The sequence below is a fragment of the Aythya fuligula genome, chromosome 3 (genome assembly GCF_009819795.1).
Source record: "Aythya fuligula isolate bAytFul2 chromosome 3, bAytFul2.pri, whole genome shotgun sequence".
NCBI lineage: Eukaryota > Metazoa > Chordata > Aves > Anseriformes > Anatidae > Aythya > Aythya fuligula.
In genome coordinates, this window is record NC_045561.1 from 70,629,290 (window position 1) to 70,870,045 (window position 240,756).

Genomic DNA, 240,756 nt, shown 5'->3' on the forward strand with positions numbered 1-240,756 from the left:
CTTCCAGGATAAGAAGAACAAGGATTCTTAAGTAGAAACTGGGACTGGTGGCGAGTCAGCTGCTACTCAGAAAAAAAAAAAAAAAAAAAAAAAAAAAAAAAAAAAAAAAAAAAGAGTGAAACTCTGTATGGTATCCTCAGAAAAAGAAGGAGATTTAGGATATTATGGTCTGTTGCAGAGAGCTAAGGGCACATGCTACTCTTTAAACTCATTTACCAGTAAATGAGCTCTGATAAGATGTTGGTGTTGGAGAGATACAACCATGTTGTAGGTGTGGGTGGAAAGAAGATGCACGGAAAAACAAGCTGGTTGGGTATGTGGAGAAGCATGTTGCTGGGGAATCTTGTGAGAAACTTCCAACTCGCTGACATGTTGTGTATAAACTCATGTCACATGCTGTTGATTAGGCAGAATTCAAATGCTGAAGAGACAGAAGAGTGGCAGAGTCCCCGGCTTTGTGTGATGGCTGAGCAGCCCAGCGTGGAACAGTTAATCTCTCGCTAACTTTTTGTTTGTTGTGACTGCTTGGTGCTGTTTCACGGCAATTTGAAGGTTATTTGATGGACTCCAGGGAAGGGAACCTGAGTGGCATAGACAATTGGAGTGGGTACTGCAACAACTGGAGGATGCAAGAGGATTCTTCAGGAGAAGAGCAGAGGGATACAGGGAGAGGGAGAAATGAACAAGCAGGGAGTGCAAAGAGGGATCAGAGATGTACCATTCTGGCCTAATGTGGGAAATTTGAGGCATGTACCAGTACTGTTTGCTTTGTGTGGCAGACCCCGTTATCTAATTATTTCATCTGTCGTATTTCTACAAGGGATGTGCAAGCCATACTGCAACGTGGAGACAAGCACTGAAAGCAGTTCAGCTGCTGCAGTCTGCAGATGCTGGTGCCTGTGGTTGCTCATAAGCTAGTATGTGGGGAGGAAGCTTAGTAAAGAAGAGGAGAGCCTCAATACATTTGGTTCTGTGGTTCAAACAGCTGTAGCTGTCAAACAATGGTGTTTCTGGTTTCAGAGTTTGCTTGGGTTGAAGTTCTTCAGACCAAGCTTCCCGGTGATGGTGCCATTAGGAATTTGCAGTATAAAGCTCCTTGGCAGCAGCTGCCCTTTTTTCAGTTTCCGCGGCAGTAGAGCAGGTTCCAGGGAGTGGGAGGGGAAATTTCAGGGAAAATTTGCAAGACACCTGAGAGAGGTGTGGAGGGATGGGGATCTGGGAAAAGCCAGAGGGGTGTCACAGGTCTGTGACAAACTTGGGGTTGGGGGGACTCAGTCTCTTTCTCCTATATTAGCCTGCACCCATCTCTTCCTCCCCAGGGGTGGCTCCTCATGTTCTTGGAGTTCCCAGCTTGTTTCCAAAGCCCACAGCCGTCTCCTTCCCCCCTTATAGCTGTCTTTCTCTATCAACTCAACGTTGCCCAGACAAAAAAAAGCAAAACACCTCCTCATGGCTTTGCTGTAGCTTCTAATTATTCTCTGCCTAAAAGAAAAGGATGCCAGGAGCGACTCCTGCTACAAAGCAAAGAGGAGGCAGAAGGTGGGTAAGGGCCATTTAGGCCAGAACAAGAGGACGCAGGCAAAGTCATTGCAGTCTTCAGCTGCTCCTGCCTTGTCTTGGCTGACTGAATTGATGTCACTCGAGTCGTCGAGCTGATGTCAGAGGCCCAATCTGGCCTTAATTTTGTTGCTGTGCACAGAATACCCCATTGGAAAGGACCCACAAGGAGTCAACAGCTCCACCCCGTTTGGTATTGTCCTCAAACTTGCTCAGAAAACCTTCAAGTCCTTCAGTCAAACCATTTATGAAAACATTGAAGAGGCCTAGTCCTAAAATGGAGCCCTGGGGAACCCCACTGACATACCACCAGCCTGACGTAACCCCACCTACAAGAACCCTCCAGGTCTGACCTGTCAGCCAATTGTTCACCCATCTTATTATGCTTTTAGCTAACTGTATCCTGGCCAGTTCATCCACAAGGATACTGTGAGAGACGGTAGTGAAAACTTTACTGAAATCCAGAAGGATTACAGTGGCTGCATTCCTTTGGTCAACTAGCTGGGTGATCTTGTCGTAGAAGCAAATTTGTTAGAAATGACCTTCCCCTAGTGAACCCATGCTGGCTCTGGTCAATGACTGCGTTGTCTTTTAGGTGCTTGTCAGTAACTTTCAGAATAATCTTCTCCATAATTTTACCAGGCACTGAAGTAAGACTGCCAGGCCTGTAATTGCCAGGATCTTCTTTCTTGTCCTCCTGTGCAGTTGTTAGGGATGTGACTTTTGTTAGGTAAAGCACAGTCTGGCAGGTGTTGTGAAGAAAACATAATTGGTAAAAGTACCAAAACTAACACTTTACAAGAATAGTTGCCCAGTATTTTGCTACACCAATCAATGAGCAACACTTTAAAGTGCACCACTAACTGGTAAAGATCAGCCAAAGTGCTCTCCACCTCATAAAACTCATCTAGCTCAGCCCAAAGAGAAGCAACACAAAGCTATCTTCAGGGTCACCCGGCTGTGTAGGACCTTCAGGGACAGCTGGGACCAAGGCTGCACATCCAAAGCCGATGCCCTTAACGCCCTTCTCCTCCTGGCTACTCACCGACAGTCCTGTCAGCAAGGAATGGGGAGGTAGCAATAACCACTCCTCCATTATTAATCACTCTTTCACAGAGGTAATGAATATCCACAGTCCTTTACACACTTCCAATTATTGCATGGTAATTAATGCGTGCATTTAGCCCATCCTGTCCTAAACCACAACATGCCTAAGTCTCCTGAGTCAGTTCAAGCCTGTCTTGTAGGTTTCTAAACCAGGATCAATTAATGGTAGGTATTTCCTGCACACCCTCTGAAAACTCTGCTTCTGCTTCCCTTCCAAGTATGATTTCCAGTGCAGTGATCATCAGGAAGGGGTGATTGTAATGCACACGAGGATTATAGGTCTGTGAGAAGAAAATTGATGAGAGCAGTAGTTTCTTCTCCTCTCCATACTTTTCAGTATATGTAGAGGCTGCATCTTTGTGTCTAGTTTAATGAGGAACTGAAGTAATGCTAACTGAGTGTGTGTTGGAATCCAAAATTTTTCTCTTTACTCCAGATGTTTTCTGTCCAACCAAAATCTTGGCCAGCTGACCTCTCCACCTCGTTGATATTGCTCCTCTTTCTACTAGCATAAGTAAAACACAGCTCTGTTCCCTGAAAGCTTTCCTGACATAGGTTACTAACCGTCTTCCCTTTCATTCAGGTATTACCATTGACTGGTCTCATCAGGGTCTTCATATCCATGCAGCGTGTAAAATTGCAGTCCTTATTTCATTTCTAAAATCGGTATTCAAGACTTTTAGTGTTTATCTGGCCCCTCACCACAAGACCATGAACCGGATCTACCTTCACTTCAGGAATGCTGGAATGTGAAGACTCAATAATTTCAAAAATCTCAGCAACTGTATATTTTAGATACTTAATCTAAAAGATTTTTCTAAACTGTATAATCTCACTAGATTCTTAAGGGATACCATCTGGCTGTACCATCACAAAAATCCAAGTATATCCTCCCTCAGCCCCAAAATACAAGTTTTTTTTTTTTTCTTTATTTCTTTTTTTTTTTTTTTTTTTTTGAAGTAGAACTGTTGAACATCTTTTTACAATTAAAACAAATCTAACAATTATTTGAAGATGAAAGAGCATCATCAAAGCTAGGAAAGTAGATTGTATGACCTTCCTGCAAATTACTTGAAAATCCCAGACCTGTTGGGAATCTGGAGTTTGGGAAATGTTTGTCCTAGCTCAGGAACACTCTTCTTCCTGCACTAGGGACAAAAACCGTAATGCAGATCTCTGAATGCACCATGGCAGGATACAGATATTAAATATTTACTTGTGACCACGTCCCACTCTGGTTAGTGCTTTCATGGATTAGGACTGTTATTAGCAGTGGATCTGATGATGAAGACAAACTTTCTCATCAACCTTCTTTCTACTCAACTCTAGCTTTTTAGTATCCTGCAAGCCCACAAGTCACAGCCCACGTTCGAGCTGTGCTGCATCAGGGGTCTGGCTTTATGAATGTCCCTATTAGACGAGGAAAGAGCACAGTCTGGAGAACAATTTGAGGCACCATTAAGGCCTTAGTGGGTATTACTGTGTATTTAAGTCAATCTGCAGCACTCTGTCATCTGGATCCTACATCACACCCCTGTAAGGTTTTGTTTTGCCAAAGGTCTTTTATTCGTGTGTTTTCTCACTACCAAAGAAGCTTTGTTAGTATACTCAGTGTTCCCTTTCTGCAAGAATCCCTCACAGTTCAATGTATATAATTAAATATACATGTATGCCCATGTGTATTAAAAAGGACAGGTTCATATATACATGCCTATAAGAAGAGCAAATGTGAGGTGAACTGCTATTCACAGATAATCCTAGGCCAATGAACAAAATTCACGACCCATATGTAGGCAGGTGGATGAAGTAGTGTGTCTTTTTATAACTGAAATTACAGGAACGTTAAAAAAGTAGAATGAGACTTTTGTTTGAATACCTGTTCTCAGTATTCATACAAGCCCTGAAAGCTCTGCGAAGGTGGATTTAATTTCTACTTAAAGAATTCAAAAAGATGCAGAGAAAGAAAAAAAGGAACAAACCACACGTTTTATCTGATCCTCTTTGAATGGGTAGTTGAATGGACAGAGTTCCCACTTTTCTCAGCTCTTGGCTAAATATATTTCTTTTGTACCTGTGACGGCAAAGGGGGTCATTTTTTGTACACGGTGTTGCTAGCCAGAGAGGCTTCCAGCACTCTTGGAGACCATCAATCTCCTTTCTCAACAGTACCACTACATCTTCCGCTGCTGTGGGTTCCTGTGGAAGTTCCTAATGCACGTGAACGAGTAAAACTGTAATGACAGCAAACTGCCTCCAGCTGAAGTATCACGATGCAGTTTCACAATCAGCCTAGGGTGACCTCAATCCATTTTGCTGCATCCTTCTCTCATGCCCCACTCCTGCCAGCAGCACCAGTTGTCCTACAGTTACAGGCTCACCTGTATCAGCTGCCTGATTTGGCAGAAACAGCTGCTTTTGGAAAGGGAATGGGTTGTGAAAATGAATGTGAAATTAATTATTTTTTTTCCTTCCAGTCCCTTCCCTGACTGAACAACCCCACAGGAGTCGGTTCCATCACAAAATGATGAAAAGACTGTGAGTGGGGCAGGAGGTAAGGTCATCTTATCTTCAGCAGCAATGCAGATGGCTTAAGCTGGGAAAATCACTAAAAAGGTATTAAAACAGGCTGATAGAAACAAACTGTGCAAACTGCCAGGACTTGACAGTATCTGCTCTTTGACTTCCAGCTAAAATATGAGTGCTGCCTTGTTTGTAATGTCTTTAGGCCTTGTTGAAGTGTCCTAAGTAACAGAAGAATGGAAATTGGATAGTTTGGGATTGTTTTAAGGCTCTGCCATGCATTTAGTAAGCATGATCCAGTATCTCTGATTTCCGTACCAAGAAGATAAAGTAAAACTGTTACCAAAACTAGAACTAGTGTATACAGTAAGTGGATATAATAAGAAAAGTCAATATGGCTTTTTCAGAGGGAAGTTGTACTTCTGAAATCTATTAGAGTTCTTTATGATGAGTGTAGAAATGTGAACAAGGAGCTAAGAGTGATCCACTTTGATTTCCAAAACACTTTTGCTCTGGTCCCTGAGTAAAGGCTTATAAGAAATTGAGTTCATGATGGTAAGAGACATCATGATGAGGTAATGGACAAAATCTTCTGTGGGTCAGTAACTGTTTAAAAGCTGTGCAGCAGTGGATAAAAACAACATTTATTTATTTTTTTTTTTACAACAGATATTTGTTACAATTACACTGAGGATCCATGCTGTTGTTTGTGGTGGTTTTACCTTGCTGGGCAGCTAATCTCCACCACAGCCATTCTCTCGCTCCCTCTCCTCAAAGGAAAAGGAGGAGAAAATATGATGAAAGGGGCTCTAGGGTTGAGATGAGGACAGGGAGATCACTCAACAATTATTGTCATGGGCAAAACAGACTCAGCATAGGAGATTAATAAAATTTATTAGCCATTACTAACAAGCTAGAGCACTGAGAACCAACCAACCAACCAACAACAAAACCTAAAATCACCTTCCCTCCATCCACCCTCGCCTACATCCTCTCCTTGAGTGGCGCAAGGGAATAGGGAATGGGGGCTGTGGTCAGTCCCTGAGGCTTCTTCTCAGAGAGGCCACTTCTGCAGTCCCCCGCTACCAAAGCCTTCCCATGTAAACCCAATACAATATTTTATTACTAAGTGAAATCAAAAAGCTGAAGAATGAGGTGATGAGCTTTACTAATGATACTAAGTTCTTTAGGATACTAAAAGTAAGTGCCAACTGTAAAGTGTTGCAGAAGGAGCCCATGAATAGCTGCATGAGGAAGAAAAAAAAAATGTAAAAAAGCTGACACTATTAGGTTAATTTTAGAAAATCCTAACTTTTCAGTACAGAGTGATGGTTTCTAAACTAATATTAGTACCACTCAGGAAAGAGGCTGTAGAATCATTTTGAGAAGTCTGATGAAAATACTTGGTCATGGTCTAAAGGCAAACCGCCAGGAAGGAAACTGAGAACAAACTGAAAACACTGGTATGTCACTCTTTAGTTTACAAGAAGAGCAAGAAGAATGATCAAAGATGTCCATATGAGGAGATAGCAAATGAAAACTAAACAGACTAAGACTTTTAGAGAAAGAAAAACTGAAGGGATACTATGCAAGATGTCTTTGAGAATGGTGACTGGTATGGAGAAGGGCAGATGGGGAGCAGTTATGTACAGCTTTGCACAACAGGAGAACTGAGTGGGAGTCTAAAATTGTCATCTGGCAGGTTCAAAACACAGGATATTTATTTTTTCCCTAATGTAGAATTGAATGCAGAATACATATTCTGTCAGGATGACAAAAATGTGATGGGTTAAAAAAGGAATCGGAGAGATCTGGGAGACAAGTCCATTGAAGAATATTGCAGAGTGGTCTAGAAAGAATTCTCCTGCTTGGAAATGCTGAGAACTAAAGGATATGCCCTGGCAAGAATCGATTTTTATGTCTAATGAGCTTTTCATAAGCACTCACAAATTGGCCATTGTGGCGAAGAGAGAACTAAGCTATGAAGACCTTTGGTCTGCCCAAGTACAGACATTTAAACTTCTACTTTCCTAGTAAAATAAATGGCTTTAATGAGGCTTCTAATAATAACCACATAATGTGAGGTTACCACAGGTAAAGGATATTTCAGATACTACATTTAGCTTAATATTGCCTCAATAACAGCACTGAAATACACAAAATGGCATTACTGGGCATTATTCAAGTGGCATTGTTCATATGCTGTGAATGCAACAAACCCCGTACATAACCACAGCTCTCCCTTCTGATAAACACTATGCCATATGTTTTTGTCAGGTACTAATTTGGGGGAGAATTAATCTATATAAAATTATTACATTAGTGTGTCCTAGTTATGTGAAAGGATAGAGCTAGGGGGTTCTTCATTTATACAAATATTACTGAACATTTAATTTCAGTCTGGTGGATAGTAAAAAACGACTACCCACCAAACTCATAGCATTAAATGGAAACTATATTTTTGGCAGCTCATCGGAGAGGGATTAATATTACTGGAATGGCTTTGTTTCTCAGCAATGTCTCCTTAAAACGGCTTCCTCTGAACACATATTTCTATTTTATTGAGAAAAGGAAATACGGGATTCGAAATCAATGTTTTTAAAGGGTAATTTAAGGAAATCTAATCTTGGCAGATGCTGAAATATTTTCAATTTAAAACAAATAGTATTTCTGTCATCCAGTCGGCTTTTTCAGATTAGACCATTACTCCTTGATAAGTTAATTACAAAACAGAAAGAGACTCAACCAATCTAAAAAAGCATATTAATGAAAGTATAGAACACATGTCCAAAAGCTGTTTTTACTGATTTATTGGTGAAATTTTGCTTTGTATATAAAAAACTTTGTCTCTGACGTGTTAAATCATAGGAAAAAATGCTCAATTTTTCACCCAATCACAACTAATTTCTTTACATCGGTACAGTGATGGACTATTGTTTTGCTGTGCTACAATCCATTATGAAAAGTGACAACATCATAATTGAAATTATTTAAAATATGGTGCATTTAGATAATTCTTTACTTCGGTATAAATATGAAATACAGAAGAAATGCTGTTCTTGGAAACCGCTAGGATGAGCTACTGGAATGGAATTGTTGCTCAGTAGGTCATATTCCCCTGGGGACAGCAAATGAAAAATATCAGAAATCTCTTTGAAATGCAAAAAGAGAGAGAAAGGGGGATGGAAGGAACCTTTTTGTTGTGTCTGAAGCCTGGTCATCTTTAGTCAAATCTTTGTGCCACAGGGCAGACACCCAATATCAAATGCTGTGGAAGTTTCACACTGCATAGGTACTTAGGCTCCATGCAGACATCAGAGACAAATTCATGAGTTTTGGGTGTCAAGGATGGGAGAGATTGGGACAGACAATTGAGAAAGGAGTGCAGGAATCTTCCAAAATATCAATTATTTAAAAAGCTGTTGCTGCATGTGTAAAACACGAGATGCTATTTATCAACACAAGACAAAAAGGTGAGGTAGTTTAGCAAGCTTCCAGCTGCTACAAAAGCATATGTACAGCAGAGTTAAGAACCACCAGTGAGAAGGAAAGGCTGAGGCATTAGGCTGAGTGTCAGAACTCTTCAAGAAAGACTTTCACACTTGCCCTGACTCCACCTTTCTGCAACAGCTGTCTCTTCTTGTCAGCATTACTTGTTCCAGCCCTGAGTATTCTGAAAGGGCTTTGCACAGGCTTGGTGTTGGGAGCATGGGTCAGAAATCAGGGCATCTTGCACAATGAAGTGGGGAAAAACAGCTCTGCTGCCTGCATGGTCTGCCAAAAGCCAGAGGATCTCCCTCTGCCAACCCTTGCTGGAGAAAGATTTTGGTCCTTACAAACAACTGGAATGAAACCAACAAAATAGGGAATCAAAACAGTTCTGCACATTCCTCAATTGACTTTAAATTATTGTTCTGGCCTTCAGGAGATGGGAACAGAATCCCTTTCTGTCTTCTACCATCAGTCCTAACAAATCCTATGTGATGATGGTCTGTAAATTGTTAATTTAGTTGCTCAAGTTTCACCATTGGACTGATATATAAAAATAATTTAAAGCACGTAAAACATTTTTCTTTAATTGTTTGTTTGCTTGTTTTTAAACAACGCTCTGTTAAGATAAGGGTTTGGGGTTTCTATTAATTCCTGTGCATTCTTGTATCTGGCATGTATTTACACAACTTTTTTCTCAGCGTTCAAATTTTAGAGCATGATTGCTACATATGGAGGTCTTATTTCTTTCACAGGGAAAAACAATCTCCTACTTAGATTCCATGTTTAATTTGCAGTTAAAATTTGCAGTGCATCCCTTTCTTGGAAACACGTCCCTAACACAGTGAATTTGTACCTTGTTCAAGGATCAGGGTCCCCACAGAACTTCCTGGGACTAGAACAAGTATTTTCTTATTCGCATTTGACATTGCTGCCAGGGTATGAAGAGAGAACTTCTCTATTGAACTTGATGGCTCCAAATTCCCATTTGATGAGCTGGCCAGGAGACAAATTTTCAAGGGAAGGCCACAGCTGTTTCAGAAGTGAGCGGACCAGTTCTCCATAAATGTCTTTCCTTTTATATCCCTGGACATACGGGAAAACCTCACTGTCTGAGAAGTTTCCAACAACTGTCTTCTATGAAGCTTAGATTAGGAATTTTTCTTTAAGTTACCAAAACATCCTTGTTTTTTTCATTTTGAACCTGTTCTCTCTGGTTCAACTTAATTTGTTTGGCTTATCTAGTACTTGCAAACTGAAAACACCCTGGAGACAGCCACGGGCAGGTCTTTCTAACGTGAGATGTTGTATAACACGCTGGCAAAAAGTTACTCCAGCCCTAGAGACAACCTAGATCTGTTGTTAAATACAGTCCTAAAGATGAACATAGGAGGCAGGAGGAGGGTTATTGGCCAACACCATACAATACCATATAAAACAGGCCAGGCTGGTTTCAGCTTGGCAGTAACTTACCTTTTGTCACGGGTTTGCAGTGTTAGGGTTGCAGCTATACAATAAGAGGCACTTATTTGCTCTCACGTTTGTTAATGTTAAGTTATTCCGATTGCATCACAGCAGGAGACTGTTAGAAAGTATTTGGGAGCCTACTGAGCAAAACTTTTTGTTTTTTCCTTGTACTGGCTTGCTCCAGGAGCACTGAGTGGATAGAAGTAGGGCAGAAGAGACCTGTCTAAAAAGGTAATGTGGTAAAAGAAGACAGCTAAAAGAAAGACATTTTTCTTTAAACCCCTCCCACCCAGCAGTGCTGTTTCTTGGACCTTCAGTTTCATTTGCTTCTTACACTCTCTCTTGCCAAATATGCTTACCTTGCAAAACTTCCCCAGCTTTGGAATGAAGGTGTCAGCAGCTGCAAGACCCCTGAGGGTATGATTATCTTATTTCCTGTCTGTCTGCTATGTTTAAACATATGCCATACTGGAAAGGTCGTTTTTCTAGTGTGACTCTGGGGTACGCTTAATGATAGTCCTGTTACTGACTGACCTCTTGTACCTACAGAAGTTAAACATCTTGGCCAAGTTTTCATTGCTTGAATCTGTGCCAAAGCCTTTTAACGCATGACTTGAGCACTTTAAAACAATGGTGTAGAGCGAGCAAGCTTCAGTCACTTGATGCCAAGGGGCCTGCCTGATTTTTGCAGTAAAGAATCCAGAATTTATAACCACCATGGGGAACAGCAAAAGAAAATGTGTTTGTGCAGACCTTTGTCGGTAATGTCATCCGATTGCTAGGTACATCCTTCCTGGACCAGGCTGCAACCTTGGAACCGTGGATGAAAACACATTATCTGTGGCCAGGGCTTACGATCAGAAGCTTAACCTCAGCTTTCAAAATAAGGGATTTACTTTTCAAGTATTTATATTGTTGAAATAGAAGTAAATTAGATCATGTTGCAGTGTTGGTTTTAGCAACTTGCACTTACTCCCATCATGTTTGGTCTTTAAATGTAGCTGAAAAATCATACTAATTCTAGAGTGGAGCTATGTTTATGCAACACTGGCTATTAACATTTCACAGTATCTGGCAACACTGGCTTTTCTGATTAGATTCAACCTTGCTGAGCAGGAATGTTTGTGTCATTTAAGAGCAATTTATTTTTTTTTGCACTGCCTGTATTCTGCATCTTCTCCTCAGACATGAGGATGATGACAGGTGATGCCTCAGAAGATAACCTTCCACTATATACCCTCTGTCTACGGTAAGTCCTGTAGATGTTGCACATGAATTTCATCAGGGAAATTCATCATGGCATGTTACCGACTTTATTTATCCATTCCATTTGATACAGCTACTAAAAATAGCTCTTTGTAGATGAGAGAATCCTTTCCTCTTGCATGTGCCAGTCTGCAGGATCCAGTTCTGTAACTACTTTCACAAAACCGAGGGCTCATGAGATGAATGGGCTGCACGCACCTACTATCAAATGTGAAACTGTATCCTCCAAGAACATTATGATGATTAAAAAATCATCAGATGTCAATTAAAATGAAAAGAGCAGGGATTCCAGACATCCCTTCACACTTATCTCTTCCTCTTCACTGTTTCCATTTTATTTATCAGATAAGCTTTCTGTCACCAAATTCATTTCACCTTTTTGTACATATTATTTTTTCCTCTTCTTTACTTTTGCATATTTTAGATTACACTGTCACTCCATGACAGAACATTTCTACTTATTTCTAGGCACTTTCTGTATTTTTGTTATTGGTGATCATGTGCCTGTTGCACACACGTTCATATTTAAATGAGTATTTAAACATAGTCATCATTGATATGATGGGAACCAAGTTCAGCATCAACAAATGGCTTAGGACTGGTTCTTAGCACATGTGATAAGAAGGGGCAGGCCCAATTTTTTGTAATGATCACAAAACTTTGTGCACACACTGCGATTTTGTTGATACCTGCATTAGAAGGAGTAAATGCCTGAATGTGACCTAGCTTCTCACCACTAGAAATGGTTTTGCTTACATCATGACCGAAGGCTGCACTGACAGGAGACCACAAAAAAGTTTGCAGAAACTAAGCTTGTGGTTTAACATTTTCTCCAAGGCAGTTCTCGTGTGCAGTAGGAGAGAAACGATGGGCCAGACTGTAGCTTGCTGGGCAAATACACATACAGACAAGGGCAGATGGACAGATGGCAAAATAATTCATTTACCCAGTCCTTCCTCGGTGTGTTCACAGCCACATTGTAGAATACAAGAAGTGATGAAAAACAGCTGCAAAAAAACAGAGCATCCCAAGCATTCTTCAGAGGTCATACTGAGCAGGGCAACAGTTTTGCAAAAGTAGGTGGGTTTGGCACAAGTATGAAGAGGGTACATCTAAGGGAGTTACAAGGTCACACAAATATCTCTGAATATTTAAGCTTCAGATACTGTTGGAATTTTTTTTTTTTCCAATGTAATTCCACAGGTGGTATCATAGTTTGGTGTATACGATAGTGCCACTCTCCACTTGGCTGTCCTTGTTCCAAAATAACAAAGAATATGCTTTTCCTTACTTTACTTATCATGGAATAAAAGTGTCCACCTGGGATGATATGGTCAGATTTCCACTGATTCACTTTCTCAGTGGAGCCGAGTCCTGAATTTATCACTGAAGAAGAGCGGGATGCTAGGATGTCCTGGGGATGCTACTCCTGTCTGCAGAATCCATTGCCAACTGAGAAAAAAATCCAGACCATTACACAACCCATTGTCAGCAATGGAGCACCATATTCAGCAATTTAGGAACGATAAGCAAGGCAATAGAAAAGACTCCAAAAAAGCAACAAAGATGGTTAGACACATGGTTGTGCATTTCACAAGCAACGAGCTTTCTTAAAATAACACGGAAGGAAGAAAGAAAAGGCAGAAAATTATATATCAGCAGTACTATTTCTAAAAATAATGGTTTTCAAACTTTTCCATGAGGCATTAACAGCTCTTTAAGGGATAATCTTTATTGCTTTGTAATGTACAAAGCAATAAACAGCTGCTGAGATTGATTAATAGCCAAAGCAAAGTTGAGGCATGTAATCAATCTAAAAAGCCATTTATTGTGAGTATACTACAAAGCAATAGAGATTATTGCTGTTGCACAACAAACCATAACAGAGAAAACACACACACACACACACACAGAGCAAAACCAGTTGTTTTCTTTTCAAAAAGCTCTCAGTGCTGTGCTGCCTTTTTCCTGAGCCTTCAAACAGCAGCCTCGTTGACTAAGAAAGGCCACTGGCATCACAGCAAGCGATGTGCCCAACACACCCAAGGACCAAATTTGCCTTTTTCCCATCCCATAACATTTGAAGCCAGTGGTTAACTTGCATAGCCAGGCACAACTTACATATCCGTGTTTCTGAAATGATGACCTTGCAACTTATGACAGAAATTTATTTTAGTCCGCAAGGGCACAAGCTTGCAATTTGCACGATTAAATTTCACTCTGTTTCTACTACTCTGGCTCCCAAGGTTATCCAGGTCTTCCTGTATCGTATTGCCATCCCCTTCCATATCAATGATGTCTTTCACTTTTGGGTCATCAGCAAATTTCATTAACAAGCTCCATCTTCCCAGTTTAAGGCAATGAATAAAAATATGACTGAAGATGTATCCTTTTAGTAAAATACCACCCAAAGGTCAGTATCACAACAGTGGGCACTGAATTCTTCAATTTCATGTTCGTAGGAAATACAGTTCAGCTCTGTAAGAATTACATTTCAGATCTTGGTGGATCTAAAATATCTAAACTGTTGTCTTCTAAATTCTGAACAATCTCACACCTACAGCTACCTAAAATTTAATATCAGTTGCTTAAAATATTAGAACTATTTTCATAATTCCATGTACATATCTCTACAGCTACAAAAATTTGGAGTGTAAGAATTGTGCGTATGGTGTAGTGGTGAATTTGGTTTTAAGCATTTTACTCTGTTTGTTAAAAGATTTGTTTTAAAGTTATTTTTACCTTATAGTCAACTTTACTCTTTAGCCAGACTTATATTTAATTTCTTTCCACATTCATACTATTCCAGAAAAGCACAGCTTCCCTGGAGAAGAAGATCCCTACACCTAAGATCACAGTGTCTGTGAATTCCTGTCCTCTGTGGGTTCAAATTTCCTCATTTCTCCACTTTGGACAGTCATATCACTCTTCCTGCAAGAAACATTGGGTCAAGATTCATGGCCTTGTCCACCCTTCCCCACTTTACATCTTTTTCCACTTGGAGAGTTTGGTGTTAGCAAAATCAAGGAAAATATTTTAAAAATTGTCATTGATATTCCCTTTTTCCCCTGTCAGTATGTTATTTGCAGAATGATTGTCACTGCAGTTCATGATCTTTCATCAAAACCCTGCAGAAAATGTTTCATTTCTAATACCCTAGCTGAAGCTTATCCCCATCTCAGCTGCGTTTAACGCTACATTTGTGTTGCTGATTGAGAAGAGTGAAAATTTCGGGTTTTTTTTTCCTATAAGACTGAAAATGGCCTCTTGTTATCATTTAGCAGAGAATGACCTCCTGGAAGCAACGTTTGCTGCATCTGCACGATACTGCTGAGAGGGAACTGCTGGTAGAGAAGAGGAAATACAGCAAAGCTGGACAGTAGCACCCAGAGAGAAGTGCTGCACAGTGCCAAAATAACTGGAAATGCAGAGTCCTGTGCAAGTCAAGTGCTGAACTCCAACACTTCATGCTAGCAGAACTTCTGCTCAAACAAGGCCAGCAAAGAGAACATACAAGAGGTGACACGCAGGTTTCTGAGGACATCTGTTGTCCTAGATGTGGCTAGGAGGAGGGCAGCTGGGCTTTCCCCTCGCCTCTTGTGCTGCTGCCGTACCCCATCCACCAGCATGTTTGCACACCCAGCACCCAGCTGCTGCTGGCCTTGTTTGCACCAGAAAGTTTTCCTGGCAGTTCTGCTGGCGTGTGCTCCAGACGTAGAGGTGTTGGCAGGATGCGCTCGAATTTGGCTGTTTTTCGAAGACGCAACGTGTCCTCAGAGCATCAGGCTGTTATCAGCAGAGGCATCCTGGCATTATGGGAGGCTCACCCAGAACACCTCGTGCCACGGTCGGTGGAGTGCCTTCTGGTGGTTTCCTGCAGCATTTTTTGTGGAGCTGCCGTTGTATACTGTGAGATACCATCGGTCACGTCATAAAATCTGTGCAAATATTGGGTCAGATTTTCAAAAAATCTTCCCTTTTGTGCAATACCCTATTTTTGCATGTGCTGTTTTCCCATCTTGCAGATTTGTCATTGCCAGAACCCCAGACTGTATCAAACAGCAGAGCTCTCTTGTTCATTTAGGGCAGATGAAAGGATTCTTTCTTATCTAAAGAGCAGCCTAAAGTATTGGGTACTGGGGACAAGTAGAACATAGAGACAATGAATGGTAGCTAACTATTTGCAGTAAGTGTTTGCTAAACTACTTTACAAGAACAAATTGTAGTTTTGAGCCATGCTGTGAGCACCGTAAGAGAGAAAAATTCAGGGCTGGATGTTAAATTCATGCCAGCACATTCACCCTGAGTTAAGAGCTGCTTAAAGAGGAGACAGCGGAGAACTAGGTGGTGCCAGCTTTCTGGAAAGCTGTGCTGATGTGGGCATTTTGGCATTACTTGGGGAGTTTCGTCTCCAGTGAGGTACATAAAGTTAAGTATTTCCTGCTGCATGGTCTTTTCATGCAGGGTAATGTACTGGAAATAAGAGATGAACCTGTTACAATGGGCTTTGCTAACTGTGGTGGAACAGTAAATAAGGTTTATGTCCAATTCTCTTCTATCTTGTTTTGAATACATAAAATGAAAGCAGTATTTCTCCATGGTGATCTCTCTAGACAGTGTTTTACATCAACGTTGCTTGGGAGAAAGCCCATGCTTGCCTCCCCATCTATCCCGTTGTCATTAGTGGTGTTACAAAGCCAGCTCTGGCAAGAGAGACAAGGCAGCTCTGGTTGGAAAGCTGTAGGTAAAAACAAAACACTGTAACTGGAAAAAAAAAAAAAAACAACAAAAAAACAAAAAAAAACAACAGAAATATGCACCAAGCCACAAAACTCTGAAAATTAGTAGTCTTCTGCAAAAAACATGAAGGGTTTCACAGGGTTCCCTCACATGCTGGGTGGAGCTTTGTCCCATTTCCCAGATTCAGTGCAAAGACAGTGACAGGGCTTTGTTTTTCCCCATGACATTTCCAGATATTACAGACAAGTGTATTCCTTAGATAGCCATCGTACATGTAGGACACACAGATGGCTGGAAAATACATAGAGCTTAGAGACCCTATACATGTGTGGAAGCTATAGGACTTCTACATAGATAGCCACACACGTAACCTGAATACCTGAACAATGAGTCTGATAAGGTAAGGACACAGCACCTGTGGTTTGCAGGCAGGCTGTATACAAGCAGTATGTGCAATGTGTCCTGGACACATCCATTTTATCACATATTCACAGATATTCTGCTCAATTCATGCACAGGTCTGGCAGGACTGTGTATGTGCTGTGCTGCACATGGACTGATATTTCTCTTAGATTTCCTGGATAAAAATCAGGAAGCCCAAGCTCTACAGAACCATACATTTAAAATGTATACTCACTCCTTTGTTTTCAGTGTTGATAAAAATCATCTAGAGCGATTTGGTCTTGTTCCAACAACAGTGCATTTTATTGGTTTGAAGCAAGTGTGTTCTGTAAATGACGAAATTGCTCACTCGCTGCTTTGCAAAAGCCTTGTTTCTGCTCTCTGAAAGTTCTGGTTTTGACTTCTTGGACTTTTGCCCAATACTGACATTTCATTACTCTTAATATACACTCCCCTGTCCCTCCCACCAGCAGCTGGTAGATACAATTTGACAGGAGAAGGAGTTAGGAGGAAAGGCAAGGAATGCTGATTTAGAAACTTTGACAAAATAAACCCAATCACTGTGTTAATGTGCCAGCCCCATTGCAGTGAATTCCCTTCCTGAATTAGCTACCTGCGTGCAGGGAGCTTCACAAGTGGTTCCCTATCTCAGCAGTTTTGACTCTATCCATGTCTCCCCTCCCAAGAATCTCTCCTGTTTTAGCCTCTTCTTGGTGGCCTTCAGTACAGGCTTATGTGACTGCTGAGCACGGTATCCCTGCTCAGTGTGCTGTCTGTAATGAATGCACAACCATAACAAGGAGCACAGAACAAGATGGTCATAAAAGGAACACCTTAGGGAACTAAATTTAAGGCTGCATCTTGTGGGAATACAAACAGCCTCTTGTTTTTCTTCCCCTGGCATTGGTTCTTATCTCTGCTTTTAGGCTTTCCTTTGGATTGTGGCCTCCACAATTTTCACAATTTCCCTCTGTATCTATTTATTCTCATAAAGAAGGCTGTTTCTCTGAGTAACCCTTCCTGCTCTGGCTATGGAAATCTATGTCTCAAACTGTATAGCAGCACCAAAGTCATGTAGAGTCCCACCCAGCTATTCAGGCGAAATGGTGAACTAGAAGAAAAGCAGACAATTTGATAACACGCCAGGGATTTCCAGTCACTGGCAGAGGCAGCACAATTAACAGGAAATCAACAAAAGCACTCATTGATGAAGGAACAATCGCACAGTGGGTATAATGGGCTCATAGGATGGCTCACAGTGCTTGGTTGGTATAAGAAGTCCTTGCATGCCTTGTGTCAGCAGAAACCTACCGACCACGGGGTATTTCACTGGGGAAGCTAGCATAACTTCACCAGGAAGGCTCAGGTTTTCATTACAGGACTGAACTTGAGGGCACCAAGTGCTGCCCAGAGGGTAAGGTGCAGAGTTTGCAGGATGCTGGCAGAGGGACCAAATCACACTGAGCAATGCAAGCTAAAGAGCGTTCATTGCAATTTCCAAAGTTAAATTTCAGCCAAATCTGAATAGGATTGTAAGGAATAATAATAATAATAATAGTAATAATACATCATAATAACAGAATATTTAAGGTTGGAAGGGACTTCTAGAGATCATCTAGTCCAGCACCCCTTCTCCAAGAAGTAAACTAGAACAGGTTGTTCAGAGGATTTTCCAGTCAGATTTTGAACATCTCCAGGACAGAGACCTCACAACCTGTCTGAGTAACTTATTCCAGTCTTTGACCAGCTCCACCATAAAAATTTGCTCTTACATTTAAATTCTGTCCACCAGGACCCCTTGCTCTTTTTCTGCCAAGCTGCTTTCCAGCCAGTTGGCCACCTGCAAGTACAGGTGCACGGAGCTGGTCCTCCCCATGCGTGGGACTTTACATTTCCCTTTGTTGAACTTCTTGAGACATATTTCAGCAAATTACTCCAGCCTGTCTGGGTCACACAGCACAACCATTGGGTATCAGCTATTCCTCATGGTTATGTATTGTTGGCAAACTGCTGAGGGTGCACCCTGCTGCAGGCTGGCCACCAGCTGAATTTCACAATGCTGATCACAACCTTTTAGCTCAGCAGTTCAGCCAGTTTTCACTTCAGCTCACTATCCCCTTAACTAGCCCGTACTTCCTCAGTTTGTCGGGGAGGGTGTAATGGGAGGCAGTTGAAAGCCATACATAAGAAACACTGCTCTCCTCTCACTCACCAAGTCAGTCATCTCATTGTACAACCAACCAGTGGTCTTCACCCCTGACAAATTTCCCCTACTGCACACTCCTTCATAAAACTTTTTGATTTAAACTTATTAAACATAGGGGTTGTTTCTAACCCGTCTTTGTAATGAGCTACAAGTGGTAGGAAACAGATCTTATTTAACACCACATGCCAGATGGCCTATGCAAAGCTGAACACAATAGGAAGATGATTTGTTCAGATCAGAGGTGGGTCTCTTTTGTTTTGGAAAAAAAAAAAAAAAAAAAAAAGGGAGGAAAGAAATAGGGGGAGAGGGATTGCATTGCTGCTTGTGTTGCTGAAATTGCACTGGAGGCTGCTCCTACAGGTTGGCAACAAGAAGTGGCAAGTACGATCAATGAACATTTGGTATGCAAAGTGTCTAACAAATAATTCTGAATTGTATTGAAATACAGGCCATGTATGCTTCGATATTCAGGTAAGTTTTATTTCTAGATATATTTAAGTTAGCCAAACTGAAAATGAGACTGGATACCAACACAAAATCCCTTTCGTGATTTTCAGACCTAAAAAATAAAGTAATTTCAATGAACATGACATAATTGAATACTTCTGTGTTTTCCAATTAGTCAGACAGAACTACTCAAAACACATTGTTTTTACCTCAGCAATCTCCTTGGCAAATACCGACTTGCCTAGACCTAGTCAGTGTATATGTTTTGATGATACTTCCATCCTAAAGCCGTGTTATTGCAAACGAGGAGATTTAATTAAGTATTCACATTAAAAAGAGGTGCTGAGAGAGTTTGTTCAATAAAAAGCACGAGAAAAGGGATTTAAGTGGGAAAGTTGCAACAGTTGAAACATGGCAGAAAAATACCACAAAAGAAATATTTGCTATAATTGCCAAAGCTCAAAAAATGAATACAAAATTAACTCTTCAATTGTTGACCCAGAAAATAGAGAGAGGAGAAATAATGTGCATATGAAAAGGATTAAAGAAGAAGCCAAGAAGGAAGGCTTAGCGGGTTTAACTGGGTGGATTTAAAAATTGTTTAAAGAATGATGAGATGATAATGGTAAAAAGAGATCCAAACTGGCTTTACCAGGAAACAGATCTACAGATTTTTCTGTGAAACTTCATTTGTATTATCTCAACAAAAGAAATGTTCAGAATAAAATAACAGAGAATGAGCTAACTGTGTATGATCTGGAAATAGCACGCACACAAAAATGCACAAACGCACATACTCATTCTTTGGGCGGTTAAGGAAGAATATAAAATGAAAAGCAAGGAGAATACTAACAAGGTTTTCATTACTTCTGAGGTATCGAACTTGGCTGTAGAAGAAAGAGGGCTAGATGTTTAATAATTAGAGATAAGGCAGAAACTGGGAGAGATGATGGCATATGTAATGTAAACCTGGTAGGGTTACACATGGCTATCCCTTTACTAATATCATATTACTGTCAGAATTATAACAGAAACTGGAAGAGATTTTTTTTTTTTCTAGAATAAAGGGGCATAACAAGCCTATAGCAATATTCAGAAAGATGAATTAAATTAACGTCTACAGTGTTTTTTTCTAACAAACATGAGAAAGTAGAAGTTATCATGTCAGTAAGCAATTAGCAAAAGGAAATTTAAGTCAGTAAAATATATATGTATATACATATATACATGTATTTATACATACATGTGTGTATGTATATATAATATCTATAGGACTTAAACTTTATATAACAAATTTATTTGGAGAGAGATACTTTCAGATATATCTGACGTTTGTTCGACAGGAACCAAGGAAGAACCTTGATCAGATGGAACTATACTTTTTTTTTTTTTTTCTTTTTTCTATTGTTCACAGATAATAACCACCCTTGTATAGCAGTTTTTAGATAAATTTCAAATGCATTCAGAGAGAGATAGAGAACAAAGACTGTTCTTGTCAGTCATGAACAACCCACTTGCCGCAACAGGCCTGTCTTTGTTGTCGTTACATGTCTGGAGATTTTCTGATAGGGGCTGTGATCACATTACCCATCCCACTAGCAGAGGGCACATGAGGGAGCTGTTCGAGTGCCCAGTGCAGCTGGTAAATGGGGTCTGGCCTGGAAGCAGTTTGAGGGACACACTTTGAGCGACCCCCTCATGCCACCCAACTGGGGTCCCACAGGAGGGAGGCCAGGAGAGCTTTGCTGTATGCACATGGGGACACGTATGGCAAGCATCTGCTATGAGAGGATGGTATGAAACTGGTTATTTCCTGGCCTCCCCAAGAAAAAGATGTGGAGATGTGATAGCGCTTTGGGAAGATGAGCACCTCCAGCCGCGTGTGTGTGACTGGTGGTTTTGTGGCTGCAGCTATACAGTGCTTTATACAGTGCACACCCCCTGGTGTGCCCAACGCGTGTAACCATTGCCTTTCACTGTAGGACTTTTAACATCAGTGATTTAAATCAGTAAGCCTCAGCGTGGAGAGCTGGCAGGGCAACAGCACACACCCAACGCTCCCACTGAGTAACTCTTGGCAACCCTACGCTTACACTAAGCCCTAAGCACGACCCAGGACAGGCTGAGTGAAGCTCCTACCGCCTGAAACCCACCACCCTCGGACTGATAACACAGCAGGACCCTCGCCGGGGACTCAGGCTGGCAACACCCACTGCCTCCAACACCCCACGGGGCGGCCGCCATTTCCCCCCCTCAGCCCTCCCGTTCCGCCCTGCGCATGCGCAGGCGCCTGCGCCCGTCCCTCTCCGCCATGGCCCGCGGGTGCCGCGGCTCCGCGCGCGGTTGCCATGGGGACCGGCGGCGTCCGGCGCTGTGGTGAGCTGGGGGGGGGGGGGCGGGGGACACACACACAGGGGATATCACACGACTCTTCCCTCGCTTTTGAGCAATTTTGGGTCTCTTCTTCCAGATTTGATTAACACCCACGGAAGGTTATTCCTTTGCTGAAGTGCTTTCTGCTTCCATAAGGCTGGAGCCGGGGCTGCTGCGAGGCGCGACGCTGTGCTGAGGGAGTGCTGAGGTAGCTCTCGGTGAGTAAAGTGTGGGAGCGGTTAAACGGTGCTGCTGTGGAGATCTGAGGTGGGATAGTGCTTAGTGTGGTGCTACAGCGGGTGGGATCAGCCATGCATTGCTCGTTAAGCCGGGGTGAGTGCTGCCAGGGTGCAGTTATCCTGCTTCTGGAGGCAGCTGGGGTTCCCTGAGCCTCTGCTGGTATCTATTGTACAATAAAGGCAAGACCTCTGGGAGAGGTGGGAAGAAAAGGTAAGAGACCAAGTGTAGTTTTTTGGAGTGTAATACTCTTCTGCCTTCCAGTAGAGAGACAAGGAGGAGCTTGGCATCTGCCCTTTAGTCAGAAAAAGGTATAAGCAGAGCTTGTGAAAAAGGGTTTATATAGGTAATCTTACAATTACAAAAACAATCAGAAATACAGTCTTTAAAAAAAAAAAAAAAAAGAAATGAAAAACAAGGGTAAAAGCAGCTGGTGCACTAGGCAGCTGGTGCAGTTGTTCTCGTTCCTTCATTCTACACTTCTTTCTACTATTTATATTCATTTGTTGCACCTTGTTTCAGATTGTTGCAATGGAATGATTTGAGCACCTTATGCTCATCAAAGTCAAGAGAGCTTCAGGTGACCGGGAGGGTTTTTCCTTAAATGTGGATCTGGGTAGATGTTTTCTTGGAAGAGAGCGGGCATAACATAGCTGGTGGGACTTGCTCAGAGCTTCTGGACTGCGGGACACCGGAGGGCAGGTGAAACTTCTTTTTTGAGTGATGATGCAGCAGAGCAATCGCTTGATGCTTAAATGTTTCAGCCTTAGGTGTTATAAAATAGAGGGTACAAATCTTTCTCTGTCTGCCTTTTGAGAAAGAGACAGTGGTCATACTGTTCATGGTGGCACGCTGTGATGGCTCAGCCACCAGGCTCGTTCAGGTAAAGAATTACCATGGTTCCTAATTGCTTGCAAGAGAAAGTGTTCTTACCCTATCACGTGTGTACTTCTGATATTTTAATGACACTGCTTGCCTTTTTCTCTGTGCTCTATTACATTTTCTGGCTAATGGTGTATCATTTAGTAGTATATTTGTATCCTATCACTACTGCAGTTCAGAACACGCATAATGGTACAGTATGCCGCAATTAGGAAGTGTTTCTGCTCTGGTGGGGTCAGTGATGAGTCTTAAGCTGTCCTTGCTGCTGCCTGGCAGCCCCTGCTCCCCACTCAGCGGCTGACAGCAGAGACCGTGCTGGCAGCAGCAGCAGCAGGGGAAGGCGATGTGCCACAGTAGCGCTGCACACCTGAGCTCAGTCAAGCATTCAGAATAGGCCATAGGTTCCCTTTGCAGCATTAATTATTAAAACTTTATTCTTAATGGATTGGAAGGGTGATTAAGGCAGCAGCCAAATGGTAGGACTTGCTAATTAAGCTGATGGTAGAAAAGCGCTGTTACTAGAGAAAATGAAAGACCTGAGAGGTGAAGACAAATGAAAAGTTATTATAATGGAAGTTTGGCCTTAACTGCAACTGGTAAATGGAAGAACTTCTGGGACATACAATCTGCAGTTGACAATAGAATTAACAAAGAATTTAGGCCAATTGTATCAGAGATGGTGCCAATCCACTGGAACACTTCATATCTCTCAGGTAACTCCTTAGTTTAATTATGGAGAGCATTTGCATAAATCCCATAAAATACATATTCCAAAGTCAGAGCACAGAGATTTCAGGATATTAAATCTTGATATTAAATCAAGATATTAAAACTTTAGATATTAAATCTAAGGTATTAACATTTATATTAAAATTAGTCAATGTGTCTGGAAATACATGGACTATAAAAGAAAAAATGTGAATCACTTTGAATCTCTGATCTGTAGAATCATGTGAGTTATGATTTAGTATCATTTCCGTGGATTGTTGGTGAGAACCATGTTGGATATATGGCCTACACGGAAGACCTTCAACTTACAAGTCAAAATCTTGACTCTGGGTAGCAGGGAGAATAGTGAATGGTAACTTACCCTCTGTGTTCAGTGAGAAATGGCTGTATAATTGTGCCAAATAGCCTGCTACAGTGGAACTGCTTACTGAACTCTCTTGAATCATCAGAGAGGGAAGAGTGGGAATTGTAGCCAAATTCAGTTTCAGTTACAGTGAGGAAAAATAATGTATCAATAGTAACAGAAAAGATTACAAACACTGAGAGGTTCAGGCTGCTGCTTTGTTCCTGTGTTTTGCATTTCTGTGTTGGTGCACTCTCCTTAACATCCACTTTTACCTGGTGTAGTTCAGCTGAAAGGAGTGGATCATGTGTTAAATAAAGAGATTGTGCCAGCACGTACAGGCTCTGAAAGAAAGAACAGAAGGGGTAGCTGGAAACTTGAAACTGCAGAATACAAAGAAGTGGACTAAAAAACTAGAGAAATAGGACTTTTGTTCCATAGTTTAGAAATAACCAAGATGGCAGCACCTGATCTACTGTCAGCTCATTGTCATAAACTGTGTGAGAAGATAGAAGTTCCCAGATGCCAGTCTGTGTCAAAAGAAGTGCAGAAACATTTTTTTGTTTAGGTAAGTTTGAAAAACAAATGGAATTTTGGTTGGTTTAAGACTCATGATGAGTTTGCCGCAAAATGACAAGGATGTTATCTACAGAGAACTGCACCAGGATAGTGATTGATTTTGGGGGGGCTTGACAGATTGATGAAGCAAATCTTCCACTGCTCACTGTGTTTGCCAGAAGATGCAGCAGGACAGAATACTGACTGGAATTCGGGCTGATTTATCTGATGGTAGTGTTACCTGTGTTTGCATGTGCTTGGGGGCAGGTTGGGGAGGAATTTCTCTCAGAAAAAAAAAAAGTATTGCCTTGTCTTATCTTACTGATAACAATACCTCTTTCACTTATTGACTTCACCAAGGGCAGTTTCCTAATAACTTATATTGGTTATTTCCAATGAGCTTAGGAAATAAAGTATCTCTTTGCAGCATATTATTGAATTTCTGTTTTGATTATTACAAGTATTCAGGTGTGAAGAAACAAATTTTCTGTAGTATTGGAGAGCAGCATGTTTGACCAAGAAATCACGGTGGTATTGAGCATTCATTTTTTTTAGTGGGAGCTAAAAAACAAAAGGTCCTCCACCTCAGATGCTTTCTGGTTTTCTTCAGTATTTTCCCACAGAACTAACAAATAGAAAGGGAAACAGTATTGGTAAGTCCTTATTTTCTACCACTTCATCACTCAGATATTTATTTATTTATTTGTTATATCCTTTTTTAGTATATCAAGGTAAAAAAAAATACTAATGCATTAATAATTTGTAACTTAAAACCAGCAATACATTCTGTGTCTTCTTTATAGGTTTTAGTGTTCTTCCTGTACGCTGCTTTGCAGAGGAATGCAAGCTTCAAAGAATAAAAATACAGGGAAGTCGGAACCATTCTACAGGCTTTCAGTGCCGAAGCAGAAGACCAGTTCTGAGATTATAAATGAAGCCAGAAATGTTCTACGAACACTAAGAACTCAGAGGCCATTTACACCTACAGAGAACCAAAGGAAACTTTTTGGATCCAGATCCTCACTAGCTCCTCAAAAGAGGCCTCCTTCGGTTTTTAGGTACAATGACTTTTTAAGATTTTTCAAATATTCTTTAGCAGCAAAAGATCTGATTCTCAAATTATGTTCTGGTGATTTTTTCCTGTGTTAGTCTGTATCCCTAATCACATCCTTTACCTTATTCTAATAATGTCTACTGTTGTAAATCTACGTGTCCCAGATGTTCCTGTGGATTAGAGCTAGAAGAGGCAGTTGTTACACTAGTTTCATATGCAAAGAACAGTATAAGAAAATGGTTTGTAACCTTTTTCTTAAGACAATATTTTAAAAATTGAAATAGTTTTCAGCTTTTCCTTAGAAACTGTGAAAGCGTGCTTATTGCCACATAAACTGTTCGTATGCCAAATCTTCTTTAAGAGCTTTTTCAGATCTTTTAAAATATAAAATTGTAGCTCTTGAGATTAAATTCCATTTAAAACTGAGCACTTTTTTTACTACGTAAATTATTTCTTACATGTCTGTATGTGGCTTTGTTACCTAGCATAATTCAGAGTTCAATAGCTTTGGTTATAATTATTGATATTCTCCTCTCCCTTTTGTTTTTTATTTTTTACATCCATCTCCCCAGTCGTTTTTTAGAATTGTCATACCTGGAGAGCTGTAATGACTGTGGGGAGGAGAAATCAGCTGTCTTTGTAATGTTAAGTGTGAGGTCTGCCAGAAAGGGTGCTAAACCATGTTTGAATGGTGATACGAGTTAAATCAGTGGCCATGATGTTTTCAAGCACTCTACACGTCTTATATTCCACGCTGTGTAGAGTTGTGCTCTGACAGAAGGCAGGAACCTGAGAGTGACTTGGCTGTGCTTATTGGTGACCAGGTAATAAGATCACTCAGGCTGACATCCATGCTTGTTCTGTCTGTGCTGTAGTAAGGAGCACGCTCATGCCTTTACAAACCTGATTTTTCTGCCCTGCAGTGTTTTGCAGTATGTGTCAGACAGCTTTGGTGCTAACCACAGTTGGGTTTGTGCATGAAGTTAGGCTTATATTAAATAATTGTTGTAGATGTATATGAAATATACTGTATCACAGCACATGTACAGGCAGTCTGGTAATTCTTCTCCCCTGATGCTGCTGAATAGCCAGATATTGAAGTTAAACAGCATTCATCAAAGAAGAGTGGTGATGTAAAAGTGCTCTCTTACCCTTCCTTTCTTCATCCTTTTCTATATAGTCATTGGCAAACAACAGAAGCATACTATTTAAAATAAATAAAACAATACACAAATATAATCGCTGCTTTATTCATTTTATGCTTCTTTATCCTAGTGTTCATGCTTCCAGTTTTGATTTGGCTGAATCAAGACCAGTTTCTGGTGTTCGCCTTAGCCCACTGGATTTTGTGAGTACTTTGGACATGACTCTATGCAATGTTGACATGGAAAATACATGAATTTATACAATGCAACACAGTGGTAGGAAAGGATCTTGTTGAAATAGGTTGCGGAGAAAAATAAGTCTGTCATAATGTTAGTCCGGGACTTATAAAGTCAGCTATGTCTTTTTTTCCTCCAAAAATAAAGCTTAAAATATTTTATACTGTTTAAATATTGCCGTATTGCATTATAATTATAAGTGACATTAACAAGAGTTAGAAGACGGAAACTTGAGTCAGCTTTCTCGTTTAAGATGACTAAAATACCAAAAGGTCACAAGCATCAACATGAGCCAACAATGTGCCCTTGCTGCAAAAAAGGTTAATGGCATTCTGGGCTGCTTTAGGGGGAGTGTTGCTAGCAGGCTGAGGGAGGTGATCCTTCCCCTCTACTGAGCATTAATGAGGTTGCATTTGGAACGCAGGGGCCAGTTCTGGGCTCCCCAGCACTACAATAATACAGAGCAACTGGAGAGTTGGTGGCCCATTTAGGGCCACAGAGATGGTGAAGGGTTTGGAGCACCTCTCCTGTGAGGAAAGGCTGAGAGAGCTGGGACAGTTCAGTGTAGAGAAGAGGAGGCTCAGGGGGATCTTGTCAATGTAGATAAATAGCTGAAGGGAGGGTGCAATGAAGATGGAGCCAGTCTCTTTTTAGTGGTGCCCAGTGCCAGGACCAGAGGCAGTGAGCACAAGGTGGAACACAGGAAGCTCCCTCTGAGCCCCAGGCAACACTGTTGTGCTGTGTGGGTGATGGAGCAAAGGCACAGGTTGCCCAGAGAGCTTCCCCTCTTGGGGATCCTCAAACGGCAGCAGCTCTGGGTGTCCCTGGTTGAGCAGGGGGTTGGAGCAGATGGCCTCCAGAGGTCCCTGCTCACCTCAGTCATCCTGTGATCAATAATATGAAAGTAATTTAATTAATGGTGTTTTGTATCTGACTTTCACATATATAAAGTGTAATTGATTGCCATTTATTTAAAAATTGGGTAGAGGTACTTGTAAAAAAAAAAAAAAAAAAAAAAACTTTTCTCCCTCTGTGAAAAATTTGAATTATTTTCATTTTATAAATGTATTTGCTCTGTACATTTTTATATTTAATCTTTCAATATAAGATTGTCACAGTCACTGTTTAATATCAGAGAGAACAGAGTGTGCTAAAACAGTTACGTGTGCTTGCTGTAGTACTATTCCTTCAGTACAGCAATCTAAATGTGGCATTCTTTGTGAAGTTAGGCAAGAAAAACTATTTTCAAGAGATGCCATACCATATAAGTATATATTAAATATATCTATATTTGGATTTAAATGTTGGTGTTATTTTTTTTTGGTTTAGTGTGTGTGTGAGTTGGGGGAGGACGCTCAATGCAGCTTCATTACTGTTAAGACCAATGCAAAAAACCTGCCTTTATCACTTTACCAACCGAGACACGTTAGTACACTGTAAATGTAGAGCTTGAATTAGTTGTGGGCAGTAGGTCTCAGCTCTTACTTATCTTCAGCTAATGCCGGGGAGGGCTCCAGAGGATCAAACTGAAGGCTTTCATATAGATTGTTTATTATAAGAAAATTGGTGGAGAACCCAGATATTAGAGGGCGAAATGTTTATGTAAGGCACAAAAAATTGTTTTGACGTTCAGAGTGTTGGTCACATCCTCTAAGATGTGAGATACTGACAAATAAAATGAGAACTTGCAAGTTTCTGGATCTGCATGATTTGTCACAGTGTGATAGGAAGTGGTATATATGATATGAACAAGTTTGAAGTGTTTTGAAAATACTACTTTAGCACTCGAAAACAAATCGTAAAGAACAGTTGTGCCTCTAGAATTGCTAGCAAAAGTCTTTGGCAGAACATTCTTGTAATAAATAAGTGCACTGCAGATGATGTTAAATAAGTATTTCTGAGGGAAGCAATTCCAAGTTTCAATTGCTTTGCTGAGCAAGTTAGGTTAGTCGGTTAATTTTTGTTTTTTTGTACCCTTGAAAGTTTGCTTTTAAATGGCTTTCTGTGGTAATATTGGTATAAGTGCTCTGGCTCATTCAGTGGAATGTTGTCATTAGATTTTGGATATGTCCTCTTAATGAGCAAACCCAAATAACTCCTTACCTCTTCTATTCTGAGCTTACCTCTTTATATAAATCATTTGTGGCTGTTTTTTTAACTGCTTAAATGAAAATTGTGCTTTTATTAAAATTTCTTCTTTACCCTTGTGACAGAAGCCAGTACTAGTCACTAGTGCAAAAGATGAAGATCCTTCCATATCCCTTCCAAAGCCTGCTGTGGATGCTGCAGAGGTTAGAAAAATCAGCAGTGCTCGGGCACGCTTATTTAGAAGAACTTCTCAGGGAAATGTCTTTCCTGCTAAAATGGTTCCTCCTGATCAGAGTAAGTATCTCATTTCCTATATATTAAAACCCATCATGAAGTTATCATTAGTTACATTAATTATTGTATTAAAGAACTTTCAAGTCCTTTCAGAGTAAGTTTTAAAAATACTAAATGGCTTAAAACCAATTTTGATGATGTGATTTCCAAAAAAAATGATACTGGCTTTCACTTCTGAAAATAAATTGGAAGCTTCTCAAGTGCCTTTGTTTCCTATAGGTTTTTAAGTAATTATTTTTTTTTTCTGAAAGCTTTCTTCAGTGAGTAAAATTAACAGCAAATGCTGAAATATTTAACGAGATAAGGAGATGGCATCATCTAAGGAGATTCTCTGATGGATTTTTGAGCATAAAAGGAAGAGTAAATAGGAGTGATATGTCTCGACAGGCCTCCAGCTACTTCATATTTGTTGTTAAGTTTCATTAGTGGAGACTTAATAAAGGTCACTAAATGTGGGATGTAAAAGTAATTTTCTTGCGGATGGGAAATTAAATTACTTGAGATCTTGGTTTCCTGCACACTGGCTCATTGTATGTGGTGGAACTCTGTCTTTAATGATGACTCATTTGTAATAATGATAATTCTTGTCATTTTATATGATAAACTGAATATCTCGTTTTTTTTTTACTTTATTGCAAAATAAGGCTAACACACAAAAAAGCTTACTTTGTTACTGTGTACATCTTGTAGAGTATCCATTAGCCCTAGTATGTTGAAGTGACTAATTGGAGAAGTTGAGAACCTAACATAGTTATTGCCTTGTGTTGCCTCTTCTGATTCTGGTGTCCTGTAAGTGTTTACCTAGGTTTTTATTGCAGGTTGTTTTCCTAACGGGTACATACCAAGGTACAAAATTAACAGCTGCCTTTTTCTTGCCTTCTTAATATTCAAATTCTAAAAAATAATCACTTCTCTCACAAGGTACAATCCACTTGTCTGTAAAAAGGCAATTAAAAAGTTGAGAGATTAAAACATTAAAAACAAATCAAGAAAACTTAAATAAATGATGTTCATAAAAAAAAACTTTGAATACTTTGCTCAAAATAGTCTTAAGCTTTCTCACTTTTTATATTAATACGAGGAAATTTTGATAATATAACATGACAAACAAGTAGTTCATTTTGAGCTCCCTCCTGTGTATTTATTGTGTAAGAACAGTCCTGCAAAATATATTCTCTTTGGCTATTTCAGATGAAGAGAAGCTAGATTCTGAAGAACCAGCTAGGATGAGTAATCTTTGCAGAAGTAATGATACCTGCTTGACAGAGCAAAGGGAATACACACCATTTAATGATGAAAGTGGACAATTAATTTGTAATGAGCATAGCAGCAGCAAATTGGAGAGGGAAGATGTCCTAAAAGGCACAGCAGGAAACTTTTTATTTCAACGAAAAGGTGAAAGGTCAGTATTGCTCAAGTATGTCAATGTACAACTTCCACACAATGCTCTTTTTAGTCATTCAATTGTGTGAGTATCAAAATATTTAGAATTGTTGGGATTTTAAGGTAACACTATTTGTGCATTAAACCAAAGCTGTGTTCAGATTAGTTGGCAGAAGAATTTAATAGCTGTGTTCTCAGGAAGTTTCCACACTCAAAAGACTAATTTGTCCAAAAATTGTAGGTAGGGAGTTGCTTGCTATGCTATAACTTTAATTTTTTCATCATTCACATTTTCGAAACTTAGTCTTTTAATAGATCCATATAGAATACTCAAATTTAAATTCAATGTGGTTTTTATTTTTTTTTGAAGTTGAAGCCTGTTGTTTTAACATTCTACACATTCTTACCTTAGGTCCATAGATAAGTAGAGCCATATTTTCAGTTCTGGTATTGGGGAAATAAGTTCATACACAAAAATTGGCATAAACTCGTTGGAAATGCAGGCAGATTTTTATGTGGGCTTTGAATTTTTTTAGTTCAGTTTTGTCAGTGATCAAAGAGCTGTAACAGATTAGTGAGATTTACATGCACACAGCCTGATTTTAGTGAACATAGATGCTATCCATTCTGTAATTCACAATTAAGTCTTTTCAGATCAGAATTAAAGAGAGGAAAAAAATCTCTTGTAGAGGGAGGAATTTTCTGTGAGACTAGTCAGCCTCATGTATCAGTTGCTGCATTAGCTGGACAAACAGCTGTTTGGTTTGAATAATATTGAAAGATCTGACAATCTCTACAACAAAGAATGAATAACAATTTTCAAAACATATTATATAAACAATTGGTCACCATTAAATGTTTGTCAGTAAATATCTTCTTTCTAGTTTGTTGTTATGCCTAGGAAGAAATTATTTCCCTGGGTTTTCAAATGCTTTGCCACTAGGGAGTATTTTTTTTATTTTTTATTTAAAAAAAAACAAACAAACAACAAAACACACCCTTTCATTAATTAACTTGGTGATGGTACTGAATAGTTTAAAGAATGTTGAAGCTGTTACAGGAACTGATACGTAGCAGAGCTATTGTAATGCTCTTCTTTTATATTAAACTGAAAGCAGCTTTAAAACAACAACAACAAAAAAAAAGATTCCGAAAGACTGGAGCTGTGGGAGCAAAGAACAAGTTTTGTGTATCCGAGGGGAGGGAAAAGGAGACAATGAGTGACCCTGACGACTTTCTAGCTAAAAACTGTATGGATTATCATGCTACATAAGTTGCTGTAATTTGACTTTTATGTAGTAAGTTGTGGTGTGAAGTAATTTGGTGTTGCAGTTGAAACGTGTAGTTAGTTAATGGTGTCCAAGTGTCTCTAAAAAGAAAAGGTCATTTGCTACTTTTACTAATTGGAAAGAATAACCTTCTTTCTGAGTCATAATTTTAAATCTTGCAGGTATGCTTAAATGGTTAATTTAGAGCTCGTCATACATCCATGCTATCCATTCAAAAAACGCGTGCTTATCCTTTATTGGTGACTTTCTTGAGTCACCATCCCTGGAGGTCTTCAAGAAATGTGTAGATGTAGAACTTAGTAGCATGGTTTAGTGGTGGACTTGAGTGTTAGGTTAAAGGTTGGACTAGATGATCTTAGAGGTCTTCTCCAACCTGAATGATTCTATGATAAGCTTGAGAGCTCCCCAAGTGTGTTTTTTGTTTGTTTGTTTGTGTGTTTAAGATTTTTTAAACCTGTTTTCTCTAAAACAGAAGAGTAACGTAACATTCTTCCCTCTTTTGGTGTTTAATTCAAGATGCGTATTTTTGAATGGTGCATCTTTACCACCTTCTGTGGGTTCTGCATGCTTTCTGTGTATGTGAGACAAAAATGACTTTTGCCAATGCTTCCTAAGAGATCTGCCTGTGCGGCTTATACTCTTGTCCCAAGAATCACCAGCAACATTTAGGTGCTCATACGTTTTTGAGTAAGACATGACTGTGATGTTGCAAAGTACACAAGAATAATACCAGCTGTTTTTGCTTTAGTAAAGGACAAGGGTCCCTCGGGCTATTTTCCCATCTCAATCAACCCAAGCAGTTAATGTCATCATATGATGGAATGGCTCTAAGTAATCTCAGCTGCTCTCATACATTCTAAGTCATTACTAAGACTTATGCCAATAAACACATTCGTTCCGTATTCACGTGATACTACATGAGGCAGGCAGGCTTTGATTTATATCCTTTTCTAAGTTCAGAGATGTCATTCTTCATCTGACAAGGCAGTTGAAAGGTATCACAAATCTGTCCTCCAGTGTATTTCCATGAGTTTCTTCTTGATAGGAGTTTTATATACACGGTTTCACTACCATAGAGGGATCATTGCAATAGTAGAGCTTTGGCGTTCTTTCTCAACAGAACATGTTTATATTTGCTAGGAGATTGATCTGATTAGATTGCAGCTACTCCTGTGTTGTACATACTTAAGGCATCTTGTACAAAGTTAAAAGATATTTTCTATTTAAAGTATGTTGAGTTCAGGAATAATATGGTGAGGACTTAGAGGAATGTGAAAACACTTATTATCTGGAATCTTGTCATCTTCCATGTTAAGCAGTTGTGTCTGCCTCAATTCTATTTCCCAGTGATCTAAAAGCCCTTGCAATAATTAAGCAAGAGGGTTGTAAAGGAAATACAGGAAAAGGTGCCTGAGACTCCTCACTGTCCTTTCCCTGCATTTCCTGTGTGTGTGCCAAAATATTTTTTCTAATGAACTTGTTTTTCTATTAATAGAGGAACTGTAGGGCATGCCAAAATAGTATGGCAGATTACTGCTATTAATGCCATTACATTTATTTCAAAGGGAACAAGAGGAAAGTATTTTATTCTAGCTCACTTTCCACCTCAAATTCTTTTGTTGTCCAAAGGACTGATGAAAAGAATGAACAGCACTAATGAAATCACTACTACTGTATAAAGATGCTTTTTTTTTTTTTTTTTTAAAAAAAAAAAAAAAAAAGACCTTTTGGGAGAAGGGTTATTTGTCATTTGTTTTGCAATACTGTTTTTCAAATAACCATCTAGTTATAATAGAAAAAATCTATTAATTGAAGCAGATTGAATTTATTGACATGTTGCCTCAGGAAAGCAAAGAGCAGTTTCTGACAATCATAAGGAAGCTGAGTTTTGTTTTCATCTTCATCCAGCCATTGTGCCTTGCCATCTATTGTGATTACTATAGAAATGAAACTTCTAAAATGTTTTCTGCATTCATATATTTCAACAGAAGTGTCACCGGTGATGGCAGATTTGCTGATGAAGAGCAACCGTTTCCCTGGTGAGAAAAGATGATTTTTTTTTCTCCTCCTCCAATTTCTCAATATTCTGAAAGCTTAGATATCATCCCAGGACTGCTTAGAAACATGGGTGCCTTCAGCAAGGAAAAGCTTGATGGCAAACAGTTTGCTCCCAAGTGGCCTGCTCTACACTTATAATAATTAATGATTTCTATAAATAGCTACAAAAGGATTAGAAGGTGCTGTAAGGAAGGTGTATCATGCCCTGTTTTCTATCACCACTGCTGTTTGTAGTAAATGCCTGTTTGACGTAGTTCTTAAGTATTCATTAACTGTTTCTGTAAGACAAGTTTCTCTTTCCAGTGTTCTCTTTCCAGTGCTTTTTAGAATTCTGGAATGCTTTAATACAATACAATAAAAGCAGTGGATGAATGCTGGAAATTGTTTCTATCTGATAGCTTGAACTAGCTCCACATCTGTGCCCAAAATATCCTTTTCTTTTTTTCCTCAAAGTAAAGAATACCTACAGAGGAGAGAGATTTCTTTCCTGATGAGAGTACCCATTCTATTTTGCTCTGGTTGAATTTTTAAAATTAATGCCACAATATGAATATCAGCTTGCTGTGTTGTTTAGCTGATATTGCTGCAGATTATCCTGACTTTCTTCAGGATCTGTCTTTTCTCATTATATATATTCATAACTTTTGGAGTTCTTATGAAGATACAGGAGCAGAAGATTAATCTACTCCTAACTATACAGAAGCAGAAGATTAATCTACTCCTAACTAACATTTCTCTATTTCTGCCTCAGTTTTACTAGTTGTTAAGACTACTGATTTAAGAAAGAAACAATCAAGTGGTGGAAAAGCTTTTGCAGGGTTTTCTAAGGAGTTTTCCGAAGAAAATGTGATAGCTGCTCTTCCAAGAAGGTATCCACAGAATAGAAATTTTACAGACCTCTGAGGAAAAGAGCAACAGGCAACATCTATTCACTTGTGAAAGACAGCGTGGAGTTCAGGCATGCTTTTGCTGCCTAGTCCAAAGGGAGTCTTTCTGCTCTAGTTCTTAGGTTATTGGTCTCAAAATGTGGGATATCTAGGTCTTGAGAGTTCTTATTCCTAACTGAAATTGAGGCACCAGAATGGAAGTGCCTGCCATGGAAGGAGTAAAGGAAAGGCAATGGACAGTCCAGGTAGGACTGGAATAATAATGAATTTAGATTGAAGTTTTGTTTAGAATGAGAATGTTTATACAAGATTCAGGTTAGGAAGATGAAGATGCTGTGGTTTTCAGACTAGAATATTTAGGCTAGTATTTCAGGTGTGTTTTTTTAATCATGAGAATTCATCTGTCGATTGTCTGCTTGCCTAAAGATACCCTGCCACAAATAGGAATTGTCAATAGTACTTTGCATATTAGGCAGAAAATGCAAAGTCCGAAGAATATAAAGGATGAGGATATAGGGTTTTCATCAATTCCTATTATTCTTTTAAGCTGTGCTATTTAATATGTACACAAAGTTCTTCAACAGCCTGTATAAACAGAATACCCTATTCTTTTTATTGCTGGATCTGTCATAAGTAATGGACTATGCCCATGACTGTGTTTATAGAGGAACTGTTATTTGCTCGTCTTCAGGATGACTCAGAGTGTAGTTGGCCTATTTGTCAATATATTTTTGCAAATTATGTTGCCTCTGTATTATTTATCCTTTCTCTTATCAGTAGTATCACATAATCTCAGTTATACCTTTCACTCCCTTTGTTGTGTTTTTTTTTTTTTTTTTTTTTTTTTTGTCCTTCTTGGTGTTGTTAGTTATGATATAATCCTCTAACTCTTGAAATAATTTCAGGACATATAATCAGTTGTATGTTTTGAAAATCTTTGTAGCTGAGAAACAGGAATGATTGAAGATTTGTGTAATTGGTTTAATACTTTAATTTATACCTTTTTTTAGCTGTCTGCAAGTAATACAGTCTTCCTTATGTTTTCTAAAAGAAAAATAGCCTTTAAATATTGAGCTGTTACACTGTCTTTTTAATTTGAGGCACATCTATTACTTATTCCCACATTGTGTTTGTACCTACATTGTTTGTCCCTAAGATGACATCATAGAAAGGAAAGTTCAGTAGTAGTTGAGCAAAATAGGAACACGTTCTCTTAAGTAGCTCACTGAAGGTCAATGCTGTGTCTAAAAAGATAGAATGCCTTGCAGGTACTATGTTGTGGGTCTGGAAGAAATCACCTGGTTTAAAATAAGTTAAAAAACATATTCCCCATTTGATCAATGAATTACAATAGAGAAAACTAATTCTGGTGTCCTTTGACAACGTAAAATACCTGGATAGTATAATTAAATAAGAATAAGTGGTTTAATAAACATGCAAATGTTAAATAGCATATAGGAAATTAATTTCTGTAAGAACAAATAATTAAGTAAAATATTAATTTTCTGATTTTTGCCAAAAGCTAAAAACAATTCCTATTAGTTGCTTAGTTTTGAAAGTGTCAATTGGAAGTGTGTATAAACAGGAGCTAGGTTTGCATACCATGCATTAATTCTCTTTACATGCATTATCTGAATTGTTTCTTAAATATGTATCTGCTCTTACTTCTCAGTGTTTTTTAAAAAAATGCTTTTTTAGTGTAAGGCCATCTTTGGCTTCATGTTCGGACCAGAAGGATAGTAAACCCAGCAGCTGGGTTAGTCAGGCTGGAGTTTGCAATCCAGTTTTTCTACAATATTCACAGTCTTCAGATGATTAGTTCTGTTGCAGAGTACACCTGTTATTAGCAGAAGGATTTGAGTGTATGAGTCTTGATCAAGCAGAATTGTCAACCTTGGTGCGTGGTGGGTTTTTTGTTTTTGTTTGTTTGTTTTGGTGGGGAGTCAAATTCTGATTGTGTTTCAGCTGGCGTGAAATTTGAGCTGATCTGTGGATGTTGACCAGCACTTTTGGTGGAATACTGAGCACCCACATAGGTCTCCCTATAAAATTTTCAAGTCTACTCCTCCTAAGTACTGCTTTTGTATCCAAATGATTTGAGTGGTATTATTTTAAACTCAAAATCTGAAATTTTAGCAGCAATGCCATGGAAAGAAGATTGGTTTGCATCTTGACCTGTAAGACAGCTACTGCCGTCTTCACGAAGTGTTTGCATTAGAAGTATCTTTTTTTTTATTATTATTATTTTTACAGTGCATAGCTTTTCTGATTGTAATGATTGTTTACCTAAAAGAAGAAAGGATAGCGATCTTGAATTGTTGGCTTGCAAAGTATAATTACTCCAATGGGAGTTAGATGTTCAGTCTAATTTTAAGTGGTGTGTATTTACTGAATCTCAGGGAAAGCATACGGGAATCGTACTTGTTTGCCTATAATATCAAAAGCTCTTAAGAGCGTGTTGGGCTGTTTAGTGGCTAACCCTTTTCTGCCTTGAGCTAACTGTTCAGATTTTAATGAATATTCTAACACAGATGGACAGCATTGATCCCAGCCTGCCTCTGACCCATGTGCAAGATAAACACACAGTGCACATACACACAGTTTTGAGTTGCTTAGTTTTCATGTTTACTCCATGGAGTCTGTAGCATCTCTTCTAAGTCAAGTTAGCAACTTTTGATGTAATGTTCTTTACAACAGTGGCCTGCCTTTCTCTCTTAGCAAAGCCTTATCAAAGTTGCCCATCCTCTAGGGTGAAGGGGAACATTTTTGTGTTTTGAAGGCTTAAGGATGATGGAAGAGTTCTAATTTTCTGTTAATGTACTGCAGATAAGTAGAAAATCGTTGAATGTGCTTTATTGCATTACCTTTGGGGGCAGCATGTTCAAGTAATGGTCTAAAATACCAGTGCTACATGTCATACCCACCAAAGCAATGCATGGCGTTATGATAAAGAGTTCACTTTTCAGAAACATATTTCTTGGGGGTTCTTATGCTTTGTGGTAGAAAATTTTGGGTGTTAAAAATTGATGGTTGACCAACGATAAGTATGCAGTGACTTTGCAGTAATTTTTTCAGAACCTGAATATCCTGATATTCTGTATCTTATACATGTCAACAAAAAAAATTTTGGGGAAGTTTGCTTGTTTCATAGTACGGGAAGCATGTGTGTGTCTCCTGTGTGATTCCAGTTCCTCTTGTTCAGTATAGTCTTACAGGTAAGATGTGGCAAGACGTGGTTTATATTTGATATTAATATGACTTGGACTATTTGTTTTTGGGACCTCATATATCTGAAGTTCTCTTAAGTTTGGAGACACAGAACCCTTCCCTTGTTTCAAGATCTCTTTTCTATGCACTTGTGTGCACCAAGACCCTGTCCCTGACGTGTGTTTCCACAAAGGTGCTTCAGTCTGCTATTAACATGTATCAGGAGAGCCTTTGTTCTTGTCCTGTGTAAGAAAATACCTTTTTAGGCAGATAATGCATTAATTAGGGGAGCAAGAAATATTCAGGTTCTTGCAGCAAGTCCTGCTGTTTTCTGTAGGGACAAGATGACTTTTTGTACTGACTTTACGTTTTCCTCTAGCCTATCAAGCAGTTTATTTCAGAGTTGTGTTTTATCAGAGCTATTCATCTGTGAGGTATTTCTCTAAGCCATATTTTCCACAATTAAAATCTACTTAATGAGTGTTAGGCATGAGATGTGTCATTATTTCTTCCTATATAGTCGACCTGAAAATTTTCAGAAAAATTCTGTGGTTGTTATTGAGCTGTAGTAGAAAATATGCACTTCAGCTAGGGGATTTCTTGAGGGATTGTGTGGTAAAAGCTCTTCCTTTTCCCTTTTACCCTCCTGATTTTAACTAAGGCTCTTCAATTATAGTGCAAGTACCTGTATGCCTGTAGATGAGTTCTGCAGAGTTGTCAACAAGTTCTGTTCATATTTGAATAAACACTGTGGTCTTTCTGAAGCTTCACAGTATAGTGTTGTCCAGCTGCATGAAGACCCAAAAGGCACTCTGAGACACTTTTCCAGATCATATTTTTCTGTCTGTGGAAATCATCAGTGTGACTTTTTTTTTGTAATCAAACATAGTATGATGAGCACTCAAAAGAAGAAAACTCGTTATTAACCCATTCTTTTTAGAGACTTATTGGTTGTATATACTTCCACAACTTATCCTTGCAGGTTTTCCCTTTGTAGTCCATTTGTGAATCTTCAGTTGAAAGGAAAGTACAGACCTGCTTCAATAGTTAAATGCTCCTAATCATTTAACAGTAGAACAATGCTGTCCTGGATACTGCTAGCGTTAAAAATAAACCTGAATTATAGTGTAGCTGTAGTCATGCTCTGAACATACATGTCAGTAACGCCTCAAAGAACAGTCTTTCTAAATGGCACACCTGTTTCAGGACTACCCACTACTGGAGGAGACACCTCTATGATTTAACCTGGAATTAAACCCCTTTGTGTCTAGTCATCCTACTGATACTTGTCCTACTGGCTTGCCTGAGCAGGCCCCCATGATCTGCTTAGCATTGCTCTATGTCTATTCTTCTCATCACTTAGTCAGACTTCTTGATTTTGGGTGTAGATACATTGTCTAGTTTCCCAATGCATGCAATGTGTGTTAATGATGATGTTCAGTGCTTCTATTTATGTATAAGAGTCTGCATCTTATTGCAGTGCCTAGTCTGCTTTCAGAGCCTTGTGAAGAGTTTGGTTCTCTTCTAGACATTTGAAGACCTGAAAACATCAGTACGCCAATTATCCAAAACAAAATTGCTCTTGAATCACATTTCTGGGTTCTAAATTAACCAGGAGGAAGTAAGTTTGTAGGGGCTAAAAGGCAAAGAATTAAAAAATAAAGGGGGAGGAAGGAGATGGAATGATTACAGTGATTACTGGGGAAAAAGGAAGGGGGTAATGCATAAGGGGGAACAGTGTGGGGGCAGTAACTGAAGGAGAACAACTAGGTGAGACACCCCAAGAGCATCCTCTATTTTCTGGAAGCATCAAAGAAGCCTGTTGGTCACTGTTAGAAGACACTGCACAGATGAACTCTGCATGACCTATTGTGGCTTTTGTATGTTTTTGTCACATGAATGTCCAGTGCACTTTTAGATTATGCGCTGCTGATTTTGTTTACCTAATCAAAATAAAGACAAGAAATAAAATGGCTCTAATGCCAAACAGTGAAACTAGCAGTGGTGTAGATAGGTTTGCTTATGAGGAAGGAACTGAGAAAATTAGAACTGTGGTTAATTGGTAATGAAAATGCTGTGCAGATATCTATGTATAGCAATTGTGTGCTCCTAATTAGTTTTCTGACCAAAAAAAAAAAAGCATCAAAAATGAAAGAAAACAGTTGATAAACTAAGATGCTCTAGAAATTTATTTAAAAATAATCTAAATCTACCCTAACTAAATATTACTTTATAAAGTGCTACTATAGGTTAGCACTGAGACCAATGTGTTCCTGAGAGCACGTGGATGATAAGAGATCTTTCATGTGGCAGCAATGCAGACTAAAGCTCGTTATCAGGAAGGAACTTCTGAATACGTCTCTCTGTGAGTGTCTGTACTTCTGTGTCTTGTCATCTGTTTATATACTAAAAGGAGTAGCTGAAGACAAGCTTTTGGCCTAACTAGACCATGTTTAGTTTCATATTTTTATAGAAGTGTAAGTTCTGTAAATTCTAGTAGTATTGGAGCTTCTGCAGATGGTACCTTCAGAAGACAAGGTTCTGCTGTTTGTCCTGCCAAGCTGTCTTCCACATAACCTTTTCTGGATTCAGTGTTGCTGATGTTTGAGATACACTAGTGTTTTATATGGAGCTGGTGGAGAGAAGATGGTTTTTTGTTAGCCAGTCTCCAGAAACTTCTTGCATGTCAATTCCTTCCATTTTTTTGTCAACAAAAATGAGTTTGATTATTTTGGGATCTTCATACAACCCCTGCTTCCTCTCGTTAAACTTTGCTGCCTCACTGATCAAACATGCTTCTTAAGAGGCAAATCTGTAGAGAAGCATTAACTTAGGGTTAGTATTACTCTGTGTACCCCTTTTAACTGGTAGCTAGATAATCGTTGGGGCACCAGGGCTATGTCTGTACTAATTATCAATAAAAGTAAAAGAGGGCTCGACCTCAGCTTGGTGGCCAACTGAAAGAGCCCAGGCACTGTTTCTCTGTTGGGCTCTTACACTCATGGTTGGGAGACAGACTTTGCTGTCATAAGCAGCATCTTTGGAAGGAGCTAGCCCAATCCTTTGCCTCTGTGATGCAGTTCTTAAAAATGTACCATTTCCTGCAATACTTCTGAATGTGAAAGGTTACAGATTAACCATTAGCAGAGGCTCATGGCTAGAAAAACAAACAAACATATAAACACACAGGGTTTCTGAATGAATACTACTTTCCCTTCAGTATGCATTACTTCAGTCCTCATGGTCTGCCTACATTCAAGAAAGCAATGTTCCTCATACGGGCTACTGTGATTTCCCTCATACAAGAGGGATAAAGATGAACCAGTTGCCAAGTTTTTCCTCCTCTATAAATCATCAGAGCCTCTGTCAGTTGATTTTCTTGATGAGTCCCTTATCAGCTGATCAGATTTCTGCCAATTGACTTGGTTTCCAAGGCAACTGCTCTCTTGACAAGCCAGTTCCCTTCAATAGTAGGTAACTTATTTTTTAGAGTAGGTTGATTACATTTTAACTGCATACTTCTTAACAAGATCTTGCTGCAGAAGTTTCAGCCCTACATGAAAGTGAAAAGATAACAAAGAAGCAAAAGACTGACTAAAATGGAGTTGACAGCATGGTAAAGATACATAAAGTGATTTCATAATCTCTCACAAAATTCATAAATTGTACATATTCCCTGAAGATAAGCATGCCCACCAGTTGCTCTCATTTATATATGTATTCAGGGTATTCTTTTTCTGAAAATAATGAAAGTTCCTCGGTTCTGTGAATACAAGCAGTGGAGCAGCCTGCTTTTGCAAAGAGCTATGTCTTTAAACCTATTGATACTGATGTTTAAGGAAGCATAGGTTTTAACCAGGCTTTTATTTATTTTTTAAAAACTCAGTTCAGACTTTGACATGGTCTTCCCCTTCGTTGCTCATACGTAGACTGGTAACTGTTCAGGTTACCACATCCTTTGCTTCAGGGTCTCTTCTATTCAGCTGGTTTTGTATGCTACAGAACTTGTGGGATTGTCTCTATTGAAGTTTCTTCGATTCTTCTTATGGATTAATGTTTTAGAGGAAGAGAAATGGACAGGATATAGGTGTTTTTTTTTCTGAAGAGAGCAAACTCAAACATCTATATTCGTATAGGCAGTCATGCCTATAGGTAGCCATGGTGTCATTATGCCTACACGCAAGTTTTAGGATACTGATTTCTGAATATAGCTGGATTAGTATTAAGTGACTGAAGTAGTTATTCTCTTGCTTATTCAGTGTCCTTTCCAGAGGTTATAGTCTTGGTTTCAGGGATGACAAAACCTTATAGAATTATTTCTGAAACTTCTGGAGTTTGTAGGACAACTTATTCACATGAATGAAATCAGGTTTTGATTTGTGTTAAAACACTAAACTGTATTTAATGCGTACTATAGAACCTTCTTTCTTAGCCTATGCGTGTGCAGATGTTGGTCTGTTTTAGGGATGTAAGCACTTACCTTTTTAAAAAAAAAAAAAATGAAATGAACTTCTTCCCAAGATGACTAGGAAATGCTATATATGAGCTTCAATAATTTCAAGACAGTTTGTGCAAGCGTTTGGATTTTAGAGCACTTAAATCCTCATGCTGTAAAGGAAAGCATGATTCACTGTTAGCCATAATAAAGCAAGTGTTCCTCTGTAATGTGATTGCTTGGGAAATTTTTGACTGATCACAGTCAGCTTTCCAGTCCCTTTTATAGGGAAGTCATCTTACAAGAGGTTTGTGTTTTATTCTGTCTCCATCTGTTGATAGGATGACTTACATCTCTGTCTGGACTGGCAGACAGGATTTAGGCGCCAATCCAGCAAACCACTTAAAAAACAGTTTAGCTTTAAGCTTTATAGCAACTAAATTAACAGGTTAAAAAAAAATAAATGAAATAACATTGCTAACACGCTACTGTTAGCCATAGAAGGAAATTTAGGAGATTAGGTTGTATTGGTATATGAACTATAAATGGAATAAGAAGTGTGAAATAAAGCATGTATTGAGAATAGAAAACATAGATGAAGACCTTTGTCTTCAGTAGAGAATTTAAGGGAGGAAAGAGTCCTGTTTTAATAATAAAGAGAGTCTATGTTATATACATGGACATCAATGCCTCTTGGGTGTATAGATCTGCAAACGATAGATTTATTCACAGATGCATGTAGCAATTTCCTTTGGCCCAAAAAAAGTCTACTAATATAATCAACAAGAATTAAGGCATTGCTTTACAAAAAATAACATCATGCATTTCTTTTACTAACAAAACTAGTCTACATTATGCAATTAGAAATAGTTCCCATGCAGATCCGAAAATTCTAATACTTACATTAAAGTTTGTCAAGGTTTGTTTCTTTGAAAAATCTTCTCATTAAATCTTGTAGAAGTGTTAATTCTATCATAAGAAACCATTGTCCTTGTGCATGAATAAACCTACAGTTTTAAAGTGGTAAATTTTATATTCATGGTAATAAAAATTGGATCAGTTTGAGTTTAGTTTGGTTCAGCTTCCAGTCTTATTGTACAAGTGGAAATGCATCAGTTTGTATTCCTTAAGGGTGACCTCTTGTGGTGTAAATATGTCAGCATTTCTGAAGGAGCTTTCTGTAATACATACTGAAGAAAGTTGTACTTAACGTGTCATTTTAATGAGCAAATAAACTAACAGATTAGTAAAAGTAGTTTATATTTTCCAATCAGTTATTAATACATGGATCTTGTATTGAGTATGTGTGAAGAAGGAAGCATTTTGAGCACTGTATTCTGTTATATTTCTGTGTGTTTATATTGTATCTTTTAGTGACCAGATGAGAAAGCCTGGTGTAGGTTCATTGTGGCCAAGAAGTGCGGGGTGGAAGAGACGACTAGCAGGTACTCATATAAAGCATTTCAATCTCCAGTCAAAGAAATGGAGGTTTTAAAATTATCATTATATTTTTTGTGTATATATATGTGTGTGTGTGTAATCTATTCTTACATTTGCAGTTGTGAAATACATTCAAATAGACATAATCTATTTTTTGTGATTTGGAGATCTTTTTTTCCCCTGTTTTTTTTTTTTTTTTTTTTTCTTTTTCTTTTTTTTTCCTAAATGCATTGTATTTTTAGTATTGGTATAGAGGAATAATATTCAAGAGATACTCACTCTAAGACCTGTTGACGTTTTCTCATACGTAGTCTTAAAAATTTGCCAATCCCTTAACACTTCATCGTCCATCACTTTTTGTAAGCTCACATAGTTGCACTGAAACTAATAAGACTACCTCAGGCTATATTAGCTGAAGATAAAGATTCTGGATTCCCCTGCAGGGCTGCATTTTGCTAATTTTTACATAACAGATTTTAAGTAATATTTTCTGAGAACTGGCATGGCTCGTACATAGCAAGTGCATATTTCAGAGTCTGGTATGCAAACTTGAAGTTTTCTACTTTGCTGTTACTTTATTACTATTTCATTAGAACTAAGCAGCTTTGTGATTCTGGATTGTTCTGGCAGAAGCTGTGATATGCTCTGCTTTTGTTTACGTTTTGAAACTGGGAATACTTAACATATCATGGGAGTTGTTATTCTATGGGGCCGTATCTTCTCCATTTACAAGCCTTTTAATCTATTTCTGCTATTTTATTGGAGAAAAATCATGTGTGTTATTATGATTGTCTTTTTATATCTACTTTTTTTTTATTTTAACATCATATAGCTTCCTTACTTCATCCTTAACCCCAGAATAAATAGTTGGATAGCTATAGGAATTCTCAGAAACTTCAGTAAGCCAGAGGGAGTGTTCATTCACAGATTATTTCTACTTTCAGATTTCTGTTTGTACTTTCACGTTTTAGAGAGGAGGTAGACTATTTTCATATTGGTATAGACGTAGCCAATAAGTATTCCATGAAAAGGTTAAACACGGTAAGTCAGGCAGTACACAGCTTTTGAAAGCTCAGTGTTGCTAAGGCTCTTGTATTTACATGCTAAAAACAGCAACCAATAAATGTAGGCTGATTAGTGACTTTTTTTTTTTTTTTTTTTTTTTTTTTTTACCAGAATGCAAAGCTGTGGTTAAGACCTGTGAAAAACTGAGACAACAAACTTCAGTTTGCTAAACTCTTTTGCTTGAGTATTTTTCCTATTGAATTACAATTTGCTCAGTTAGGAGGTTCAGGACTGTTTCTGCAAAATTTCAACTACAACTAGTACCATAACTTCTCATCTGCACCTTAAAAATCTCCCAGGACTGGGAGTTCTGCAAGTTTATAATTTATTAATGTCAATTTTCTTTACAATCACATATCCACTGCTTATTCTTATTGCTAGGATTAATATTGTTTACTAAAAGCTAATAATCTTTTTTTTTTCTTTTTGATAGTTACAAGAGATACCTGACTAAAAAAATATACTATGATACAACTTATATTTTATATAATCTTTTTTTTACTCTTCTTTTTTTTCTGATGGATATGAGACAATTGCAGAAGAGTGGCACAAAACTTCAGTTCTTTTTGTTCTGAACTAAAAATTAAATGGCTTTTTTTTTTTTCTAGTAAAATATCTGGTCATATCTGTAAATACATACCTGAACTTTTCTATTTATTGCTCCATAAAGTTAAGCATGTGCATGGTTAGGAAGTTGATCCCATCTTAGCATTTACAAGAAGTAGCTGTCAATTAGAAAGAAAAGGGATAGTTAAGTAAATATGTGGGTTTTGTGGTAGGCAAGATAAGTGGAAGCTATTCCAATGGTCTCATTTCAGCCATGCTCGTACCTTATCCAGAACAGAATTTTCACTGCAGTGTTTTTGTTAAACTACTCCTCAAATCTAAGACTCTGAGTTCATTTGATCTGGAAACTTTAATAAAAGGTCTGCAAAATAAGTAAAAAATAATAATTCTGTTACCTAGTAATATATACTTACACTAATATGTATGTATGCACATACCAGCAATATATTTTATGAAACATCAGCTTTTTTTTGCATGATCTATGCTAACATATATTATTGATAGATTTACTCTGTGTAAAAGATACAGACAGTCAATATGGATATACAAAAAAGTGTTTTTTTTAATCTCTGGATTTTTAAAACAAACAAAACATTAAAACAGTTTAAAATTGTTTCACTCTTTCAAGTAAAGCTCAGCACATTCATTTTTTTAAGGTCTGAGATACTGTCCTCAGAACGCAAACCTCATAGTATTCTGTTTTAGATTTATCGTTATGTTTGAACTGGCTCAGAATTTACGTTGTAATTTAAATGCAAGAGTTGGTAACAAAGAGTAGGAGATACTTTCTGACAAATCTGTCCCTTAAAAGTACATATGGCTTTGTTCTTGTTACTTAATGGAGTTGTGTGGCTTACTTCCCTATTAAAAAAAAAAAAAAGTTAAAACCTCACAAAAACTAAAAAAAAAGAAACCCACAACCAAACCTCAACATTATAACAACAACTTTGTTTGCTATCAAGATAAGGAGATTAACCTGATCTTGAACTCCAGAAATATGCCTGCGTGCATCTTTAAGCAGTTGTTAGCTCCTTCCAAACTAAAGTTGTACAGAAACTCTGGCTCTCCAGGAGTAGTGGGTCAATGGTCAAGACCAGAATTTTGTCACTTCGCATAGTGCCAGGTAAATGTGAAAAGGATGTACAGCAGATTGAAATAATTCTCAGTGATGCTGAATTCTTTTGCAAGTCAGTACTGGAATCTATTTTTTTTATGAAAACCCATTTTTACCAACAGCCTTGTTCAGTCTGAGAAGAGATCCAAGCTCTCAGTTTTGCTTCCAGAAGATTTCCAGACCACTGATATTTTTTTTGGTCTACCAGTTTTTAACTTTCTGTTTGCTGGTAGACATGTTTTATGTTTCCTTTTCAAAAGAAACTATAGAAAAAATCTTTTTTTTCTTTCTTGAAACTTCTGTTTTTGAAGGGGATAAGGTTTCTGACAACAAACAGTAGCTCTTTCTCATTCACTTTGTAGGAAATTGGTTGAGGGTGGCCAAGAGAGCTGGGAATTGGTTGACTTCAAACTTCCTGACATGTTTATTGGAAGCAAAACATCTTTCAGATATCTGCACTTTCCCATTTATCTCCCAAAATGCTGCATAAGAAATTGTCAAACGAGTAACAAAGAATAGAGAGAAGTTTGCATTTTACGTGAATTTAATCAGGAAGTTTTCAAAATCTGATTGCTTGAAGTGGTTAGAATTACTAACAGGATGTTTTAACTAGTAAGACTTTTTCCCTTACTTCTTGCTTGAGACTAAAGTGTCAGTTAATCAAGCTTTGTGTAATATTGTGCATGTGTACTAGATAAAATTTTTAGTCCCAGAGGGTTGTCTGTAGTATGGATGTTTTTAACACAGAATAAGCTGTCACATGGATGCAGAGCTGAAAGACTGTGGGACATGTTGATGTAAATGTAGTCATTACCTTCCAATTCAGCAATCAAATGAAACATTAATGTCAGCAAACAGAAACAAATCTGGATTTACACTGCGGTTTGACATATCAAAACATTTATCCATGTTGTTTTGCTTGAAACTTTTATTTTGGAAAAAGTGTAAACAGAAACAAAATCTTGAATAGGTAGAATAACCTAGAATATAGAAAAATAAGACTTTTTTTTTTTTTTTTCCTGATTGATGAATAAAGTGTTTGTGATGATTTATTTGTGTAGAAGTTGAAACCTTCACTGAATATGTGCTTTTGTTTTGAATGTGTTTTGAAGGCTTAGAGGATGACACAAGAGTAAATGAATCAGAAGAGGAAAAAATCTTTTGGCATATGAAAGTTCTACCAATTCTACAGGAACTGAAAAGCGGTGGGTAACGCTGTTCTTGAGAATCTGTTTTCTGTTCTGCTTCCTACAGGAGACATGGGACTCATTTGTATTTACTATAGAAGAATAACTGTAGTTGAACTATGTAGTCTTTTATGCTTTCATATGTTCAGTGACTTAGCAGTGTAAAATAAACACTGGTTTAGAGATCTTGTCTGATTAAAATAGTTTATCTTAGAGGTCATAGCTCTGCCAGCTTAGCAGTCAGTGGAGAGGTAATAATTTTAAGAATAAAGTACTTCAGAGATTCACTGTTGTAAGCATAGGCTGTATTGAAGGTCTAAACTAAGTTTAGAAAAGTGAGGAAATCTTAAAGAAAATTTCCCTTTACGCTTAAAGTGTTAGATGTGTCAGAAAAGCATGTAACGACCCAGAATATCAAAGCAAAATTGAGTAAATTAAGTGTGTCTTGAAAGATTGAACCCTGAAATCCCTTTTAGTTTAATGAAAAAGGTTGTTTAACTTCCCTGTATAAACATCATATTTATTTGAATGGTGGGTATATAGAAAGTAGATTTTTTTTTTAGTTCTTTTTTTTTTTACAAGCAGTTAAAAGTGAGCATCAAAGTAGGGGATTGATTCAACTTAACAGGATCTTTTGCAGAAGTTTGTTATAGCATGCTACAGATTAAAGTTATATATATATTTTTTGCATAATTCTGAAAATGTAGATGAGCATGGAGCACCTGTACAGTGCTGACTGATTCCCTGAATGCACCATTATTTTAAAAAGCCAAGATTCTCATTCCCACATCTGTAACTGATGTGTAGAAAAAACAGTGGTCAGAAAATTGGAAAACAGTTGTGCAACTTCACCTTTTCCTTGCTTAATGCTGAAATTGTCAAATATCAGCCACTGAATTAACCTTTTTCATAGTGGCATGCTCTTTATAGGCAAGCAAAATACTATTTAAAGGTAAAATCTAATCATGTCATTCCCTTGATATGACTGGAACTAAGGAAAATAATTTTCAGGCCCCTTTTCTTCAGTCCCTATTTGATTTGGCTTAGTCTGCATTTGTCTCTGTTTAAAAAACAAAACGCTTTTTTCCCCATTTGATTATGACTTAATTTTTCTAATAATAAATTATCTAATGGAACTTTCATATCAGTTAATTGAATATAGTACTACAAAACCCTTAGAGCTTGTGAGTTTTTCTGTTTCTTGAATATTCACATACATTGTGACTAAATTGCATTACCTCCTGCAGATGCAAGTTATATGGATTTATTTAGGTTGTTAACTGCACAGCTGTTTTTTTCCTATAAAAATAAGTATTCAAATAATAATTTTAATATAATTTTAATGTTTTGAGCGGATCTATTGGCAATTCAGTGTATTTTAACTTTGTTTGCAGCTACTTGCTTCATATCTTTCAGATAATTCCCTGCATGTGCATTTAGGTCACATTTAGTTTTACGTGTTGCTATATTAATAGGGAAGCCTTTCCTGCCCTTTTTCCCTCTAAAAGCTTTGTACAAAGCTTTTTGTTCAAAAACAAAGCTAAAGTTCGACTTGAAACTTAATTATTACCTTAAAATCTTAAGAATATCATGTGATTTGAGATGACTGTTACTTGAAAGAAATATATATACATATAACCCAAAAGTCTCTCTTTCTGTAGGAGCAAATACTTTATTTTGTTACCTTCCAGTACTTGAGGGAAGATAACCTTCGAAAATGTGCTACAGGATGCATGATGAATAATTGTTGTTTTTAATTTTGATGAAATGGGGCAGAGACCTTTCAGTTTTGGTTCTTTGCCTCCCCTGTTTCACCACGTACTGAAGCAGAGGGTTTAGAATCGTGGTAAATTTTGTTGTATTTTCTGTCATGATGGGAGTGGATGTGGACCGGTCATTGCTGTTCCTTGAGCATGACAACTGTAAATTGAGAGCCTCCAGGTACACAGCATTAGAGGTGGATCCTTGAATCTGCCTACACCTTTGGGCCCTTAGATATAATGGTTCTCATAATTCCATCTCCTTAAACGTTTTTGTGCCAACTGCTTTGCCTCCTTGAGTATGACTAGTTCGGCTGTGAAGTACAGCCTCAGTAAACCTGGAATTTATACAGACAGTTTAAATGGGTTTATACCGTGCTTTATTAGTGTCACCTTACAAACAGAAGCAAATGTAAGATTAAAGTTTTTTTTGTTTGTTTGTTTTTAAAAAAGATTTTAAAAAATAAGCAAATCTTTTTGCTTTCCTTATGAAGTAACCAGGTATTTGATTCCTCTATGTAGAGATGCATTTTTTTAAAAAACAATTTTACTACAGTTTTATTTTTGTGTTTTTTTAAATAATATTTGAGGGATTCAGATTAGGAGATAGATGACCTCATCAGTAGCATTTGAGTGGGCAGTTGTGCATCTTGCACCTCTACTATACATCGGAGAGTTCTAGTAAGTTTTTACATTCTTTTGTTCTTAATCCCAGTGACACTTGATGTATTAGGTTAGTTACTGACTATTGTATTAGTTCTGTTATTGACAGAAAAATATTCCTTAACTGTCTCTCATTCTCATGTAATATTTGGTAGGGCTCCAGAAAGAAGGCCTGCAGATTAATAGTTTCCTGGTGGACTTTTGGTCAATCTGATCATTAGCATTAAAGATGAGTTTCATTTTAGGTTTAGGTATTATTTTGGCTCTGTGATTGCTTGGCCTGATTCTCTTCTTTTTGAAAGACAAACATAAATCTTTTTTCTGAGGATTGCATTATCATCTTGAGAGATTTATTGGCCACCTTATTTTTGTTGTTGTGCAACCCATTCTATATTTTGTTCTCGTGTTAATGTCTATTGAGATGCTCTGGAAAAAATGGCACTAATCATTGTTTTTTATTTTTCTCTCCCTTCCTCTACCCCTTTCAAGTAGAAGACAAAGTAGAAAATCTTTGTCTGGCTTGTACCAAACTCTATCAAGCCTTGAATGAAGGAGATATGCTTGGGAAAAGATTTAAAAGAAGAAGTGTGCTTCTGAAGACGTTATATAAACTTGTAGACATTGATTCAGATCCACTTTGCCTGAAGCTGGCAAAGATTATTCTCTCTGTAAGTGTTTTTAAATGCTGTTTGATAGAATGTGGAGGAAGCTTAAAATTGTGAATCACAACTTGTATTTAACTTTGTGTTTTGTCATTCTAAAGTATTTCTAAACTAGAGGTTCATTAATCACAGTTTCTTACCATACAAATATTAGTCTTCCATTTATCCAGACTGGCACCTATTGGAGCTTATTTTTTGCAAGGAAATTGCATCTGGGGAAGGGACATGATACCATAGTTGATATATGGTGTCTCATATATTCCTTAGGCATGGAAAAAGATAGTGTCCTAAGCTGGGATACTCAGGATTTTAACAAAATAACAGTTAATGTTAGGTGTGGAGATGGAACTTTTTTTTTTAAAAAAAAAAATATCTTGACCTTATTAAACACATTTATCTGAAAATACCAAAAACTTTTTTTTGAACAAGAGTAAGTATAATTGTTTCTTTGAGAAAGCTAGAGTAGACAAAAAAATAGTTAAGTTTTACAAGGTTAGATAATGTTAGTGGCAGACCTAATGCTGAATTACGCTTCTGAGGCTTTTGGTATCACCTCATAAGATATTTGTATAAGCAAGCAAGGGAAACATGGTCTAAATGAAACTGATATTTAGGGAACATAAACATAAGCTGGAAAATTATATCCAAAAATTATATCCAAAGAGAAGTCAAGTCACTGGAGGAATGTAACGAATGGAAGCCTGCAACTATCTGTCTTGAATAGTCAGAGGTCAAAAAGCACCATCTGAGAGAAAGAATTAAGTTTGTTTAACCTAGAGTAGGCTAAGACATGCTAACTTTCATCAGGCCTTTTTGAAAAAAGGGAAATAAGCTGTTTCTCTGAAGTCAATGGGAAGGAGCAGTACACTGTAGCTTGTCTAAGGTAGTCTTTAGAGATTGACATTGGAGGTATAGAGATTGATTGTGAGATGGTTCTGGATGCCTTAAAGTAAGGCATGTAAGACAGAAGTAGCAATCTTTATTAAAAAATAGAAAGAAAAGGATGCCTCCAAAAGTACAGTCAACTGACTTCTTAAAGACACATGTATTAAGAATTAAATAAATAACCTTAATTTATGCTAAAAACAAGGTATAAAATCAGATGTAATATAAAATAAGACTGAATTATTAGTATAATTTGAAGTAGACAAGTGGTCAATTTTTATAGAAGTGTATCTGTGATTTGAAAAGTGATTTTTTAATTCATTTTTGTTGCTGGCAATGTCGGTGTGGTGACAAGCCTTGTCTGATCCAAGCATGACACAGCAGGTTTGTGCTTCTAAAGGGTTTATCCATTTTTCATTCGTGGTTAGGTGAGTCACCTGCTGCCACGATCTAAGGAGAGTTCCACATCCCAGTAATCACATTAGTATAGTTGTACTTGAAAAACTTGATAGTAATTTATTTTTATGCAGCATGCCATTCTGTTTAAGCCTCCTTTTTTTTTTCTTCTTAGATTTATGATTTATAGAATGGCTGTGTTTCTACAAGAAGCAGGAAGCTAAAACTATTCTTCAGTTTTAGCATCAATATTCTGCATGGAAATCTCAGTGATGTTATATTTTATGTGTGTAATCAATAGATTAAAAGTTTATAATGATGAAAAAACCCTAGCAAAATCTGTGCTTGGCTTTGACATAGGTTGTATGCATTCCTGAGTAATTTGACCTTGCTTGAGCATACCCATTCCTGTAGAAATTGTTCCTACATGTAATTCATCCCTTATAGATTGCTTTTTCTCCATTAGTAGCAGCCCGCATTTATTTGATTATTCCAGACTGCTTTTATGAAAGAATCTGATGGTGTCTTTTTTCCAAGGACTTACCTTGAAGAATCTTCATGATTTCAGGGATGCTTTTTTACCTTTGGAATGAGTACATCAGAGAGAATTTTTAAGAATTCTTGAGCTGAGAATTTTTAAGAATTAAATTTAGGCAAAATGTTCTTGCGTGTTCTGATTTAACGTAATAAAAGAATGTTTCCCCTAATGCTGCCTGTTAAAACTCTCAGTTAATTTGTTGCTTTTAAACCTACTGGTTCAGCTTCTATTAAGTATATATAGACTGTCACTGGTGAAATGATACCACCTGGCATTGTGTTGTAGACATTTTAATAAATAGTGTGTGGAAGGATTCTTCTTTAAAGTGATTTAGGTTAGTTTAATCAGCAGATATAATTATATATTCAAATATGACATAGACGTTATGTGATACTTATTAAGAAAAGTTCCATTACAGGCATTTTTCCATGGAAACTTAAAAATCTTGAACAGGAGAAGAAATTGCCCTTCAAATGCAGAGGAAAGGGAGAGACATGTCATCAGAAATTTTAACACATATTTTCCTTTCTCTCAGTGACCTTTAGTACATTGTAAGATATTATTTTTGAACATTTGTGAATAACTTTCATTATAAAATATTGTGTTGTACAAGATATCTTTGTTGTATGGCTGTAGATGCTGAACCAGTGAATCCTGTGCAAAATTTCTTTGGAAGAGTGAATTAGAAATAATAGATGTGCAGTCATATACTACCTGCAGAAAATACATAAAAAGGTGTATATCATCTGTTATTTCAAAGTCAGTCAGCACAGTTTGCTAAAGAGAGCTTCAGGTAGCTAGGTTTCAGTGTCCTTTAATTCTGCAAACTTTACAGTTTGACTCAGTATCCTGTCAGGGTTTTAGCTGGAATTTAAGAGTTTTACTGTGGGAGTACAAATTTGTCATGATGTCTGAACTTATAAAATGTTATGATGTATTTTTGTACATAGATTTCATTTGTGAATCTTGTGTCTTTTTCTTCACAGATGAAAGTGGATGGAAAAAATCTTCTCAATGTCTGCAAGCTTGCATTTAAAATTTGCAAGAATGAAAAAAATGATTATATCATTCAAAATGATAATTTATTGGGTATGTATTCTTTTATTATATATAGCTTAGATGTTACAATTCAATAGTTTGATTGTCTTTCAAAAAACATTCTCAGAGTTAGTGTTAGACATGCACATGTTGGACTTGCTTACAGCATGAAACTAAGTTTCTTCTAGTCCAGTGCTCTGTGTTTGCCCATGGCTATAGATGATGTTATTTAGGGGATCATGGAAACCTAGCTGTTTTCTGTGGTCTGTTTCCCTTGTACTACGCCAGCATCCAAAATTGTTTCATTCTGTTAGGGACATTAGATGGTATACCCCTATCTAATCCTTTTTCATTTATGGATCTTTTGTCCATTAATTTGTCCAACTCCTTTATGAACTTTCTGTCTCTACAATCTTACAGAGCAACAAGTTCTAGAAGTTCTCTGTCTGCTGTTTAAAACCTCTTTGCTATAGTATTGCAGGATTTGAGTTTCTACACTCAACTTACCTTCCAGCTTTGTGATTTTTGTAAACGTCTGTCATATCACATCTCTTTCTCCACTTCAGACTGAGGCATCCCAGCCTTTTAGCTTTCTCTTCGAAAGGATATTGCATCATTCTCTCAGTTGTTTTAGTAGCGCTTCTCTGTACCTTCTCTAGCTCCAGTAGATCCTTCTGAGATAGACAAAACAAAACTACCAATAGAAATCAAGATGTTTTTGCATGAAGTCTTATAGAAGTGAGATAATGCTATCTGTGTCATTGGCCATCATCAAGAAAGATAATGAGAACAATCAGGGGATTTTTTAGTTGCTGCTGCACATTGAGCCAACAGAGAACTGTCAGCAACAGCTCTGTGTCCTGATTGTAACTATTTGTTGTTTTGAATCTACACGGTCTTTACAAATATGAGAAATATGGAAAAAGCAATGAGTGTATGAAAGATAGTCAATATCACTTGATGATCATTCCTTTAGTTAAAGCATTATTATGTTTTATTAGGGTAGGCCTAGATGTGCACATGAAATGTTTGCAATAAGTTAAAGTGTAAGTTTAGACCTATTTATATTTATATATAATTACATATAAATATATATGTTTATATATATATATTTATATAAGACATGAGAGCACTCATGGTCTTAAAGCTTAGTATATGAGTGTTGGCAGGAGTGAAGACCAGATAAGCCTTTCCAGTGTTAAGATCAACAGGAAAGGGCTCAGAGAAAAGAGAACAACTGAGATCACTCAATGGATCTCGCATACTAAAAACTACAGCTTTGTAGAGATAAACATCATAAAAAGTCTGGACAAGTTGGCTGTCTATGCCTGTGTAAGCATTGTTTTTTGGGGTATTTTTTGTTCTCACTTCCATCTTCACTCACTTCTGTTTCTCTTGCTTTTCTTTCACTGTACTTTAAAAACTAGAGAAGGAAAGAATGTTTTTGATAGTTTTTTTTGTTTGTTTGTTTTTCATTACATTTTGCACCCACCTTCTCCAGGCTGAAGACTTCAACCTTGTCATACTCATAATCACACATATTTCTGTTTCTATCACTGGATTATAGATTCAATTTCTTTTTCTTCCTCTGGCCCTACAAACTATGTGCAGTAGAGCATCTCCAGTAGAAGAAATAAATTAACTGTTAATCCTAAAATAGATAGTGACTGTTCAAGACCACATTTGACACTGAGTAGAGCAGTGGTTTGAAGCTGATTTCTCACATTGCCACAAGCCAAGTGACTTAGCTGACCACTAGGCAGTTGGTGAAGGTGAGAGCCTGGGAAAGAGCTGGGAGGGTGTCCTTCCATCCATACATGTGGAAAAAGTCTCAGTTTGAGGTGAGACAGAGTGGTGGTTTCACACTGATGGCTAGCTAAGCTCCACCACACCTGTTCAAAAGAACAGAGGAGAAAATATGATGAAAAAATGCTCTAGGGTTGAAATAAGGACAGAGACATCACTTCCCAGTTTCTGTTATGGCCAAACAGACTCAGTGTAGGGGAGAATAATGTAATTTATTACCTATTGCTAATAACAGAAGAGCAGAGAAAAAACTAGTGCAAACTAAAAACGCCTCTCTCTCCATCCCCCCAAGTGGCACAGGAGAATGGGGGCTGTGGTCAGTCCCTGAGGCTTCGTCTCCACCGCTCCTTCATGGTCACTCTCTACCCTGTGGGGGCTTCCCACAGGCAGCAGCTCTTCAAGAACTGCTCCCACACTGCTCCATACCACGGGTTCCATCCCCCAGGAGCAAACTGCTCCAGTATGGGTCCCCCCAGACCCCCTGCTCCTGCGTGGGCTCCTCTCCAGGGGCTGCAGCTCTGGCCCGGGGCCTGCTCCAGCAGGGGCTCTCCATGGGCCGCAGCCTCCTCCAGGCCACATCCACCTGCTCCACCGGGGGCTCCTCCACCCATGGGGGGGGTTGCAGCGTGGAGATCTGCTCCATGTGGGACCCATGGGCTGCAGGGGGACAGCCTGCTCCACCAGGGGCCTCACCACAGGCCGCAGGGGAACTGCTGCTGCCTGCCTGGAGCACCTCCAGCCTTCCTGCTGCACTGACCTGGAGTCTGCAGGGCTGGTTCTGATTTCTCACTCTCCCAGCTGCTGTTGTGCAGCAGTTTTTTGCTTTCTTAAATATCTTATCACAGAGGAGCAACCAACATTGCCAGTTGGCTTAGCTCTAGTCAGTGGTGGGTACCAGTTCAAGCTGGCTGGAGCTGGCTCTTGTCTTATACATGGGGCAGCCCCTGGGCTCTTCTCACAGAGGCCACCCCTGCAGCCCCTCTATTACCAAAACAGACAAAAACTTTTGAAATCTCTTAAATTAGATGAGGAAATGTTTTTATTCAGCTGGATGAAACACGGAAGCAGAAGTAAATGTAAATTTCAACCAGTTACTAGAAATTCAAAAGTATAATGTTGGCCAGAATTACTTATTTAAAATATACCCACCAAACTGAGAATGTCTCAGTTTGGAAAGATACGCTAGGCTTGTTTTAACAAGTGTTAATTTTAACATTTCAGATATCTGACAGGGATGGCATAAAGCAAAAGTGTTACAGTAACTTTATCTACATAAAAAGTGAAGCTAAAAAGGCTACAGATAGACATTCAAATGTGAGATGTGAACTACACATCTATGCTTTTTCGTGCTCCATTTATGAGATTTTTAGACTTCAGCAATCAGTGAGAATAAAACCCTTTAAACGTCTCAAGTCGAACAGACAAAATTCCAGGCATACACGCTTTTGCAAATCTTGAAGATTTTAATGATTGCTACTGCGTGTTTACAACAGGTACCTGAAGCCTGACAAAACAAAAGTGAGGCCCATTCTGTTATCCATCAATTATTATTCCTTGGTTTTGATCCAAATACCCAATCTTTCTAGCTCATTTGTTAGCAAAGTACTATAAAGAATTCAATTAGAGGTGGTTGATTGTTGTTTTTTATATGTTAATCTCTTCAGTGACTGAACTATGTCAAATAGAAAATGTTAATATGAGGCTTTCTGAATAATGATTTTCATTTTAGATTGTTTATTGGAGGTCCTGACAACTGACGATCTACAAAAAAACAGTGAAGCTCTCCTGTATTGCATGGGAGCTATAAAATTCATGTCTGGAAATGCAGTACTCCTTAATGAAATGGTCAGCAAAGGAGCTGTTGAAATGTTGCTGCAATTAATGAAGCAGATTAATGACATAAAAGAAAGTGACGCATATTTCTCCAACTTGGGCCACCTATTAGTCCAGGTTAGCATTTGCTTTTATTTCTAAAAGTAAACACTTCAAGGGGAAATTTAAAAAATTAATTAGAGATGAGCTACGCCGGTGTGCCACTGTGAGTTGTCCCTATATTTGAATAGCCTTCTTTTTATGAAGCTTATATGAAGTTGTTCAGGACCAAAATTTAATTATTGTAGGTATAATTAGTAGCTAATTTTAAAGGCTTCATAAATTCTGAAGTTAATAGGAATATTTTCAGGTACCTAATAAAACGAATTTCTGGTTATTATTTTATGGTGCTTACAGTGTTCTGGATCTTATAATAAATAGCAAAAAATGTGTTCCTTGTCTAAATTCTGTAAAAGGCAATGATAAATACAAACCAGCACTGCAAAATGCATGTTTAAAAAATGCATTGGAAAATATATCTACATTAATTTGACAAAGTACTTTTTGAAGAAATATTATTTAAGGAAGGGGCAACAGTATAAAAAACAATAGTAGAGTAGATTTTTGAAGGCAGGAGGCTCAAAACTTTTTCAATTTGGTGAGTGATGGCTATAAAAAGTAGTCCTTTGCCCTAAAACTGTTTAAACCACAGCGCTTTAGAACAAAATGTGTGTGTAAGTACATCTTAAGGTATCCATAGGTTGTGGTGTTTTGTATTTGTTGAGGATTTGCCAAGTAGATTTGTCAATTATTGATGTAAAGATTAGTCAGTGGTGTAACTGTAAGCTTCTGGGCTCTGCACAAGAAAACGAATTGGATGTTTTTTCTGAAGCAGTGATTATACTAAATGGCAGATTTCTCTACTAATTTATAAACAAGGGATTTGATACTTGCAATTCTATGTGAAAACAAATAGCTTACATCACCATGTTGCTCTTACTGATTTTTGTTTATTTTAGTGGAGCTGTGAGGTATGTCTCTCCAGAACAGTGTGTATAATCTTACACAAACATAGCCTGGGAGAGTTTGCAAATGGCAAACTAATAAAACAAATGAATCAGAGTATGTTCAGCTGTTTGACCTGCTGTCTGAACTTCCCTGCAACTTTGCAGGAATGTCTTTTCTTCCATTATTCCCTTATACTTTCTGCGTGGATAAATTTGGGTTTTAATTCAAATATTTAATTTGCAAATATATGAAAGGAAGCTGTAATATTTTACATTTTTGTTTTGGTCATTATAATCTACGCTATTTTTCAGCATGATTGGAAGTGTAACAAAAGGTGTCTTTTGTACAGTTCGGATACTCTGGATGTTTCTAGGAAAGCCTCAGTTATTTTTTTGGAAAGTCAGTACTGACAACTGTCTCACTAAGGTTGCTGTTTCATTTGTTTGTATCTCTTCTGTAGTAGAACAAACACTAAACTGTAGTGATTCCTGCTGCTGTGCAATTGCTGTGTGACTTTTTCATGCCATTTCCTTTAGCAAATCTTCATTAATGTGAACCATTTCTTTTAACTGTTCAGTCTAACAGGACTAGCTCTATCTTCAGGGTTATCATATCAAATACCATTTCATTAAAAATTCACATCTTCAGAATACAGAAAGTGTTTGTGCCATACTTAAGCTTGTAGCAAAAGATTAAATATGCAGTGATGTACAGGAAAAATGAATTAATACAAGTTTTCAAGAGAAGAAGGCAAATTACACTGGAGGAGAAAAACACCTTAAGTATCTGGTGATCTCTGAGGGAGGCTCTGCTGGCTCTAAATCCTGATAGCTGAAGTGTCTCAGTTAAGTGGAACTGACCCTTCATTTTTTAACTGTATAATTGCACAATCACCAGATGGCAGTGTTATACATAATCTTGCCAGGTTGTATTTTGTTGGAATAAACTTTCCCTCTGATGTCTTCATTATTAACAAAATATGTTATGCAGAAGTTTCACAATACAAGAATAAAAATGTTAGTTATAACATGCATTTTTCCTTAACAGAGGACATGAAATCAAGGTAATTTTTGACTTGTTTTAAGTTACTGCATCTTGTATTCTGATCATATTTCTATGAATTACAGGAATGCATATTCAAAAATCAAGGCATCTGAAGTTTAACTGGCAAGACTTAACAAGTACTCCATATTCCTCAATTGAAAAGCATTTAAATGTCTTCCCCTTTAAAAATAGCAATTATCGGCTGTTAAATTTTCTGGTTTTGTGAATTTGATCTTTCACATGGCAACATAAGGATTAGGGGTGGTGGAAATTGCTAGAGCCATTTGTTAGGCATTTCTACACGAATCATGTCTGGTTGAAAAAATTAAGAGTAGCTCTTGAATTCATCTGGTGGCTGGCTGGCTTCTGTTATTTTGTAATTTGGAGTCTTGACATTTCAGTTATGTACTAACTGTTCTTTTTATTATTAACTGTACCATCTTTCTATACAAGTTTCATTTCTGTCTAGCCTTTACTGTTTTTTTGTTGTTGTTGTTGTTTTTTTTTTGTAAGATAGTTCTGTAGTTCTGATGATGACGAACTCTGAGATTCCCTGATAAAGTACTAGAGGAAATGCAAGTCAATTTTCAGTAACTTCGCACATACACTTACCGTTGTACTTTGCAAATATTTTTGTCATTTCTAAGCCATGCAGAGATTGTATGATACTGGTCACTTACAGTAAAATTCTTGATAATTCAAGTGCATCAGTAAAGGTTTTAGGGTTTGTAAATGTACAGAGGCAACATAAGAACTCATCTTCTATCTTACAAAATATGAGTGAGGAAGTATGCTGGGTAAGTCATACTACCCTATGAAAACAAGGTGTTCCACAGGCAGTAAATCTGAAGTTACCTGATCTGAAATGGTTAAGGAACTTCTGGAAGGCTCTTATAAAAAGTGTTTTCTGACCATTTCCAACAAAATATTTCTGGATGCTTGTAGGATTTAAGGAATACTCTATGTGGGAAGTGGTGATAACATGAAATTTTATCATTTGAATAACAAAATAGAAGGATTACTCCATTAGAAACTAGAGAGGAGATAGTGAGTAAACGAAGAAATGCAAGAAAGTAGTTCTTGATAGCATGAGCTGAGACAGTAAAACACAATTAGTGCAGCTATGGTAGACCTGGTGGAGAAAAAGCCGCTGGTAGATGTCCAGCAGAACTGGAACAAAGTGGATGGTTATGATATTGTGTAAAGACTTTTCAGATTAGGTTGAGAGAGTGAATCACAGAGCTCTCCTACAATGTGGGTCCATTTTTACATGTTTTGGATTCCTCTGGTATTTTTGCTTTGCAAAAGGCTTCCAGCCTTGGTCTGAATTGCTGTAGATTTATTTACATTTTTAGTATTAATTAATTTCCTGAGGTAGTTTTTCACTTCAGCATTACAAATCTAGAGATTCAAAAACTCCTCCTTAACAGTGTAACTCCTCCACAGTGTACCTTTGTGGAGTTTGCATTTTGAAAGTTTATAATTACCTTGATTTTCCCTTGTATTAATAAAAATAAATGACCTGCAGTATTTGAACAGAGTTAAGCATTCTTTAAGCATTGATCACTGAAGTTTGTTACATGCCTGAGCCAGCAGTGCTTCCAACTCTCTTGGCTCAACATCAGCTACTTTTAGCAGCCCTCGAGCTCCTTCCTGCTTTTCTGTGCCATGCGTACATTTGGTTGCTGCTGCACAGCAGCAGAGCACTGAGAAAACTATTGCTAGTTAGAAATAACTTTGCTTGCAGAAGTTTCTGTTGTCTACCTGACAAAAAAACTTTCCTAAAACTTGTAGTATCTGAAGACATGTACGTTTTTGCCAAATTTGCTAAGATTGACAGCAAAGCTTTTGGAGGACGGACAGAATTGCTGTTGTGCTTAGTGACCTATGAGCAAAAGCTGCTCAAAGGCAACAACTCATCCTGCTCTTTGACTGATTTTTCCTTCCAAATGATCAATTGCATATCACCGGGCAATCAGGACAACTCAGTGATGAAATACTTCATTTCTAGAGTTTTATGTGATTACAGAAAATTTGAACAAATAGTCTTTATGCCTTATATTTAAACCCGTATTGATTTAATACTTGGCTCTGAAAATAAGGAAAATTTGAAGACTGTTCCTATTCACTTTAAAACAAATGATCTCACGTTAATTTTATAGTTTCTAGTTTAGATCAAAAGTTAACTTACATGTCATTGTCTGTCTGACGCTGGTATTTAACTACCCTTAACTAGGAAGAGAACCAGAGAATCTCAAAATATGCAGTAGCTGATTCATTGTGCATATTTACAAGTGATAGATTATTTTATGCTTTAAGTTCCTTGAAATAGACCAGTGTGAAAATACTTCGTTTCCTCCAAAATAAACTTGGGCTTCAGCTTTTAATTTATATATTGATTGAATGCCAGATTTCTCTTGACCTTGATGAAAATTTGTTGATCAAATATAAAATTCAATACAATTTATTTTATCAATTCATCTTCATTTGTCACTCACAGTTATCAAAATATGTATTAGATATCAGTACGAATTTGCAAGACTTAGATGTAAATTTACAAAATCAGATGTTATTTAATATATCACTTTAACTGTTCCCACAGCATTTCACTGAATTTCCAGTTAACACGTGGCCATATCCATGCGTGGGAAAGAACATGTTTTCCTCCAAGAGGGTACATGCAGGCAAAGACCAGCATCAATCCTTCACTTTCAAACATTTATTTTAATATACACGCTTTTGTTACTTCCACATTTCCTGTTATGATTTATTGGCAAATACCTACCTGCAGAATATTAACAGGATATTCGGTCTGCCTAAGACATTATAAATAAGACCCGAGCTTTATGAAACTTTCAAAACAGTATGGATTCTGTAGTAAACAGCTACGATTAATGACTTTTTAAATATTCTGTACGCAGCTGACAGCTACTTTGCGAAACTTGGCTGACTTACCTCAGGCAAGATGCCAACTCATTTGCAGCGGTGCAGTCTCTGAGCTCTGTGTGGCGCTAGAGCAACGTCTGAACGATAAGGATGTGTGCACCTACATCGTCAGGATTTTCAGGTAAGTTTGGAACACAATTCTGCCTATTTCTGCTTGCAGTCAAGTCAGCATTACTCCTTCAAGTGACCTCAGAGTGGGCAGCATCAGGTACTAAAACTGGAAGATTTATTTTCATTTAATTAGATTGGTTTTGAAAAGGTCTGCATAGTTTTTAATGATTTTATGTGATAATAATGTCTTTACTTGGTGATAGGATTCTTTAATATCATCCATACAAACTTGGATTCGTTCTCCCAGGTAAAAATATTTTCTTGTATTTTGTCACTCTCCATTCACACAGATTCAAATTTTTGAAGTACCGTTTCAAATATGTTAGAATTGCATAAATGATTCATGATTAAGTTAATTATCAATTAATTTAATCAATTTAACTTAATGATTAATCCTATTTAGGATTAATCCTATCTTAGGCCATGATTTTAAAAAGTGCAGGAAATTACCCAATCTTAAATTATATAGGGGACTGTATTGTAAAATACAGTAACAAAAAAATAAATCCATGCTCATTGTTTTGAATGGTTACAGCCTGTTTGAGGACATTAATCTGTGGGATCAGGGCCTGATTGTGCAGATGGAAGCACTGAAAGAATCTCAGTTTTATGGGCAGCTCAATGGCTGCTTCCCAAGATGTGCTTTAGTAGAGGGAGATCAGTGTGAGTGAATCACCCCCAAAAGATTCTTTTGTAGTCTCAATAGTTTCTCAGTTGAAAAGGTTCCAGTTACCAAGCACAAGCTTGCAATACCCAGTGCTAAATGGACTTACAAACAGTTTTTTTATAGAAGTTGTGAAATTAATTGTTGGCAATTTCAGGAGAAGTTGGATTATGAACACAATTTATGAATGCCATTCTGGGTGAAGTGTTTGCTGTTGCTGCTTTGTTACTGTCATGAGTCATGTTGCCTATGGCTCCACATTCATTGAGCAGCCATCCTGGTATGGACTTTTCCCCTTATTCAGCCCCTCCAAATTATCCATCACGTTCTCCTTGATAGATGAGATTGGGTTGCACTTGGAAGAGCAGCTACATAACAATCTGTCATTCCTCCCTTCCCAGAGTTAAAAACAGGCAAAGTCTGCTCCTTTGCTGCGTGTGTTCTCTGTAAAGTGTGTGAATTGTTCCTCAGTTCCATGCCACTTTGTCTGCATTTGTCTCTCTGATTTTACTTCTAAAAATTAGTAAAATTCTAGCTGTGATTACAGATCACTTAGAGCATATCTACCTCTAAGAAGAGAGCATTTCTTTTACTTGGTAAAACGCCATGGAAAGTGTGGCTGGTTAGGTAATGTTTTTGTAATTGCACTGTAATTCTGACAAAGGCATCTACTTGATCTAGAATTCAACATGGAGAAAAAGTAATTTGTCTTATATAAAATTTCCTGCTGCTTCAATTTTTTTTTTCTTACATTCAGTGATCTGCATGCTCTAAGGATACAAATTAGCCATAAAATCAATTTAATTAGCTTCCTGGAAATTGCAATCACAAAAAAAAAAAAAAAAAGTTCTATACAGTATGGAATACAGATTTGAATTTTGTTCTGTTTTCCAGTAATATGGAATAATTATTCTTTTTCAGTAGCTTTTAGGCAGCTTTTCCTTGGAGAACATGCTCAGATCTATTCAGATTCTTCATTTCTTTGAGTTTGTAAGTCTTGCTGTAATTGGACATTAAATATTGTGACTGCAAGGTTTGTTCTCCGTGTTTGTTGGTGAGAGAGATGCTCCGTCAGTGCTGACATTGGGCTCTACTAGGCTTGTGTTAGGAAGGGAGTCCTTTATTCCTCTTCGTCTGTCTTCCCATGTCACCTTATGGTTCTTCCATTTAATACTAAGAAGTGCTGCTTTAATTTATTGTGTCAAATGGCAGGCAGGTTGGGAAGCTCCTTACATTTGTTTCTTTCCAGAATTCATCGTCATATGTGACCGTTTGCCTTTTATTAGAAGTCAAAGTATTGGCATTCGTTCCACTTGTTGGAAAACATGGCTCTGAGATGCAAAAGCAGAATGATTTCTAGTTTTACTTTTTTAATCTTTTGTGGGAAAAAAGTACATTTATTCATTTGTATTTTATTTTTGTACCTTTGTAGCAAACTTTCTTCCTATGATGACTTCTGTGCAGCTTTAGCAGACTGCTCCAGATGTTACATCTTATTTTTAGCCCTACTAAGCAAACACCAGAAGCAGCAGGTCAGTTTTTTCATCTCTTGATTTTTATATATTAATCCTCTGATGTGTCTGTGCATTATTGTGTGTAAGCCTGTTTTCTGTGACCTACTTTTACGCATTTTCCAAATAAAATTTTTAAAGGATTGACAGCATTTTAAGTAGTAAATAATTGAAGTGAAATCACTTAGATTAAAAATTCAAAGCAATACAGAAGACGGACAGTTGATTAACTTGTCTATTGGTTGCATGTGTCCTCTGAGTACTGAATTGTTTTTCTTAGTTTAAAAAAAATACTTTTTAAAGCAAATAGTTTATTTGAAAATTTAATGGTAGGAAATTGTAGGGATTCTTCTGCCTTCCTGCCCTCCGAAAGACGTGTGAATTTTCCAGAGCTAAACAATTTGAAAGCAGAAGAAACCTTACACAGTTTACAAGGAACAAGTTATCAGAATCTCTCTCTTCTACCAGGAAAAAAAAAAAACAAACCTGCCTGTAAGACCTCATTTGGAACATGCACCCAGAAGTATGTGTTTAGAGTTTGTCAAAATGCCTCAATATTGCTAGCTAAAATTATACAGAGTATACTTGTTGCCAACTTCATTAGAACTTCAAGGATCAGGTGTTGCTGTATTATTTTGCTGTATTGTAGTGATCTTTATTATGTTTACTGGAGTTACTAGGCTCTAGGATTTTGGTGCAGAATCACAGTTTTAAAGATTACCACGTTGGTAGCAGCAGAGTGCCACACGTGTGGCAAATTACTGAATTGCCAGGTAAGATTTAAGGAGAAAATAATTTTTATCTAAAGCATTAATGTTTCAAAGGTGGAATGAGGTTTCAGAACAATGAGCATTATGTTTATTTTTAAAAGTGAGGAACTTTCTTAACCGCTCCAGCATCTAAACTAGCTTAGCACATTTGGTTAGCCTGTACAATTTATAACAGGTTCAGTAATTCCTGGTGAATTGTTGGAAGGAGGCCTTTTGCGCTGCTATTGTTAAAGGCAGTTAATGAAGGTAACAATATCAGCTACGCTGAACAATCAATTCCTTCTCTTGCCAAATACAAAAATAATTTCTCCCTTTCCTGTTTACCTGCCTTCCTGTTTTCTATGATAGTACATGTGGAGGAGGGAGAGAGATTAAGGGACTTCCATTTTTATAAATGTCTGTTGGTTAACATTTCAGCAGCAGAGCTGAATATTTCTAGGTTCAGGCTACTCTCGTATTATATAGTCTTTGATGACACTCAGTAAAATGCTATGTAAACAATATGAGAAATATTGAAAGCATGGTATTTCACTAGATTTGTAGCTGGTTTTCCTTGTGAGCACTGTATTAAAATCTCAACAAATGATGGGACTGGGAGTAAGGAGCTTAAAGTGAGCAGCATCTTCGTTTCAGTCTTCATCTCTAATTTTGACAGGAACTTGTATAAGCTCCTGGCATAATAGCTTCGTGTTATAATGAATTCTAGGCTCATATATATAAATTCAAATTGTTTGTTTTCAAGTAATGTTCAGAAGTTAGCTTCTCATATCTGCTTTCTTAAGTGGTTCTAAAATACACCTTTCTTCACTAAATAGCATTGATTTTTGTTAAATTGTCTATCAAAACACAAATTAGTAAAGAAATAGCTTGTATATTAAACCAACTTAGTCATTATAACATGATGATTATATATGCAGGGTCTTCAGAATAGTTATTTCTTCCTGCAGTTTTTAAAGAACCATGAAACTGTCATTTGTCAGCTTAGTGAAACCCAGCACAATCAGGAGGAACAAGGAGAATGCAATGCACCATTTTTTTCTGTACTGTATAATAAACATTTGAGCTGTGAGAAGGGGGAGCGATTTTGCTGGGATACAGTTGGCACTGCTAATCTTTCTTTCTTTCAAAATGCTGACAGCTAGTGAGTTATAGAGTGAGTTGGTATCTTTTGAAAAGAAAACAACTAACAGCAGTGTGGGTAAAATTGTTTGCTGTGGGAAGAAGTAAGGAGGAGGATAAATCAGTATTATTAACTCAAACCATTCAAAATCCTCAGGACTGAGAACTGATACGTTAAGAAGGAGGAAGTGTATGGATTTTTTTGAATTTTAAGGTTGTAAAGTTCATGTTTTTTCTACTGGCAATCATGACAGCTAGAAACATACTGGGAAAAATAAAATATAAAAGAAAGCCAACAGTCAGACTTTCTCAAGTGCTTCCATATCTGTGACTTTAAAAATAAGCATTAGACATCATGAAAATAAAAATGTGAGTACTGGAAATGGGACTAATGACTTGCTCCCATACCACACACTGAATTCCACAGCTGCCACCCAAATAGTCTCTGTTCTTCTCACCACACTGCAGTTTCAGCTCTTTTTTCTTTTTTTCTCAGCTCATGCTCTCTCTTGGGTAAAAGAGTCAGAAAGAATGAGAAAGAAGTAATTTAACTCTGTGAGAAAGAAACTGAATTGATGAGACTTGCTTAATTCCATGTGTCAACCTTAGGTAAGGAGGGGAGTACGGAGGATTGGAAAAGATGGATCTGCAAGGTGGGACTCAAATTCAGCAGTGCTTTTCAAGGCATCTGAAGTACGAGTTCTGCTGGACTTCACTCGTGCTTGTTTTTGGAGCGTACTTGTGTGGAGTAACAAAAAAAGTCCCCAGTGGCTGCCAGATGCCGTGAAAGCTGTCAGAATTGTTCCTGTAGAGCCTTTATCTTGTAGGGTGAGCTTTGCATGCTTCTGTTTCTACTCAGCTTTGTAGTCTGGTGTTCTGCCCATCTCCAAAAATCTTTGAACAAGGTGCTGTTCCTCTTCCCCAGATCAGTATCTTTTCAGATAAGCTATGTAAAGATGATGTTCTCAGGCTGTGCTTAATATTACAAGCCGTGAGGAAGCTCTGCTTTTAGGACAGGGAGATTGTCTAAACAGGGCAGGAGCTTCTGTCAGTAGGTCAGGCACTGCCTGAGCTTAGGTATCCTTTTGGGGCCCTTCCAGCATCTGTATAATCCTTCATCAGCATACGGTTAAGAGGCTGTTTTCAATCTGAAGGGCACAAACACAGGGTGTGATGCTAAAATTTGCATAGAAGAGATCTTGTGACTGCTGTACAGAAGAGTCTCTTTATACTTCAGTTTAGCCTAGTCTTTTTAATTAGAAAACACTTGGTAAGCATCTGACATCACTGCATGTGGCAATTGTCTGCTAAGCAAAAAATAATTACACTGGGTCACAAGAAAGGTTCATCCAGCCTAGTAATCAATAGGTGAAAATCAGATGGCTAGAGAACAACAAAAACAGAGCAAGGCTATATGATACTTCCTATGTAAACTTACCAACCCCCTAGCTTTTTCCGAGTTAGAGACTTCTTCAGCCAGATGGGGTTCTCTGTGTATGAAACAAAACTCAATGGACTTCTCCATGAAATCCTAGTCTCCCCTGTACAAGTTAGTACGGAGCTAAATACCCCATAAAAACTTCTAAAATACTCAATATCCATTGACAAGGAGTAGCAGCTAACCAATGCACTAATAATTTCTCTTGCTTCTTTTGAATTCGGCCTTTACTATCTTTATTTGATACCCTCTTGTTCTTGAAATGAAAAGCTGGGAAATATTTAATCACTAGTCATTCATTTCACACTAACTTCATAGACCTTTGTCATATAGTCTTCAAGTTGCCTCTTTTCCAGGCTGAAGAGACCTTGCTTATACTTCAGAGTCCTTGCTTGCTTAGTCGTTTCTGATACAGAGCTATTCCATACCATTACATGTTCCTATGGCTTTGCTGAGAACTTTTTACAGTCCTGTGCCCTGCATTTTTTTTTGAGATGAGGGGACCCAAATGAGGCTCTTAAGATGTAGCTAGATCATAGATTTGCACGCTTGCAAAAGTTTGTTTCCCAGTGATTCTAAATATCTGACTTGTTTTTTGACCTCCTGGGAGCAATACAACCCCATGAGGAATCTGTCTCTAACCCCAAAATCTCTCTCCAAGTGGTTATGGCTGGTACAAAGGTTGTAATTTTGTATGTAAAAGTGTGGCTGTTCTGTTCTACTCTACACACATCATTTCATGTTTGTCTGCATTAAAATTTCATGTTATTTTATTACCAGATGACTACAAATCCTTCTGCTTTTCAGTCAGCCTTTATCTTTGATACTTTGAATATCTTAGTGTCATCAACAGGATGTTGTATCCCTGTTGTTTCCCACTTTTCCATGTTGTTTATGGACACGTTGAACACAACAGGGCCCTTCACAGAAACCTATGGAACTTCTCTGGCCATATTCTGCCCTTGCAGGAAACCGTAATTTACTGTTTTCTATCCTTTCAACATTTACCTGTACCAGAACATTCTCCCTTACTTAATTTCACTAAAATTTTGTTGAGTGATGTTGTCAAAAGTTTCTGGAAAGACATACAGGTTGTATCAGATGCATCTGCTTTATGTCTCTTGATCCATTCAAAGAACTTAAGAATTGGGTGTCAGGATTTAGGAATCTTAAAGTTGCTTTCATTTATTCAACTGCCCATAAATTTTATTGTTCTTTTTTATGGTTTCTTCAAATTTGTCTCATACAGACACCAGACTTGAATCTCACTTTGATCCTTCTCTAGCAAATAGATTTCATTTTTGTTACCCTGTCCTTAGACGTCAAGCCAGTTTTGAATGAGAGGTTGCACTTCACTGTTAGTAATTAAGCTATTTAATTAATGAGTTCTTTTAGAACTCTTGGGTGATTTTCTGTTCCTGGTGATTTGCTACTGTTTGTTTCGTCAGCTTGTTCTCTAAAAGTGCTTGTGATCACTTCAGTTTTCGACAGATCCTCTGAGTCTTCCTCAAAGAAGACTACAGCATTGAAATCTCCCTGCTTTCTTTCATGGTGGGCATGAATCAATGCAAGGAACTCATTTAGCTTCTCTGCAGTGACAATTTCTTCTTGAACGTTCCTGTTTTATTCTGATCATCAGTAAATTCTACAGATTCTGGCAAATGTCCTGGTCCCGATATATATGAAAAGGTTTGTTATTATTTTTCTATCTCTTGCGTCAGCCAGTAAATTGCACTAATTTACAATTATAATTTGTGTGCTGCTTTACCTGTTTGATTTAACAATCAGTTTGACACAATTTACTCTATTGAATGAAGAATGAATGGACTGGAGTTGCTTTGTCATCCTCTCTAAGGAGATGCCTGCATTTATTGGGTTCAGTGTGCCTGGAGCTGCCAGACTTTCTTCCCAAATGCATCGACCAAGTAGCAGGTCCCAAATTAGTTTTGTGAGCAAGCAGACTTCTCTTTGTGAGAGTTTTTCTTGTCTCCCTCTGAGAAGAAGACTCACAGGGCTGTTGAAAGTCCTTTTTGCTTTTTGGATTGCTGTAGTGGGGAAGACTGTCACAGACGGGGCCTGTAAACGCAGAGAATTTTTCTACTTTGTTTTTAGCATTATTTTTTTAGGCAAAGGATTGTCTGCATGCACTGACTGGCCTTCCTGGATGGTTTCTTTGGGTGGCTTATGGACAATTTTGTGATGAGCTCCCGAGAACCCAGTGTCTGTTTCAGTCAGTCAGTCACATGAAGTATGTCATCTAATAGCCTACCACAACCACAGGCTCTTAACAAGGGTCCAGTGCTGCAGCTATGTTTAGTTTTGATTTGCATGTTTGCCTCCGAGATGCTCTGAGAGTGTTATTGAACTCAGTGATGCTCAGTGGCATCATTGTCTTATGAGATACTGAAGATTTATTATTGATTTATTCTTAATTATTTCTATTTTTTAGAGATGAATCGTGTTTGTGGTTTTGTGTCCATAGCTTTGCCTCTAAAGAAATGGTCATCAGTGCTGACATAAGTGGTTTTTTGTGCTTCGGTTACTCACTTTTCCTCTCTGTGCCATCCCTCATTTGGGCTGAGGACAGCTGTTTGTGTGACTGCATGATGCAACAGGTCATAGAACTGACCCAGCTTCCAATAACCCTAAAAATGAAGGGGGGAAAAGCAGTCCTTTGCTGAGTTATGACCTGCATCACTTCCCAGTCTAATTTGTTTACACAAATGTTTTTTCACTCACAAATACTCAGGAAACAACATGGGGCAGGAACCAAACTGCGAGTGGAAAGTAGTGAGTGCTGGTTGTGCCACCACTTCTGCTGAAATGCTCGGCAAGATAACCCTGTGAAGAACTGGTCTAGATAACGTGGTTCTTTTCTCTTTATCTTATCAGCATAATAGTGTCCTGGATAATTAACAAGGCCATGAAAGGGATATAGTAATCAACCGTTGAAAAACAACTGACATTTGCTTACTTGCAAGAATAGTAAGGTCTGGCTCATATGATTATTTTTTCCTGCGTTTTCTGTATGTTCATAACTGACCATTCATTTTCTCCTGAATTAACACGTTGGTTTTTTCCAAGAAGGAAATATCCATTTTTAGGATAAATATTGTGACAACTATGAAAGAATTTTCCTGCTAATAAATCTGAATAACCACATAAGGCCACCTTTTCCCTACAGTGTGATTTCTGACAGTAGGCTGAACTGATAGTTTATTTGCGTCTTCCTAGTATTCTGGTAGTGATGTATAAGCATTTTTTTTCTTTTTGGTCTAAAAGAAAAGGAAAAACGGGTAAGAAGAGTGCAAAATATGTGTTTTGAATGGTAAGGAATGTAGAGCTCAAAGTTAGTAGTCAACCAGTCTTCATTGGCATATATCATATAGAAGCATGTTGTTTTGGTGTACCAGAGGGAACAAAAGAGTAGTAATAATACTCTCATCAATAATAAGAGTGTAAGTAGTTATCAGATAGGTAAACATTAGAATATTGCATTATAAAATGGTATTACTGCTTAATGTGATGGACACTCACTAAAATATTTTGCCATATTTTTGTATTCATATTCTACAAAAGATGCTCAAAGCTTTCAAGCTTTGAAAAGAACTACAAAAATTATTATTAAAAAAAAAAAAAGGAAAGAAAACACAACACCCCATGATTAAACAAATCAATTTATCAGTGACAAAGGTCAGCTCATTAGCAAGCTGACTATTGGTAGAATTGCAAAGGAAGACATTTCTGTTCAGAGACCATCCTTCAAATCTAGAGAAAAAGATAGTAAGAAGTAGTGGCTGAGGCTGTACAAATTCGAACTAGTAATAAGTAAGGTTGTAACCAGGTAGATCACTAATCGTTAGAGCAATACTATGGGGGATATAGTTTTGAACTTTTTCAGTTTGTGCTTTCTGAAATGTTTTTCGGTAGAGAGTATGTACTGCCTTTCATCAAATGTTGTTTGCTTGACAAAGTGCTTGCTTTTCTTTGTTACCTTTCCCAGATCTCCAGGTGCCTACAAACAAACCTAAGGGCATGACTTCATCATTACTAACATTCGTTAAGTGAACCCTATCCTGAAAAGTTTACGTAAACTGATTCTGGGGTGTAGAAACTATTGGGTAGGGTCCTGTGGCATGTGATACAGACAAATCTGTACTTCTGGGCAAGCAGCTCTGGGTGCTGTGTTTGAGCAGGCAGGGACAAGGTGACCTCCAGAGGTCCCTTCCAACTTTAGCAATTCTGTGACATATAACTACGTTCTTCTAGTCTGTCTTTAGACTATCAGACCCTGCAAAGAAAGCCTCAGTTTTTCTGTCTGAGGGTACCTAAAAAAGCAGAAAGACAAACTTGTAAATGGATTTGAATGAGCCCTAGAAGCAGCTTTATACTGCTTGGGAGGTTGCAAAATTTTGCCTACTGCTACTGATTGTGTGTACCATGAAAAAGCACATTTCATTTAAAGCTGGAGATAGGGAGCTGCTGGCATCTTGATTTTTTTGTTTAATACTACCGTTCCCCTTCTGATGGGTCCAGACAGACTAACAACAGGTATTTGGCCAGTGTGTACAAACTCTGGAAAACTTCCCTCCTTTGTTTGTCTTGTTTTAATTGGAAATCACTGACCTAATTGGCTGTCCTTTCTTACTGATAAGTAAACCTGTACTGTTTGTAGCTCTGTTCATCATGATTTACATGGAAAGACAGATACGTTTTAATTGCGAAGATCAACTGCTGTGACTCAGTGAGTACACTGAGTACCTTTGCAACTAGCACAGTGCAAGGAATAGGTTTTTAGAGTTAGAGAATCAAAGAAATCTTTTATACCAGCAATAAAATGTACGTGGCTCCAGTTGTCTGAAAATTAAGACTTAGATGTTGATGAGGTATGCGATGCATTTACCCCTTGAAATAGGAAAATATTGAAGGATCTTGATAGATTGGAAGAAAAGAAAAAAAATGTCTCCTTCTGGAGCTTTTCTTGACATGTTTCTTCAAAGTTAGCTTTACAGGTGAAATTGTGTGGTTTCATGGATACTCTTCCCATTAGGTATGGGTGCACTCTGGACAGTGTGTCTCACATGAATGCCTCTGCATAAAAAGATGAAATAACCAAACATAATTCCTATCTATGATCTCATTTGCTTTTAGTGCCATGCATATTAAAACCTACATATCATATAAATGAAACTAATAAATGACTCGTGTATGATTTTTCTGCAGATGTCCAAGAGGGTCTGAAACTCCATATACAGCTAATATTCCAAACATTTGGCCTTGTACACGTTTAGTCTTGCAAGCAGTTTCAAAACACCATCCATCTTTGCATGTATTCCTTTACCCAGCAATTCCAAGCTGGTGTTTGTTACTCTTGCAGTGCTTACAGCAAGAGCATTTGGGGGAGAAAAAAAAAAAAAAAAAAAAAGCCCAAAATAATCTGAACCTTCGAGCATTACATGACATGCTTTCTCTTTGACTCTGCTAGCTGAATTATCGCCGGAAGATAAGGAAACTTTGGTAATATGCTCTTAAAACCGGATGTGCTTGGCTAGAAAGAAGCTGTATTTGAGAAGTTTGTTTTGCTGGCTTGGAGGTGGAAAGCACAGCTGAGATCACACTTCTCAAAATATCAGTTGATTGCTGTACTGTACCTGTTTGTCTCCTTGCTGATTGGGTAGAGCAGTTGCTGGGCTGATACTGGTTTGACCAAAATTAGCAAGTCAATATAAACGAGTCAAACGAGCCTGCCTGCTTTTTTTTCAGTTCTCCCTTCTGATTCATCAGTTGTTTGCTTCAAATTCTTACAGCCTGTGTGAATTGGGGATTGTGCCAGCAAAGGTGAAAGCTCTTAGTGGTTAGTCAGTGAGAATGTTCAGAAAAAAAAACTTTTGTCTCAATGACATTTAGATGCTAGCAAAAATATGATGCCTTGTTTAAATAAAAAGGTGGAAACAGGTCCCACAGAGCAATTGTATTAAATATAGAGAGGAGAGAACCTGTTCCTCCCTTCGGAGACAGCTTCTCAAATTCAGGGATAGCATTCATCTTCTTGACCTTAAGTAGATGTTAGTGCCAATGTCTTGTGGCAAAGACTTCGACCTGAAACTTAGTTATAAGGAGATATATGAAAAAAAGGATTCGCTGCTTACATGTCTTTATTCCTTCGGTATCGCTGTGTATGCTTCAAGTTGGATGGTGTCTGGTTAACTTACATTATCAATACCATGGAGGATTAAAATATCTGTGACTAGAACGATTGCTTTTTAACAAAAACACCAAAATGCTGTGTTAATGCAAGTACAGCAGTCTAGCAGCTAAGAGTAGATGAACTTTTTTGAAAATTAGCAGGTTTAGATGCAAGAGACAAAAGAACATATTTTAATTAGTTTGCACTTGGATTGGTTCTGACTTTCAGGATGTTTTTTTCTTCTCCCATACAGGTGAATAAGAAAAAGGTGGTAGTGGTGGAGAATGCCATTGAATTAAGATCCACTAGGCTTGGCAAAAAATAGCTGAGCTGTCTGTCTGAAACAAAGTAAATGGAGATGTAATTCAATATCCCACTGAAGGGCAGGGATAGGACGTGCTGTAAGAGAGCAATTTGGTTAAATCATGAGATCTTGAGATACTATATAAAACCAGAAAGTAGGTCTCATTTACCGATGATAAGAGGAAGAGGGTAGCAAGAATATTTAAAATCAAAATCAGGAAAAAAATCACAGTGGGAGGCAACTAGAAGGGGACATAAAAAGAAACAAAAACTTTCTATAGTTAATTGCAAGAAGGCGACGAGAAAGTAATTGCTGCAGTGTTTGGAAGATAAGATGAGAACTACTGACATGACACTGTGAATAGTGAAATGTGGAAATGTCTTTTCTTGTTTCTTTTTTTTTTTTTTTTTTTTTTTTTTTGAAAGGGCTAAGTATGCTCAAATGATTAATCTCTATTCCAGTCTGAATTTATTTAAGTGGTATGTAGTATATTTAAGTGTCTTCAGACCAGCTAGGCCTGATGAAATTTACCCCGTGGTGCTTACAGAGGTCAGAAAGGGGTGGGTGATGTCTCTGGAATTCCTGAGAAGTTACGCAGGATGGCAAGGTTGTAGGGCACCTCTCTGGAAAAGGAGAAGGAGGGGGAACTGGGGAACAACAGATGAGTCAAATTTCTGGTAAAAATCTTGAACAAACAATTCAGCAATCTATAAGCAATTGTAGTTAACAAGGAAATGACCTGGATTTAACAGTAACAAAGCAAGGTGAAGTAGTTTAACCTCTACAAAGGGTAACAGGCCTAGAGAAGGTGGCAGTCTTTGGCCATACAACTGACATTTGCATACTTGTAAGTTTAGTAAGGTCTGGCTCATATGATTATTCTGGTATATAAAGTGATATTTTAAGATGTTTTAAAATTAGTGTGGGCTTGATAAAAATGGGTTACCTATACTAAGCATATACCATTAGTAATTAGTAGCCCCAGTGGTGTACTAGATCTGTCAGATGTTTTGAATTTCTTCTGTAAACTGGGTTAGGAGAAATAGTAGCATATGAAATTATTTCTAGTTGCTATATTTGGCATTATTTCAGTTATTCTGGACCTGTTATTAACCAAATTGTGGAACAGATTAAGTATTATCTTCTTTACAAGTAGTTAATAGCTTCTGATGTTTTCAAGTAACATGGTTTCCTTATTTTATTGCAGGATTTGGTTATCCGTATCATCTTCATTCTTGGTAATTTAACAGCAGAGAATAACCAGGCCCGTGAGCAATTTTTTAAAGAAAAAGGAAGTCTTAACACCTTGATATCATTATTTCAAACCTACCACGAACTTGATTTGAATGCAGAGAAATGCTGCCATATAAGAGGAAGGGAAGAAGAAAAAGAAACAAAACATCCCTCAGAAGCAGAAGATGTTCTGATAAAACTGATAAGAGTGCTGGCCAATCTCTCCATTCACCCCAGTGTAGGAGCAGCTTTGGCAGCTGCCCATCGTGTTGTAGAATTGCTTGTTACAGTACTAGGTAATAACATCTATGTTGTGTGTGTTTCCTGTGTTCAATCTGGAGGGAGAGTTTAGGATTTTTCTACTTGAGCTTTTTATCTAGATCAAGCCATACTTGAATCAATTCTGTTGCTAAAATAGCAAAGTCAATTTGCTGGTATTCATAAATTGTATTTTGTAAAATGCTGTTTGAGACAGTGGGAGCATTGACTTTTCAGTGTCTGTGGAAAGAGGTTGTAGAAGTGTTTAATTCAGTCATAAGATTTGCAGACTTGATCAGTAAGGATAAGCAAACTAGAATTTTATTTTAAGTACATCTCACTGTGAGAGTTCATGTGTAAAAGGACTCATTGTTATATTTTATTTAAGGTTCACAGCTTTATGACTGTTCTTGGATTGAGTATTCTTCTTTTTTCCTATTCTTATGGCTTTTAGTAGCCTCCAAAAACTTAATTTCTTTTTGTTTTCATCCTTTTTGGGATTTCCAACCTTAATCTCTTTCAAGGGAAGATAGTCCCTTCACCTCTAAACTGAGTTTTAGGACTGCATTTTCTTTACCACTTAACAATCCCTTTGGAAATTTAAACATAGGCTAGGATGAAGCAGACCATTCTCCCAGTAACAGAGGTTAGCAGTGATGAGATAAATTTCAAAGAACTCAGTATATTTGTGTGGGTGACGTTAAATATTACGTAGAGACAATCAGGCAGTTTATGTGCTACTTTACCAGTCTTACCCACCAGCCATGCAGGATTAGACAAAGGCAGACTCACAGGTTCATCCATTCTTTCTTAAGCCCTGTGGGAGCTTTTAGGGTTGGAACTGTCTTAATCCTTGTGTAAGCACTCAAAGCTTCTCTCTGACCTGCTCCCCTTTGGCTGAGCACCATATTAGTTTACAAGAAAATTTTATTTCCTTCACCCTTGGTTTCTGAGGGCAGAAACCTCAGAAAATCAAGAAATGCAACTTTCAGCTTTGCTAGTATAAGAGGAAATTTTATATTGGTAATGTTGTCAGGAACTCTGAGAGAATGTTTCAGATATTGTTAAAGAACACTATTTTTTCAATGTCTTATAGTAGCTGACATCTCAGTGTAATAGTCTTCAGTATTTCTTTGTGTCAGCAGTCTGATAACTATCATAGAGGCCTGTTTCTGCATGCAAATTCTCCTCGGTCCCATCTGAAAACAGTAAATAGGATCTGTAAAATCTTTTAACTAGATTTCACACAATGTTACATTAGTCACAATGATTTCTGTTGATGAAGAGTCAGAAAGCATGATTTTGTATTGCCATTTTGCATCAGCTTTTCCTGCTAGCCTCTGCCATTTTAATGAAAAATAAAAGTTTTCTCGAATAGTGTCTGTGTTAACTATGATTCAGTTTGCTTCTGAACTGTAATATATACTTTTAAGTTACTCATGTGGGTATATATACATATGTGTTTTTTTTTCATATCAGAATATAAGTCAATTGACGTCTGTGAGGAGTTGGTCATCAATGCTGCAACAACAATCAACAACTTATCCTTCTACAAAGTGAAGGGTTCTGCTGTTCAAGACAAGAAGCTACACATCGCTGAAAGTAAGGACTTTTAAACCAGTACCTTCTGAAAGTGGAAGTTATGCATGCTAGATTTTGATACCACAGAAAATCAAGACACTGACAGTGTTCTGTGGCATTGTGTTGCAGGAATATGAAGGTCATAGGGCTGAATTACTTCCATAGTGATTTCTGATTCCTTTGGAACATAACTATTTGACTTTGTGAAATATTTAGGTTGTTGACAAACCCCTTTTTCTCCCCAAATGAATTGGCCATGTTGTTTTCTATGTAGCAGTTTTTGCTAGACTTGTTCCAAATTCATATGCCTGAACCAAAATAATCACGTTGCTTTTTACTTCTAATCAGAGCATGGTAAGAAGTTTTTTTTTTTTTTTTCTTGTTACCTCCTAGACCTGCAAAATTTTGTGTCTGCAGTTGTTTTGTGTCTGGATTATAAATCTGTTGCCGTTACAGGAGTTGTCTATAACATCAGAGGAGAGAGAATCACACAACAGTCATATTTCAGTGGTGTGTCTGAGTTCTGGGACTCATTGTGTTAAAATTACACAAAAGGCTACTGTTATACAACAAGCCTCTATCTTGCAAATCTTACACTCTGAATAGGCAAGGTATGGGAAGAAGCAGAGGCTGAAGTTCACAAAACTGGCAGAATAAAGAGTAGGAGAAAATATTATGGCTCTCAGCCTAGTGCCCTGACTGCTGGACATCATTCCCTATCTAGGTAACTGCTCTGATGTTCCACCATGAGTCATTTTATCCCCCATCAGCCAGCTGTCTGCTAATGCTAGCTGGAGAAATGTGGAACCACGTGTCTTTTCTTTCAGTCCCATTCGCTCTCCCTCTCCCATTTTTATTGCTGGTGTGTGGAACCAGTCCCATCACCTTTCCTCTGTCTGAAATGAGCAGAGATGAAACCTTTAGATAGAAGACCAGCATGCTTCCTTCAGGAGACATTTTGAGAATACTTGCTGCCTGATACAAGTGGGTGGATCCCAAAGACAAAAAACAGTCATTTCTGTTGTCTCTTTGAGACAAGTTCAAGGCATGTTCAGTATTACAACATTCAAAGAAGGAAGTAATGAGGATGAAGCCAACCTCTTTTCTCTTTTTGTTTCTCTTACTTCTCTGTGGTGGAAGGGTTAAGGGTTCACTGATTTGCGTCCTTCATATGGTGCGCTGATTTCAGTGATTCACTTCTTCCTCAGAGAAGACTGCTGAATGTAAAATGTAAAATTGCTTCTTGTTACTTGTACATTGCTGCTTGTTTGTGATGGTAGCTCTTCCTAGGAAACGCAGAAGGTCTCATTCTGTCTGCTGAAGGTGCATGCTAACCATATGTGAAACTGCTAAGCAGGAAACCACCAAGCAAGTAAGCGCTTCAGACCAGGGGCAATATTAAGTAGCTGTTCAGAGAAAATGCATTTGCTTGTTGTAGCAGCACTGAAAGAAAATAGAGCTAATGTCAGAAAATAATTTTAGTTTAAAGAGACGTCCCACCATAAGACCATCTGTTCAGGATCTAAATCAATTCTCTTAGATATTACAACATTTATTTTTTTTGTTCTGTCTTCCTGGATTTTCACATAAGCCCACTCAAAACTGTATAGCAAAACTGGCTCCCATTATTGCAACTGTGCTTAGGCCATCTTCATAACTCCTCATCTGTTCCTTTGCATTTAGCCCCATATTGGAGCTCTTTGTCTCATCTTCAAAGCCCTACACAATTTAGTGCTTGTTCTACCATCTGCTCATGCCCTTCACTGCAACCAGACAGTTATATAAATGCTCCCATGCATTATATTTATTGCTGTTGCTGTTTGCATTCTGATATCTACTGATAAAAAGCCAAGCACGTTTGTGATATACAAGTAATTGTTTTTATTTCATTTCTCTGCAAACCAATAGTGCTTTTAAAGCTGTTAATGAGCAACAGTATGGATGGAGTTGTGGAGGCTGTCAGAGTCTTTGGCAATCTTTCCCAGTATCATGAGATCTGTGACTTCATCGTACAGAAAAAGGGTGAGTTTTGCATTTGTAGGAGTCCTGTTTTTAAATGTCTGTAGTTCTAAAAAAGCAAAATTTCTAATAAGCTGTCTGAGTTAAAGGGTAGAAGCAATCTTAGCTGATATTTTGCAAATTATGCCAATCTTAGAATCCAACAGTAGTCATTATAAACACCATTTTATTTCAGTTTCATTGAAATGGAAATATTGGAGTAGGAAAAATGTGCCACGGTGTACCTTCACTAAGGTAAACACTACCAAAAAATAAAATAAAATAAAATAAAATAAAAAACACCACTGTTTTTACTGAAGACTATAGTTTTGAATTTCCCTTCACTCCTTCATTTCATCAAGTCCTACAGGTTTGTAGTGATTGGATTTGAAATGAAAATCTAACCCAATTCCCATGTAGGTTCATTAGCACAAGTTTTTGATTCTGATATTTGACAGCTTATTAGTGCTTTGTGATACGCCTCAACCAAGAGACCTCCTGTTTGCCTCTGGGTGAAGCAGGATACAAGTCTTCTCTAGTCCTTTTGCTTTTGTTGCTTGAAGAGCTTTGGGAAAAATGGCTACTCCTTGCTACCCAGAGAAGGTGTGTCTTAAGTTTAATTAAACACCAGTGCACTGCTAATTTTTTTCTGTCTGCCTGTCAGCGCTAAAAGTGAGGTGATATGCCACAACATACAACCTCTTCTTTCAAGGGTGAACACACCAAGGCTTGTGGAGGGAAAAGGGATCTGCAAAGGAAGAACTGATACCTAGTAGTCGCTTGCTAACGAGCTGTCTTAAAGGACTGAATTTTCCACCTTGGAGAGACTGGTGCCAGTGTGCTGAGCTCAGGGGGAGCTGGGAGGCTGCCTCCCCACTAGGCAGGACCGACTCCCTTGCCGGGGTTGCCCTCCACTGCCTCCTGAGTTCAGAGTCAGCAAGCACTGCGAGATGCTGCATGCCCAGCATCTGCTTCTTGCCTGTTCCCTGCAGGAGCCCCAGGCTGCAGCAGTCCCAGCTGGACTTGGTGCAGTCTAAGGCAACCCTGCCTCTCAAGGAGGTAAGAACTTCCCTCTGTGAGTGCCAAATGCCTAATCTTAGCAGTTTATGCTGACTCTGTAATTGAAAGGAGGGCGATACTTTTAAGAAGTAACCTGTAATCCAGTTTGGTCAATTTAAGCTCTTCTGATTGGATTTTCACATTACTTTGATGCAGAATTTTGTAGGTGTTGTGTTGAAGAAACTGGTGTTCAGTGTGATGTAGTAATGGCTATTACTCTGTCTCGTAAGACTAATCTAGAAACATCACACAGTTTACATTTTGGGGTAGGGTATCCCTGTATTTGACTGCTTTCTGAGTGTACATGTTTAATAAGTGTGTTATAATGGCACTTGCATGCTAAGTCCAAGTTCTCCTTATCGTTTCCTTCTTCACAATCCAGTATACAAGTTCGTGATTGCCTTACTTGATGCCAAGAATCAAGATGTCTGTTTCTCTGCCTGTGGAGTTCTGCTCAATCTCACAGTGGATAAGGACAAACGAGCTCTTCTGATGGAAGAAGGAGGAATTGGGAAGTAAGTTCCTGATTATGTTTTCAAAGGCCACATTCCAGTAGTTTGGCCAAAGAGTTTCAATCAGATTCTTTTTCACTGAAGCCAATAACTTACAAGGATTCCTACTTAATAAATATCCAGGATCTAATAGTCTTCAAGAAAGAGCCTTTCATATTCTTCCATATGTATGGGTGGGTTGTTTTTTGTTTGCTTGTTTGTTTATCTTTAATTTTTGCAAAAGCCTTAAAGTGGTTTAGCCTGCTGCAGTGCCAAGAATTGTAGAATAATCTCCCAAAGACCCTCCTGATATATACAGGTGAGAGTACAACACGATAACTGAAGCATGCATATCTTTGCAGTAGCTGCTTATGCCTGACTTAACTGGATCCTATGTGGGTTAAATGTACAAATAATGGACACCTTTAATGTGTATCTGTTTTAGCAGTGAAAGAACTAGGACACCCCACACAGTCTCTTAAAATTGTGGTAACATCTTAGTACTTCAGGAAGAACAATCTGATCTACCCGTGCTTGGTACAAAAAAAGCTCCTGTCTTCTCTCTCTGAGAGCTCAACTTTAAGGCACTTTTATTGTAAGTGGTGATAGATCTTGAAAAACCACTGTGGATGCAACACTTGTGGCTTTGATGTGCAGATAATAGCGGATCCAGCTTAATTGGAGCAACATGAAAGATCTTGTTCTTACGCTTGTAAAGCAGTTGATACAACCCACATTTATGTAACAATATGCCAAACTTTGAAATGCTTTCCTGCTCATATATCATATAATTACTTATTCTATACAGCGTAAACAAGACTTTTTGTCTGCTTATCTTCCCTTCCCATGTTCTGGTTAACTTTGAAAATTTAAAAGGTGAAAAACAGACATAAAAATAAAATTCAGACTAATTGAAGAATAAATGTGAGAAATAGGAGAAATGTCTACCATACAGAATCATATAGAGTATGAAATTGTCTATTCTATGCCTCTAAATTTGTGAAGCAGGAAGGAAAAGCTAACAATATGAAATGAATCCAGAGAATATGCAAGTGATTACAGTCAGGGTGACCTCCTTTTTAAAAAAAAAAAAAAAAAAAAAAAAGTCAGCTCTGTGGATTTTTGGGAATGAGGTTACTCTACCAATATATAGTGGTTCTAATAAAACAAGGAATTAGTCTCATCAGAGAGATAAACTTCAAAAAATTAAAACAAGATCCTTTGTTTTTTCATCGGATGCATGCCAGTCTCTTGCAGAAAGTGCTCTCAGAGAGGGAAGAAAAAAGCAAACTTTCTTTTGGTTGCCTTCCAGTTACTGGTGTTTCCAGCCACGCCTGAATGTGATAGCTATCCTGTGGTTCCTTTACTAATCACCAGGCTGTAACTCTCACGATGAAGCCAGGAAGTGAGGGAAGGTGGGCATCATAGTGTCCAGGAAGAGAACAGCAGCGAAGGATTGCTATTAGAGAGATCACTAGGGACAGCAGGTGAAAAACAGTGTTTACTTCTGCTGCCCCAGGACGTGTGAACAATGCTGTTTGGTAATGAGAACTGTGGCTAGGTACTGTATGTAAACTGGTACACGCAGAAAAGTTATAGCTTAATTTCAGAGTCCTGCTTATGATCTAGCTTGCATTTGATATCTGCAAAGAGGTGAGACTGGGAGAAAGGCCAAGAACCTAACGGTGCTTAATAAAACCAGCAGTTCTGAGAGGAGTCCACTGGGAATGCAGGCTGAGCAAATACAAGAAGGGATGAAATCTGCAAAATAGTCAGACTCCACTGAACCTAAGAGGTAATTCTGTGAGTCATAGAAATAGCAAATTATTTTGGACAAGTCTTCTGGTGAAAGTTTTCTGGTTAGATCCTCTGATGTGTAATAAGCTGGAAGCTCTGACTGAAGCTTTTTCTGCATTCATATCATCTTTCCCAGGTGAATTTTTGGTGCCTGATAAGGTTTGCTTCCACTGCAATCTCTGCTGTGATAGCTACAGATTTGGGACAGTCACAGATGGCCACGAAATTTGTTGGAATTCAGCATCTTTGAATTGGTTGCATTTGTGACGTATACATGAATGAAATTGGTCAGCTGGGTTAAAAAGTTACTGGAGATGGACAGATGCAGACAGGCATACGTACACAGATGTGAGCAAAAGGCACATTTGCATCCTTAGGGAACTAGACTAAGTGAAAAAGAAGAGAATAGCATCTTAAGTTTATTAACGTAGAATTTTCCTGCAACCTTTCATGGAATCTACACATTTCTAGACGGCCTGGATTTTGAAGGGCTCAGGAGAAAACTGCATGGAGCAAAGCACTGTTTGTGTTTGATACTGACAGGTTAGTCGACTGTTTACGAGACTTTGGGCCAGCAGACTGGCAGCTGGCTTGTCTGATCTGCAAAACCCTGTGGAACTACAGCGAAAACATCACAAGTGCGGCCTCATGCTTTGGGGAAGATACTGACACACTGCTGGTGCTGCTCACGTCGCTCTTAGGTGAGATTCACAGTGCTGGTCTCTTTAATTAATAATAGAAATAGGAGGGGCAAAATCAAAGCAGCATTGTTTGGATGGGAAGTCTGTCTGTGGGGCGTAAGTGGTTGGCCCATACAGAATATCCAGCAACACGGTGGTTTATTGTCATGTAGCACGTTTAAAATGTAAATGAAATTGGAGCAGACCTTAACTAATTTTGATTTGGTTTTAAGGGGAAATTTAATAAAGATTAATGCTTGCTGTAAAGAAGACTACCTGTTAGTCATACCCAGATACAATTGAGATCCCTGTGGTCTATTTTGTTTTAGACAATCAGAAAACTGGGTGGGTTTTGTGAGGATTTTTTTTCTGGTCAGAGAAAAAAATTCTTTAATTCTACTTCATAAGTCATTGCTTTCATTATATCCCTTGTTGTAATGATAGTTATAGCATACCTTAATATGAGAAGTAATCCCGTTTATTTATCCGAAAATGCTCAGTATTTCAAGATCACGAGTGCACTTTTTAATATTCTGCAACAGAACTGCAAACTTCACAGCCACAACTGTACTTGAATTTTCTGGCATGCAGCAATGAATATGTATCTTTGTTTTGGATAATTCTTAATTGTTTTTGTTTTTTTTTCCCTCTGCATTTAACACTGCTTATTCCAGCAATTAAATTGACTGCAGAGCCCAGGCTGTGGAGTAATTGGAACTCTCGTTAACGAGTACAGCTTTCATGAATTGGCCGTTCGTGTACAATCACAGTTCCAGTTCCAGCATGCAATGACAATTAATCAAAAATAGGTCAGAAGTAAATCAGAAGGCTTGTCTTCCTTCAAACTGTAGTCACAGGAGGAGCTTTAGAACAAAAAAAAAAAAAGCTCACGTTACTCATTGGATCTGGTTCCTCTGTGTGTTAAGAGCCAACAAATTCCCAGTAACAGCAGCTGGTTAATATTGTCCCACATCTTCATCCTCCCATTGTATCCTGCAGCAGCCTTGACCTGCCATTGCTCTGGTTCTATGGTTCAGGAAGCAGGAGGCAACTTCTGACGGTCAGACTGTCCTCCAGCTTCCTGAGGGCGTGCCAATGGAGCACGGCACAGCAGACACCTCAGTCCACCTGCTGTGCGTGGCCTCCTCCCCTCTATTTTGTCTTTCCTGTACCTGGAACAAGGTGACAGTGGATATGCAGGAACCAAAGGGGAGTGGAAGTAGCCTTGTGTCGCTTCAGAGAAGGTTCCCCCGTGACAGGGGTCAAGCAGGGGAAGGGGTTGCTCGGAAAGGCTGAGGAGATGCCCTCCTTGGAGGTGCTCAAAACCCAACAGTACCTGCACCAGAGCAGCCTCGTCTGAGCTGGCTCTGCGGTGGGCATGGCCTGACCCAGGTGTCCCGTGGAGCTCCCATCCAACCTAAATTATCCCGTGGTTCACCTGAATGTGGATCCACTGTCTAAGGCTGGGTTTTATCTCTGATTACAAGGTTTCCTCCTGCAGAGACGTGGCATTTCCATTCTTGAATGTTTGTTTTCTTTATTTATTTTTTTTTATTTTTTTACATAAAGCCTCCTAAGAGGCATCTCCCCTCCATGCAGTACCCCCATTTTAGGCTAGCATTTTGTGATTTTGGAAGCTACTTCACCATCAGCTTCTCTTTCATTCTGGCAATTTGGAAGCCCTGCAGTGGCTTGGAAATCAAATATCACTTGCTGCTGCTGGTAACCTCCTATGAAATGGAGCCATCTCCACGGATGAATACTTCAGCCTCTTCTTTTATGGCTGTTGCAGCTCGCAGCTCAGGCTCCCTGCTCTCCCAGGCACCTTGCCATTCTTTTACACATTAATAGCTGGTGTTTAAGCATTGACTCAGCGTGGGTAATGGAAGTTGCCCTTCAGCTCCCAGCAGGCAGCTCTCTTTAAGAGCTATTGAACAGATTGTGAACCTGGTGCTCTTTCACAGCCTAGGGCAAAGATAAGTCACGCTGCCCATTAGGTGGGGGATTGCACCTTCGTTTCTGGTCCGTTTAGGGCCTAAGTGCTGTCAAATATGCTTTCCGTGTGTTAAACTGTGCCACGCTCTTGCAGGAAAACGTTTGTTCAGTGTTATCAGCCATGTTCGTAGAGCCCTGACTCAGGAGCATGCTCCTGGTTGTGGACTGATTCCTGTGAGGGTTTGCTTCTTTGCAACACCCAGTGCCAGGCACACTGGAGGGGAAAGAACAAGTGATGATGTCCTTTCATTCCTAACGTTCCTCGTCACTGTTAAGACTGTTGTTTTATTTATGAAGTTTGTGAGGAAGGGAGGGCACCAGTAGTGTATTAACTAGTCTGGGTCAAGTGCTTTAAGCATGGCAGTGGACACAGCTTGACAGAGTCTTCACAAACCAGATTGGCAAAGTAATTATGACACAAAAACCACAGTTGGAGTTAGATGAACAGATTTACTAACATTAGCAAAATTTTTGTAGGTAATATTAAAACCCATGTAGCTTCCAGGCTGACAGTCACAATAAGTGCTTGGCCTCAGAGACACAATTTAGCTATAGCTTGAGGTGTGAGAATAGTAGAAGCTACAATACACTTCTTACCATTTTCTGACATCCTTTATTTTCAGTCAAAGGCAAGCCCCTGAGACAGGGATGCTCCATTTGTCGTCAGCATGGGTTATTTTTAAGTCTTGAACTTATGCAGCTGGACAGTTGTCTGTGCTGTGGTCAGAAAGTATGTAGTTGGTAAATATTAACTCGGAACTGATGGTGGCATTTTCCTTGATTACAGATGAGGAGCTGGTACAGGATTACAGCCTCGACAGGGATTTAAGGGACTACCACAAACGCTATTGGGAGAGAGAGTTCAAACCTGTGGCAGAAAAACTTCTTGACAGAATTCAAAGCCATCACTCCTTCGTTCCAGCTGTGACCATTACTGCATTTTAATCAGTCGTATTTTTTGTGATGTAGACTGTACAGCTGTAGGTTTCTCATGTACCTGGTCATTGCCATTGGTAAGTATGGTGGGGAGCACAGGAAGTTAATTTTTAGGAAGTTAGTAAAGCCTGGCGTTTATATACTGGAAACTATCTTCTGAGAAGCTTGTATGATTTTTTTGCATGTGTAATTGCTTTTTACAATACATTTGAGTGCATCAAGCAGCTGTTCGGTGTGATTTGTCGATTAATTATGTAGTTGCTTGGCAGGCAAGTTGAAACAAAGGGAAGGTTTCACGGTCCAGGTTTTGGGACTGGTGAGGAGAAAGCTTCAGCGAAGGTAATGAAATCTGCAACGTTCCTTTTGTCCCTACAGCCCACAGAGGAGAACTGCCCAGCTGTTGAGCATGGTTTGGCTCTAGCAACAGCTCTGCTGAACTCAAAACGTTCGCAGTCGTTATCCCTTCTTTTCCCACTTTGAGGGGGGAAGATAAATGGCTTCAATGCCCCATTTGCTTCTTGGCAAAACGAGCGGATGTTGGTTCTTGAGGGTATTAAAGGCAGCGCGATGGGGAAGTGCTCCCCTGTGAGGAGAGCGCTGCAGGCATTTGTTCTTGGCGGCCGCATCAAGGCGAGAGGCAGGCAACCACCACGCTGTGCAGTGCTGGGTGGGGAGGCAGTGGAAAAGACCTCGTGGCTACGTCCTGTCAGAAGGTCTAATCAGAACTGAAAAATGCTGAATATCTGCCTGAAACTGGCTTTTTTTTTTTTTTTTTTTTTTTTTTGCTCGAGTCCCTGAGATGGCAGGAATGAACGCAGTTAGGATCTGTTCAAAGACAATGCGAGTTATTTCAGGGATCTGACCAGCTGAACTGTGAACAAAGGCCCGGAGCAGCGTGGTGTGCTCCGTAGCACGGCAAAACCGGGTGTCCCGTGCTGGAGAGAGAAGCTGGGGCACCGCTGTCCTCGTTATCAAGAGTTTGTCCTGTGAAGGCTTCAGGAAGAGGCACGTGCGGGAGCGCTGGGTGGAGCAGAGAGGACAGCAGAGGCCTCAGAGCACTCATGGAGCTTCGCAGGTCCACGTCTTTTCCTGAACAAAACTCGTGGGTAACAATTCTGAGCCCCAAATGCTGAATTTCTGATGTACTCTTACAACATCTTCCGCCATCTGGTTGTCTTTGTGGCAAACCTCAGTGCAGCTCTCCTGTGACTTGAGGAGCCGTTCCTATTTAGAGGCCAAGTACCCAGCCTCTGCTGCTGTCTTTTTTTCTTTTGTCTTGGTTGAACATGTGCAGATATGCAAAGTTTTGAGCTGAAAATACGAGCTGGAAAGTCAGGGGCTGCTGGAGAGGATTGTTAATTGCTGCTCATGGGGCAGGTGGCTCTGTCACGCTCCCGTAACCAGAGGTTCAAAAGAAAACGCTGTGCTTTTTCTTCTTGCTTGTTTGGTTGGTTTTCTTTCAAAGGTTGCTGGCGCAGACTGGGTGTGTTCACGCTGCCGCTGGGAGCAAGGCCACGCTCACACCGTCTCCTTCCACGCGTTGCCAGGCCTTTTGGGCAGCTTCCCCCACCTCCACCTCTTGGGGTGAGTTTTGAACACGAACACAACTCCCACCCATGACACTCGGGCGAGGTGCTGCTGCGCCATGCAGCAGCCGAGGGCAGCTCACACCACATCAGCGACTATGCTGGTGTCGTGGCTTGTTCCTTCCTCACACCTTGGCATCCCACGCTGCTGCTGCTCTGTGCAGCGATAGCAATTTGCCACTGTCACTGATTGTTTTCACGTTTTTAAAGATATTGTCACTGCTCTTAACAGTCTTGCTTGCTCTGCACTGCTTAGGACCACAAAAGCGTTGGTAGGGGGAAAACCCCGAGCACTTTTCAGCCCCGTGCTCCAAGGTGAGTAGCTCTGTGCATGGTTACAATCGCAGGTTGTGGTTAGTCCTGTCTGAAAATGTGACGGTGTGAAGCCCTTCGCACACGCTGCTCTTTACTCTGCTTCAAAGGGGAGCGAGTGTGTGCATGTCCCAGCATGTGTCTGGAGGTTTGATGCTGGAACCATGCAGTCTGGGCTTTCTGGAAGTTTCCTGTCTGCCTCTGAACCAGTAAAAGGACAGCAGGGCGACCAGATGCTGCAGAAACTCCACTCACAGGTTGGGAAGACACTTTTTTTTGTACGCCGTTAGGCATAAGTTAGTTTGATGATATGCCTTCAGACAGGAAAGTTTTGCTGTTTTTGGAACCTCAGAAATCCTGTATTTTTAGTTAAGAGGAAATAGCAGATGCTTCCTGTTAGTCACAATTTTCAACAGTTTATTAATTTCTCCCCTAGATCATTTTAGATATTTTAGCTTCTTGGATTTGAAGTGTTCTCAGAGCGGGCTGTGGTGACAGAAACCAGTCTGAGCTAGCTTAACTCCACTTGTGGGGTTGGGTAAATCCATTTCTTTCCTGCCTTACGCAGTAGGCTCCTACGTTCCTGTAAGCAGGTCAAAGTTTCTACCCCCATTACGGCCAGCTGTAGGAGCGTGTCCCAAAAAGTTGGTCACTCAGGCATCAGCCATAATCCTTCTGGATTTCAATAAGGCCTTTGTCCAGAAGGATGGTATCAAACTGCCCACCTGTGAGCTAAACACGTTCACACCAGGCTGGGCAATGACCTGGCTGATGGGCTTGCAGTAAATGGTTGCAGAGCAACGGCACAAAGCTGTGCCAGGGAGGTTCAGGCTGGACATCAGGGGAAAATCCTTCACTGTGAGGGTGGTCAGACACTGGAAGCAGCTACCTGGAGAGGTGGTTGGTGGCCCGAGGCTGTCAGTGCTCAGGAGGCATTTGGACAACACCCTAGATCGCATGCTGTAACTTTTGGTTAGCCCAAAGGCGGTCAGGCAGTTGGACTTGATCACTGTTGATCCCTTCCAACTGAACTGTTCTAAATCCCCGTCCCACTCCCTGGTGCCTCTTGCCATAAATTCCTCAGCCCGACTGCACAGAAGTGAATATCCCTTTTGATGCCAGAGGCCTTTTTGGCAGTTGTCTGTGAAAACTAGCAATCTAATCTGGAACTAAGTTCACTGCTGGACCGTTTTAAAATCCATGTTAATCTCCAAGTGGTATTTAGAGCTAGCTGTTGAAAAGAAGTGGTTGTATAAAAAATGCGTTTGGTATCTCCAGTCACCTCATGCCTGTTACCTGTGAGGAAACAGAAAACCCTGTGTGGCAGAGCTTACCTGGATAGTGGGTAGAGGGCTGAGGGACGGAATGAGGGAGGAGACCAGGAGGGTATGCGAGAGGTGTTCCCGCTGTAATTTTAGTGAAGAGCTAAGTACATTTTTTAAAACTTTATCTCCTACCACTTTAGACTCAATTGAAAACATCATGGTTTGTCATTTTAAGTACGTCTGCTCAGTTACTGTTTCAGACATTTTAAAAGTCTTCAATATACAAGGTATGTGAACGAGTGAGTCAACCAGCAGGAAGAGAAATGTGAAGTTAAACCACACACAACCACCAAGAGAAAAAGTTGTTACCTTTATTTAAAAAATACCAATAATACTGACAAATTTAAAAAGCGATTCACACTCATACAAAAGTATTCATGTGTTCTCCAAAACCACTGTATATTAAATGTCAGCATTTTTAATCATGTTTTGATTTACTAAAAATAGATCGTATTTAGCCTAGTTATTTAAGCAACTGCAAAAAAATCAGTAAGACCAGCGTTGGGCATGTAATACAGTAGGACTGTTTGGCAGTCTAGAACAACATTCCCACACCTTGTCCTAGCTCCTGAACAGGTATCGCTTCCCGCTTGAAAAACAGGACAAGAAGCTACTTGACACTTCGTGTAGTTAGATCTCTAAAAAGCTTGGAGGACCGATGTCCTCTCCTCTCCATAGGAAGACCATTGCACTTTGGAGCTCACCAAATAATGCTGAACAAACGTCCTCTAGCATCTTAAGGCTAAATTATTTGAGAAAATTGACTGCTATCTTTCAAATCATCAGTGTGGACAGAAGAGGTTGAGTTCTGATTAAAAAGCTAAGTAACGAGGCTTTTTTTGAAACCACACACAATAAAGGCTCAGACAATAGCAGTGCTCACTTTCACTTTTAGCTTAACTGGAACAGCCTGTGTCTGTTCACTCCACCAGCACAAATAGCAGCATCAACGTTTTCTAAGATTATTCTTGTAGGGAAAGCAAATGTCATCAAGTCCCACTTCTTTTCACGCTCCAACTCCTGTCGTATTTGCCTTAGAAGATCTATATGCCTATCATTTGCTATATTGCCACAAGTTCATAGAGTGTCCCGTGCTGTCTAAAGCCAAAATACCATGATCAGGCAGCACTTCTGCACAACCCTGTCTTTTCAACTGCCAAGCGTTCACTGCCTACTGGCAGCAGCGATATTCCAAACACGGAAATAGCTGAAACTAAAGGAGTTATGGCACAATGGGCGTCTTAATTTATAGCTACCGTTGGTCCTGAGGCTTCATATCTTCCTCTGCCACACTGCAGCTGCACAACATTCCAACGTCGCCAGGCAGCCGGAGGCATCAGGTCATATAGCGAGTAATAGCTCTCAGAGCATAAAGTAGTTCGGCTTGCATCCGAGCTTCTACCAGAAGCAAATTTACATGGACCTTTCGGAAACAAAACAAGTTGAGCATTAGCAAAGCGCTCGCAGTGATGTGCTCGGGTAAAAGGAAGTCTGTGGGGCTGTGGGTTTCGTATTAGTTTTTGCCTCAGCAGAGGGGGAGCGCCTTGCAGGTTTCAGCTACCCAGCTCGTTAGCTCTATCAGGAAAGCTTGCTGAAGGAGGGAAGATTTAAGGAACGCTCCGGTACCGTAGCACGGCGCAGCAATGGGGCACGGGTACGTTTAAGCAGGGCCAGGGTCATAAGAAGAGGTAGGTGACCTTTAGCAGACCAACTGGTTTAGCTGGGAAAAAAACAGACAAGCTTTCGAGCACAGAAGCCCTTCATCAGCAGCAGACTATGTGCAGCTTGGGAACAGCTGCTGAAATTGAGCTTAATTCAGTTAATTAATTAGTCAAAGGCAAAAGGGTGGTTGGTACCTGTGGAGCGGAGGGGGTTGTTAGCAAAGGAAGAGGTGATAAGGTCGTTTGCCCCTGTGGGACAGAGAGAGAAACACAGGTAATTATCACCTGAACAACACAGGAGTGGTTAGCTGAGGTGAGGCACGCCAGAAATTGTAACATGCCGTGAAACTATCGTCTCCGTTGGGGTAGAGGCTTTCAGTAGCTGCCAGGGGTATGAATTTGAGTGCCCCAGCTCATCTTCTCCATGTATTTACTGTATTTCTTTGGGGAGGAGATCAGAAACTATGTGGTGGAGGGGGGTGAAAAGCATTCTCTCACTGGCAGCAGGTTGGCTGAGAGTTTGGTTTGGCATGTAGGGGCTGTGTTTGGTTTCACTGATATTATTTCCATGAGGACGGTGAGAGTTGGCTGGTGATTGCATTCAGGAACATGTAAGATCCTTGGATTTTGATGGTTAAGGAGATGCAAGGGTTGGGGCTTTAAAGAAGGGTTTATGTGCTTGAAAGCTTGTAAGTTAACAAAAAAAGAAACAAACCATAGACAGGGTTTTGTTTCACCCTTAAATCATCAGTTATAGTATCCCTGTTATAACTAGGTATCTCTAACCTATTTTCATGAGGAGTTTAGCAAGAAATGGAGCCCTTGATATGAACACTGATTAAGAAACAATATTTCAGTCTGGGCAGTGCTATACCCCTGAATTAATTTACTGAACACGAGCAGAATCCCAGTCACATCAGCCAAAGCTCGAGTGCCAGCTGGGTAGGTGTGGCGTTAGCATGCCAAACAGATCTCCCACCCATGTCCCTCAGACCACACGCGCACTGTACCTTCTCAGAGTGTTCAAACTGCCTCCAGAAGCTATCGTACATTCTTTTTGTGGTCTTTTCGGGAGTGCAAACCACAGTCTTGATATAAACTTTAAAGCTGCGGTCCAACAACTGATTAATTTCACCATAGTCATAATCATCGTATCTGTTCAGAATTGAAAGAAAAACACTTTCATTTTCCAGAACCAGGTATTTCACTTGCCTTGGCTGTAGGTTCCTTCAAGAAAATAAATTACTGTGTAATTTGTACCACTAGTGGCCCTTCCCCAAACGTATAAATATGTTTAAAATAAAAACAAACATGCATGTTTGCTTAATAAATAGTTCTGCTTTGCTCTGAGGAATAAAAAAAGAAAGAAAAAAGCTATTTTATATAGAATTATGTATATGAATAAGAATTATGTATAGAATATGTATAAGATAAAAGCTGATATGTATAAAACACCGTAGCAAAACTGACCTTATTCCAAACATACAATGAATATAGTTCCAGATCGCTCGTCTTAGCATTGAGGTATCCACGTCTTTGTGCATGGCCATTGTGTTGTAAGTCAGATTATAGGCAATGTGAAACTTCTCATCGAGGAGCTGTCCCACATCTGGGTAAAGACGGTTAACCAAGGAATAGCCGTGGTCTTCCCAGGAATAATCCTTAGAAGAAGTAAAAACGCAGAATGGAGCATTTCAGAAATGAACTTGTGAAGGCCTCGTGCGTTAATGTCATCTCTTTCAGGGCACGTAATCCGGGATGGGGGTTTTGTTCAGCTGGTTTCTGCTCTAAGTCTTGCCATCCATGGGGCAGTAAGTTACAGCACAGCACTTTCTGGGTTTGGTATTTGCCAGACACCAAACAGACCGCACCCCAAGCTTCCTGAGAGCAGCCCCCGTCCTTGTTACCTGAGCTCGGAAGGTGGGCACGTGCATGCCATGCCTGGAGAAGTCTTTGTAGCCATAGCTGGTATCCTCAAAGTGACGAGACACATCTCTTGTGGGTGCTGATTCTTCATCTTCTGTTAATTGCAAAGAGAATTTCATGCAATTTCAGTAAGAACAAACTGGAAATGTACTAGGGGAACTGTTACAGGAGAATGGGAGCCTGTGCTTTTTTAAATAAACACAGTTTCACTGGAATACCTGTAATAAAATTCTTTGGTACACCTCAGTGTGAATTCAACTATCCTTTCTTTAGAGGCAATTCCGTGAAAAACACTGAGAATCTTTCTGATCTGCAAACATCTTTTTTCCTTTCTTTTATGTACCAGTCTTCACCCTATCCCCCTGGCCTAGGGGGTACTTTGCTCTGAACTCAGGAGGTCTTTAAAACTGTAAAGGGGAAACTTGGTTTGGAACAGAGAGCTTATTGAAAAAAGACCTCTAAGTCCTCCGTGCCAGCTTTATTTTACAGGAAAACACTAAAGAACCTGCAACAACCCTCAGGTTCAAACAGATTGTTATTTCACAGTCATCTGTAACGTTTTGTAGACTTAAAAAGCTACATCTAAGGACTTATTTTTACAGCACCTCATGAAAGAGGTTTAAAAGTTTCACATGCTGTTGGAAATAAACTTCTACTAAACACAATATTGGTCAGTAAGTTAATACTTATGTTTGCGGTGCCATAAATCTTGCCACTGCTTTGCTTTGAAGCGCTACCTGAAGAACACACGAACATGCTTTCCCTCTTCTCTCTTTCAAAACGGGTGGCCATCTCTTCTTGGCTGGCTTCCTCTTCATCTCTGCACTCCTGCAGCTGCTTCATTTTCTCCATGAGAGCCTCAACTTCACAGACGGACTCTGTAGTCTTGAAAAGGAGACACAAACAGTTCATTTCCCTGTGTAACAAGAACTGACAATTACAGGAGAAATCGTCAAGCCAGAAAATTTAAATGCAGGCTGCGTCCTTCATTTAAATCATTAAATACTGATTTTTCCAGGAAAATGGCTCTTGAAAGAAATCTGTACTGACCTAACAGTTCACATTTAGTCATCATCTTTTCTCAATAAGATCTCTGGTATTTTTAGTATCTTTTAAGACTCACAGCTTTTTGGAACCAGTGGTTGTCACACTAAGATTGAAACGATTTCTTTTATCTAATCTAAATGTTCAACAACTGAAAAAATAGGGGCTGTAACAGAAATTCTGATAGAGGAAGTAACCACAATTTACAACCCAACTGTATTTTTCCCTTTCTCTGCTCACATATTGAAGAAAACATATCGAAAGGGAAAGGAAGAGTGAATGTAATGCAGATTTAATGAAGCCTCAAAGGACAGCTAGCGCAAGATAATCTTACTTCACAAGAGCTGTTTCAACACCACCACAATATGCTCTTAATTCAGTATCTGGTCCTGTAAAAATCCATCATTACAAAGCAAAATTAAGTTATCTTCAGTTTAAATTATTCTCCCTTTTTTTTCTCTCTGCCTTTTGCAGTCGACTCGCTCCTTGAGAAAACCGGCAAGCTGATCTGACAAGATCTGAATGCCACCCACGCTATTACAGTAGAGGAACCTGCGAGGAACCTACATTGAAAATATCCTGTTGTCACCGCTCGGTTCACATCATGCTTCTCACCAACTGGAAGCAAGTGCAGCACAGCGAGCACAAGTGCTGCAGGCAGGAAGTACTGTTTTAGACACAGGGTCAGAGAAGTGTGAGCGATCTGTCGTGTGATGCACCACCAACACCTCAGGGCATCAAAGACTAGAATCAAAGGAAGAGCCAAGTTTCCACTGCACACGTGGAATAAAAAGCTTTCCTGGCCACTGCTACTCAGGTCATGTATCACCATCTAGCTGAGGTCAGCAGCAGTCCCTCAGATAGGCAAACAGATAAGAGATCAAAAAAATAGACACGAGAGATTGTATCTTCGGCTCTTCCTTTGCTAGCTTTCCCCAGTGCCACTTCAGCTCCTCCTAAATACACCTTTCCACCAGGTTAGTCCTCAGCTAGGTTAGGCCATCAATCCCACTGAACAAAAAGAGCTGCTTGCACGGGTTACCTCGGTGTGTTCAGTTTACAAAGAAGCTACTGTTGAAGGAGAGTGTTCAGACAGTTCCTGAGATACTCACAGTTGGGCTGGCGTGAATGTCATCCACCCCGTGGTACCCATTTGTCATGTCGCAGATGCAGTAGTTGCTGACGGAAGGTGGCCTGAAGGTGTGACCCCCTTCGCAGTCGATCTCCGGGCTGATTCCACAGCCAAAGGTGAAGGAAGCCAGGGAGTGGTAGTGTGTGAGGAGAACCACCGCGTGGATCAGCTCCGCCAGGGACCAGCTGTTCTCTTCAGTCTTCAGAAGTTGCTTTAAAAACAAGGCAAGACAAAAGCCTTACGTTTAAAAAGGAGTTCGAACAATTCCACCTTCGTGCAATTTATCAGCGCTTGCATTTGACAGGTAAAATTAGCTTTCCAAAATCCACAATTGCTTCCTAACTCCCTGCGTGCTCGCTGTCCTGTTAACAGGTCACCTGCTGACTTCTCTCCCCTCTCCAGCCCCCAAAGCAGCTATCGAGGCAGTTGGGGTTTCTGCTTTGCACCGTACGGTTCGCACTGAAACCAGACTGACTCGTGTCGAAATTTCATGCCTCTGGTGAAGACGCAACCACAACAGTTGCCTCGTTCTTCGACCTGTCTTTACGGACTTGGAAAACCCTGGCACCTCCTGGCAGATCAGCTGTGCAACAACCTGGCATCAAGGCTGGGCTCCCTGCGCCCGGTCCCCGTGGGCGGAATGCTCTGCGTTTGACAAGAAGCTTCAAACCCCAACTTCCCCTTCAGGCAGGAAAGTGTGGGAGGTTTGGGCCTCCTGGCAAAGCGTGTGTCCTCCCCCACAGCCCAGGGTCCTGCCTCCGCTCTCCACCTGGCAGGCAGCGCGGAGTGAGTCCCAGCACCCACTTCCTCCGTGCTACGGGTGAAGAAAAGGGCAGGGGAGGGAAAATTACCCCAGTAGCCACGTTTAGGGTGTCCCTACTGTGCGAGCTGCTGTTGCTGCACACCCAAAGTGTTGGTTCTTAGTACTGACTTTTTTTCCCCCCAAATAAAATTATCTTCGATGTAAACACCAGGGGACTCGGAAGTGCCTGCGGAGAGATTAGAGCTCTGAAAGCTGAGCGTTTGAACCAGCGAATACTGGGACAAAAACACGGTGATCTGCCTTCAGCCTGGCGCCGCCTCAGAAGTGCTGGGGGATTTCTGGTTACTGCCAGCATTCAACTTCAGGAAGCGCACATCTGACCACAGCAGCGCCGCACCAACAGAATCCTGCCATGCCAATTCTGAAATAGCGGCCTATCATAAATTACATCGGTTTGTGGTTTGAGACCAGGAATGATTATGCCAGCTTGACGGGGTTAGCACAAGTGATACATCATGCACTCAGTATTGCAGTGACTAAACACCGAAATGAAAGTGATCTGAAACACAGAACATCTCTCACCCTGTCTGGCTCTCAACCCTGAGACTGCATTTACTGAAAAACAAGGGTACATTCACATTACTCCGTGAAAGGCTTACCTCGATATGCTCCTTGGTGATAAGCCAGGGTCGGTGAGCCAACATTTTGTTCAGTTCTCCCAAATTTTGCAGTTTTTGAGGTGCATTTTCCAGCCCATTCAACCATTTAGGGTCTCCACCGACGTGAAGGAAGTCATTCACATGGAGGTTAACAAGGTAAGAGCACTGATGTCTTGCTGCAGCCTAAAAAGGAAAACACGGTTGTGGTACAGAAAACAATGACAGTAAGTTGGTGCATTACAACAAATGCCACAAGTCATCATTTCCTCAAAAAATTCAAGAGTAAGACTTGCAGTGTTCAAAGGCTGAATTAAAAAAAAAAAAAAAGCCTGTTTTGATTATTGTTCTCATAACACAAATATTCCTCATTTGTCTAGGTTCTAATGATGCTGGCTACAGGAAGAACATTCCTACATCCAGGCATAAATTTATTTTATGACCTGTAGTGTCCTGCACAGTACTCTCCGGTGTAGAGGAATCAAGACTGCTTCTAGGCAAATCTTTACCAGCTAAAAGAAAAGCAGGTTTCAGAATGCATAGAGCAAGAAGAACTAAGGGCAGCTTTTCAGCAAAGAAGAGATCCAGTGTCATTTATTCAAGCATTAATGCTTTTCCCTTCAAAATATGATGTAGTGCAAATCTTCAGTGTAACTTCAGCAGGCCATTGCTGACCATTGCACCAGCAGATTATAAAAAATATAAAATCAGCCACTTCTGGCAGAAAACCTGCTCAGAATTCAGAGATTCAGAAGCAGATAATGGGACTACCGAGTTAGAGAGAGGTGCATTTGACAGAGCACGCATACAAAAAGCTGTCTTGAAAACCAGTTTCTGAGATACTAAGGAAACCAGGAATAAACAACTCTTATTTTTGTAACAGATTTTTTTTCTCTTCCTTGCATTCCTACCGAAACTATGAGCATAAAGTACTGATCTTATGAAACAATTTGTAAAACAGACACAAACAAACCTACTCTGTTTTTCCCCTTAGCTTCTGACGAAATGCCCTGCCAACTAGAAACTGCAAAACACTGCTATTAAAAAAGATCAGAGGCAGTTGCCAAAGCGGCTGTTTCTGCTCGCTGCTTTACGTTCCAGCATACCATTATCCCGATGTAGTGCCGGTAATGAAGAGGGAGCGGACCATCCATCTGCAGCAGATAGTGCTGAGTTTTCAGAAAGCTTTCGAGGTACTGCGGGTGGAAAACCATCACCAAGGTAACGTTGTCCAGTCGGCCCAGCGTGGCGAAAGACTCTGCAAACAGCGTGTGCATCATGGCGTCTTCGTTTCCCACTTGAATGGTCTGCGTTAACAGAAAGAGAGATCAATAATATTGTCTGAGCAGTACTGATAAAATAGAAAAAAAAAGTATTACCGCAGCACCCAGGCCCCCAGTGAAAGGAATTGTAAGATATCTCTCCTAATGGCATTAAATCAGTGCACATAATGCAAGCAGGAGATCCTCTCAGCACCTCTCATTTGGATCCCAAATGATTTTATCAGCAGCAAAGAGATTTTTGCCTTTATACTTTCTCTCATGCAACACTGACTTCTCCTTAACTCTCACCTTCACTTTCTTGAGTGCTCCAAATTCATCTGAAGTTATATCAAGAGCGAGCTAACTGAAAAAATATTTTTTACTGAAAGAAAAAGCAAAAAAATAAAAAGCTAGCTAAGATGACAAGCGAGAATTATAAAAGGAAACTGAAGCTTAAGGCTCAGAAATTCCTAGAAAACCACAGGCATATTACTGACTTGCCCTCTGCTCCAAGTTCTCCTACCAGTCGCTCAGGAGAGGAGCCCCAGCACTGCTCAGGCACTCGGCAGTTTGTCAGATCTTCAGGGTGGCAGCTCAAGAAAAAACTAACCCCGGAGCAGAGGGGCAGGTACCTCGGGGACCAGTAGGAAACTACATCCGGATGTTCACAGGGAAACACACGCTCTGACACAGAGCAGTGTTGGGTTTCTCTGCTGCTAGAGAGCAGTGCAGGAGGTGTCACAACTATTCCAGAGCTCCCCTGGGCTCTCGTTGCTTTGTACATCAGACCCGTGGCCAAAGGCTCGCCAGGACTGAATGTGATCGCAACTGAAAATGTTTTGCAGTTCAGCAGCTGTCCTGAAACCAACTGTGGGTGACTACTAAAAGAGCTGTTCCTTAAAAGCATAAAGTTCACTGTGTACTTGAAAACACCACCACACCTCCTTCTCTGGGATGAATCTGCTTGGTCCGTGTCCCAGTGGTCTAGGAATTCGTATTCCAAGTTCCTAGAAAAGAAAAACACACCATCTCAGCGCTCGGTTATAAACAGCCTCTTAGCTGCGGCTGCAAGAAAGACAAGAATTTGCCATTCAGGGCTGAGCTTATTTGGGTACTCGGGGTGCTCTGCCACCGGTACTTTCGCCAGTACCACTTGTACGAATGCAAATTATTTTTCCGCAAGTACTTGAGGACCAGTCACACTTGTTTACAGAGCGCAGCCCCACTCCAAGCTACAAAAACGGCAACAACAAAGGCCCTGTCGACCACAGAAAAAAAAGACACCAATAGAGCTATACGTGTGTGCACAGCACAACCTGGTTCACAGAAAAATTGTGCAGGAGGCAAGATATTCTGGCAGGGCGTCCGGGACATGTTGTTCAGTACAGAGCCGGCTGCTGTGCGGTTATGCCACTGATACAAAACGAGACTGATGGATGTGTGCACATCCGCAGTCAGCAAGCACATAACACTCCGTGCATCTGTCAGGAAATGAAACAGCTGTAACCCTAATCAGATTGCTTTTTCCCCCCGACCTCAAAGAGGTCTTAAACTGCTGAAAGTACCTGATCTACATCTGCGCCAGCTTTCTTTTCAAGGCTGTCTTTTCAAGACAGGGTAAGTAGCTGCTCAGGCTCACACGGAGGCGAGGGGGAGCACCCTGCGGTACTGAGGCACTGCAGGCAAGGCTGAGCAGAGGGGTGCCTACAGCTCTTTTAGGATTCAAGAGCAGACAGAGCCCCTAAAAGCTGCCTGCCAAAGCCAGATTTAAGTTTTGCTACATAGGTGAAGGCTGTTACAGCCGAGCAATACTGCTCTCACTTACTAGTGCACCTTTTGTCCTTAGCTGAGGTTTCTATTTGCACGAGTTCATCGCATGAGAAGCAATTTTCCTAATCAGTTCCCGTTCCCTGAACTTTCCACTAAGACTAAAAACCAGCTTCTGAAGGCTGGAAACAACCAGCACGGATCCATCTCAGAGCTACCGAAGCTCACCAGACTCCACCGGCCTCCAGCACCTCTCAGACCTAAATCAGCAACCCTCATTTCTCTTACAGGGGTAAATGGAGGCCAAAAAGCAGCTCTCAGCAGCCCTTTCGGGTGTCCCACAGGACACTACGGGTTGCGATGGGGCTTTTTCCTCCTCCTGACATTCACAAACACACCCTGCTTGTCAGCTGAGGTGCTACAGCACTGCCACTTGGATTCATTTCTTAAAAGCCCTCTCTCCCCCAAGCTTCCTATCACTCTTCCTCAGTGATATTGCAGCTTCTTACCCCAGCTGCAGCCGCGCTAGCAAATTAGAGAAACACCTTACATGCAAATGACAGCAGAGGGACCGGCGGTACACGTTGGGTAATTTCGCAGATGCCTGCAGTTGTCTGCCAGCTCAGCCACTCCAAGAGCAACACCTTGAAGTTTAATTCCTGAACAACTGCGTTTCAGTCGGCCCTGTCCCAGGGGAGTTACAAGGAAGAAGAAAAAATAAATTTTCAGACACAAGGCGAGGCGACCACTGATCTATTTTGCCCAGCAATCTGAAACACATCCACGTCGATACATGTTACATTTTTTAAAGCATGCTGGGGCCAAACTGCTGTGTTTACGCTGCACAGAACTGGCAGCGTTAGGAAGGCAACGCTAAAATAAAAAGCGAGCCCTCTCTGCAAAGTGACGCTGGGCTTCCTGGGGGGCTGAAGAAGTCGCCTTGTTTTCCTCAGGCCCTGAAATGATGGCAGGGGTTCAAATAATGGCTGATGGCACCCCAACGCTTTGACATGACACAGACAGCCCAGAAATAACGCCCAGAACACTCCCGGAGGACCTTCCTTTGTTTTTTTGCTCTATTTCCAAGCTCCACGATGCCTTCCAAAGATATCCATCCTAGACACACCTCCCTCCAGCCTTTCCTTCGGAGGACGAGCCACCTCCCAAGCCACCTGCAGCACCCCTGCCCCTCTGCCTCCTGGCAAGGACACCCCTCACAGGACACCAACAAGCACTCGGCGAAGGAGCCAGGGGCCAGGCCGAGCAGCAGATGCAAACAACCAACATTTATTTTGCTTCTGACAAAAGCCGAAGCGGCTTTCATGTGATTCCAGCCCATCAGGTTGCGCACCGGTGACCTCAGCGCTGCGGTTTCCCCAGCAAGCTTCTCCTGGCTTCTTTCCTCCTTTGTTAACCTTGCCGCGCCGCTTCCATTCCAACCAGGAACTCCGCAGCTGAATCCAGCTCCGAGCTCAGCAGAAAGCCGACCACAACTGAGGCTTGATGTGCAAGTAAGACCTCGTAGCGATAATCCACCGCGGGCGGCTGCAGCTGTACAAATGCTGTGTCGCTGGGCTGGAGGAGGCTCCCTCAGAAATCACGGGAAGGGCACCTCTCTCCTGTGTCCTGCAGAGTCAACCAAGTGTAATATCTCCCCCTTAGACAAAAAAGGAGAAACGCAGAAGCTGGGTGTCTACCCGAGGCTGGTACAGGAAGACCAATGGCTTAAGATGAGGTCGCAAGTCACAGGCTAATGCCCTAACCATCAGACCGTGTCTGTTCGGAGACTTCTCAACCAGGAAATGTGTGTTTTATGCAAATCTACGCCAAGAAACAGCTCTTCAGAACGCAGGCAGAGGAGTTAATGAGACAAGTCTGCAAACTTAATTAAGCTTCCCAGTTACCACTCTCTCTCACCCATCTCTCACTCCATTTATCTAACTCCATGATGCCAACTGAGCCCAAAATCTGTACGGCATGCACAGATATGCAGAGCAAAGGCCACTTAAAAATCCATCAGCATGTAGAAACTCACTCTACTTACAGCTTTTCTGTAGCTTAACACTGTCAATCCAGCCTGTTTTTAGGTAAATTTTTAGAGTATCTTGTCAAGAACAGCACTCCTATCAAATGGAAGTAAAGGCTTGAGATGCAAAATTGAATTGCAAATGCTTAGGAGATGCATTTTAATACCTGAGGGACGATGTTCTCAGTGCTGTTTGTAACAGATCATCATCTACTTTGGTTTTGAACCTTTTCAAAACAAGAAAAAAAAAAAGTCACTGCTAAACAGACACCCAATGTGAGAAATTCCACCTAGAAATACTGAAGCAGAGTTGAGCTACGTGCAGGGATGCAGGGCTTTGAGACCAGGAACAGCCACGTAACCCCAGCTACAGCTACTGCTCTGTAGTTGAGCCTAAATGCTTTTTCAGATCCCTGCTACAGGCTCCTGGCAGCTAAAGCTCTGCCTCTTATCACCAAACTTCTCCCAGAACTCAATCATAGTTCGGTCAGACGAGTACAGTGACAGCCACCAAACTTCTGATTTTCGGTAATTCAGGATTCACCAGCTGAGCACTAACCGTGAACCACAATCTTCAGACTGCTTGCCTGGGTTAAAACACAATGAGTCATTTTGCTCCCCTCAAGTACCATCAGCACCAATATCAAATGCTGTATCTCCCGGAGATGCTGATCTATATACCCACTTCAGCCCCTCGAAACAGCCAGAACAGAACATTTTGTCACAGACAAGCCACATGCGAAGTGAAAAGAGAATTATCAATTTACCTCACTAAACCACGCTTGGATTAACATCTTCACCCGAATCATCTGTATCCTGACTAACCACTAAGCACTGCTCGACTCAAACAAAATTTTATGGAAGTCCCATTCCTTAATGCAATATAAATGAATCAGCACAGGTATACAGAGGGAAATGAGTCTGAGGTGATGTTTTTTGTGGGTAACTTTTCCCTAGACGGCCAGTGGTCATTTTATGTAATCTAAGCACATTCCTATCCAAGCTCAGGGTTAAGTACAGCACAATAAACGACTTGTGGGTTCAAACCTCTTCAGCACAATTCCCCGGTAGACTTAATCCCCCCACTTTTCCACTGTGCCAGTGCTGGAAATTCAGCTTAGGATGCTGTGGCATCTGCAGCAGACATTAAAAACATTCAGTTAGAGCTTTACACTCTTTTAGGCTAACAAGACCCAAAGGACCTCCGTGTCCGAGATGCTGGCACTGCCTCTCCAAGGGCGGCTTTGGCACTTACCCGTCTGGGAGGCTGCTGCTGCCCTCGCTCTGTCTGGTTCCTGCTTCCCCTTTAAAGGTCACCGACACCGAGATCTCTGCTGGTGCCACTGACAGCCCACAAAGTCTGAGACTCCTCGTTTAGATCTTAATGACAACGGCTGCCAGGCTGGGCTCACAGGACAAGTTATTTTGCTCTCCCTGTGCTCTTAGCACCATGCTGGTGCGTACTCAGCCTAAAAGATGTATTTTTGGTCCTGCTCATGTGGCTACCTTATCGGATGGGTAGCTTTTGCAAGCAGATGGATTAAGAAACAAAGAGTAGGGATTAAAAGGAAATTATTTTATCTCAAAACAAACAAACAGGCAAACAAACAAACAAAAAAACACCACAGCTCATGAGCACTACAGTTTCTAAACGCAGGGCTAACCAAACCAGGCAGTTTTTCCTCTTTTGCTCACTGATGTAATCCAGAAGCCTGTGCAATCGCTGTGTCTCTCTCAAACCGACCCCGACTGTTATTAAGGTCCCATAATAGCAGTCCCCAGATGCCCACGTACCCCACACGCCGCTTCCACTCCCTGGGTCCCCCGGAGGTGTCCCTCAGCCCGAGCCCTGGCCATGCCCGCACACGCACGGAGACCTGCGAGCAAGCTCCAAAGCGCTGTCAGCGCACAGCAGCCAAACTGCTGCTTTACCGAGCGCGTTTTCCTCCTGTATTAATTAAAACCCTTTAAGAATCAGTAAGGGAACGCTCTCCCGATGCCTCAACATCCTTTAAAAGACCGCGTTTCATCAACAGCCCAGGCTGCAGGGCTCGAGTCAGACAGGTATCAAGGCACCCCAGCTCCGAAGCAGCGCTGTACCCCCTGCCCGAGGCCAGCCCCGCTCCCCCCCGGCCCCTCAGCCCCCGCCGGTACCTGCCGCTGCCGCCGCCCGCCCGGCCCAGCCTGTGCCGGCAGCGCGGGGCCGGGCCCTGCCTCACCTCAGCGCCCGCCCCGTGAGGCGGGCCCCGGCCGTGAGGCGGGCCCCGAGCCGGCTGAGGGGAGGTTGGAGCCCTCGGGCAGCGCCCCCGCTTGGCTTTCGTGGTCATGGCTCCAAAATCACCCTGCCCAGCCGCCCCCCTGCCACCAGGGTCACCCACGTCTCCAAGCACCGCGTCCAGCCTCCCCTCACGCAGCCCCAAGGACTGACCCCTGGGCAGCCCGAGCCCTCCTTCTGAGACCACCACCGCCACCATCTCTGTCCCCGGCTCGTTTCACCACCTTCCCTCGCCGCCCGCTCAGCCCAGCCGTGGCAGGAGGCTAACATTTCGCAGATATTTGTGCTGCTGCTTCAGAAATTTGGCCTCGCGCCTATTCCCAAGATCATAACAGTCCCGGGCAAACATATGTTTTGCAATCACATCAGCAAAACACTCGGCCTTTGTTTGCTGCAGCCTGTGCTTCTCCCGCTGCCCCCCCCCCGGGGCTGGACGCGCTGCCAGCTGCCTGCCATCTCCCACCTCTGCTGGGGTGGGATGTGAGGCTAGCCATCAGCTCAACAGAAACACGCCTCTGAACCAGACGCCCTGAGTTTTTCTCATCTTCCAAAGCAATCTAGGGTTTACGGAGCTAAAGTGTGTTATATCACGTTCCACTGAATATTGTGAATTAAAATAAAATGACAGACACAAAGAGAAGTTGCAGTTTAGAGTGGAGGAGGCCAGGACAGCTCTGACACAGTCCCCTGGGGGATGAAGGCTCCTGCCTATGCTTTGCAATGCCCCAGACTCAATCTTGAGCTCTAGCAAGCTATCTGGTAACAAGAAAGCAGGGAAATTCCACGACACTGAACTTTACTCCTTTAAATGCAAAACTGAACGCTGAAAAACCCTTCATTGGTGGCTTCTGGTATGGGTGTATGAATCCTGCAGCCAAATGCAGAAAACACCAAGGTCAGGGCTGTCAGGGGAACAATTTCTGATGCTAAAGCTTTCAAAGCTTTCTTTTTTTTCTCCACTTTCCAGCTACTGCCTCCTCTCTGGGCTACACAGTTAACTCAGCAGAGTGGAAGGATGCTCTGCTTCCAAAGGCTTTGCAGTACCACATTAAATTACCCAGAGATGTGCAAGTGCCACAGCTCCTTACTGGGGGACTTGGTTTTATGCTGCCCTGTTTCTCCAGAAGAAATGAAGCGTGTGTCATACCTGCTTGCACTTCATAAAGTGCTCAATAGAAGCATGGAAAAAGAAGAAGAATTCCACACTGGCGAGGAGGGTTGCGTTTTGCGAGCTAATAAAATAAACTAATGAAGAGCACTGCTTAATTCCCGCTGGCTACTTCCTCACTTCAGGCCAAAACTTAACAAAGAGATGAGGAATGGGCTCCTCTTGCAACACAGGCAAAGGGCTGGCTGGTGCTCAGAAAAAAACTGTTGAAAAAGAGAGTAATGGCCTGAAAAGTTGACATGCACGAAGATGCCTCACCCTAAGAAGCCTTCCTGGATGTCAGATGAAATGTAATGCCCTTCAGTGAATTTGTTAACGTCCTTGGAAGAAAAATAAATAACTAAAAAGGACAGCGCTCAGTTCCCTGAAATGTTTTTCTATTTCCCTCACTGTAGCGGGTCGCCTTGTCTGAGTATTTGTGAGGAAGCCTGTTTATGCTGATATTTGCTCCTATACAAAGAACCTCAGTAGATACAGATTTTTCTCTGACATCATCCAAGGGAAATTTTCTCCCATGAAACGGCCAACTCGACAGCAGAAAATTCTGCTGTGTTCTTTGCTTTCTGTATCAGGATAGATGAAGGCAGTGGCAACATGTCAGAAAAAGCATGTCCAAAGGGGAAGAGGAAGTCACACAGCTGTAGCAAACAAATAATAATGCTCTTAAAAGCTCTCCCATATGGCCTGAGCACACAAGCTCTGCTCAGGCCCCAGGTACGTCCCTGCTGTAGCAGAAGCTCATCAGCCTGCTCTGCTGCAAGTGCTGTCTCACAGCAGCGCTCACACGACTATTTCCAAAGTGCAGCTTCCCCAGATCAAGGAATGCACAAAACGGAGCCAAGAGCTGATCTATAAGTCAGTACGCAGCTGCACGCTGAAATTATTTCCATTCTGGGTCTAGCGAGGTGAGCTACCCCTCATGGTATGAGATGTCAGGAGGAATATGGTTCAATGCCGGCACGAGGCTTGTTTGGGTTCTGAGTGCAGAATCCCGTGCAGCCAGGGGATGTGGGGACACATCTATGGTGCAGTTTGCATAAAAACCAACAACAAATATTTAACGTGAGAATACAGGGAGATACCAAGTTTCCTTTCACCCAGAAAGAGCATATGGTAGATACAGGCACGGGGTCACCTCAGGCGAGCAGCACCTACAGCATGGAAGCATACTTCTCAGCAGGCACTTCCATAAAAGCTGTTTGCATAAAAGGATGGCACTCGACATCTGTGCTCACGAGGTTTGGTCATCAGAAATGCAAGCTTTCCTTGTTGCTGCAGTGAAGGAAGTGTAATAGAGAAGCTACAAGGAGACCAATCAGTTATGATGTGAAAAGCCTGATCCTGCAAACACATGTCTGAGCTTACCCTCTGTGACTTGGAGCAGGGCCATTTGAGTCTAATAGGGCGACTTTTTGAGGAAAGTTCAGCACAAACAGATGACTCTGAAGAACTGGCAAGCCAGCATCTCAAATTCTTTCCATAGGAAAGTTATCCAAGCAGGAGCACTCCAAACGCCTGGTGCTGCTCCGCGCTGGACATCCAATTAGCAGCTCAGAGGACGATCGGACAATTCTTTCCCAGAAATATTTACAAAGGCAAACAAGGAGTTCCTTGGTGCTCTGAGGTACCTGATTTGCTTTAGCTCGTGGAACTGCATCGTCGTGTTTTCTTCCATAAGGCAGTGGCTGAGGGTGCTGTCTCCCAGCTGCAACTGACAGCCCAAGATGTTGGGGCCTGCAGAGGTGAAGGGGCTCCTCCACCCAGCTTCACACCGGGATGCTTACAGTCCAAATGACTCAAGACTTGTTTTGTTTCTTAAATTTCTTTTCTTGTATTATTTGGGCAATTTTTAGCTCATTTTGATTGACAGAGGTTAGGCGCTCCTAGCCACGAACAAATCCCAGGGGGCAGTGACCCCTAGCAAAGCAGCAGCGCAAAGAGCATGAGGGCAATGATCTCTTCAAGAAGAACAGCTCGAGCAGCTCTGCCTCATCTGGTGCCTCAAGGAAGTCGCCAGGTGCCTCGGCAATGACTGAGCAGCCCCACAGCAGCAGCTCTGAACGTTTCCCTGTGGATTCCTCTCGTTCCTGGCTGTCCACAGCCACTACCCTTTTCATAACAAATTTCAAACATATCTCCTAATCTCTTCTATCCCTTTATTATACGCTTGTTATTTCTAAAATAGCAAAAATCTTTATCATGATAACAGGAGGGGAGGCGCAGCAATTGAACCATTAATTACAGCGATGAAAGAATTTAAATTAAATAGGAGACTCTATCAGCCCATCAGCGGGTCAAGAAAAATTGATCAGTATTTCAAAGCGTTCTTTTTTACTTAAACTTAACAATCTGATCTGTCAGTCTCCAAAAAAGTTGCACTCTATTATTAGCATCAGCGCATAACTCTAGGGAGGAAGGTAAACTGTATTCTTTGTGCATACCTGAGCCTGAATTCTTGCTGTGTGTGTCAAAAGGGACCAGCCCTTAGGAACGGCACTGCACCTGATACCTTCACAGCAGGGACAAAAACAAGTTGTTTAGGAGAACAAAAGGCTGAAAATCAGCCACATCAGGAAATAAGATCACAGCAATATACAGAAGCTTTCCACCTTGCAGTCTTTAGGAATGTAAGGCTAAGACTGAACATTTTACACTATTAAGAGACAATATTTATTGTCTGTTCTTGTCCACCATGTGCATCCCTGAAATGCAACTTCTCTGTTTACAGCTCTTATTTACATGCTGCTTTCTTAATGGCAACACCTTCAACCCTAATGGGCAAATGACTTGCAAGTAATCAAGGGTTTTTGTGAGTAATTACAAAGCAGGTAACTCCTAGCCCACTGCAGCCCCAGCCTCTCTTCTCCCAGCTTACCGAGCTGCAAGGCTCAAGCTGTTACATCTGAACTGCTCTCACTGCCTTCAACTCACCAAGCTCCAGCATCTCCAATGCCTCTATCTGCTCCCTGAACTATTTGGTTTGTCACTCAGGACTCTTATGCCCCCCATCCCCAAACAGTCATTCTTCTAGCAATTTCTGCCTGTGATTAGATTTCGACAGTTCAGCCCCACCTCTAAACCACAAGTTGTTGTTTTGTTTTTTTCCTCCCCCTCAGAGCTTGCCCAAATTTAACATCCCCTTCTGCAGTCATTAGGTAGCAGAAGTACGAAGTTTAGGGAGCTACAAGAAGTTGAGATCTTGAGATTATTCACGCTTTGGCACAAAACCGGATTTAGGGTTTCTAAGTCTACTCCAACTAGGTAGATTAAAGATGTGTTTCTAAAGATTAGCAGACTGAAAGAATGTTTTACCAGATTATCCTTTCCCCTTTTCGTAAGGGTACACAGCTCCTCCTAGGCTGATAACCAGCCAGTGAACTACAGAAGTTGCTTGGCTGGCTTGCTGTGAACATCCTATGTTAGCAAAGTGGGCTCTTTCTTCCGAGGTCGCTTGGGGCTTGCGCGCCACGCACGAATACTCTGGTTAACATCTCCTCGCTTAGGCACAGCTCTCCCAGGTGGAAAGTCTGTATTAACTAGCTCCAAAACTGACCTTGGTAACTCGCTGGTAACTGCTGATCTTTCAGAGGAGAGGGTGTAAGGCGAGGGGATCAGCTGTCCAGCTGCACATTGCCACTCTCTGGGGAGCAGAGCATCTGCAGGCTGCCAGCCACTCCGCAGTCTTTCTCAAGACTACATAAACATCGAAGTTGAAAACAAAACTCATTTAATAAGAGTGCATTTGGAGTTCATTCAAGAAAAAGAATGCTTAATTTATAACCGTCTAGCACCGGTTTTGTCTAAAGAGGTCTCTGCTCTCCACTTCAGTTACCAAACCGCCAGGTCACACCAACACCCACAACAGCTCCTTGGAGCTGGGATCCATTTTACTCTCTTTTCTCAGGCGCTCTGTCCCCAAAATGAACACTGGAAAGGGACAAATATCCTTTCTCGGTTGAGTGAAAATTCACCCTTGGGAAATTCCTGCAACTCCGAGCCCTCATAATTGATTCAATTAAGAGCACGGAGGCCATGCAATACCTTATTTGTTACCCTAGCTGGAATGCTGTCAGACAGTGCTCCACCACTGCCGTGTAAAGGTGCTGTTGGAACGCCCCTCCTACAGGGATGGAAGTTGCCTTATCACTCTGGGTGATCCACTGCAAACAAAACCTGTTACACACTGCAAACCTGCATCTCCGAAGCAAGGGAAGATGAGCTGAATCACCCCCGAGTGAGTTTTTCTACTTTTTTAGAACTACATTTGACCTTGGAAATAGTCCTTGTATGAAAACAGAAATGAAAGCACTGAAAGGCAGCTCACTATTAGCTTCTGACAGACGTCAGACACAATGGCAAGCACTGAGAAAAACAAAACAAACAGACAAAACACCTGAAGGAGTACTAGTGCTAACCTGATGTACTGGAATTGGGTGAGACCATGACAGCAAGCGACCCAGAGCCTTTTTATAAACTGGCTGTTTATAAAATGCTTATTACAGTTGCACTTCTTTGAGTCCACCCTTAATCTCACACTACAGCCAAAACCTAACCGGTTTTCTTCCTTTTTCTTTTTTTTTTTTTTTTTCCCCCCATAAATTCAATGCTTTCCCCGTGAAAATAAATCAAGAAGAATATAATGCAGTAAAAGCGTGTCACGTCATTTAATGCACTTCAAGGTTTTCAACTCTTTTTCTACAGCTTGGTTGTTGAAGTGAGATAAAATCAAGTGAAACAATACCAAACGAATATGGGAAGTACCACAAGAGATTCAGGAGCCCTTATATCAGTAACAGCAGTTTGGGGAACTGTTTTGTGGCTTTCTTAGACTTGCTACTTTCAGGCACGTGCCCAATACAGCCCAGAGCTGCAGATGGTGGGGGGGAACACTAAAAAACACTTTTTATTTTCAGTTTTCCATGGTCTAGCTGTGACCCAAATAGCATGCAGTATTTATCTGAGTTTGTGAGCTTGGAGAAAACTATCAGATCTTTATTAGGAAAAAAAATAAAAATCTAAATACCTATAAAGCTTTATTTTCCTAGCATCTTCTGTAACGACCTCTCTTGATGTTTTACGATTTTAAGTTCCTCAAGATTGATTCTGTCTCCGTATTTGTTTAATACACAGAGCCAAGTACAACAATATTATAGGATTTGTCAACTCCTTCAGAACATTGTGCTGGCAACAAGTTAAGCACATCATCGTGGAAGAACATCTCCTGATGTCTAATTACAGCAGTAAAGAAAACAGACCATCCTCTGGGTGCTGCAAGTCCCTGGGGTACAGCCCATCTTCCTAAATCCTGGAGCTGTCCCGAGCTTGGAGAGCTCCTCCGGGGCACCTGGGACAGCCTGGCTTGCCACTGAGCTGCCTGCAGGACCACCTCCTTGCCCTCCTACCTCCACGGCCACCTCAGCCCTTTACTGCTGGCCACAGAGGCTTTGGGTCCCTGTGGGACAACCAGAAAATCACAGGAAGATTTCTGCAACTGCGCTGCTTGGGATCTCAACAAAACCACAGACTTTTCTGGGCTTTGCGATCCTGCTGCCTGCATCGGTGACATTTAAACTGTGGATCTGTCCTTGCCATCACCCACCTACCTTCTCAAAGATGTATTTGCAACTGGACCGAAGTCAAAGCAGGCTTGAAACCAATTCTGGCACTTTCTGTTGAAATACAGTTTTTGTTTGTTTTTCAAAGTTAACCACAATATGGGAATTTAGCCATAAAACCACTATTAACAATTATAATTTTAAATCCGTTGCTATTGTGAGAGACTAAAGGCCACCTACCATTGCTGGACCACCCTAATTACTGTCCAGCATTTCACCCATATGATACACTTCAAAAGTCTTGAGAAAGGCCAGCATTGTACGGGTAGCCCCTCAGATTCAAATGCACTGAAACCACACACAAAATATGTACAGCAGGCATGCCACAAAAAGACACAATGCTCTCAGGTTTCCATAGCAGAATCAATATTTTTGCAATCACGAGAACATTAAAGCCTGATTTATGGTATTTTCAAATGTCAGGAATTCTGGGATAAGTACGAGTAAATAAATACAAATGCACACATACAATACTAAGCACACACTAAGAGAGTATTAAAATAGGGATCATAGCCTTAAAAAAGGGCTCTGGTGTTTACAGTTGACATTTGATCTCACAAATCTGGTCTACAGGACATGAAGCTATACCGTTCAAAAACCCTCTCATTGTGTCAATAAAGCTACAAATCATACCTGTCCCCTATTTCTTACCTTCTAACTACTACTCATGAGACAAGACTGCCACAAAAATCACTTATTTCTTTATTCTGGAAAAAAACAGGCCCTAACTATTTGCATTTACTTATGTAAATGTATTTCCCCTTTTAAAAGACAAGTTTCAAGAGCAGCAAATGGTTTATGCCAATGTGAAATTTGACTTGAAAAAAAAAATGAAAAAAAATTACACGTACTATCACACTTTTCACCAACAAGGATGGCTGAGTCTAACCCAGGTTAGGATTGTAGCCACCAAGGGCCAGTGTCTGACTCCTGGAGCTGCAGCTAATATGGAATGACTTGGCATAGCTTAGGTCTGGAGTTGTCAGGGATCACTGCGTGATGGCTAAAACAGGACTGAGCTGAGTCCAGGAGAAGTCATTGGGGTGGGCCTAGGCCTGGGGCTCACAGAGAAATGGGGTGTGCGTTAGGATTTCAACCAGCAAAGTCTGGCAGGGCTGACTCAAGAACCAGGCTCTCCTGAGGATCACCTGGCTAAAGCCTGGTGGGAGTCAATTTACTAAGGCAAGGTGTGTGAGTGTCTACAGCCTGCAGGTGAAGCCCAGAGCTTGCATCAGGATCCAGAAGGGCAGCTACAGCTGTGGCAAACAAGAAGGAACCCCAGGCTAAGGCAGGATTTTTGCTAGGACAGCATTAAAGACCAGCAGCTCTGGGTACAGCAGGCATGTGCCCATTCGATAGCCATGATTTCTGATCAGTTGTGAACTGGCTCCAACTTGATCTGATGACCTGAAGGGTTTAAAAAATAAAATAAGAGCGTGAATGTTGTTTCCAAGAGGCTGACTCTCTGCTTTGTAAGAATAAATGAATAAAGCCCTACACCCCTTGAACTCATATTGCAAGATCATCTGTATTCTTCCTTTTCTTTCACAACCAAGGGCCACGTTTTCTACAGTAAGTTTGTTCTCAGGGCTCCAGAAGACTAACGCAGCAGCATTACATGCACAGGCAAGCACTTTCTTAATAGCTGGGTTGCATTAATTCTTTTGTTGAAATACAATCAAGACATTACTGGGAGGGAATGTTTATATCAGGGCCACTTGAGACCTCAGGTTGATTCTGGCAGCAACGTTGCCCTGGCTGAGGGAAATGGTCTTGTACAAGCAATCAAAATTCATCGTCTGGCCACGCCTAAGCTGACCTGAACAGGAAAGGAAGATAACCCCCATATAACTTGTAGAGTAAATATGTTAGGAGTGGTGGACTTTGCCCTGCTTCACATATAGCTAGTGGACAAACTGTCCTAACAGCTGCTCCAAGTGACAGAAAGGAGAAGAAAGAAGCTTGAGACAGGCTGGTTCCCACAGAGAGCCTCAGTTTAAGAAACCATCAGATAGGGGCCCTGTATTTCTGGATGGGAACGCGGGCTCAGCCCAGGCAGCTGAGCATATGTGATGCTAGCTCAACAAATTTTGTGACTGTAAAAATACGAAAAGTAACTCGAGTGCATCCAGCATGCACCTAGGTCACCAGGCACTGCCTGGCCATCCCAGTATGGCAGGTCCAGTCAGTCTGAACGTGTCCCAAACACATCAGACGCCTGGGTGTATGCACATAGCAGCCATTTTACAGAGGCTTTCTAACCACCAGAAGCCCCAAATGGCCAAATTGCTTTTTCCCATTGTCTGTACAGTCTTGCAGGAGGGGTGGAAGGCACAGGAATGTGTGTGGGTAATGACAGAGCTATTTATGGGGTCCTAACACCAGAGTGACTCCCTGCAAGGGCACTGGCTGGTGAAAAAAACAACACAACTGTCTGCTCAGCCTCATAACAAGACAGCCGTTCACATAAAACAAAACATACATTTAGATTTTTGGCTCAATATTCTTGCCTCTGAATTGTTGCTCTCTATATCAACAAATGCTCCTTTGTTTTAAGAAAGCCTCACCGGCCACAAGTTCCCCACGAGAGGGGCGCTACAATCCTCGAGCACAGACGGGCCTGCCCGGCCATAAGCAACAAGCATGTTATGGGGTAGATGGCCCAAAGCCAGCTCTGACTATAGAAGAATCCCAAGATCCTCTCCAAGAGGGGGTAAGTTAAGACGGCATCTGGATAGTGACCGACCAAAAGGTACTGGCTCCAGTCATCCTCCAGCCTGCTATGCCGCTGCCCTGCGTGCCAGCTTTTTGACATTTCTGCAGCTATTAAAAAAGAGGGAATAGCCACAAACAAGTCACCACGCAAAACTTGTAGAAAAAAAGTACCACACTAAGGAAGGCTGGACACGGAGGTGTCCAAGTAAAGTGTCTTCAAGCAATCAACATCACGTTGAGAGTTATCAACTAATGATCCTCAGTCAGCACCAGCTGAAAACATGCTCAATCCCAAGCACACAGAGCATGGACAGGCCTGAAGCTTATTTAAGAGGCAGGGATGTCATCATGAGCTGCAGGAGAAGCAGGAGTCTGAATTTGGCAAGTAGATGCCTCCTCCACTCTTTTTAAAGTATCTCAAGTTCGCATTTGAGTATCCTACTAATAACATAACTAAGTTATGCATGGTTAAAAAAAAAGGTATAAAATTCAAACATCATGAGAACTGTTTCTTTTTTTTTCTTTCTTATAAACAGTTTGTTGACAGAATCAAGTAACAACACTTCACATCATGGTTTTCAAACAGCAAATAAATCCTGCTATAAAAGCGAATGCATTCCGTGTTTTTTCTGTCAGCTAGCAAAGTATCAACTAAATGCTGATGGCATTTATCCTGCTATTTTGTTCACCATCAGATTTGAAGGAACACAGCTGTACCCCTTCTTCTCCCATGTATTACACAAGTCTCTTTCCCTGAGAGGAAAAAAACATGGTTTTCCTCCTCTCCTCACAAAAAAAAAAAAAAAAAAAAAAAAAAGATTACACTATTGCGTGTGACACTAACGTGAACTTCCTGATCACACCACCTACAACCTTTACCCCCGTGTTGTTCCCGGTTGTCTCGGGGGGCAAAGGGAGTGGGTAGCCGCTCAGCAAGTCTGTAGCTATCAGCACGTTGTGAAAGGAAGACGAAGGCAACTGGAGTCAACAAATTAGATTGGAAGATTTAAGTGAACTGCCAGGAGAAACAGCATGTATTTTTAGTCTGGTAACAGCGTCCAGTACTACAGAAGTGCATTGTGTATGTTACCCTGGAAAGCATTCAGTTTGTGTGGGGGAAAGACTTAAACCTCCGTGGCTTGCCGCTTATAAACAACAGCTCACATCGAGCGGAGGAGTCCATCTTAGGTGCCCTTAGCCCAGCTTGAGTGTCACAGTGGGTTGGGAAACACCCAGAACAAATGCTTCCAAGGTTTTCAGTTAATTTCTCAATTACGTTTCTTCTAGGAATTAGTACATCTGTTCCATGCTTTGAATTTGTTTTCCAACTTTTTTTGCTTTGCTTGGTATTGTTGAAAAGTGCCTCATACAGCCAAACACAGAGAGCAGACTCAGATGAGTGCACAGAGACTTTTCAGCAAGCCCCCAGGTTCATGGGGTCTATTTTATGCAATAGAAAGTTACATCTGCTTAAATATGCATTAAATGTAGATAGTGGAACTCTTTACAGGTAGATGGCACCGACCTGTGCATGTATGCATGACCTTAACACACATATACTGGTAGTGCCTGTACACCATGTCCTTTCCTGGTAAGAAGCTCCTCCAGCAAACTCAGTCGCAAAATTCAGAACAGAAAGACCAGTTACCAAAGCAGACATCTCAAAGGGATGAAAAACTCCAGAGAACAGCAGGGCTTTAGATTCAGTCTAGATTTAGTCCTCCCTTCAGAGCTTAGCCGAGTCCTAGCAGGCATAGAAACACACAGTAACATACGAAACCAGGCAATACTGGCAGAAATTGGTATAACATTTTTCTACTGTTTTCAGTCTCTCTTGCCCTCACTGCTTCCTTCTAGGACAGCTCAGCTCTTCCATGACACGAGAACTACAAGGTGCTGAGGTGCCACACTAAAGCTCCAGGAAAATGCCCACAAGCAAAGTAGGCCCTGAGTACTCCTCTAAGCCTTCACCTGCAAAGACCCCACTTCAAGGTGTGGGAGAGTCCAATTTTTGCTATGCCACAGGCTGCTGCTGTTGCCATGAGATCTCTAGCTCTACAAGAGCAAGTTATTATTTTGCTGGTGGCTCACTATCAAAGGCACAAATCGAAACGTCTGCGCTGCCCCAGGAAGCACAGAGGCTGGCAGAAGTTCCCTGGGTTTGAGCACGTTATCATGAACCTGAAACTCGCATGAGGTCCCGAAGTGCAGACTGAGTTTCAGCCAGTTTCACACCGCAGCTTCCTTCCACCTCAGAAGAGCTCTGAAAGGAGAGACTGAAAACTCTCCCTGTACACCACCTTCAAAGAAGAAATCAGGCCGCACTCTTGCCCGCTGTCTGACAGCTGGATCCATTAGGGACAAAAGGCAGTTTCTGGAACTGAAAGATGACAAACCAGACCTTAGATGGGGAGATGGAGAAAGAGCCAAGGACTCCTAGGGAAAAGCATCCCTCTGCCTATCTGATTTCATGACAGTCCAGTCCCCCTTAGCACAGGGACTGTACATACTCACCCAGGACAGCAGCTCCATAAGTCGCTGGGTAGTGTATCAGCGATGAGCGGAAACCACGTCCCTCAGCCTGGAAGCAGTTTGGGGGGATAAGGTTTGGCATGAGATTGCTAAACACGGTAACTTCACTCAAGTTTCGAGTAGTGAAAGACTGGGCAGGAATCTCACAAAAACAAAGATTTTATCAGAGTGTGATCAAATTGCAGCTAAATCCTTCCCAATGGGCTGTAGGTTTGCTGTATAAACTCTGCAGACAGATTCAGCTGCTCGAATGGCGCTGTCAGTTCTATTATTAAGCAGAGCTGCTTGCAAACAGAAACACACAAAGTCAATGTGGGAAAAAAAAAAAAAAAAAAAAAAAGTGGCCTATCTATTCCTTCCACCACAGCTACTGTATTTGTTTTCTCTCTTTGGACAAACACTCACCCAAGCTTGGGACTATTCCAGCTGGTTACATCATGGGTTCACATGGCAGTGGTAAAGAAAAAAAATCAGTCTTCAGTGCAACTCAATGGATTTTATTATAATTATCTCCTAAACCCAGCAGCATTATTTAAAGATAACCTTGTTTGTTAATAAAATTACAGAAAGAAAATCCAGATGCCTTTCTTGATTTCTTCACTTCAGAATAAACACAATAAAGCACAATTACAAAGAGTCTCTAATTCTCACCTAGATTTTCAGAGACATCCAACTATCATTACCTTTGCAATTAACACTACAGGCCAGTGACAAATGATATAGGAGTACCAGTTACCACAGTTTAACATAAACAGTTAAGTCCCCAAATAAAAAGAGATCCAAAGACTTTCAATAGGCAACAAGTAGTGGGCAGCTGGCAACACTGAGAGATTTACTGAATTCAGGAGCCATTTGCAAACTGTCTGCTTGAGTATGGCTGAGTTATGAAAAATTCTCCCTTTATAAACGGTGTTGATGGGATTTAAACGGCCCATTTAAGAAGGATTAAAAGCCAATCAAGCCTGCACAGATAAGGAAGTCAAAAGAAACTGTGACCTTGAATTCTGTACATGCTGTTTAGCCTTATCTGTGTTCCCGTCTCCTGGCACACGGTGGGGATAAAACAGGCTGCCTTACATACAGCCGGTGAGGTGGGCTCTGTGTTTGGACTATTTAATGCTTGTAGAGTGCTTTGAGCTATATTATCCCTTCCCTCCTCACTCCCCCCTTTTAAAGCTACACACTGAAAATCATCATTTACCATCCCCAGCAGGTACAGCTAGCAGGTACCAAAAAGGCATAAATTGCCAGAGTCTGTCCAGGCATGCTCTAACCATTAGGTGTTTTCCCTCCTTTACGTAACTGATGATCTTGCTGTTCTCTGCTAGACTTAAAACTGTACCTCAATACAACTCGTGTAAATATTGACAATGGGGGAGGCAAGTGGGGATTTCTGGGAGGAGGAGTGGGTGGGAGATAAGAACCAGGCTTTAATGTGTTTTTTTTTGGTTTAATTTTTTTTTTCCTTGCCTCAGAAGTATTCTGCTTTACACAAAGGTTGTTACAGCTTTAAATTTCTGTACCACTTCTTAGAATAAGAAGACCGGAGCATGCAATTTGTTCTTTTAATTCATTAATCCCTCCCTTTCTCATCTTCACTCCAAACTCCAGCCTATTCTGGTAACCTAAGTTGCCTATTTCTGATGAGCCCTTTGTAAGAGAGCCAAAGCTAAAGAGCATTCAAGGTGAAAAGGTACAATGCCACGTCTTGTCTTGCTTTCCATAGCCTGTAACATAGCTGAACATTTCGTTTGCTTCCTTTGGTCTCATCCAGGCTACAATAAGGGCCTTATGAAAGAGCCCTCTAAGAATCCAGGCCACTGATCCGCATGAGGACTATTTAGCCATGACACACAGCACTGATGAGCACAGCTCAACAAGCCAGCTTGGGCAGCACCATGTCCATCTCAGCGCAGGGCACTAAGAGAAGAGCAGTGGTGTTGGGACCTGAGCTTCTCTCCTCGTCCTTCCCTTCCCTTCCCTGCGCCACACCTGCCTGTCAGAGCTAGTTCAGGTGTCCCCAACAGGGCACCACAAAACATGCTGTAAACATATCCTGATGACTTATCTGCGATGTTTATCAGCTTATGCTCTTCTCCAAGGGATCGTGCAAACCATTAGGTAAATATAACCGGAGTATTACTTGTGGAAAGAGACAGCTATTCCACTGGGAAGCAGAGTTATATTTAAGAAACAAACAAGCAAGCCGTGGGTATTTGAGAGTACATTACCTTCATGCAAACCTAGGGTGGAAATGAAGAACATCAACATACAATAGCCCCAGGGAGATTCAAACAGCTAATCAGCTTGCTTGCTGTATTGGTATAAACCACAGAAAACACTGATTCTGTTGGAGATATACTTTCCTAACTTTTACGACCACAAAGTTAATCTTTAAAATGCAGTTTTACTGTATGTCAGCACATCCCTGCTTCCATTGGTCTGCCAGCATGTGAAACTACCGTGACAGCAGAAACTTCTCTGACTTCCCTTGTCTTCACATAGGTGAGGAAGCTAAAGCCCTAGTCTAAATATTGTTTGGTGAATGCCTCATTCAACAGATTTCATCATACAATTCTTATCTGGTTACTGCATGCTCTCAGTATTGATGAGTGTTAATCCTTGCATTTTACAAGTATGGGTTTACATCCTGTAAAGTCACTGTGGTACAGTCATTCAAAACATGTTTGTGAGTATCGATTTTGCAGCAACGAGTTCACAGTCCAGCCCTTCCTCTGAAGGACACAGGCAGGGAACCACGTGAAGGAGATGAAAGCAAGCGTAGCAAATCCAATCCCTCTTTTGAGCTCATCACTCTTTTTCTTAAGAGTTCTCACTGCTGCAAAAGGGGGTCTATTGGTACTTATTTCTGTTTGGGCTGCAGAGCCAGCATAGATCAGACAGCTGGGTCTTCTTATCAGTGCCCATACCTGATCGTGTGACAGGAAAAAGAACCAGACTGGCATTGTAGAAGGGCTCTGAAAGAGGAAGTGAACCTTAAACACTGACAGTCAGCCCTGCATCTGAATGCACTCAGGCAGCAGCCTCGCTGAAACTCCTTCTGAGTGTTAGTCACAGGTCCCCTGCTGCAGTGCACGTAGTTGGAGGATTATGAGCTAAAAAAGTGCAGTTTGGCTTTGTCACCGTAACCTCATGATGTTGTTTGGGCATTTGTGAATAGTCAGATCTTCGTGCAGGAGAGCTGCTAATAGCATGGCACGTACCAATCGCACAGAGTGAGTGATCTCACCTAGGCAGCTTGTGTAAACACAGCACAGACAAAAAAAACAAGCTTCTGAGAGTACTTATGCTTATTCTATGAAGAACATTTACTGTGTTGCCCAGAAACACACAAATAGGGCTCCCGGGAGTTTTCTTCCCCTCCTTACCACCCCCTTACAGAATTTTCCATTAATGAAATTTATGGAAAGGACAAGGATTCCTTCACAAGAGTCTCTTGCTATTGCAGTAAATTACCATACCGTGCTCTGAAGAACTTTTCTAAACAGTATTTCCCAAAACAGCAGCCTTCCTTTTTGAATACCCGTTTCCCTTCGGAAGTACTCTGCTATTACAGACAAGAACTGCCAGCAGCACTCCAGAGCTCCCGTTTGACCACATGGATGCTGCTGGGACAGATTCTCCCCACGAATGCATTTTGGAGAGGCACTATTTAAACAATCAAATCAAATTTAATTTGATTGTACACTCATGGCAGAAAGTATTCATAAGTGATCTTTCCCTTTCATTTGGTATTGAGCACTGTGCCACTTAGATTTAATACTGGAGAAGCAAAAATTTCATTAAAAACCATACTCAAACGTTACACATTCATAACAAAACCTCCCAGATCCAAGCATTTTAAATTTGAGCTAAACATCTCTAAGAGCACTAAGGACTTAATCATGGCAGTCCTTTAACAACTTTAAGAAACAAAGCACAAAAAAACACAGCAGAAACATCTTTTGCTAAGCATAATCAAGACTTGAGATCCTACACTGGCACTTCACTGTGACAAAGATTTCCAACCAAAGGTTTGTGAAAAGGTTGGAAGAATTTGGACTATGGCTCAACGTATCTTTGATGAGTGGTGCTTCTTAGGAAGCAGAAGCCACCTCTCACGTCCTTATTCCATACTGATTTATGAAGATTAAGATACATCAGTTCTAGCACTGAATATGAAGTTGCTGGTTTGCAAGTTATTTACCACAGAATCCTGGGAGAAAATAAGGGTTATCAGGAGGAAGAACCTTAATGTAGCCAGAAAACTACAGGGGGCAAGCTCCATTTCAGATCAGGCTTAAAAGCTTATCTACTTTTCCCAGCTGTATGAGCTGATCTAAGAAAAGCCACTACTTCTCCCCACAGGTCTGGTTTGCTCTTTTCACAGCTACAACACTATTTCTATTCAAAAAAAGAAAGAACAGGTTTAGAACATTTGCTAAAAGGTTTTATTTGTTTTTTTTTCTCCCCATAAAAAAGCAATTAATTCTTTCCTTGATGGTGGCACTGCCACATTTGCCAGCGCAGAAGAAATGCTGGTCAGACTACTTATTTTAGAGATACATGCTCTGGATTAAGCAGGATTTCAGAGAAAAACTTCATGCTAGTCAGGTGATGAAGAGCTTTAGCCACGGGCTTTGCTATTTTGGGGGTAACATCATAAAGTGAGTGGCTGTTTGGTTTCAATATATAGCTACTGAATTCTGCCTGGCTTACCTGATGGGAACAGTGACAGAAGAGTATTATATATTATTCACTGATTTAACCTCCATAACCACTGGCAGAAATACACCTGGAAAAATTTGTAAAACAAAGCATGCAAAATATTTAGGCGACAGTCGCAAATAAATTAGGAAGTTACTGTGCCTGTAGACAAAGGAGAGGTGGACCTTGAAGGCCTGTTGGAGGCAAGGATGCCAGCTCCTGCCTCGCGGCTCAGTCAGCTCCCGCTTGGGCATCCCAGCAGAGGTTTGATGAATGTGTTCGAAGGCCTCTAAGGACAGACGTGCCATGACTCCCAAGGTAATCAGTGCTTGATTATCCTGATTATTAAGATCTAAATTTTACCCGGCACCACCATCTGACTTAATCTGTGAGCACAGAATGACTCTTCAGTGTCGCACCAAAAAAAAGTGTTTTCTTTTTCTAAACGCTGAAGAAGTTCACGCACCACCACTTCTTTTTCATAGCCGCAGTAGATATTGCTAAGAAAGATTTTATTACCCCATTACTAACTGCATGTCTGTGCCACCATACTCATCCAGACAAAAGTGACACAAATGTAAGTCTAGGAACAAACAGCATCAAGCGTAATGCGTGACAGAAGTACAGCTGACAGCAGGCATTTCAACTTCAGCATGGCTCAAAGCATTATTGTTCTCAGTTCTTTTATGGCCGCACTGGATTTGTGACTGAGAAGCAGGGGAACAAGGACAAAGCAAAGGGTGATTTAAAATTTTCTAAAGAACAATACAGTTTCCAGAGCGGGCAGTGGAGCTACCAGGAAAGGCGGCAGCTGAGTCTTCCTGCTCCTCAGAGCTAGAAATCTCCAGAGCTGAGACGGGTGGTTAGAGGCAAATAAACATCTCTGAAATCCAATGTAGGAACAAAGGGAATGAGACATGACACAGGCTGAGGGAAGGAAACTGGAGGTGATTCAACATGACTGAAGCAGCGCTTCTTGTCAACCAAGACAGCCAGAGCTGCCTCAAGGAAAGCCAACTTGGGCAGTCTGATCCAAAAGAAAAGAGATGCACACCAAAGGCCACTAGCTCTCCCTCCTCCAGTTTGTTTCAGTGACAGGACACTCTGTTATGCCATTAAGACCTCTTTAAATGGTCTGTGGCAAGTTCAATATGTTAGCTGTTACATTCAGTCTATTACCAAGGAAGGAATATGGACAGGCACAAATGGATGCGTACCAGGGTAGACATGCTCATTTATGTAGATCTTCCCAAATGTCTCAGGAAAGCCAAGAAAGACACCATACAGCAGGCCCCCCACGTGCTCTTCACCTGCCTACAGTAGCTCAATGACACTACTGCTTGCCTGCCCTATAACATGTGATAAAAATAAATAAATAAATAAATAAATCCCATAGGAAAAAAATTTAAAAAAAAAGAAAAAAATGCCGAGTTTAGCTCTGACAGACGCTGTCACTGAGATGAGCACCTTTCTCTCCAGCATAGTTCTGGACAAATTTCTGAACTTTTGCTCCAGAGAGAGGACATATACACAATGGCATAGCAAAATCTGGGAAAGGAGGTTCTTAGAAAACTGGACGTCTGCTCACATCCAGTGTTACTAACTCCTGTCTTCCTATCCCAAAAGTAACTTGGGACTCCTGCTTCGTTTCAAGAACCCCTGAAATAAAAATCTTCAGTCATGCACTTAAGTCCTATTTCTCCCTTTATTTGTGAATCACTGCTATGCTTTTTCTCTAACAAACTGGTTGTTTTTTCATCATTATGACTCAGGATTTCTGTTAATTACTGAACAACAGTTTGAGGCAATGATCAGGTACATCTATCTATACAAAATAACTTCCCATGAAGACAAAGTCCTTGAAAGGCACTTATTTTTCCCTGCCTACAAGCTTACAATCTCACCAGAGAACAGCAAAAAGAAAGCACCATGTTAAAGCAGTTACCACAGTGGGAAGGCAATCGACTGCAACTTCTAGGAGCTGCCATAACACAATAACAATAAATGAATACATAGGGAAAATTGCTGAAATCTGCTGTGTGTCAAATGATAATATGAATTAGTACACTAATCCACCGAGGCAAAAAGCCCACGTATGCAATTAAACTCAGTGTGAAATCCCACTCCACAAATAACTGATAAAGATTTGTTACTATTACTGTCCTCTTTAAATATGTTGATCTTATTTATCAAAGTATGGTACTTAACTGAAACTGAAAGTTCACTCCATCATCAAGAGAGGCAATTCTTTTCTTTTTAGACAGTTCACGTCTGAAGGAGTTTTTACATCTGCTTTAAAATGTAGTTTTGTTCAAGCAGCATTATTTGGTCACCCCTGCAGTACATTCTCAGTGATTCTGTATGAAATATACTTAGCCCATGAACAAAAGCTTTTAAAACTTTTTTTTTTTTTTTTTTTTTTTTTTACACATAGCTAGGCTTACTAATTCACCTGGGTTCAAAAGCCTAAAGCAGATGCCTACAGAGAGTAGTCCATCCTACACTTACTGTGCCAGTGCAACAAGGCGCCTGAATGAAAGCCAGCTTCAGTCCAGAAAACGTACAACCACGACACCGTTGTCACCATTTCAGAGCTATTAAACCCTGCCTCTTGATATGAGAAACAGGTCGAAGCCTGCTGGAAGACAGCCAACCATAATGAAGGTCAAGTTACATCCCAGATACATGCAATCTCACTCTGCTCAGCTCATTAATAATGGTGCAAACTAAACCCAGCATCTGACGAGAAGGAAATCGGCTGCCTTTTGCTGATGCTTCTTAATCCTGGACTACCACCACCTGATTCATTCTTACAGTTCCCCAAACTTACAGGCCCTGTAAGCAGTGAGCATTCATGCAAGCTGCTGTGCTCAGCAGATAACTGGATCATGAGAGGAGAGGAGACTTGATGAGGAAGCATCCCCTTCATAGCCTCAGCTGTGTGCAATACTTGTAGTTAAACTGCTACCAAGTATTTAAAGTGGGTTTGGTTAAACTGTCACAGACTGTGTGTGTACTTTTTTAAACACTTGTTTACAAATGGCTTAAACAAGAAAGAGATAAAAACTGAGTCAATAAGAAGCTTTTATAAGCCAGCATACATTTATTTACATCAGGAGCTAAAGTAGCTTATATTTTACTGGTAAATTGGGTATGTATGGAAGATCATTTGCAAAACAGACTACTGACAACAGCTACACTGTTGTTCTTGCACTATTGTCAAGTCAGCCTGGGAACAGCTACTGCTGTGGTTTCCTTGTGAAAGTGTAAGCATTTTAAGATCTGATAAGAGACACTGTAGGAGTACATTATAATAAAGACAGAATTCAGTTTTAAATCTTCATCCTAATAAATAGCCTAGGATAACAAAAGCTCTCTGTGACGTAAGGGCAAGTAACTCAGGACTTTCAACAAGAAAACTAAAAGTCATAGAATCATAGAAGTTCAAGTATTTGAACTTGACACTGCCTATTGATACTGGATGAGCCAAGACGGATTCCAATTTTTAGTCCTTTTCAGCTTCAGACCATACATTTATGAAAATCTTATCTCCCAAATTAGCAAATTTATATACGCATAACTCAAATATCTGCATATCGTTTGACTGTAATTTAGGCGTAGCGAGCAGTTGGCATTCAAAAAAAATGGCATTCAAAATAATCTGCTGATGTCAATTTAGTGTTGAAATGTTAATTTCATACATTTAGTATAAATGGGGGAGGACAGGAAAGAAACACAAGAATCACTCAACCATTACTCAGGCATCTACAAAGCTCATTTGCCGAAGGATCAACCTCCCTTATTTCTCAGATACATTTATATGTGCTCTAAACCAAAAATTACATTACCTGAATTGGAATAACGTGGTTTTGGGGGAATGCATAAGTCAAGTATGATGGGGAACTGTCTCTCCACAGTGTAGTGTAATACAGATACTCTAACATACATAATTTTTCAAATCAAAAATTGTCAGAGACATCAGTTATATTACCCAAACAAAGTATGCTGCATTGCTTAATGCTACCAGAACAGAAGTTTAAGTGGATCTGCAGCAGTCTTTAAAGTAGCTGAGATAGCCTGCGTGATATGCTCTTCTTCCCCATTCAAAAAGTAAGGGAGAGGTAAAGAAGTTTTACTTGCTAAGCTAATGAACCATTTGTATAATTTATTTGACAGTAAATTACTGGGACTTTACTAAACAATTCACACTTACTCAGTAAACATAGGGACTGCTGCACTGTTTAAATGACAGTCATAAATTGGGAAGATCTTCCATAAAAATGGCAAGAAATCTTGTACTATAGAGATCTGTTTTTAAACCTGTTCAGCAGCCAAAAATTTTTGCATTAACCATACTATCCACAATATGCATTTTTAAAATTAAAGTATTTTCCTGACAAGGAAACTGGTCTCAGCTACAAAAGCCATAGCTGACTTCCTGCTCTTTCGTTAGACCTAAATAATGTGTCAAGGCCAAAAAAAAAAAAAAAAAAAAAAGTACACATTGCTACTTCTCCAGGAAAACATTGGTATAAGCCATCTAACAATCTGCTAAAAAGTTCAAGTACTAAGGCCAAGCCAGCCTGTTACTACCTTAATAACAAGCCTCATTTGGATCTTCTGGCATCTTCCAATTAGAAATGTCATTCTCGTTTGCTTATCTTATTTTGTTTTGTATTCTTAATGGTAAAAAAATGGTAAAAAAAAATAAAGTGGATGGTTTGCCACAGCTGTTACGCCCACTAACATATGCAATCAGGACCTCACAAGATGCTGTGACGCAGGCGACACACAGACATATCATGGAACACAATTATAAAACCCTGAGAGTTGATACAATTCAAGAGGTACCAAAACCCCAGAAATTCAGGTTCAGTATTTCAGCATCTATTGCCTTTCTAACCTGAAATTAAAAGCAAAAATTTTGAAATTTGGCCATAAGTGGGTCGGAAAAAAACAAAGTAACGTTACTCATACAAAACCATCTGAGTTTCCTTTTATAACCACTAGATCTCCGCATCAACACAAATCGTCAGACTAGAAAAGGGAAAGTCAGGCTAAAATGAATTTAAGGTACATACATCTTTTTAAATTGACTGGGCTTCATTAATTTCACCTTAAAGAATTGACTGAGGTCCATTGGCTAGTGAGATAGTGGTATTGGTTAGTGGTATTTTCAAGAAACTATAGAGGATGGGAGAAGGATCACAAAACAGAGGAACAAGAAACACTGCTTTTATTTAAGGAAGGAAATATAAAAGGAACCAGTTCAGCCAGCTAAACTTCAATTATTGAACAAAACGGAACAAAAAATAATAATTAAAAAAAAGACAAAAATTCTGCAAAACAGCTTGTAAGTGCATAGATGATAATAAGCGACTAAGTGAAAGCCAAAAATCAGTTTGAACTGCATGCTGAGGACAGATCCTCAACAAACCTTTGTAAATCGCATTCTTCAGTGGGGTAGTAGGTCTGAGGACAGGGAAGAAGCCAGCATATTACAATCCTAACTTTAAGACAGCCAAGAAAGCTTTTCCTCGATGAGACTGCTGTAATAGGAACACCAATCTGTCTTCAGCTGAAAAAGCAGCCATTAATGGTTCAGTGCCAATATGCAAAGACACAGTGAGTGGGATTCCGCAGGAAACACCCCTAAATCTGGTTCTACACAGAACGATTACCTCAATTAAGGAATCAAAAGAAGGTCTGAAGTAATGAGCCAATAACTAACGCTTGTAAAGACTGCAAAACTTTGGAGGACAGATGAATTTCTAAAAACTCTTGAAAACTGGAAAATGTTTCGTATTCACCTTAAAAAGAGAATTAAATTCTTATGAAAGAAATTTCAATTATTAGTCTTCAATAGAAATTACTGACTATATAAAGACAGGAAAGGGAAACAAGATGCTAGAGACACTCTGCTTGAAGAACTAAACATAATAAAGTATTATGGCATCATGAGGTCGGTGTGAACGCAACAAAAACCCACATTCCTTACTGTGATTTGTATACAGTAACTTAGCTTGCATGACAGAGGAAGCAAGCAGGAATACCCCGTCGTTTTGGTCAATTAATATCAAAGATGTGAACTGAATGCTGCTCTCTGCACTCTCAGCAACAAAAATCATCAGAGGCCTAGAAAAGAGGATGGAGAAAGACCAGGAACAGGGAGCAAAGCCAAAACACCAGAGACATTTCACCTATGGAGGAAGAGACTAAGAAGAGAAAGGAGATTCTGCAGAGTCTTGACTGCTGGTTAGTATTTAAACAAGTGGGAGAAACTTCCCAGACATGGCCTAGGTACAATAATTGCTTCTTCCCTGGGGCATATTGACAGATCTAACAAATCTCTTCAGGTCCTTTCCTACTTTCCTTATTCTATGGTTCTATGAAAACACATTTTAATGTAGTAAGCTATCCCACACATAAGGACAAAGAAACTAATCAACACATGGAAAAGTAATTTGGAAAGCAAACTCCAACAAGAGCATTGGGAACTGCAGATCAGACTCCGTTGTGCATTTATGGTGTGGTTCAGCTGCTTAGAGGCTAGTTTGATCTTAAGTGTATACAAATAGGAATATCAGGTAGAATAAAGAACAACCTCTCCTCCGTACACTATGCCGATCCAACCATTTAAGAATATGGTGACTTTCCTGGTGTTACAAAGGATTTGGAAACACTGGAGAGATGGGTAAGACTCCTGTTTAACTTGATAAAAAAGTTGAAAAAAATTTGATAAAAAAATTGAAAAGGAGCCTCGTAGTACACAGCTTAAAGCCAAATTATGAAAGAGCAAGTTGCAAGATGGCTTGATTTTTTGCACATATATATATATATATACACACACATATTTATATAAATACACACAAACCTCTAGACTTGTTAAGATTTCAGAAAAGGAGAAAAAAATGAAACAATGAGATTTTTCAGATTCATAAAGTCACAGAAAAACTGCAATGAATGGAAATTGAAATTAGACAACTTTATCCTGAAGAGGTACCATTTCCTAGCAGCAAACAATTAAACACTGAAAGCTCTTACTATCGGAAATGAACACCCCTGTTTCAATTTTTTCTTAAGTGAGAATAGAGATCTGTCAGAAAGATGAGCTTACTTTCAGCTTCTGGGAGAAAAACAAACTCCATGACCTACATATACAAGAGATCAAATCAGATAATCACAATTATCTAACCTGGCCTAACAGCCTGAACACCTATTTCCCTTGGCTGTTCTAGGAGATGCTGCTAGTCTATGCATTTTGCAGCAGAAGAGAGCCAAAGGGACCGAATGCAGAAGTGACCTGACACAGAAACAGGCAGAAAGAATGCTGTTTCAGTCCCTTAAAGGCAATAGCCACAGAAAGATTCCCCCTTCAATTTCACAAAGCCAGAAAGGAGCTTTAAGACTCAGCAAAGTAGAAAACTCAAAGGGCCACAGGGGAAAGAAAGAAGCAAGGAGAAAAACCAATACAGCAAGAGGAAGATGCCCACTATCCCTCAGTGAAGAAATGGTGAGCTGCCTTTTGAAAAGGCCCTGGGCATGAAATGCATGCAAAAAGAAACGAAGCTCATCTACCCCCAAAGAGATGGGAAGAAAAAACAGACTTCCACTCTCCCTGATGGCTGCCTGACATGTCCTATGTTAATTGTAGCTGAGGCTTTCTATTGACTCTTCATGGGCTGTGAGGCCACAGACTTGCCTGACAAAGCAGTTCAAAGTCGCTTTGCTTGCAGGGATGTCACAGAAAGGATGCATTTTATTGTTATTGTTGCACTGATTAACCCACCTCTAAACCTCCAGTATATGCCCTTCACATATAGTCAGTGTTTACATTTTAATTACTCTATTAGCAATTCCAAAGGAATCTTTCCTTTCCCTGTACTAACAACCAGGGGAGAATTTTCCAATAATAGATTGTTTCCAAGTGTGGTTACTGTCATAACAACTTAACCTTCAGCCCATCCTAACGACTACTGCTAGAACAAATTCTCCCCTTGGCCAGCAGTGCAGCCAGCTGCACTCCAAAACACTGTCAAGGCTGCTACTGGATGTTCAGCAGGAAACTTCAGCAAGGTACCTAATTCATGCTACCTGTCTGCTCAAGAAAACTGAAAAATGCTGGTACAGCTGGTTCTTTTCTGTGGCAGCAAAAAATTTGACATGCTGATGAGTTGCAGCTCCCCGGCTTAAGGTCTCAATGTTTTCGCCACAATGCTGCCACCAAAAAAAAGTATAAAATAGTAATAATGAAATCTCATGTCAAAATAAATAATGAAGTGGTTGGAAAACAAATTAAACATAACTGTTTTTTTGAATGAAGACATTAATTTAGAAAGGATTCCTAAAAATGTACAAAGGAGAAAGATTTATTAAGTTGTGTCCATATACATGATTCCAAAGTAGCCAAGACAAGGTAATTCATAATAGAAGAGGGGAAAATTTAGAACTTCTTTGCTGTTTTGGAAGATATTTCACAGTAAATTAAGTTAGAGAAACAGAAAACAGTCAAACTCTAGCTTGGAAGAAATGCATTAGTAACATTTGAAAAAATACAGTTAGATTAAGCAATGTGGGTACTGGAGCTTTGACAGGAACTCTTGGAAAGGAGTCCTAAGGGATGACGATGTGGGGATTGGAAAGTCCCCGAATAGAAGAATGGAAGGATGTGACACTACAGCTGTCTCCAAAAGCCTGAGAACCCTAAGAGACAAAGGGGAGTGCAGGAGAAAAGTAAAAGCAAAGCAAAGCAGCCACAGACAGGATTAAGTGTGGTACATATTAGACGAGAAAATGGCTATGGAAAGAACTTTGTGATTTGGGGCTGTCATGTGCAGGAAAATAAAAGGGGATTCTGAATTTCTTCACAGTGAAAATGTGATTTCATTGTACTAGCTAGACCTACACTATCCTTCCATTAGTCTCAGTAATAAAATAATTAGGATTTGGAATCTTATGTGTATTGACCATGTGTTTCTATAGGTGTGCTGTATGTCCCACAGAACAGAGGGCGATACGGCAATGAACAGAGGGCAATATGGCAATGTGCCCTTTAAAAAATAGATTGTGCTACAGCAGCTCAATCCTGAAGTCCCATTTCTGCCTGAACCGAAATTTGGAGCTCATGGGACAGAAAGATAAAATCCTTTTTTATACACAACACAGAAATGAGAGAATATGAAAGAGTTGAAATCTGTGAGGAAATGTATACATGCATTGGGGATGTGCAGGGAAGAAAAGGAAATTATAATAATTAAGAGAAGGAAAATGTCATCAGCGAGGCATAGGAGAAAAGAACAAGCTGACTGTGTTAAAGCACTTCTGGAGCTAAGCCATCTAACAAACACGGGAAACATTCTGAGAAAAAAAACGCTCCGCCAGGCATACTGAGACATGTTTGTTTAGGAGACAGGAGGGATTTTTCACAGTATTGTAAGGTAGGTTCTGCTCCTCTTTTGAATGCTTTGGCTACTTTTCAGCCACTTGAACAACTGGCAAGTTAACACCGTGTTCTTCTAGAACTGCTAAGATTAGCAACACCTCTAAAATCCTGATTTTAAGTGTTCATAACATTTGAATTGAAGTTCAGATGTCTTCAAAACAGTGCTTCCTACACAGAAGAACAATGTGGTATCACTAAAACAGAAGCCTGACTAACAGCACATTCAATCAATGACATTTAAAACAGAAGCATCACATTCTGAAGTATTCTGGAGAACTGCTTTTAAGGTAGATATTTAACACTAACTCATACTTACTGAGCCCCAATTTATCATTGTAAATATCTGTTTTTCGAGCTGATTGTGAAATTCCAAACTGTAGCTATTTAAGACCCAAGGGATGCTTTAGCAGCAATGCCTCTTTACTCAGCCAGGACTTACCCCTCCTCCAGCAAACTATTCATCAGCTGAACAGAGCAATCAGAAGTTGCCTGCTTTGGTCAATACTTTGACGTTCAGATGGAAGCTAACAGCATATGCAACCTACCTAGGAAGTGCAACTCTAAATTTGGCAAAAAAGTCAGGCTGCCTGATATTTTTCACCCCTGCTTCTGTACCAATACCAACAGTGCGTAGCTGTTTCCTAGTCAAACTGCTTTAAGCAGACAATAAAAAATGCCTGGGAGAGATCAAATACGCAGTTCTCCAGAATCTGGAGCGGTTTGGAGTTTTCTACTTAATATCAAATTAACGTTATGAAGCTGTTATTATGTGAAGCAAACTGTGATTTCCTATCTTTTTTTCCTAATTCTGAATCTATGGACAAAGAAATACCAATAGGCTTGTATTTTAACTGCTGGTGTGCAATTGCTCAGCCTGCCATTTATTGTTTCATAGCACTCAAACAGTCCTAGGAAAGGTTGCAGCACTTATATTTATGATTTTCATATGTAAACCATATATTAAAATGGGCCTTAATTACAATTTCAATTCCCCCTTCTCCTCCCATGATGAGAAGATACGGCACACAGCTTTCACTGCAGGATAAAGCTGATGAAAGCGATTAAAATAGAACATGTTGCAAAGCTGCTCAGCACCACACTCTTGTTTTCTGCAGTTTCAGCACTTCCAGAACTTGCAGGAAGGCATAAATAGACTACAACAATGAAACAGAGCTCCACCAGAGATCTGAGACAATGTACGCAAATACAGGAACTTCCCTTTTTTGAGTCTCAGGATCCCCTGATCCATATAATATGCTACATCAAAAAAAAAGGGGGACAGAATTTAGGTTGCCTGAATGATTTCAAATGTAACCAGCACCCTGCTTAAATTCTCACTAAACCTCAATCTTGGAAGCTTTGTCTCTGTGGCACATCGCCAACCATGGGGTGCAGAAATATCTTTGCTCACCCGGAGAAGCTTCTTTACACAGCACAGACTTTTAAACTCCGGCAATTTGAGTGAACAGAAACTTTTACACCCATTTTCCAACTGTATTGATCTTCCTCCATTTCAGCTCCAGGGGAAAAGATAATCTGCCAGGACTACGTGACCAGGCTGCAGATTTGTGGGCAGAGCCCACTTTGACCCTCTCACACCTCCCTTCCATCACAACTGAGCTGACAGCTCCCTCCTGCTCCCAAACTGATGCAAAGTTTTCACAGGGATGTAACTGAGCAAAGGGAAATCCCTCTTTTTAGCACTTACATGCCTGACAAATGGGAGTGGTAGGCACATAGGACAAAGAGAAGGCCTCCTGTGTAGTTCATCTGCTCCTGCCAAATACCAAAAGACCACCTGCAAAAAAAATGGATAGGGGAAGGCTTTCACATAGGAAAGGTCATAACTATCCTCTCCAAGGAAAAATTAGGGCATATTTGTGCCGTTTTGGCACATAGTATTGCCACAGTAATGCAAAGCAGTACTGATTTAGAAAAAAACAATAAGGGTATAACTGTAAAACTCCCAAATGCGGAGAGAGTAATGCCAATATAAAAGTACATCCATTGCTACGTTTCATACCTGTTGATAAGATGGAGAAGAATTTGTGCTGTGGACATTTTAGACTGGCAGAAATATTTCTGAGTAGTAGCATTATAAAACGGGGAAAAAAAGCCCTAGAAGGTGTAAAAATACCAACCTTATCTTGACACATGGTGGTTTCCATGTTCTATTTGACCTAAAGGCCAATACACCAACTCAAATTCTTGAATCGAGCACCTGCTCCCCCTAAATTAAATGGTATTCAGCATTTTCTCCAACTCAGATTTACTCATCTCAAGCATTAGATCAGTCACCTGTAACCTATCCTTTTGTTTCAAGTCTGTCTTTATTCTTAAATCAATTTATTTGGGGGGATTTCTCTGTTTTCCTTCAGTTTTTCTGTAAAGAGAGATTACAGCCATCTGCTTGCATAAATAAAGACAGACAGGAGGGGGTTTAAGGATCTGGAGATTTTACAGTGAGCGAACAAACTGTTTACATATTTTCCCCTTAGTTTCCACTTGAAGCAAAATGCTGTAACACAGTCCAACCCCTCTGTGTTGGAGCACTTATTTATCAGCTTCCTTTTGGCAAAGCTTTCTCTTACCTCTTATTTTAAGGCACTGAGGGTACCAAGGTGTTTCCTGTGCAGCCATTTATCACAGCAGCCTGTGATTTATTTTAACAAGAAACACAAGATAAAAAGGCTATCACAGAAAGGGTAATGTCCCCCAGTGCAGGGGATACAATTCTAACAACCACCCTGACAGGTTTCCAACTCAGAATATTTTCCTACCAAAGCAAGCACTGTTAACGCTTGTCTATCCACAGCACCGTGCAGGTTGTTGGTATATTCTGGAATTGTTGCCCCCCTCCCCATGCTCCCAAATTAAACTGTTCACAGTACTATGAACAATTTACATCTAACCCTACAGAGAAAACTGAGTTTCATATACACACACATACCTACAAACCCTCTCTGCAACTCTGGATTTCTTTTGTCAGGTCTCACCATCTAACAGGTGTGGTACGTGCTATTCCAAAAAGTCCTATATGGCTTTCACTTCCATTTCTAGATTAAGATACATCACTGTAAGAAATTGTTATCACCAGCTGATAGAGCTAATACTTCGTCTGATGTTTGGAATTGGTACCGAGTTCATGTTAACCTTGAAATCACTACAGATTTGATAAAACCTATTTCTTTATTTAGCTTTTAATTGCTGACACAACAGACATGTTCCCACTTCCTCCAGGGGACAAGTAATTTAATCTCTGAATTCATTAAATGTTTGTGCTCTGCCTATTCCCTGGGCTGCATGACGAAAGGTCCTGGCCAAGCAAGCAAGCATAATCTAAGCTAAACATTTCCTTCATTCAAGGATAGAATTTTGACCTTTCTCTATTACCTTCTAAAAAACTCCAGACTTAAAACAAAACAAAACAAAACAAAACAAAAGTTTTCCTTAAAGACTTAATGGAGAAACTAGTGTGCAAAAGAAATTTTAAGAGATTTTTTTTTTTCTCTCAAATTTATTCTCAGCATTTAGAACCTACTGTGTCCTCTCAGCATGAGGAATTAATCAGTTCTCTGAGCTATCCCAGCCAATCCACTTTCCATTTTTCCCAGCCAAACATCTGTAATTGCCCTCCCCCATCTGTTCTTCTTGAAGGAGTTAGTTTACCATCTTAATTGCTGCAACTTCCTTTCCAGTTTCACCAGACAATGGATCAGTGCTTTCCTGAATGAGGATGCCTTCCTTCTTTTCTATCACTCCATCTTTTCCCCTTCACTAAACGGAGGCGATAGCATGAAGGATGACAAGCGCAGGCTTGCCTCCTCTGCTTAAGAAAGAAAAACCTTTTGTTTAATTCTGGGCAACTCATACCCGTTAGGTATTCCAAGATTAAAATGAAGAGATTAAAAAAAAGTATATAATAAGACAAATGCAAAGGCAAGAATAAGGAGTCCAAATACATTTATCTATAAAAAATGCAGGCTACATTTGGTCTAAAGCAGATCAGGAGACCTAGAGAAGGTCTCTCTGGAAGACTATTTACAAGCCATGCAAACACATTCCCATAAACTACTGTAACCATTGTTAAACATTTACATGTTTTTGCCTTTGTTCAGTGTCATTTAAAAGGTCATTTTATTTAATAAAGTCAATGTGATTAAATGCATACCTGACTCAAACAAGGGTGTTAAGCCCCTTTTACATAGATTCACAGTTCTATTCTGTGAAGGATCCCCTTTGGCTGTTATCAGCATATCAGCGCCTTACAGCTGTATGTAAAGTGTCATCAAATTTAGCCGCTAGTATCCCTTTTTGTCTCTTACCCCTTTCCCAGGAAGAGAACAGCATGTGTACAGAAGTAGCAACCTTGATGAATAAACCTATTTTATACGTATGAGGGGAAAAAGATCAGGTGGAAACATCCTTGAGCGTGGCTTCCCCATGGGTATGTAATTCATAATCTAGAAACACTCAGATGCAAAATAAGTAAGTCTGTGCTTCTGAAGTCCCCGCTGTGCATCCAAGAATGCAGCTTTCAAAGACAGCCTTTGGTTTTGAGACTTTTTTCCTGAGGTCTTGTGCACCTTTTTAAGCGTTGAAAGTAATTGGACAAAATCCAGGAATGCGCTACAAAGCCAAAAGAAAAATGGCTGAGTTTAATTTTTAAAAAGAATCAAATGTTACACCGTTTAGGTCAAAAGTGTGGTGACAGACTCCCCGAGAAAAACAAACACTAAGTTCTTTCCTATCAGTATCTCTAAACACCTGTCACCCACACCTACTGAAACGAATTTCCTTCTTTAGCAGTTGTTTCAAACACTGCGTAATATTACTTTAGTAACACATTCTTCTCTGAAGAAGAAAACTGATCCAGGCCTCTTGAGCCTAAAATGAGAACAGAAACCAAATCCCCTAGCAATTCAATTGCTTCAAATGTTACCAACAGCATGCAAAACAAAGTACTTACACCTCTAGCTTTAAAAATGGCATCGTTTCTCTGATATCAAAGTCAAGAATTTGAGTTGGCGAGAGATTTGTGGGACAAGGTATGCTGCATGAAAGAATTAAGGCTTTAACAGTTCTGGTTGCTTTTGTTGAGAGCTGATACACAGCATGCGAGGCACATCAGCTGGAAAGCCCTCCCTGGGGCTGTGAAGTTCCTGGCTGTTCACTGCATCCTTTCACAGAAAGGAGGAGACAATTCGTGCCAGAATAGCATCAATTCCTCAAACTATCATTTTGAGATTTTGGTTGCACTTCTCCCTTTCCCTTTTTACTTACACCCTTTCCCACCTGAGGACCCCCAGAGCTGGGGAGGACGGTTCTGCTGAGCCACAGCTTTGCAGGTATGTAAGCAGCCACAGACTCTGCTTTTATTTTCTTCCCTCCACATCTCATTTCACAGACTTATGGAGAGCTCTGAGAAAAAGCATTCAGCCTCCAACAACTTCCTCGGGACACCTTTAACAAGGCAAACCCTGTTAGCAGGTGCCCTCCTTTCATTTCCATTTTTGACCCTTGCCCTTTTTCTTTCTACTTGCAATTGAGATTCTCCGTGAGCAGTAGAGCTCACAATTTTTTCCTATGGTTTTCTATACTTTCTTTCTTCAGCTGGAACACACCTAGGATGAACTGTTATAATGAGTCTGTTTCATTCTTTGGTTGCTATTTGACCAAGAATCCAAGGGATGAACCTATTAAAATTTCGCTGAGTGGCAAACGCTTCAAACACAGCCCACCACAGGATGTCCCATTAGGACTAGGTTCCTCTTCATGCACGTCTTGCATTTGTCAATAGGCAGTGTCATCTGAGATCAGGTCACACTTTCTGCAGTTCTGTGATCAGCTGCCAGTTTTGCTAACTAACGTAGTATCAACAAATCCTTCAAGAGGCTAAGAGATTGTCACTTAATAAAATAAGACCTCTCGGCATTTTCTCCCTATCTTTTTCTCTCTAGGAGAAAGGGAGAAGTGTCCATAAGCCTGCAGAGTGGTTGAACAGCAACAAAAACTACGTAAAGGGAAGGACTTTGTGCTGAGGCATGCACTGTTTAACATTTTCATATGCAAACTGGAAGACACCTATAAGCTATCTTCCAAATTCAGATCCTTTCTTAAAGCCTACATTCGTACTTGAGGCTTACTAAATCTCAGGTTGTGCAAGCATAATGGTGGTAAGCCAAGGAAACCCTAAGGCATTCCTATAAAAGGTTCTTGGGATTTCCTACAGCATACAAAAGAAAATTAGGGTTGGGGGAAGCAGTCAGAGAAGCCCCTTTCTTCAAGCAGCAGGTCTTTAGGAGCCTCTTTATCAGAGAGCAAGCACCCCTCCTTCACGCAGTTATCCCTAATTACCCTAACTCAAAAATAAACTGGTCACCAGTTATTAAAGTGACCATAAACAAGCTCTCCCATTCTTCTCCAACAGGAAAAAGTTGTTCTTTATAGCAAAAATGACTTCTGCTTGCCACGTAACTAATTACATTTTTATATAGCTTGTTATTTAGCCACTTTTCTGGGTTAAGAATTTAAAACAACATAGACTTGTGCATCACAATTTAAAATATCTTTTGCTGGCGATTCCTCCATAAATGCAGGTGTTAATTCCTCAGCACTTCACTCCGAAGAGCAAAGAATTTTAATGGGGTAATTTCAAAGTTTATGAAATCATCAGCAATGGTGTAGAGTTTAATAATGTAACATTTAAGACTGGTTAAGCTACACCAATTAGTACTAATGTAGCAAGGCTACTCTTCCAAAAATCTTGAGACATTAATTCCATATAGATCAGGAAAATATAGGTGCTTATTCAAAAGCAAGCTGGTAATTCAAGTATCATCAGCTACTAAATTTACTCTTACTTAAATATACCATAAGGAAAAACTATTCAGGAAAAAAAAATCTGAACTTAGGTTTAAAGATGTTTGTGGTAGGTGTCTTTTCTTTGCTTCTAGTCTCACTTCTAATCCCTGTTTCCCTTCTCATTCTCCTATGTATCTTTGCCTCTTCTTTTTGAAGGCACTAACCCCTATAAATCAGTATTCCTGTAGTTGGTGCTTGTCAAAACATAGGTTACTTGATAAATACATTAGTTTGTTTCATAAATGAGCTGAAAAAGCTCTTTTTTTTTTTTTTTCTATGTGCATCTCATTTGAACCACAACAAAAGTAGTATTTATTTTCCATATAGTTTTCCTCCCTTTCTTTTGGTGAGGAAGTAGGTTAATGAGTCCTGATGCATTCAGTTATGCCAAATACTCATTCAGCTGGAACATTCACTGCAGCTGATCAAATCTCTCCTTCAGTAATGATCTGAAGTTGCTTTGCATAGAAGTTCAGGGTTTTAAGTCATCAATTTTCCCCCCCAAAAAAAAAAAAAAAAAAAAAAAAAAAAATTCCAAGCAGATTAGATCTGTTTAAACTGATTTCAGTGAAATAAACAGCCATAATTCACCGAAACATGATCAGGAGTAGTTACTAGGCACTTACAAAAAAAGGAAAAACATGATTGCAATTGTAAACAGAATATTACTGAGGGGACGTAAAACAGCTTTAAAGAATAACTCCTTTCACAATAAGCTGAAGTCAGTACATTATGAAGTCTGAAAAGCAACTTTCAGCTTTATTGAAGCACTTTCTTGCATCTTAGCTGTCATGTATACCCCACACAGAAAAATATAAACAGATCTAGAAAACTCACACAGACCTCATTGTGCTCAGGATGAAAAAAAAAAATATTAATTCCACTCATTCAGCTGAAGCCTTACAGCAGTTCCAAAGAGGTTAACTATGTTTGCTCAAGTTTATTTGGGTATTAAATGCAAGATAAAAGATCTCCAGCTGAAATGTTACAGATTATATCTTATTTTTAGGAAATAAACAGATTCCAGAGGTGTGTTCCTGCTCGCCCAATCCCCAGGCTGTAGCACAGTGCTGCAGCTTCTCCGAGCCCAATCACAGCTTTGAAGGGAAACTTGTTGGGCTGTTTGTGTCAGCAGCGCTGCTGATGGATGGCTGATTCAAGTGAGGAGATCGAGCTGTGTGGTAAACCTTTCTATTTGTCCCATCTGCTTTTCTATTTTAAACAGCTGCGGTGATCAGCCAGGCACCCTATGTTAAACACATAGGAATTGCACAAGAGAAATCATTTATGTAAGTGAAAATGTGGCTTAGATTTGTTCTTCTGTTCTTGAACTGAGCGTGGAAACTTCTGCAAGCAGCTGTGGAAGTTTACTACAGTTTTATGCCTTTTTTTAGGAAAGTAAATGACCTGGCCTAACATGATTTTGCAGCTTTTAGAAGGGCAGCACTGCAGTGCTAGCAGACTTCCAGCTGATGGCATTCTCCACCTCTCCCCCTCCTGCTGCCAGACCCACTGTGCAGTATGACTTGTAAGATGGCAGGAGAAGCAATCTGCAAGCAGAATATGTTTATTAAAATATGCCCTTCAAATAGACAAAAGCATAACACACAAGCTTTGCTTGTCTTGCAGTGGCGCTGAGGTTGTGCGAGCATCAAGTATGCCAATCTCGTTTGGCTCTGAAGGTCACTGTTTCAAAGGAAAGCTTTACAAGTGCAGCCCATTACCGAATACTAAGCTGAGGAGGCTGGCAAACATATTGAGACAAGCAAAGAGGGTTTTTTTTAATGTTTTGTTTTCAAACAAGTTGACTAAATTAAGCCCAAGCTTTCTGGCCAGACCCCAGTTGGGCCAAATCCTGCTTTCCCTTAGGCTTCCAAGTACCTTATTCTTTGTATCCCGAGATACTGTGCTGCACTGTTGTGTTGTGTAAATTGTGAAACAATTTACTTGCTTCTTAAAACCAGCTACATTGCTATGGCAAGCAAGAAAAGCTCAGTCTTAAAGATGAGAATAGCAACCCCCCCACCCCCAATATACATTTGAGCAACATATATTGAGCCATTCTGAGTTTAAAGCAAATTTAAAGTTAAAAATGAAGTGAAATAGCAATAAAATGAAAAATGCAAAATAGCACTGCAGGTTGCCTGCTCACAACTTAAAAAGAGATCATTACATTTGGTCTCTATATAAAATTTTCTTCATATTTATATGTTGCACTGTAGAAGTTTTCTGAAGTGCAGTAGTGTCTGAGTTAACTGCAAGTACTGCAGCTTCACCTATCCATACCCCTATGACTTTGCTCCAGTTGTTTTTTCCACAAAACTTAAAATTTCTGTAGCTTTATGAGCATTATTGCCAGTTTTCTTATTAGCAAAATGAGGTGGGGCAGTAGCTCGTCTGTGTTTCCAGCCCAATCCCAGAACTGTTATGCCCATTTCGGTATTACTGAACCCAGAAGGTGCATTTTAGGAAGAAATGCCAGAGTAGGTTTTCTTAGTAAAGAGTCCTGAGAAGTCAGAGAGAACACGCACTTGCCAAGTCCTTGCAAGATCAAAGTCTCAGTTATATTTCCTTCCACTCCTTACAAGAAACCAACGCTGAAAGTACCTTTCAACAGAAGGACACGTGAATGTGACTGTAGCTTTCAACAACAGGACGCATGAATGGGATTGTACCTTCCAACGGAAGAACGCAAAGCTGGCAAAGGCTAAGATACAATCTTAAAGATTACCCACAATAGCTTCTATTAGCAGAAGTTGAAGCTGGCAAGTTCATACATTCATTGTAAAACTCTGCAACTATGACAACTTAACAAAAGAATAAATAACCACAATCTCAAATCATTACAGGGACAAATCAAAATTCCTTTTAGAGGAATTTTGTACATTTGGCTATTTGTACAGTTTATGTTACTTCCTAAGTCTCACCTTAGAGAAGCTTTTCATCCTGAAATCAGTTTAAGATTGTTGGAAAAGCTTAGCACCTTTAAGAAGAATTTCAGGACAAGGACTGTCATTTTCTATGTTCAGATGGGCCCAAACTAGAGATTTTGAATAATATGCTAATGGTGATATAATACTCAGTTTAGTCAATGTACCAGCGTGTTTTCTTTCGGTTCACCAGAAAGCACTGGGGAGATAGTGCAAAAGGACGCTGTGCAAACATGCCTTAAAAAAGGCATGCCAAATTAACCTAGAAGAATAAAAATACTGCTCCACGTACCTGCTTTCAGCTCTGAGAGCCGTATCGTCGATTTACACGGATGCTGCTAAGTTGTCATGCTCTGTCAAGCAGCCGCAACACCAGGTCGCTGCTCCCCACAGACTGACAGTTTTTCTTTCATTCGGGATTTCAGACAACTACACGTTGTTTGCCCTATTTCCTCACCTCCTGCCCTGCCCCAGCAGCACGTTCCTCTATGACGCTGCTATGGGTGCGTCAGAGGCACGCATTGCTGCAGAGCAGCCCGCTGCATGATGCAAGCACCTGCAATCTAGAAGGACTGGGGCTGGCAGAGGCATGGTGCTGTACACACTTCATAGGCACATGAGGTCATGTCCTGTCTGAACAGTCGATGCTGAAATCAATAGCTTCACGCACTCAGTGGCACTGAACATAGGTTGATTTTGTGACATACCTGTCTTTCTCTGTTCTACACAAGAATATTTGGGTAAACGTGTTGAGGGAAGGCTTAAAAGGCAGGCATAAGACTGAAAGCCATCTCAGATAAGGTTTCATAAGTGTCACAGAAGTTAAAAAAACACTTGACTCAGAGTCACATTTGGGGTAGGAAGTCTTGGAAGTTAAAGACAAGCCTAAATACAATACCAAATTGAGCATGAGACAAATACAGACAAGAGGGTTGTGCTAAGACTGGGCAACACTTTTCAGAGTAATGGAGGGAAAACATCAAGATTTCAGATACAGAGCACTATAAGAATACTATAAGCAAACAGTAAGATGATGGCAAAAGTTGTACGCAAGAGCAATGAGAAGACAAAGTTAATGAGAAACTTGGGAAGGGAAAGACTGAAAGTTCGATATGGGATTTGCTAACTACAGTAGGCATCAGATGTAAACATGAACTTGGTCTGTGCACAGAGGACTCAGACAGGAAACAGAAACCACAAGTCAGACACCAAGAGGCAGTCTACCTCCCAGAATCACAGAATCATCTAGGTTGGAAGAGACCTCCAAGATCACCAAGTCCAACCTCCGACCTAACACTAACAAGTCCTCCACTAAACTATATCACTGAGCTCTACATCTAAACGTCTTTTAAAGGCCTCCAGAGATGGTGACTGAACCACTTCTCTGGGCAGCCCATTCCAATGCCTCAAAGAAAATTAATAGAGAAAACATTGAAGGGTCTGGTGTAGGTTAAAAAGGCTACAACAATAATCTACTGCAAGTTTAATTGACCTGGACATACAGAACAAAACCACTACCATTAAAAAAGAAACAAAACCATCTTTAGCCAAGCATAAAGATGTTTATCAAATGGATGTTACCGCTCACACTGCTTTCATTTCCAAATTCTTCCAGTCTAACATTTACAGGTTCCACTCTTCCCTAAATTACAGAGCTTTGTGAAATGCCTGATAGCTCACTGCCAAGTATTCTTCTGACTTAGCAGGATATATACTATTTAATTCCAACAATACAGAGTTATCTGGGAGCTGGTACAAAATTGACACGAGAGAGATGATTCTACTGCTTGGTTATCTCAACAACCTAGCATAGAGTGAACTTCTCCCTATCAGACTATTAAAAGGCTAAAAGCAAGCAAAAGAAAGTGTTTTGAAAATTTTGTCCATTAAAATCTGCATATTCCACAGGGCACTTTCATGGAAAAGAACACCCAACAAGCAGCCAGAGGTGGATACATTTTAGTAAGACCATAAATGTTCCCCTATTCGCTATACTTTTTCCTCATACCTTTCCCTACTGCTCCATATAAACACCCAGACAAAATTCTAACTTACTAAGAAATATTGCTTATTTTTAAATGTTCTCGTGCATAAATAAATAAATAAATAAATTACAAACTTTATTAAGTATGGAACTTTCCTTACCCTAAATGTACCCTAAATGAAAGAGAGGTGACTCTTAAGCATAAGAAATTTTTTTCTAATTTCCCAACCTACTGCACTGATCCCTCTTCCACCAGCCAATACCTCTCTTTCCCACTCCAGAAGTGGAAACTAGACTTCACCTCTTGTTTTACCTCTCCCTTCACTGAACAAGGCAAACAGCATGCATTTCACTCCCTGCTCAGTTCTGAGCATGGCTCCTCCAGCACCTCTGCGCAAGGCTCTGCCTAGCTCCAATCTCACCCAAAGCCTTAGCCCTTCAAGAGGCTGGATGGATCTCGAGCCAGAGGTGCAACTCCGTCTGTCATTATCTTGAAACCTCATGTTACATTCTTCTACCTTAAGAAAGAAAAGAAATGACTAGAAGCAATGGGATCCTCATTCCACAAAAGCCTAATGCTGGAGATAAAAGCCTGTTATCCCCCTCAGCTTGAAACTTTATTCTTTTAGAAGTTATAGTTCATAAAGTAACACTTGGAAGACGTAAATTGTTGGAGCCCAAAGAGCTTGTTACTTTTTCTTTACATCTGCTATTCCTGGAGTCTCTTGGCTCCAGGCATAGGACCAGCTATAGTCACTAAAGCCTCTGTACTAGTCACCCCATCCAGCTGGGTCTGGTAACCAACAGCCTCACTGACAAACATTTTAGGCCCACAATGGAACAAGTCACTGTGGGATAAAATACTTTAATAAACATAGTTTAGGCTTGGGAGATTCCCAGATTTCCAGCACAGAAAAATCAAACACTAGCAGTTGGGCATTACACAAGCACAATCTCCCTACACCCCTGCATTCCCTGCTTCCAGACACTCAGCATAATAATGCACAATAAAGAACCAAATACAGTCTGTCCCTCCTCTCAGGAAGGCTGATAACTGAACCTTAAAAGAAAAACTACCTTTTCATTTTCATGTGTTTTCAATTTCTTGCTTCTTTATCTGATATTTTGAAGATTTAAGACTTCACAAGAGGGAAGGCATCGCCACAGAGGAAGCCTGCTCCATTTTTCTGCTAGCTATTCCAGAAACAAACAAACAAAAAGAACTGAAAAACCCACACCATTTTGAAGTTCGGTATTTATAACTCCAGACTTCTGACATTCAGAAAAGCTTTTACAACTAGGCCATCACTAAACATTCACCCCAGGAATTGTGTAACTAATTCATGTCACTTGGAGGGGGCTGGGGGAAACTATTAGCCCAGCCTTGTGGGAAAACAGGGAAAGAAGTGGCCATCATCTGCCACCTTCTTTAATCTTGTGCCAAGAGATTAAACCAATAATTGTCTACAGCATCACTTCGTGTTTGGCATTTGCTACATTTCCTTCCTGTCCAAAATCTTTTAAGAAAAGATATTTGAAGATGATGGGATATATGCCTTAACATGTAGGCATGCTTTAACACAGAAATCAAGGCAAGCATTAGTCAGAGCTCTTACCAGAGGTTCACACAACTGCAAACAATCAATTTACCACGGCTGTGAGTTAAGTCTTGTCAATTCAGCCACAGCAACTGGCCATGTATTTCCCATTTAACACAGCAAATCAGACAAGTCAGTTTTTACAGATGAGCTACTTAGAACTTCATTAAGACACGGTAGTTTTTAGTTCACAGGCAGTCATGTGAAGAACCCCTAAATCAGAAAGCCTGGATAGGAAGGGAAGTGCTGCAGTATACCCGGTGAGATCTGTCTCAAAGAAAGACTCGTTTGCTGTTCGGGTTCCAGATTTTCACAGCATTGCTTGCAGAACCTCTGCAGTTCTGGGATGCTTGCGGCCATCCACTGCGAGTAAGACATAGCTGCACATGGATCTGTGTTTGAATGAAGCGCTATTAAACAGAGTTGAAAGACAGCATCACTAAAGAGACATGTGTTTCAGCTCCTATTGTTTGATATAATTAGGGGATGGGGAAACAAGAAGGCCTCGGCACATTTAATATGTGCTATTATGTCATCTGGTTGCATGTTTGCTAAAGGCTTACTTCATTTGGCCTGAATATAAACTTGGAAGAACTTCAGGTTCTTTTAATGGTAATGATCTAGTTCCTGTACAGTACAGTCAAGTAAAAAAGTTTGACACGAGTAAACGTTAATAGCAATAAGATTACATTTTTCTCTTCAAGAAGAATTTAAACTTCACCCTGTATTAAACTCAGTACAGTGTATGCAGTTTTGCTCTTCTTCCACACCGTCCTGCTGCTTCTGGGACTTTGTTTCAGCCACTCAGCTGCATTGGTGCAGGTTACATATTTACGTCTTGCTGCACCTGGTTTTGGAAAGCAAGTTGAAAGTCCACCAAAGAGCAAGTGCCAAACTGTAAAACAAAGTAATACACGAACAACGCCGGAATTTTGAAGTACTTTTCCTTTCTAGATCACAATGTATTCCTCTAAAACCAGAAATAAGTAGGGAAAACTCCCAAATATAAGATGCAAGGGACACCCAGTTCTGGTTCAGACGCCCACAAAGACCCTGCAGAGCATTCAAGTGTAAAGAAAGACTGAACCCACAGTGCCCTCATGTGTGAGGGGACGTGAAGTGGAAGTATGGACATAGACTTGGAAGAGAAAAGCTCTTGGGCTTTTGAAAAAGAACCTTCACTAATGGAAAAACACATGTCCTTGTACCAAAAAAAAAAAAAAAAAAAAAAAAAAAATTTTTTTGCCCTTTTTCATTACAGCCTACGTACTATAAACAGGTGCAAGAAACAAATGACAAACAGCTCCATTTTCAACTGCCTTTTCAAGTGCTTGTGGGCTGAAAGTTTCATGTTTGTTCTTACCACAGGAATGCAACAAAAGTAGTTACCTGGTATAGAAGCCTTTAAATAGTATTTAAAAGAAGAAGTATCTTAGTAGAGGATCAAATTTTACACTGCAGAGACAAGTCCAATGATACTCTGAACAACAACACTTTCTCAGTGCCTAGATCTCAGAGCACTTCAGTCTATCACCAAGGAATGCAAAACTAATATTTATTATATTTATATAAAGGTTGTGAGGGCAATGCACCTTAGACTAGCATTCTCAAAAGCCTGCAGATCAAGTTGGGAGCCACCTAAATTAGCCATCAGGAAGCCCTGAAATGCGGAGTGCATCTTCAGCCTCATCTCTCAGTGTGCTAGGGCTTGCTGCCCACCACCAAAAGGACCTGCATCTATTCAAGACCACAACCTGAAGCCCAAAGACTGGCTCTTTCACCTCAGTGGTTAGATCCCTTTAGTAAGATAGAGGCCAAGTTCAAGTTATTAATAAGCCCAAAGCCATTTCAACGTCTCCTCCCTAAAACACAAAAGTTGAGCTGCTTAATGATGGCAACGCTGTCAGCACTTCCAACTGCACTGGTCCCGCTTCACATGCAATCCCCAAGGTGCTCGCTGGCCCAGAAATGAGAGCAAAACCTACTGCAATTCTCCCACCTTGGGAGCCTAGGCATGTACGAGACATGACTGTGAATCACCTCGGGCAGAAAAGGTCCCGAACCTGGAGTCCTCGCTCTTTGGGCATGCTCTAACCACGAAGCTGTTACTCAGGAGTAGGAGGGGTAGCTCTGTTTTGTTTTGTGCAAAGCCCATCTGATAGGTCTTCAATAAACACGCTCCAAGAACAGCGTGTTCCCCGAGCGCCGAGAGGAGACAGAGGAAATGGTTTTATCTGTGGATGCAGAGCGAGCCTGAGCAGAGGCAAGAAATCATCGCCCACTTCCAGAACCAAAACATTTCTATGCACGGCTGAACATCTGATGAGGTTCTGCTGCCTAGGAGCTCACCGATTTCACCTGCAGGGCTAAAAGGACCTTGAGCTTTGAAGAGCTGAGTTAAGGCATAAACACAAGCTTTCTGGAACTCGGCTACAGGCTGCAGAATTGTCTTACAGTGACTTAGTAAACACCAGGACCTTTGTCTTGTTGAATAATGATCAGGACAGAGGAATCCCCTTGGTGCTGATCACAATTGCCACAACTCTTAAGATACCCCATTCCATTTTTCAGAAAAAATCATACTTATAAAAGCATCAAGTTAGAAAAAACAAAGCACTCTGGTATAGCTCATAGCATCAGAAATAAGCCTACCCAGATGATTCCAACTTCACTTTCTGTTCTAGGGAAAAAATATTCAATTGGTGTCATGCTTCCTACAGTACAAACTGTTGAAGAACCTCACCTCTTTCAGTTATTGTGAGCTAGGCATTGCAAAGAAAGCAGAGACAAAGCAATCAATGAAAATACTGAAGAGTGAGCTCTGTCATAATCATCATCTAAACATACTTTGTCACTTACATGACCTAAGCATACACACAGGTATCTGAATTACTGCTCGAGGACGCAATCCAATGTCCAGAGCTGCAAGAAGTAGTACAGTATTGAAGATGACAACTCCTCAAAGATATATCTGCATAACTTCCTTTTTCACTTGCACACATATAATAAAGGAGCAGAAACAATTTTAGAATTGTTTTCACCTAAGCTCCCCACTTCTTTAACTAGAAGTAATCTACATTCTGATGCATTAGAGACCAGTAGTAGAACCCAGGGGACACATGGTCTGCTGGGTCTTGACCATAGCCAAGGCTGAGCTACACAGAACACCCCTCAGCTGGAGAAGTCATTGCCATCACGTCACCTGGCAGCAGGGAAGCTAAAATGCAGCACAGCAGCCAGGATATTCCACCCTGCAGGGTCCTTTTGAGCACATCTGAGCAAGACCTTTGCAACTGAGCACTCAGAGCACAAGGACTCTGTTTCTTTCTAGTGAGTGTAAACTGCCAATGACAAAAGAAACCCTCTCTTCCACTGTCTTTCTTTGCCATAGTGGAAGATTAACAGTATTTAAATAGAATTTTCCAAAACTCACCCTGGACAATGCAGAAGTAGTTTTGATTTGCTTGTAATAGGAAAAAAAAAAAAAAAAAAAAGGTAGAATAGCAAGCAGTAACACTAACATGCATCCTATGATTTTACAGATAATATAGTTCAGCAAATAATGTTATTCTAGTAACAACTTAAACACATTCACCAGTTTTATTTAACATGAGCTATAAGAATACAAAATGTTAAATAATGCCCCACCTCCCCCAAACTATAATCTACTGTTTTGTGGCTTCCTAAATCAGAAATTTTGTTAGCCGCCATTATCTTAATTTAAATTTTTTATTGCTAAGCTCATAATTTAAGTTAGAAATCTAGATATTCACAAAAATTCTATTTCAGTCTCTTGCTAGATTGTTCAGAAAAAAAGAAAACAGACCGATAGCAATGTTTCTCCTAGTACCTACACTAATATATTCTGATTAGATTAGGAAAAGTCTACTCAGTGTCCAGCAATGTAACACTCCATCATAGATTCTCAGAAGACAGATTTCCCTCAAAAAGGGAATGGATTAGCTTTCTGACCCCAATTGTTTCAACTATTGAAATGTCACTGTAGCTGGGATGATAGATTTCTTTTTTGGTAGTGGTGTGGAATATTTTTGTTCTGCTCTGCTTTAAAGACAGGTAAAAGCATTTCTCCTGTGATGAAAAGAGGTAAATTCTTGCTGTGTGACTTCTTTACTTTTGTTTTTTTGCATCAAAGACATTGATGCAAAGTCTTGATTAACAAAGGAGATAAAATCTGGAAAGTTTCAGTTGCAGATAAATTATTTTTAATACTGAGAAACTGCAAAATCAGGAATTAAAATACAAACAGGTATACAACTGATACAGTGGTGAGTGTTCGTAGCTGTAAAATATGAAGTGCTACAGCTATATTTCATCTACTATCACAAATTTCTTTTTCATGCATTCTCTTTTCTTTCCTCACAAAGGTATCGCTCATCATTGCTTTCATATCTAGGTAGAAAAAGTCAGCTACAATTACATCATTCTTAACAAAAACTTGCATTAAGATATCATCGCTGCCACCACCACAAAAAAAAACACAACTAAAAATAGAAAAGCAAGTGCCCCATCTCAAGAAGCTTTCAGTAGAAACTATTCTGTAACCAGAAATAGCACAAGAAAATAAGTTAACAACAGAAGTTTCATTTTTCAAGAGCTTGAGAATAATAACATCACCGAATTGAAGTCTATTGCAAACAAATGAAAAACTGGAAATAAAACAAAAGACATGAAGTCTCCCCCAAGTGTTCCTTCAAATTCATTACATCTTTCTGCAGCAAGCACATCAGCTTAAATTCATGTAGGTGATCTACAAGTTAAAACACAATCTGTGTAAGAAACAAAAAGATATGGACACCATCCAAAGCAAATGGTTTGCTCCAGTACAGATAGGAATCTAAGAAACTGCTACTGCTGTCTCCAAGCAGCGTGGCAGAGCTGAACAGCAGCAGGCTGTCAGCTCACGGCAGCTAGCTACCTGCTAGGAAACCCTTTCTATGTGGTATTCTCATGTGAAGCACACAAGTCAACAAGAGTTTACTTAAGCTAACTTAAATGTAAGCATTGGCATGGATTTATCTATTTACTGCTATGGTAACTGGCACACCTGGGAGCTCACAATCAGCAAGCCAATTTGGTCCTGCAAACACTGCAGCTGCATTCACATGACATTACATTTAACCTCCTAAACCCTGCTAGAAGTTATGATACCAGGGTAATACAGATCCTGTGCTTCCAGGCTCATCACAGCACAAAAACTCCTTCCTACACCTCTTTGCTCATAGTGTAACATCTTGAATTAAGAGACAACCGTGACCAGGTAGCTCGGCATAGTGATCACAAACTTAGTGGTCACAACAGGTCCAGGAAACTTGAAACCTGTAAGAGGAAACGCACCAGTGTTCATAATATAAGGAAGCAGTAACAGTGTTTTGAAATGGAGTCCTGCAGCAGAGTATCAAGATGCTTTTGGACAAGCCTGCCAGCACACAGCCTTAATCCTGTAAACACATGTATGCCTCACTTTACCACACATGGGCAGTCTTGTTAACTCAGGGCTGCTCCCAATAACATTCTCCTGAAAAGAAAAAAAAAAAAAAAAATCACAACTGCTTAATGTCAAAAAAATGTTGTTATACACAACATTGTTAATGAAGTACCTGCTGGTTTATTTTCCATGCCTAATTCTTTGATCAGATGGTAATAATGTAACTACCCTCAGCAAACAGCTCCCATTGCAAATGTGACAGTAGGTGGCCAAAGTACTAATGCTAAGACAACAAACACTCCAGCTCAAAATGAAAATCCTCAGGAAAACAAAACAAAAAACATGAAGAGCCATGCACAACAGTCCTCTAATTAAATGAATATGTTTGTTTAATATCATAACAAGGAACATCATCTGAATAAAAAAGGAAAAATGCTTTGCCTTTTGGGACAAGAAAATTCTGACCTGCTGCTGTAGCACAACAAAAATGCATATATAAATATATATATATATTTAAAGGATCCCAGTAGCTTTAAAAAGTCGTATAAATTTATCCTGGTTTTCTGAAGTTAAAATATTTAGAAGTGTTCTAGAAAAGAAGCAGTATTTGCATACTGAACATTGTGATTGACAAAAGAATTTTAGCATGTGTCAGTCTTAACTAAAATCACTGTTCAGCTCACCTCATTAATCTAAAAACTGTATTACAACTACATGGTCGAGCAAAATCCACCATCGCACTTCAGAAGGCCTTAGAAACTTCTTTGCTACTTAGGCTTTAATATCAAGCACTTCTGCACTGAGGGAAATTAATTTTGCACCAGTTGAACAGCAGGTATTCTCTTCTAACCCAAGGAAGTTTTAAGGCCTCGGATACTTATTTCACCATCTGACATCCTGTCAACAAACAAGACCTTGCAAACTGAGTTCGGAGTCTGAAATGAGGAAGACCTGGTTTTAAATTCCAGTTCAGTCCAGATGCTACTCATGCTTGAATGGGATGCTCATTCATCCAAGGCAAATGCTCTAAAAAGATATTTACTGTTTAGGAGAAAAACATGCAACTCCTACTGCTTGAGGAGATCGACTCCATGTATTCAACTGCCTTCTGAGGTCACTGATTTGAGACATGCAAAGAAGACAGCAAAGGTCACTCGAGCAGATGACCACTGTGGCACCTGCTCCACTTGGTCCAAGGCATCTCACTGCCAACTTCTGCGTGTGAAGAGGAAATAAGAGGTGAAAAGTATTATTACTGCAGAATCTCCACATGCACACCAGGCTTGATTACAGAGGACAGAGCCAAACGGGTTATAATAGCAAAGAATGACCTGGGATAAGTCTGCCACAAAGCTATATCTTTAGCACGAGGTAGTAGACTTCCACTGAAACAACTTGCTTTGATCCTCCCCTGCCTGAATAAAGGCAGACACAGAGCGCAAAGGCAGCTTCCCACTGCCAACTGAAACAGGCCATTACAAACTAGGGTTAAATGGGGCTGGCACTGAGAAGTCATCTGTCAGTGCTGCTTTGCTGGATTTGCTGCATTACCCTGGTTTATCAAGAAAAGGTAAGTACTGATGCACCTAGCGTAACCAGCTCTGAATAAAAAGAATTCCAAACAATCCCCAGACAGCACACCACTTAAGCCTCAAATCCAGATGTTACAAGGATTTGGGGATATATCTACATTTCGCCCATTAACTTCAGAATAATCTCAGATTGCCTATGGACAATTTACAAGAAGCACCCCAAAATTTTGATGAAATTGGACTGAGATGAGCAGTCTGAACAGATGTGAAAAAGTTCTAAGCATTACTTCGGGGGTATAGACACTAAACTGGACCATTCAAAGGACCATTCTGTCCAGATTTTTCCTCCATGTCATACGAAATTAGAAGTTAAAAACCAAGAATCTTTCCTTCTTGGCTGAACATACTAACTGGAAAGAAGGACTTCCTGCCTTGCTTCAAGTTATTTCTTAAGAAATAACTTATTTCTTAAAACACAAAACAACTCTACCTGGTCAGCACCCCCTGCAAAATATCTGATACGCTACCTCGAGACGTGTCATCTTGAAATCATCTTTAAACAGGCAGTTTATAAGTGTATATCTAGATACATAATAACATGATAAACTCCAGAAAATGTTAAATCATGGCAACTGCTAAATATTTAGTACTGTCAAGCAGTCCTAGTCCTAGACATAAATTTGCTCTTAGTATTGATTGGAAATTCAGAAAAATAAGAAGCTTGAGAAAAGCTTTTTCCTCTCCTCAGTCTCTCTCCTACTTGGAAACCAATGCAAATCTAGATTACAACTAAAATTTAAATAAATGGAAAACCCAAACAAGCAGTTTAATCTGAGTGGAATGTACTGCTGGCAAACTGGCTTCGTTTTAAAGTTTAAAGTTTTGTTGCACCAAAACACCAGAAACAGTGGAGGCTCAGCAACAAGCTGCAATGGAAACATCTTTCAGAACAGAGGTTCCTTTTCTCCTTCAAAGGGAGAGAGAAGGAAAAAAAAAAAAGAAAAAGCACAAAGGAAAGATTTTAGAGCTTTAAATAAGTTTTCGTTCTCAAGTTTGTTCCTCCTTTGAGCAAATATCATGTTATTTCATGTTTACTCTCTAGGAGTTAAGAAGTCTTCAACTAAAACACTTATTTCAGAAGGAAAACTTGAAAAACAATTCAACACCAAGCAAGAATATCCTAGAGAAGAAAATTGAACAAAGATGTTGTTATGCCTTAAGTCTCAAAACTTGGGCTCACAGAGCTGGGTGTTTAGGTTAAGAAAGGAATTGGCAGGAGAGAACTGCAAGTGAGAAAATCTTATTGCTGACTTCAGAAAGAATAGAAAAGTGAGAAAAAAAGTTATAACTTCTAATTTATTTTCATTTAAAAACCAACATGTTTTCAGAAGCACTGTGCGTTCTTTTAGCACAATGCCTGGATTGAAAGCAAGTGCTTGTAGATGCACAGAAGGAAGACTTATATCAGATTACATGACATAATTAGCAGTATGCATTGTAGCACTGCCTCTATTTTTAACATAATACCAGCCCAATGCATTTTCGGGTGATATGCAGGCACTGGTACACAACGCTGGATACTTTTGACTCAAAGGGACTTGAAAGAAGAAGGTTGGTTTCTACACAAAGCTAGAATAATGAAAATGGTTAATTGCATACTAGGTTTAAAAAGAACTAACCCAGTTCACCTTCCCAAGCCAACTTCTGGCAATGATATAATCCAAGCTTTCCAGAAGAATACACAAAGAAAAAAAATAAAGTCAAAGTTATTGGAAACTTCAAGAAAGTGGTAAACAACAGAAAAACCACCACTTAACGTTTTGGATTTAATTCATGGATGTAGGTCCAAGTGAAGATTTCCATGTTTGACTTGATTTCTGGAGAGAGCTCTGAGCCTTGTCCTTTTTTTTTTTTCATCCTTAAACTGTAAACAACTTACTGGAATACGTGTGACAGCAAATCATATTTTTGGAAATTTCAACACTCAGTATCCACAGGAAAATATACTCAAGCCTTCAAAACTATTTTCTGTCCCACAATGGTATATTCAGTACTTTTCCACATGTTTATTTGAAAAGGAGAAACACGGACCTGAAGAAGTCAGGAGTAAGAAGACAAAGCAGCAAGAATTTCTTCAAAGTCTCCTTGGTGGTAGTAACAGTGAGACAACAATTTTCTTTTAAATAATCTATTTTGGTCAAACTAGATGAAAATTTATTATTTTATATAACCTAGGAGCCCATACTTTTTTCTTTTTCTTTTTTTTTTTTTTTTTTAACTTAATGCTTCTATAGTATGCTAACTTCCAAATCTTTCCAAATTGTTAGCGCTTTTCACTTTGATTGAACATCTTGAATATATTAAAAATTTCTCCATATATGAATAAAAAAGCATCCAAATGCAAGCCAATGTCTCAAAATTAAGACAGTTATTTATATATTAAATAGGGAAACTAAATTATAAGTATTTTAAAGAGAGGGTAGAAATAAACTGGCTTTTTGGCAATTTAAAGCTGAGCAGAGCTTTTAGCAAAATCCGTGCAGAGAAGCAAAGGATCGCTGCTACCCATGCTACATTACCTTCAGGATGTGAAAAATAATTTAAGACAGAAGCCTAAACTGACATTTAAATACACGAGTATGGAAAGAATCATCTCCAGTTCGGAGGTTAAAGGTACAGCCAACCTCTGCAATAGCCTCTAGTGAGAAAAGCAGAAGCAAAAATAAGTCTAAAACAGTTAGTGTCCCACCTGCTAGATCAGAAGAACAAATGCTCTTACTTACAAAATGCATTCAAGCCCAAGTATTTCTGGCTCTGCAGATCTCTACATATACCTCTTAGGAAAAAAAATAAATTAGGAAACAAAACTTTTTGTTTCCTTTTTATGGAAGCAACTGTAGGGAGTACATTTGTTGCTTTCCTTAGCAGTAAATAGAGATGAGGAAATGTCTGTGTTTAATTTCTTCACTTTAAAGCATTTCAATTCAGTCACAAAATAAAAAAAAAATCACCAAGCCAGTGTCAAGCGCCTGCTTCACCTCACACCTCTTTTCAAAACAACTCTAGTTCTGATGCCCTGAAAACCAGAATCACATAAACCCTTACAGCTGCAGACCAACTTATCCCAAACAATTGTAAGAAAAAGCTGAGTAAGCGAAGCCCATTACCAGGCAAGAAGAATGGAATACAGTTAGCATGGAAAAGGATGGAAAGGCTCCAAACACAGGAACAGCATTCGAAGTGACCCAGATACCTCACTTTACATCACTTTGTGAACCTCCACTGTTTTCAAGCCACTCTTTATTCCGGCCAAAGACCTTCTCAGGGTGAGGCAATTTTGCAGTTGACAAACTCAACAACAGAAAATTTCCTGAAGTCTCACTCAACACAAAGACCGAAGCCTTCAGAAAGCAGGCAAGCAGGCTGAAGGAAGGAGGGATGAGAAAAGGCCAGCTAAGGACTATTAACAATTGAAGTTTAAATATAAAATATAAATGTATATTTATGTATATCCACACCCCAGCTCGGAACATTCCCTGACATTTCAAGATTAGGTCTCCTCCCTTAACTTCTCCACACAGCCTCGCTAGGCATACGTGATACAGGCCCAGCAGCAGCACAGCGTGTTTACAATAAATAGGGCAGAGATACTGCTTGTTCTTTTGGTAGGCTAGCAGAAGCTGTAAATAAGCCTTATCATTTAAATGCATCATATATTAATACTTCAGTAAGAGCAAGAGTATCTGGACGGCAAAAAAAAGCCAAGAGACAAAATGTTTTCTAAATTAGCAGTCTGGCAGAGTAACTCGTGGCTTTTGAAGGGAGCACCCTACAATAGATAATTAAACCCATTCCACCTCATGGCTGGAAGAAACAGAACATACTTTTACACTGAAGTGAATTCACACACAAAAAAAGAAAGATATGTTTTCAGTTACTTTACATAAGAGTACTACGGGAAACAAAAAACAATATGGGCATTTGCATTATGCAAGGAAACGAGTCAGCTTCCAGATGGGGCCGATCCACCACCACCAGTGAGGAAACTAAATTCATGGGCTTGAACAACCCATAATTTTTCGGTGAGGTACCTTTCTGCAGTGACAGACCAGCAGCAGGCATCACGGGGAAACACCACTATCATGCAGTTGGACACAGTCAAATAACTTAGGCAGAAACCCCATCACCTGGTGGATGTGCCTAGCACTTTTCAGCTCCAGATTTTCACATTGACTAAGGAGTTATTGCAGGAAGGCTGTGAAGATTGGCAAGGAAGTTCTAAAGTCATTTATCAAAGACTACATCAAAAGCAGATGAAAGATCTGGGAAGTTACCCAAAGTCTCCTGAATTGCACCCTAATATGAGAGCCATCGGGATAAGCCATTTGAGAACAAGGAGCATATTTGAGTTTCCCTCTCATTACTCTAACAATTAAGCGCCACAGAGATCAACCATGAACGTTCATTCTCTAGAGCGGCAGACCTAAAAACAAAAACCAAACCACTGACAACGTACTTGCAGTCCTCCCAAGTCAACCATTGCTTTTCAGCAAGAGGCAGAGGCTCCTCACGTTCTGGTGCCACCCATCTGGTAAGCGTGGTCCTGGAGATCAAAGGGAAAGCGCTCAGAGGCCCCCCCAGCATTCACAATCACAAAACACAGAGGCTGGAAGTAAAAGCCAGCCAGTTGGCAATGCTCGCCCTTTCCCAGGGAGATAACAAACATATCACTCCTGACTGATGCTTAAGAGCAGTTTAGACAAAGAGTTCTGGTGATGAACATGACTCATTCTTCCTCAACAGGCTATGCCATTGCTTTACTTCCCCAATCCTTGATTTTTTCCTCCAAATGTCCAACTCAAGTTTTGCTAAACTTCAGATCAACTGCTCATTCATTCCAGCCCATGTTTTATTCTTCACAGGAGTCTTTTCATCCTTTCCATCCCCCATTGATCTGGGAACATATTATGTTAGCCTTCCTGTTAGCTGACCATACCACCAACTTCTTCAACCTTTCTTCACAAAAACAAATAATAAAAGTCAGATCGCAAAGACACGTTGCAGGTTGCCATCCAACATCACTGCAACTTTAAATTCTGTCCTTCTTCTCCAGTATTTTGACCCTCCCTGCCAGCTTGTACTCTCCAGTTCATCACATGCACATCTTCATTGATCAAGGTGGCGCTGGCCAGAACCTGCACAACCCGCACCGAGCACTGGCTGTCCTGACCTCACTCACCTTCTGAGGCAAGTTTTCCAGCTAACTTTACTCACTGCATGGTACTTTCTTGCTCATAATTACCTAGCTTGTTAATGAGAATACTGTGTGAATGTCAAGGACTTCAATCTATCAGTCTCTCTGCACTGTAAGACCTGTTACTCCATCACAGAAGTGGAAGAAATACTAGACTTAAAATCATTTATCCTTGGTAAGTCTGTTTCAGCTGCTGCTCAACCTTTTTTCTAGGCACTCAAAATGTGTTTTTATCACCATTCCAGTATTTTTTTTTCTTTCAGCTTAAGTAAAATCCACCAGTTCCTTCTTCTTCCCACCCCACTTGTGTCATACTGAAGAGGTATGCACTATTATTATTTTTCAGCCTACTACATCTCTCCACTAGCACATCTGAGATTACTTCAGCTAGGTTTTTTAAGCACCTTGGAATGAATTTCATCATGCCCTACCAGATTGAAAAATCTGTTGCTTATCTAAGTAATCTGCAGTTTCCCCCTGCCTAATCCAGGCCAAGCACTATTTACCATTTTGTCATGACTTAACTACACTTGCTGGATTAACTATTTCAGAGAATGTTTCAATCACCTCAGCACCATCTCTTAATCCGTTAATCTTTGGATCTTTTCTTCCTTACTTATTTCCAATATGCACCTTATTATGTACAAGCAGAACTGCGACAACCAAACACATCCTACTGCCCTTCACATGCATCTTCAGCAACCTACATTTCCTGTTTTCTGTATTCTGCAAGTTTCACATCAATGAAGAGGTCAACAGAGAGCAAAGTTCTTTCATTGCTACTTTTTCCCTTCAAGAGAAGTGTTTAATACTATCAAGTTGCTTCTGAAGTATTCCGAGACCAGTTTCTTTCTTCCTTAGATATACCTCCAGTCACACTTCACATGCCAAATTCTGAGTATTTTAACACCTGTGGGTTTTATCCTGCTGTTTTGTCATCTTCCATGCTCTGTGGGCTAATACCTTGTGGTCATTCATGCAGAACCTCGTTTCCATCTATGAATTCTCAGTCCACTCCCCTGTTAATCTAAAAAACTACTTTCATGAATTTACATACCTCAGCAGAGTAGTATGTTCTGCACAGTCTTTCCCAGAAGACACTGGATGGTTTTAAGAGAATTTAACTAGCAAAACTCATACATTGGATGACTCTTCTCCAGCTCCTGACATACACCTTATACAAATTCCAGTTACGTACATCTAATTAACGTGACAGAGGCTGAGCAGAACAGTTTTAACAATCACGCATTAAGACCTTCCATTGCTGGCCAGTCCCCACCTATTTGTGTTAGCACGCAGACACCTAGGAGACCGGGTGGAAGGACCCACTGTTCTGCAAGGTCATGAGCATTATGACATAAATACGTGCACAATAATGTATTTACAGGAAGTCATCAAAAAGCTCTAATATAGTTGGGGTTTTATCTGATAACTGATTTTTTTTTTGAGATATTTGAAAATGTGAAAACATACAAAGTTGATCTTGTCACTGTTAAAACACTGCAAATGAAATAGCTTTAAAATGTTTAAAGTTTGGTGATAAAGCTGATGATAAAGTGACTTTATCAGCTTGATATCATTAACAAAAGCAAGGAAGTCTAAATTAGAAAAAAGGGGGTCAGTGTGCTGATATTTTCTTTGTAATAATTCTTGCAAAAATAACTTGTCTAATCAGAATGAGAAATCAAATATATTCTCATAGGCTAAAAACCCGTTATTCTATATATGTAGATAGTTAGCACCTACACTAAAAAACTCGTGGTCCTGCACACAAGTCAGAGAAATAGGAATTGATTTTAAGTAACAGTTTTTACACGTTTTTATACAGATAATACTATTTATTATTCAGAAACAAAAAAAGAAAGTCGCACACTTAGGATTCCACTATATTTCCGAGCGATTTTTCTCCAGGAAAAAATAGAAGTCCATAACAAAGACAGACTCTGAGGATGCCAAGCTAGGATCCTAAAAAGGAGCCATGCTGACATAAACTGCTGCCAAGCCTGCAGCTTATGCTAGCCACGTAATATATTCTACCAGCCTGCTCCAGACAGAAATCCACAAGAACACTAGCAGCATAGCTGCTTGCACCTAAATAGTCGTTGGTTACCCCACCAGGCAAGAAGGCACCAGCTGCTGAAAGAAATAGCTACCAGGCAACATGGAAAATCCAGGTCTTTGGTTTTCTCACTGACCTATCCTGAATGCAGAGCAGAACGATGAAGACAGCACATTTTCCAAATCATTTCATGCAAAAAATTCAGCCTATGTTGACTACTAGCCTGAGACTGACCATCCTACATGAGGAAGGACAGCAGCACCGCCCGTTCCCAAAAGAAAAACCTTTGGGTTCAGAGCTGCCTCCCCCTGCCCTGGGCTCTATGCCCTTAGCTTGGTAGGGAATAAGTTTTAGACAGCATAATGATATGTATCAATGTGGGCTTAAAGCCTTATCCCAGCACAGGGAGATAGCATTATACAAGTGAATCCTGTAACAAGGATACTATCCTCAGCAGGATTTTGCATTTATAACGTTCCTAAGCTATTTAACTTTAGAAACACTGCTAAAAGTTCTATGGGGTAACTACATTTAATAGTTTGCTTTATCTGCCATCTTCACTGCAGAGATTTGAATAAGATTCCTCTTGGCCATCAACCAAAAACCATTTCATGCCTGACAATAGTCCGCAGCATCCAAAGTAGAATACTTGGATGGGATTATTTCTTCCACAAATGCTTATCCAAAGATTACAACAAACACTTTTATTTCCGAGTACGAGAGCCAACACTTGCCACTCTATAATCATAAAACATTTCTCTTTTAGATCTATTCCTAAGAAGAAAATGAATTTAAGCAGAAAAGCTACAACAGCAGCTTTCAAAGACTTTTTTCAAGTCACGTTGGATTTGATTTTATTTCCTTAACTCGTTGTAAACCCTTTGCTGCAGCTTGTGTAAATGCAATGGTTTTCATATCCATGTACCTCTTTCACAACCATGGGTTTTGAACTTGGGCATGCTGCGTGGAGAAGCAGCTGCCCGTTTTCTGTTGGAACTATCAGAAAAGCTAGTAATAAAGTTCCTAAACAAGACTAATAGCTTAACGTGCCAGTAATTTCATGTATGCAAAACTAAAAGAGACTTGGGAGATCAGGTGCCTGACCCCCTCCAAGATTCAGGTCAGAGACTACCACATATTTAGCCTTTGAATGGGCTCTGACAAGTGGTGCCTGCTAAAAGTCAGTCTTTCTCTGGCAGTCTGCTCCAGTGACTGACCACTCTCACTGTAACGGGCCACCTTTCTTCTCAGCTGTATCTTTTAACTGGCAAGGTACTGAGGCAAAGGTGCCAGATTAAGTTTTCAATTTCACATTCAAGGTTTTATTGGTTTTGTTGTTGTTTGTTTAAGAGAAACAGTATGATCCTCAAACCTTTCACATATATACAACATGTATATGCTTACAGCTTTTACTGGTAAAATCTGCCTCAAGAAACATGCCCCATACAGCTCACACTGTATAAATTAAATTATAGCATATTTATTCATCACATTGCATGCTACTGACAAGTCCTACAAAATAAGCCTCTGTCAGCTTCAATAATCCAAACCAAGAATTTCTTTGAACCAGTTCAAAGTAGAACAGAGCTACAAGTTCCTTCAAAGCCTATATATATACACACACACACACACAGGGATGTTTTTCTTCCTTTGATTCCCCCATATGAAGACTGTTAACGTTCAGGGGGAAAAAGCACAATAGTGGGAATCGGGGAGGTAACGCTGAGTACAGCTCTATGCGTGTGCTTGTGAGTAAAAGAAATCCCTTTATTTCCTTTTCCTACCCTGCAGAAAGCAGTATTTTTAGCAGCGCCCTTTGATGCGAGCGGCACTTCGGGACCTTCGCAAAAACTGCAGGTGAGGGAGCAAATCGCGACGCCAGCGCCTATAATTAGACTGTGAACCGGGGGAAGAGTACAAAGTAACATTTATTTTTGTTAGCATAGCAGGTCTGTAAAGCTAATCCTGCGCGGGCTGGATTCTCGCCTGCTCCTGAGAGCTGGGAAAGAAAAGAGAAGTTGGGAGATGTTACGTACCGCTGGATGCGCAGACCCAAACCTTTATTGCTTTTGCACCGGGGGTACCCCAGCCCTGTTAGCACAGGCACCCGAGCTGTCACAGGATCAGGATACCCCGAGCTGGAAGGGACCCCCAGGGCTCACCGAGCCCACCTCCAGCCCCCGCAGCCTCGCAGCCGGCCCCTCTCCCCTCACCCCCGCGGGCTCACCTGCACGCCGCTCAGGATGGCCTCGCTCTTCTCCCTCACGTCGCGGAAGGGGCAGCGCTTGGCCAGCAGCAGCAGCCGGGCCAGCACCCGGGGAGCGGCGGCCGCCCCTCCGCGCCGGAGCACGGCTTGCCCGAGGTGCTCCAAGGCGGCGGCGCGGGCGGCGGCGTCGCGGCTGCAGAGCCCGTCCCAGCGCACGTCGCCCTCCCGCTCCTCCATCGAGCTCCCCCCCCGCCGCCGCCTCAGCAGCCCCGCGCCGGCCGCCCCATGGCGGAGCCGCGGCAGCCGAGCCGCCCCCGAGGAGAGGGAGAAGGAGCCCGCGGGGCGCTGCCCGCAGCGCATCGGCGGGGGAGCGGCGCCGCCAACGGCCGCCCAACGGCCGCTCAACGGCAGCCGGCGGCGGGGGGCTTCGCCTCCAGCCGGCCACCACCCCGCGGCGCCGGCGGCTCCGCCCCGCCCCCGGGGCGCGGAGGGCAGGGGACGCCCCGCCCCCAAGGGGTGATGGGCGCGCCCGACAGCCAATCGGCTCGCAGCGCTCATCGAAGGGGGGCCAATCGGGGAGGGGCGAGGTGGGTATAAGGAGGGGTGTCGGGGGGCGTAGTTCGCCCAGAGGGAGGCGCTGTGCACGTGGTGGGAGGAGGAACTACGCGTCCCAGGAGGCAATGCGAGGTGGGGAGGGAGGGGGCTGGCGGTGCTCGGTGCCGCTCCGCCTCAGACCCGTTTACCGGTGGGGCGGGTTGGGTCGGGGGGGGGAAGTCGCTGTTATTTCTGTCAAGTCGCTGTTATTTCTCTACTAGGGCTCTTCGGGGGCCCTTTTCTTTTCCCCGAAGTCCAACATTTCAAAACTTTTCAGTCTCCGAACAGCTATTTCAAAAATAAAAGCAAAAAGCTGGGCGACGGTTGGGAAGAAAATAAAGTTCAGAAGCTTGTGTTGGCAAAAATAAAGTAATAAGTAAAAAATAAGTAATAATAATGATAAAACACCGGGCTTTGAGTAACCAGAAAGGTTTATCAAATAGGTACCTTCAGCCTTTGGTGTAGCCTAAGTAAATGCAGCAGCAGGGAAGGCAAACAGCCTATGCCCAAGTACAGCAGCCTTCTTAAAACTAAAAATAAAACAGGAATAGTAATAAAAAACCCTCCCTGTGATATTAAAATCAAGCTGCAGGTCCCCAATGTTTTGATGCAGGTGAGGTGCAGGCTGCTGCCCCATGGGCTGCCTTGCCATTGCCCTGGCTGCAGGGACTCCTTCCTCCCTTTCTGCAGGAAACAAGGCTTTTCTTCTTTTTTTTTTTTTTTTTGTAATAGAGTTAATTTTCAGCCCAGTCAGCTCCCCGAGCCAATTTGCCTCCTGGCATGGCTCCTGGTGCTGTCAGGAGCAGGAAGTGTGCAGGCAGGGGCAGAGCCACCCAGGTGCAGCTGCCACCTTGAAGCCACCATGGCTTGGGGCATGCTGAAGGGCTAAAGAGCACTTGCAGGTAAATCAGAAACAAGACATTGGCCATATGTGGCCTGGCATAGGTATTTTGCATTTCTGGCATGCATGTTTCCTGCTCTTGACATTCAAAACTCAGGCCTGAAGTTAAATACAGACCAAGCAACATCACAGAAATATGTAGGAACTCCAACTCCAGGCGCAGAGCTGGGACCAGCTCACAAAAACTAGCCATCAACAGCTCCTTTATTTGCAAACAATCTGCTTTCTCCATCAGGCATTCCTTTCGTTTTCCTGGCACAGTTTCTCCAAAGCTTGCAAAACAAACATCATCCCATCATTACCTGTAGCTTTCAAGGCAGACCGTTCCATTTTTCCCCATTCCTCCTCTAAAAACCTTTCTGCAGCGAGGCTGAGTTACCATTGTTTGGTGGCGTGAACAGGCCTGGGCTGCTTCACGCAGCTGCTTCCTCTAGGCCTTTGGCACCCTTGTGAACAATATATCTACCAAAATCATCACCACCTGCAATAAATGCGAGACTTTACTTCTCTAAGCACTTGAGGCCTCCACCCATCATAACTGATGGGTTCAAAGAAAATAATGCTGCCAGGGCCTTTTATGTTTTTTTTTTTTTTTTTTTTTTTTTTTTTAATGTTAGCTGCCATTCAGCTTCCTGTCCCGTTCTGTTGTCACTCATTACAGTCTCCCAGTTTTCCTGTGAGTAGGCAAGTCACGAATGCTTGCTTTATTTCTTTCTAAATCTTGATCTTCAGGGGTTGGATGTACCTTGTTTTTCCCATGGTAAGTTTGTACTCGCTGGGTGTCTCTGACAATACCTACATACATCAGGGATCAATAAGGTGAAATCAAATCAAAACTGACGCCTTGATGTTAGACTTCAGTACGGCTTATATTCCCACACTGAACGCTAAGATTGATTGAGAGTCATAGCACTGCCTTTTATCTTTTAGAAGTTGTTTTTTCCACTGGCTGCGAATGAACTCTGGCTACAGGAAACAGATTGTGAAACTGGCTCCAAGGCCTAAACTTCAGATTTCAGCTCTTTGTTTGATAGATTTTAATGTAGCGCTTTGGTAATGGAGATGAAGGTGGCTTTATTTTTTCCAGACCAAATCTCTGCAGTTTTCCGATACTGGGTCAAGCTCCTGTGTGTACTGCAAGACACTGTGGAAATCAAGGTCAAAGGCTACTAGCAGAATTAATCAGAGCCTGAAGTTAGGGGAATGTGTTTGTTTGATTTGTGTGTTCGCTGGCTGGAGTTAATATGCTTGTTTTTGATCCCTAAAGAATGGATAAGAGAGAGGCAGAATTATGAAGGAAACAATCTGGCAACCCATCCAGAATCACAGCATTTGAGTTTTTAGAATGATAAGCTGAAGTAAAACAAATCTGTGGCTGTTTTAAACCTCAGTGTTTCCTTCCTTGATTATTTATCAACTTCCTTCTCTTTTAACTGCATAAGGACCTCTATAACAGTATGCAAATCATACCCAAATGCAGAATTATTTTTCTGAAAATATAAAGTAGTTGTATTCATGTCCTCTAAGTTATAAACAAGACCTAAATTATATTTTATTTACTTTCAAAAGGTCTTTTCCAGCTTCTGTATGCTCACAAAAGAGCACTTTACTGTAGAGTTTCTTTAATATGTTACTGGGAACTGTCATTAACACAGTAAAACTCATGCAACTTAGAAGGAACTGCTTTTTGAATTAGATTCCTTCAAATGCTGTCATTTATGCCCCCCCCTTTTTTTTTTTTTTTTTTGTTTGTTTGTTTGTTTGTTTGTTGAGGCTGATTTAATTCAAGCTAGCATATACCTAGCCTGGGATCTCTTTCTTCTAAAAGTTCACCTTCGCCTTTTTTGAAGCACGGGTTGCTTTGAGAAGAGCTTGGCTACGATGAACCAGAAGCACAGACCTCTTAATGTCATGCAGTGCTTGCCAGCTTTCTGGCTGTGCTCCAGTTGAATGTATAAATGCAGCCTCAAAGGCTTAAGAGCGAGACCCCAGGAGAGAGCATGTGTAAACGAAAACTTCTGATCCAAAACATGCCACTGAGCTGCCACCTGAACTGTTAGTCTGTTTCTGGATAGAAAGGTCCAGGTTTGCCCCAAGCATCTTGGGCATCTTGGTACCTGTCTCCTGTTTGTGCCCACTTGTGGTCTAGGCAGTAAGTTGAACAGCTTTGAGAGAGGTCCAGCTGAGAAGTTCTCTGAGCCCAGCAGAATCACCCCAGTAAGGTCAGTTTTTTCTGTCAATAGCCACTGCAGGCTTTGGTGCCCATCTGCATTTGGTGGAGAGCTCACCTTCAGTGTGACAAGCCAGTGATGAGAGAAGCAGCTTTCAGCTCAAAGGGGTTTCTGTGAACACCTGGTATCTACCAGGAGAGTGTCCTAGGTGCTCGGAAGGACTGCAAGTGGAAGGGAAATGTTCATCCACTCATTGCTTGAAATTGTCAGAGAAGAAGGCAAACATATGGTTTGACATCAAAACTGTTGTGAAAGAGAAGGAAAGAGACACAAAGGTGGAGTATGGTTTTGTAGCCATAGGCGCTTCCTAGGAAAAGGGACTCCGGGGTTCTGGAGGCTATTCCCAAGCTAGTGCTGCTTTATTTATTTATTTTTATCCAGGGACTATTTACTATAGAAATAGTAAGATGCGTAAATAAAGCCCAGGACTCTCTTCAAGTGGTTAACTACATATCAGAGACTCATCCTTGTTTTACTTTGTCTTCTGCCTCGGCTGCCATCTCCCTGTCCTGTGCTCTTATAGGCCCTGTCTGCACGGGGTCATAACTTCAAATGAAAAGGTGGTGACTCCCTGCTTCCTTCCTACTCTTCCTCCTCCCAGCCCCAGCATGGTGGTCAGGGATGCGGTATGAATGCTTCCCAGGAAAGCCATTAAATTCCTGCTTCCTGGCCAGTGCTCTAACCACTGGGTAACAGCGTAGAGAAGATGGACACTATTTCCTCAAGCTATGTTTTAAAAGAAAATGAATGCTGCTTATTGGGAATTTTTTGTTTGCTGACAGCCAAATAGGGCTTTCAAACACCTTTGGCAGGCTGTGTATTAGCACAGGCTTCAGTATTTTCCAGTAATAACACAAAGAAAAATGCTGTGGCAGCAGACATGAAATGAAATCACAGAGCGGAGAAGCTACAGGGACTCTTTATTCATTGTTTTAAAGAGCAGATTCTGGCACTCACCACTAGAAGAGGACTCCAAATTCTGAGTCCTAAGAGGACAAAGGTGCCAAGCACCAGGGTGGGACTTCACATACATCCATGTTCATAGCGTTTCCCTGCATCAGCTCTTGTTAGCTCCCTACTAAGCATGCTGTTTGTTTTGGCCATATACCTACACTTCTTTTATACACAGGGAATGTAAGCCAATCATTACCAAACTCGGGATCCAGCTCTGAGGCTGATCCTGGCACATCAATCCCATATCAGTCCCACCCCTCTGTGATTTACTAAGGTCACACAGAACACCAGGAATACAAGTCAAGTCCCTCGAGATCCACAATTGTGTTCGAAGTTGCCTGGCAGTCAGAAACTGTGCATCAGGGGAGAAAAGTCTCTTAATTATATTAAAATCAGTTGAAATTAGTTTTATATATGTGACATCATGCAGAATTTCATAGCATCTTACTCAGATTTTTCCTGCACCTCTGAAGTCATGCAAGTTGAAATATACAGATTATATGAAGCAAGTATTCTTCTGCATGGTTTTGAATGTTGTAAGTTTTCCCAGACAACATAGTGATACACCATTTTTTTTTTGCATTTCTGAGTACACATTATGCCATACTATGTGCATATTCTGGCATTAATAGTTAGAATATTGTATGTGCTCAGGATGCACGATGTGGATGTACTGGACTTGCTGTGAATATTTTAAGTCATGCAAGCGGATGCTATCCTTTAACATTGTTCTTCAGCACGAGAGATCTCCAAAAGAAGATTGAGGAATTGCTCTTAAATCTGCTTGCAGTTTTTCTGCATCTTTACAGACAGCTGTTGGTGACAAAAGATGACTATGAGAATCATTTCTTGCCAGGAGAAAAACTTATATTTTCCTCGTTAATACTTATTTATGTATTTTTGGTCATTCTTAGGTTGCCTGGTGTACAAATAGACAATAGAGTTCTTGTTCCCTGCCAGGTACCTAGTTAACAACAGCACAGGAGTATAAGAAAAAAAATGTAGGGGTGGCAGTAGGTAAAAGGAGACAAATCCTATGAACAGTTATTCTCTTTGTTTCTGATCTCATCCATGTCATGCTCTTCCAGTTATCTGGCCAAAGATCTACCTCCTACTCCACTCTAGGTTAAAGGATGGTGGATGAAGACTGGCACTTTCCTGAGAAAGCATTTGTAAAAACATAAGTTTACTTTGAAAATAAATTCCAAGGCAATGGTGGGGACACAATCTGTCTGTTTTATCTGCCTAGAGGGCAAGTTGCAACATTGAGAACCATCTTTCAATGATCCCATTAAATATTTGAGACGTAAAAGGTGAAAATTATCATGCAGTAAAAGCGTTTACTGTGAATGAGTCAGTGCCTGCAATAACTATCCCCTACTTCATTAGATTTCTTCATTATGTTTGTCATGTCAACCCACACGTATATTATAACCCACACCCTACCTGAACATGTGTCTTTCTTTTTGTATTTGCCTTTCTAATCTCTAATTATTCTGCCTCTGCACAGATACATAGTCTTCTATACTGGAGATAGTTTCTCTTGAAACTGTTCCCTTTGCTCAATAACCTAGTCTTCCTCTTTAAATCAAGGTTCAATAGGCAGAGTCAGTAATTTCCTCCTGCCTTCCAGTCTGTGTGTTCACTTGTACTCTGCTTTGCTCTCCAAAAAGCTGGAAAAATGCTTCCAGTCTAAGGAGCAAAAGAGTGCGTTTTGGAGGGTAAAGAGAAGTGAGCAAGCTAAGCAAACTGTATGTGAAAGACAGTATGAGGGCATCATCATCAGAAAATAGTGGGGAGAAAAAGTAACTTTTTGCTTTCTTTGTGAAGACTACTGAAGAGAGCACCTTAATTTCCCCATCAGTCAGTGTACTAAGAGCAAACAGGATCTGTTGGAACTGAATCCTAAGCATGAAGGGAAGAAACTTGATAGTTGTTCTTGCATGAGAGAAAATGTCCCTTCTAACCTTGTTTTAAAAAAAAATAAAAATACCTATGCTAGTAGAGGGAGTGGGAGAAAAAGAAGCCCAAAGGGAGAAGAGCAAGGAACAAAGCTGTAGGATGGTGTAAATACAAGGGAAAGACAGGAAGTGAGGGAGAAAAAGCAACTATAACATGGGGGTGGATGAAAGGAGAAGATGAGAGAAAGAGAATTACTAGGGAAGTGAGGAAGTATGTTAGTGACCATTGATAATATTTGTTTTTGTATTTGGTGCTTGTTACATAAAGGTTATATTTCATTACTTTGGACTGATTAAAGGTATAGAAATGTAATTTTTTTAACACTATTCCAGGCCAGGTGCTTTCATGCTAACTTATCTGCTGTTACTTGATAGGAACTTGCAGTCTTGCTCCTCTGAGTGCTAACTTCAGTTATCAGCTGCACGTACAGGTTAAAGCAGTTTGCACCAGCTCAGTCTCCACACAAAGGTATGATTTTATCATGTACATATGACTGATAGCCCAGTTTAATGAGGAATTGGGTCTGCTGCACTCTTAGAAGAAAATAGCAAAACTCATTATGACCCAAGATTGCTTCATATGCTGTCAGGTTAAAATTCTTAAAAAAAAAAATAAAAAAAAAAATAAAAATAAAAAATCTCAAATCTGTTTTTTTCCCAACCTCGTTATTTCTTTCCCCAGATTATTTGTGTAACTCTATTTTCTTTATTCATCTTTTTTGTTCTCTATTTTTTATCTTGAGCAAACAGGAACTGCAGTAATAACGATACGAATGTTTAGAAGGACTGACACAATGAATAAAAGCCTTAAGAGTTTCTGTTCATTACAATACTAGGTTTTACCATATTTTACAGTACATAGGATCATAAGAAAACACAATGTTTTTTTCCCCCTTTTTCCAAGAGTGAAAAAATAATTGTATTGAAGTTCAGCATGAGACTTGAGATTTAGAAATGAATAGGTTTTGGTATAGCAGTGTCAAAGAAACTGTGCACTAGACCTTTATATATCCAGTTCTGAGACTTCACTCTCACAAACAAAAACACAGTTCCCATGGATTTGCCTGTGTCAGCTTTTGAAAAAACTCCCCGCTGCCACCAAGTTCCTTAATTGGTCTAACAACTTTTAGTCGCTTGTTCTAAACTCATTTACAGTGAGGATCAAGTGAACATAAAAACATGTTGAAATGGTTTATTGATTCAGTTAGCTCTCCTTTCCTATTACTTTTGCAGCTGTCACCATTGCATATCTAACCCCTTTAGATCAAAGAAGGCACAGGAGTACCAGTTCCTTAGATATGGCCTGAGCAAGGTCGTGTGTTTCAGGCTGATTAAAGTGGCTGTGTCAGGATGCTAGAGACTGGGTGTTCCCAAAACAACAATGCAGTTTGCCTGCAACTTTATTTATTTATTTTGGTCAGTGGAAAGGCTGTTCTTTGTCTGTCCGGAATGAGGCTAAAAGAGCATTACAGCACATCCAGTACAGCTGATCAAGCTTTTTTCATGGTTCTGGAAGGAAAGTGAAAGGGGAAAAAAAATAGACCGATTTGGATTGTGTCATGAAAATGGCCTCTAACATAACCTTTTGCCAGCAATACTTGGCTCAAATAGACAAGGCAGCAGCCAGCATTCTGGTAGTTTCTTGATATAGCCTGTGTAGGGGTATTTCTTTAGAGATTTTCCTATAAAATGTCAGATAAACAGTGCATCATTCTTTGATTTATCTGAGAGTTTTTTTTCAGTTCAGAAAAAAATATGCCCAGCAGGTCAGGTCAGAAGATAGATATCTTTGTGTTTCTTTCTGAATAATGCTTTATTCTGATTTTTCTTTTTCTTCTTTAAAGCTGTTCTGACAACATCTCTTTTCTTTAGTTCTAAAAGGTTGCCCTCATCTGAATAAGCCAGGACCTCTCTAAGATAGCAAATGCTGGAGAACTTAGTGAAAGCATCCCTTACATTGTCACATTATTCCTCCGGTGTATATCTTTAGGGAAACTATTAGGCCAGCATTATTCCCTGGGCCCATTAAAATTCATTCCTAAAAAGCTTGTCCACGTGCTGCTTTACACTGTGTGACATTTTTGTGATTTGATTTTGGTGATGCTCAGTAGCTCCTCACTGTTTATGTGCTTACTTGGGCTAGATATCAGTACTTACATGACTTTAGTGAAATGGAAAATTGTTTGCTTTAAGTAACAAACTCTAGCCTGCTTGCACTCTTCAGAGGTATGAGAGTCATGTATAGATATATACGGACCTAAAGACAGGTTCACCATCCAACAGCCTTTGTGCAAGCTCACTCTGGCCTGCATGTGGCAGTGAGCCAAGAGCCAGAAGTGGTCCTGCCGGAATGAAATGGGCCTGCTCATGCTCACCCCCAGGGCATGAGCACATCGGCTCCAGCAAGGTAGGAGGTAGGTAGTGCAATTGCTTTAGTGCAGGGCTGTCACAGAGCTAATTTGCTATGCCAGAAAGCCTCCTGGATCAGGCCAGCTTTGGTTTGGAGACAACATAGGTGGCTATGCCAGGCTAAAGGTTAACGGGAAGCCTGTGGGCAGCACTAAATTGCCCATGCTTGATGTTGATTATGTATAACCTCCTATTTTGCATTTTTCTGTGTTAAATAATAGCGGTGATCTGAGCATCATTGCTGCAGCCACCAACACAGACTGGGTCAGTTCCAGCTGAAAAAATAAAGGGTGAGTCTCAATGTGAACTGCAGCCACAAGTGCTTCTCCCCAGGCTCTGCTACTGGGGCCACAGAGCCTCAACCTGGGTGTTTTGTCAGCCTATATTTAATGCTCACACTTCTCCCCTGGTTGTTCCCCAAACTCCAGCTGGTGCACTGATTTCCCCAGTGAGGAGCTTGTCTAAACAGCACTGGTTTGACTGCTTTAACTGGTGTTGTTCAAGTGCTACATCCTCCTAGGCCCTGCAGAGGTATACCAGCACAAACATTACCATGCAGGGAGAGTATCTGCTTTAAAGCACCTCTCTAGGGCTAGGTACATGCATCCATGGCAGCATGGCCGTAAATAGCAATCAGTTAAGTTTGCCTGTGATGGTCTTATAGACATAAATACTCCTGGGGAAAAAGTTGGTTGTAGGACAGTTGATGTCCAAATATATTTTGGGTCCTTAATTACTTTCTGGTAAGTTTCTTGGTTTCGTGGGCTGAAAATGTTTAGGATCTTTGATGGTGTCTTGCAGGTGTAGAGTGACTTGGTCCTTTTCCCATCCCATTTCCTTGTCTGGGGCCTGCAGCATTGTAGATATTGCTCCTGTGTGGGATGGTTCTTATAAACTATGTTTACCTCCCAAGATATTAAAGGGCTCATCCACACCAGAGCACTTTGACTTAAGTAACTGTGTTGGCAGAACCTAGAAATGCTATAGCAACCGTTCCCTCAGCCTATTTTAGTCTCCGAGAAGCTGTCGCAAAACAAGGCGTCTGTAACCGTGTCCACAGCAGGGGTTCTGCAAACATCAGCGTCTCCTTTGTGAATTGCTACCTACCTTCACAGCCATCTGAAGAGCAGCCTGGGGAGCTCTTGCTGCTCGTGCTGCTCCAGGGTGCGTATTACCTTCTGCTGTGCTGGTAAAATGGTGGCTGTGCGTGCCAAAGCCCACGTGGGATTAGCTAGATCACCATCACTGGGCTGGTGACCTGGCCTCTTCTCTTTCACATTCTTCCTGCTTCACCTGCTGAACTAAAGGGTATTTTTCTTCCCTTTCTCCCAAATAGCATCCCCCCCCCGGTCCTTGTGTTGCTGAGCTTGACCAGGATTTCTCAAATCTTCTGGCACTTTATTCCTTCCCTCTCTTATTTGTTATTTGCTTCGGATCATTGCCCTTCCTACAACTGTCTGCATACCCATCTCCTTGGAAACAGCAGGACTTGTTTACGTGAAGGCAATAAGGAAACTAATTGATTTGTAGCAGCTGCAGACATGCAAGAAAGCAGGGTGCCTTCCACTGGAGGATGGTAACTGATGAAAAAGTGAGCCTGCAGTTGTGCTAACTGCTGAAGGGTTAGATGGCGTGGGCAAAAATGACCTTACACTTCAGTTTCCAAATTGTGTTCCACTTAATAGCAGCAGCAGGAAGTTTGGTGTGTGTGTGTATGTGTATTTTTAAAGACCATTTTTTGTTAGTCCTTTTCGTCATCAGTGTGTAGGAGTTGAGAAGCAACAGGAAAACGGGTAAGTCTTGCTTATTTTGTACTTCAAGGAATATCATACTGTGCCATGCCAGGTACTTTGTGAAATATCCTGCCAGTGCCCCATGCCAGAATTATGTTCTCTCCTGTCCCCAACCCTGATCTCTCCATCTGTGGGACTTCCCAAATGTTAGTTGGGTTTCGTGGTCCTCCAGGACAGAGCTGTGGAGGTCCTCAAACAACTTGTACATGCCGTATACCTGTCAGGGCCACCAGGTGGGACCTTTCACCCACCCTCTGCCTCCCTGCCCACCCAGCCCCAAAGGCCAGCTGCCTGGGCTCAGTGTGACCAGCCACAACCCCGAGATGTTGGCGGAGGCTGACAAAAGGTCTCCAGAAAAATCCTGTGGTGCAAGGGTGGGCAGCTCTCCCTCTTAAGCTCAGGTGGCCAAGGAGGAGCCACCTCAGTGCCAGGAAGGCCTTGTCTGTGCCCGGGGGGCCACCCTGAGCTGTGGGATCTGTCCTGGGGGTGTTAGCGTGCAAAAACAGTGGTGTCTGGGAGGCCTGAAGTCAAGCAAGCCCTGGCGATGAGTTGCTGATGTCAACATCTCTGTGATGACAACTTGGAGAAGGAAGAAAGTATTTTAATGTACCTTTGGTTTTGTGTGCTTCTTGAAGGGGCGGTGAGGATGGATGCTGATTTTTTTATTCTGTTTTGTATGGCCTCTGAAACACCACTGGAAGAGCTGTTCTTGGAAACCTGTTCCTTCATTGAAAACTTTCTTCCCCACCCAGTATGAATGAATTTTCCTGGGTTATGCTTTGTCATCATCTTCCAGTTTGGGTTAGGATTTCTTCCTCCTGTTGCTAGGTTCCTCCTTTTTGTTACTTCTTGGGAATTAGTGCCTGTAAATAGCTCTGCCCAAGCAGGAACCCCACTCAGTGGGTCTCCTGAAAGTTGCAGCACAGCATCACATGCTGCTGCTGCTGCTCCATCAGAACAATTTGCTCTGTATTGTAAACTTGAGAGGTACCACAGTTGTATCACTGAACCTTCACATAAGCTGTTTTTTAGCAACTGAAGCAGAATATAATCTTCATTTCTTAAACTATATCAAGTGAAGTGCTTGGTACTAGTTTGAAAGGTAGCTGTGTTGTGCTCTATCTTCCCTCTCTTGGTATTGTGTTCACACTTCCAATGACTAGCAAAATCTGGTCGGAGCTCTCAGAAGTGAGATCTCTCTCAACTTTAGATGTGTAAGTTGATAGGACCCTGGAAATGGAAGAAAGCTTATATTTTTGAGGAGAACATTTGTGTGGCATTGGAATTGTCTCTGCTGTTTCTAAGTAAAACTAGTAGATGAGTAGAGGAGTGAAGAATACAATGAAAAAGTTTATTTATACAGTATCTGTAAATCCAAACTTAGTAAAGAGGGCTCTAATGTTAGTTTCTCTTATACCACTTCCCTTCGGATGATCTGTAGCCCTCCTTCACATGACCTGTAGACCATGCTTGGTTGTCATAGCATTCCCAATGTAAACAACAAAATGAGGCTTCGATGACTTGTCATAGAGTACATATGTACTATGAAAAATGTTGTCAATCCTTGGCTTTTAAAAAGCCAGAAATAAATTATTAGAAAACACCAAGAAAAATCTTAGAAAACTTTGGCTGGTTGGGGAGAGCTGTCTTTAGTGTTACAGAATACATTGTTTTGGAATTGCATTAAAATACACAATACCTCTGGGTGCATGTGGCTTTTTTAATTATTATTTTGATGCAAATAACCTATTTTGATGTAAACAGAGCCAGGGACTGCCCAGTGATATGCCTTGCTACATAGTTCATTGAAGAGCTAATGTCGTTATTTAACTCTCCTTTTGCAGGCTATGGATTCTGAATCAAAGGACAGTTTCATAGGAAGCTTTCTTCAGCCACCAGATAAAATGATTCCTGCATCCTTTGCTTATATAGAATCAAAGAAGTTGGCAGCTGTTGGAGTTGACGGGCCTTCTATCTCCAATAACCAAGGTAAAGCCAAAATATGTCTTTAAAGTTGTGTTTTTAATTGTTCCTTGTGAAATCTCTTGAGCAAACTCCCCATTCTGTTTTACTCAGTTCAATGACTTGCAGTGGTTATCAGGCTGACAGTGACAGGATGTGTATGTGTCCTGAGGGAGTAGTCTCCCTGAAGTCATGCATCTGGAATGGAAACTGCTTCAAGTCTTCTAACATCCTTATAAACTTTGGCTTTGAAAATTGTTTAACTTAAATATCGTCAGACTTCCTCTAAAAGCAAAGGAGAATGCTTCAAACTCAACAGAAGCAATTCACGCTTTAAATCCAGCAAAAAAAGATACAGTACTTTGACTTAAAATTGGCTTTGTGCAGTGCTATTCAACTCTCTCTAGCTTAAAATTACTTCTAAGCTTTTTTTTTTTTTTTGTGTGTGGTATGATTTACTGGGAGAACTTGTGAATAAAACAGACTCTCAGGAAAGTTATCAGTGTATTTGTCTGTGTGAAATACAGGTCCACTATGATTGTCTTGTGCCTTAATCAATGATTACTCCCTAGAGCTCATAGGACAAATGCCTAGGGGCTTAGCATGTCCAGAGAGCTCAGTGAATCACAAGTGTACCATACTTGGATTTAATGCCACAGATAACTTTGCAATATTGCACAGACGTAGCATGGCCTGTGCGTTTCATTATTGTTCTTTGTTTTGTGGCTTTCCCATATGAAGAATCTGTGACTTCAGTAATAATCTTCTGTCATACGACGTTTGGGCTTTTTGGATTAAAATGTTCAGTTTAATATTAGGCAGCTAAATAGTATGTCAATAGAAAGATAGAGGAAGTGCTCCCACTTCGTCTTTCTGCTCTCTGGTGTCAGTTATTTATTCCAAGGAGGCTGTGGGAAGCTGATTAGAGTTGTTATGGAGCTAGCAATATTTGCTGGATATTCCTCTACCAAGTGAATTGGTATAAGGAAAATATCAAGGCTTATGAAATGTCAGGAAAAAAAAGCTGAACTTGTTACAGAACATGTCTTAAACTTCCATAGGTATGTATGCTTTTTGGAGAGCTAGTAAACTTTTTCTTGTAGTTGAAGTTGGAACTCTGATTTTATTTTTGGTGTAATTTTGACTGGTATTGTGACTAAAAGTAAAATCTTGCAGATTTGATTTTATGGTTTTAAAAAGATATTGAAAACAAGATGTGAGACGGTTGAATCATTACCTTTTGAAACAATGAAGTTTTTTTAAATGCATCCTCTGCTAAAACGTCCCTTGCATCTGATTTTTCTGCCTGTCCAGTGTCCTTTATCTGCCCACACCAGTTGCATTACACCAAAACTTGTGACCTAACTTGGATACCTGTGTTTCTTGCTTCTTTGTAAACAAATGCTAATAGTCCTAAGTCCCAGAGTTTGCTGTTTTGAATTTGCTATGATTTCTTTGTGCTTGCTAACATTTGGAGTGAAAATAGCTTTTCTCACAGGACCTGTGCTTTCTACCTCACTTATGCAGTAAACATGTTTATTTTCTCCTAGATACATTGCGAGTGTGTTATTGTACTGTTGGAGAATGTCATTCATTTTAGAGGTGATCCTAGAAAGAAAATCTAGGTAGCATTTTTCCTGTTTGAAGTGCTTTATTAAAATAGTAAGAGGAACTGTCATAAGAGCTTAAATATAACTGTTGCATTGTTTGCTAGCTGTGGTGGCAGCCCTGAGAACTCTTCAAGAAAAGATCCACCGTCTAGAGCTGGAGAAATCACAAGCTGAAGATAATCTGTGCAGCCTCTCCATAGCAGCTGCTCAGTATAAGAAGGCCTTAGAGCATGAATCCTACAAAAAAGACAGAGCACATCAAGAACTGATGCAACAGCGGAAAGGTATTTCTCTGAGTGCTCAGCTGTAGCCACAGCAACTCAAAGTGTATAATCCAGGGAGTGTTTTTTTTGACAAACAGCTGATTAATACAACCCCCCTTTATTTTTTTTGCTTCAGAACTGGGGAGAGGCAGAAGCCTGATAATTGCAGATCAAGTTTAGATCGTATTTGTACATATATTAACCAAGTATTGCATAACCCATAGAGCTGTTTTAAAGAATAAGCAGATTTCAGGTGGTGTGTTTAACTCGTATGATAACGAAGCATCTGCTTACTTGTATAACACTGCTAACTTGAGAAAAGTAAGTGGAAGGGAAGGAACCAGATTCTGGTTAGATATCTACTGATATTAATCAAAGTAACAGCTGTGCTCACACCTTTGGAATTCATATTAGGGACTAGCTCTGGAAAAGCATCTTGATTCCCTTGTCATATATAAAATATATTTTAACCACATGACTTGTTCAGACTAACAAAACTTTTCTTCTCTCTTTTGGAGATAGAGAATTCCTCAAAGAGATGACAGGATGGTTAAATCCATGACTCCCATTGCTGTACTGAATGTCTTTGCTTCTCTCTGTAGATATAAGTGTGCAGTTAAATGCAGCACAATCCCGCTGCTCCCTGCTGGAGAAACAGCTGGATTACATGAGGAAAATGGTTTCCAGTGCGGAACTGGAAAAGAAAATCGTTTTAGAGCAACAGGTGAAGCCTTTTAACATACTAACGAAGTAGTAATATAATAAAAATATATATAAAAATGTGTAAGAGCTGAACATCTTCCTTCCTCAGCTCTGTTCAGGGTGATAGCAAACAAAAGCAATTTACTGTCTGACTGGCTGTTGACAGCCATTCAATCAATTGTATGAAAAGACTCCCTAGGTGGAACTCCTAATGAGCAAAGCCATGCTAATACTTGCATATTTGGTAGACAAAAAGACTGCTTGAAACTTATGTCTTCTTCGTCTGCCTGGTGTTTTTCATCACTTTGCAATTAAAAAAAATATTAAATTTAAACTAATTAAACACTTCTACTGTAGTGTGTTTGTTGTTTTTTGCTGTCTGAAATAATTTCAGTCAACTGGCATCTTCACTCATGCTTACATTTTCCAGACCCAGCTTCAGAAAGAGAAAGATCAGAACCAGATGGAACTGCATGCCAAACTTGAAAAACTTGAAGTACTAGAAAAAGAGTGTCTTAAACTTACTGCTACTCAAAGAATTGCAGAGGTAAGCAAGCATGGAATTAGTCTGAAAGTTATTCATTTGGTACTGTTAATAGTGTAAAAGTTCTTGCAAAAGTTTCCTCTGCTAAAGCTGAGATCATAAAACATACCTGACTGAATGCTTGACTACCTTGGATTCATTTGCATAAGTTGTGTTTTTTTTTCAGTCTGGGCCTTAAAAATTCCTATAGCCCTGTTTTATCCCAGATTACAATTGCAAGCTACTTCAGGCTTCTGATTCAGTACGGCAAACTGAAGTGTGGCTAAACATTCTTACATTCAAATTCAGGACAAAATCAAACACTTAAAAGAAAAGCTTTCTGAAGAAGAGCATCAGCACAAGCTACTACAAGACAAAGCTGCTCAGGTACACTGAAACTGTATTATTTTATCTCCTTTTTTTATTACTGAAGGAAACTATTCTCTCTGTCCAAAATTCCTTTTTAATTACATATAAACTCCACATTTAACTCTTAGAGTGCTAGCTCCTGGAAGAATTCCTGGAGTACTGAGTAGACTGGTTATAAATTACATAGGAAAAAGCTTGTCTTGATCAAGAAAGATTCTGCTTTTTGTTTGTTTGTTTGTTTTTGTTTTTGTTTGTTAATGATAGAATTCATCAGCCTTAAAGCTGCTATCAGTGATCTGGGTGAAGAGTGAATTTCTAGAGAAACTTCTACTGAGTCAGATAACCTTAAGTAGAAAGTGGTCATGTAGAAAACCTTATACTTCGAGTAAGGTTGTTTGTTCTAATTTGTATTCCTTTTTTTTGTTGAGATTTGCTGAGATCTAATGTACTATACTATACCTGGAAAAGTCTTTAATCAGTATGCTGTCACATTATTTATTAAGTGTGAGTTTGAGTTTCACATTCACGTTGTTCTATGAGGTCACATTTGGTTTGTTGGGCCACCATTCACCTGAGGAATATTCACCAAAGAAACCAAAATCAAAGAAACACAGTGATCTTTTGTTAAAAGAGCAAAGTAACTTCAGATATTCTCAACCTCACTTCATTGAGAGGTAGCAGCCACTTTGAAAGAGCTGTTTATGATGGTATTCCCTGGCGAGGGGGGTGCAAAGCTGGAGAACAGTGTTGTGAGAATGCAGTCATAAGCAAAGCTGACAGCTTATGTTAATTAATCACTGCAGTCACTTTTATACCTATTCCTCAGTCCAGGAACTTTGAATTAACATGCAGATTGTAGCCCAGATATCTGATCACCTCCAGAATACAGTGGAGTGGCACAGCTGAAAACTTGCAGTTTTTTGGGTTTCTTTCTTAAACTGTTTTTGTTGCTGCAGAGCAGAAAGCCTAGTGCAGAGATTTTATCATCTCAGTAACATGGTAAAAATTACTTTCCCAGAGTAGATAATCTGACATTAGCAGTAGTATAAACATTTGCTCAAGAAAAGACTTAAGTGAAGTAAATTGAGTCTTAAACTAGTACTAGTTGCTCCTTGGTTCACTGTAGGATCAATTTAGGTCTGTTGGATCTGTGTTGGGAAACACAGGGTGTGGCATAGCTGGTTCAGCTTCCTTTTGATGACAGAAAAATCAGAATAATCTCACTTTAGTGATGAACCTCCAGCATTGTTTAGCCGGAACTGTTACACATGCCAAAACAAAGTTCTTGTCCTGTGTTTGATTGGGAATGGCTATTATCCTGTTTATCCTGAGCCTTTATATCAACTTTGAACTGCAGAGAAATCTGTGGATTATCCAACAGGCTTGACCTTTATGTTACACAGATGGGCTCATTTCTCTCTGCCCCCAGGCTGTGAGATCCAAATGTTCATATTCTTTGGATTTTATCTTCAGATCCCCAGCAAGCAAAAGGATTGTTTTATCTCAATTGCTAGGTTATCATAGTGGAAAAGTACACCTGCTGCAGCTGGAAAATGGGAACTGGTAAAACAGAGCTGCAATAGCTGTCTGATACCGTGCCATCCTAGTGATCTGTTCAGTTTTTAAGCATAGCTTATCTTCCAAGCAGAACAGTTAATAGTGCCCTTAATTGGCTCTCATTTGTCCATGAAAGAGGGAATTAATTAGACCGTGTGATTTCAGTCTTCTAACATTACATTAAATACTTGCTTTTTTTTTTTTTTTATTATTCACAAAGCTTCAAAAAGGATTTGAGATAAGCAGAATTTTGATGTCTTCAGTATCATCTGAAAATGAATGTAAAAAGAAAAACAGGAAGAAAAATAAACACAAGAAGGTAACATGAAAGTTTTTCATTAGCATGGTGTTGCTGATAGCATCTGACTCACACAGAGACTGGAATTTGTGAAAAATGGTGATGTAAGAGCCACTTGATTTGTCTGATGCACTTTATTCCATTTCCAAAGTGAAGAACAGTACTGAATACCTCTTTTTTCCTTTTGGTAATTAAAACTGGGATAGGGCTGGTAATGTCTCACAGGAAAACTTTCCCGTACCAGCATGATAATAACCTCTGTTACAGTCTTAATGCTGTTCTGTGTCCTGTCCTTGCTGCTTTTCATTTTATCTGGCAAAATTAGCATTAGCTTCCAAAGTAATTTTAAGTAGGACATCCTAAGATGGCATATTGTGCCTAAGATGGCATGTTGGGGGATTGCTGAAATCAAGAATATTTTGCAACACATGTTACAGGTCAGTCAAAATTTTGCAATTCTGGTTTTGCAAACTTAAGCAAGTAATGCTCAGTTCCTTTAATATCAATTTAATTGTCAAACTATCTGTTAGTAAGAACATCTTCGTATCTCCTTAGTTAAGGTAATTTATTTATCTCATCTGTTATTGTTGGAAAGTTCTACTCGTTCCACATACAGAAAGGAAATTATTTTTTTTTAAAAAGAGGGAAACTGAGACGATGCATTTCACTGCTATTTTATTTGAATTTTACTTACTCCCCCCCTCCCCCCCCCCAAAAAAAAAAAAAAAGAAAAAAGAAGTTGGGTCAGCACATTGGGATATCTTGTCTTAATTTTCTGTCTGTCTTACAGCAGAAAAATCCCACAATGAAGAAAACGCACCCTTCTCAATTTCACGTAAAGGCGGGCGTGCTACCTTTTGTGGCTGGGAAGGTGCGTGAAACCAAATGTTCTCATTAAATTTGCTTCTACTGTTTCAGTAAGTCTCTTTACTGTAATTGTTAATCACTTTTGTAAACCACTTACTAATTCTGCTTTAAGTCTGTCAGCTCCAGCCATTCTGTTAGTGCAAATGTACAAAGTGTGTTGCATATTATGAAGCATCGCTGTCCGCGTATCACATCACAAAGACAAGATGGAGCTACATCTGGGATTTCAAGACAAACTGCTCTTTCAAAACCTGTATCCTCTTGCTCTACATCATCAACTGTCACTGGAAGTCTTTCTGACCTTCTCTTGGCCATACAGGATGAGAGGAGCCAAATGAGCTTGTGAGTACTCGTCTCTGGTGTTACAAGTGGCTTCAGCAGTAGCCCTGTGAAGCTATGGGTGTGCTGTACTCAAACCTAGCCTCATAAATGTAGGACTAGTTGGGAGAATGGCCTGAGCAGGCCTGACTGGTAAGGTTTTTCTCATTCAAAAATTTCTTCTTGTCCTGATATTGAACTGATATTGGAAGCAAGCAAACATGTTCTTCAGCTGGGTTTCTTCTCTTGTACTTAACTGTGCTGCTACTGAAGTAACAGCTGAAGCAAATGAAAAATCTTTCAGGCCTATGATTTTTGGAAATGTAAGATATACTCTAAGATCTCTAAAGTATACCTAGACTACTCTCCTGGAGAATGCTGCAAAGGTAGTGTTAATATTGAGTAAGCCTGTATCATGGAGTCAGTCTGGGTGGTAGAACAGGTTAGTGTAGCTGTGGTAGGAATAGCTTTGTCACAAAATCTAGCCTATGTTACTTTGTCCTCACTCTTGGTGTTCTGTCTATCTGTGCATACCTAATACGTCTCTGAGCTGAGGCAGTCCAGGGTGCATTCCCACTCCTTGTTGATAGCAGAACTTACCAGTCCTGTAAGGTGGTTGTGAAAAGAGGCACACTTTCCTGCCAGAAAAGGGGCAGGATGAAGCTAACACTCTAGATGCAAGTGTACGTAGCATTCTAGCCATGCAAGTAAATGTGGATTGTGTTCTTATACATCTTCACATTAACACAAGCTTATAGAATTGTGGGTTAAAGTGATGCACCTGGTCATAGGACACATGTCAACATGATGAGCTGTGGTTGGAACAAAGAAGGACATTTTGGTTAAACCAGTTAGGATGTTGACACTTAGTTTGAAATCCTTTATGTGGCAAAATTTAAACTGGCAACCAATCTCTTCTTCAAAAAGTAATGGTTGGCCTAATCATACTAATTCAAGGACAGGGATATTTTTCTTTATAGTAGCAACCAGTTGCTTCAGTTAAATTGTCAAGAATCAACAGTTACTCAGAAGTCAGAAAAGACTCTTTGATCTTTGGAAAGATATTACTTGTCTAACAGAGTCTCTGCTTTTGGTTTGTTCAGCTAGTTAGGTACCAAGCAGATCTACACCATTCCTTTTAATTAAGGACCTGCTGCTAATCTTTTTTTAGTACAATTTTTCAATTTGGACAATCTATCAGAAAATAACTAAGTGTTGCTTAAATTAGTACTTAAATTAGTAACTTAAATTGATTTAGAAAAAAGTTACTAATTTAAACAACACTTTCCTGTATTATCCTAAACCTTCAAAGTCTGCACTAAATTGGGCAAGAGGTGAAAATACAGTACTTCATAGCTGCTATTATCCCCTATTTACTTTCAAAATTTTCATTTCGCACACTGTTAGACATATAGTTGTTGTGATTGTGGCTAAGAGAGAGGAATAAGATGTACATCAACTACAAATTTAAAGTGAGAAAATCAGACCTCATGGAAAAATCTTTTCTAGAGAATATATTCCAGGTGAATGTATTTTGTGTGAAGGGGTAAATAATGCTAAATTGCTGTACTCTGTACAAAACAGCTAGCATCTCATGCAATACACTAGAAGTACTGGAGGAAATCCTATGGGCTATATAGTGAATACTTACTGTACCATTTTTATTGTTAATAGTGAACATCAAGAACTTCTGAAGCAGATACAAGAAACTCAGGACTCCAAAGTTCGTGAAGATCTAGAACAGAAGCTAAGTTGCTTTGTAAAACAAATGAACATTAAAGAAGAACAAATATCCAAGCTGAAGAAGCACCAGACTAGTGTAAGAAAAAAAAGTAAACTGTCCAGCCTGTAACACTCTAGTTAAATGGCTACCACAATTCTGCCTCCTGTTGACATTAACTGGAATGTCACCGGAATGCTTAAGCTAGGATGTTCCAATATGGATGATTAAAATTAGCTTGCTAGCGCAGTGTTCTTGTACACCCAGTTTCTCCTGATCAAAAAAAAACCAAAAACAAAACACAAACAAACAACAGCAACAACAACAACAACAAAAAACCCAAAAAACAAAACAAGAAAAAGTACTTAGAGCTGGCAGCCAGATATGTATGACAGTGAAAAAAAACCTTCCTGTCCTGTAGCAGCTCTGCAATACAGAGCTAGGTTGCTCAGTCTGTTGCTTCTGCTCACTGTGTTAAGACAGACTGTTGAGATTTTATTCCTTTATACCTTGTCCCTGTGGGGAATGAGAAAATAAAATGCATAATTCCTGTACAGACTGGCTTAGATGTCTTGTATATTACTGAAATATTGAATTTCTTATTAACCAAATAGTTTATTGACTGCAACTTCTAAGAAATCATAGCTGGATAAGCCTTTTAGTTTCATTTAACCCCTAACCTGTACACATTCTGTCAGTATTTGTTTTAGAGCCATAAATAACAGCTTTTCATATATGCCCATATAATACCACACTTCTGTAGATGAGCTGCTTATCCCCCCTGTAGCAATTTGGTTTGGAACATAATAAAAAATGCAAGCTATAATTGCCAGATATTCTTCTGATCTTTCACCTTATTTTGCAGGATAAATAAGCTCACCTAAGAGCTTTACTTATATAAGAAACAAAACAGATCTCAGTGTGAGACCTTAAGGAAAGGGAAAATTATATTTGATTTCAGTGTGAACAACTTCACTCACATTCACTCTTTGATAGATTTTACTCTCTTAAACCTTTTATTATTCATATACTCGCAAGCCAAAGACACTTATCAAAGTAGTCTTGTCAGGGTTGCATGTAAGCAACATAAACTAAAGACACTGACTGAGTCCTTGCTGTCTCTCTTGGCAATGTCTACTGTTTTTTGGATAAATAAGTTATATTCTTGAAGAGCCAACAATTACAGTGTTATTCTTTGCCTCAGAATCTTGCTGACTTCATGAACTTTAGACAGTGGACAACAACTGTATCTTTGCTTCTTCATTTTGCATATCTTTATGGCAACCGTCTGCCTTCATTTGGGATGATGGGAAAAGGAATGGCACGTATGGTGTGGTACAACCTTGTTATCTTTGTGTGTTATCAAAGTGCACATCTTCTGCTGGCACATCATCTGTGCTGTGGTACAGCCTTATCAAAGCACATGTCTTTATGGTCATGATGTAAAGAGCACATTATTCATGTTTGTCTGTTTGATTATTGTCCATCATGCCCTGGTTATCAATACAAGCCACTCCTGTAAACCTTGACCTATTCTTTTTTTGGTGCTTTTGCATACAGACATTTCTATTTGTATTTTACACAAATCAATCTTAATATCTCTGGTACATGTTTCTGCATTTAGAACCTGTCATGTTAAAAATGCTGTAGCTATCTTTGTTTTACAGTTAATAATATACTCTAGAATGCAATTAAAATTCATTATTTTTAGAAGTAGACTTAAAGCCTGAATTGGCATATGGAATGTTGCCACCCTAATTTTACCTTCAGGACTGACATTTTCATGCCAAATGCAAGTCAAGACTTATTTGACATTTAAAAAACATTCTGTAGCACTCAAGCATATTTATTCTGTTTCTTGATTCTGTTGTGAGGCTTCCAAGTAAGCTGAGATATGGTAATCTATAATAGTCTGTATAGATTCTTGTTAATAAGGTAGTAAAATCTGAAATGTGAAAAGACCATCATAAATATAAATTGGTAACAGATGATATTTGGGCTCTCTCTCTCAAGCAAGCATTTTTACTTTAGGGAGTGGTGAGGTTCAACAGTGCGCTGAGTGTGAGTGAGGTCAGTTTTCTGTAATGCTTTCTGTGTGGGCGAGGTCAGTTTTCTGTAAAACTTCCAGCAAGACAACTGTATGCAAGATGAGTAGGTTTTAATGATTTTTTTAAAAGGCCATTAGGCATCTTTAGTTTGGAGTTTGGTAGAAATTTAAGTTACGCAGCAGTAGTTCTTCCAAGTTTGTAACATTCTAATGATTTATCTTTCTTCTAGGTGCAGAAATTAAAGCGAAAGACTCAGAAATTGAAACAAGAGGCAGCTCATGTCAAACTAAAATATGGTAACCAAAAGGAAGCAAAGGAGATTGCAGTCACTGTAAGGCAAAGTATGTCCAAATCTCATGCTGGACAGAAAAGTAGCAGCTCTCTTCAGCTGCTAAAAAATGTGCAGAAGCTTCAGTCAACACTGAAAAAAGATGATATTATGTGGGAACAATAGTTCTGAAGTTTACTGGGTTAGAAGTTTTGAAGTTGTTTGACAGCTAGTGAATTTTAAATTTCACAACGTATCTTTTAAAAATAAAATAGATATAGCAATTCACATTCTAAAGTATATAACTAGTAGGTCAGTTTGTTCTCCTTAGAATTAACTTTCATGTAGCATAGCTATAATTCCACTACACTGAATTGTAATAAAGTATTTTAATGGATTGATGAAATGCTTATGCATTAACTTGTCAAATAAAACTTAATACCCTTCTTAAACTTAAAATAATACGAAGCCTTTGGTGTCCTGTTGTTCCCTACCTCCTGCCAAGAAGATACTTAAAGTTTGCTTTTCCAGAATGACTACGGCTAGTGCTTCTGTTCCAAGAAAGCCAGTGTTTTTCCCTTTTCTCTACTAATTGAAGGTTCACGATCTGAATCTTCAGATCATTGCAACCGAGGCAAAAAAGAGGAATTGTCTCTTGTTTATATACTTACACTTATTATGTAAGCTTTATTGACAATCTTAGTGTCAGGGAATGGTAGGGATTGGAAGCAAATAGCTATGCAGCTTTCCATGTATAACCCTTCAGACCTAGTAAAAAACAGCTGTTTCATGGTAACTTCCTATTAAGCATCCCGTTGTTTTGACAAGTTTGAAGTAGCTGACTTAAAACTCTGAAGAAGAATAAGCAATTTTAAATGACTTTCATTGTGCCTATGAGTAGAAGTTTTCACAAAAACAGTCAGTAAATTGATGTGTTTGTCCCCAGCAGATACTGCATCTGCAGGGTCAGGACTAGTGATAGTGAATGTTGACATGAAGAAGGAAACAGAAGGACTTAAGAAGCACATGTAGGGGAGGAAATGGCAAGGAGTGAGATCTGGGAGGAGAATATTGGTTTGCTTGCCATTCCAAGACTGTGTTTATGGCTCTGTAAAATTTCTTTTAGCACCCAGGTTGATGCAAGAATGAGGAGGGACGGGTAGGGGAAGAAAAAAGTGTTCCCATTTTTCAAAAATGTTCTACTGCATATCTCAGGTATGAAAAGAAAACAAGTGGTCTTTCCAAGCTCCTCTACAGGTAAGAAAAAAAAAAATAAACACCTGGAAGTGTGCCTTCTTGTTAGGGCTTTGAAGAAAGGCTAGTGATTTGTAGTCACAATGGAAAGTTGGGTCTTCAAATCACTGTTTTGTTCTGGCACCTGACAAGAGAAAGGGTTGTGACATTTTTCAGACAATTACTTAAAATTTAGAATAAACTGTTACGATCTTTGACAGGAGTTGTGTGTGAGAGCTTTTTAGGACAGGTTTGAGGTGGGCAGTGAAGTTTATATGTCATAAACATCTTTATGGGGACTGTGGGAAAACAGGTTTTTCAGCAGATACCTGGGGATGAAATTCCTCCATTCTACATTTCCTTCTTTGTTATGGATTATTTCTGGCTTAGAAAAGCACATTGTATGCTTAAAAGCACTTGAACACATTTTTAAACATGGTATTTTCCTGGTATAGATAGCATTTCTGAGGTAGGCTTACATGTTTCTGGGTGCTGGAATTGCTGATAGTGGAGACAAAAGAAAAATGAGTATTTCTGCTATTAACATTTTCAGATTGTATGTATCCTGCTGTCATGAGATAAGCCTTTGCCATTCCTAGAGGTAGTTAAATAACCTCTGAAGCTCTGTATGTGCAAGTGAGAAGGGCTCATTGTGCCTTAAGGAGCCTAAAGCATTGTCTTTCATGTAGAGGTCCAGCCTGACATGAAAATACTCAGACGTTGGATTGAGAGAAAAATTGGCAGTGTTTTGCCCCAAATACATAAGAATGGGCAGGGGTGAGAGCCAGAAGGCCCTGAGGCCTTGCAGGTGGGGCTTGAGGCCGTCACAGCTCTGGTAGCTTGGGGTTGCTATAGGGAGAACTGGGCCTGTCCGGGCAGGGTGCTGGCACATCAGTCACCTGCTCCATCTGTGCCCTGACCTGGTGTTTGTGTTGTCTGTGGAAACCAGGGGAGAAGGTGCCATCTTGGTGCTGGAGGAGGAGGACCCATGCTCTCCGTGTGGCGGAGGGCAGCAGCTTGGTGGCAGGCAGGCAGCCAGGTATCGGATGGGGCAGTGCTTCAGCAATGAAAGCCTTGAATAGCTGGGCTTCAAAATGTGCCTGCCTGCCTGCTGACAGGGGATATCTGGTCCCAGAGCCCAGAATTAAGCTGCTCTGCTTGCTATTCTGTGGGGTGAGGGGCTGGAGGGAAAAGGGAAAAACTGCTAAAACGGGTCCTGTCAGCAGCTGGGCAGGGAGGGGTTGGGAATCAGCTTGTGTATTTATTTAGTAGCACATTCAGTTTGGAGCAATTGGCAACCACATAAGGTAAGCCTTCAGAGAGATACACAGCGATGAGCGATGACACAGAACGGCAGTGATGAGGTGAACTTTGTGCATGAGTGCTGGCAAGGTCCGGGTCCCAAGGGGATCAGGCACCCAGATTCCAGCGGGATCTGAACGCTCTAAAAAGTGCTGGCCTTGGACTCTATAAACATATATTTGGAGAAAGCGCTGTGGTTAGAGCAGTCTTTTTTATAAGAACAGTATGTTTTGGCTTAGTAAATGCTTGCACTACTCTTTTACAGATTCTTGTTTTGATTTATATCTTGCATGTTCTTGTTTGTCTCCTTGAGTGAAACTGTATATTCCTTTTTTTTATAAATGTTTTGAATCTAGCTATAAAGGGCAGCAGACAAAAACATGCAGTGATCCCAAAAAAAGACTAATTGGTTTATTTACTCAAAATCCTGGCTCTTTTATGCTGAGTTATGCAAAATTACCGCAGCAAGAATGATCATTGACAACAGGTTTTGTTAGTATTTTAATCTAGGGTTGTATTTTATGGCTAGACTTTAAGGAAATTGGACAAAAGATGTAGGTCAAACAGTATAATTAAAAATACAGAACAGCAGATTGAATCCAATAATAATTCACTTTCCTGCTGCTAATGAAATATGCTAGCACAAATTAATGGCTTGTTACTTAAGCCTGTTGGAAAGACTTTGTCCCAGTACAAAAGGCATTCAGTTTGAAAATGTGTGTTACAATCTTCTAACCAGCAAAGCTAGAGATTGGACATAGCTATAAATCCAGTGTGTTCTGGGAATAGAAGCTGGCAAAAACACTCCTAGCAAAATATCAGAGCAGGATCTCACTGGGATTTGGAGAGCGGCTAATGTAACCGAGTGCAGATGTTTATGTGGACCGAAAGACGTTCCCAGAATAAGAATACCATACAAACACATGGTGATTTTTATAGCAGAAAAACAAGGAAGTGGGGATAATAAAACATATGCTCTTATTTCTGATGAAGCATTTGCTGTTTTGCTCAACGTGCCTGTACTGAAGTGGGCAAGGCTGCCTCTCCAGTGCCTGCTGCTGGGGCCTATGGAAGCTTCTGGAAGTCCTTGGGTTGTGGGGCTGGTGCTCATGTGAAGCTCCACAGTCTCCCTGTGTGGCTCCTTTGGTCTTTCTTAAGTTGGCAGAGGAAGTAAGAGTTTCTGAAAGTGTGATGTATCACACACTGAGGTAACAGCTAAAATAGGTCAGGTGGATTTCATCCCAGACACCTGGTTCTCACTACAGGCTACAAAGGGAGCCTAGGGTGATGAGCTTAAATGAAGATATTTGTGTTAACATAGATTTTAGTCAGATAAATTCTGACTGAACATGGAGCTTTTTCCACTGATTTCTGGGAATCTTGGATTAACTCCTCAAAATTCATGGTGACAGAAGTGCTGCTTAAGTGTAGGGCTGCTGATGGGTTGCGAGTCCTGTGCATGACACTGCTTGCAACCATTTGTCCTCCTGTCTTCATGCCAGCCTCACATGTACTGGCCTAAGTGTGGGTCCCCTTCTCAAAAATGCTCTCAGGGTAACTCTACCAAGATGAGCAGTCTCACTGACCTGAAACTAGGACATCAGGGTCTCAATGCTCTGTGGTTGAGGAAGAAGCAGATCACTACCAGGCCTTTATGGCCTATGGAGCCCTTTCCTTCCCTACCGTATACTATCTCTATAATTTTTTCACAAACCTATAGAGTTGCACCCAAAACCAGGCAGACTATTTATACCCAGTTCTCATACTATAAAAGTGTATTTTGCTGATGCTTCAGATGAGTTCGTTCTGCAAGTTGAGTTTATTTCTGGGCAGATTTACTATTTTGCCAAAAATTTTGCTTTTTCTGGTTATCTGGAGAAGTGGTAATTTATATTCCTGCTGCTTCACTCCCCTCACCTAATTCAACTTCAGTTCCATCTTCTATATCATAGCCTGAGCTAAGTAATTCCCATTAGTTTGTAGCCGTATCTGAATTATTTTTATCTGAACTCTACTGCCTGCATAGTGGCATCTTTTTTTCCCCTCTTGCTAACAAGGATTGTCTGCTTTTTATTTTCCTTACCAGTGTTTAGTTTAGCTGGTATTTTTTGCTTTAGTTCTGGGCTTCCCAGCACTTGTTTCTTTTCCTGTTTTCATTCTCTGCCTTTAACTTTTTCATTGGCTGCACCATCCTTTCTTACAAGCTCTTTACCCTGCTTTTATTTTGAGCACAACTATCTTCTCTTGCATGTGAAGTTCAGAGAACTGAATTCTCCAATTCCTTCTTTGGTTCCTTAGTTTGCAGCTCTTACTATCTCTTAACAGAGACAAGAATTTGCCTGAGACCTTAGGATACCGTTGACCAAGAAGATCTGCAATAATGTATATCCTACACTTCTGTATTCAACCTCTGTATTGTTTGTTTGTTTAAGAAAAAGGGAGAAACCGTATGCCCACAGCTGCCAAACAGATTCTGCAGACCACTGAGAAACAGATGCTACAGATTGTTGCTTAGTGGTTGATTACAAATAAACTTGTCTCTTCCTTCCCTTTGCCCCCAAGAAAGAAAACCCAAATCTTTCTTCAATGACTTGCTGCTTTTCCTTAAAAAGACAGCTCCAATTTTTTTATTTTTTGCTTTCTAATTGATTACACATCTAACTGACAAGGTAGTAAATAACTATAATTCCAGATGTGGGGAAGGAACACAGCTACTTTAGAAATTATCCAAAAAAAAAAAGGATTTTCCCATGAGAACTGAGTGACTTTAGTAAAAGGGGATTATTTGCAGACAACACTGTCAAAAAGTGGCATTTCTCGCAAGTTTTTCTACTCCTCGTATTCTGGTCAACCTCAAGTAATAGTTTCAGGTGAGAGAAATAGTGAAAAAATAGATTTTGAAGCTCAGTGGTTTTTATTTTGGAAAATAATTAAAGCAAAAAAGCATCAATTGTTTTCTTGTAAAATGTTTTATTCAGCATATCAAATTTCATTTTTGATTATCCAAAGTTTCTGGAGTGTCCTTAATTAACTGGGTGAAGAAGGGAGGAGATACTATTTGTTAGCGGGATTAGGGTGGGGTCTTGAAAAAATTTGGCCCAGAACAGTTATCTCCTATTTTCCTCAGGCTAGTATTCAAAATGGGAAGAATCCATTCCACCCAGTTCTGTTCCAGCTATTAAAATAAAATTCTCATTAACGGAAATGCTGAATAGACAGTTTTTTAATGAAGATGCTATGTGTGATATACTTTTTATATATCCACTTATGTATTTTTATATAAACAATATATAGGAGTGGGAATTTATGCTATTTACACAGACATTTGTCCAGGTCCAGATTTAACAGGTGATTTGTTCTTGAGAAAGGAGCTTCCTCTTCTCGACTGCTTTGTCTTTTGGTCTGCCAAATGGAAATACACAAAATGGATGAAGTATACAAGATCTCTTCTACTGAGAAGGTTCAGCAGCTGGAAAGAGAACTAGCAGCACAGCTGGCAGAGCTGAAGGCACAAATAGAAGACAATGGGGTACTCCAGGGAACACCAAGCAGAGCATACAGGTAACGATAATTTCCTGAGGCATGTAGGAGAGAGTGAGATTATAACAAAGCATTGCATCTCTCTCTTTTTGCCTTTTATTCATTTTTTTCAAATAATATAGATTTCACGTGTCTAAATATTCAATTTAGTGACTTCAATACATACATGGGAACCAGGAATAGCAGGTTTTTCTTTGTGTCTACCCCACCATTACATTTGAAATGGAAGAGAATGTGAAAGCATAAACTAAATCCCATTTCATGTCATGTATTGCAAACAGAACTTTAAATCTGCCTAGCATGTTAAGTACTTCTTTCTTGTGGTGAAGAGGAAGTAGCTTTAAACATAATGCTGGGATGTCTAAACAGAATGGTCACAAGTAAGACAGCTGCTCTTACTTTCCTCAGCCATAATGAGATATAAACTGTGACAATGCACCCAGGTTTGGCTTCAGGCAAGCTGTAGACCACCTGGAGAATATTTGAAGGAAAACAGACATCAAGCAGTCTTGACTATGACACTTGAGACAAAAAGGAAAGCAGATGGGCTACTGTCTCCTCTCCACTCTGAATTATAAATCTTCAGACACATGGGAGATTCTCATTAAGACAAGGGGAACACATTTCTGTTTTCATTTATGAATAGGAAAAAAACATGGGCTAAAATTCAAACTTTCCAAATACAGTGTTAATTAAACACTGATGTCTAGTCGAGGAGGTTGCTGACCATTCATGATTGGAGGCCTTTAAGAACAAGATAGATACATATTTGAAAGCAAAAATTTACTTTTCCTGCCTTAGAGCAGTTGGAGTGCTAGATGATCACAAAAATCCCCCCAGTCCAACCTCACTAGGGTTCTGAAGTGTTCCAGGGGCATTTCCCATATATTACTTTTGGCCAAGATTCAGAAGCAATTTTCTAATGGCCCAGGTTTCACCTATGTTTTTAATTTACATGCATACATTTTTATTCAGTTAAATAAAAAAATCGCTACATATGCTTGCTGCAAGTCTATTGATGTGTGAAAATTGAAAAAACAATTTTCATCCACAACTTTTCTCAGCCCCTTGTGATGCAGACATTTTTGGTAAGAAGCTGGTTAATTATGAAGGATGCTTGTCAAGGCACTCTGCATAATTGTGGGCTGTCATATATGCCCATAAAATTGACAAGCATCCAGATGGACTTTTTAAAGACTTTGACTAAAGAAAATGGAGGTGGAAGAAAGTAGTGTGCCAAAAAATTTCTTCTAATTAAATAAATGATGCTGCTTTAGTATAGGTTTTTATACCATTCAACTCACTATTAACCTCACCATTTGAGTTGTGCTGGGCCTTACCAATGTTTGCTTTCTACAGGCTTGTATGTAACGTTCTGCTGAATGTTTTCTTTTTCTCTGCAGCTCTGTTCCAGTTCCAAAGGATGTAACTTATTTCAGAAAAGAAAGGGAGATAATACTGAAAAAAGTCTTACAGGTAGGTAGCTAAATCATACACTAGCTTAAAATAGGTCACTTTGCTCTTTACCAAGTCAGAAGTGAAAATTAAGTTCAGGAAAAGTGATATGTTTTGTGGAATGAAAAACAATCTGGGCCTGTAATATTTCTTTGCCACAGCTCCCAACTAAATTCAAAGTCTGAGTATTTTTCTATATTCACCACTCAGGAGATTCAAAATACGCTCTGTTTGCAGGTGACAGAGGCAAAACCCCTTGTTATTCAGGCTGATGTCATGCAGAGGGAGTTAGAGAGCTGTTGGAGAAGTGAGTACACAGCAGCAAGCTTGCCTCTGCTGCTGCACCAGGTAGGATTTCTGCTTGCTGCAAAGCTCCAGGCAGTTTCTTCTAGCCCAGCAGGTTGCACTGTGATTTTAAAATAAGAATGGTATGCAACTCCTTCCTGAAAACAGGCATGAATGTATTAGTGCTTGCAGTTTAAAACATTTCCTTGTCTGATGTGAAATAATCCTATTCTGTTTCTTTGAAGAATGGGAACCTCAGCCAGATCAGATGGGCTGGAACGGTGTTCATGTATTTCCCTGCTGCTTTTGCTCTGTTCTATTATATCTGCATTGTGGGATATTTTTATTCCAATTTTTAAAATGGAGCTCAAATTTCTAGGCCCAATGGATGGAATTCTGCCATTTTCCTTGTACTAAGTGGTTTTTTTTTCATTCCCAAAGTAAGAGGTGGATTATCTTGTTGTTGCTTTCTTTCCACTGTGACAACTTAAGTACCCAACATAATGTAAATGTATAGAATATTTATATTATTAATAATAATAACAGCTCAGGGGTCTTTGACTGATTATTGTTTTGGTGTTGTTGCCTGATGCTTATGATGATCTATATACTGCTTAAGTTTCCTGTCGTGTTAAACTGCTGTTGTTTACTAATGTGTGATGTGTTGGTTATTTTTGATTTTATTCAAGTTTTTTACAGACAGAATCACTCAGCTAGTCCAGAGTAAATATTTGCACATGCTTAGATGGAAGAGATTTTGTACACACAGCAGTGTTATTGAGATGCTTTATCCTCTCTATCAGGTAGGATCCAAAAAGTAGATTCTAGCACATTTAGTAGATGTTCATGAAAAACAGTCTTTTTCAGTGTTAGCAATTGCTTTTTTCATCCAAATAAAAATAATAATACTATTAAGGGTAATTTATAAGACTTTTTAATATTTAGATTTTGGTATTAGTTTATTAGTTATAAACCATCTGTTTATATGCTTTCTATAGAACCATAGAATCATTTAGGTTTAAAAAGACCTCTAATATAATCCAGTCATAAGTTTTCAAGCAATGCAATGCTTGCCTGGAATACCACATCCCTGTCTTCCGCCTGTTAGTACATAATATTCGTATTATGTATGTAATAGGCATTTAACCCTATTTAACTACAGTTGTTACGGTTTATTGAAAAATGTAAGCACTTGTAGCCAAGCAGCATCTCAAGTCCAGTTTAGGAAGATTGAGAGTTTTTACTTTTTATCTCTGCTTTTATTGCTATTTACTTTAATAGCAGTTATTTTTCTCAGTTCAATATTTTCAATTTTCCAGGAGAAGCAGTTTTTGCTGCAAATAAACTGAGTTCTCTTACAGGTGAAAATGTTTTTTTCCCCTTCAGACACAAATAAATGTCACGCAAAATAGCTTAAATAACTGCCTTGCTACTATGTGACTATTCTTCTTTATAGTTGTAATTCATACTTGTTGATGGAATCTTCTATTAAATCATCTCTATTGTCAACAACTCTATTTTCTGCTAAGCACGGTCGTGCCAGTATTCTCAGTAAATCTTTTGTTCTTTGGGTGGCTGGAATTTTCTGAAGGTTGTGACTGCTGGGAATCATGGTGGTAGAGCTTTGGTAAAGAAGACAGTGAAGAGATCCACCATTTTCCCACATGAGCTTGATGACAAGAAGCAGATCTGCAACAGAACTATTTGGGAAACGTATGAGCTGAGGGCCAGGAAAGAGAGAAAACTGATGCTCTGGTGCAGGCAGAGAAAGTGGCAAACTATGTGCATGCTTATCCAGATCCTGTGCTGTTAAAACTACTTAAGTAACTCATTCTGCCATTATTGATGAAAAGGAAAATGCTGAGTAGATGATGGCCAAAGTGTATTTCCAGTTCCTGGCCAGTTCCAGGCTGCCTCTGACCAGCATAGATGAGCATCTAGATGAGCCAGTCCCTAATGGGAAGTTCTCTAACATCAGCAAGATGTGTTTTTAAAAAACTGCACTTTTGCCCAGTCTTTTAATGGAACATACTGAGTGAGCAGGGCACTTGTATGTGAAGTCTCACCTTTTCTGGTGTTACTTGAAGAGTCTGGCCTATTTAAATGGAGAAAACATGTGAAAAGATCCCTACATGTTTTTCAACATTATTATTAATCTGTCTGCATTCACACTTTGATGACTTAGTATACTCCGAGCTGTCTGCTTATGGTCAGTGTTAGCTGCGTAGAGAGATTCACTATTTAGAGTGAAATTTGTTTTTCCTCGTTGGAAATACCATTCTTAAGCATTTAGGAAGAAATTAAACCTTAGAGATTATTCTCAAACTGAGACTTCTTAGGGAATGCAATGGTCTTCTAGCTAATTAGAGAAGATGCACAAGTGCAAAAATGATAGTTTCTCTTCTACATTCCTAAATAGCAGCGAGTTAGTCACATCATGGAGGAATACAATGATGCAGTTCAGAGGGCCGCAAGACTTTCAGCTGCAAGGGAGAATTTCCTGACAGGAAAGAAAAATCCAATGAATTTGGTGACACAGGAAGATCTGATGATTTATACTCAGTGGTTAGTGTGCCACTTCCACTCTTTGAAGGGCATTCACCGTTTTCTCCAGGTAAGACAAACATTTTGAGCAGTGAAAATATAATTACACAGCATTCAAATCCTGGGTAAGAAAGTAAATTCAGTAAGATAAAATTCAGTGTAAAAAAAATCTAGAGGTTTTGAAGGTACTGAGCCAAACTGCATATATATGACTTTCAGTTCTTTTAGCATATTGATTTTGCTGGAAAGAAAACACCTAAATTCAGCTTTGTCATTGTTGTAAGTGGAATAATGAGTTCTCTGGCTGCAGGGTAAACAGCTTTGGGCTTCTTGGATTTAAGAAGATCTAGAATGAGGAGGAGAAAGCCTGAGAGTTTTTTCCATATTGTTACTCTGATACTGTTTTGATAGAGCAGAATGTTATGAAACGGTTGACTCATCTTGATGAATAGTTAGTAGATTTGAGGAGTATCTGTTTAAGTGTTGCTTTTTGAAGACAAATCTGAGTACATCCTTATTTTATCTAGTTTCTTTAATGATTTTATTAGTGCTACAAGTCATTGACAGTGAATGAACTTCTATAATTATACAGAATGGATAACTATATTTTTTTCTTCTGTGTTTTATTTTATTACTAAATTTGCAGTTGAATAGTTGTATGCCTTCTAACTGACTTAGAATAACAACAAATATGTTTTTAAATCCAGATTCTCCAGCATTTGCCTGCTTCTCATAGACTGAATGTGGTTGATGAGAAATGTCCTGATGTGATCCCAGACAACTGGGACAAATTAAGTGCTTTTGACAAGAATTCAGGTATTTTGACTATTAATGTTTTCCTCTTCAAGAGTTTTAGGAAATGGTGAGAAATGATCAGCTTTCCTTTAAAAGTCCTATGGATAATGCATTTGTTTATGTACATTCTTTAAGAAAGGTCAACAGTGCAAATGTGGGAAATACTGAATGTTGTCCTTGGTTTACATGCTTGAGAAATTTGGAGCATGGCTTTTGAAGTCAGCAAGAATCCTGGAAGTCTGGTGTCCAAATTCCAAAGTGTGGAGCCCTAAATCTGTGGCGGTTCCTGCTCTGGCCTCACTGTGCACTGGGCTGCAGAAACAGGCAGTTCAGAAGAATACTTGTGGGATCAGCTCAGTGGAGAATCCAGGATGTTGTCCTGATTATGCCAAACCCTGAAACTCACCCTTCCAACTTTCTGCAAAGATACTATTTAAAATATTTCAGTGGGTGGCCGGTTTCTGGAGAAACTAAGAAAAGGGATCTATTGTTCTCAGACCCATACTAAACTATCTCTAGAAAAATCTCCTTGTGGTTATTTTCAAGTTCTCTTTCCTTTTGAAGGAAGGGAGTGATGTTGCTTATGTGGAATTACCCACGTGAATGGTACTTAGCCTGACAGCATTCCTGTTGCAGAGTGTTTAAACTCTATAATTTAACCTGTGCTTTTACAGAGTGGGAATGGTGTTGCACTGTAGGAGCCCACGGGACTGTCTCTGGAAAAGCATAGCCCCTGCCTCTCTCCTGGGGGTGAGGCAGGGTGTATGCAGTCAGAAAGCGGACTGATGGGATGGAGGAACAAAAGGGGACTGGGACTCGTCTTCCTCCTTCCCTTTCTCCACTGAAAACTTCTCCCAGAGGGTGTGTGCCTGTGGGCCTGCAAGGGGGAGCAGGCCACAACCCTGACCTGGAATGACGCTGCCCTGTGAGGGACACTTTGTGGAGAACGGTGTAGGAAGGGAAGAGGTGAAGAACAGTGCTAAGGAGGGTGCACATTTACCTGGGAAAGACACAGGGCCTTTAGCTCTTAGTTGTTGTCTGCCTAATCTCAGACTGGTCTAACTGGCCTTGCTGGTGCAGCACTCTTTCTAACCTTAGCCCCAGAGGGGTCCCAGGCATGGCATGGCAGCATTGCACCAGGAAAGCAGCACTGTCAGTGTTAAGGCACAGGGAGAGGACAATTAAACACTTCTTCCCTGATAAAACCCCTCAGACAGGCCACATTTCTCTCACGAGTGGGATGGGAGAGGGAGGGATAAGCCGTGATCCCACATATGGTGGGCTAATATTGCATGGAGAAGGGCACTAGACCTCCAATATGTTATAGGGTTGATGTGAGCCATTCATTTTGCTGAGAAACAGATGCTTACTGGTATTTAAAAAGCAACTCTGAAGTGATCTAGCTCATTTTGATCTTCAGTATTTAGTTATCTAATATTCGAGGCACAGTAGCATATTACCATCATAAGCTTCATTCATCTCCTAGCTAGATCTGAGCTTCACAGATGAAACAACAGAATGATTAAACAAGACATTAAAAACAAAGACGAAGTAAAGCATGGAACAGAAGAGCAGATGGCCCTTTATTGCTGAAACAATGAGATAATAAATTAGATTACCTGTAGTTCCACTAAACCCCGAGAGTTTTGCTGAACTTTAGCAAACAGTAACTTACCTATTAGAATCATTGTGTGTATCTGCAGTACCCATCTGTATTGGGTAAAGGAGAATGAGCTGGCATTTTTTCAGACTTTCAAAATTCTCTGGAAAAGAAGTAGCAGATACAATGCTGCAGTTTGTTATAGCTTGGCCCCAGACAGAAACCGGGCAGCTGGAATAGTGGTAATCTTTCTGTAGAGAAAGGTGATGGCACAGGGCAAACTGTAAGATTCTGCATAAAAGATAGAGTTAAACTTACTTCTTAAAGAGGTGAAAAGATGACAAAACATACAGGAACACAGTAGTTTTGTCTGATCAAAGGTGAAGGAGCACCAAAACCTCGAGCAAACCTGAGACGAGGTAAAGGAGGAGAAAACATTTCCATTCTTCTAAAAATGGGTGCTATACTGCAGACAAGACTCTTCAACACGGATACCAGGCCACTCAGCCATCCCTAGTACACCCTTGTTTCAGAGGTTTGTGATAACAGCATCATGCCAGTATCAGATACTGGAGGAGTGGTAACCCTAAAATAGTAACATACTTGAAGTTCTTGTGGCATGTGAAGATTTGGGAGGTGTGTGTGTGTGATAAGAATGCTGTACGCCCCTGAGCTATGACTCTTTGTTCAGGCAGTAGGATTTGTTAGCTGGCATCCTTTCCAGCTAGAAGATAGGCACTCCTCCAAGGACCATGGAGGTGACCTGACCTACAACAGCTGTTAGACTTTCAGGGTCTGGTGGAAGGCCCTTCCCTAAAAGCAAAACAAAAATAAAAATCCGTATGAGTGTGGGCTTTTCCCTCCCTCTTTCTTTCTCTGGCATAGATCTGCTTCAGTCTGGAAAAAGGAAATTACATCATTGTATGGATGCAAAGCAAAGGGCACTGACAGTACTCTTTGCAGTCATGTTGCTTAAAATGTTCTCCAGCTGGTCTGATTATGGCTTTTTGCAGAATCCTGTCACAAGGACACTGGATTCACTTTGCCACAGCACAGCACTGAAACCGAGGAGCTGAGACCCCAGCTCCAGCTTCTGATGGCTCACTTTGGTATTGACTACAACCTTGAGGATCTGAAGAACCCAGCCAATGAGATGGAGCTCTTTTCCCTGGTAACTGAAATGTGTTTCTTTATACTTAAGGGAAAAAAAAAAAAAAAAGCCTTTAAAAATATGCAAGGAAGTTCCATTTATGACAAGTCAGTGTTTTGTGTCATGGAAAAATAAGGTTATGGTCACTTTTGTTCTTGATGGGAAGTGGCAGAAAAGCCTGGATCATTCCCATTAAGCTGTGGCAAACTCTGACAGTTCTACAGCATTTGTATTTTGCAGTGTTACTGCTCTGAGTCTGTGCCTTTGCTCTCCCATCTCTCACTCGTGCCTTTTGTGTGTTTTTCTCGAGTTTTCCTGCCCCTGTGTTGTGCATCCCAGAGCTGTGGTACTTCCACTAGAGGTCGGCTTCTACACACCATCATGAGGGACTTTGCCAAGCTGCTACAGTTAGGGGTTATCAGCAGGAAAACTGTTTTTAATCTGTTCTGTCACCTACTAGGCAAAAACAACCCCAAACCTCCACTTTGTGTTCAGGGCCCAAAAGAGATGTATAGCTGTGAAACATAAAGAGCATTGCTTTTAAATATGTGTCCTGTCTTACAAACCATGGCCTGTAGTGGAGCTGGTGGTACAGATGAAGAGGACAAAGGTTTGGTTACATAAACTGGTCTGTAAGTCTGCCATCAAATTTGACTTGCCCTGCTGAAATCACTGAACTACCCAAGATAAGTATAGACTAGGAAATAATGCAAATTGCCTTCACTGTAGGCCAGTGGTGCTTGATTAATTTTTGAACAGGATTTTCAAAGAACCTCCTCTTGGTGAATGCTATTCCTACCAAAGTTGATGACAATAGATTTATCACTGACTTTGACCAGAAGAGAGTAAGTATTTTTGAAAATCCTGGTGTTCTTTTTGGAGGCTCTGGAGTTAATAGCAGGGAGTTTCATTTTGCCTGCTGGAAGTGAAAGAAGAAGAAAAAAAAAAGGAACCAAAATGTCATCTTTGTCTCTTGACCATTCCAGTTATTTATTTTGTTTCAGCTGATTATATGCACTATTACTTTTTATAGAATTTAATACGCTGCTTGTGAAATTTATAACCGTGCCATCTCCTTTTATACTTCAGGTTGTCAAAAAGTTTAGAAGCATCTTCAGCAAACAGCAGACGATGACAACATTTCCAGTTTATGACACACAGGCTTCTAGATCAGATAAATGGGGCATGTTAGATCCAACCAGGGCTTTGAAGAAGAGAGCCAATTGGATTCCCTTTTTAAAGGTAACTGTGAGGAACATTCCTTTTTAATTGTCTTAGTAAAAAGTCCTAACCAGTTTTCAGGACGTACCAAAATATATTTCAAGAAATAATTCTTTTTTGACAAATAGGATGATGATCTTTGAACAGTCAGGTCTTAAGTACCTGCTATACTTAAGTATAGCATATATATATATAGTGTGTGTGTGTGTATATATATATATATATATATATATATATATATATATATATAGCATATATATCTGCATAGTCAAGAGCTCCTGTTCATGTCTGTTGAAAATAAAAAAGTAAAAGTTAATATCTTGCACTTTCCTTGCTAAATATTGCCTTTTATCCCAAAAACATGTAGTGATATTCATGAATTACGTGGTTATTTTTATGTCAAACAGATTAAGCCTAAAGTAGACCCCTGGCAGCAAAAGCTTTTGATAAAATTGAAACAATGGAAAAAAGTGGATAAGATGATGGACCTTCATTCAAAATTTGTAGAGGTAATGTAACTTCTCATTTAAAGTTACTGTAATTTATTTATTGTACACTTCCAGGTAAATTGAATATCTAGAAAAAGGTTGCCTCAGGTTTGTGTATCATCTGTTTATGCCTAAATTCATTAAAGATGCATTACTAAGGTGCTATAGAGAGATTTCTTTTCCCCTCTTTCTCAGTTCAGTGGTTTCAAAATGCAGCTTGAACACTTGCATAAATATTCAAAAGCTCTGAAGTTCACCTAAGTCAGGTCAAGTCAGCCCCAGAATTTGTGTCAAAAGTGTCAGAGGAATTGCTCAGAACAGCTTGTTTTTGTTTTCTTTTTCTTTTTTTTTTTCTTTTTCATTTGACCAGGGTTCAGGCCTGTGGTCAAAAGACAAGGGAGATGCTCCTATAGTGAAGCACAAGTCTAAAACTTGGTAAGGCACAACACAGACTGCTTGTGACTCACAGAGAGGTAACCAAGCTTCACAGGTTCTCTTGATTCTGGTGATATATTGCCATTTCTGGCCATTTTGGATATGTCCTGCAGGCCAGCCCAGTTCCATCTACGCTGCCTGCCCTCCAGCACATTCACAGATCAGGCCTGCTTTGCATCCACAATGGGTTTTAGGGACCTGTAACACTTCACATCATTGTCTTGCAAATCACTTTCAACTGTAAAGAGTAATATTCATTTTTCCTAATTAAATCATATTTACGCCTGTACGGCTGAAGGGCTGACTTGTGTGTACCCAATAAGCTCTGCTCATTCACACCTGCTGCAACTGCATGGAGGGACTGCAGGGCTTTCTGGAGTCTTATCACATTTTTCCTGTGACATTTTCATGTGTCTGGCATCCTCATTTGTAAAACTGGTATAACAGGTGTTCTCTGCCTCTTAAAGGATGAGGAGAATTAATACACTTAAGATGGTGAGCTAGTACTATAGGATTGGGTCTGTATAAATACCTCAGAATACACAACTGATCTGGCAATCAGATGGCGAGATTACTGCCTCTCATTTCTTTGCTAAGGCATGACAATGTTCTTCAAATTATATATTTGAAACAAGTGATGAAAAAATCCTGCAAGATTAGATATATTTTTCAGAAATTACCTTTTGTACCATGACAGGTTTTATTTAACGTGTTTTTGGCAGTACAAGATTAGGTATTTACTGTAGCTTTTTTTCTTTAATTTAGGACTAAAGTAAGCTTTCTTTTATGACTCCTGTTTTCAGACCCTTTCACCACGCCAGATATTTCACAAAGAAACCATTCTTTCAGATCTTGCCACAGCGTATAATTTCTCTGGAAAGCTTGGGCAAAAGCCGTCATCACCACTAACAAAAGTAAAAAATGGCTTTTCAGCTCACTGAGACAATGAAAAAAGAATCCTTTTCTTTGCTTCTCCCATGGTAATTTGCTCAGCAAATATTGTATTTTTGGTTTTGGTCAAGAAATATATATACCTTCTTAAGGATAAGGAGTAACAGCAAAAGAGAGGGGAATTACCCAGGAGTCCCACCCCTCCACAAATCCCAGTAAGAAAAAAAGTGCTTCTGTGTCCTTTACAGCCTGGTGCATTCCTTCAGTATGCAATGACAGACAAGTCCATTTCTATATTTTCACCCCAGAGAGTGGGCAGCAGACAACTTTCCCAAATAGAGAAGCAGTAGTGGGCAATGCTGTGCTCCCTCGCTACATGCTCTGAATTGACTGACTCGCTTTCTGGCATGCTGACTTGTTTGCCTTGTGAATCTTTCCTCTGTGTTTCATGTGGTTTGTCGAAAGGTCTCGGACATGGAGAGGGTGCTGGAGGGTCTCCAGAATCATGCAGCAGTGGTGCTCAAACCACATGCTTCGCAGTCAAGTTCTGCCACCTCTCATGCCTCAGGACAGCCAAATTACGATCATATCTGGAAGGAGGTCTATGCCTTCTCTGAGCATCAACAGGTACTTGGAAGAGGAAAAGATGAATAATAGTCAATGAATGTGTCTAGCTAGTATTCGTCAGTTCCAATAGGAGGCTCCTCTAACTGATAAGTCTCCCTTTTTCAAAATTTAGTCTCCTTTTACTTGCTAGACAATATCTGCCCAGCTGCAATGTATGGTTGCTTGTCCAAACTATGTACATGATGCCCTCTCTTCCCTGGAGCTCACTAGGGGCTGTGCAGCAGTTGCTGGAGGCCGTCCAGCAGCTGAGCACCTGTGAATCTCACAAGCAGATATCTGCTTTGTGTAGGGACCTGTTCTCACACCTGCAAGAGAACAAGTTCCTCTTTTCAAGGAGGAAGTGGAATTTGTGGGCATGGCCTTAAGGAGGTTCAGTAGCTGTAAGAAAAGTTGTGAGAGATCTTCAAGTTTTGGAGATGGGGGGAAAAAAAGACAAATGGCCTAACTGACAGGGAAGTGAATAAGAAGTAGGGTCTACCTCTTGGGTATCTGGGAAATGTGTGGCATTTCTTATATGGCATACTCAAACTCTGTTATTAATCGTCTGAATCAGAAGGTATTCCTTTGATGGACTTTGATTACCTCTTTATCACCCTTCTGATTCAAAAGTCATTCAGAGCTGCTGCTTTAACAAAAGTAAAAGCATTACATACAGAACTTTTAAATATCAGAATCTTCTGTATCACCAGTCGAATGCTTCATTTGGCTCACTATACCAGTGTCAGGCCGCATGCACCAGTGGGCCCTGGGCAAATTAAGAAAGGGCTGAAGAATCTCCTTGGCCCACTGTTTGTTTATTTTAAGAGGAAAAGTCCCGGCTACTGGAGCTAGATGCAGCCCCAGTGTCAATTAGAAGGTCCTGCATCTCTGCTTGTGGTCAGGATCAAGCAGGGCAGTGGGTGATGTAGAAGCAGGGCAGAAAGACCGCAGAGGCAGAAAGACATCACTTAATCTCTCCCCATTCCCTCCTTCCTGCTGATGAATCTGCTCCAAGTCTGCTACCAACCCTGTGCATAAAAATAAACCCACATATTTTTGTTAGGAAAAGCTCACACATGTAAAAACATGCAATTCTTCTTACCTCAGGTTGACTTTAACCCAGGATACAGGAAATATTTGATTACTTAATGAAACTTCAGGAAAAAAAAAGAAAAAAACACAAAACAAAACATTAGGTTGACTAATGCAAAGTACATAAGGATTAATAAAATAAAAAAATAAATAAATTTGCACTGTACCTCTCCTGAAAAGTACACTGACTCCATGACTGGACTGGGAAAGAGTTCTTTTGCAAGGGACATGACTGATCTCAGTAGCATTAGGTTAATTAAAAAAAGAATTTTGAAATCAACCTGGTCATGATGGTATAGCAAGGCTAAACTCAGATCTGCCACAAGAAAAGCACTATGTAGGTCCCAGTGCTTTTAAAAACAAAATTCAACTTTTACTCAAATATATGGCATCAGGCTTCTTAGTCAGTTCACTGGCATATTTAAAATGGCAGTTTCTGTATTGCTTTAAAGTGGAAATTTTAAATGGACATGCTTCATGTCATGCTTAGTTCAAATAATTACACTGATGATATTTAATAGAGATGCAAAAATACTGCTTTTGATTCGTAAAACTATACGATAATTCTATTTAAGCTCACATTACTTTTAATAATAGTGATTGAAGGACCTAGTATTTCTAAAATTTAAGAAATTAGATATTGTTTGGAATCAACAGGAACAGGATGAATGAGGATGGTCATGGTTGGGAGAAAGATAAGAATAGAAAAATCAGTTAACAGATAATCTATCATAGCAGTGATTATACAAAAAAAATGTATCAGTGTTTGACAGTTTCTCATGACTTGTTTAGCTTGAAGGAATTTTTGGAGGCAACATAATCAAGTCAACTTGCAAATTTATATAACAGCCAACCAAGTCTGGAGTTCATTTGTGTTGCTTGTACATGTGCCTTTTTAAAAGTACCAATTTGTGAATTAATATTTGTGAATATTAATATGATTTTTGATAACCAGAAAAAGACAGTGCCAGAATCAATATTATAAAATCCTTAGCACACTGAAAAGTATTCCAACTTATGCCATCCAAGTTCAAATGAAGTAGTAAAATAAATTGGGATAGGGAAGTGGGTTAAGAGGACAAATCTTTCACGTCTACCTGATTATTTGCAGAAATTAATTGGATGACGCCTAGTAAATCACTGCCCATAATGCTCCACAATTAATAAATATTGTGTGACTCATAGCAATCTTCTCATTTACACTGTTACTAATGCCAATTTAATTTCACTGATGTTGGTGGAGTAACTCCTGATTCATGTGAGAAAGCCTTGGAGTTGATAACAAAGCAAGTGTATGTACTTATACGTACTGCTTGCTGCCCTTCTGCTACTGTTCATACTGCGTTGTTGAGCGTGCTGGAAAGGAGTGAGGGGGGAAAACCAAACAACAAAGATTGTGTTTAATTTTACAGGATGTTAACTATGGTTTTTAGTATATGACTGTGGTGGAGATGTTGTGTACACATCACAGTAAAACTTTTCCTCAGCCTCGTCTGATGTTACTTCTTTGTTGCCACACTATGATTTTGCCCCAACCTCAGCCCATCGTCTACTGGAGCCCAGAAATCACTTTTTACTGGAAGGGAAAAGACAGATTAGTAGGTCAAACATGTAACGAACCATAGTTGGGTTGAGGTTTTGATGAAACAGATTTTCTGAACTTTTTTGGACAAGTTCCTTGATCTGACCCTTGCTGCTGTCTTGTCTTTAAAATAGGGATAGTTCTTTCATACAGCCCAGGGATTTTATGAGGATAAAACACTAAGGACTGGAGAGCAATCAAATATTGACGACTTCTATGCCACTGTAATTTCACAGCTGGATGGATTATGAATTTGTTCCTGTATGGCAGTTTCTTTCCTTTTTTTAATAAATCTTGTGCATAAAGCTGTCAAGTGGTAAACATAAGCATACTTACCAAAGCAGTCTTTAACTGTATGTGTTGTAACTAGGAACTAAGTACTAAGGATGATCACACAGCTGTGGCTCATGGTGAGGAGGATGTAGAAAACACCAGCTCCAGTAAGCCCCCAGGATCCTGCAGAAAGAAGAGTGAAAGAGGGTAAAAATTTTCTTGTATATATGTTTGCATTTCATAAAACCTGAAGGAAGAAAAATATCAGCCAATATTTCTCTGATGGAAGCAGTAGCGCCATCCTCTTCTTTTTCATTATTCCAAACTGTAGGTTTCCATGACAGTGAGTCCCAGAGGTAGCGACAGACATAGCAAAAGTCTTTACTTTAAAAAGGTTTAGAAATCTCCTTGAGTAGCAAAAACATAATTACATTTTTTCTGTCTGGAAAAAGGTATAGTTATATGAGCACCTTGCAGCTGCTAGGATTGGAAGAAGGATCAACAATTGCCGACAAGGAACATGTGGTGACAAGAGGAACCTACCTGTCCTTTCTTCTCCTACGTCACCTGAGGCTCCGAGAGCTAAAGGTAAAAAAAACAAACAAACAAACAAACAAAAACAACAACAACAACAACAAAAAAAAACAAACCTCAAAATCTGCATGGATCAGAGTTGCTGTTTTTTTACAGTGAGGGCTGTCATCCAAATGCAAACACAACTGTATGTTGTTCTGGTTCATTTCAGCGAGTATGCCTGGGGATCCTGAACTATTTCAGGTCTGTGGAGAGAAGCCTGACCATCAGTACCTCAGGCCTCTCCTTCAAGGCTGGTCATCTTATTCCCAGTGCAGAAGACACCTCCTGGGTCAATGCTGCCAAAGGAGGCACTGGTGTTTCTGGTGGCTTGCGCTCTCAGCCCTATATTCACTACACGCCAGCTGACTACAAGGTGAGTGGTCAGCCTAGCCTTAAGCCTAGCGGACCTAGCTCTAAGTAGACATTCAGGTTTGCAGACCTAGCCTTAAGTCTCCCAAAGCACGTGCTTCAGTAGAAGTGTCTAATCTCTCCTACTTCCATGCAAACTGTGTTGCGATAAATTGCTGAGTCACCTGAGGGATTTGGTGTAACTTGTTCCTCAAAACCATGTGTCTTGCGTTTATGGACTTTGTACCTATATCTGCCAGCAGTCTGTAACAAACCCATGAGAAACTTCAGGCACGCAATACTTCAGTGTGAGTAACACTGGCCAGATAACCATTAACTCAGACTAGCGCTGCTGACTCGCTTGAAGTAAGACCTTTATGTGTGGGATTTTCACACAGTAGATGTTCCTGAGAAATCTGAGGCATTTTGTGATCTAAGGAAACGATTTATTTAGATGTAGGTACAGTTTAAGGTTTGTTTTGAACCTTAGATGAGAGTATGTGGTTGAACTGATAAAATTAGTACACTTACCTTCACAGACTGGAAAAAATCATTTCAATTAAATTCCTAAGCTATATCAAGCTTTTGTTTCCCCATCTGTTTTTTTGTAAAATATACCAAGCAGAATGAATATATCATGCTGGTATTAGTGGTTTGATGTGATAAAATGTCTTGTCTTTTGAGCTGTAAAATTTCTTTTAATCTCTGCTACCTAAAACTCAGTTAAAATTCTCATATAAAAATCCTAAAGAAGCACTAGAGCACTTTACTTCTTCAGCCCTTTACTGAAGACTTGTTTGCTTGTTTTTGCTGTAGAAATGCATAGAAACAAGCACATTGCTACTTCATGGAGGAATTGTGGCTATAACTAAAAAGGAAATAGGTTTCCTGCCCACATTTTTTCTTACATTAAGACTTTTCTTACATTAAGACTAACAAACAAACAAAAACAACCCCACCCAACCCCCCCTCAAAAAAACCTTCCTGTCTCTAAACATGATAAAAGTCTAGACCTCTTTAGAAATAAAACCTTTGGGGAGGAGATGAAGTTGCTGATAGTTTTAAGGTATCTTTAGTTTTATTTCTAATATGAACACTTTTATCCTTTAAACATCTTTAAAAACCCAATCTCTTAAACTGCCTAAATGGAAAGCTACTTGGAACTAGAAAATTTCCATTTAATCAATATTGAATGGGTTGGCCCAGCATCTCCAAATTTTCAGTTCAGAAAAAGTAATTAAAAAATTATTCTTTCCAGTGGAGAATTTAGTTTTCCTGGAAGCTGGCATTTTGACAAACTGTTCTTCTGATTCTGGAAGAACTGTGCATAATCCATCTTTATTTTCATTCCCTTTTTCCTGTTGCAAAGTGGGAGAAATGATGCAAAGATCAATTCTGACCTTCTATCTAAGCACTCACTGTTCTGGTGATTATCTGTGAGATACTTCAAAGAGCCCCTAGCAGTGAGGGAGGCGTTGTTTCACCATGGCCTCTCTTTCCCCTAGACTAATACATAGATATGGATATATATGCTTGAACTTCAACTAGAGCCTAGATAAATATTTACTAATCCTATTACAGTTTAATTGGCAATGAATTTAAAAGCATGGACAACAGTATTTCCTTAACAATAGTTTCTAATGTGATTTTCTTTTTTTTTTTTTTTAATTTTAATATACTGCACAGACTGTCTCTCAAGAACTGAAACAATAATAGAGCCATTTTCCTGGCAAACTAATTGAGACCTATCTAACACACTCTCTGATGTAAGCTATAAAATGAGGACCGTATGGCACTCTTTTTTAAATACTTTCAACATCTAATCTATGTCCAAAATTGTGTTATGAATCCTTTCAAATTGTAATCTGAGCCATTGTGATGGCTCAGCACAAAATATGTCTGAAACTGAGTCTGAAGCAGTTTTGCACCCTCAATAGCAGACTGCTTGGGATGGAGGTCATCAGCAATGTTAGCTTCAATGACAGAAGGCCTTACAAACAATGCATTACATTAAATTAAACCTCATTCTGTCCCCTGCTGAGATTCAGCTTGGAAGAAAATAGATAAAATATATGTAGGAGCATGAGTGTTATTTTATAACCCAAAAGGGATTTGCTAAGCCCCAGTAAACCTGAGCAGAGTTACTGGAGGAAAACCAAAATCTGCAGGCAAAAAATCTCACATAAATATCCAGTTGCTTGATTTGTTACTACAGATGTACAGCTGGGTATTAATGTTTTTATGGAATAAGATGTATTTAAAAAGGCATAGTAATCTTTGAACATGACTCTCATAACAAACTCTGCAGGGAGAAAATCTTTTTGTTGTTCTGTGAGAACTCTCCAGTTTTGTGTCACATGCCCCTTCTGCAGAATGCAGTTGTCATTAACCAAGATTTTTTGGTATGGTACAGAGCAGGAATCACTGAAAAAATTCAAGAGGTTGAAAGGGTAGGCATTTCAATGAGTGTTCTCCATAAGGATATTTAAAAACACAGTTGAAAACCCCTCTACCTTCTGTGGGGAAGTTGGACTAGTATTTGCTCAGTTAGCTACCTAAACCAAGTAAAATTTAATTCTTCTGCAAAGGGCTTTGATTTAACCTTTAACAAATTCTGCAGCCTGTCACTAAGAGTGGTGAAACAAATAGTCCATTTGGAAGAACAAGGAAAGAACAGAGAGTGCAGAACAATGTATCAAAAAAAGGAAAGGAATCTCTGCCCAGGCTGATCCAAGATTATGTTCAAATTACGTGTATGTTTTGCAGGGCTCCCTCATTACCTTTATGGTAAAGAGTGAATCCTGATCCAACATAGATCTATGAAGCTGGCAAGCTGTACTTCCCAGCACAGTTACTTTTGACTGGCTAAGTTTGCCATGACTAAAACAAATACCTCTTCCTTTTCTCTGTCCATTCTTAAAACAGAATTTTAACACATCCAGGTGATAGCAGGTAGTTTGGGTAGCACTGGGGATTTTGTAAAGGCAAATGTTAGCAAAGCCAGTGAAAGGAGGAAGTGCCAATATATTGTGCACCATTGTGTGGCACTAAAATGAGAACAAAGGTGCATTACAAACAAGGAAATAGTAAAGACAAACAGTGGAAAACTAGAGCGTATATTTACTTGCTGTCTTCTTAAAAGAAGAACCATTTTTAAAGATTCCTAATGCTATAGACATACTGTTTATTTACACTGGGAGATTAATTTCTGTAATTATACACCTAAAGACAGATGTGTGTAATTGCCTTTGTGGCACTCTTAGTGAAGAGACAATATTCTGAAACTTAATGTGCCACTTCTACTGAGGTAGAACTGAATTCTTGCCCAGGGCGTTACCAAGTTAGTAGTGACTCATTGCACACAGAGATGACTGTCTTTTAAAAACATTGATGTTTTTTAGGAAAGCCTTAAGCTTTTCAGCTCACTTAACAACTCACTCTTAAACTATTCTGTTGAACAACTTCTGACCTTACAGCAATTTGGGACATCAGTCAATGGGCATTCCTATTAATTAGTGCTAAAGTCTTCTCGTGTTTGAGCTTATCTCCAAATCTTGCCAGTGTTATTACCCAAGAAGGCTTTACAAAATGTGTTGACTTCATATTTGAATGGCAGAATTTAAGACTTCTTTTGCCAAATTTGAGCTAAATTATATAAAGTGGAAGAAGTTGTACCCCAGGTCGAGAGCTTATCTTCCAGTTTTGATACCTTCTTGGTGCTTTTTGTGGACTTACATGCCTGAAGGAAAAACTAGACACAACAGAAATCTCATACAGTTTGTGTTACACCATTATAGTATAAATGAAATCACAGTGTAGGTGTTACCAGGAAAAAAATATTTCAGCAACATTTTGTTCTTGTTCTTTGCTAATGACAAAATACCATGTTACTAGGCCTGGTCCACTGTTAGATCTGCATATTATACAGAAGTGGAGTCCGTGTAGAACTGACTGTTTATATCTCTGTGTCTCTGGCTGTTTTTCACACATAGGTGCATAGTGCTCAGTTCATGGAGTTTGCAGAGGTGGAAAACCATGATGACTTCCACACTCGTGAAGATGGCTATATTCACACACAGGACCAGAGAGGGGCTTACATAATGTATGATGTGGCTTTAGAGGACCTGAAGAAGCTTGAGAACCAGCTGCTGCTTGTGGCCAGTCAGTACATTGAGAAAGATAAAAGTAAGATAGCTACAGGTCCAAAACACTTGTGATAATTTGGTTTGCTGTTTTCAAGGTAGACTGATCCTATGACTTCTTGAATATCTACAGGACCAAGTTCTGACTGGATGTTTAGGACCTTTCTTTATCTTCCTAGTTAGTTAAGTGATGAATGTTATATAAAGATCTAACTGAGCACATGGAATTGCATGTCACATGTTGTTGATGTCAAAGCTGTGCACTTATTCAGGGTAATAGATATCAAAGTCATCCTGGAGGGGAAAATAACACAGAAGGGACATTTACTGATGTATTTAAGTAATATAATGAGCAAGCACATCTTCAAGGCATAGAGCAAGTCAGCAAAGAAAAATGTTAATTGTTTCTGAATGTCTTTCAATTAATGTATTGGATTGCTTTTCTGCAAAACTAAATTTTACCTTCAACCGCTTTGAACTTTTCTCAGTTTGTAAAATGAAGCTGCAAAATAATTTTTTTGCAGAGGTTTTTTTTTTTTTTTTCCTGTTGCTTTTTTTGTAGTCAGAACTGAGATAAGGCAGACTGGATTACAGATTTCTAAAAAGAGTGGCCATATTTCTAGAACAGTGAGGAGGAAGAAGCCAGAAACTGTAGAAAACTGGGGGGGGGGGGGGCGGGGGGGGGGGAAGGGCCATTAGAAAACAGTAATAAATGACACGTACATCTATGATATTCAGAGAATTGCAGAAAATATTTCTTGAGTCACTGGAATAACATTCTATATGGATGGGATAATGTTTTTGGAGTTTTAGTATGATTCCCCAAAACTGAATGTGTGGGCATGCAACACAGGTCATAGCCAAAGATTTAGAAGACCCAAACCCTTATTCCTTACAAATGTGAATGCCTAACTACCTGCTAGGACTTTTTTTTGGAGTCCCTGAAGGTCCTCAGTATGGGCCTTCTCCCGGAGCATTTTTTTTGTATGAGGAGAGTATGAGACAGTTGGGACTGTTTGTCCTGGAGAAGGTTCAGGAAGGATCTCATCAAGTGTATAAAAAACTGATAGGAAGGAATGAAGAAGAGAGAGCAAGACTCTTCTCAGTGGTGCCCAGTGACAGAACAAGAGGCAATAGGCACAAATTAAAAACGCATTTTCTTGTGTTCAGATGGAATTTCATGTATTTTAATGTGCGAGTGGTCAAACGCTACTATAGTTGCCAAGATAGGTTGTGAAATCTGTGGTGATACTCAAAACCCATCTGGACGCTGTCCTGGGTAACCTGCTCTAACTGACCTTGCTTGGGGCAGGGAGTGGGCTAGAGGGTCCAAAGAGATCCCTTCCAACCTCAACTATTCTGTGATTCTGTCATTACAGGAGAGAGACTACTGAACGAGGTAGGGTGCTCTGGTAGTCTGGTATAGCAGTTCCTATGTTTTCAGGTCACTTTGTTATCCTCTAGTAATGTACAACCCATCCTAGCTTCTTAGGAAGCTAGGACCTCTTGTTATGGTCTCTTTCCTTCTTATGGTCTTTTTCTGTGGGTGAACAAAGAAAGTACATGCTGAAGAAGCAGGGAACTCAACTGCCATGGATGCTAATGCTTCTAATGCTGACTTCTTCAGTAACCATGCTCTTCAAATGACTCTCTTGCAACTTTTGAAAGATGGGGCTCTTAAAAGTCTAGAACTGAAGAGTAGCTGGTGAAGCCTCTTCAGTTCATCCCAAGACTAATTTTTAATTCTGCAAAACTCTAAAAATCTCAGGTTCACTCTGCTTGTATTATCTTTTTTGGGGGGGTCAAAGTTAGGTATGATTTAGATTGTTTGAAAAGCAAGACACCAAAATCATTTTTCCTTCAGGATTTCTAATGCGGTGCTGATGCGGAAATATTTGTAGCAATCCTTTTACTTTCTTCACAGTAATTTTTAAGTTATGAAGACTGACTTTTCTAATAGCAAACTATCTGAAAAGAAAACTCTCCTCTGGGTCTGCACTCTGCACAAGCGTTGTGGTTCAACCCTGTCAGGCGCCTTGGCCCCATGCGGCCATTCACTCACTCTCCCCAGGTGGGATGGGTGTGAGAATTGGAGAGGTAAAAATGCCAGACCTCATGGTTTGAGACCAAGATGGTTCACTGCACACAAGTACAGCAGAACAAGGAATCCATTTGCTGCTTCCCATTGGCAGGCAGGGGCTCAGCCACCTCCAGGAGAGCAGGGCTCACCCCACAGCACGGCTCCTTGGGAAGACAAACACCATCACCCCAACATCCCCCCTGCCTCCTCCTTTCGCCCAGCTGTTATCGCTGAGCACAGCACCACACGGTGTGGGACATCCCTTTGGGCAGCCTGGCCGTGTCCCCTCCCAGTTCCTGGGGCACCCCCAGCCTCCTCGCTGGCCGGGCAGCACCAGGAGCAGGAGAGGCCTCAGCTCTGTGCGAGCACTGCTCTGCAGCAACTGGAACATCCCTCTGTTATCACCTCTATTTTCATCACAAATCCAAAGCACAGAATCATATGAGCCTCTACAAAGAAAATTAACTCTGTCCCAGCCCAAACCATGGCACCTGGTATATCTCTTTGTAAAATTTATCTTTGATCAGTCTGTGCTGATTTTCTTTGATTTGAGAGTGAAGGGGAGGAGAAGATTATCCCAACATGATTTGATGCTGTGAAGAGTTATGTATCTCTTTTCTTTCCTCCAGTAGTTTTATTGTGCTTTCTCTGTCTTTGTTTCTTGATGTGGGTCTCTTTGAACTCCAGTCCTTGCCTTTACCTTGTTAAAAGATGATAGATGAGATGTGTTAAACCAAATGCCTGGTCCACTTGTTTGCCTCACAGAATACTCTGGGGCCCTCCAAAGCTTATGGGACTTGAAATCTTTTCCTCTTTTTCTGACCTTAGGTTCCCTGGCAATAAAAAACCATAATCCCCGACTATAAATAAAAATAATTATCACAAGCCCTGGGACTTTAGGCATATGGAAATCCCTCTAATATTGTCATCTGCTTGTTTCCTACTTATGTTTTTTCTTAGGCAATGTAACTTGTGGCAAGTATGGTGGCAGCAAAATCCTTGGCTGGGCACATGCCTCTGTGGATCGATTCGCTGTGTTGCTTGACCTTTGGACCTGTGAAGCTGCTCTCTTGGAAAAAAAATGCCAGGTACAGAAGCTTTGCTTGTTTTGAAAACAGCGACTTGCAATCTTCAGGTTGTTTAAGGTTGCCTTTCAGCAGCATTTCCCGTTGCAAATGCACATGGGTGCTAGGGCTGGTGACCATGGGTAGTGGTACAGGTTCCAGATGCATTGGGATCTTGCTGTTAGCTGGGAGCACTTCTGCGAGGCCCTAGTGATACCACCCATCAGTGTAAGGGATGATTGGGATGGACAAGGCCATCTCCAGAGCCAAACTTCAGAATGTTCTGGGAGAACCAGGTTGAGCTCTGCAGAGCCTGGGCCACCAGGGAGTCTGAGATGCTTTTTTTTTTTTTTTTCTGTGGTCCTGGCTGTCCCTGCTGCCTGGGACTGGTGCAGAGAATTTCTTATGGTTGTCATTAGAACTGTAATCATTGTACCTTTGTGAAGCCCAGGTGGAAGAGACTCAGTCTGCAGTTGGCTAGGATCATCATTTGGGTTACCCTTTGTCAGAAGGAACCAGAGAGGTATTTTGCTTGTTACACCATAAAAAATAATCCTTTGTATATATGGTTGTAAATATCATAAATTTGTTTCTTCTTTGTTAGTTAATCCACTTGAGCACAAAATGACATGACTTTGCATGGTATAACATATTTAAAAAAAAAAAACAAAAAAAAAAAACAACAAAACAGTAGATATGCATATTAAGTGGTTTGTAGCTTTGCCATTTACTAGGGGTGCTGCATATTCTACTTGCTTTCCCCTTCCACTCCCCGAGTCTAGTCACACATCTATATTTTGCCATGGGACGTGAATGCATGTAGTGTTTCTGCCCAAAGATTACAGTCTTGAGATGAAGATTTGACAAGTTCAGAGTGACAGCCCCAGAGAAGCTTGGAAATATATTTCTATGTATGGGACTCACCAGACCCCAGGACAATACAGTGAGTGTCAGGAAGTGTGAAAGAGCAGATAGCCCACTTCAGAAGCAGGGAGAAATGTCTCTACTTAAGGTCACCTTCACACTCTTGAAATGTTTTATTCTCAGCCCTGGAGTAGCGCAGGGCAGTTCTCAAAATAGGAATGCCAGGGGGTGTTAGGGAATCTCCTGTGTACCATTGAAGTAGCTTTAAATAGAAAACCTTTTAAACTAAAATGGTTGTATATAGTGTAGGAACTCTATGAAAGTGGAAAAGGGACCTTAGTAGAGGGGCTTCATGTGGCAACTATATAAAATGCTATCTAATTGCCTACTTCACTAAGCTTCTGCTCTCATCCCAATAGACCTCACTTTCCATTGCTGTGTGAAGTTACCTCAACAAATCTACCTTTTATTTTTATCACAGGCCTTCTGTATAAAGATTTTTTTTTTCAGAAAAAGAAAGCAAACAAACAAAAACCAAACAAACCAAACACAAAACATCCCAGTAGTGAAGAGTGAAACTCCTGCACCAACAATGCACTAATACTCTTTCAACAACATCAAAGAGCATATTCTGAAACTACTCTCACAGCTCAACTCTCTAGGCAGCATTAGATGTACAGATGTGTTGTTCCTGGAGGTCTTTTGCTTTTAGCTCAAATGAAATAGAAATGCGTCTCCCTAGCTTTGTTCCCAACTGGGACAGAATTCTTTCTGAGAGAGGAAACAATAGCCCTTTGTTCAGCAGCTGAGACAGCTTGCCTTTGCCTATTGGCAGGCAAAAAAACTTGTCTGTGGCCTATTGCTCAAGCTCTGTATTAGCTTCGTGCAGAGCAGTTCAGGTCAGACAGGTCTAAACCAGAGAACTTGACTGTTTCCATTGAAATCTTTATTCTTAGCTACTGAGTTACCTCTGAGATGTTTTGCATCTTCCTCTTCCACAGTCTTCTGGTCTCAGCATGGAAAGTAGCATGAGTGAGTTTCTACTTCTGTGTCAATGCAAAACAGCCCACTGTAGATCTTTTTATATTGATACAACCAATTTGTCCAGAAGCAACAGCAGCACAAGTTCATATTTTTAATCTCATAATTGCCACCGGCCAAGAAGTTGGCATATTTCTTTTTCTGTCCTAGGCTATGGGAATTTGTAATTATTATTATTTTATTTAAATTAAACTTTACAGCTGCTCTTGGTAGAGGAGCCTGAAGAGGGCATGTGTCTTTATACATCTTTAATCGCATCTATAATTAATTTGGAGTTTCTCCAGAAACTGACAAGTAACTGTGACAGTCATTGCCATGTGAGATAACCGAGTCTTACATGAAATCTGGTGGTTTCAGGTCAGGGGAAAATGGAGTTTTTCAAAGACATGAAACTAGTATGTGTGCTTGACAAAAAAAAAAAAAGGGTATTTGATCTGGAAAGAAGTAGGTGTTTTTTTGAGTAGAACGTACGTTGCCGTGCTACTTTTCAAGGGGAAAAATATGTATAATAAAAATTTTCATGCTCCACTATGCTTCAGCATGTTAACTGCGCAAGCTGTGGAAGAAATTTCTCTTGTGGGCAGGTGATTCTATTTTCTGTTCCTGATCCTTCTGACAAAGCACCTGGTAATATCCTGTGTCAAAAATAAGATGCCATGACAGGTCACTGTTGGTTTGATACAGGTGGCAACCTCCATATTCAGAAATCCCTTGCCAAAAAAGAATGAATATTTGGGTGAATAAACAATTCTCAATGTGCTTCTGAATATCTCTGCAGCTTTTAGATGTTTACTTTGAAGCTTACCAACATGCTTTGGACCCAGAAGAAAGATTTGCTTTGGCCCAAGCAATAATTGACATCATGCACAAACATCCGCGGTTTGATCTCAAGCTTGAATATTTTGTGAACACCTACAAAGACGAATGCATCTGTTTACAACTTCATCACCAGCTGCTGAGTGACATAGTAAACCAACAAGTAGGTTGAATTTATAGTACATCCATCCTGAGCAAGCAGGAGGTGAAATCCAGAACGGGAAGCTTTGATTGTAGCTTGCATTGGTTTACAGTGTTAAGTTAGGTTGATAATAGTTTAACAATGAAGTCTATGGAAGCTTTGTAAATGGAAGGCCTAAAACTCAAAAGTAAAATACTATTATTTCATCAATACCAGAAAGAGAGTGTTGAAAAGATTGCAGAGCTTCATAAAGCACATTAAAGCCACATCTGATATTAGTTGAGACAGTTAGAAATAGGAGTTGAGAGGTGTGGAAGCTAAAAAAAATAAAAAATAAATAAATCCATAGTTGCTCTGTAATGCAGTTGGTAGGGATCTAGTCCTGTTTAAAGTTTCTTCTCTCACCCTAATAAAGACATGTAAATGAAGTTTATATTTCAAAGTGTAAAAAGCAGTATATTTCAGATAGCTGTGAATCCCTGCACTAATAATTAAAGCACAACATTTCAAACCCTCAGATTTTTATTCTGGTTTAAAATCTGCCTTAGACTTCCTCTGTATCCTGGAACAAGGTATTTCTTTTCTCTGAATGTTGATCTCATAGGCTGCAAGTTCAGCGGTTTAATTAGCTATCCTTTGTAACACAACTTTTAGTCTACAGCTCGAAGTTTTGATATTGGTACAAGAAGCTACTGTTACGCCTTTGTTGCCACGAATACTAACATATTGTTAGCAGTAAAAATGAAACATTGCCAGCATCATTGGAGCTCAAATGTTCTGAAGGAATATAAAAGATTTCAAAATAATTTTAGCAGAAATAATTCAGATGGAGTGGGTATATATATAAAAGACTCAAAATTATATATAGTAATAGTATCTCTCTATATACAACACATTTATTATATAATAATAATTTAAACAGATCGTGCTTAAATAAAGAATGGTTGTTTTTACCCTGATTTCTATCTATGTTTTTGAATTTTATTGGCTAATGTCACTTATGTTTGTTGCTGATTTTTAGATAGATGTTCAGAGGGATTATGTCAACAAGATTTGGCGGAAAGGTCAGAAAGGTGGCATCAGTGAATTTGGACTTCCTTATAATGTGATTACTAAGCAACTTATCTCTCTTAACACTAGCCAGTGAGTAACTTTACAGTTTTATTTTTCTGTAGAGTAACTGTTCTAGTTTCTGTGACCGATGGTTTAAAAATAAATAAATAAATAAATAAATAAATCTGGGATCCAGCACCTGAAAAGTACAACTATTTGAAAAAATGGCAGTTTTAAGATAAATCAGACAGTAGAGAAATGTCTCGTGTTATTTAGTCTCATGCTATTTAATATACCTTGGATCTGCCAGAAAAGCATTCAAAGGAGAAGAGCGACTTGTCCCATATCACCTTTGCTCTGCTCTAACTTGACAGTGAATTTGATTAATTCATCTTGAAATTAATATTCCTATGGGGACAGAATATTAAACAGTAACCATGAGAGTGAGTACTTAACCTTAGCCGAGCTTTAGACTGACTGTATCGGTACTCAGATGTGGCTCTTCAGCTTTCACTACCCTTTGGCCACAGTCTGATACCCTTTGTAGCCCAGCCATGTGGTTGGATATGTATGTACTGTATTTTAACACCTGAAATCCACATATTACTTATAGTATAAATCTGCACCATGTTTCCCATCCTGCAGCTGTGCAACATCGTGGGTTATGTGAAGAACTTCCTTAGCATCTAATACATACCTAGAAGCCAAGAGCCCCTTGCCTCTGGCCTGTTCTGGTTTAATTCCTCTATGTGAAGCCCCTTGCCCCTATTGCTCCCACTGCACACACTTTGATTTTGTGTTGGTTATCTGACAGCTTATTTTCAAGCGCAGACACTTCTCACGGGTGGGCATAATGGGCATGAAAATATGGTTAATAAAGCAGGGCTGCTAACAAAAGATAATTTTAAACATTTTATTTTCATTAGCAATCGAGACTATTTAGATGTATTCCAATGTAATTATGTTTACTAACGCTTCAGTTCTATTTTCAGATTTGATGATTGATTTCTGTACAGCTAAAGCCATTGCAATTTATTCTCGCAAATTAAGCAATTGCAAGGTTTCCTTATGTACGCAACTTCTAAAAGCCTTATCTGAAAGCTATTTATTCTTTATTTTTGTTGTTTTTAAGTCCTACTTTGAAGAACATTTATTTGCTGGAGTTTCACCCTTCTCTTGGTCTGGTGTGCTTGATCCCCAAAGTTCTTGAGTATATCTACCAGGAATACTACAGCATGTGTAGACCCAAAACGGCCAGTAAAGCGATTGATTTAGAAAAACAACTACTTCAGCTAGCACTTAATGAGTGGCTGACTATGGAAAAACCACAATCTTTCTACAGCTCTCAGATTCAAGAAGATGTAAGTTCCACTTTTGCTTGAGTTAGTAATGACTGTTTATAGCCAAATGCCCAGGATTGTGATCCTGCGTAGTTCAATTATGTTTGTTGGTTATGTTTGCTGTTTTAGTAATAATAATAAATTATAATTTATAATTTAATAATTATAATATTTAATCAGTTCAGTTACTTTCCCAAGCTTGGTGAAGATCCATTCCATTTACCTTAAAAGTAAGATTTTTTTTTTCTGTAAATGAACACAAATGTTGAACTCTTGATCTCACACCAGTACAAAATGGGAACAATCAGCTTAGGGACTGGCAGAACACCACTTTTTAAATGGTTATGAGATCACAGTAAGTCTCAGAATTTTGTATGTGTTTGTCTACAGTCCTTCAACAACAACAGCAAAAAAGACTGGACATTAAAGCAAATACTGTTATAGTTGAAGCTGGTTATTACTATAATGTGCACCATTTCCTGGTGTAGGACTCTGAATTTCTTTGGTTATAATTTTGATAAATACTAATTATTTTGAATGAAATTATTGATGCTAGATGTCTTTATTGCGTTGATTTAAAAAATATACTTTTTAGCCAGCTTAATTGATGCTTGAGAGCCAGAAATGGAAAATAAATGGTTTTGTCTCTTTTCTCTACATGTTCATAGTACAGCTGTGCTTTGGAGCATTGTTAAAGTTTGGAAAGGCTCAATAGGTAGTGACGTGCTATATTTTCATTGCTGCCAAGATTGGCCATCATAAACTAAAGGAAGATATGCAATTGCACAGTGTTTGTTAGGGAGGAAATATGTTCCTGTGTTCCCTGGTTTTTCTATAATGTGAGGCAAATCAGGATTTTCCACTTATTGCAGTAACGTCTCTGGACTAAGCTTTGACTATGCTTGATTTGGGTCTGAGCACTGAAAGTGGGCATGAGGAGCTGCAAACTTTCACTGTCATCCATGTTGCCTGCAGTGGAGGCAGTGGTGGGTAAGAAAACACAGAAACCATTGCAAGGTAAAAGGGCACAGCCACCTCAGATACTCCCCTCCCTGCCCTGGAGTGAATCCCGAAAATTACTTAGCCAGCATCCCTCTGATGCCAATAAAATCCACTGGCAGTGTTCCACTCTTCTTGCACACTGCAGATGACAAATGATTCTTTGCTTTTTTAATTTTAAATAAGTCAGTGGCAGAGATCTGTACATGGATCTTAGAGTTGTCAGCCTGCTGTTGCCAAGGGGAAAAGGGAAATTTCTTTCCCATTCTTTTTCCTCCAAGAGAAGCTAAGAATGAGACAAATGCATGCAAGAAGGCAATGATTAGAAGACAGTAAGGCTGTTAAAGTCATGCATTTAAATTTTAGAAAATTTGCCTTTGCCAGTGCAGATTTAATTTGGTTTGCTTTTGCATAGATATGATGATGCGGTCTTTACATGATCACTTTTTTTTTGTATGACTCTGTATGCCATAATCAACATTTCTCACCTTCCTGGACTGCTCCGTTTGTGACCCTAGACCTCATTCTTCCATGTTTTTCCAACCCTTCACCAAAGAAGGTTTTCCAAGATTCAGTTTTTATTCCCCATATGACTTCCGAGACATCCTTCAACTTTGTAATAAACAAATTACCCAGGGGTGAGGTACAGATGCTGCCAGCCCGGGAACAGGTACTTTTAAAAGAGAGGCCTTATAAAAAGAAAAGTGAATTCTGGAACTACACAACCAAATGATCCATAGGAAGCTGGGAGATGTTTCTCTTACCTCAAGCCAGGATCTTATACAACATATAAGATTATATTATTTATTTCCTTGAGATAAATGTCCAATTCACAAGCACACCATATGATAGACATGGTCTATTCTAGTGCTTCACCAGCATCACCATTAGCAAGTTCTCCTTAATGTCTAGCACAGATTTGTCTTGCTGTGATCTAAGCTTATTTGTGCTTCTCTTGTCCTCTTTGGAACTAGGGATCCTGCTATTCTCTTTGTAGCAATTCTGTGGAGAAGCACATGAAGATAGGCTGTTGTGTCACACCCATTCATAGTCACAGAATTACAAAAGCACTTTGTAAAGTGCTGGGAAAGAGGGACAAAATAAAGTTGCACAACTTCTGCCCCTAAACTTTGGGGTGTTGCCTTTTCAATTTTTTTCAATGTAGCTGTGAAGGTTTTAGCAAATAGCAGGTGTTGAAATCTAGACTTGGTTACTAATAACAGCGTGCTTGGGTTCAGACTTCCTCATGTCCTGTGATTCACTCATCACAAGCAGCAAAGCGTGAAGCCATTCAGTTCTAATAGTGGCCACGTCTTCCTGTGTGACATGAGCAGCGTGGCACAGTTGTACAAGCTGTGGCAGATAGAGATGAAGAGCATTTTTTCCTACACACAGAGCCAGGAGCTGTTCCTGCTGACATGCCACAGCTCAACAGCTAATGGGCCATTAGCTTCTGTCTGACTCCATGTTACCTAGCTGCAGCTTTTTAGCATTTTCCTTTCCTGGGATTTCTGCTCTTCTGTGGGCTTCCACCATCCCAACAGAAGAGGGGTCCAGCTCTGCTGAGTTAGTTGACCTTATGAGTTTACTGTCCTCGTTTTGGGAGCATCATACCTGCAATGGCACGTGTTGGGATCTGCACAGTCTTTATAGTAGGAATAGCCTCAGCTAGTAATGTGAATCAAGTTACAGAGCCCCTTCTCTAGAAGGATATATACATCTGAAAGCCTTCAGAATTCTGATAAAAATAATAGCAATAATAAAAGGCAAATATCTTGTGTTCCAGGAAATGGACTTTATTAAGTCCTTTGTGTACCTTGGAAGCAAGTGGAAAAAACTCCAGTATATTTTTAGGGGTCAGGAAAGGTCAGGGTGGACCCAGTCCTGACCTTGCATGTGTTGCAAGTCAGAAGCAACTTCAGTCATTAAGAAAAACAAAAAAGAGATCAGTTCCCTAAAGTATTTAAGAACCTTTGTCATCTACATGTAAATGATGGCTGTTTTTCCTTCTCTTGCAGTTATTTGCAGAGGTACTGATAGAGAACCCCATGCTGGTGCGAGAGATTGCTTCATCACTGTTAGAGATGGGAGCAGATCAAGAAATAATGGAAGGCAGAGGAAGGCAGTTCTTGATGCTGGATTCCTTCTCCACGCTCCTGGAGCTTGTCACGCTCCGCCATCGCTTGATAGAGGTGGCAACAGAGAGTGCACAGTTAGCCAGGTTAGTGGATTAGTAGTGCCCGTTTCTCTATGATGACCTAGGAGAGATGTGGTTTGTAGGAAACAGTGACTTTTAAAAAATTGGCCAGCTACTATATCTGGGAAAAATCAGAGGGAGAGGGCGTACTTCCATTTTTGTTGTGGGAGATACATTTATTTGTCATATGGAATTGGGGTTGCAGAGGTTTGCTATATTCAGAAGTTGAGAAACAGATCAGAGACCATTTTTGAGGCTGTTCCTCCAAGCTTAACGGAATTTGCCCAGTGAAAATGGGAATCCTGTGATCCTACTGAAATTTTATCGAAAGGAAAAGAAGGAGGAATTCACTGATCAAATGAATGTGAAATGCTGATAATTATTTTAACTGCCTTCTTATGAAAAAATATTGCGATATAACAAAAGACACACAAGAAGCACAAACATTTTTTTCACTACCAGAAAGAGAAAAGCATAAAAATTGTCCTGGATTACTGATCCTTGTGAACATAATAAAATAATCTACACAAAGGAAGTCAGTGTCCTGCAATTAGGAAATTATCACATTAGCTGGAGATGATGACAATTTGTACAGGAAGACAAAGAAGATAAGGACTGAGCTAATGGGGAGACCACTAAGGATAGTATTTAGGATTGTATAGGACTTGGGGATGCAGGTTGTTGCTGAAGTTCAACTTGCTCAACTCCATATTACCTGACGTTTTTAGGAATGAGCTCGGTAGAAAGCGGAAGAGTGTGTTATTAAAATTAGGACATTATAGTGCTGGAAGATTAAAAAAAATATATATATATATATATATATATATATATGGAAAATAAATAGAATATCTTACACAAACATGATTCTAAGGACTGGGGTAGTAGGAATAAGATAACCTTAAGCTTTGTGTTATTAATGTTTATGTGTAATATTAGGAAAGGAAGCTCTCGTGTGAGCTTTGAGCTTATTATTTGGAAGCAGTGGAGGAGGAGGAGGAGCTGTATGTCTGGCTTTTGGATGACTGAATTACCAACATTTTGCAACCATGGAAGGGGAGGAAGTCATGATATCTTACTGTGAATCAGGCAATGAGTTTTGTTTCCCATAGAGATAAGGAGAATTGATGCTTTGTACGTGATTCTGGTGAGGTCTCACCTAGATTATTAAGTATAGCTTGGAGATTTGTGTTCAGGAAAGATAAATTCAGATTCAAATGGGAGCAGAGATGATCTAATAGGATGATGAGGGGAAATAGAGAATGCGTTTTACAGAAGCAAATGAAATATCTTGGCTTGTTTGTCCTAGCAAAAATGAAGGCTGAGAGAAGATATGAGTGTTCCCTATAAATACATCAGGAAGATAAGCACTGGGAATGGAGAGCAGTAATTTAAGCTAACAGCCAATTTTGGCAGCAGAACAAATGGATCTAATCACTGTGAATAAATTTAAGCTGGAAATTAAATGGAAATTTCTAAGAATCGGACAACAAAGTTCTGTAACAAAAAGAGCAGAGGGTAGAAAACTAACACAGTTTTAAAATGTGGCTTGATACTTTCATGAAAAGGATTTGGGGGACATGATTGCTTGCAATAGCAAAGTTTTGTGTATTAGGTAGATGACACTCCAGTTATATTTTCCCCTTGTCTCAACTCTTTTTCAAGCTTTCTTCTGGAAAATTTACACTCCATATCAAAAAGTCAGAACTGTTTGTTTTCAGCGGCAGAAAACCTAGACATATCTTTAAGATATGTGAACCATGACAATGCAAACTTAGTTTGATGGAAAACCTAATTTTCTGTCACAACTCTTCTCCATTAAAATAAAACCTTCTTGAACAGCTGTAATTTGCTATCTGGAACTTTATTAGGCAAACTTACAAACAAGTTCATTTACTTCAACCCAAGTAAGTCCATGAAGCAAGAAGATGTCTTTTCTTGGTGATTTGTGTTTCTTGTTTGAATTATCAGATTTCTAATAAAATACAGATTCTAATTAAACTTACTCCTCTGGTTGAGTTATCTTTGTCTTCCAATACTCATGCATGCATACACATTTTTTCTGGTAATTAATATGGGGTAAGTTTAGACTGCAACTTTCCATTTAGTTGAAAAATCAGTATCAATTCACCTTCTTTTTATGAAACCGGTAGGAACCTAGTATTTTGAAAGCCCTATCTTCATGTTATATTTCAATGATATTTATCAACTGATGTAAAAGTTATCCAGAGGAGACAGATGAGCTGACCGGGTGGTTACATGGCTGCCTTTGTTTTGGGGTCAGGTCTAAGAGGACATACTCACCGGAGATGACATACCTAGAAATCCCTGAAAAGCAGCAGTAAATTGTCATTTTTTTCTGGTAAAGGATGATAATTCAGTGACAAAAAGTAAGACTTCATGATGCATATATAAGGCCATTAAAGCAAAACGTTATCTTCATTTAACAGATGGTTAGGTCAGTCTGAATGCCAGTGTAAACATACGTGGTTTATTCAGGGTGACGTTTTGAGGGGCTATTTTTACATCCTCACCTGATATGATGAAGTTTACTGTTCATTATATTATGAACTGTTAGACACTCAGATTCAGACTGAAACATCAGAAAGGCTAGTATTTTTTTTCCTCTTGCTATGCAGAGTAACGTGAAATAAGAGCACCTACATTTATGGATTCCTCTGGAGAATTCCATTACCACATCTTCTTTCAGACTTTTGGGTGATCTGCAAGAATTACTCCTATTACTTGTCTGTCTGTCCATACCTGAAGTGGAAGCTCATAAGTACACGTTTACATTGTACGAACTATTCCTGATAGCCCTTCTTGCTTTGTTCTTCAGTGTCTCTCAGCTGCACAATTTAGATGGTAGTTCCTTCTATGATCTGATGAAAAAGGACGTACTTTGGTAGAATAGTAAAACTAGATAGTGCAGATTTAGTCTGAATTTTGCTTCTCTCTGGTTTTGTTTGACACATTCACCTTTTGGACACCTTTTCTTTTGTTTTACCTTTTTTTTTTTTTTTTTGTTCTTTTCTCTGCTCTGTACCACTAAACTTATCTGTGTGTTGACGTCTGTGCTGTATAAGCTATTAATGTGTTTGTACTGGTTAACTGTAAGAGCAGTATTTGCAGTCATTACACAGGGCTCTGTTTTAAGACCTTAGAGTTGATTTTGGATGTGTTCCATGTGATTATTGAGTGATGTGCATGGTGTCTTTCATAAATTTTGTCTCCTGCCCTTTTCTTTCTCTAACTTTGCAGGCAGGGAATGCTACCTTTAAAGCAGCAACTTTAAAGAACTTTAATGTTCTTTAAAGAACTGAGAACCATGACTTCTAGGCTCCATTTATGTCTTTATCACATTCTCACAACATAGCTTGTCAGTGACCTGATTTATTGATTGGTAAAACACCTGTCTTAGGTGCTAGGAGGAAGGAATAATTGTATTCCTTTGCAGTCTGAATTAAAAAGCACATTTCTTTTTATGCCATCTTCTTGTATTACATAAAAAGAGCGATCACAGGTCACTGAATACAGTGATGGATCCTTAGGGAGGGAGTATAAACAGTGTCTAACTTCTGGTGCTTTGGAGATTTCCTGAGCTAATAGTTACATCTAGACCGTGTGTTTTTGCCTGCTGATGCACTGCCCTGATCATTTGTCATACTGGGGAGGTTGTGTTGGGGTTTTGTCATACTGGGGGCTTTCTTAAGTTATGAAGTCAGTGTTTTCATCGTAATTTTCATAGTAATACTGTGTCTGGGCTCTGCTTGGCTATTGAAACCTCCTCTTTTACAGTCAGTCCTCCTCCCAGTTCCTTGTCTAAAATTATATTCTTCATTGTAGACTCTCAGCTTACTGTTTATAAGTCCTGTCTGTATCAATAGAATGGTAAATGCTAAGCAAACATCAGCTATCTGGATAAAGCACTTGTTCACTTCATATCTACCATGCTACTTCAGGTGACAAGAAATGTTTGAAGTTGAATGCTGATGTTATGTTGAAATGAACCTGCTGGATGTAAATTTCTAGGTGAGCATTACTTACAGCGGAGAGAAAGTTAATTTTTCAAATACATACACGTTTTTGTTTCTAGGTTATATAAGGCTTTTGCAATGGAAACAGGTTTTGGGGAGTTCCATTTGTATCTGAAGCCAGCACACTTTGAATCTGCAGTTCACAAGGAGAAAGCAGACCATCTCCCACCAATATTCATTACCTCTCTCTTGGAAGATGACAGCTGTGTTGACAGGTAGACTGAACTTTTTTTTTTTGTTTCAGAAGACACAGTCTCTTTAGGTTGGATGTGCCCAAGTCTTCAAACTGCTTAGGCTCAAATATAGGCCACAAAAACTTCAGTGATTAAGATATATAAAATGATTCACGTGGAAAATGTAAAATGGTACATGATTATTTTCCTTTTCCTATACAGCCTGAGATCAAATAATTCTAATTTAAGACATTGAACATTGAAAGTGAGGAGACGCAATTTGTGTGGAAAAGTGACAGTTTTGGAACTAAAATGCATTCTCTTTTAAAGCGAGAGATGCCCTACAATGCTTAGATAGATGCTATTCTGAAAATGGCTGCCACAAAACCTGAAGGTAGCAAACCAGAACCTCAAGAACTGTAACGGGTAAACTCATAATTCTGAGCACGGAGAAAGCTTATTCTCCTAGAGTTATACTGCATTTTATGAAGTGACAACTTTGATCTTTGTTTTGCACTCAGTGACTACAAATAGATCCAATCTCTGCACTGGGTAAATACAATCTATCATCATCCCTCTTCCCCTGGGAAAAGTGACTGGAACAAGTAGATTTTGCATTTGCTTTGATTTACTTTTTAAAGAATTGGTACATATGTTTGTATATACACACACTGGTTTGTGTGTATTTTAGACCAAGCTTTAGGAGGAAGAAAGGAAAAAAACTGTGAATTTTCTTACAACATTTAGGAAGGGCATTCCTGTTATTCCCTATTGCTATCAAAGGCAATAGGGCTCTCTTCCTTCCTGTGTGTATACCACTTGCAGTCATGTGCTGTTCCTCATATCCCATTCACTTGTGTACGCTCTTGCCATCTGCAAAAATCAGGATGTTCCAAAAAATTTTTAGCAGTTGCAATCAACTTGGAAGAAAATCTCAGCTGCAAGTTGAATCATGGCCAGTGATGAACATCAAAGTACAGGAGACAGGAGGGCAGTGAAAAAAAAAAAAAATAAAACACAGTAGGCCAATTATTCTGCTGTATACTGCTGGCCAATACAAGGCCAGCAAGACATCATCAAACTGAACAAGCAGATTTTTCAGAGGTTTAGACCAAGCTCATCCAGGAAGAGCTAGTGAATCATTGTAAATTTAAGCACAAAACTTCATGAGTAATATTATTCTTCTTAGGAAACTATTTCTGAGAACTGAAGCAGCATTCTAAGATCTCTAATATAGGAAGTAAATTGTCCTTTCATCCTTAGTTTGGCTTCAATCTGTGTTATAAATTGTGTTTATAGATAATTTTATTTCTGTTGCAGATATATCCCATCTAGCTTACCATTAAGCATTCAAGAAATCGACAGTCATATTGGAAAGTTTAGTTTTCGTACAAGAGATGCTGTTATGCAGGTGAATGATTAAATTTTCAGAATAAGTGAAGAATGTGTATTATTATTATTTATTTGCTGGGGTGTGTAAGGGCCTCAACTATATGTTTGCTAGACAATACAGACTTCTCTACACTTTGTTTGAGTGATAATATGATTTAGTCTACTGTTTTGTAATTAACTTTATAAAATTACACTGAAAATGTGGTTGTTCAGATTGTGGCCTAATTCAGATATCCTTACTGGGATGAAACTTGTTAAGTCAGCAAGATTTTGTCTGAGGAACTTCATTAAATAAAGCACGATGCATGCATGTGGCTGTGTGCATGCACAGTAATAACACCGGGTGCAGAGAGTTCTGTAAAGGAAGAAAATGACCTTAGTCTTCAGTGCCATTTTCCATACTAAGTCCTTTCCTCTGTTGTATGAGTGTATAAAAGCAGTATTGCACAGTGCCAAGCCATGGAGGCTTCTTCTTTAAAGCTGCTCTCAGTCTCGTTCTTGCCATCAACTCACTCATGACTTGTACTCTACAGCAGGGTGGCATGTAGTAAAAAATTTGTCAAGGAAAAACAAATATATTTTCTTCGGTATCTACTCCGTTCCCAGCCTGGTTGTGCTTTGCTGCATGCTCTGGTAACATCATGCTCTGCAGAGCAGAGCTGAGAATAAAGCCCACTAAATACAAGTGAACTTGATCTCTATATGTTTTCTTGATCTCTACATTTATTCATGTTTCAATGATAACAACATCTACAGCTATAGCAGAATGTTCCCTTACCCTTTCTTTCACTAAATTAATATGCTGAAGTAGTATAAGACGAAGAGTGATATCTGTAATGCAAAACACCTTCAAAACAGCCAAGGCAATGCCTAGTAAATGGCTAATGCATAAAATGCCTAATGCTTTGTTGTTTTCACTCTCCTTAGCTCTTGTGTCCATCTGGAATAAAGAACATGCAACTTATCCTTGCCTGCCAGGTCATTCAGAAAAATGCTCTTTTGGCAGCTGTTCAGCAAGCCTCATTTTGCTACCTGCTCCAGCCTGCCCATAGCCTGGATATAAAGGTTAGCATCACCTTTCTCCTCACATTGCACTAGTAATGGGTTTTGTCAGACTTAGCCCAAAGAGGGCATCTGTTAATTCTGCTTGTAATTGATTGGATGTTGGTCCTGTGCAACACTTGGAACAGCATCACTGATGACTGCAGGAACTGCAGGGATTGTGTATTAGCATATGACATAAAAATAAATAGTGTCACAGCGGTGATTTATTTAAAGTTTATTAGTTGGGTAAGTGATGAGGCATAGCTAAAAATATACCTCAAGGTAGGGCTGAAAGAGATTGGAGATGAATTTGATTCAAAAGGCACTGATGAAATTTTATAGCCTGTAGTATGCAGGAAGGCTAGCAATCACAACCTGACCTTGAAATATGTAGTCTTCTGGGATGGCGATACCATCAGCTCCTGCTGCTTTAATTTCTTCTGTCTTCTGAAAACAGAAATAATGGTCAATGCTCTTTCCTATGGGAAATATTCATGCCAGTGGGAGCTGAGCAAGCCAAGCAAAATGGCCAGGGATTGAACTCTCCTTGCCTTTTCCATGGGGAAGGAGGGATCCACAATTTAGCTGAATGCTGAATTTGCAACATTATACCCTTGAGATCTCTGTTCTTTCGTCAAATGTATTTAAAATTAGGCAGAAGGTTCAAAAGATGTTGGAGGTGGTTTGAACCAGCTAAGGGAACAAGGCTAAAATATTTCCTATGTGACATCAGTTTCTTACTAAGTTTAAAAAGGACAAATAAGCTTCATCGTGGTTCCCAGTTGTCTCATTTTAGGTTATTCAGAGCAGTGTGTGGGGGGGGAAGCCATCCTCTGCTGCTGTGACTTGCAAGCTCCTGAGCATGAATTGCCATTCCTAGAGCAAAACATAGTATATAGTTTCTATATACTTCCTTTCCTTACATGTAAGGGAGCTGATAGGGCCAACACTCACCCCAAAGATTGTAAGCTTCATCAGAACAAACCTGTTTCACAGCTGCCTGGCTTCTATCCTGCCCTAACATAAAGTGGGACAGTGATTTGGCACTGTGCAGCTGAGTTGAGGCTCCCAGGGCTCACTGGACCAGCAAGTACCAGAGAGGCCATGGTTTCATTTGTCCCTGGTCTCCTTTCCCTCTCTATGACAAGTCTGAGACTTCCTGGCTAATTTCTAGCCAGATGCTGTGGCACTGAAATCCACTGTGGAAATGAACAGTTCCAACCTTGATTTCTTTCCCAAATCATTCTTCTGCACTGCCACACAAACTGCTGGCGTTGTGTGTCTCTGCTGATAACTATGAGTAGCCTTACTCTGGCAATAGCTCATCATCCCCTGTGGTGAAAAGGATTGATCTTCCAAGCATTTGGAGCTCTTTTCCCGTCTAAATGGTGAATGACTTATTTTCCATAGGATGCAATTTTTGTTTTCAGTTGTCTGTCCTCCTCTGTAAATCATTTAACAGCTGCCTCATCCATTCTGGATCAGTCTTTGCTGATTTACAGTTAATGGTTATTAGCTAGGCAATCAAACTCACACAGAACAATTAATATGACCAACAGAGGCAATGATAAGGAGCTCATACATCTGTTGTGCCAGATTAACAAGTAAAACTGGAAAAAATACCCTCCTTGCATAGAAAAGAGAGATGGTTGGATATATTATTATCAAGATGTCACAGGCTGTCTGCACTGAGGGACCCCCCAGTGCTGTGGGTGGTATGTGTGCTTTGGCCATGCCCAGGAACAGGCCAAGGCCCCTGGCATGTCCTAGGGTCCACGTGAAACATCTCCCTCATCTAGATGGTTGAGAGCCAAGACCTGCAGGCTGTGCCGTGAAAGGCACAGAGTTAACCAGCCCAACCTCACAGTGCAATAAGCCTTCACCCAGGCCAGCCTGTTCACTACTGGTTTCATAGTCTAAAGACATTTAGAACAGCAAATTTCCATATATTTGTAACTTCTGTGTCCAACATACAAAGGCTTTTCCATACTGACATTTTTATAGGCAGAGGTATTTCTCAAAAACGATGCCCTCTTGTCAGAAATGACACTGCTCATGTTTTCCCATTCACTTCTAAGGCAGTTACAGACCACATTTTTATAATAAAAGTTGTATATTCCCCGTGCTCAGCCAAAGCAGGAAGAATTATTCTCTTATTCTCTGGGTAAAAGTTCCATTTTCTACTACAGCAGAGCAGAGGTGTTCTTGGGCAGACCCATATGAAGGCTGGCACTAAACCAAGTCAGGTTTGTACTTAGAAGAAGGAACTCAATAAACTCTCGAAACATGGCTTTATTTCTCCATTTTGGTCTCTCCCTTTCCCACTCAATTCAAAAGACAATAGTTCTCCTTGACTTGCAAGGGAATTAGTGTCCTTTCTAGCTCACTGGCAACTATTGGGGAAAACCAAAGAAAGCTGGACTGCAAAGTGCCTGTGTCACTTTTTGAAATAAGGAGTGGTAGTTTTCTAAGTTCTTAAAGTCTTCCTTCTTGAAAATTAGGATTTTTTTTTTTTTGCATAAATATGCAGAGTTTTCTGAGTTTCCGTCATACCAGGATCCACTGGGGCTGTTCATAGGGAGGCAAGATCATTTTCCAGACAAGTGGTCTGGATGTGCAATTATTTGTACATAGTTGAAAAAGTGAATATTTTGGAATATTCATATTTTATTTGTAGCTGATTGAATGTCGAGAATGTTGTCTGATTTATAAATTGGGTGCTGCCTCTGACTCCACTGCTTCTACAGTTTCATTATGCCTTTGCTCAATGAGAAATGATTTTTTTTCTGTGACTTTCAGTGATCCCAGTGAATTATTATATCATAAAGTTAGGGTAAATGGGAGCACACAGAATTGCAAATCTACATTGATTTAGTAGGAAGAGCTGCCATTCTTTACGAGAGCAAGCACAGAATTGATATTCATCACATTTTAGGGAGGAAATGTAAGTCTAACAAGTCAGAAGAGTTCAGCAAGTGGAAGAAATTCAGTGTCTGGAAGCCAAGCAGAGGATCAGCTGCTGCCAGCAACCACGCTGGACACATCATTTTCTGCACGTTCTTCAGGTTTACGCCGTGCCTTTCACAGGTATTTGTTACAGTCTGGCCAAGCCCCTGTCACTGGATAGAGGTTGGTGTGATGTATGTGTGAATCCTGAGCACATGCTGCTTTACGTTCTCCTAGTCCTCCCCAGTGACAAAATGTAAAGATGTGCTCTTGATTGCAAGGCCATGGTCCCAGGCTCCCCTCTTCTTGGTGTGACTCAGTCTGAGCATTGTGGTCCTTTAGCCATACCCCATCAATGGGACTCAAGATTCATGTCAAATCCTCTGTTATTTAAAGGCAGAAATCCAGATATCTCATAGGGTTTTTTGAACATCAGTGTCCTTACACTTGAAAACTTTGCAAAATTATGAGAAATAGTAACTGGGACAGAATACAGTCATTCAATATAATGCCAATTCTGCAGGGCAGAGGTTTGCCTCTGCGCTTCTATGACCAAATACTCATTCCTTGGCCAGATTTCCTGGCTTTCCTGTGAGGTACTGTGTACCAGTAAGGTATTGACAAGACCCAGTTTATATAATTTTTAATGTTATTGAGTGCTGATCATCTGGAAGTTGAGCACTGAAAACTGTGTTGATTGAATGTTTGGTTTGAAGGTACAAATAAAAGGGTATTCAACATTTTCATCTTAACCCAGGCAGCCTCACGTTTCCTGATAGTACCGTGCCAGTATAAGGAGATGCATTATTTTTAGTTAGCTGCTATTTCTTTTACCATTTATCTTACTTGCAATGAAATTAAAAATAAGAATGGGAGACTGTCCTCAGAACTCACCTTGGCACTGGTAGCTAATCCACAAAATTGTGTGCATTGATATCTGTTGTATACAAGGAACCATCAAACTGGATATAGTTGGAGAAGCATCTAATCTAGAGAAGTTATTTGAGGAGTTCAGATGACAGTTATCAGTTGACCCTTTGAGAAGGGGATTCCTCTCAGTTTGCATGCTTTTCTTCCCTTGTCAGGCCTCCTGAAGCTTTTATTTCCATTCAACTGGAGAAACTGGGGCCCCGAGATATGATGCTGAATGCTTTCATCCAAAAGAAAGAAATGCTGGGCAGCAGAATGCAAAACCCTGTAAGTATATCAGGAGGCTTAGCCTCCTTGATAAGGACTGCTGATTTTTGGCACATAGGCAAAGTGGTATCTTAGAGTGCAAAGGTATTCTCTTAGGACATCCTCCTGGTACGCAGAGCAACCTGCCCCATCACACACTGCCTGTGTGGTCTGGGAAAAGATGCTGAGACTCTGTGGACTTCAATTTCTTCATCTGTGAAGGGGCTTCAGAGGTCAGCAACTTTTGTGCGGCTGGTCAGGTACTCACAGGCTGCCCGAGCACCCACAAGAGCAATGCCTGATGGCAGCTGTGGAAGACCTGGAGGAGGTGAGGAAGGTTGGACGTGCTTTAGGGTGTGCAGGTCAGACTCAGGGCTGCAAATGGTGATGCAGCTCCATAGCAGCACTAGTGGGTGACTTGAGGGTCCTTGGTGAGTGGCTTTGAGATGTGCTATATGGAACTGAAGGGGAGAGTCCAAAAGTGAAAAGCTCAGTTTGGTTGTAGAGGAGGAAATGGCAGATTTTGTATGTTTAAGAAATGCCTCATTTTCACCTTTCAGCATTTTCCCCCCCTTTGTTTTGTTTGTTTGTTTTAGAGAGTCATAGAAAATTGTAATAGTACCACGATAGGCATCCTATTCGCCTTTTGCAAATTTCCTCTTTATCCAGTGTCAAGATAAAGGTGAAAACATGGATCCTGAATAAAACTGTTTCTGATTCCCTATCTTTTGCTGAAAACATAACAGGTTAGGTGTGGTCTTTAAGAACTTAGCAGGTAGTAACAACCAAAATCCTTCTACACTAACTCTTAATGGTTATTCTGTTTTTGAAAATTGTCAACATAAGTTATTTACTTTAATGTAGTCATAAGCTTCTTGCCAGCCGAGTAGGCTAGATGGGTATGTGAGAAAAATAACTGCTAGTTGCAAACTCTTTTGGGAAATGCGACAGAATTTTTGAACAAAATTATGTGAACCAGACTTGAATAAAATAATTCTGAATTTATTCACAAGACTGCCTTAACTGCTGCATCTGTCATACTGGTTGAAATTTCTCAATGTTTATCATCCTTAGGGTTTTGAAATTACATTTTTGAGATATTTCTAATGCTGTGCATAATCTTATTTTATACAATTAAAATAATAGAAAATTACATTTTTGGGGGGCTATGTTAGACATGTAAGTCCTACATGAAAATATTTTCTCATCATAGGGTGAAGTTCTGGAACTCAAAAGAGAGATTATTGCTGAATATTGTCGTAAGTAAGTATATCTGATATAATTACTATATGTCTACTATGTTTAATACATTTCTAGTATAGACATTTCCATACAAACACAACATGTTTAAAACATAACTCTTGTTCTGAAGGTATCTGTTTTATGTGGACAGTATGACCTTATGAACTTTCTATGCAGAATGTTATGAATACACCTGTAAACTATTTTACAAACAGAGGAAAAGAAAAGCACGTAGTGGTTTAGTGGGATAACATTACAAGCAGTACAAGTCATGTTCTTGGACAACTAGGAAAAAATGCAACTTAGTTTCTTTATGAGGGGAAAGGATTGACGATAGGATAGTAAGTAGAATGCAGAAATACCAAGTAAACACATCAATACAAAAGGGAAATTGTAGTGGAAATAATCTGCAGTTGGTCAGAGAATGAACTGGTAGTAACGTACTGTCCTATAATTTAGATCTAGTTTGTACAACAACTTGTGAGAAATTCGAGTTTCAAACAGAGTTGGACTTAATTTTATTTATTTTTTAAATTCTGTGTTCATATGTCAAATTTCACTATTTTGTAGTTTTTATTCACAGCTGATTTTGTGTATCTGGGATTTTCATCTTGCACACAACAGCATTGAGCACACCAGCCAATAAATGAGGATAAAGATAAGAGTTAGATTTGATGATCCTTATGGGTCCCTTCCAACTCGGGATATTCTGTGATTCTATGAGGATGAGGAAATGGGCTATTTCTGGTCTATTTTTCACTGAGAAATGGACCATACTTGATAAACACCGCTAGACTAGTTTGTACATTACTTTTCTATTGGAGTGCACCGCCTGTTATGAGCCATTAAAGAATTATATGTTCCAGTTCCACTTTGCCAAAAGACTGGGCAAGAAACTGGAGTGTGGCCATCCACATCTGACTTTTCCTCATATGCCAAGGTATGCAGAGGTGTGTCTGAGGAGCCCTGGAACAAGCTGCAAAAAGGGCAGCTGTTTCAGTATGTCTTGCAATTGAGGTAGATTCTTAGATTTGTAAGAAATGTCTATTCCACTGTGTAGCTGTACAACCTGGGAATTTCTGCAGCTTACCTTTTGGTTTCACAGATAAATGTGGACCAAGGTGGGTATTTTGGTTCCTCTTTGCATAGCTTTGTGTCATGCAGCAGATGCAGACTTCCTCCAGCCCAGGTGCAGCTTATCCAGCATGTAGGTAAGGCCACACCAATCAGTCTGCAGCTTGCAGCCAGGGGTTGGAGTTTCAGTGCAGCTGAGTGATTACGAAATCTGACTCAGGGTCACACCATCTAATTCCCAGTTCTGCAATTAACTCATCGTGTCACTTAACTCCTTCCTGCTTCAGCTTCCTTATCATTCTGTAAGCACCAATAGCTACCACAAAGCGGTTGCTGTATTCATTTGTGGATATTTCTAAAGCATTATAAAGACATCTGTCTGACAAGCATTACATGTAAAATTTCGTTTGGTATGTAAATGCCACTTTGTGATTTTAATTCCTCTAGTTGTCTCAGTATGGAAGAATCATAGCCTGTAATTTTTGCCATAGAAGATGCCAAAGATGTCCATACAGAAATAAATCGGGCTCAACAAAGGTAGAACCTTTCACCTGAGCAGGTGATGCCCTGCACAATATATATTATAATTTTATATTACACTTTTTTAGGCTGAATGAGCGTGTGTCCCAGCATGCCCTGAGAGGTCAGCTCATTGCATACTACAATAGCCTAAGAAGCCTCTTAGATGATTTTCCTGTCATCAGAGACAAGTATTTTATAATTGGAGTCTCCCAAGGAAAGAAGGAAGAGCAAGACTTAAAGGAAAACCTTGTAGCTGATCCCAGGTTTGTATCATCTTTGAAAAAGTGTTCCTGGGGACCAGATTCCTCATTCAGTGCATATTACTAAGTAAAGGTGAATTAATACATGTTTGTAAGGGGAGTGATAGCCTAAAGGTGCCCTGAGCAGTATGTTCAGCCAATTTTCAGTCAGTTTTGATGGATGGAGAATGTGCACAGTCAGACTCTCCTGCAAGAGCTGGCGTACGAAGAAGTAAAACCTCAGAAATGTGCTTGCTTCTAGTCCCAACACCGTATGTAATAGGAAAATAAGTGGATGATTGCATTCTCCGGATGAAAATCCTCTGCTTCAATGATTAAATCTATCTAGTGAGGTTGTTATACCCTGTACATTTTATTTATTTAGGATTGAACTGAAACCTGTTAACAAGTCAGTCATAGACATGAGGCTTGTCAGAAGTTAGGGAGAGGAAGAGCACACGACAAACCATGGGATGACCCTAAATCATCTGCTTCTTTCAGAAGGGAGGTCTGTTTGGCGATGTCACAAGGATCTCCTTCCTCAAAACTTAGGCAAGCCCTTATGCTGATGGTCTGTAAGTCTGCCCAAGTTAGCACCAGCAGACAGATGGTTTCGGATGTGAAAGTAGTCACCCAGCACACTGGTTCTGCTATTGTTCATCTTTTCCCCTGGCAATTGAGAGGCTCAGCAGCAAATACAGAAGAAAATGGTTGTTAAAGTTCAAGCAAGAAGTTAGTCCTGATAACAAAGCTTGGGAATGTGTTTACAAGCCAAACAAGTCATAAAATATATAGTTCAACAGATACTTGACAAGGAGACTGTTAACCCCTCCCTGTTGTTCAACTCCATGTCAGTCGTAGGTTTGTGGATGTATCCTGGTCTTGGTTTCTAGTTGCCAGGGACCAGCCCCATCACAAGCCCGAGGTGCAGGCCATTTTCTTCCTTTATCAACCTGCCTTCACTGGGTGTTGTCTAAGGCATTGCCTTTTGTACTTCTATCTCAGATGCCCTCAGAAGCTTTTGAACTCAACAGTGTTTTGCATACAATCATAAAAAGTAGTTCACAGGCCATTTGTAACACCTTTAGTCTTAGCTTTAGAAAGAGCCTTCTCTGAACACAGCAACATAAACTGTTTTAATAGACTTAGTTTCAAGCTCAGGCTATCCCCAACCCCAAGTGCTTTCAGTCAGGGGGTTTGTGATCACAGTTTCCACTTTCTTTGTTAAACTCATTTGGGAGTTATGGCAAGTAACCACTCTTGGTCCTAGCAGCTGTTTTGTTTGCTAATGTTTTATTAGCAAGGATTAATCAGACACGAGTTACTTGTTCAGAGGAGCTGAGTTTGACTGCAGAACCTATACATCTGCAGCTTGTGCTATGCAATACCTGCTGCTCTTGGAACATCTAGCAAAGAAGAAAGCCATGGTGGGTTTCAGGAGTGTGTGAATATCCCACTCTGGTGGGATATTCAACATGCAGATCATCAAGTGCTAGCTTTGTGCACCCTAACTAGATAGTTGTTTGTGCCTCTTGGTCTGGTAACTTTTCAACAGCAAGGAAGTGTTTTAATGCCCTGGAATACTTCAAAAGATTATACCACTACAATTCTTCAAAAATGTTAATATAAGCATTTTAACTTACAACACAAGGAAAATATAAAAGCTTACTTAGTAGAGGTAGTTAAAGTGGAAGTACCTAGAAAGCAGCTGGCATGCGGACCTCTGCAATCCACCCTTTGCACCTACTCGGACCTACCCCTGCCCTGGTTGGCACACAAACGGGCATTGATGCTATAAAGTCACCTTGGAGAGCTGCAGAAAGCTGTAGGAAAGGCTTTAATTAAAAATGTCTCCTGCCCTCTCAGCCCCTCTGTGCTTTTTTCATCCCTGCCTTATCAGTCATTACCAGTTAATGTTTCATTTTCTGTTGCTGTTTAACAGGAGCTACGAAACACCTTGTAGACAGGAACTGTCAATTAGTTATGATGAAAGCACAAATTTAGCTTCCATCTTGCCTGCATTTAGAAGGTTATAGCAAGACATTAATTCAATTACTTTCTTATCTTCTGAACTAATCTCGTTGCCTGCGTTTGTGGCTGCCAGGCACTTGGAGCAGGGCTTGTGTTGCCCATCCCTCCTGCTGAGAAGGACCAGCAGATGGGTGAAAGAAACATGGATGCGGTGGAGAGGGAAGGTGGCTAGGTGTGGTGGTGGAGAAAGATTGGTGCGGAGTGAAGAGAGGAGAAAAAAAAAAAAAAAAAGGAAAAAAATAACATGGAATAAAGAGCAAAGGGAGAGAGAGGTTCCGGGGAAAGAGCAGAAGGAATGAGAATGGGAATAGTTGTAATGAAAAGCTTTTTGCACATATATATGTATTTCTGAAAGCCTGAAGTTCATTAACGTCAATGAAAATGTTCCAGAATAGCCCACCTAATTGGAGATGCCTGTATCTGATGAGGGTCCCCTGATTATCAATCAGTGCTTTAAAGGGATGGTTCATCTGACCTGTTTCAGATCCCTGCTTTAGGATGATATGAATTGTGTCCTAGAAGTGCCTCTTGCTCTCTACAACTTAGGAGAGCCTCAGGGAAGGTGCTCATATCGTATATACCTGCATTTGGCCAGGTGTGTAGTGTGAAGCCCCTCTCCCTCCCAATTTTGCCATCTCCTGTTGCAGAGCCCTGCTGCAGTGGGACAAAAGGGGGGGCTGTGGACACCTGCCCTGTGCCCACCCTCGTTAGCGTACCTAAGCATGAGCAGTGCTCCTGAGAAAAAAGCAGGAATACTCAGGTAGGAGACAAGTCTTATCGTGTAGAAGGTAATTAAAAATTCCCTCAGCAACTGCTGTCTTGAAAGTAAATATAAGAAAGAAGAAAGAGGGAAATGTAGGGCTGTGGTTTTTGTGTAGGACAGGACCATCCTGTCCTTCCCTTCCCCCCGCCTGTTTCTTTGTTCCCAGATTTGGCATTAAAATCTGGGTCATAGCTCTTAGCTACACACTTCTAAAATGCCCTAGTATCTGTGTGACCAAATATAGCACACCTTTTGTTTTTGTTGTTTAGTTTATTTTTTTTCCCATAATGTAGAAAATCTGCTTTGTCCAGGATTAAACCATCTTTTAGCTATTTTTTGGGAGATGGCACCGCAAATCATTCGTAGCACCTGGGCTCACTTGGATGCAATGCAGTGTCCCTGTTTTGTTTCTGGAGAAGGTAGGTGCCAGGGTGACACTCTGCTGGACTGCTTTGCAACCACGGGGCAGTGCTGTCGGAGTGCTGCCCGTGTTCCCTCAAGCCTGTAAAGACACAGAGCATCTGGGCAGAGCACATGCTTCAGCCTCTGGAAGATGCTCTGGGCGCTGTGTTTGCTCTCTCCGTGCCGGTGTCATTTATGGGCTGTGATGTCAAGCAGAGGAAACGGAGAGTTACAGCACAAATGCTAATCTCACCCCGAAAAGCGTCACTTGTGCAGTTTCCTTAGGCACAATTTGTGCTTATCATTCTTCTGCAAAAGTTAGGAAGGGACAGCTGGTTAAACAAACCCTGCCCAAATATAACTTCCGTGCTTACAACACAGAGCATTTAACCTTTCGTTACTCCATCCCACCCAAACCAAAGGTCTATTTTTTGCATTCAGCCTTGCTCTGTCCAGACAAAGGAAAAGAAAAAAAGTTAAAAACCCTAAAAACCCTGAAAAACTTAATTCAGAAGGAGATGAGCTTAATCTCCTGATTGAATTTATATCTCATCTCAGAATGTACTAGCTGCATATTGTACTTCATGTATGTGAAGATGAGAAATGACATATTGTATATAAAAAACAGGAAAATGAATTATTCATGTCATAAATGCATTTTAATATCTTCTGGGGGAAAAAAAAAAGAGAGAGAGAGAGAAAGGTTGGCTGCCTACTAGTAATTGCACATCATATTTTAAAACAGTTATTTAGATTTTTAATGCCTGCCTGCTGCTTTGCCTTGCCTGCCTCCCATTCTGTACAGAAAAACATACTCCTGGGGAAGAGACTCTGAATGTCCTAATCAGAGAAGCTCATGTCCCAGCTTTACATAAGCAGATGCATTGGTCACTATCTGGGGACTAACTTCTCTCTGACATGGTGGAAGGGGGCACGGCATTGATGGACCTGTTATCTTCGAGGTGGACAAAATTGGCGGATGATGCAAAACAACTCCACCCTTCTTATTTGCTTCTTGCATTAAGGAGCAAGGGGACATTTCTTCAAAACTCGTGCCTGCTTCTCACTGGTGCTGAATGCCTTTGAGTCTCCTGGGATTTGTGAGGAGTGGATCATCTTGGATGATAGCCTTTCCAGAGCATGTCGAGGAGCATCTCTCCGTGTCTGGTCTTTTGCCTGTTAGTTTTCAGTAACCAGTACTGTTTTGATATTGCTAGGGCCAACAATGTCATTAGACATATTGAGGAGATGCTAGATTCTCTCACCTCCCACTCAGCTACCACTTGGGATAGAAAACTCAGCAGCTCTGTAGCACCTGCATGCCAGTATTCAGTAGATGATGTCTCAGGGCGTTTATACAGCAATGGATGCAGGTGTATACCTCTGTCCCAAGGTGCTTCTGCGATGGCAGGCAGTTGGACTAGATCATCTCTGAACTGTTTCAACTGAACTATTCTATTCTATTCTATTGTATTCTATTCTGTGGCTGAGCTCAACTCAAAGGTGCTGCTGTAAAACTTGTCAACCAAACTGTCTTAGGGCTTGGTTGAAAATCAAATAAAAAGAAAATTTCTGTCAAACTCAGCAGGTTTTTAAGGTCAAATTTTTGCCTTGTATTTTACACATCAATGCTAAATAATGTTAGGTCTAAAGCACACTTGCTCCAAATATTGGAGGCAATTCCAATATCCAAGTAACAGCTTTATCAAAAAGAAAAAAAATAATCTTTCAGGGAAGTGACAGGCAGAAACAAGTCTCAGAATGTTAAACATCTCTCACTTCTTGCAATCACTCAGATCCTTCCATCCTCGACCACACCATTTGCTGTCTCCAGATGGACTCACCTTCCTTAACCTGTGGTTCATCCCTCACCCTGCCGAAGTGCTGATTATGTTCAAGATGCTTCCAGAGAAGGTCAGTACTTGCTAATGCTAAAAGAGGTTTTGTTCTAGGCTGTAGACATCTTTACACACACATAATAATTTTGCTTGTTATTGGAGATAAGGAAATGTACATCAGTGTTTTTAATCTGGGTACAGCTAAGGTGTGCCACTGATGAAGACAGCTGATGAAGAATCATAGAATCATAAAATATCCTGAGTTGGAAGAGACCCACAAGGATCATCAAGTCCAACTCCTGGCTCCACACAGGACCTCCCAAAAAACAGAACGTGTGTCTGAGAGTGTTGTCCAAACTGCCCTGGGGAGCCTGTCCCAGTGCCTGAGCACCCTCTGGATGCAGACCCTTTCCCTAACCCCCAGCCTGACCCTCCCCTGCCCCAGCTCCATGCCGTCCCCTCGGGTCCTGTCGCTGTCCCCAGAGAGCAGAGCTCAGCGCCTGCCCCTCCACTCCCCTCGTGAGGGAGCTGCAGGCTGCCATGAGGCCTCCCCTCAGCCTGCTCTGCTCGGGGCTGAACAAACCAAGGGGCCTCAACTGCTCCTCACACGTCTTCTCCTTTAGACCCTTCACCATCTTCACATCCCTAATTTGGACACTCAGTTTTCTCTCTTCCTTATATTCCTCACACTAGTTTATCTGCCTCTAGCAAAGGAAAACAGCATCCATCTGTTTAGACTGAGATAAACAGTGAAAATGATGGCTGGGAGGCACCGGGGTAGCAGTTTCTAAACCAGAAGCTGCAACACCAGATGGTATGGTGACGGCTGTGAGTGCTATCTTCAGCCTGAATGAAATCTGGCACTCAGCGTTGGTCTTTGGGGTTGGGAGGCCAAGCAGGGCTTCCAGCAGGAACTAGGGCTGCCATCACAACCCTCCCTGCCCTGGGGCCCCTCACAGGAAGGTCTGACTTTGTGCTGGAGCAGTTGTGGCCACAGGACCAGCGTGCGTCCTGTTAATGAGTAGCAGCATCTGTTAGTGCTCCCATTCCTTCCTCAGTGGGAAAGTAGATGGGATGTTAAGATTAATTCTTCAGTGAAGATCCAGTGGTCTTCTTTTGGTGTGTCCA

The 240,756-nt window shown here is 40.1% G+C and overlaps 3 protein-coding genes across 9 annotated transcripts; 2 read left to right on the forward strand and 1 right to left on the reverse strand.

Moving 5' to 3' along the window:
• The first annotated feature begins 21,513 nt into the window (after positions 1–21,513).
• ARMC2 (armadillo repeat containing 2) lies at positions 21,514–86,683 on the forward strand. Of its 4 annotated transcripts, XM_032183988.1 has the most exons (21): positions 21,514–21,577; positions 21,672–21,792; positions 22,334–22,513; positions 25,127–25,381; positions 26,653–26,725; positions 28,973–29,141; positions 30,333–30,543; positions 33,802–33,852; positions 43,775–43,845; positions 47,699–47,791; positions 50,689–50,864; positions 53,664–53,766; positions 57,251–57,471; positions 62,307–62,452; positions 64,539–64,638; positions 75,643–75,964; positions 77,406–77,528; positions 79,416–79,529; positions 80,947–81,079; positions 83,396–83,553; positions 86,315–86,683. In XM_032183988.1, exons 4-21 carry the CDS (start codon positions 25,164–25,166, stop codon positions 86,470–86,472), a joined length of 2,640 nt encoding a protein of 879 aa, XP_032039879.1. In that variant the 5' UTR covers positions 21,514–21,577; positions 21,672–21,792; positions 22,334–22,513; positions 25,127–25,163; the 3' UTR covers positions 86,473–86,683. The 4 variants fall into 4 exon arrangements, with proteins under 4 accessions (XP_032039879.1, XP_032039882.1, XP_032039881.1 ...); XM_032183991.1 differs by lacking the exon at positions 33,802–33,852; XM_032183990.1 differs by lacking the exon at positions 22,334–22,513.
• A 3,293-nt stretch (positions 86,684–89,976) lies between these two features.
• SESN1 (sestrin 1) lies at positions 89,977–160,487 on the reverse strand. 4 transcript variants are annotated; one of them, XM_032183993.1, is made up of 11 exons: positions 160,272–160,487; positions 99,072–99,137; positions 97,975–98,175; positions 96,872–97,054; positions 95,430–95,660; positions 94,011–94,158; positions 93,255–93,367; positions 92,818–93,008; positions 92,358–92,502; positions 91,543–91,596; positions 89,977–91,109 (listed from the first exon to the last, which is right to left on the reverse strand). In XM_032183993.1, the coding sequence occupies exons 1-11, from the start codon at positions 160,485–160,487 to the stop codon at positions 91,023–91,025; spliced, it is 1,635 nt and encodes a 544-aa protein (XP_032039884.1). In that variant the 3' UTR covers positions 89,977–91,022. The 4 variants fall into 4 exon arrangements, with proteins under 4 accessions (XP_032039884.1, XP_032039887.1, XP_032039886.1 ...); XM_032183996.1 differs by lacking the exon at positions 160,272–160,487 and adding an exon at positions 104,078–104,103; XM_032183995.1 differs by lacking the exon at positions 160,272–160,487 and adding an exon at positions 99,696–99,717.
• Positions 160,488–160,910: 423 nt separating this feature from the next.
• On the forward strand, positions 160,911–183,792 carry CEP57L1 (centrosomal protein 57 like 1). The gene is made up of 11 exons (XM_032185192.1): positions 160,911–160,937; positions 172,938–173,082; positions 174,770–174,949; positions 175,531–175,652; positions 176,073–176,177; positions 176,463–176,540; positions 178,300–178,398; positions 179,171–179,248; positions 179,357–179,586; positions 181,237–181,381; positions 183,560–183,792. Exons 2-11 carry the CDS (start codon positions 172,941–172,943, stop codon positions 183,782–183,784), a joined length of 1,404 nt encoding a protein of 467 aa, XP_032041083.1. The 5' UTR covers positions 160,911–160,937; positions 172,938–172,940; the 3' UTR covers positions 183,785–183,792.
• Positions 183,793–240,756: the final 56,964 nt, after the last annotated feature.

Excerpts from the sequence above, each read along its gene's own strand:
- SESN1 (XM_032183993.1), bottom strand. The coding sequence starts at position 160,487 with ATGGAGGAGCGGGAGGGCGACGTGCGCTGGGACGGGCTCTGCAGCCGC. Across the intron at positions 99,138-160,271 it reads CCATCCTGAGCGGCGTGCAG|GAACTTGGAATACGAATTCC; the intron begins GTGAGCCCGCGG and ends TTTCTTTTCTAG. Across the intron at positions 97,055-97,974 it reads GGCACTACATCGGGATAATG|GCTGCAGCAAGACATCAGTG; the intron begins GTATGCTGGAAC and ends TTTCCTTTTTAG.
- CEP57L1 (XM_032185192.1), top strand. The coding sequence starts at position 172,941 with ATGGATTCTGAATCAAAGGACAGTTTCATAGGAAGCTTTCTTCAGCCA. Across the intron at positions 175,653-176,072 it reads AAATCGTTTTAGAGCAACAG|AAAGAGAAAGATCAGAACCA; the intron begins GTGAAGCCTTTT and ends ACCCAGCTTCAG. Across the intron at positions 181,382-183,559 it reads TGAAGAAGCACCAGACTAGT|GTGCAGAAATTAAAGCGAAA; the intron begins GTAAGAAAAAAA and ends TCTTTCTTCTAG.
- ARMC2 (XM_032183988.1), top strand. The coding sequence starts at position 25,164 with ATGCAAGCTTCAAAGAATAAAAATACAGGGAAGTCGGAACCATTCTAC. Across the intron at positions 47,792-50,688 it reads TCTACAGGAACTGAAAAGCG|AAGACAAAGTAGAAAATCTT; the intron begins GTGGGTAACGCT and ends CCTTTCAAGTAG. Across the intron at positions 77,529-79,415 it reads GAAGCTACACATCGCTGAAA|TGCTTTTAAAGCTGTTAATG; the intron begins GTAAGGACTTTT and ends GCAAACCAATAG.